Source organism: Oryctolagus cuniculus, chromosome 16 (genome assembly GCF_051225735.1).
Source record: "Oryctolagus cuniculus isolate XC-2025 breed Fujian yellow rabbit chromosome 16, ASM5122573v1, whole genome shotgun sequence".
NCBI lineage: Eukaryota > Metazoa > Chordata > Mammalia > Lagomorpha > Leporidae > Oryctolagus > Oryctolagus cuniculus.
Genome location: NC_142882.1, coordinates 19,475,218 through 19,709,691, shown reverse-complemented (window position 1 = coordinate 19,709,691; position 234,474 = coordinate 19,475,218). Strand labels below are relative to the sequence as shown.

Genomic DNA, 234,474 nt, shown 5'->3' with positions numbered 1-234,474 from the left:
CGGAAGTGGAGCAGCCGGGATTCGAACCCGTGTGGGCTCCCGGCACCGCAGGTGGCGAAACCCGCTCCTGTTTATAGGAAAAGCCTGAGGTAGGGGCCGGTGTTGAACCCAGCAGGTGGAGAAATCTGGAAAGTTTAGTAATGTATACTTGGATATTTCTGTTTGTACAGAAAACGTGTCTGACGGTGGCTTGAGAATTAAATGGTTTAATGGGGGGAGGGGGCTGCCCCCACCCCGAGGGCCTGGGTTTGAGTCGCAGCGCCAGCTCCCTGCGCATGCGCACTCCGGAGACAGCGGGATGGCGCCAGTGTTGGGGTCCCCGCCGCCCACGTGGGGGACCCCCGATTCATTTCTGGGCTCCTGGCTTCGGCCACCTGTATTTGGGGAGTGACCCAGCGGATACGATCCCGTTCCCCCCCTCCCTGAGGGTAATCACCCGACGCGCCCCCTCCCCCACCCCGTGCCCCCCGCCCGGGGAGTCCGCGCGTGGGCCCTGAGCTGAGCCGTGAGCGGAGGTGGGCGCGGCTGTTCTGCCCATTGCACGGATGAACAACCAAGGCCGCGGGTCCTGCTTCTGCCTAGACTCCCACCGCCAGGGGCAGGGCAGCCCCACGGCGAGGGAGGGGGCTGGGGGGCTGCCCACGCGCTGGCTGCTAACAAGGCCCCTGACCCCGATGGGGACCCGCGTGCCCCCTCCTGGCCCGGGAGCCGCTGGGCCCCGGCCCTTCGCCCTCCTGACCCTGGGCGGTTTGGAGTCTGGCCCTGGCAGGGGCGGGGGCTGGGGAGCGGGGGTGGGCAGCTGTTTTTCCCAAGGACCCTGCTTGTTTGTTTAACCTTTCACAGCCTCAGCGGGAGCCATCCTGCCCCCCCAGCTCCCCCCACCCCCGGCAGGGTCACAGCCAGGGAGGCCACGCGGTGGCCTGACCCCTGGGCCTCCCCAGTCCGCCCGGTCCCCGGGCCACGTCCAATGGCCCATCTGGATTTTCCTACTTGGTCCTGGCTTTCGGCTGGAGCCCCAGGATCGGGGGTGGGGAAGACAGGGGACGCCCCCCATCTCTGCACAAAGCTTTCGCAGGTGGGGGCAATGGCTCGGCCCCCTGCCCCTCTCCTTCCAGGGGTCCCTGCCTGGCGGCGGCGTGGGTACAAGGCAGACAAGGCCGGCTTTGGTCTCTCAGAGTCACCTCTCCAAAGGCCCCCTGTCCCAGGCAACACCGCCAGGGTCCACTCAGCTGGGGGCCCAGCCCGGGCGGTGTCGGCGACTCCGTCCTGTTCCCTCCCGTGGCCTTGGCTTCCAAAACCCACAAACCGGACACTTCTCTCATCCCCGCGGCCCCACCCTGCTCCCGACCCTGCCGACTCCTGCCTGGGCTGCCACAGGCGATGGCGTCAAAGTCGTAAATCAGGTCCTGTTCCTCCTCCCGCGCTCACACACCCTCCGTGGCTCCCAGAATTAAAAACAAACAAAAGACCCCTCCTGCCGCCTTAGCCCTCCCCTCTAGCCCGCCTCCTCCCTCCCTGCCCCTCCCTCACTCTGCTCCAGCCTCTGGGTGAGCCTCAGACAATCAAGTTCTTTTCCGCCCCAGGACCTTTGCACAACCCCACCTCTCTATCTAGAACGTTCTTCCTTCCTACTGGGCACTTTCTTGATGCACAGGTCTTGGCTTAAGTGATATCATTTGGGAGGCCTCCCCCGACCCCTGGGTAAGAAACACCCCCCCCCCCGCAGCGAGGTTCATGAGACGGGGTCTGCAGCAGCCCCCAGTATGTGCCATCATGACTAGCATGATCCGAGTGCCAGCTCCCTGCCGCTGTGCACCCTGGGAGGCGGCCAGGGGGCGGCTCAAGTCTTCGGGCCCCTGGCACCCACGGGGGAGACCCGGATGGAGCTCCAGGTTCCTGGTTGTTGCCGTATTTGGGTAACGAACCATCAGGTGGAAGCTAGCTCGCTCTCTCGCTCTCTCTCTGTCTCTGCCTTTCTAATAAGCAAAAATATCAAAGCAAAAAAATTGGCCAAGCAGAGGCTGGACAGGGTACCGAGGGGCAGGGGACGGCGGGAGCCAGCTTGGGAGGCGACAGGGGCCTCAGCCCGACTCCCGGGGCCCCTGTCCTGGGCACTGGGGGCTGCCGCCAGGCCTTGGCCGCTCCGTGGGCTGGGTGCTGGGCGAGATGCAGTAGTTTTATGTGCATTCCCGGGGAGGGCGGGCCGGGGGCCAGCGGCCAGGCCACCCGCCGTCGGGTCACCGCAGGCCCGGGGCCGGTTCCTCTGCCTGCAGGGGCCTCCGAGCCCCCCCCCCCGGGGGGGGACGATGCACGGACAGCCTCCCCCCAGGGCCGGCCCTGCTCCCCGGAGGCTCCCGGAGCCCCGTGTCTTGGCCGCCCAGAGCCCTTTCGTCCCCCCGGGAGTTTTCCTGCGGGCCCTGCCAGCGCCTTCGGGAACATATTAGGGGGGGGGAGGGGAGTTTCCAGCGCGCGCAGCCCTGCTGTATGGTTTGAGGGCCTGGAATCTGACCACAGGGTGGGACGGGCCCCATCCTGACGCCTCCGCCCCCTCCCCCCCCATGCCGCCCCGCCGGCCCCTCCCCGGCTGTGGATGGAGCCGCAGCCCGCAGCGGGTGCGTTCTCCATCGGTTATTCTTTCAACAGACACGGGCTTTGATCCCCTGGTGCGCGTCGGGGGCCGGGCACCGTGGGGAGGCCCCCTTGGGTCCCCGGACGGCGGGGACGGTAGCTGCCGGCCTGCTTGGCCAACCACCCAGAGGCCCAGGGAGCCAGCTGTCCGTTTCCTGCTGAAGGTGGGAGCCACGGGAGGAGCCGTCCGAGGGGCCGGCGTCGGGGCGCCGCCTGCGAAGCCCCCGCCTGCGCTGCCCGGGTCCCGCATCAGTCCCCGCAGCGCCACTCCCTGCGCATGCGCACCCCGGGAGGCAGCACGTGCTGGGGCCCCGCCCACTCGCACCCACGTGGGAGACCCCGATGGAGCGCCTGGCCCCTAACTTTCAAATAAATAAAATAAAATCTTCAAAAAAGACCCCAGAGCATAACATTTATGGGAACTGTGTACTATGATAAAAAACCATGCACGCATTTCAAAATTGCTTTTGTACCAAAATCAACTTATCTTTAAGAAAAATTACTTGATTTGAGCAGAGACACAGAGAGAGACAAAGACACACAGAGGTCTTCCACCCGCTGGTTCACTCCCCAAACGGCCACATCGGCTGGAGCTGGGCCAGGCGGAAGCCGGGGGCCTGCGGCTTCTTCTGGGTCTCCCACGTGGGTGCAGGGGCCAAGGACTAGGGCCATCATCCACTGCTTTCCCAGGCCACCTCAGAGAGCTGGACCGGAAGAGGAGCAGCCGGGATTCGAACCGGCGCCCCTATGGGATGCCCGCACTGCAGGCAGGGACTTCACCCACTGGGGCACAGCGCCGGCCCCTTCCTCGCCTCTGATGACCTCGCAGGAGCTGCACTGGGCCCTGGTGGGCGACACTGGCCCCTCCCTTGGTGCTGCCTGCCGCGAGGAGGGCGGGGCCGGGGGCGGGGCTCTGATTCTACACCTCACGTCTCCTACAGCCCAGCGTGGCTGGGGGAGAGCATCGTGTCCCCGGGGTGCCCCCTCCTCTCCTGGGCAGGCCGGACGCCCATGGCCACCTCAGGGGCGAGGCTCCTTCAGCCCCTGGGACATCCCGAAAAAGCAGCCTGCGGCGGCAGAAGCCGGGTGGCGGCCAGCGGCCGGCCCGCCGGGCTGGCCCCGTGAATGAACGTGTTCAGAGAGAAGCACAGACGCACACACACACCTGTGTTCCCTGCCCCGGCGGCCAGCTGGGCTGCGCCCGAGCCCTTGGCCGGCCGGCCAGGTCCCACAAGGGGCTGCTTTGAGGCCGGAGTGTGGCCGGCCAAGGAGGGGCCCGGAGCAACCCACAGGCGCCCGCTGTTCCCCCGGGGTGGGGGTCCAGGCTTCCCCTGGTGGGGAGGGGGGCTGGCCACATCTGTGGACGCTTTTAAAGAAACCGGAGGAGCCAGCGCTGTGGTAAAGCCGCCGCCTGCAGTGCGGGCATCCCATGTGGGCGCCGGTTCGAGTCCCGGCTGCTCCTCTTCCGGTCCAGCTCTCTGCTGTGGCCTGGGAAGGCAGTGGAGGATGGCCCAAGTCCTCGGGCCCCTGCATCCGCATGGGAGACCCGGATGGAGCGCCTGGCTCCGGATCAGTGCAGCCCTGGCCGTTGCTGCCATCTAGGGAGTGAACCAGTGAATGGACGATTCTCTCTGTAACTCTGCCTTTCAAATAAATGAATCTTTTAATAATATATATATTTTTCCTTTCAATTGTGAGTGGCAGGCAGAGCACAGGAGCTCAGGTGTTCACAAATGCCTGGTGGCTCGGGGTCAGCTCGTGTTGGGTGTGGGGGGCTCTGGAAACCTGTGTCAGGGACGGAGCACAGAGAGGGCCAGCCACCACCAGAGGACACACAGCGAGGCCGCGAGTACCACGGCCAGCCTTTCTTCCTTTCTCTCACTCTTTTTTTTTTTTTTTTTTTTTTTAAGATTTATTTGTTTTAAAGACAGAGTTAGAGAGAGAGGTCCTCCATCCGCCGGTTCACTCCTCAGATGGCCACGATGGCTGGAGCTGCACCGATCTGAAGCCAGGAGCTCCATCCGGGTCTCCCACGCGGGGGCAGGGGTCCAAGCTCTTGGGCCACCTTCCACTGCTTTCCCAGGCCACAGCAGGGAGCTGGATGAGAAGTGGAGCAGCTGGGGCTTGAACCAGCGCCCATATGGGATGCCAGTGCTGCAGGTGGTGGCTTTACCCGCTGCGCCACAGTGCTGGCCTTTCTGATGGGCACTGGGCTCCGGTCACCCTTCCTTGGGAATGGGATTGCATCATTTTTAAACTTTCCCTTTACGTGCTGGGGAAGTGGGTGCGAGGTGGCACTGTCCATGTCAGCCGCGAGTCAGCGGCCTTCAGCCCGCTCCGTCTGCGCCACATCACCCCCGTCCTAGCGGGGATCGGTGCCCACCCCAGACATCCTGTGCCCATTCACCAGTCCCAGTTTCCCCCGCCCTCTGCCCCTGAACCCACCAATCAGCCTCCTACGTTTTTACGGGTTTATTTGATGGGAGAGAGGGCTCTTCCACCTGCTGGGTCCGTCCCCCAATGCCCACAGCAGCCAGGGCTGAACCAGGTCAGAGCCCCATCCGGTCTCCCACGGGGTGCCCGGGCCCCAGGCACTGAGCTACCGCCTGCTGCCTCCCGGAGTGCGCATGCGCCGGGAGCCGCAGCCAGGACTTGAACCCAGGCCTTCCGATATGGGATGGGGGGGCGCCTTAACCACTATTCCAAACGCCTGCCCCCAGAACACCAGCCGTCGGCAGGGAGCTGGACCGGAAGTGGAGCCGCCGGGATTTGAACCGGTCCTCTGGAGCTGAGTGCCTGGGGGTGGTGGGTGGAGGGAGGCGGGGGTGACCCCCACAGCATGGCCGCACCTGGGGCGTCCCAGGATTCCTTTGAAAAGTCCATCTGTGGCTTCTGGAACGAGCTGTCCTGCGGCCTTTGCCCTGTTTAGTTTTAGAGGATCCTGGTGACTCTCGCCCCCCTCCCCCCAGTCGCATGCCGGCCCACCTCCCTGCTGCTAGCCTCAGTTTCCATGCCTGGAAAACGGGTCGATCCTCACCGAGTTGGGAAGGGGGTGAGCGCCCACCGCTGGCTACGCCCGTGTTTGCAGTACGTGAGGTCTCTCTGCGACATCCTGGGGCCGGGGTCTCGGGGCTGGGCAGGTGCAGCTGCTGCCCGCGGCGCCGGCATCGGCTGCTCCACTTCCCATGGGATACGGCCCGAGCGCCGGGGCCCCTGCACCTGCGTGGGAGACCCGGATGGAGCTCCTGGCTCCTGGCGTCAGCCTGGCCCAGCCCTGGCCGCTGTGGGCATCTGGGGAGTGACCCAGCGGGTGGAAGAGCTCTCTCTGTAGCTCTGCCTTTCAAATAAGTAGACTTTTTTTTTTTTTTAATCACTTTTCCCTGGGCTCTGTGGAATATTCCCCAGCACTCCTGGTCTGACCCACTAGATGCCAGTATAGAGTCGCTGGTGCCAGCCGCCGAGGCCGCAGGACCTGCAGTGCGATCCAGAACCAGGGCCGGAGGTGATTGGCAGCCCGGGACAGCGTCACCCCCTACCCGAGCGCCTGGGTCCACTCCCAGCTCCACGGCTGACGGCCGCTCCCCGCGCATGCGCACTCTGGAAGGCAGCAGGTGCAGGGACCCTGCACCCACCAGGGAGACCCGGATGGAGCGCTCCCCGCCCCAACGTGGGAGACGCGGATGGAGCTCCGGCTCCTGGCGTCGGCCTGGCCCAGCCCGGCCGCTGCGGGCATTTAGGGGAGTGCAGAGTGGGTAGAAGAGTTCTCTCTCTGTCTTTGGAATTTAATAAAGCAAATTGATACACGAATCATGATTTCAGACAAATAATATGTTCTTAGCTGGAGTATGTTCCAAAAAAATTTTTTTTTAAAGATTTATTTTGGGGCTGGTACTGTGGCCCAGTGGGCTAAGCCGCCGCCTGCAGTGCCGCATCCCATGTGGGCGCCGGTTCCAGTCCCGGCTGCTCCACTTCCGACCCAGCTCTCTGCTGTGGCCTGGGAAAGCAGCAGACGATGGCCCAAGTGCTTGGGCCCCTGCACCCATGTGGGAGACCTGGAGGGTAGTTTTGAAAAGATTTGCTTATTTGAGAGGCAGAATGGGGGGAGGGAGAGAGAGAGAGAGAGAGAGAGAGAGAGAGAGAGAGAGAGGTCTTCCATCCGCTGGTTCCCTCTGCAATGGCCAGGGCAGGGCCGGGCTGAAGCCAGGATCCAGGAGCTCCAGCCTGGTCTCCCTGCACATGCGCACCGCCTGCCGGCGCAGGCGCCTGGGTACCTGCACCTGCTGGGGAGACCCGGATGGAGCTCCCGGCTCCTAGCTGTGCGGCTGCCTAGGGAGTGAACCAGCGGGTGAAGACATTCTCTCTCTCTCTCTTTCTCTCTCTCTTCCTCCCTCTCCTCTGTGTCATTCTGCCTTTTAAATAAACAATTCTCTCTCTTTTTTTAATCCAGGAAGGAGGCCTTCGGTTGATGACCAGCTGGTTTCAATGTATTTATTTTCACTTATTTGAAAGGCAGGGAGAGACACAGGGAGGGGCCTTGTATCCACACATGGCTGCGAGACTGAAGGCGGCGGGGCCGAGGCCAGGCGCCCGGAGCTCAGGCCGGAGCCTCCCGAGGGCGACGGGGCTGCAGAAGCCCCGACTCGCTGGCAGGCGCTGGGTCGGAGCGGAGCAGACAGGACCCCACCGGGCGCGCAGTTTAACCCACAGCTCCCTCGCTGGGGCTCCCACGGTCTGGTCTGTCCCAGGCGGGTGTAGCCGGCGCCCGTCTGCTTATGGTTTGCACACAGTCTCTCTTTCTGGTCATTTTCACTGATTTGTTGTTTTTGGAGGTAAAGTGAGGATGCAGAATTGTTTTTTTTTTTTTAATGCATTCTAACAACCTCTGCCTTTTAAGTGGAGAGTTTGTCTCATTTACATCTAATGCAGCCCTGGTGAGGATTGGTTCTGCTTTTTCTCTTTTTTCTTTTTTAAATTTTATTATTTATTTATTTGACAGGCAGAGTTAGACAGTGAGAGAGAGAGACAGAAAGGTCTTCCTTCCGTTGGTTCACCCCCCAATGGCCGCTATGGCCAGTGCTGCGCCGATCCGATGGCAGGAGCCAGGTGCTTCTCCTGGTCTCCCATGGGGTGCAGGGCCCAAGCACTTGGGCCATCCTCCACTGCACTCCCGGGCCACAGCAGAGAGCTGGCCTGGAAGAGGGGCAACCAGGACAGAACCCGGCACCCATATGGGATGCCAGCGCCTCAGGCAAGGATTAACCAAGTGAGCCACAGTGCCGGCCTTTTTTCTTTTTATAGGATTGACTTATTGGGGGCCGGTGCTGTGGCACAGCGGGTTAATGCCCTAACCTGCAGTGCCGGCATCCCATATGGGCTACAGTTCTAGTCCCGGCTGCTCCACTTCCAATCCAGCTCTCTGCTATGGCCTGCGAAGGCAGTGGAAGATGACCCAAGTGCTTGGGCCCCTGCACCCCCATGGGAGTCCAGGAGGAAGCTCCTGGCTCCTGGCTTCGGATCAGCGCAGCGCCGGCTGTTGCGGCCAATTGGGGAGTGAACCAGCGGATGGTTCTCTCTCTATTTCTCTCTACCTTTTCTGTAACTCTGTCAAATAAATAAATATTAAAGCAAAAATTGACTCATTTATTTGAAAGAGAGAGAGAGAGAGAGAGAGATCTCCCATCCACTGGTTCACTCCCCAATTGGCCACAACAGCCGGAGCTGCGCCGATCTGAAGCCAGGAGCCAGGAGCCCCATCCGGGTCTCCCACGCGGGTGCAGGGGTCCAAGCACCTGGCCCACCCCCCACTGCTTTCCCAGGCCACTGCAGAGAGCTGGATGGGAAGCGGTGCAGCTGGGGCTCGAACCGGTATCCTTATGGAAGTTGGCGTTGCCGGCAGCTTTACCCGCCATGCCACCGCGCCGGCCCCTTGCCACGTTTCTGCTTTCTGTGCACCTTAGGTCTTTTTTGATCAGCTCCTCCTTAGCTTCTGGTGTGTCAAACAGGGCAGGGGTGCGCTCTGCACACTGTCACAGGTGTACCCGCCCGCCCGGCTGATCAACTCTCCCGGATCAGCGGGGCGCTCCCAGGGCTGCGCTCACTGCTGGCTCGCGGGCTTCCGCCTCCAGTCGGGTCTTTCCGTGGGGCCACACTGAGCGTCCCAGCCCGAGGTCCCTGTATGTGAATTTGGAAACTCTCCAGGCACCGTGTTGAGACCGGGGGCGCCAGGGCTCAGCCGGGTCCCCCACGTGGCGGTGGCAGCGGCCCAGGTTCTTGTCACCTGCTGCCTTCCGGGGTGTGGACGCGCAGGGGGCTGGGGTCGGGAGTGCAGCGGGGACTCGAACCCAGGCAATAGCAGAGAGCTGGATCGGAAGTGGGGCAGCCGGGACTCGAACCCGCGACTATCTGGGATGCCGGCACTGCAGGCGGCGGCTTCACCTGCCACGCCACAGCGCCGGCTCCAAGGCAGCATCTTAACCACTATATCCAGCAGCAGCCACCCCCAAGACTCCCTGGCAACCTTAGTGAGCACCAGCTGTATACAGCAATCTTGTCCGTGCTGGAACCACCGTGCTGCACAAAGCCAAGCGCCCCCCCACGCCCGCACAGCTCCGCGGGCCCTCCCACGCCCGCACAGCCCCGCGGCCCGGAGACTCCGAGCAGCGGTTGGGGCGGGGCCGAGGCCGGAGCGCCCGCCGCGGCGGCCGTTGGAAGCCCCGCCCCTCCGCGCGTGCGCACCAGGCGTCCCGCCGGCCCGCTCGGCTCGGGGCGTCTGTGGGCGGGCCTGGCGGGAGACCGCGAGGAGCGCGCGCGCCTGCGCCGGCGTCGGCCTCGCGCACGCGCACCTGCGCCGGCGTCGGGCTCGCGCACGCGCACGGCGGCAGCGGCGGCGGCGGCGGTTCCTGCCGGGGGCTGCGAGTGGCGGGCGGCTCCGAGGGGCGGCAGCGGCGGCTCCGAGGGGCGCTCGGCGGCGGCGGCGGCGGCGGCTTCGCGCTCACGGGCGGCGGCCAGGCTCGCTGCGGGGCGGGCGGCGCGGCCGGGCCGGGCACGCGGCGGCGGCGGCGAGGCGGCCCGAGGCCTGCGGCCTAGGCCTCGGCGCGGCAGCGAGCTCGAGTAGGCGCGGAGCCGGCGGCGCCATGAGCGTGGAGGCGTACGGGCCCAGCTCGCAGACGCTCACCTTCCTGGACACGGAGGAGGCCGAGCTGCTCGGCGCCGACACACAGGGCTCCGAGTTCGAGTTCACCGACTTCACCCTCCCCAGCCAGACCCAGACGCCCCCCGGCGGCCCCGGCGGCCCCGGCGGCGCGGGGGGCCCGGGCGGCGCGGGCGCGGGCGCTGCGGCCGGACAGCTGGACGCGCAGGTGAGCGAGCGGCACATGGCGGCGCCGGAAGCCCGGGCCCGGACCCCCCCACACCTGGCCGGGGGTCGCGGCGATCCCGCGGGGGCTCCCGGCGGGGCGGCTGGGTGTGGGTGCTGCTGGGGCCAGGCGGCCGGGGGGCCCTCCGTTCGCTTCCGGGTGGCCCGGACCTGCGGTTGGGGGGGGGTGGGCGACTGCTCGGGCCGGCTCGGGGCCCCCCGCCCGCGCCCGGGGGGTCTCGGCGCCCGCGCAGTGGCGCGCGCCCGGCCGCGCGTGGCAAAGTTGGGATTTCGGGGCGCGCGAGTGGAGGGGCCGCGGCGGTGGTTCAGGGGGCGGGTCGCTGGTGTTTCCTGCCCGCGCTGCCGCCTGTTGGCGAAACCAACCTGTTACGTAAGCCGGCGGCCCTGCCCGCCCGGCGAAGTTGGGGCTGAGTTGGGTCCGGCCCGGAGCGCGGAGCCGGCTTCTCCGGGGAAGGGGCCGCTCGCTCGGGCGCTTCCCGTTGGGGGACGTAGCCCGCGCGTGCTTGGCCTGGGCTTGAGCCTGGGGCGCGGGGGGCGCAGGTGCTGGCTGGGGGGTCCTGCGGAGTCGCCACCACGTCCGTCCTCTGGGTCTCCGACGGCGGCCCCCCGGACCCCGACCCCGACCCCGACCCCCGGCGAGTTTTCCGGAATCCTGGGAGGCTCGCCTGGCGCGCAGGTGCTGCCGGGCACAGCCTGGGGCTCTGGCGCCCCCTCCCCCACCGTCCCGCCCCGGGGAGCCCCGGCCCCCTCGTGGGCGGGGGGCTTGTGGGCTACGTGGCTGAGTCAGCGGCGTGGGCTCGTCACCCACTTGGGCTTTCTTTTCTTCGCGGCCAGAAGCAGCAGACGTTTGACTCATGCGAACCCCGACTTCCTTGAAATAGAATGCGGCAGGGGGCGGGGCGCGCAGGTGCGCCAGGACAGGTCCCCCCCCACCCCCAGTCTTGTTTACCTTGGTGGGAGGGAGGCCGGGAGAGGTGCGCGTCTGCGGGAAGGGACGGGTGGCGGTGGGCCCTCCCGCCGCCGTGAGATGGGGTGGGGGCGGGAGCCCTGGGCCCGCGTGCGAGCGGGGTGGGGGTGCATCTGGCGGCTGGGGACGGAGGTGACTGTCACGGAGCCGCTCTGGGTGGCTTTGTGGGCAGGGGAGGGGCAGGGTCTGGGCGCCGGCTGGCTCGGGATGAGGACCTGGCCCTCGGGCCGCGTGGGGGGAGCGCGGGTGACACCCACGCAGCGGGGGAGTGTCGATCCTCGGGGAGCGAGAAGGCGGCGGCCGAGGCCTGGGGCCCTGGGACGTGGGGGGCATTTTTCTTTTTTTTATAAGTTGGTTTTCATTTATTTGAAAGGCGGAAAGGGAGGGCTCTTTCAACGGCTGGTTCGCTCCCCAGTGCCCGCGAGAGGAAGGTCCGGGCCAGGCCGAAGCCCGGAGCTGGGACCCCAGGCTGGGTCTCGGGGGTGCGGGCCCCTGCTGTCTGCCGTGGTCGCGTGTCCACTCTTCACTCCCCGGACGGCTGCAGCAGCCAGGGCCGGGCCCCCTCTAGTCTCCGCGCAGGTGCAGGGGCCGAGCACTGGCGCCGTCACCTGCAGGGAGCGCCCCCGGGGGTGGCAGCGCCAGCGCCGGGCCCGGCCCCCCGTGGGTGTGCCCGCCCGGGAAGGTCCTGCTTGTCCCTGGGAGTTGGCGGTGCCGTCCGCGTGCGCCGGGGACCTGGAGAAGGGTTCCAGCCTCCTGGCCTGTCTCTGGGTTGTTGAGGTTGAGCGTCACCTTGGGACCAGGGTGCGCTGGCTCTTGGGTGGTTGGAGGGGGTGGTTGTAGGCGCGGGGTGAGTACCGGGGGCTGCAGCCCAAGACCGAGTGGGAGGCTCGTCTGTGTTCCCGTACACACAGCCTGATGGCTTCTCTGTTCTTTAAGACTCATTTATTTATTAGAAAGGCAGCTTTACACGGAGAAGCTGAGAGAGAGAGAGAGAGAGAAGTCTTCCAGCTGCGGGTTCGCTCCCCGGATGGCCGCAGTGGCTGGAGCTGCGCTGATCTAGAGCCGGGAGCCGGGAGCTTCCGGGTCTCCCACGTGGGTGCAGGCGCCCCAGCACTTGGCCCATCCTCCGCTGCCTCCCAGGTGCAGCAGCAGGGAGCTGAATCGGAACAGGAGCAGCCGGGACTCGAACTGGCGCCTATAGGGGATGCGGGCACTGCAGGCCCAGTGCGGGCCCAGCCTGAAGGCTCTGCGACAACTGTGGGACAGACAGTCTCCTGGGGCGGAGCTTTGCACTGTGGCTCCTGTCGGGCCCAGGAGACCCAGGTTCTGGGGCGCCTGTTAGTTTCAGGTGAGGGGCACCTGACCGTGCGCCAGCCGCGGGGCGTCCTCCCGGCTCTGGGCGTGCCTGTCTGGACTTGCGTGCCAGCGGCCGCGCCGTCGGGCGTCCTGCGTAAGTGTCGAGGGCGTGGCCGCAGCGCGGCGGCCGCTGGGACGGGGAGGAGCCCGGCAGTGCCAGGTTTGCCCAGGGGGCGACCTCACCGCGAGGCCCGGTGGTCAGGGAACACGCGAGCTGGTGTTTGTGTCTGTGGAGTCCCCGGCCCTGCCGGGTGTCCGCGGGCATGATGGGCGCTTCTGTTGGCTGCTGAGTCTCTGACCCCCCCCCATCGGCGCCAGGGCAGTGGCAGGGGCGCTGGGTCCCTCGCCCTGGCCGCCTGCTCGGCTGTGCTCCCGACGGCGGAGTCGGAGGGGTCTCCTCAGAGAAAACCTCGGGAGTCCCGTGCCGCCGGCAGGACAGCGCCTGAGCCGCGCTCGGGACCAGCCGGGCCCGTGTCGGCTAGGAAGGCGTGGAGGGTCGTGGACAGGTGCTCCAGGTGGCCCTCAGCAGAGGGTCCCTGCTGGCCGGGGCGCTGTCCCGCGCGCCGGCTGCCCTCAGAGTTGGCAGCTGCCCGGCTCGCCTGGCTGCCGTCGAAGGGGAGTGGGTTCAGAACGTGCCTGGGGCTGCGTCCCCAGGCGCCGAGGACGTCGGCATGGATGCCGCTGGCCTGCAGGCGCTGGCCTGCCTCCTGCCCCTCCGCCGTGCAGCCCCGGGGGACTTCTGCTCTCAGCCGGGTGCTGTCTCCCCGCTCCTGTGCCCGCCACCCTGAGCTCTGCGCATGCGCGTCACTGCGTTTGGGGCAGGTGTGCGGCCGTGGCTGGCCAGCCTCGATTTCTCACTCCCCGTCCTGCCCTGGTGTGGGCTTCCTCAGGTCCTCTGGGTCTGAGCCCTCCTCCGACCTGCCGGATCTGCTAGTGGTCCTGTGCGGGTCCCAGACGGCCGAGTGCGGGTGCCGCCTCTTGTCTGCCCGTGTCCCCTCCGCAGCCTGGCCCTGCGGTGCCACAGGGCTTGGCGACAAAGCGGCCCTGCTTGGCCTTGGAAGACTGCTGGAGGGGTGGGGCCGGGTGGCCCTGGAGCCCCTGCAGCTGCCCAGGGGCCAGGGCCCAGACTGAGGGGAGACCTGGGACGCGGGGACCCCCGGGCACGGCGGGGGAGCCGAGGCGGAAGGCAGTGTGGTGCAGCGGTTCCCTCCCGATGGGTGGGGCGCCCGGCCCACCTCCCCCAGCTGGGGTGACAGGGCCGTGTAGGGGCGCAGCCCAGGCCTGGCGAAGACCCAGGGTGCCCTGTGGGCCGCCGTGCGGGGAGTCGGGGCCTGGCCGCCAGTGCTGGCCGGGGGGCAGCCTGAGAGCTGATGAGCCAGCCAGGCCTCGGGGCCCCTGTCGGGCACAGGGCCGGCGCCTGTGTGGGTCCGGCAGTGAGGTCAGCGCCCCCAGCCTCCCCGCTGCCATCCGTCTGTCCATCCAGGCCCCAGGTGACTGTCTCGTCCTGGTCCTCATGCAGACAAGCTCTTCGGAGCCTGGAACCGGAAGGAGGGGTGGGCGGGACGTCTTGCCCCGCTGTGTCACCGTGCCACGCCCCAGGTCCCGCCCTCTGAGGTGGCCACACTTGCCTTCCTCTCTCTTTTTTTTTAAACATTTACGTGTTTATTATTTGAGTTAGAGAGCTTCCGCGGGCTGATTCACTCCCAAGTGCCCATAACGTCCAGGGCTGGACTGGGCCGCATTCCATCCGGGCCTCCCACGCGGGTGCAGGGGCCCAGGCACGCGGGCCGGTTTCCACGGCTTTCCCAGGCGCGGCAGCCAGACCCTGAACCTGCGCTCACGGGGGATGCCGGCGCTGCAGGCCGCGGGCTAACCCTCCCGTCCTGTCCCGTCCCCGCGCGGCCCCCTCCCGCCCTTCGCGACCTGCAGCGCGGGGTGGGGGGCTTCTTGCCTCGCTGGTCGCCACGCTGCCATCCGCAGCTTGGCTGAGCGCTTCCCCGCCGCCTTCCGCGTGGTGGGGGGCTCTGCTCCCGAGGCTGCCGTGTCCCGCCTGCGGCCCAGGCTGTGTCTTACTGCGCTTCAGGGGACGCCGTGTGCGCTGTGGTGGTTGAGTGCGGCCCCCACGGGCCCTGGCCAGTCCTGGCTGCCCTGCTCCATCTCCTGTGGATCACACCCTGGCCCAGCCACGCGCGGGGAGTGGCCTGGAGCTCTGGGCCCCGGCTGACCGGCGTGTGGGGCGTGGCCCAGCGGCGGGAGAAGTGGTCCTGCTGCGTGGCCTTGGGGCTGGGATGAGTGTGAGGAACCTCTAGGAGAGCTGTTCCTGGAGGAGCGGAGTGAGGGGGGAGGAGGCTCTCCTGGGTTCAGGTCCCAAACGCCTGCCGCTGGCTGCCTCCCGCGGAGCGCCGGGATGGGGTGTCCCCAGCACAGGGCTCTTGGGGAGCGCTCCGGGGCGGCCTGAGCAGCCATGTTGTGGACACGAGGAACCCCCCCGGGGAACCCTGCGGGCTTCCAGAAGCAGGGTCCGTGGGCCACGGGGTGGCGGGGGCGGGTGAGCGCCCCGGTGCGAGGTGTGCAGACAGCCCCGCCTGGGAGTGGGGCCGGGCGCAGCGCCGTGGGCTTCTGTGGGACTGCCGGGGCCTCCCCTGCACGGGCCAGCGACTCTCCGCACCCCTTTTCTGTTGGAGCCTTGGGACAGGCGGTAACCGGCGGGCCACGCTGCTCCGCAGCCAGTCTGGGTGCTGGTGGGAAGACGGGGACGTGCAGACACAGCGGCAGCAGGACGGACGACGGGGTCAGAGAGCCGGCCTGGGAGAGCGCGAGCCGTGTGGTGCTCGCGGGGTTCGGCGTAGAGGCCTGGGCTGGGCGCCCGTGCAGGCACTCCGGGGGTGAGGGTTCCCGGGAGGGAGGCCTGGGCTGGGCGCCCGTGCAGGCACTCCGGGGGTGAGGGTTCCCGGGAGGGAGGCCTGGGCACGGGCGGCCAGCAGCACCACCCTCCCTGCTGCACTTGAGGGGCCCCTGGAGTCTGAAATCCAGGTGTCCTGAGCAGTGAGCGGGAGAGGCTGGAGTCGGCCGGGCAGTGGGGACGGGGGCCCTGTCCTCGGCCCCCGCCGCTCCCGCCAGGCTTCTCCGCGTGGCCTCCAGGGCCAGGAGGGGACCAGTGGGGGGCGGGCAGGTCCAGGGTGGGTGCGCTTCGCCACGGCAGTCCCCGCGGTGGAGATTCGGGATCAGCCCAGGGCAGCTGTGTTCCTGATGGGGTGGGGGCTCCGCCCTGGGTGCCAGCGCGCGTGCTCAGGGCCGGCAGGAGCGGCGAGACGGAGTGGACCCCAGGATGGCTGTCATATCCCAGAGGGCGCAGCTCAGCAGGTGGAAGGCAGGCACCCCGTTCAGAGGTGGGCGCAGAGCAGCCCCCCAGCGGCGAGCGGGGGCGGGCCTGTGAGCTCAGAGCCCCTCAGGGGACCCTGTGCCGTGCCGGCTCCCCTCGCAGCCGGTCCGTCCCCCTGTGAGTGCTAACTCCTGCTTCCCGCTTGGGTCCCTGGGGAGCGCCGTGTCGGCGCGAGAGTGTCAGTCACGATGGGGGGACGTGGCTGTGGGACCGCCGCAGGGCTGCGTGCCTGCTGCCTGCTGGGTCTGTCCTCGGACGTCCAGGGCCCGCAGCTGGAGCGCAGTGTGGGGCTCCCACGCGGTGGCAGGACTCCAAGGCCTTGAGCGGTCAGTGCTGCCTCCCCGACTGTGTTAACAGGAAGCTGGCCTTGCGAGTGGGGCCAGGACGTGAACCCAGGGGTCCCAAGTGTCGTCTTAGCCGATTGGCCAGATGGCCCCGTGGGCTGGCCCTGATGGCTGACACTGTCACACGCTCCCGGAGGGGCTCCCCCAGCCGTGGGGGGCCGCAGCCTTTTGAGGGATCTGATCCTGGCTTGCAGATGGCTCGTCCCCACACCCCGGGTGTGTGGTGGCCGGGGAGCCTTGGCCTGGCTAGGGGCCTCCCCAGTGACGCTGTCCTCTGGCCAGGTCGGCCCCGAGGGCGTCCTGCAGAATGGGGCCGTGGACGACAGCGTGGCCAAGACCAGCCAGCTGCTGGCCGAGCTCAACTTCGAGGAGGATGAGGAGGACACCTACTACACCAAGGACCTGCCGGTCCACGCCTGCAGGTGAGCGGGCCGTGGGTGGAAGGAGACGCTGGCCAGAGGGCGCCCGGGCCGGTGCAAGTGGTGACAGCCGCCTGGTGGCTCCCGCAGGGCAGGGCTGTCCCTTGCGATTGGACTTGGCCTTGCATTTTGTTCCTCTCGCATGAGGGGTTTGCAGCCCCAGGAAGTGAACCGATTTTACTCGGGGCCCCTCTGTGACACGCGGGTTCCAGACGGGGTCCTGGCTCTGCACGCGACACCACCCCGAGCCAGCGTTTCCGCGGGCGGGCCGGGGCCCTGCCGGGTGCCGCCTGCCGCGCCTGCGCCCGTTCCCCGGGAGCGCAGCGCCCTCTGCCGGGGCCCGCTGGGACCGCCGCCGCCGGCTGCTGCATGGAGGCCCGAGGGGAGGGCCCAGGCCTGCGTGGGCAGCGCGCCTGGCGGGGCTGGGCCCCGCTGCCCGCGCCCCTCCCCGGGAGCTGGGGGCCACCTGCCTCCTCCCCCGTCCTCTCGGGTGCACGGAGCCTGTGCAGTTAACGGAGTTGGTGCTGAGGCCGGGGTTGTTGGGTTTGAGGACGTGTTTAATGAAAAACGTAAACACGTAAGAGGAAAGACCTTTACGTGCTGGCCAGTGAGGGCCGGAGCGCTCCGCCCGCTGTAACGGCGCCCCTGGGCCTCCGCAGCTACTGCGGCATCCACGACCCCGCCTGCGTGGTCTACTGCAACACCAGCAAGAAGTGGTTCTGCAACGGGCGCGGCAACACTTCCGGCAGGTAGGCAGCACTTCCGGCAGGTGGGCCGCACTTCCGGCAGGTGGGGCCGGCGCGGGCCGGGTCCTGACTCCCGGGTGGAATCCGGGTCGCGGGCTCCCCTGCTGCCGGGGCTGGGGCGCTCCCTGCCCGGGCCCTGTGGCATTGGTGCCCCCTGGGGGCCGCTGCCAGGAAGGCCACGCCCCGCGGCCGGGCGGCTCAGCGCCGGGTCCAGGGCCTGCAGGAGGCTGGTTTGGTTTGGTTTGGTTTTTTCGGTGTTCAGGCGCGGCCCCCGTGTGCTCGTTCCCTCCCCCGCCTGTGGGCCAGGCCCTCGGTCTGCCGGGTGGGTGGTCGTCGCCTCTGCCCGCCTGGTGCGGGAGGGCGGGGAGCTGGGTCCAGAGCTGCGCACGGCTGTCCCGTGGGGGCAGGGGGCTTGCTGAGCCAAGTGCCCACCCCGGGGGCCGGTGTTTTCAGATGATTTTAGCAGAAACGCCTCTTGTTTCAGTTGCTCTGTGTGCGTGAGTCTGACCCGAGGGCGAGGGAGCGGCTGGGGGGCCCTGGGGAGCGCGTGGAACCTGGACGGCAGCTGTGGGGCGCAGGGTCCGGAGCGCCGCCGGCTCTGTCCCGGGACCCCCCCATCCCCACCCCCGGCCACGGACGCCCTCGGTGTTTCTTCCCGCGCCGCTTGTAGTGCTCGGGTGCTCGGCTTCCCGGCCTGCCGCGGGGTGGGGGCGCAGGGGCGGCTGGGAACCCAGGGAGCACACGAACCAAGGCCCCAAGGCCGGGGTGTCCCCCAGCGGGGGCCGGGGGCCGAGTGGTGAGGGAGGGGCCCGTGCGGGGCGCTCAGTGTGCCGCCCGGCCGCAGCCACATCGTGAACCACCTGGTGCGGGCCAAGTGCAAGGAGGTGACGCTGCACAAAGACGGGCCGCTGGGCGAGACGGTGCTGGAGTGCTACAACTGCGGCTGCCGCAACGTCTTCCTGCTGGGCTTCATCCCCGCCAAGGCCGACTCGGTGGTGGTGCTGCTGTGCAGGTGCGGCGCGGGGCGGGGCGGCGCGGGGCGGGGCGGGGACTCGGTGGTGCTGCGGGGAGGGGCGGGGGGGAGGACTCAGTGGTGCGGGGGGGGGGGGCTCGGTGGTGCGGGGCGGGGGGAGGGGGCGGGGCCGGGGCTGGGGCTGCCGCTCACCGCTCCCCTGCCCCGCCCCCGCAGGCAGCCCTGCGCCAGCCAGAGCAGCCTCAAGGACATCAACTGGGACAGCTCACAGTGGCAGCCGCTGATCCAGGACCGCTGCTTCCTGTCCTGGCTGGTGAAGATCCCCTCGGAGCAGGAGCAGCTGCGCGCGCGCCAGATCACCGCCCAGCAGATCAACAAGCTGGAGGAGCTGTGGAAGGTGGGCGGGGCGGGCGGGCCACGGCCCAGCCAATCAGTCAGCTGGGGGAGCTGTGGGGGCGGGGTGGGGGCGGGGCGGGGGGCGGGGGGACTACGGCCCAGCCAATCAGTCAGCTGGGGGAGCTGTGGAAGGTGGGCGGGGGCGGGGCGGGCCACGGCCCAGCCAATCAGCTGGGGGAGCTGTGGAAGGTGGGCGGGGCGGGCGGGCCACGGCCCAGCCAGCTGGAGGAGCTGTGGGGGCGGGGGCGGGAGCGGGCGGGGCTGAGCGGTGGCTGCCCTGCCCCAGGAGAACCCGGCGGCCACGCTGGAGGACCTGGAGAAGCCGGGCGTGGACGAGGAGCCGCAGCACGTGCTGCTGCGCTACGAGGACGCCTACCAGTACCAGAACATTTTCGGGCCGCTCGTCAAGCTGGAGGCCGACTACGACAAGAAGCTCAAGGAGTCGCAGGTGACGTGGCCGCGGCCCGGCCGCAGGCAGCACCGGGGCGCGCGCGGGGCCGCGGGGCGGGCGCTGACCGGGCCTTGTCTCCCTGCTCAGACGCAGGACAACATCACGGTCAGGTGGGACCTGGGCCTTAACAAGAAGAGAATCGCCTACTTCACTTTGCCCAAGACTGACTCTGGTAATGAGGATTTAGTCCTAATTTGGTTAAGAGGTGATTTTAAGTTTTGAACTCCTTGTGCCGTGGTAGCGCCAAGCCCCTGTGTCGCCCCGAGCGGGCGCCGGGCGCGAGAGCCGGCGGGGGCCGCGCTGACGCCGCCCCTCCCCGCAGACATGCGGCTCATGCAGGGCGACGAGATCTGCCTGCGCTACAAGGGCGACCTGGCGCCGCTCTGGAAGGGCATCGGCCACGTCATCAAGGTCCCGGATAGTATCCTTGCCTGCGGGCGGGGGGCGGGGGCGGGGGCGGGGGCGGCGGGCTCGCAGCACGCACCCACGCGGGCCGGCAGGCCGGGCGCGGGCGCCGCCGCTTCTTGACGCGGACGCGGACTTGACTCAGCGCCCAGACTACGGCGACGAGATCGCCATCGAGCTGCGCAGCAGCGTGGGCGCGCCCGTGGAGGTGACGCACAACTTCCAGGTGGACTTCGTGTGGAAGTCCACGTCCTTCGACAGGTGCGGCCGCCGCGGGGCGGGGCGGGGCGGGGCGGGGCGGGGAGGGGAGGGGAGGGGAGGGGGAGGGGCGCCCTGTGCGTGCGCGCGCCCGTGCCGACCCGCGCCGCCCCGCCCGCAGGATGCAGAGCGCGCTCAAGACGTTCGCCGTGGACGAGACGTCGGTGTCCGGCTACATCTACCACAAGCTGCTGGGCCACGAGGTGGAAGACGTGATCATCAAGTGCCAGCTGCCCAAGCGCTTCACGGCGCAGGGGCTGCCCGACCTCAATCACTCTCAGGTCCCCGCCGCCCCGCCCCGGCGCCCGCCCCACGCCCCGCCCCGCCCCGCCCCTGCGCCCGCCCCCTCACCGCCCGCCCCGCCCCGCAGGTGTACGCCGTGAAGACTGTGCTGCAGAGGCCGCTCAGCCTCATCCAGGGTCCCCCCGGCACGGGCAAGACGGTCACGTCGGCCACCATCGTCTACCACCTGGCTCGGCAGGGCAACGGGTGGGTGGGGGTGCGTGCGGGCGGGCTGGGACCCTGGGGGGTGGGGGTATGGTGCAGACAGGGCCGGGATGCTGGGGGGTGGCGGGGGCAGTGTGGAGGGGCCGTCCCCGCTGGGGGGTGAGGGAGTGCGGTGTGTACAGGCCGTGGGGGGACGCGGTGCGGGCGGGGCGGGATCCTGGGGGACATCGGTCGCGCGGGCGGCCGGCCTGAGCCCCGCCCTTGCAGGCCCGTGCTCGTGTGCGCCCCGAGCAACATCGCCGTGGACCAGCTGACCGAGAAGATCCACCAGACGGGGCTGAAGGTCGTGCGCCTGTGCGCCAAGAGCCGCGAGGCCATCGACTCGCCCGTGTCCTTCCTGGCCCTGCACAACCAGATCCGGAACATGGACAGGTGCGGGGGCGGGGCCCGGGGTGGGCGGGGGCGGGGCCGGGGCGGCCGGGCGCCGGCTCACGCCGCCTCTGCGCGCAGCATGCCGGAGCTGCAGAAGCTGCAGCAGCTCAAGGACGAGACCGGGGAGCTGTCGTCTGCCGACGAGAAGCGCTACCGCGCCCTCAAGCGCACGGCCGAGCGCGAGCTGCTCATGGTGAGCGGGGTGGGGCCGCCACGCCCCCGTCCCCGCCCCCGCCCGTGCCCCTCCCCCGCCCCCACCCCGTGCCTGCCCCGCAGACCCGGCTCTCGCCCGCGCCCTGACCCCCGCCCCTCTGCAGAACGCTGACGTCATCTGCTGCACCTGCGTGGGCGCGGGGGACCCCAGGCTCGCCAAGATGCAGTTCCGCTCCATCCTGATCGACGAGAGCACGCAGGCCACCGAGCCCGAGTGCATGGTGCCCGTGGTCCTGGGGGCCAAGCAGGTGGGCCGCGGCGGGGCCCCACATGCGCGGGGTGGGGGTGGGGGGTCGCCCGCGCCGCGCCAGCTGGCCGCGCTCTGTCTCTGCAGCTGATCCTGGTGGGCGACCACTGCCAGCTGGGCCCCGTGGTGATGTGCAAGAAGGCGGCCAAGGCGGGGCTGTCGCAGTCGCTGTTCGAGCGCCTGGTGGTGCTGGGCATCCGGCCCATCCGCCTGCAGGTGCAGTACCGCATGCACCCGGCGCTCAGCGCCTTCCCCTCCAACATCTTCTACGAGGGCTCGCTGCAGAACGGCGTCACCGCAGGTGTGTGTGTGGGGGGGGCTCCCGGGGGGGCTGCGGGAGGCAGGCGGGGGCGGAGCCAGCCCTCCCTGACGCCGCCCTCTCCCCGCCCCGCCCCCCCTGCAGCCGACCGGGTCAAGAAGGGCTTCGACTTCCAGTGGCCGCAGCCGGACAAGCCCATGTTCTTCTACGTGAGCCAGGGCCAGGAGGAGATCGCCAGCTCGGGCACCTCCTACCTGAACCGGTGCGCGGCCTCCCCCGTGGGCGGGCGGGCTGGGCGCGGGCGGCGGGGCAGGGCGGGGCGGCGCGGCCCTGCGTGCGCTCTGGGCCGCCAGGGGTCGAGCCCCGGGGCCGCGTGGCTGACGGCCGCTTCCCAGGACGGAGGCGGCCAACGTGGAGAAGATCACCACGAAGCTGCTGAAGGCGGGCGCCAAGCCGGACCAGATCGGCATCATCACGCCCTACGAGGGCCAGCGCTCCTACCTGGTGCAGTACATGCAGTTCAGCGGCTCGCTGCACACCAAGCTCTACCAGGTGCCGCGCGCGCCCTCCACTCGCAGCGGGCGGGACGGGGAGGGCGGGCGCCCCGCTCCCCAGCCCCAGGGCCGGGATCGAGGCGCCGGCAGGGGCGAGGTGAGCCCCCAGCCCCGGGCCCGGCCGCCGCTGACTGCCGCCCGCCGCAGGAGGTGGAGATCGCCAGCGTGGACGCCTTCCAGGGCCGCGAGAAGGACTTCATCATCCTGTCGTGCGTGCGCGCCAACGAGCACCAGGGCATCGGCTTCCTCAACGACCCGCGCCGCCTCAACGTGGCCCTCACCCGGGCCAGGTGCGCGCGAGCGCTGGGAGGGGGCGGGGCCGCGCGGGGAGCGCCGGGAGGGGGCGGGGCGCGGGGAAGGTGGGGCCACGCGGGGAGCGCCGGGAGGGGGCGGGGCCTGGGGGCGGGGGCGGCGGCCGCTCAGCGCGCGCTCCACAGGTACGGCGTCATCATCGTGGGCAACCCCAAGGCGCTGTCGAAGCAGCCGCTGTGGAACCACCTGCTCAACTACTACAAGGAGCAGAAGGTGCTGGTGGAGGGGCCGCTCAACAACCTGCGCGAGAGCCTCATGCAGTTCAGCAAGCCGCGCAAGCTGGTCAACACCATCAACCCGGTGCGGGCCGGGGGAGGGGCGGGGCCTGGGAGGGGCGGGGCCGCGCGGGCTGGTCAGCACCATCAACCCGGTGCGGGCCAGGGGCGGGGCCTGGGGGAGGGGCGGGGCCGGGGAGGGGCGGGGCCGCGCGGGCTGGTCAACACCATCAACCCAGGGCGGGGGCCGAGGGGAGGGGCCGCCCTGCGGCCACACACAGGCGCCCAGGTGACACATTCCACGCCTGCCCCGCCGCAGGGCGCCCGCTTTATGACCACAGCCATGTACGACGCCCGCGAGGCCATCATCCCGGGCTCCGTGTACGACCGCAGCAGCCAGGGTGAGTGCCGGCCTGGGGGAGGGGCGCGTGTGTGCTGCCCAGCCCACCCTGCCTGCCTGCCGCCTGCCCCCTGTGGTGCGTGGGAGGCCTTGCAGCTGGGCTTGGGGGCGGGTCGGGAACTGCTGGCCGGCCGGCTGGGCTGCGGGGGCGGGGCGGGGCTGACAGCACCCCACCCCGCCACCCCCCACCCCCGTGTCGCGCAGGCCGGCCCTCCAACATGTACTTCCAGACGCACGACCAGATCGGCATGATCAGCGCAGGGCCCAGCCACGTGGCCGCCATGAACATCCCGATCCCCTTCAACCTGGTCATGCCGCCCATGCCGCCGCCCGGCTACTTCGGACAGGCCAACGGGCCGGCCGCAGGTGGGCCCGCGCCCCGCCCCCCGCGCGGGCCTCGCTCTCCCCTGCCCCGCTCACCCGCTCTGTCTCGCAGGCCGCGGCACCCCGAAAGGCAAGGCCGGCCGCGGGGGCCGCCAGAAGAGCCGCTTCGGGCTGCCCGGGCCGAGCCAGAGCAACCTGGCCAGCAGCCAGGCGAGCCAGGACGCCGCCTCACAGCCCTTCTCGCAGGGCGCGCTCACGCAGGGCTACATCTCCATGAGCCAGCCCTCGCAGATGAGCCAGCCCGGCCTCTCGCAGCCGGAGCTGTCGCAGGTACGCCGGGCCGGGGGCGGGGCAGGGGCTGGGGGCGGGGCCGGCCGGCTCCGGACGCGGGGGGCGGGGGGGCCGGGCTGCGCTCACGCCGGGGCCTGCCTTCCAGGACAGCTACCTCGGGGATGAGTTTAAATCACAGATCGACGTGGCGCTGTCGCAGGACTCCACCTACCAGGGGGAGCGCGCGTACCAGCACGGCGGGGTGACGGGGCTGTCCCAGTACTAGGAGGCAAGCGCTCGGGGCGCGGGGGCCGGGGGTGCGCGGCGGCCGGGGGCGCGCGGGGAGGGCCCGCGCCCGCCTGCGCCTGACGGCCCCTCCCCCGCAGGTGGCAGCGGAAGAGCTGAGCTCCGAGGCTTGGTCCATCAGCGTCGTATTCTGGGTAATAAAAATACAAATAAACGGATACCTGTTTTCCACTGCTAAGGCGAAGCAGCACTGTGCGAGCAGCAGGAGGGCGAGGAGCCGCGAGGGAGCCGCCGAGCCCGAGAGGCCCAGCCGGCGCCAGCAGCGGAGCGGAGCCGGGCGCGGCGCGGCGGGCGCGGGCGGCGCAGGAGAGGAGGCGCCGGCCCGGCCGCGGGGCCTCGCCCCGTCCTGCCCGCTTCCCCGGCGGGCGGCAGAGCCCGCGGCGGCCCGTGTTCGAGGGTCTCAGCAACGCGGGGCTTGGGGTTTTTCCGTTTGTTTTCTGTTTTCTGGTTTTTTGTTTTGTTTTGTTTTTTCCCAAGATTCTTTTGAGAAGGACTGAAAACCACGCTTTCCTAAGTTTCTCTGAGATCTTAGCGGCGGCCTGCAGCGAGGAGGCCCGGGACGGAGCGCGAGCGCCCAGAGCTGAGCCAGGACGCCGGCCGCGCGCGAGGATTCTCGTTTGCGTTTTAGCGGCGGCGGCGGCGCGCTGCGCGGGCCCAGGACGGCGAGGGGCAGACTGCCCGCCACGCGTGGACGGCGCTCGCCCCCACCAGCGGGGCCTTGGCCGGGGCGGCGGGACGATGGCGGCGCGCGTTCCCGGGGAGCTGGGAGGGCGGCCCGGCCCCTGGCCCGTGGCGTGGCGGTGGTCTCGCCGCCACCGCCGCCGACCCCCAGCGGAGGGCTCTTCGTGCCTGACCCGGACTCCGTTCCCGCCCCCACCCGCCTCCCGCCGGGCCTCAGCCCCGAGCTCAGGCTTGTGCGGGGCCGGCCAGGGAGGACGCGGACGCCGGCCCTGCGGGGCGCCCGCCGCGCCCCCTCCCCGCAGCCTTACGCTGGTTTCCAATCGAGGAGCATCGTACCGAGGCAATGTAACTTGATTTTTGGTCAATTTGTTTTAAGCTCTTTGTCACCAATAAAACACGAATACACAGTCCGTGCTTCCGCCGGTGCGGGGGGGGGGGGTCAGCGGCAGCCGCACGCGTCCACCGCCATGTCCGCGTGGTGGCGCAGCACCACGTTGTCGCTGTTGTCGTAGAAGAGCACAGAGACGGGCGAGAGGCGCGCGGGCACGCAGCACGGCAGGCCGCCGGCGCCGGGCGCGGCCGCGTGCATGAGCGCGCGCAGCACGGCGTGGTTGAGCACGGGCGGGCCCCCGGGCGCGGGCAGCGCGGCGGGCAGCCCGCAGCCGCCCTGGCAGTAGTTGGCCAGGAAGCCGCGCGGCGCGATGACCCAGCGGTGCCAGCCCACCTCGCGGAAGCTCACGTAGAGCCGCCGCGCGCGACACGCCCCGGCGCCGCCCACCACGGGCTCCGCGTCGCGCCGCGTGCGGGGCCGACAGAGGCGCGGGTCCAGGGTCACCAGCAGCAACGAGGCCTCGGCCAGGCGCGCGCAGGCGGCGGGGGCCCGGGGCCGCAGCGCCAGCGCCAGGCGGAGGCTGCGGGGCGCCGAGGCGTTGCGGGCCCAGGCGACGCCCAGCAGCTCGGCGCGCACCGGCCGGTCGAGGGCCGCCACTTCCTGGCGCAGCAGCACCGGCCCGGGGCCCGCCGCGTCCCCCGCGCGCGCCACGCTCAGCTCCCAGCCGTCCGCGGGGGTCTCGGCCGCCGCGAAGCGCAGCTCCAGGCGGGCCCGGCTCGGGCGCTCGGCGGGCTCCACGGCCGCCAGGTCGAAGAGCGCGGTCCACCCGGGGCACGGGCCGGCGGCCGGGGCGGGGCCGGCGGCGCGGGCAGGCGCACCTGGGGAGGCAAGGAGAGGGCCGGGCTGGCGCGCGGGCCGGGGCCGGGGCCAGGGCCCCCCATCCCGGGGGCGGCCGCCGGAAGCCAGCGAAGGCGGGAGGCCGGGGAGGGGGCGCTCACCGCGGTCGGCGATGTGGCGCACGATGTTTCCGGCGACCCCCAGCTCCTCCACGTGGCACGGTCGCAGGCTGGTCCCCGGGGGCGTCCGCCGCGGGCCGGCCCTGGCTTCCCGGGGGTCCCGGCGGCGGAACAGGCGCCACATGACGGGGGGCACGGGCCGGGGCGTGGGGGCGCCCCGTGGCGCATCGCGCAGCCCCAGAGCCTGGAGCAGGGCGGAGGCGGAGGCGGCGGCGGGGCCCGGGGGCTTGGCGGCGCGGGCCGGGGCCGGGGCCGGCGCGGGCAGCAGCGAGACCAGGAGGAGGAGGAGGAGGTGGTGGCCGGGGCGGCGGCGCGGCGGGCGCATCTTCCTCCCAGGCGGCGGCCGGAGAGTGGGCAGCGTCCGCCGCGGCCCCGACCCGCGAGCAGGGGGCGGGACCGGGCCTGGGGGCGTGGCCGCGGCCCCGAGGCGGGAGGGCACGGATCCCCGGGGCAGGGGGTGGGGCAGGGGTCTCTGGGGAGGTGACGGGGCCCCGGAGGGGCAGAGCTGGGTGGGCCGAGCTCGGGGCGTGGCCGGCGGGCGGGCGGGGGCTCAGGCGCGCTTGGCTTTCAGGAGTCCGTTCCGCAGCGGCTTCCTGGGGGCCGGAGCGCGCACAGGTGAGCGTGGGCACGACTCCCGCGGCCCCATGCCCGGCCCCCCCCCCAGGCCGCTGAGGACCGAGCCCGGGCCCGCGTAGACGCGGAACTTGCTGCCCCCTCCCCCCCAGCCTGTCCCGTCCAGGCCCTGCGGCCCGGCTGCTTCGCTCCCGCGCGCGCTCTGGAAACAAGCGCTGGGGGCCGGGCGCTGGGGCGCAGCGGGTGAAGCGGCCGCCTGCAGGGCACCCCACGTGGGCGCAGGTTCGAGACCCGGCTGCTCCACTTCCGATCCAGCTCTCTGCTATGTCCTGGGAAAGCAGTAGAAGATGGCCCAAGTCCGTGGGCCCCTGCACCCGCGTGGGAGACCCAGAAGAAGCTCCTGGCTCCTGGCTTCGGGTCGGCGCACCTCCGGCCATTTGGGAGTGAATCAGTGGATGGAAGACCTCTCCCCCCGCCTCTCTCTCCGTGTAACTCTTTTAAATAAATATTAAAAAAAAAAAAAAAAAAAAGCGAGCAAGCGAGCGATGCTTTTGCTTTGCGTCCTGCGGTGCGGTCAGCGTCCACGCGGACGTCCAGGGACAGCCGCGTCCGCTCCCGGGACGCGCTTTGCCAAAATGCAGGGTGTGGGAAATGCGACTAAAGGTTTTTTCTTAGAAAAAAAAAAATCGACGCGAGGCGGGGCGGTGACGCAGGGTTCGAGCCCCAGCTGCCGCGAGGGGCCGGAGGGAGAGCTTGGGCCCCCGCGGGAGTCCCGGGTGGAGCTGCCCTCGCGGCCGCGGGCCTTCTGGGCAGTGACCCTGCGGGGGGGGGCGTGTTATCTGTGCCCTGGGAGGGGTCCCGGGAAGCAGCGTCCCGCCCCAGCGGCAGCGTCTCTCCCTCCATCCCCACGGACTCCCTGGAGGACGCCCGTCTCCCCTGCCCGCGCCGCCGCGTGCTCCCCGTGGGGGTGGGGCGGCCGTGCGGCCGCGGTCCAGTGGCAGGTTTCTGGGAAGAATGGAACTAGAAGCTCAGCTCGCGTGGGGGCCAGGTGCAGCCCTGCAGGCCAGCCCGGAGGAGAGGGGCTGTGCCCGGCTGCGCGCCCGCTCACTTCCTCCTGGGGTCTGCAGCCCGCCTCGCAGGGGCCGGGCCGGGGCGGGGGCCTGGCCGACCCCCGGCCCCCGTGACCGTCCTCGCCGGCTGCCTCCCGGGCACAGCAGCAGGAAGCCGGCCGGGAAGCAGCGGCGCCCGGGTGGGCTGCCGGCGTCACAGGCAGAGGCTGCGCCCACTGCGCCCAGCGCCGCCCTGGGGCTGGCTGCTCCCTCTCAAGTCCGCTCCCGCCCACAGCGGCTGCGCACGGCCCCGCCCCCGCCCACCGCGTCCACAGCGGCCCAGCTGAACCCTGGGGTGCTCTCGGGCTCTTTTCACCACCACCCAAAGCCTGGGTCTCCCTCCCGGGGGCGCTAGACTCCCACCTCGCCCGCCCTCCCTCCTGGCTGCAGCCCCGCACCGGGGTCCCTCTCCCACCCCAGGGGGCGGGCGGAGCGGCTGCCAGTGGACAGGACTGAAGGCCCCTCTGTTGTCTCCCCCCCAACCACCCCCAACGCCTGTGTCCCACTCGCGTCTTTCGAGATTTCTTAAAATCAATCAGTTATTTGAAAGGCAGAGTGACAGAGAGACAGAGAGACAGAGAGACACACACAGAGACAGAGAGACAGAGAGAGACAGAGAGACACACACAGAGACAGAGAGACAGAGAGAGACAGAGACAGAGAGAGACACAGAGACAGAGAGACACACACAGAGACAGAGACAGAGAGAGACATAGAGACAGAGACAGAGAGACACACACAGAGACAGAGAGACAGAGAGAGACAGACAGAGAGAGAGAGACAGAGAGAGACAGAGAGAGACACAGAGACAGAGAGAGAGAGAGACACAGAGACAGAGAGACAGAGACAGAGAGACACACACAGAGACAGAGAGACAGAGAGAGACAGAGAGAGAGAGACAGAGAGAGACAGAGAGAGACACAGAGACAGAGAGAGACAGAGAGAGAGACACAGAGACAGAGAGACAGAGACAGAGAGACACACACAGAGACAGAGAGAGACAGAGAGAGACAGACAGAGAGAGAGAGTCTTCCATCCGCTGGGTCACTCCCCAAATGCGGGGGCGAGGCCAGGCTAAACCCAGGGGCCGGGAGCTGCATCCGGGTCCCCCCGTGGGAGGCAGGGGCGCAGCAGGGACCGTCACCGCTGCCTCCCAGGTGCGTGAGCAGGAAGCTGGATCAGAACCGGAGCAGCCAGGACTGGACCCGGAGCTCCGGCACCGGCGACACAGGGGCGCCTGCGCACAGAGCTGGTAAACCTCTGTCTCCGTGCGCACCTCCCGTCCCCCCCCCCCACCAGGTTCTGAGCCCACGGCCTCCCTGATGCACCAGGTCCGGCCTCATCATAGCGCCTTCTGGAACTTTCCACGGCTCCTGGCCGAGCTCCGAGCCTGGACTAAGACCCCCCCAGGGCCCAGCCCCCGCGCTGCCGACGAGGGGGGGCTCCCTCTGCACCCTGGGATCCGACCGCGCCCAGCCACCCCGCGGGCCCTCCCGGCCTCTGCCCACGAGCCCCCGCCCACTCACTCGGCCTTGCTGGGCTTGGGGCTGCGGGCTTCGGCCGGCTCGTACTCCCGCAGGTCCTGCAGCTCCCGCAGCTGGCCCGTCAGCACCTTGGCGGCGAAGGCCACGATGTACTGCGGGCGGGGAGGCGCAGGTGAGACGCCGCCCGGACGGGAGCGCGCCTGCGCCTGGCCAGCGCCGGCCGCCGCACCGGACCCGCGCCCGCCCCTGTGCCCGCGCCCTCACCTGCACCCATGCTCGCACCCACGCCCGCCCCTGTGCCCGCGCCCGCCCCTGTGCCCATGCTCATACCCGCCCCTGTGCCCGCCCCTGTGCCCGCGCCCGCCCCTGTGCCCGCGCCCACACCTGCACCCATGCTCGCGCCCGCTCCTGCACCCGCGCCCGCCCCTGTGCCCGCGCCCTCCCCTGTGCCCATGCTCATACCCGCCCCTGTGCCCGTGCCCGCCCGTGCCCGCGCCTGCACCTGCACCCGCGCCCGCCCCTGTGCCCGTGCCCGCCCCTGTGCCCACGCCCACACCTGCACCCGCACCTGCCCCTGTGCCCGTGCCCACACCTGCACCCGTGCTCGCGCCCGCCCCTGTGCCCATGCTCATACCCGCCCCTGTGCCCGCCCCTGTGCCCGCGCCCGCGCCCGCGCCTCACCAGGAACCAGTAGAGGTTCATCAGGGTGAGCACGAGCAGCAGCGCGTTGAAGAAGAAGTAGAAGGGGATGTCGGGCCGCGTGCGCAGGCTGCAGTGGCACGTGGCATACAGGACCTTGAGCGGGAACCAGTAGAGGCGGAACCAGAACCTGCCGGGACGCGCGGGTCACGCGGGCGCAGTGGCGGCCAAGAAAGGCCCCCAGACCCCCGGGCCCCCAGACCCCCCAGGTCCCCGGGCACCCAGGCCCCCCAGGACCCCCAGGCCCTGCACAGCCAGAGCCCAGACAGCGGCCAAGGCATGGCCCCGCCCCTTCCCTGATTAACCACGCCCCCATCCTGTTGGCTCTGCCCCTGTCTTAGCCTTTCTGGGGGCCGCGCCCCAACTCTTTCTCACAGGATCCCGCCCTTCGTGTGCAGCCCCGCCCACCTCCCCAAGCTCGGTCCCCATGCACCAGCCCACGCAGGAGCTGAGACAGCCCACCAGCGTGCAGCCCCGCCCACCTCCAGACCGCCCCTCCCGAGGCCCCGCCCACCTCCCGGCCGCCCCTCCCCGAGGCCCCTCCCACCTCCCGACCGCCCCTCCCCGAGGCCCCTCCCACCTCCCGGCCCGCCCCTCCCCGAGGCCCCTCCCACCTCCCGGCCCACCCCTATCCGAGGGCCCGCCCCTATCCGAGGGCCCGCCCCTCCCCGAGGCCCCGCCCCTCCAGGCCCCGCCCGCCGCCCCGCCCCGCCCCACTCACCAGCCCGCGCCGAAGCTGAGGCAGCCGGCCAGCGCCAGCAGCGCGTGCAGCCGGTGGAAGCGGCCGCCGCGGGACTTGAAGTAGATGTTGAGCTTGGTGAACTCGAACTGCACGTCGCTGACGTCGTGCAGGAAGAGCACGAGGACGCCCACGTTGTGGTACCTGGGCGGGGGGGGGGGGCGGGCGGGGCTCACGCGGGCCCCTCCCCGCGACCCGTCCCCACCCGGCCACCCAGCTCAGCACCTCCACCTGCTCCAAGGGCCGCCTCGCCCGAGAGCCCTGGCGCTCGCTGACCCCTGGCTGGCGCATCCCGCGTCTGCATCGCCCACCGGTCACTGCCAAGGGCCGGCATCAGCCCTGGTGCAGCCCCGCCGCTCGTCCCCGCCCTGCCCCCCGCCACGCCCGTCCTCTCCAGCCTCCGCTCACCTGTCACTCACGTGTCACCCATGGAAACCCCAACGCCTCACTTCCCTCCAGAGCTCGGTCACCCCCAAACCCATGCCTGGCCCTTCCTCTAGAACTTTCTAGAACCATAAGAATGTCCTAAACCTCCACCAGGGCACCTCAGGAAGTTCATGGCCGGGGCCGGCACTGCGGTGCGGCGGGTTAGGCTGGGCCCCTGCACGCGCGTGGGAGTCCCGGCTCCCGGCTCCCGGCTCCGGCCTGGCCCAGCCCGTGGGTGGACCATCTCTGTCTCCCCTAACTCTTTTCAGATGAACTCCCGGCAAAGCGCTCCGTGGCGGCCGCCATGGGGAACACCCAGGGTGCCTGGCACGTGTGGCCCGCGCCGCTGCCCCGTGAACCCGTCCCGGCACTGGGACGGCGGACAGGCGGACCCGCGCCCCCGCCCACGCTCGGGAGCCCCCTGCGGCCCCGGCATCTCTGGGCCCCGCTCACCGGAAGGCGTAGGAGGAGACCAGCAGCAGCAGCGTGACCACGTGGTGCGCGATCATGACCACCGAGTCCTTGCGCCAGGCGTCCATGTAGAGCGTGGCGTAGATGGAGTGGCCGTAGAAGCTGCCCTGCAGCAGGTACATGGCCGCGATGTCCCGCGGCACCGCCATGCCGGGGCTCCAGTCTGCGGAGAGCGAGCCTCGTCGGGACCTGGGGGCCAGGGCAAGACCCCGCCACGCGGCCTCCAGGGCCCGGTTCCATTCTCAGGTCTCTACCTAGTACTTTTTATTACTAATTTTATATTTTTTAAAAAATGTTTATTTTATGTGAAAGGCGGGGGGGGGGGGGCTCTTGCATCTGCTGGTTCACTCCCTGGTTGGCCACAACAGCCTGGGCTGAGCCGGGCAGGAGCCAGGAGCTCCATCCGGGTCTCCCACGCAGGTGCAGGGGCCCAAGCACGTGGGCCATCCTCCACTGCTTTCCCAGGCCACAGTGGAGAGCTGGATCGGAAGAGGAGCAGCCGGGACTGGAACTGGCGCCCCTATGGGATGCCGGCACTGCAGGCGGGGGTTTTACCTGCTACGCCACAGCACCAGGCCCATTTTATTATTTACAAAAATATTTAGTGGCTGGTGCTGTGGCACAGTGGGTTAGACCACACCTACAGCTGAGCAGGCCCGGCTCCCTGCGCATGCGCCTGGGAAAGCAGCAGCGACCGGAGGGGAGCCCCGGATGGAGATCCTGGCTCCGGGCTCCCGCCTGGCCCAGCCCTGGCCGCTGTGGCCACGTGGGGAGTGACCCAGCGGATGGGAGCTCTCTCTCAGTGCCTTTCCTCCTCTCTCTGGGAACTCTGCCTTTTAAATAAAGAAATAAAGAATCCCCCAGTTAAAGACAGAGGGACAGAGAGACACCGGGAGACAGCCTCCACTAGCTGGCTCGCTACCCCAGACAGCAGAATCGGCCAGGGCCAGGCCAGGTGGGGGCCAGGCGGCAGCCAGGCGCAGAGGCACCTGTGGCCCCCGCCCTGGCCCGGCCCCGACATGCCCTGCCGCGCGCTCGGGAGGGCAGGTGCACTGCTGGCCGTGCGCCCGGGGGAACCGGCAGCGCCACTCCCGCAGCGGCCTGGGGAGGGCGGGGGTGAGACCCGGTGTCTGCAGGCAACAGAGCATAACACGGCCCCGAAGAGGCTCAAGGCCCCGGCACCTGCTGCCAGAAAACCCGCCGCGGAGTGACACAGGTCGGACACACAAGCCACCGCTGTGTGAAACGTGCCCAGGAACTGTCCGGAGCCGGCAAAGCCACAGGGACGGGAGGCGGGGCTGGGAACACTGGAAACAGACAGAGGGATGGTTGTGTAACATCACGAATGTCCTAAATGTGTCTGATTGTTTGCTTCTAGAAACGGTTGGCTTTTTTTTTTTTTTTCAGACTTGTGGTACAGTTTACCCGCGCAGCTGTGTTTAGGTAGACGGTTAAGCCGCTGCCTGCCCTGCCTGTGTCAGGGTGCCTGGGTTCGAGTCCCGGCGGCTCCACTCCCCAGCCAGCTCCCTGCCGATGTGCCTGGGGAAGCAGCAGAATTCGGCTCAGGTGCTTGGGCCCCTGCACCTGCGTGGGAGACCCGGATGGAGCTCCTGGCTCCTGGCTCTGGCGCAGCCCCGCCCCTGCCTTTGGGCCATTTGGAGAGGGAACCAGCAGAGGGAAGACCTCTCTCTCCCTCTCCTCCCCCTACCCCGTCTCTCATAAACAAATCTTTAACAAACCAGGTTCCCAGCTCTTAGCTCCCCTGCCCCACCATGCACACCTGCCAGGCGGCCACCCCTGGCCCACCCTGGCCACCCCTCCCCCAGGCCAGCCCCTGAGCAGGGCCCGGGGCAGGGACGTCAGCTGCAGCCCTGCAGGACCAGGGCGGCCTCAGCACCTCCTTGGTCCCCCGCTGCCAGCTCCGTGTCCCATTACTGCCCCGGGCCTACGGGCGCAGACCGGGCCCCTGCTGGGCACCAGCAGCCACGGCCAAGCCGTCTCCGCCCAGGGCCGCCCCACGGCCACCCTGCTCGCCGCCCCTTCCCACCTGGCCCTGCTGAGCGCTTCCTCCCCATCGCACTCAACGCTGCGGGAAAGGCAAGGGTGGCCCGGAAGCCGCCCCTCCTAACGGGCTGTCTGGTAACGCCTCTCTTCATTTCTCAGTTGCTTATTTGAAAGGCAGAGAGACCACCAGTTCACTCCTTCGCGTTGGGACAGGCGGGAGCTGGGAGCAGGGAGCTCCCCCTGGGTTCCCCAGGGTGTAGGGGCCTGAGCACCCGGGCCATCGCTGCTCCTCCCAGGGTGCACCAGCAGGGGGCGCTCCGAGGCGGGATGCAGGTGTCCCACCGCCATTCTGGAAAATTCTGACTCCCGGTGTGTGCCCATGGCGAGTCCCTCCCTGGCGTGCTCACTCCCACCTGACAGAGGCACCCCCCCCGCCTGCACTGCGTCTGCCCACACCGTGAGGGGGCGCCCCAGGCTACACGCAAACGTGTCCCTGCCCTGTGTCCCTCGCAGGCATCCCAAACCCAGCTCAGGGTCCCCCCAAGCCCTCCCTGTCACTTAGGGGCCCCAGGCCTCGCTCACGCCCACTTCTCATTGGGCAGCAAAACCTCTCAGCTCCGTCTTCGAGAGAGTTCTTGAATCAGACACCCGTCTGCCACAGGGTCAGCCCACAGGGACACCCCTGTGGTGGTGGCCAGCACAGCAAGCCTGGTACACAGCAGGCGCTCAATGTGTGCACAACGAACAAAGCAGCCTGTTGGCAAGCCTGATGCCAAACAAGAAACCCGAGGCAACTCCGTGCCCAAACTGGATCCCCTCATCCAGCGGAGAGAAACTGAGTGACGGCCGTCACCTCCCCACCAGGGACTCGGGACGCAGAAGCCCCGTCCCACGGCTGGGTGGGCGGCCCACTCACGCGCTCCAGGCAACACAGCACGCCCGCCTGCCCCACCTCCCGCACTGGGGGTGCTCAGGCCTCCTGACCCCCACCCACCAGATCCTGCGGATACGGGTGGGGGGGCTGGCAGCGTGGCGCAGTGAGCTAAGCCGCCTGCCCCACCTCCCGCACTGGGGGTGCTCAGACCTCCTGACCCCCACCCCCACCAGATCCCACGGATACGGGGGGGGGGGCGGCGGTGTGGCGCAGTGAGCTAAGCCGCCGCCGGCATCCCAAGCGCAAATACAAAGGCCAGTTCCTGCGCTGGCAGCTCCGCTTCCCATCCAGCTCCGTGCTGATGCGCCGGGGAAGGCAGTGCCGGCCCCAGTGTGGGGACCCGGATGGAGCTCCTGGCTTCAGCCTTGTGGCCGTTTGGGGAGCGAACCAGAGGATGCAGAATCTGTATCCCCACTCTGTAACTCTGCCGTTCAAATCACTCAATCTTACACACACACACCCCCCTCTCCAGAGCTGAGCCGAGCTGCCTGCGGCCCGTGTCGGAGGACATGGGTTCCAGTCCTGGCTCTGTTCCAGCTCGCCGCTAACGCGCCTCCCGGGAGGCAGCGGTCATGGCTCCAGTTACTGGGCCCCCGCGCCCTGGCCCGGCCGGAGCTCCTGGCCCTTGGCCGCTGCAGGCAGGTGTCTGGGGAGTGAGCCAGCTCTCAGATAAATAACGTGAATGAACCTTCGGCCCGGCTCTCAAACACCGACAGTCCTGCACTGTGTCTCCTCTTCCTGGTGCGCCACTGTAAGGTTTATATGAAGGGGAGAGTGACCAGTGATGGGGGAGGGGGCGGGTGGTAAGGGGCAGCTCTTCCATCCGCTGGTTCACTCCCCAAGTCAACAGCCAGGGCTGGGCCAGGAGCTCCATCCGGGTCTCCCACGTGGGTGCGGGGGCCCAGGCCCTTGGGTCGTCCCCTGCTGGTTGCCCAGGCGCTTAGTAGGGAGCTGGATGGGAACTGGAGCAGCCGGGACTGGCTGGTGCTTGGGTACGGGGTGCCGGTGTCGCCCGCTCCAGCAGCGCTGCAAGCCCCGCCCACGGGCCCTACCGTAGAAGACAGAGGGCGGGTCCTGGAAGAAGCGGTAGTCGGTGCCGAAGAGCAGGTAGGCGCTGTAGCTCCAGGAGCCCAGGTAAAAGAGAAACTTCCAGGCGCTCTCAGGCAACTTGGCAGCGTCTCGGGGCTGCAGGTGGCACCGCTTGGCCAGGGGCTGTGGTGAGAGAGGGGGGCGGGCACTCGCAGCCTGCAGGGGTGGGGGCACCTGGGGCCGTGCCTCCGGGATGCAGAAGGGAGTCCCCGAGGTAGGTGACTTCCGAGAGCGCCCAGCCCCCACGTCCACGCCGGCTGGAGCCTAACCAGAGCCCGGGAGTGCGCGCCAAGGGCTAAACTTAGTTACCAGCTGTCCGCCTCGGCGCCCGGCGGCGGCGCGGCAGGGAGGGCGGGCGGGGAGGAGGAAGAGCCCCCAGGAGGGGACGCTTGCTCCCAGAGCAAGGGAGACCCCCGGGGGGCTCAGCGGGCACAGTGACGGGTGGGCACAATTGACAGGGACAAGCAGAGAGGGAGAGCGCACACCAGGGGTTTGTCAGGGCCTTGAAGGCAACAGGGAGGGGAAAACGTGGTGTTGGGGTGGGGGTGAAGGGAAGAGGGCGGATGGGGGGAGGCAGGGCATTGCTGGGAGGGGAAGTTTTGGGGGTGTTGTGGACGAGGGGGCTGGGGAGATGGGAGTAGGCCTGAGGAAGGCACTGGGATTTGGGGGAGAGGCGCGTCAGGAGTGTCGTGGGGTGGGAGGAGGCGTGGGGGGGGGCAGGGGAAGTGGAAGCAGTCCGGGGGGGGCGAGCCCTGCCCCTTCCCTCCAAGGCTGAGGGGGCCTGGTGCCCAAGAGCACCAGCGGTTGTCATGGAGACAGCCAGAGCCAGCTCCCGTAACCCCTGGCAACCAGGCTGCTGCCAAGAAGATGAGCTGCGGAGGCCCCGAGCGGCCCCTCCACCCATTTCTCCGGAATAGCCTCCAAGTGCGGCCCGTGCCCCACCCAGGCTGGGCAGAGCTTGGAGCCCGGGCTCAACCTGGGAGGATTCGGGAGGGAATTCGTGCTGCCCCCACACCCAGGCCCTGGAGGACCCCACCCCCTACTGCTCCTCGGTAGTCAGGGAGAGGCCGCATCCCCCCCCCCCCGCCCTCCTAAGCCCCCAGCTTCGGAGTCTGATGGGGACCAGGGGCATCACTCCTGCCACCCTCCTGAGGGCAGGGTGGGGGCGGGGACTCTCCCGCTGTGAGGGTGACACGGAGATGGGGTGGGCGCGGTGGCAGCCAGAAAACGCCCCGTTTCCACCTAACAAGGGCCGGCCTCTTCCCGGCCTGCAGAGAAAGGCCCCTTTGTTGGCTCTGGCTCTCGGTCCCCTCACCCTCTGCCACCTCCAGCCAGGCTGGGGCGGGGTGACCCAGCCGGTCCGCGGGAAGTCTCAGCCAAGCCAGGCGCCGCCCCCACACGCCTTCCCACCAGCGCCTGCGCCAGCGACCCCTCCCCAGACAAGGGAACGGGGTCAGGCGCCAATGTCACCGCCCCGTCACCATCCGAGGGCGGGGGCCTTCTCAGGCGGACCAGAAGCTCGGCTGTCAGCACGGTCCAGTCCCAAAGACCCAGGCCACGTTCCCTCCAAGCGGGCGACCACCACCGCGGGAGGGGGCCCAGGCCTTTGCCATCCCTGGTCGGAGGGTGGCGCTGACCTCTGCCACGCGCCCGCGGCAGCGACCAGGCAGCCCCTGACTCTCCCCACAGCAGGGCCAAGGACCCCCGCTGCGGTCCCGGGCGCCCCCCGCACAGCCTGGGAGGTGCGTGTCGCCGGAGGCTCTCCTGCACCGAACCCTCCGCTTTCGCGTCCTGGGCTCCTCCGGCCTGGGCTTGGCCCTGAGCGTGCGCAGTGGCTCAAAGCCCTCCCCCCCCCCCCAGCATGGGAGCCCCCTTTGTCCCAAACCGACTGGGAAGGGTCGTGCCGCGGTCCCCCCACACTGGAACACCCCGACCATTACGGAGCCCTCTTCGCTGTCTGGGGCTCACCTCGGCCCGGCCACACCCCCATATCCGCCCCCACCCTGCGAGGACCGACGTGAGCGTGAGCGCGCGGTGGCCCAAGATCTCCCATTCCAGACCCCTGCAGCCCGAGACATCTTCCCCCTCCTCCTCCCGCCCCATCGCCGACTCCCCACCCTGTCCCCGACCAGCACCGTCAGAGAGGCACGCGCAGCCGCCCAGGGCCCTCCATGTTCATGCTTCCCTCACCTCCCCGCCCAGACCCCCAGCCGCACTGACCCGAAAGAGGCGCGCGGTGGCCGCGGAGCGCAGCGCTGTCCAGCCGAGCGCACCCAACGCCAACAGCAGGAGCTCGGGTGGCGCCAGGTGCGCGTTCTCGGCCAGGCCGCGGCGCGCCAGCCCCCAGCCGCAGTCCGCGCAGCCCCGCGCCGCCGCCAGCATGGTGCCCCAGCTGCGCTGCACCAGCTGAGCGTAGCTCGGCATGGGCTCGGGCCCCGCGGGCCCCGCCGCCGCCGCCATGCCGCCCGCCCGCCCGCTCGCTCGCTGCCCTGCCCGCCGCCTGCGGTGGCTACCGGAGCCGCGCGCCCCGCGTCACGCGCCGCAGCTGGGCCGTGGGCGCGCGGACCCGAGCGCAGGGGCAGGAGGGGCGGGGCCAGCGCGAGCTCCGCCTCGGTGGGGGCGCGGCCGGGATGCGGGGCTTCTTCGCTCCGCGGTTTTCCAGGCGCTGGACCGAGCTGGCCAGGCACCTGCTGTTGGATCTGGACCCCTGAGCGACCCCGTGTTCCTCTTGCTCGCTCTCGCCCCCCTGGGACCGGAGACCGGGCGCCCCTTGCTCGGGGCGGGGCCATGCACCCAGCAGGCCCAGGCTCACTCATTCCCAGAGGATGCACGTCCGGAGGGAGTGTGGGCCGAACGCACCTCGTGGCGCCTCTGCCTGCTGCCCCACCGGGCTCCTGGCACCCCTGAGCCATGGGCATTCGGGTCCCAGCCCGCACTACTCGCCCCAGGCAGCGCCTTCCGCCCTGAAGCAGGTGCTGGGGGGGGCTGCTTTTCAGGGGTTCCCGCAGGGAAGGGGGCGCTGGGCTCCATCCGAGTCAGCTGCTGCGCCCTGGGGACCCGGCAGGGTAACGCGGGCCTTGGAGAGAGGCCAGGGGATGGGCCCCAGAAAGGGGCTCAAGACCACCTCTGCACTGGGACCACCTCAGGGGTCTCCCAGGTGCACTGGCCAGGCCCGGGGCTCAAAGCCCCAGCAGCCATCACTTCTGGGGACACCGGGCCACCTGGAGCCGCTGGCCCCACCCCAGGCCCTGGATGCCCCCCCGACCTGGATTCAGGTGCTGCTGCGTGCAGCTGCACTGTGCTAACCCCACCCACCCTGAGACCCTAAGGGGGGGACTCCGTCCCACAGCGGCACCCACAGGTGGGGCCTGTGGGGAGTGCCTGGGGTGGCTCTCCCGAAGCGGAGTGAGGTCCACAGCCCCACACTCACTGTGTCCCGCCTCGGGAAAGGCCATCCCCAGGTGCGGGCCCTCGGGCCAGGCCGCCAGTACCTGAGACACCTGTGCCATTGTTACCAGCAACACAGAACAGGGGAACAGGAGCAGCCGGTGCGCAGGTGGGACGGGCTGCAGGCGACGGGCACCTCCCCCCCCCAACCTGCGTGGGCTCCAGCTGCCCCGGGCCAACCATGGGCCTCCTATTGGCTATCCTGGCTCCCTTCTCGCCCCCAGGGAAGCCGGTTCCTGCCCTCTGCCCTCTGCCCTCCACGGCTCCCACGAGCCAGGCAGGGCGCTCAGGGCCCCTGCAGCGGCCACGCGGCCTCCCGCAGCCATCGCCCCAGGAGCTGCAGGTCACCTGCCTCGCCCACTCAGGGCACCCTCGCCCAGCCACCTGGGGCCCCGCTGCGCACCCATCACCTTGGCTGCTGTCACCCTTGGCCCCGCCGTCCACCCTACCTGTTTGTCCCTGGGCTGGGCAGGGAGGTGACTGACGCCGCGGGGGTGTGTGTGGGGGGCGGAGGGCCTTCCCAACCCCCACCCTCCCCGCCCAGGCAGCGCTATCTGGTCGCTTCGGCACCCATCAGTAATGGGAGAGGCACCGCCCGCCCGCTGGCTCCAGCTCCCTTAGGTGGGGCTGCTAGGTGCTGGGTAGAAGTGGAAAATGGCTCTCGCAGCTGGCCTTCCTGACACCCAGCGAGGGGCCCCCCAGCTGCTGTCCCCTGGACGAGCTGATCTTGAAGACCCTGACACTGCCCAGGCTGGAGAGCTCCCCACCCCCGGCCCACTGCGACAGCCAGGGCCGGGGCCAGGGCCAGGGTCACCGTCTTCCTGACCTGGCCCAGGGCCAGGGCTCCATTTCAGGTGGCCATACACACACCCCGGCAAACGAGACCAGGCCCGGAACCAAGTGTCGCATCTCCTCCCTGGGAAAGGAGCCAGCCGGGGCCCGGACGCTGGCCAGCAGACAAAGGCATACAGCCCTGTCTGGCTCACCCTGACCGCAAAGCCCGGGGGACCCCAGGGCCTTTGCGCCGGCTGTGCTGGCCGCCTGGAGAGCCGGCCCCTGGATCAGGGCCTGCCAGCTCCTTCCTGCTGCGGTAGACGCAGCTCAGGGGCGCCCTCGCCCGAGACTGGCCGGCCTGTCCCCGACCGGCCCGCTGCGGGTTCTCTGGGGAAGGCCGGGAGCCCGGAGCCCTGCCCACGGCAGCAGCAGCATTAGTCCAGGGCCCCAGCACTGCAGGTCTGGATCTCACCGCGGGGCAGCAGGGAGGGCCGGGGGCCAACTTCCCTCCATGGAGACCCTCAGGCCGCCTGCTTGCTGTGCTGGGCCCAGGAAGCCCCCACCCTGACCCCGCCACCTCCAACCACCTGAGGGTCTTGGGCTAGCATCTCAGTGACCCCCACAAACGACGCATGACCCCTTGGTGCCTCGGTGTCCCTGGACGCCAGCCAGGGCTGCCCAGGGCCCCTGCGGGGCTGTGGCCACGTTGGGGTGTCTGTGTGTGCGTGCGTGCGGCTTCCCGTCGGCCGGGTCCCAGCAGAGTGGCCAGAGTGCAGCACGGAGCCCTTTATTGCAGACGGGGCGGGGCGGGGGCGGGGCGGGCTGGCCTCAGGCGCTGGGGGCATACTGCAGCACCAGCCGGTCGAAGTCGTGCTCCTTCAGCGCGCGGTGGGGGGCAGGGAGAGAAACAAACCCGTGAGCCACGGGGGCCAGCCCTGCTCCTGGCTCTCCCTGACCCGCCTCGGGGCCTGGGGCTCACCTTGGCCTGGTACTCCTTGATGAAGGGGTGGGACCTGTGCGCGTCCTTCAGCTGGGACAGGTAGCGGTTTGTCACCTGTGCGGGAGGCAGGGCTGGGTTAACCAGACACAGGTGGGCTCTGGCCGGCAGGCAGGGGTGGGAGAGGCGAGGGCCCCCAGCCCATCTCCAGCGGGGAGGGCCACGGTTCGGGAGCGGAAGCGGGTGTTATGGGCGATGGGAACACGGGCCGGGAGCATCTCTCCCGGCACCCTTGCCTCCGGCCCAGCTCTGACTCTCCAGGAATGGGGACCAGCCTGCATGGCAGCCGGGGGCTGGCTCTCGCGCACCCCACCTGCCCTGCACCTGCCAGGCCCTGCCCTCAGGGGAGGTGGCCCACTGAAATAGCTCTGCGTGTCCCATTTCTGTGTCCCACGCCCACACCACCCTGAGGTGGCACAAACCTCCGACCCAGGTGTGTCGGTCCCAGTCCCGGCGGGGGCGGGGTGGAGGCCTGCACTGCGGATCTTGGGCGGTGACAGTGCGTGGGGAGCAAGTGTTTCGGCCCGAGCCCAGGCTAGCCCCGGAGTCCGGAGCCCAAGGCCCTGGCCTGGCTGAGCTGGCCCGGGGGGATGGCTTACCTCTGGCGGCTTGCCCAGGTGCTGTGACAGCACGATGAGGTTGACCAGTGTCTCGGGGTGGCCGCTGTCCTGGAAACACAGGCAGACCCGGGGTCACAGGGCTGCCGGCTGCCCTGGGGCGGACATGCAACCCGCACACAATTACCCCCGCAGAGGTGAGGGGGCCTGGGCGACCTTATCCCCTGCCGCACCCTGCCCACCCCGCGGGGCCTGGGGGAGCTGTCAGGAATGGCGCTGACCTCACCCAGCAGCCCACGCAGGGCCCGGAGACAGAGCCCGGCGGGGGACGCACACAGGCCCCAGCCCGGCCCCGGCTGCCCCGGTCTGGCCGGGAGCCACCACGGACACCCGAGCTCTAGGCTTCGGGCTCCTGAACTGTAATGGGAGGTGCCTGTGGCGCAGGCCCACGGCGGCAGCGGCGAGGCGGCACCGAAGGGAACGGGAGGAGGGCTGCGGGCCCCTTGGCAATCTGGTCCGGGACAAAGGCGTGGGCGTTGTGGAGCAGCAGGTTAAGCCACTACACGGCGCACCCACGCCAGCCCCCCTTCCCAGTGCGTGGGCCGCAGGCCCAGCTCCTCCACTCTCGTGAGAAGGCACAGTGCCTGTGGGAGGCTGCTGGGGCCCCTGCCACCGTGAGGGGCCCGGATGGAGCGCCCGGCTCCTGGCTGCAGCAGGCCCCTGTGGGCACTGGGGAGGCAGCGGGTGGCGCTCTCCCTGTCTGTCTCTGACGCTCAAGTAACTAAAATCCATGGAAGTCCCCTTGGTTTGGACGAGCTCTTGCAGTCTGATGGTGACAGGCACGCAGGCGCCACACAGGCCTCGGGCGGGGTCGGGGGGAGACATGGGCAGCCCGGCGTGGGGAGCGCGGGCGGCGTGATGACGCTAACGGTCCAGGGGCCCGCTCCCCGCCCCGCCACTGGGAGGGCTGCAGACGGGGGTGGCGGGGTGCGGCTGCCTACCTTGTCCAGGGCCTCCTGCAGCACGCCCTCGGCGGCCTCCCAGCGGCCCTGGGCCATGTGGCAGGCCGCCTGCCCGTTGAGCAGCAGCAGGGTGGGGGAGCACTTGTCGGCCATCTCCTGGAAGATGTAGTAGGCGTCCTGCAGCTTCTCGCCGCCCTGCGGGGATGCGCCTGCCGTCACGGCCGGGGCCCTGGGGCCTGACCCTGCCCCTCCCCCCACGCAGTGGAGGGCTCTGGCCCCGCGTGTGGACAACCCTGGGAGGCTGGGCTCATACACACACACACACACACACACACCCACCCCAGCCCGTGCACAGCCGCTGCACACGGGCCCCGAGCGCCTGGTGACAGACGAGCGGGCTGGGCGTGCGGAGAGAGCGGGCGCCCGTCAGAGGCGCCACCTGTGCACCTGCCAAGCCCGAGAGGGCCATGAGCGATGCAAAGCCGCCCGGGAGCTCTGTCCTGGGGGGCCTTGCTCTGCGGGGCAGGGTACTCCATGGGCAGCCCCCTCACAGGCAGACGGGGAACACATTTGAAAAGGCCTGGACGTGGAGCCGCTTGGACAAGTGGCCAGGTCCCAGAAACCAGAACAGGGCGCCCAGGCCGGGCAGGAAGGGGCAGAGCCGAGGCTGAGGCCACTGCTGTGGCTGTGGCTGGCACACGTGGCCCCCAGCGCCTGGAGAGCAAAGCCAGGCCTCAGCAGAGCCCCGGGAGCCCCGGGACGGAGGCCGGCTGGAGGCTGCGCACTCGGCTCCAGGCAGCCCGGGACGGGCGTGAGGCGGGCTGAGGTGAGGCAGGAGGTGCGCCAGGCAGGGGCGGGTCCCCGGCTCACTCCCTGGGGCCCCGCAGGCCCAGGTTCCCACAGGAGCAGGCTAAGGCTGGCTGGGGGCCGCCCCGGGGCTCACCACGGCCAGGCTGACCCAGGCGGTGGCCAGCTGCGTGAGGGTGGCGTCCTCGTCCTGGTCCTGCATGCGCTTCAGCTCCTTCCTGGGGGGGGGGGGGGCGGCGCTGAGCGGCTGAGGGGCCCAGCCCCCCCCCCCGTCCCTGCAGGAAGCCACCCTGCCCCTGCAGGACGGGCCCCTCCACAGGAGGGGCGAGGGACAGCGGGACCCCGACGGGTGGGAAGACAGGACAGGCGATCGGGCGGCCGAGGCTGTGGGCTGCGTGGCGGGCCACACGTGGGGTCTTGCATGGCGGGTCACACGTGGCTCACCGCCTGCGTGGCGGAACACACGTGGCTCACCGGGCGAGGTCCAGGCGGTCCAGCTTCAGCAGGATCTGCACCGTCATGGCCATGCTGAGGACAAGGCGCGCGGTCAGCAGCCAGCCAGACACGCGGCCCCGCCCCAAGCAGGGGCTCGGCCCCGGTGCACAGCACCTTCCGGAATGTTCCCAGGCCTTCTGAGGTCGCCTCGGACGGCCATGCTCGCACAGACCCGCGCTGGCCTCTCCCCAGGCAGTGGCAGGTCTCAGGATGGCGCTCCCCTACCCACGCCAGGGCCCCTCTGGGCCCCGATGCTGACCACCCGCTCCTGAAGGGGTTGCCTGTCCCGGGGTTTTCCAGCCATAGCAGGAGCCAGAGCAGGGGGCGGACAGCTGTCAGCCGGGCACCTCCCGAGCCCGAGGCGGCACACAGCAGGTGTGAACCGACGCGTGCCCGCCGTGCCGGGGCTGGCCCGGGAAGGCAGGCTCTCACGGAAGGCCGAACCTGCCCTGACGCGGGGCAGGCCCAGCAAAGCCAGCACGGGGCCCTGGGGGAGAGCCAGCGTGGGGGCGGGCCCCGGGGGCAGACACAGAGGTGCTTTCTGCTCCGCCCGGGAACAGAGGGCGCCGTGTCCTTGGCACAGAGGCCGGGCCTGCCGGCGGCAGCGCCTCCAGACTGAGAATGGAGCCGGGGCCTGAATAGGCGGCCTGGGCCTGGCGTGCTCTGGGAGCTGCCGCATTCACCTGTTCCCATGACGACGGCTGTGCAGCCTGGACGGCCCAGGCCGCCGAGCGCCCGCCTCGTGCGTCCCCGGAGCCGTGAGCCGGGCTCCGCCACTCACCACTCCAGGCTGTCCCCCTGGTGCAGGGCGCGCAGGGCGGCGTCGGGGTTCTGGTCGTGGAAGTAGACCGAGGCGGCCATGAGCAGGAAGGTGGTGTTGGTCACGTCCACGCTCCTGCTCATCTCGCGGTCCAGCTCGGCCACGATGGCGTCCCTGCAAGACACGGCTGCTCAGGGCCTGCGCGACCCAGCCCGCGGGAGCAGGCAGGCCCAGGACGGCAGGCCGGGCCACGCCGCCTGCCCCGGGGCCCTCCTGGCGCCTCCTATGCTCAGGCCAGACCGCCCTACTGGGGACACAAGGAGCGGGCAAACAGCGCTCGGGCCACTGCGCTCCAAGGGCTGGTGAGCAGCCAGGCACGAGGCCAGGCCTGGCGTCACCGCAGACCGAACCCGCCGCCCCCCGGGCTCCACGCGACTCTCGCAGCGTGTCAACACGGGGCGCGGGGACACGCCCGTCACCGTCTCAGGCAGCTTCCTGCACTTGCTGGCACTTGGCAAAAGCTGCCGGCTGCCACGCTGAGAGCCGCCCAGCGTCACGGAGGCCTGCCCTGGGCCTCCTGCTACGTGGAGTTCCCGGCAGCCACCGCTCCTGGAAGGCCCGGGCTCCCCGCCTGCACGGGCGGCATAGACGGGGACATGCGGTGTCAGGGCCGCCGGCACGAGCAGAGCGGCTGGCTCCTGGAGTGGCGGGAACGGGCCTCACAGGGCCGGGCACCGGAAGCCTGAAGCCAGGGCGCAGGCAGGCGCGGTTCTGGAGGCTCCCGGGCTGCCCCGGGTGCCGGCGTCACCGCATCCGCGCCGTGTCCTCTCACCGTCTCCCTCCCCGAGGCCGTGTCCCCTGTCTCTCTAAGGGCACCCGGCAGTACCTTTGGGGCCACCCTAATCCCAGGACGTCATCTGCTTCCGTGTGCAGACGGCACCGCGTCCCCAGGTGCCCGGGAAAGCACTGGGCCGTGTCTTCCTGGGGCGTGGTGGCTCCCTGGGCAGCAGGAGGGTTCCCACAGCGCCCCCCACCTCCCCAGGCCTCCCCGGGGTGCAGAGTGGGCACTGGCCAGCAGGGGCTGCCCGAGGCCTGGGCCTGGCCCCAGGAGGCTCTCTGAGCACTGAGCACAACCCATGTGCCCGGAAGTAGGGTCGGGGCGCCTCGCGGCCGAGACACCCGCACCAACCTCATCGCCTCTGACCCTCCCCACAGGGCCACTGCTGCCCCGGGCAGCTGAGGGAAACCGAGGCACAGGGAGGTGAGCGGCAGGGCCCCGCCGCGTGCCCAGTTGCAGAGCAGCAGGCCCACCCCCCACCGCCCCAGCCTCACCGCCGGCTCTCACTGGCCAGGTACTCGGCGAACATGCGCACGGCTTGGAGCTCGGGGGCCGATGAGGGCTTGATCTCATCCAGGACCACACCGAACTTCCGCTGCGGGCAGGACAGACACGGGTCAGCGGCCCCCGAACAGGGCGGCCCTGCACCCCCACCCCGGGGCCACCTGTCCCAGGGTCGTAGCCATGTGCGCCCTCCCCTGCTGCCCACACCGTGCACTGCGCTAGCTGGAGGCCCTGGGGGTCACTATCCCTGCCCAGCCGTCCACCCCCGGTGGGGAGGCGACAGGTGGAGGTGGGCATGTCCCCGGGGGAGGCAGGGAGGGGCCGGGTCTTGTACAAGGCGCACCCCACCCAGCCCCAGGCCGGCGGTCCCTTCTGAGGGGCCGTCCGTCTCCGACCTCCCTTCCTTCCTTCCTAGACGGCTTCTTGTTTTTCTTTTTTAAACATAATTTTAAAATATTTTTAGGGGCTGGAGTAGTGGAATAGCTGGCTAAGCCTCTGCCTGCAGTGCCAGCAAACCATATGGGCGCCGGTTCAAGACCCGGCTGCTCCACTTCCGACCCAGCTCCCTGCTGTGGCCTGGGAAAGCAGTGGAGGATGGCCCAGGGCTTGGGCCCCTGCACCTGTGTGGGAGACCCGGAGGAAGCTCCTGGCTCCTGGCTTTGGATCAGCGCAGCTCCGGGTATTGCGGCCATCTGGGGAGTGACCCAGCAGACGGAAGACCTCTTTCTCTCTCTCTCTCCCCGCCCCCCCGTAACTGTGTCTCTCAAATAAATAAAATCTTTTTAAAAAGTTTTTGAACATGATATTAAAAATTCTTACACATTCTTTTGAGACACAGAGAACAAGGACGGCCCCGTCCACTGGTTCGTCCCCCCCCCCCCCGTGCCGGCCACGGTCCCCAGCCGGGAGCCGGGAGCCCCACCCGGGTCTCCCACGCGGTGGCGGTGGCAGGGACCCCATCACTCAGCCGTCAGCGCTGCCCCCGGAGTCGGGAGCAGGGCTGCGACACCTGGGGCCGGGACGTGGACACAGGCGCGCTCACGCGGGGTCAGGACACACTCGTGTACGTGCGTGAACACGCTGCACCCCTCCTGCGGGCGGTCCAGGCGTCCCCCGCCGCGGACGCGAACCCTGCGGGACCCGGGTGCCCAGGCCCCGGAAGGCGGAGCCGGGGAGCCACTCGGGCCGGATGCTGGGCGGGTCCCAGCGCCTGGGCGGCAGCAGGCGCGTGCACGGGGCGGGCGGCAGCAGGCGCGTGCACGGGCCACGCGCCCCACCTGCTGCGTTTCCCCGCGGCAGCCGTGACCGCTCGCGCCCGACCCCGGGCCCCGGGCCGGCACTGTTTCTCGCTCTCCTGTGCCCAGCTGGCCTTGGTCCCGGGCCACACTCACCTGGGCCAGGTACGCTCGGTACAGGAAGACGTCTCTCTCCACGTCTCGCTCTGGGCTGGACAGCTGTGGGGACGAGGGCGGGTCAGCACGCACGGCCACGCCACGGCACAGCCCCCGGCCCCTCAGCAGGGTCAGGGCTGAGCCTGGCCCTGGCTCCAGCTCTCGGAGGCCCCAGAGAGCCTCTGCAGGGGTGAGGGGTGTGGAAGGGGCCAGACCTGGGGTGACCCCAACGCCCGCTCGGCGATGGCACACACAGGGGGAGCTTCAGGGGCCTGGCGCTGTGGCTGAGCCGCCCCTGGTGACTGTGACGCCCGTGCCCCGCGCTGGGTACAGCCCCGGCTGCGCGGACTCCGAGCCAGCTCCCTGGGAAGGCAGTGGACGATGGCCCAAGCCCCTGGGCCCCTGCCGCCCACGTGGGAGACCCGGATGGAGCTTCCGGCTCCTGGCTGTGGCCTGGCCATCGCGGCCATCTGGGGAGTGAAAAAGCCGACAGCTCTCTCTTTCTCGCTCGCTTCCAAGTGGATGGAGACCAATAAACGGGGCCCGAGCACAAGTCCCAGGCCACAGCAGGGAGCCGGATCGGACCCGCGCTCCCGTGGGATGTCCCGCGGCGCCTCAACTCCACGCCCCAAACGTAAAATCATCGAAAAAAAAAATTAGAAGAAAGCAGACCCTGGAAGCAACAGCCCCTCTCGGCCCCCGGCGCCCTGCTGGGTGCACCTGCCGCGCCGGGCTGCCTCCTGACCGGTGCCCGCCTGTCCGGCTCGCCCGGCCCTCCAGGCGCGCCGCGAGCGCCCCCCAGCGTGCGCGGGCGACACCACAGCTGTCACGGCTCTGACTGCGGGCCCGCGCGCTCGGACGACGCGCGTGGACACAGGACGTCGAGGAGGCGAGGAGAAAACGCAAAGTTCCGAGGGCAAAGAGGGCGCAGCCCGCGGCCGGCCCCGCGCCCCCGCACCTTCACCCGCTGCGCCTCGTTGATGCACTGCTGGTAGCTGCCGATGTAGAAGGCGTTCTTCACGTCGAACAGCTCGTCCACCTCCCCGGAGCCGCCGGGGGACGGGCCGGGAGCCGGGGGCGCCATGTCGCGGTCCTCTCACCCGCTCTTCTTCCGGGAAGACACGTCGGCCGGAAGTAGGGCCCGCTGCGGAGCACGCTGGGAAATGTAGTTTCCACGTCCCGAGCCAATGGGAGAGCCCTATGGAGAACGCACTCCTGCGTCTCGCAGAGCATTTCGGGAGTTGTAGTTTGACTCTTTTTCCGTGAGCAAACGGGATCCGGGGACCTGGAGGAGGTTGTGTTCGAGGCTGGGAACCGAAGGGCGCTTCGCGACGTCATCGGAGCGCGCCGGAAGCGCGACTTACCTCGGCCCCTGTGGCCGCCTGCGAGGATGGCTGGCTTTTCGGAGCTCGGGCTGTCATCGTGGCTCGTGGAACAGTGTCGGCAGCTGGGTTTGAAGCAGCCCACGCCCGTGCAGCTCGGCTGCATCCCCGCCATCCTGGAGGGTGAGTGCGGCTTCCCCCGGAGGCGGCCCCCGTGCGCCTCGCTGCCTCTGCGCAGCCAGGCAGGTGCCAGGGGGCTGGGGCCAGCCTTGGTCGGTACGGGCGAGCCCGGGTCGGTGCCGGCATCTAGGCCGCAAGCATGACTGACTCGCGTTGGAATCGGAGCGCGGGGCGGGCGCGATCGATGGCGTGGGCCCGGCAGCACTGGCATTGTCGCCTACGACAGAGGGGCACTGAGGCTGTCCGAATCCCGGGGCCACCTCGGGCTGCGCCCCCGCGAGCGCGCCTCTGACCCGGCCCAGCTGTGCCGTCCCGCAGGGGCGCGCAGGTTGAGGGAGTGGCTACATCGGGTATCCAGGGGCTGAATTGGGGCGGGACGTGGGTGGCGGGTCGGGGTGGGGTTAGATTCTAGATTCCCGAAGCTCAGCCCAGGTGCCAGTCCAAGCCGCTGCTTCCCGGAAAACTGCCCTTCTGTTGAACGGGTCCGAGCATCCCCTGCCTTCTAGGTTTGTCGGTTCCCCGCCGCGGGAATGGAAAAGGCAGGGGAGGGGCCGCCCGGTCCTGTTCGCTGTGGGCGGCGCCCCCACCCTCCCACCGCCCTGACGCCGCCTCGCCCTCTCCCAGGTCGGGACTGCTTGGGCTGCGCCAAGACGGGCAGCGGCAAGACGGCGGCCTTTGTCCTGCCCGTGTTGCAAAAGTTGTCCGAGGACCCCTATGGCATCTTCTGCCTGGTCCTGACGCCCACCAGGTGAGCCTGCCCCCGGGACGTCCACCCAGCTCTCCCGTGTGGGTGCAGGGGCCCAAGCACCCCGGGCCCACCTCCCGCTGCTTTGCCGGACCGGAAGTGGGGCAGCTGGGACTCGAACCGACAAAAACAAGGAGAAAGTTGGGGGAAGGGGTCGTGGGCGGGGCCAGGGGGGAGGGGACCTGGAGACCTGGGCGATGCCCTGCACCGAGGTCACTGCTGAGACGTGGATACGGGGGGGGGGGGGGGGAGGCGAGGCCGGCTTGGGTGGGGCCGGTGGGCGAGGGGCGGCTGGAAGAGCAAGCCCGGGGGGGCGGGGGGCAGCTCCGTGACCCCCTCCGTGCCCTCCACGCCCGCAGGGAGCTGGCCTACCAGATCGCCGAGCAGTTCCGGGTGCTGGGGAAGCCTCTGGGCCTGAAAGACTGCATCATCGTGGGCGGCATGGGTACGGGGGTGGGGGTGGGGGTCCTGGGAGGTGTGGGAAGGCGCCCCGGCGGGCCTGGGGGGCCCTGCGCCTCGCGCGCCCCGCCCAGCCCGCCCCTCGCTCCCTGCCCCCAGACATGGTGGCCCAGGCGCTGGAGCTCTCCCGGAAACCGCACGTGGTCATCGCCACGCCGGGGCGCCTGGCCGACCACCTGCGCAGCTCCAACACCTTCAGCATAAAGAAGATCCGCTTCCTGGTGAGCCGGTCTGCGCCTGCGCGCGCGCGCACCTGCAGGGGGCCAGGCCGCGGGGCACTGGGGCGGGGGGGGGGCTGCCGGGCAGGGAGGGCCTCACGGAGGAGAGCCGGAGGGAGCCGCGGTCAGCGCCGACCCCCGCCCCGGCAGGTGATGGACGAGGCTGACCGGCTGCTGGAGCAGGGCTGCACCGACTTCACCGCGGACCTGGAGACCGTGCTGGCGGCCGTGCCGGCGCGCAGGCAGACGCTGCTGTTCAGCGCCACGCTCACCGACACGCTCCGGGAGCTACAGGGCCTGGCCACCAACCAGCCCTTCTTCTGGGAGGCGCAGGCGCCGTGAGTGCCGGCCGCCGCCGGGCGGGGCGGGGCCTGGGGGTGAGGGCGCCCCGCGCCCACCGCGCTGCAGCTCCCGGGGGTCCCGTCCGTCTCCCCCCGCCCCGCCCCAGGGTGCGCACGGTGGAGCAGCTGGACCAGCGCTACCTGCTGGTGCCGGAGCGGGTCAAGGACGCGTACCTGGTGCACCTGGTGCAGGGCTTCCAGGACGAGCACGAGGACTGGGCCATCATCGTCTTCACCAACACGTGCAAGTGAGCGGGGGGGGGGGGGGGCTTGGGAGCCGGGGGGCGTGGGAGCTGGGGGGCGGAGCAGCCGGGGGGCGTGGGAGCTGGGGTGCAGAGCAGCCAGGGGACGTGGGAGCTGGAGTGGGGAGCAGCCGTGGTTCCCCGCTGGTGCACGGGGGGGGGGCAGGAGCAGCCGTGGCTCCCCCTCCCAGGGGCTGAAGGCGGCGGGGCGGGAGCAGCTGTGGTCCTCCGCTGGTGCAGGGCGGGGCGGCGGGGCGGGAGCAGCCGTGGTCCCCCGCTGGTGCAGGGCGGGGGGGGGGGGGCGGGAGCAGCCGTGGTCCCCCTCCCAGGGGCTGAGGGCGGCCCGCGTCCCCCCAGGACCTGTCAGATCCTGTGCATGATGCTGCGTAAGTTCAACTTCCCCGCCGTGGCGCTGCACTCCATGATGAAGCAGGTGAGCCGGCCCCGCAGCGCCCCCTGCCGCCTGCTCTCGGCCGCGCGCCCTGCGCCCCGCGCCCCGCCTCCGCCCTGTCGCCCCGTGCCCCCGCCTCTCCCGCGGGGGCCCTGCCCCCCACCCACTCCTGACCCCCCTCCCCGACCCGGAGCAGAAGGAGCGCTTTGCTGCACTGGCCAAGTTCAAGTCCAGCATCTACCGGATCCTGATCGCCACGGACGTGGCCTCGCGGTGAGCGGCCCCCCGGGGGGGGGTCCCTCCGCCGCGGCCGTGGGCGGCTTCCAGCCTGCCTCGGTTTCCCCGCCTGCCCGGAGGCACTGAGCGACCTCTGCCTGCAGGGGCCTGGACATCCCCGCCGTGCAGGTGGTCATCAACCACAACACGCCCGGGCTGCCCAAGATCTACATCCACCGAGTCGGCCGGACGGCCCGCGCAGGTGAGGGCGGCCCCGCCCCCGCCGCCGGACAAGGGGGGAGGCAGCGCTCAAATCCCGGGGGCGGGGGCTCTTCCTTCCAGGAGCAAGGGCTGGGCGGTCTGCCTGCAGGCGGCTGTCCCTGCCCCAGTCCCCACCGCTCCCTGTTGCCTCCCCTCAGGGCTGCCGGCCTGGGCTCAGGGGCAGATGGGAAGCCGCCCCTGTGGCCTCGGGGACCGAGTTCAGCCCCTCGCCTTGACCCTGGCCCGGGCCATGGTGTCCATGGGATTCTTTCATGCCTGGAGCCGGAGGGACGGGGGTGCCTGGGGCTCAGACCCTTGCACCCTGACCCCGTGGCCCTGGGGACATCCCACCTGCTCCCGGGGCCCCGGATGGGTCACCGTCCCAGAAACGGGGGGCAGAGAAACCGGGGGTGAGGGGATCTGGGCCGGGGCGGATCACTGGCAGGCTTAGCCTGAGGTCCCCAGCAGCCAAGCTAAAAAGGGAAACCAGCCCAGCCCCCGGGGGCCGCTGACCGCCGTGTGCCTCCCAGGGCGGCAGGGACAGGCCATCACGCTGGTGACACAGTACGACATCCACCTGGTGCACGCCATCGAGGAGCAGATCAGTGAGTGGGCGGGTGGAGCCCCAGGGTGTGGGCGGGAGTGGGCGTGGGCGGAGCCCCGGGACCCCAGGCCCTGCTAGAACCCGGACACATCTCCCCTGGGGAGCGCAGTCCTTCCAAGACAAGGGTCCTGGGGGGGCACTGAGGAAGAGGAGTTAACGGACAAGTGGGTTTAGCCCAGCAGTTGAGGCGCCCGTGTCCAGAAGCCCAGCGCCTGGGTTCGCGTCCTGGCTCCGGCTCCCTCGCACGCGCACCCTGGGAGGGCTCCAGTCCTTGGGCCCCTGCACCCACGTGGGAGACCCGGATGGAGCCCCTGGCTTTGTCCTCAGCCCAGCTGCAGCCGCTGTGGGCCCTGGGGAGCGACCCAGCACACGGCAGGCCCCGTCTCTGTGTCTCTGCGGGTCCACTCCCCAAATGCCCGCAACAGCCAGGACTGGGCCTGACTGGAGCCAGGAGCTCCATCCGGGTCTCCCCTGTGGGTGCCGGGGACCCAGCTGACGCCCCACCCCCCGCCCACGCCCCACAGAAAAGAAGCTGGAGGACTTCCCGGTGGAGGAGGCCAAGGTGCTGCAGATTCTCACGCAGGTCAACGTGGTGCGGCGGGAGTGTGAGATCGTGAGTGCGGGCCGCGGGGCGCGCGGGGCGCGCAGGGCGGGTGGCTCCCCGCCCCCCCCATGAAACAGAGGCCCCTAACCCCGCCCCTCGCCCCGCCCCGCAGAAGCTGGACGCCGCCCACTTTGACGAGAAGAAGGAGATCAACAAACGGAAGCAGCTGATCCTGGAGGGCAAGGTGCGGCCCGACTGCGCCTGCGCACAGGCTGGGCGGGTGGGGGGCCGGTCCCTGCGCGCGGCCGGCGCCCCCGCTCAGCCGCCGCCTCCGCGTGCCCCCCCCACGGCAGGACCCGGACCTGGAGGCCAAGCGCAAGGCCGAGCTGGCCAAGATCCGGCAGAAGAACCGGCGCTTCCGGGAGCAGGTGGCGCGCACGCTGGAGCGGCGGAAGCGCAAGGCCCCGGCCTGAGGCCCCGCCGGCGCCCCCGCGCAGCCCCCTCGGGAATCCGGACACTCAGCCCCGCGGGACCGAACGCCAGTCCCGGCCGCCCCGCTCAGAGGTGCCTGGTATACAGGCGGTGCTCAATAAATGGGGCTTTTGACTTACACGGTGTGGCCCTCGGGGGAGGAGGATGCGACCCCGGCCACTGCGGCTGCAGGCCCCGGGCCCGGGTGGACGCGGCCGGGCCACCTCGGCCCCGCGACGGCCGGACGGGGACGGGGAGCCGGCCAGGCCCGTGGCTCCCGATGGCCACGCGGACACAGAACCACCCGGACGCACCCCGTGGGTCCCCCACACACCACAGCACGAAGCCTTGCTTAGAAATGTAATCGACCCCAGCGCGTGGCCCGGGGAGTCTAGAAATTTCTACACAACGGAGAAGCTCGGACGGCCCCTGGTCCCTGCCAGGGCGGCCAGGCCCGTGTGCCCCAGGCGGGGACCCAGCCGGCGGGCAGCCCCCCCCCCCGGACCCCCGCCGAGGGCGCCCCCAGCTCAGGGCGCGGCCTCCGCCAGGCGGGCCAGGCCCTCCCGCAGCTCGCTCAGCTCGAACAGCCGCACGTCCAGCAGCTGCGCGGCCCGGCCCACCTCGGCCCGCGCCCGCTCCCGCTCGGCGCGCGCCTCCTCCAGGCTGCGCTCCGTGGCCCGCAGCTGCTGCTCCAGTTCCGCGTTGCGCGTCTCCAGGTCCTGGGGGGGGGGGGGGGAGGGCAGGCAGGAGCACCTGAGCGCCATGGCCAACCCCCCACCCCCGCCGCCCTGTCCCTGGGCTCTGCCCCAGACCCGCCCCCACCCCCCCATTCCAGCCTCACAGGCCTCCACCCCAGGGCTTTCTGCCCCGGAAACCCAGGGAGCACCCTGCCCCCCCAGCTCTGCTGTTCTTGGGGCGGGGGCGGGAAACTCCACGCGCTGGACCCCACAGGAAGCGCCCCTGTTTGTCAGAAAAATCCTCCCGGGAAAGCCAAGCCAGCCAGCAGCCGGATTAAAAGGCAGGCTCCGGGGCCCGCAGTGCCGGCATCCCACAGGGGCGCCGGTTCGAGTCCCGGCTGTTCCACTTCCAGCTCCCTGCTAGTGAGCCTGGGAAAGCAGTAGAAGGTGGCCCGAGTGCTTGGGGCCCTGCACCTGCATGGGAGACCTGGGGGGAGCCCCTGGCTCTGGCCATTGAGGCCATTTGGGGAGTGACCCAGCGGATGGAAGACCTCTCTGTGTAACTCTGCCTTCGAAATAATCTTAAAAAAAAAAAACCGTAGGCTCCGTGACTTGAGACAGAGGGTGAGCGCAGGCCCCCGGGGCAGCCATGCGGGGCGCTCCCGCACCTGCACCTTCTGCTGGGTCTCCTCGCGCTGCCCAGCGTCCGCCGCCTCCTGCGGCCCGGCCGTCTGGCTCTTCAGCGTTTGGATCTCCTGGAAGACAGCGCTCGTCGGGCCCTGCCCGGGGGTCCCAGCGCCCCCGCCCCGCGGGAGGGGAGCCCCCCGGGGGGCGTGTCCTCGCCGACCTGGTCCTTGGTCTGCACCAAGGCTTCCAGCTGCTCCAGCGACTGGCCCTGCCCTTCCTTCTCGCTGACTGCCGTGGCCTCGGCAGCAGCCTGGGCCTCCAGCTCAGCCACCTGGGAGACAGGAAGCGAGACCCCCGCCCCTTAGCCCGAGCTCCCCGAAGCCCCCGGCCCCGGGCTCTGCACGCCCACCATGGGGGCTCACGACCTTGGCCGGGGCCGCCGCGGGCGCCTCTGGGGAGCTGGGACTTTTCGGGTACAAGGACCCCCCCTGAGGTTGGTGGTCTCAGACCCGTTTTACAGAGCAACACACTGAGGCTCGGGTAACGGACTGTGGGCCCAGGACACACGGTTCGCGCGCGAACGCGGGGGTTGCGGTGCTGGGTGTGTGTGTGGGGGTCTCCGCACAGTCTCCAGGGCCAGCCGGGGGCTCCGGGAGGGAGGGGCGCCCGCACCCGCTGCCGCAGCCGCTCGGCCTCCGCACGCTGGGCCTCCAGCTGCTGCCTCCACTGCGCGGCGGCGGCGTTGGCCTCTCGCAGGGCGCCGGCCAGCTTGTTGTTGCTGTCCTGCAGCGCGAAGAACTCGGCCTCCCACTGCACCTCGCCCACCGAGCTGCGGAGACGCCAGCGTCGGCAGGGGGCGGGGCGGGGCGGGGCCGAGGGCGGGCGAGCGGGAGCGCGCGCGGGCTAACGGGCGTGGCCTGGGCGGAGGCGGGGCCTGGCTAGGGGCGGGCGCGCTGCAGTACGGAGCTAGCTGGAGGGCGTGGCCTGGTTAGGGGGCGGTACTGTGGGCGGGGCCTGCTGGGGCTGGCACGCCGTAGTGAGCTGGCTAAGGGCGGGCGCGCGGCACTACAGCGCTGTGGAGGGGGCGGGGCCTGGTTTGGGGGCGGGCACTGGTGGGCGTAGCCAGGGTAGGGCGCGAGGCGGTGTCGCTGGGTTCCCTGAGTCTGGGGGCGGCGTGGGAGGGGCAGGGCCAGCGATCCCCTCCAAGGTGAGGGGCGGGGCTAGCCCCGCCTGCCAGGCGCCGCCCCCTCCTCCCCGCCGCCCCTCACCCCTCGGACAGCATCTTCTTGAGCCGCTCCCGCTCGGTGGGGCCGGGGGCGTCGGCGCTCTGGCTGCGGAACAGCTTCTCCTCGCCGGGGCCATTGGCGCTGACCAGCGGGCTGGGAGGCACCTGCGGGTGGGCGGCGGCGTCCATCAGGGACGTGTCCAAGCGGGTGTCACCGGGCAGGCCCTCCCCTCCCTTCCTCGACCGATTTCCGTGGCTCCCTGGGCCCCCCACCCTGCCGGCTTCCCCTTTCACCCGACCCTGCAGGTGCAGACCCCAGCTGGGCACCGGGGCTGGTGACCACGCCCCCCACAGCTCTGGGTTGTGTTTGAGCCCAGTGCGGTCGGGTGCCCGGCTGACCTGGTGGGAGACCAGACCCAGCGCCGGGCTCGTGAGCTCGGTCCCGCCGTCCTGGGACTTCTCCCGAGCCAGCCTGGCCGCTTCCTTCACTTCCTGGAACTTCTCAGCAAACTGGAGGGAGGAGGGGAGGGGCAGGCGTCAGCGGGACCCCCAGCGCCCCCCTCCACAGCACATCACCCCCACCCCCACGGCTCTGCCGCTGTGGGAGGGGACTGCGCACCCCCTGAGCCCACAAACAGGAAGCAGGGGGGGCAGGCTTGGAGAATGATGTCCCCACGAGCAGAGCAGGCGGGTGGGGCGTTCACGGAGGTGGCATTAATACCCCCAGCCACGATGGAAGCGCCGGGAAGGGGGGAGAGAGAGAGAGGGGTCTTCCATCCACTGGTTCGCTCCCCAAATGCCCACCACAGCCACGGCTACACCAGGACCCCCACGTGGGGCCCAAGTCCTTGGGCCATCGTCCACTGCCTTCCCAGGCCACAGCAGAGAGCTGGATCGGAAGTGGAGCGGCCGGGACTCGAACCTGCGTCCATGGGGGATGCCGGCGCCGCGGGTAGGGGCCCCCGCCCTTCATAACAGAGAGTGGGGGTCTGGGGGTGCAGCGGGCGGGGGGTGCTCCGAGCCGCATCTGCACTCAGTAAGAAGGCAGCTGTCCGGTTCTTGTTTTCCGGTACTAAGAATCCACACTGAACTCCGACCTAATGCAAGCAATACCTGTGTTCCAGGAAGGGTAGGCTGCTTAAAAAATCCTTAGTAGAAAAATAATTTTTAAGAGAAAATAGTAACAAGCACACAGCCAGGTGTTTGTGCAAAAAAACCCCGGGACCATGAACAGCCCCCTGGGGGGTAATGATCTTTAGCACAAGCAGCCCCCAAACCGTGGACCGCTCTTGGGGGAGGGGCAGATGACCTTTGACCCCCGTGTGACTCCCAGAAATCAAAGACCTGCGTCTGGTGACGGGCCAGGCTCTGGGAGGAAGCCGGGGACCCCATCTTCCCGGCCTGAGCAGGGCGCGGACAGGACGGACAGGACGGACGGAGGCCACCGCGTGGGACCCCTGCACCCCTCCCCCCACGTCAGAGCGCTGGGTCCCAGCCAGCTCCTGGCGCATGCGCCTGGGAGAGCAGTGGAGGATGGCCCAAGTGCTCGGCCCCTGCACCTGCGCGAGAGACCCGGATGGAGCTCCTGGCTCCTGGCTTTAGCCTGGCCCGGCTCTGTCGGGCTGCCGCAGCCGTGTGGGAGAGAACCAGCGGATGGAAGACTCTCTCCGTGTCCCTTGGCTGGTGCACGGAGACAGCCCGAGGGTCCCGCACAGCAACCATGAGCATCAGTCCCCAAAGAGAAGCAGGGAGAGTCCAGCATAGGCGCAAGGAGCCAGCAGGACGGGCGCTTGAACTAGGGGAACCGGACTCGACTCATTCTGCGCGCCCATTCTGCAGCCTGGGAAAACAGAGGCCCAGGCGCACCTGGGTTAGATGTTGCTCCGAGGCAAAGCCGAGGCCGTAGACGGTGTTGGCGCGGCTGTCCGCCCACTGCCCGAACTTCTGCGAGGTTTTGGTGAAGGTCATGTTGGGGGTGACGGTGCTGTTGATGACGGCCTGGGGGTGGGGTGGGGGCAAAGTTGACAGGCGCTAGCAATGGTGACCTTGAAAACTCTCCCCCATTTGACCTCGCAGGGGTCAGTGGGGGGGGTTCCCATGCCCCGCGGCACATGGCAAGGTGGGGGGACCAGCCCCAGGACCACACCCCCCACCTTGGCGCCTCCGATGCTAATGATCCGGTAGACGTTTCGGGTGGCATCGTAGAAGTAGGACACGGTGAGCGCATGCTTGCCCGCGGGAATCCAGTTCCGCTTGGTGGCCGGGTCGATCTGGAACACGTGTGCCCGAGTGCTGAAGATGGGCTGCTCCCTGCGCGGGCAGAGCGTGCTTAGTGGGGGGCAGGGGCGTGCTGGGTGCCCCCCCGGGGGACTGGGCTCAGGGTCAGGGGAGCTGGGCGCTCACCTGGCTGTGGACATTGGTCAGACCGGGCTGGGTGGCCGGAGCTGCTGGTTTGGCCCCTGTAGAGAGGGGAGGGGCCTCTGAGTGCCCCTCTATGCCAGGGTGAGGCGAGCCACCAGCAGGTGCACAGACCTTCAACCAGGAAAGTGCAGAACGGAAGCAAAGGGGGTCCCATCCTCCCCTGTCCGGGGGCAGCGCCCACAAAACCCGGTGCTTGGGGACTCCTGATATCCCAACCTGGCCCTGGGTACCAGACCCCCTCTACAGCCCCCCCTCCATCCTGGGGCTATGCTCCCGACCTGCCAGCACCCATCCGTCTCCAAACCAGGGCCCTTCCGCCAAAATGTGGGGCGCTGCCAGGTGCCCGGAGACCAGCTCCCGACCGAACTCCCAGAGAGTACCCCTCCCCACCCCGCAGTCACCCTGGGGCACCGGCGCACCTTAAAGACAGAGTCCAAATCCCCAGGGACCCACCCCCCCATCCAACGCAGGTGCCCTCCAGGGTGGGGGCAGGGCAGGATCCAGGAGGGGGCAGAAGAGGGTCCCCCAGTCTCCCTGTTGCTTCCCTTAGCCGCCACCCCCAGGAAGCTGCCCCCAGGACCCCCAGACCTGCACCTGCGGGGGACCTCCGAGATCAGAGGCCGCGATGCCCCTTCCCACAGGCTGCTGTGGGGGGGGGGGTCCGAGGCTCAGAACACGGAGCCCCTCCCCACCGGCAGGGGGAGCGGCGGCCAGGGGCGGGTCCCGGGCGCGGCAGGATTAGGGGGGCGCAGAGGTGCCCTTCCGGCCCCGGGCCCGCCCCCGCCGAGACTGGGGCGTTGGGACAAGTTACTCACCCACGGGTCACGCGTCCAGGACGCCGCCGAACGCGCCCGGGCTCCCGCCGCGGGGTGGGGGTGGGGGTTCGCCACCTCCCGGGGGCCCGGGGCAGAGGCCCCACACCCTATGCGCCCCGGACTCATCCGCCGGGGGTAGGGGACACCCCAGGCGCGCCCCCACCTCGGGACGTCGGAGATCCCCGCGAGAGCCCCAGGTCCGCGACTCCGGGGGCCACCTTCCCTGCCACCCCCACCGCCCGGCGCGGAACTTCGGGGACACCCTGCTGACGCGGACCTCGGAAAGTCGGGGATCCCCCCACCCCGCGCGCGCAGCCTCCTCCGACGCCGGGTGCGGAACGTCGGGCACCTCGCGTGCCCAGCCGTCCCCTCCCGGCCCCCGACTTCGGAACTTCGGGGACCCTCCCCCGCTTCGGCCGCCTCTCCAAGCCCAGATCTAGAACTTCGGGGACCGCCCCCTCGCGCCGCCCCCCGCCCCAGTCCCCAGGTCCGGAACTTGGGGATCGCCCCGCGGCTTCCCCCCTCCCCCCAACCTCCGCCCGGGCCCGGGGACTCCGAGGCCCCCCGCGCTCCGGGCGCAGGATCGGCCGGCCGGGCTCACCCTGCCGGGTCTGCGCCCCGCTCGCTCCCAGCCTCCGGGGCCCGCGCCCTCCGCGCCGCCCAACGCGCCGCCCGCGCCTTTGTCTGCGCCGCCGCCGTCCGCGCCGCCTCCGGTCCCATCGCGGCCGGTCCCGACGCGGCCGCCGCCCGCCCCGCCTCCCCGGGCCGCCGAGGCCGCCCCGCTGCGCCCCCTGCTGGCCCCCGACGGCGGGCGGGGGAGGGGGCGGGGGAGGGGTGGGGATGGAGAGACGGACGGACGGAGACGGACGTCCGGACAGGGACAGGAGGTGGATGCGCAGAGCTGGAGGGGGGTGGGGGGCTCTCGCCCTCGGGCCTGGGCTGGGGGGGCAGCCGGGCGGGGCTCAGGAGCTGTGTGCGGATTCTGCGCCCAGGAGATGCAAACAGTAGGTGCTCCATAGGGGTTACCACCGAAAAGAGGAGACGTGGGTGGGGCAGGGCTGCCTGCCTGGGCCCCTCGGTCTCCCCGAGAGGACCCCAGGCCCACAGGTGGAGTGACCCACGCTGGCCACGCTGCTGGGGGCAGGGCCTACCCCTCCCCCCCCCAACACGCCTTTCTCTGGGACTTTCTCCGGATGCCCCCCTCCTGCCACTGTTTTGGGTTCATGGGTTCAGGTCCTGCAACAACTCAGCCCAAGGGTCCCCGGGGCTCTGGGCCCCACCCCCAAATCTTCCCACAGCCTCAGGGGCTCTCCCCCCCCCAGCCCCCTGCACCCGTGTGTCTCGCTACCCAGAATCCCCCAGCGCAGCCGGTGGCCACCTTTCACGAATGACCGTTGGGTGGATCCAGGGTCCGGCCGCCTCCACACCTCCCCACCCCGGACGCGCTCCGTTCTGGCGCCTGGGCTCCGAGACTCAGCTCCGCTGTGGTCCGCCTCCTCCAGGAAGCCTCCCTTGGTTCTCCCAGGCTTGAAAGAGACTCTCTCTCCCCCGAGGGCCCCATTGCTTCCCAGGGGCCTCCGTACCGTACCGAGCGCCTTGTGACCCCGCGTGGGCCCCTCCTCCGGGCGCGGCCCAGCTGCCCCTGCACCAGCCGAGGGCCCGAGGCACAAACTCTCGGGAACATGGGAGCGGGGTCTGTTCTGTCCACAGACCGACCTTTCCTTAGGCCCAGCAAAATCATTTTTTTTTTTTTTTAATAACTAAATCGGTTTCTGGCAAGCCCGGGGCTCCTGGAAGCCACCCCGGGTGTGCCGAGTGCTGGGCCGGCTGCGCGCTGGGGCCACGTGGGTATCAGGGCGGGGGAGGGGAGAGCAGCTGGGCAGGGGCCCAAGCTGACTTTGTTCCTAGCGTAGGCAGAAAGCAATGGTGTCTGTGTGTGCGAGAGAGGGAGAGAGGGAGAGTGAGCGAGCACCGAGTGGCTGCGCTGAACCCCATTCCCAGCTTCTGGGAGGGGCTGGCACCCGGTTGGCCTTGAGCAGCCCTGACCTGAAGCCGTCACAGCCGGGCTTGAGGGGGTGGGCGTGGTTCCCTGGGTGTGGACCTCAGTTTTCACCCCTGGGAAATGGGTGGATGCTGGCAGGGCCGGAATGAGCGGTGGGGAGGGGAGGAGGTGGTGTAGACCCGGCTGTCCCCCAGTGGTGGAGACAGGAGAAAGGGCTGCCCCGAGCCTCTGCCCCACCCCCACCCCAGCCAGAGCCCTCCCCTGTTTTAATGTCTCCGGTCCGAGGGTCTGGGGAGGGGCTTCTGCTCCTCCCTGGAGTGCTCCTTTCGGCCCAAGCAGGGGCCCAGCCTCCCGGGTCCCGCGCCTGTCCGTGCCAGGGTTCAGCTCCCGTTCACCTCCCGCGTGGCTCTGTCCTGCTCCTGGATCAAGCCGGACCTGCAGCAGACACCACGCAGGCTTTCAGAGAGAGAGGAGCCCCAGTGTCTGCCAAGCCCCCTGGGGGCAGCAGGTGGCACCGGCTCAGGTACTCGGGTCCCCACCACAACACCAGGACCGGGCCGGGCTGAAGCCAGGAGCTCCCTCAGGGCTCCCACGTGGGTGCAGGGGCCCAAGGACTCCAGCCATCTTCTACTGCTTCCCCAGGTGCGTCAGCAGGAGCTGGATCGGAAGTGGGGCAGCCGGGACTCGAACCCGGTGTTCGTATGAGAGGCTGGGCCACCGTGCTGGCCCCCACTTGCCCCTTTCTTTCCCCTGTCCCCTCTCCCCCGGCCATAGCAATTTGGTCCAGCTTCCAGACTTTAAGCGCTTGGCAAACTCCTATTCACTCCTCAAACCCTCACCTCTGTGTCCACCTCTGACTCCCCCCCGGGCCTGAGTGCACCTTGAGAGCTGAGACAAACCCGTGTCCTCCCAGCACTGGCTGGACGCCTGGGGGTCAAGGGCGAGCGAGAGTGTGATGCCTCGGGGGCACGGCCGCCGGAGACCCTGCCTCAAGTTCAGAACTTGACCTCTGACTCAGGCCAGAGCGAAGTCACTCCATTCCTTCTGGCCCAGGCCGGAAGGGGTTAACAGGCAGGTGGGGGCCCAGCCCTGGGTTGAGGACCCCAGGTCCGGGGTGGGGGGCGGGGTGGAAGGCGGCAGGGGCTGGAACCATCCAGGCTGGACCCCAGGTTCCGTTGCCCCAGACCTAATTACCCTAATTGGCCACGTGCGCTAATTACCAGGTGGCTGGGCGGGGCCGCCCCATTTCCGGGAGGGAGGTTGGGGCCCGATTATTTTTGGCCACGTTGTCCTTGAAGTCTCGGCCGACGTCCAGGGGGAGGACAGAAAGTGGGGCGGAGGAATGGCGGCCACCCCGGGGAGGGCGGCGGGGGCGGGGGCGGGGGTCCCGGGCTCGGGCGGCCTGGCTGGAAGGTGTGTTTTCCATGGGAGAGGGGCTGTGCGGGGGTCCTCAGAGAGAGAGAGAGAGAGAGAGAGAGAGAGAGAGAGAGAGCCGGGCTCCCTGCAGCGCGGCTGTGCATTCTTGGGGGGCTCCCCCGGCCCTGCTGGCTGGAACAGGCGTGAGTGCCACCATGCGCTGGGCCGCGGGCCTGTGCGAAGGTCCTGGGGTCGGGGCGGGGAAGCGGGGTGTGTTGGAGGAATCTGGGGGACCCTGCAGGCGGTGGGGTGGGGGCTGAGGCCGGGCAGGACCCCACGGGGCGACCGACGGCAGGTGCATCGGTTCCCTTCTCTGCAGCCACGTGGGGGGGGGGGGTCTTATCCCGGGACGTGGCGAGCCCTCCGCCAGGGAGGCCCTGCCCCACCGGGAAGCTCCCCGGCTCTGGCTGCCGGCCGCCCACCCCCTCCCACGCGCCGTCTGGGGCCTCGCGGGAACAGCTGTGGGAACAGAGAGCTCCGAGGGGGGCTCCGGGGGCCGCGTTCCCCCCGCGGGGGCCGCCGGGCACCGGGTGTTCTCGCGCGGCAGGGTGCCTCAGCCATGGCGCCTCCTGCCTCGCTCCGCCGCGGGACACCCCTGCCCCCGGCCCCCAGCCCAGGCTGGACTCCCGGGAGCCCCCTCAGGCCTCTGGGTGCCCCCCCTTGGCTGTGTGGCCTGGCAAACCAGCCCCACGACCTCCTCCTCCTCCAGGAAGCCCTCCCAGCAACTCGGCCAATCCCGACCCCTGCCCTGCCCCGGGACACCGGGGTCTGTGTTCAGCTTTGCTCAAGCCTCCGACTCCCCCAGGCCCAGCAGGGGTGCACAGAGCCAGGGCCTGCATTAGCAGGGAGCTGGATCAGAAGCAGAGCAGCCGGGACTTGAACCCGCGCTCCTATGGGACGCTGGGGCTGTAGGCGGCTGCCTAACCCACGGCACCACAGCGCTGGCCCCGGGGGCAGGGTTCTGACACACAGCGGGTGGATTTGGTGCAGTCTGTGCAAAGGCCCTGAGGCCGGGTGCCCACGAGCCCCAGACAGGAAGCAGGAGAGACCCGGGCAGAGCCGGTTATGGGGGTTACGCGGGGACACCCGCAGCAGAGGGGCCCCCGCGTGCTTGCCCACGTGGGGTGTGGAGTGGACCCCTCCCCCGCCCCTCCCCCTGGGGGCGGGGCTCAGGCTGCCATGGTTTCCTTGAGGATGAAGGGGGCTCTGAGCTCACCTGGGGGGGCCCCTCCGGGAGGAAGCGTTAACCCCTTCCTGCTCCTGCCTGCCTTCCTCTCCCTCCCAAGGCCAAGGGCGCTGAGCCCAGGGCCTTATCGCGGAAATGTCAGCGGACACGGACGGAAAACACCTGCTTCCGGGAGAGTCCCCGCGCGCCGGGGTCCACGCCTGCTCCGGCTCCTCATGCCTGGGAGGCCTCGGAGCCGCGGCGAGGGGACTCGCGGCCGGGCCTCGCTGCATTCCCTCGGCGCTGGATAAATGCTCGCGGTGGATGCAGGAGGCGCGGAGTAGCCCACATGACTCATGGGAAGACCGCCCCACCCCGGCGCTAAAGGAAAACGCAGAGCGGGCTCTAGGAAAACTGAGGCAGAGAGCAGAAAGGGGCGGAGCCAAGAGCAGCGAGACCCCTCCCCCAGGGACCCGCCCACTTCCCCTGGCAGCACGGAGTCCCGGCTCCGAAGAAGAGGTGGGGAGCAGAGGGCCGGATCTGCGAGGGGGCCCGGGGTCCCCACGTCTCGGCGGCCCTCAGACGGCTGCATCGGTCCCGGGGCGCCCGGCGTGGGGGGGGACTGTGGCCAGGGGTGTCCCCGGGGGAGTCCCGGCTGTCCTGCGGGGGCACTGTCCAGGGAGGGGCAGCACAGGCTGGAACCCCCACCCCCAGGGCCGGGGTTGGCGTCATGGGGTGGGGGCTTCCCGACACACAGCCCTCGCCCACCAGGAGCAGAGCCACCCACGGAGAGGGCGGGGACGGGGCTGCAGGGGGCGGTCGGGGGGTCCCTGGGTGAAAGGCAGGGTGACAGCGAGAGAGAGAGAGAGACAGAGAGAGAGAGAGAGAGAGAGAGATCCTCCATCCACTGGTTCACTCCCCAGATGGCCACAATGGCCGGAGCTGCGCCGATCTGAAGCCAGGAGCTCCATCCGGGTCTCTCCCGCCAGGTGCAGGGGCCCAAGCACTTGGCCCATCCTCCCCTGCTTCCCAGGCCACAGCAGGGAGCTGGATCGGAAGTGGAACAGCCGGGATTCGAACCTGCGCTCCTGGCTCTGGGCTTCCGCCAGGTGCAGCCCCGCCTGCTGCTTTTATCTGGGGAGCGAACCAGCGGACGGGAGAATTTTTTCTCTTCTGTCTTTCAAATAAAAATGCAAATAAGGAAATAAATAATTCTTGAATAAATAAATAATGGGAAAAGAGCTACCTGGAGGGACCTCCGGTGCAGGAGGTGGGGAGGGAGGGGCTGAGAATGTTCTAGAGCGGGGGGGGGGCACCTGGAGGAACTCCTGGTGGTCTGGGGGTCGGGTGGAGGCTTGGGCGCCGCCCTGGGCTGGTTTGGGGGTCCCCGGCCACACCCCCACATCCTGGCCCGTGGAGGTGGGGCTCTCGCGCGGCGGGGCGGGGCCAGCGGACAGCCGGCCTCGGCCTCGCCCCCTGGTAGAAGACAGGAAAAGACGAAACAAAGGGTGGGGGCGGGCGGCGGGGGCCCAGCCCGCAGGAAGGAAGCGTCCTGGGGACGCGGTAGGGAGGCCGGCTTTGCTGACGGGGGCGGGGCCGCTGGGGCAGGTCCAGCCGGCGCCCCGAGGACAGGACGAGCCCGGCTGAGTCAGGCGGACGTGGCCTGGGAGCTCGGGCGAGGCCGGGCTTCGGGGCAGATGGTCCCGGGACAGCCGGGCCGGGCGTGCGGGTGGGACGGGAGGGACCCGGCCCGTGCTCGCCCTGGGGAGGCGGGGGCTTCGTCACCCGGCGCACAGAGCTGGCCAAGCCCAGTGTTGTTGTTGTTTGTTATTATTATTGCAGGTTGAGCATTCTTCATCCAAAAATCTCAGATGCCCCCCAGGCCGACACTGGCTGGCATGAAGATGAGGCCACATGGAAGACGGCGCGCTGACCCCCTGGGATGGCCACAGCCACAACGCAGGCGCACTAAATGGGATGTAAGGGCAGGTCGCCGCCTGCGGTGCCGGCATCCCTTATGGGCGCCGGTTCGAGTCCCGGCTGCTCCACTTCTGATCCAGTTCCCTGCTGTGGCCTGGGGAGGCAGCAGAGGATGGCCCAAGTCCTTGAGCCCCTGCACCCGCGTGGGAGACCCGGATGGAGCTCCTGGCTCCTGGCTTCAGATCAGCCCAGCCCTGGCCGTTGCAGCCATCTGGGGAGTGACCAGCGGATGGAAGACCTCTCTCTCTCTCTCTCTCTCTCTCTCTCTCTCTCTCTCTCTCTCTGCCTCTCCTCTCTCTGTGTTACTCTTTAAAAAAACAAAGCAAAACAAAACTGGAGATGGCTGGGAGGCAGGAGCCCCGCCCCACCGCGGCCGTTCACCTCCCCGCTGCCCGTGGGACCCGGCTTGAAGGTGGACTTCCGCTTCTCCTGCCCGGACCTGCCTGGGCGGGGCCCCGCCTTGCCTTCCGCACCAGTGGCTGCTGTGTGAATAAGCAGGTGTGGCGTGCATGTCAGAATTTTTTCCCCAAGATTTTATATATTTATTTGAGAGGTAGAGTTAGAGAGAGAGGCAGAGAGAGAGAGACAGAGAGAGAGAGAGACAGGTCTTCCATCTGTTGGTTCACTCCCCAGATGGACACAACAGCCGGAGCTGCACTGATCTGAAGCCAGGAGCCAGGAGCTCCATCCGGGTCTCCCACAAAGGTGCAGGGGCCCAAGGACTTGGGCCATCTTTACTGCCCTCCCAGGCCACAGCAGAAAGCGGGATGGGAAGTGGAGCAGCCAGACTCGAATCGGTGCCCCTGTGGGATGCGGGCACTGCAGGTGGCGGCTCTACCCACTACACCACAGTGCCGGTCCCTGTGTATCGGGTCTTTATAAGCACAAGAAAGGAATATAAACATTGCGGTTCTTTTAAAAATAAGGAATCATTTGTTTACTTGAAAGATTGAGCTACAGAGAGAGAGGGAGAGAGACGGGGGGGGGAGAGAGGGAGAGAGAGAGAAGAGGGAGAGAGAGAGAGAGGGAGAGAGACAGAGGGAGAGAGAGGGAGAGAGACAGAGAGAGAGGGAGAGAGACAGAGAAAGGGAGAGAGGGAGAGGGGGAGAGGGGGAGAGAGGGAGAGAGACAGAGAGGGAGAGAGACAGAGAGAGAGAGGGAGAGAGACAGAGAGAGAGGGAGAGAGACAGAGAGAGAGGGAGAGAGAGAGAGGGAGAGAGAGAGGGAGAGAGACAGAGGGAGAGAGACAGAGAGGGAGAGAGAGAGAGAGAGGGAGAGACGGAGAGACAGAGAGAGGGAGGGAGGGGGAGAGAAACAGAGGGAGAGAGAGAGGGAGAGAGAGAGACAGAGAGGGAGAGAGAGAGAGGAAGAGAGAGAGAGAGGGAGAGAGACAGAGAGGGAGAGAGACAGAGGGAGAGAGACAGAGGGAGAGACAGAGAGAGAGGGAGGGAGGGGGAGGGAGAGACAGAGAGAGAGAAGCGGGAGAGAGAATCTCCTGGTTCACTCCTCAAATGCTCGAAACAGCTGGGGCTGGGGGCCAGGAACTCCAGCCGGGGCCCAATCCCTTGAGCACTTTTTGCTGGCCGGAAGCTGGAGTCGGAAGCCAGACTTGGGCCTCAAATCTTGGAGCCGGTGCTGTGGTGCAGCGGGTAAAGCCGCTGCCTGCAGTGCCAGCATCCCATGTGGGTGCCGGTTCGAGTCCCGGCTGCTCCACTTCCGGTCCCACTCTCTGCTGTGGCCTGGGAACGCAGTGGAGGATGGGCCAGGTCCCTGGGCCCTGCACTGGCTTGCCGGCCACACGGGTGGAGTCGAAGCTGAGACGTGAAGTCGTCCGTGCACCGCGTTCAGGGCGGCGTGAGTCAGAGTAGCCGAAGGGCGGGGCGGTCCAGGCTTCTGCTCCTGGAGGAGCGCAGGGCCCCGCAGCCCAGGGACGGTCACGCAGCCCGGGACGGTCACTCAGCCTGGGACAGTCACACTGGGGACGGTCACACTGTCCGGGGACGGTCACTCCGGGGACGGTCACACTGTCCGGGGACGGTCACACTGGGGATGGTCACACTGTCCGGGGACGGTCACAGCCTGGAAAGGAGGGCAGCACTGGCATCGCTGCCGTGCGGGTGGCCGTGGCGACGTCGTGCTCGGGGAGCGAAACCCTGCACAGATGGACAAATGCTGCTCACGAAGAGTGGTTTAAGACCCAGCCTGCAGCACTGGCATCCCATACGGGCACCGGTTCGAGCCCCGGCTGCTCCACTTCCCATCCAGCTCTCTGCTGATGGCCCGGGAGGGCAGTGGAGGATGGCCCAGGTCCTTGGGCCCCTGCACCTGCGTGGGAGACCAGCAGGAAGCACCTGGCTCCTGGCTTTGGATCGGCTCAGCTACGGCCATTGCGGCCATCTGGGGAGTGAACCAGCTCAGAAGTGGAGCAGCCGGGACTCGAACCAGCCCTGGGATGGGGGATGGGGCATCTCAAGTGGCAGCTTCGCCTGCTGCCCCCCAAGGCCCGCCCCCAGACGCACACTGGTGCAGCTCTTACAGGAGTCACCCCCGGGAGCAGCTGCGGGGGGCTAGGGCCCGGGCTGGCTGGGGAGGGGGCACACAGCAGCGCGTGCTTACTCAGGGCCGCGTTCCAGTTCTTCAGGAAGGGACGGGAGAGGTGAGGCCGCTGCGCCCGAACCCCACTACCCGGGACATCTGGTAGGGGTGCAGGCGGGCTCAATCCCAAGTTCAAGACCAATGCCCTCCGCCCCCAGGGTCTCCGCCTCTCTGAAAGCCTCAGCCCCGTGGGCCCAGGGCCCCGCCCACCCGGCCTCACTGGCTGTCCATCACCTCTCGAGGCCCCGCCCCCCAACGCCCCTGGCGACGCCCGCGTCCGAGCGCCTGGGCGCGACTCCCACGTCCACTCCGGACTCCAGCTCCCTGCTGAGGCGCACCCTGGGAGGCCGCGGTGGTGGCGATGGCGCAGGTCCTTGGTTGGGGGCCCTGCCGCCCACGTGGGAGACCCCCGCGTGGAGGTCCAGGCTCCCGGCTTCAGCCCGGCCCCGTCGTGGCTGTCGCGAGCATTTGGGGAGAGACCCGGCGGATGGAAACTCTCTGTCTCTCCTCTCGCTCACTCTGCCTTTCAAATAAATAAAATTATTATTTTTAAATGAAACCTTCAGTAAACGCAGCCTCGCTTGTCTGCCCAGCACGTGGGCGGAGGGGCGTGGGGGTCTCGGGCCGTGGCTGTCCATCAGCAGCCGGGCGCTCCTTCCCCAAGCCACACTCCCGCTGCGGGCACGGCTGGCTCGGGGGCCCCGGCGGGCGGCCACACACAAACCTCCCCATCTGAAAATAAGCGATGGCCCCATACGGGTAAACAAGAAACTAGGGCGCGGGAGCCGGCACAGGCCGGCCTCCCCGCCTCCCCCTGCCCGTGCGCGCGTGCGTGCGCCCATGGCCGCGCGCCTGCTCCACTTTTGCCGGGCGCCCAGCTGCTCCTGCAGGCTCCCGTCCCCGTTCCCACGGAGTCCCGACCCCGGCGTGGGCCCCAGCGTCGCGCACAACACAAGAAAGTCACTCTGAACCCCATCTCGCTTTCCGGGCAGCTCTGAGACCCCCAGAGGACCCATTTGTAGGGGGCCACGGTGGCCTAAGCCGGCCGGCAGCCCTAGTGAGCGCTGGTTCGAGTCTCCAGCGCTCCACTTCCCGTCTCCCGCCCTGCTAATGGGACCGGGAAAGCCGTGGAGAATGGCCCGAGGGCCTGGGCCCCTGCACGCCCAGGAGAGACCTGGATGGAGCTCCTGGCTCCCAGCTCGGGCTGTTGTGGCCATCAGGGAGTGGAGCAGCGGATGGTGGGGATTGTACAGATGGGGAAATTGAGGCACAGAGAGGACTGGCACTCGGGGTGGGGGGCTCCCCAGGTCTGACTGGTGAGCTTTGGGAGCGGGGATTGTCTGAAGGATTGGAGATCAGCGTAGCTCAGGGGCGCGGGCCCAGGGCCCCCACTGCAGTGCCCGGAACAGCCGAGGCTGGGCCAGGCCGAAGCCAGGAGCCAGGGGCTGGCTGCATCGGGGTCGCCCCGGTGAGCAGAGCCCGGGACTGGGGGACAGGAGCCAGGCGTTGCCCTACGGGACGTGGTCTCTCAGGGCTGCGGAGGGCGTGGTGGAGGGAGGAAGGAAGGAAGGAAGGGACAGACGGATGGACAAGGACGGAGGGACTCTGCTGGTGGGCTGGGCGGCGGCAGCAGCAGCCGGGGACAATGGCCGTGGGCGGAAGCGATGCGGATTTCCCCCTCAGGAAGCGGCGGCCTGGGCTCCAGCAGGGGCACAGATGTCTGGAGCCGACGGGCATGGCGGGCGCGTGCCTGTGGGCGTGGCTTCCCTCGGCCCAGCCTCGGGGCGGCCGTCGCTCATAGTGCACCACCCGCTCTCCCCCCACCCCGGGGGCGGGCGCCCAGGGGGCATGGGGGACCTGGAAGCGCCCCTCCACCCCACCATGCTGGGGACAGTTAGGAGCAGGCTCCTCTTCTCTCTCCCGCCGTCTTTCAGGAAGATTTATTTGAAAGGTGGAGTGACAGAGGGAGAGGCAGAGAGAGATCTTCCATCCACTGGCTCACTCCTCAGATCCACAACGGCCCAGGGCTGGGCCAGGCCGAAGCCGGGTCTCCCCCGGGGGTGCAGGGGCCCAGGCGCATCAGCAGGGAGCTGGGCTGGAAGCGGAGCAGCCGGGACTGGAACCCCGTGTGCCGTGGGCTGCCGGCCCCGTGCCGAGGGCAGCTTTCCAGGGACATCAGGCTGGGGACAGAGGAGCTGGCTCCCGAGGCGTGGAGACGAGGGAACGGTGGCCCGCCGGGGTCCCACGGGAGACGGGGCACCGTTTGAGCTGCCTTCCGGCCCCGCGCAATCAGCAGCTCGGACCAGACTGGGAGGCGGTGCTCGCAGGAGCTCGGCCAGGGCCGGCCGCGCGGTCAGCTCGCGAGCGCCCCCTCCTGGGGACCGGAGGAAGTGGCTGCCGCCGCGGCATTCACGGAGCGGCAAGGCTCGTCCCCTCCTTGGGTTACTTATCCGAAAGGCAGAGAGAGAGACAGGCCTTTCATCTGCGGGAGGTTCACCGCCCCCCGGATGCTGTAACAGCCATGTAGGGCCGGGCCAGGCCGAAGCCAGGAGCTGGAGCCCCATCCGGGTCTCCCCGGCTGGACGGCAGGGCCCGCACACTGGGCCGTAAATGCTGCCTGCCAGGCGCGGGAGCGGGAGCCGGACGGGAGGCCCAGCAGACGGGACCGGAAGCAGGCGCCGACACGGGGCGTGGGTGCCCTGTCCGTCCCAACAGCGGGGACACGTTCACTTCTGAGCAGGGAGTCGCACTGAGCGGCCTCATGTCCTCCAAGTGACCTTGAGCAGCCCGGGGAGGGGTGCGGGCCGGGGGCGGGGCCTCGGAGTGGCACCGGAGCAGTGCGGCCAGTGTGACCCCACCCCCATCGTGGCCGCAGGGCCACCTCCGCGCGTGTCCGCCGCACGCTTGGGGTCCGGCCTCAGCTTCCCGCCGGGCAGGGACCAGGCACCTTCCTAGGCAGCCTCCTCCCTGCAGGCTGAGGTCTCGCGGGGCGACCCCGGGCCGCAGCTGCTCTGCGGGGCCGGGAGACAGCGCTGGGGCAGGCGGGGCTTGTGTGTCCGCGGTGTCCCCGCCCTCCCCACGCCGGCCGCGTACCACCTGCTCTCTGCCTTCCACTACACAAATACTATCTTTTAAACTTTTACTTGGGGCTGGCGCTGTGGCATAGCAGGTAACACCACCGCCTGCAGCGCCGGCATCCCATATGGATGTGGGTTCGAGTCCTGGCTGCTCCACTTCCAGTCCAGCTCTCTGTTATAGCCTGGGCAAGCAGAAGATGGCCCAGGTCCTTGGGCCTCTGCACCCACCCGTGTGGGAGACCCGGATGGAGCTCCTGGCTCCTGATTTCGGATCAGCCCAGCTCCAGCCACTGCGGCCATCTGGGGAGTGAACCAGCGGATGGAAGACCTCTCTCTCTCTGTAACTCTGCCTTTCAAATACATACATAAATCTTTACCATTTTTTCTCTTACTGAGAGACACCAGGGAGAGAGCACCCTTATCCACGGTTCACTCCCCAAATGCCCTCCACGGCCAAGCTGGGACCCCAACCCAGGGCTCCCCCACTCAAGCCACTGCCACCACCTCCCAGCGTCTGAGTTGGCAGGAAGCGGTGGCCGGAAGCGGTGGCCGGAAGCAGGCACTCCCCCGGCGGAGCCTAAACACACGGCGTGGAGACAGCGGGGCTCGGGTCCTTACGTTTATTGCAACTGCTAAGTGACTAAGGACATTCACAACTCCGGAGGTTCTCGGGAAACCAGGCAGGGCCTTCTGTGTGGGCCGTCACGGACGTCTTCTAGGCTTCACGGGCCACCAAACACGCGAGCGCGTGGATTTCCAGTGACGGGGACGAGCCGGGGACAGTGAGCACGCAGTGACCGGGCGCCGCAGTCCGCCCGGGGGAGACCCTGGAGCTACGAGAGAAGACGGCGTGACCCGCGAGGCCACACACGTGCACCCGCACGGGGCGCCCTGCGCTGGCGGGCGGTGGAGGTGGGGAGGGCGGTGGTGCAGGGCCCCGCGGCCCCGCAGGCACCCAGACAGGAGACGGGTGTCCCCGTGCACTGGGGTGGTTGCTGCGCCACCTGGGCCGGGGCCGGCGGCAGGCGGCAGTGGGGTCAGGGCCCCACACAGGGATGTCCGCGAGGGTTTCGCTTTCCAGTAAGTCCCAGTGGAAAGTCAAGGCCGAGCCCGCTGGGACAAAGGCACAGGGCTCGGCCCCCGCGGGCGGTGGGGCCGTGAGGGCCGCAGGCCCCCTGCTCCTGGTGCCGGCGCTCCCACGGCCCCTGGGAGGCTGCCGGAGGGGCTCAGCAGAGCAGAGGAGAGGAGCCCCGGCCCTGGCCGCCACCTCCGCACCCTCATCCCCGGCGCTGGCTCCCCGGGGTCTCCACAGCCACCAAGATCTGCGGATGTCCAGAGCAGGCGGAGCCCGGGGCGGGGCGCACAGCGCCTGCCTGGGACAGACTGCCCCGCGCGCAGAGGCGGCGCCTGGCTCGCAGCCCCGCTGTGGTCCTGGCCTTGGGCGCGAGCCGGAGCCTCGCTGTGCAGACTTCACTGGGGACCGGAACCTCCCCCCGCACCTGCGCAGAGGGCCCGGAAGACCCCCGACGGCAGGCAGAGGGCTGCGGCCACGGCCCACGGGGGGGGGGGGGGGGGCACGGCAGCCGCGCCCCCTCCCGGGTGACACTGGCCTCACTGAGCTCGCTCCCTCCGTGCCCTGGGCCCGCGTGCGCTCCCCTCAGCGGCAGTGACCACCGTGGGGCCCGTGCGTAAACCCAGGCTCACGCTGGAGGCGCGTGCGTGCCCAAGGCAGGCGGCGCGGGCGGGGCGCGCAGGCACCGTCCCCGCAGGGGAGCCACACGACAGGCGTGCGGGGCAGTGCACGAGAGGCCCAGAAGCCTGGCCCAGGGAGACCCGTTTCCGGTACACACCGAACCGCACGTGGGCTCCGGCGGCTCCGGCCAGGGCAGAGGTTTTAAGAGGACTGGTGCTCCCGGGGCTCAGCGCTCATCACTGAGTTCATCTACTCGGGAGGAGGAGGATTTGGTTCCAAGCCGGGCTGGAGACGGTGGGTGAGAGGGACACTCGGGGACAGGCCCTTCCCTGGGGAAGGATCTGGAGACCCGGGAAGGGCCAGGCGCTGCTGGTCACGCTGCTGGCAGGCGCTGTCATCTGAGAGAGAAAGCTGGAGCGAGAGAGAGGCCGCGGCAGCTGCCGGCCGGCCCGGCGTGCGGGGGTGCGGGGGCGCGGCTTCCGGGTCTGCGGGGGCGGGGCGAGGCTCGGCACGCACCTACTTGCTGGCCCGCTTGTGCCTGTACATCTGCATCATCCGCTGGCGGAACACGTCGAACGTGTCCTCCTGCTGCTCCTGCCCGTCGGCCCCCAGCCCCTCCCCTTCCGAGGCCGTTCCCCTGGGGAGCGAAAGGAAACCCAGTTAGCGAGCGGCCCCCAGGGGCGGGACGCGGGCACGGCCAGCGGGGCTGCGGGACCAGGCGGAGAGGGCGACGCGGCGGCGCTGGCTGAGCACGGGCAGCCTCGCCGGCAGCCGCGGTGCGCTGGGAAGCCACACGCCTGCTGCCCCGGGCCTGCGTCCCACAGGCTCCCCGCGACGGGCTCCCAGGGAGGGGCCAGGGCTCCAGGCCACCACCACCCACGCCAGCGCGGCCGTCAGCGGGCCTGCGCCCCAGGGGCAGGGGCAGGGACACGCGGGGTGCGCCAGCGATCAGGCCGTCCTCTGAGGACTGGGGCGCCCGGGCGGGGCTGCGTACATGCTGACGGGCTCCCGGATGCCCTTGCCGCGCGAGCCCAGCCCGTGGCCCTCCTTCCAGCCCATCTTCTGCAGCATCTGGAAGCCCAGGTTCTTGTCCGTCAGCTTCTGCTGGGCGAAGTCCGACTCCTTGAGTTTCTGAGGGGAGAGCGGAGGCGGGCGAGTGGGCAGGGATGGGCTGCGGCAAGGGTGCGCCCCGGCCCACGCCGAGCCCCCCGACCTGCAGATGCAGGGATCCACCCTGCCCCCGCGCCCCAGCCCCCACACCACCCCTGAATGCAGGGCCCCCAAGTCAGAGGTCTCGGCCTGAGCCTCCGGGGCCAGGACGGGCACTGGGCTCGGGCCTCGCTGCCCCGGCTCCCCTGGCTGCCCCGCCCGGCCCAGCCCTGGCGCTAACGCTGGGAGGAAAACCAAGGAAGAGGACGGCAGGTCCTGGGCTGCGGGGTCAGCAGGAGTGGTGCCGAGTGGGGACCTGGGACAGCAGGCGGGGCCCTGCAGTGACGCGGTGGGCATGGCCTGAGGCAGGACGGCAGGACAGCCAGGCAGGCAGTGGCTGAGTGCGAGCTGGCAGACCCTGGCCCTCCCCAGGCCCCGCCCCACGGCTTCGCCCACCCCACGACCTGCCCGGTCTGTCCTGGGCAGTGGGCTCTGCTGGCTGGGACGTCGGGGTGTGTGACAACAGCACGCAGACCTCGCTGAGCGGGCGGGCAGGGTGCTCAGTGCCCTCTGGGCCCCCGGATGGAGCCTGGGAGGCCACGGGGGAGGCGGCGACGTGGGACAGCATAGCACAGGCCCTCATGGGTGCAGAGGGGCTCCAGGCGGCTGAGGGCAGTGAGCAGGGCTGGGTGACCTGCTAATGGCCGTGCACCGAGCTCAGGGCCCCGGCCAGTGGGTGCACGGAGTAACCCCAGACTCAGCCGCTGCCCACGACCCGCACCAGGTGCTGGCAATCAGCTTCCCAGTGTTAGGGGCTGGCGGGGGGGGGGGGGCGGCACCAGAGCCCAGCCCCGGGGGGAAGAGAGCAGGAGAGGAGGGGCTGGGCCCGGGGCCTCCACGTTCTCCTCCTGGACGGGACAGTGCGACTGGAGATGCGCCAGGACATGGTGAACTTCAGAGCCCGCAGGTGGGCCCCGCAGACAGCCCCCCGCAGCACAGGGCCCGCGAAGGAGGGGCCAGGAGAAGGGCTGTGCCCTGGTCTGGGGTAGGCAGAGGGGGCAGCAGGCAGGAGCCCGGTCCTGCTGGCCACCAGGAGGCGGAACCTGCTGCTGAGTGGAGGAAGGGGGGCTCTGTCGGCCCTCCTGGGAGCTGCGCTCAGCCTGGGCCCTGTGCGCCTACAGGGAGCAGCGGGACGGACCCCCGTGAGGCTCCCCCTGCCCTCACCACCACGCTGCGGGGGTACTGTGAAGCTGCAGGCCCGTGTGCCCCGGGCCAGGCTAGGCCGTGCAGGCAGCAGAGGGAGGGCGGGCGGGACGCCACCAGGGTCAAGTCTGACCCCCCGCCGCCTGCAGGGCAGGTGTGGCAGCCCACTGGGGGCGGGGGTCACCGGGCAGGTGGTGGCAGGGCCAAGCCTGGCTCCACGGCCCAGGGCCCCTCCCTCACCCAGGCCAGGCCCGCTGGGCAGGAACCCAGCCTGCACCAGCACCATGGGCCCCACGCCTACCCCCACCGTGCCCAACACCACCACAGCCGCCTTCCTGACCTCTGGGCAGCCGCGAGGCCCTCCCGTGGGTCCCGTGACCTCACCTGTAACACGTCCCTGTGGGCTGCGCTCACTGCACACAGCCCTGGGACTCTGCTGGCCACTCTCGTCACCCCCCACAGTCCGCCGGGCTCCGACATCTCCGTGGCCATGCTGTGGCGGGCTAGCGCAGGCCCCGGAGAGCAGTGTGCTGTGGGTGCCACGCTGCCCCTTGGCCTGACACCCAGGCCGGCCCGGCCGCGCCCTCGGCATCCCCGAGACCCCAGGCGACGGACAGAGGCGCAGGCTCACCTTCTTTCTGGACAGGGGCCGCCCCCGAGGCCTGTCGTAGGCGATTCGGACTGGCTCGTGGACTGCAAGACAAAGGAACACGCGTGCACGCAGACACGCGCCTTCTCAGCAGTGCCCAGGGCCACATGGACACTCACAGCGGCACACCCCGCCCCACAGCACGAACTCCCGAAAGCCGAGCCAGTACACAGGCCTGCGCTGGCCTTGGCGGGGCCAGAGCCCATGACTTCACAGGCCTCGGACGGCGCAGGCCGGGTGACCGCGGGGAAAGGGAGGGGTTGCGAGACTGCTCCCAGCCCCCGGGGACAGCAGGCGGCCCTGGCCCACCAGCACGGCACACGCCCGGGAACAGCAACTGGGCCCTCGCGCCGCCTGCTCCAGGAGTCCACTCAGACACAGGACTCTGGTGGTCACGCCCTCTGCCCACGTCCCCGCTGCGGAGCGGGGTTTATCTGACCTCAGCTCCTCACTCCAGCTTCCTGCTGACGTACCTGGGAGGGCAGTGGAAGGCAGCCCAGGGGCGCAGAGGCCCCCGCCACCACGCGGGAGACCCGGATGCAGCCCCTGGCTCCCAGGTCAGCCCGGCCCAGCCCCAGCCACTGCAGGCCCCGGGGGAGTGGCCCCGGGGGTGGGAGCTCTCTCCGCGTCCATCCCCATCTGCCTCTCCAATACAAACCAGCAGACCCACAGGAGACCTGAGCCCTCCCGCGGGGGACAGAGCACCCGCCACAGTGTGTCCCGCGCCCGGGGGAGGCGCTGCACCTCAGCGTGCACCCCTCGTTTGCTGCAAGTGCTCTGCCGGCCGGAGCCTCGCGCTCTCTCAGGTCACAGGACTCCGTTTCACCTTCTCAGGAAGGCGCTCAGCACGTCCGCTCCTGTCTCACCGACCCCACAGTCCAGGAACTGAGGCCGGCAAGCAGCGGCAGCCCCACGTTCCTCCCAAGGAGAGACGAGGGGGCCTTCAAAAACGTACGGGAAATACAGACTGTGACAACACTACGCCTGGACTTCCAAGTTTTCTGCACTAAAAAAAAAATCTTGAAAAATATGTTTTTTTATTTGAGAGACAGAGACAAATGGGGATGTGGTGGGAGACACACAGAGAACTCCCACCCGCGGGTTCACTTCCCAGGTGCTCAGGAGGGGCGGGGCCGGGCGTGGGCCAGAGCCAGGAGGCAGGAGGCCGGCCAGGTCTCCCCCGTGGGCATCAGGAACCCGACACCCGAGCCCTCGCTACAGCCCCAGCACGCGCGCTGACAGGAAGCTGGGGTCAGGAGCCAGCGCCAGGACCGGGACACAGGAGCTGTCGGGGGGCACAGAAGGCCACCCCCACCCCTATCTTCTCAGGCCACTTTCCACACACTGCCCTGAAGCCCCTCATCCTTGAAGAGACTGGCTATGCTGCCCACCGCCCACGAGAGGGGCCGGGCCGTGCTACCACCGCCCACGAGAGGCCTGGAGCGGTGCGGGCTGCAGTGGAGGGGCTGGCAAGCCACTGGACGCGAAGGTCTCCGCACAGACACAGGCTGCTCTGGGGGACGCGGCTGCTTCCCCTGATCGGCACAGGTCACAGCAACCGCACAGTTTCCCCGCTTGGGCCTGGTGATGCCGAGACACCGTGCAGGCTCAAGGGCCGGGGAAAGGGGCCGGGCCACGGCGGTCCATCAGGTGCCAGCTGACAGAGTGGACAAGGAGAACAACGGGGCCAGCTGGTGGTCCCGGGTCCCGGGCTCAGCACACAGAAGGGGCCCCAGAGGGCTGGTGGCACTCTGGGAAGGGCTCTGGTTCTGCCACCCGGGGGCTCGCACCTGCGTGCGTGTGCCAAGACCCTCCAAGCCGTCTCCCTGAAAGGACGCAGCCGGCCGGGCAGCGTCCGGCTCCTCCCAGCCCAGCCTCTGCACTCACCCTCGGGCTCCTGGATGAGACACACCCTCTTGGGCGCGGGGATCATGCCGACCTTCAGCGACTTGCTGCTGACCCTCTTCCGGGGGAAGCAGGAGCCCGAGGCAGACTGGGCCAGGCCGGGGGCCCCGGCTGGGTCGTCCTCCGCGGCCTCTCCGGGGTGGCCGTCGGCAGGGGGGCTGCCCTCAGCCCTGCGGGCCCTTCCTGCGCGGCCAGGGCCCTGCTCGTCCTCGTCCTCGTCCCCCTCCTCGTCCTCGTCCCCCTCCTCGTCCTCCTCAGGCCCCGCCTCTGGGCTCCCAAGCTCCACCTCCTGCTGCGGGGCCTCCGGCTCTGGAGCCCCCTTGGCGGGGTCCGTGGGGCCCGCCTGCGCCTCCCCACTCTCGCCGCTGCTGTCGGCAGGCGAGGTGAAGCGAATCGACGGGCACAGTTCCAGCACTTTCTTGCGGTAGAACTTGAAGGCGGAGCTATTTTGGTCACGGAGGAACCTGGGGTGCAGGAAACACGCTGGGTAAGCGGGAGGCTCGCACGGCGGGACCGCACCTGCCGTGCGCAGCCAGGGGCTGACGGGGCGGCTGCTCTGCGAGACAGTCCCAAAGGGCCTCAAGTCAGGAGCCAGAGCCCAAGACGCCCGAGGGTCTGCTCTCGGGGGAGGGGCTGGAGGCACCAGGGTGCGGACAGCCGAGGGAACGTGCTGGCACCGAGACCTGGGCGCTCTGGGTCACAGGTGCCCACCCAGGACGGACAGCGTCGGGGGAGCCAGCAGGCAGTGCGTGGCGCCCCCTAGAGGAGGGCCGGCTGCCTGCAGCACCTCCTGCCTGGGGCTCACAGGGCCATTCAGTGAGGCACCCGAAAGAGCAAGAGGAAGGCCACCCGCAGACACCACAGTGCAGACCGGACAGGAAGGGGGGTCTGGACACACTGCTAGGTTGTAATAGGTACACAGGACAGTGCCATGGCACATCGGGACGCCCGTGTCAGAGCCTGGATCGGGTCCTGCTTCTGCTTCCAACCCGGCTCCTCGCTAAGGCACCTGGGAGCACCCCAGTACCACGCCCCTGCCAGCCACGTGGGGCACCTGGATGGAGCTCTCCTGTGGGCATCTGCCTCTCTCTCAAATAAAAATAAACAAATATGAAGACGCCGCTTGGGACGCCCACACTCCGTATCAGAGTGCTTGACTCGAGTCCCGACTCCACCTCCAGGTCCAGTCTCCTTCTAACGTGGACCCTGGGAGGCAGCGATGCTGGCTCAGGCGACCGGGCTCCCACCCGCGAGGGAGCGCCAGGCTGGAGCCTGTCAGTCCTGGTTCTGGCCTGGCCCAGCTTCAGCAGGTGCCGACACACGGGGAGTGAACCAGCAGATGGAAGCTCCCTCTGCCTCTCAAACAATAATAACTAAGTATTTTTAAAACAACAATGAATGTTCACTGGAAAAAAGGAAAACCAAGGAGAGCAACGACTGGTGGAAGGTGCGAGGCGGCCCTGCCTGGCCCTGGCCCTGGCCCCGAGGCTGGCAGGGGCGTCAGCGCCTGTGGAAGGCGGAAGCAGCCTCGAACTACATAGACCCTGGCGCTCGCCCCTTCTCACGTCTCACCGCCGGGGCGCGACGCCTGGCTCCGACTGGGAGGCAGCAGCCGTTGACGGAGCTGCTGTCACCCAGGGGAGGCCGGGATTGTATTCCCGGCTGTCCACCTTGGCCTGGCCCAGCCCCAGCCACTGCGAGCACCCGGGGAGTGACACGGGGGAGGAGCGGGGGGCGTGGCGAGGCGCGGGAGCACGCACCACAGGTCGGGGTTGTCGGCGCTGTTCTCCATGCTGAACTGCTCCATCTCCGGGCCCACCTGAGCCACAAACCGGGCCAGCTTCTCGGCAGTCTCCATCGTCTTCAGGGCAACTAGGGAGCACAGAGCAGCTGTCACACGGTCTGAGCCGCTGCCCAGCGTGCACCTGGAGGGCTGTGGACAGACTACGCAAACGGCCCCACGAGTGCCTCCCCGCAGCGCGGCCGGCCAGTTCCGGACCGGGCACCTCCAGGGCCACTCTGGGAGCCCAGCCTTGGCGTGGGCCGGCGGCTGGGGGAGACGAGCGCGTGCAGGCCCAGCTCAGTACACACCCTCCACCGTCAGCTGGCTCAGGCTGAGGCCAGAGGCCTCCTGTTCTAAGCCTTGACCCGGGACGGAGCAGTCGCCAGCCAAGGTAGGAGCTGGGGGGACCTTCGCCCCTGCATGCCCGGCCAGCGCAGAGCGGGCCATGCTGGCCAGAGGCAGCCTGCTGCACGGGGTGTGTGTGTGTGTGTGTGTGTGAGAGGCAGCCTGCTGCACGGGTGTGTGTGTGTGTGTGTGTGAGAGGCAGCCTGCTGCACGGGTGTGTGTGTGTGTGTGTGAGAGAGAGAGAGAGAGGCAGCCTGCTGCACGTGTGTGTGTGTGTGTGTGAGAGAGAGAGAGGCAGCCTGCTGCACGGGTGTGTGTGTGTGTGTGTGTGTGTGAGAGAGAGGCAGCCTGCTGCACGGGTGTGTGTGTGTGTGTGAGAGAGAGAGAGAGGCAGCCTGCTGCACGTGTGTGTGTGTGTGTGTGTGTGTGTATGAGAGAGAGAGAGGCAGCCTGCTGCACGTGTGTGCACGTGTGTATGTGTGTGATGGCGAACAGGTGACAGGGAGACACACAGGGGCCGTTAGTCCAGCCCAGGCGGCTAAGCCCTGGACAGAACCCGGGAAGAGGCGGCGAGCAGCAGCGGCAGCCGTGGCCGTGTCGGGAGGCAGGAGCCGGGCTGCGCGCTCCACGGTGGGAGTGACTCGGAGAAAGCCCGTGCCGTCCAGCCTTTCTCCCGGCGTCCTTAAAAGAGCCGGTGAGACGGGTGAGGACAGACGCTGGTGCGGCTGGGCGCCCCGAGTCCTCTGCGGGAGGACGTGGGCTTCTGAGCCGACGCCACCTGGGCACGGCTGGGACGAGAGCAGCTGCGGGGCCTCCCCTCCGGGAGGGGTCCCGGCCCAGGGTTCTGAGACAGAGGGAGCCCAGGACAGAGGGAGCCCAGGACAGCACGGCCACAGCTGTCCTGGCCGCCGCGAGCTGGGGAGCACAGGATCAGGGCAGCACCCCCGGCCGGTCTCCCTAAACAAGCCTGCCTCCCACCCCTCCCCTTCCCCGGTTCTGGAGCGACCCCGAGGTGCTGGGACTGGGCGCAGGAGGAGTACCTACCGTCCACAGTCTCGGGGGCTCCTGGCGGCTTGGGGGGTGCCCCCGAGGCTTCGGGGCTGGGGTCCCGAGGACAGGCTCCGGCCGGATCTGGAGGGCAGCCCTCGGCAGCACCGTTCCCGTCAGACAGGGCTGGCTTGGCGTGCGAGGCGCCCGGAGCCTGCCGGCCGGGGTGCTTCAGCCTGGTGCCCGAGGACAGGAGGGTCTGGGTCCCGGTGGTCACCCTCTTCGCCTTCCAGCCACGGAGCCCCTGAGCGCGCAGGAGCCCCCGCCGATGCCAGGGATGGAGCCTCTTCTTGAGGCTGCGCACGGCCCGGGCGTACAGCATGGCCCGCACCGCACACTCCACCGACGTCGGCTGCTCGCCGGCTCCGCGCGGGGTCTGGCTCACGCGCTGCGTCTCCGCCAGCTTCAGCTTGTAGTACTTATACTCCAGACTGTTCTCATCAGACAGAAACCTGCATGCCAGAACCGCACAGCGGGGCACTGGTGACGCCTCCACCAGGTGCCAACGGGTGCAGCAAACCCTCCTCAGGGGCGGCTCCCGGCTCCACTGAGGACAGCGACCGACTGCAGGGCCCGCAGGAGTCTGGGCCAACGAGGTCGAGTTCCGCCTCGCGCAGCTCCCAGCTCAGGGGCCTCGCGGCGCACCCGTCACCCTGCTACCCTGCGGCCACAGCGGCTGACGGCGGCACGATGCTACCAGCACCCACAAGCCCCGGCGACACCTTCCACGTGGCCCGGTCAGGCCGGTGAGACGGCTTCTACAAGGGAACCCCGGGCCTGTACCCCAGCCGTGAAGCCACACGAGAGTCACAGCAGGGCAGGAACGAGAAGAGCAAGCCACGTGCACCGAGCGGCCGGCGGAGACGGCAGGCTACGGGAGACCCGAGTCAGCCGGCCTCGCCCACGACAGCTCTGCCCTCACGGCCACGGCCACGGCCCGCTGCTGCCTTCCCATCCCGTAGACGGAAAGGATGTAAGGCAGCCTTCCCAATCAGCTCTGGGGAACGGGGTGGGGCGGGGGAGGCTGGCATCGTGGGACTGGCTCAGGACCCCCGGGACCCTCACACACAACACCCGAGTCTCTTACACGGACCAGCAGCCTTTCTGTAGGCTCTATGCACAAGCCTTCCCCCCCAACCCCGTGGTCTGTAGGGGCTAGCTCGGCAAGTTCCCGGAGACAGGTGCCGGAGACCAGCTCCAGCCAGTCTAGGCGCTCTGAGGTGCGAGAGGCGTTGGGCCAGAGAGAGAATTCTAAGACAAATTTGTTTCATTGCAAAAATGTTGAAATCCACACATGATGAAGTTTTCCAGAAGTTTATGGAAAATGCACATTATGAAAACTTCTTTTGCACCTAGGTCAATTCACCTTATTTGAGGCTGGGCAGAGAGCAAGCTCAGGAAGGTTCACTCCCCAGAGGCCTGCAACAGCAGGGGCCGGGCCGGGCTGGGCCAAAGCCACATACTGGGCCCAAGGCTCCCTGGCGGGCGGTGGGAATCCGAGTACTTGAACCCCTTCTGCTGCTGCCTCCCAGGCTCCACGTTAGCAGGAAGCCAGCGTCGGGAGCTGGAGCCAGAAACAAACCCCGGCACCCGGATGCGGGACACACGCCCACCAGCCTCAACGGCTACGCACCTGCACGCCTGCCCCTCAGGTTTCCTGTGACTCTGTTTCTCACGAATGCTCTTAAGCTCCTTGGTAAACGGCTGTTCTGCTGTATTACCGAGGGAGTCATGGCAAGCAAGCCTGCGCGTGCGCAGTACAGGCACGACGCCTCCGTGAGCTGCCACGGAGGCGGGGTAAGTCTCGGACGCAGGCCCCGCAGAGGCCCGCTGTGGTTTTCCAAACCACATCATTATTACATACATTCAAACCTATTATTCACTTTGCTTTCTGGTTCATTTGTATCTTTTTTTTTTTTTTAAGTGTTATTTATTTGAAAGGTAGAGTTACAGAGAGGCAGAAGCAGAGAGAGAGAGAGAGAGCGAGCGCACGCGAGAGCGAGAGAGAGAGAGCGGGGCAGACAGAGAAGAAGTCTTCCGTCCGCTGGTTCACTCCCCAAATGGCCACAACGGCCAGAGCTGGACTGATCCAAAACCAGGAGCTTCTTCCGGGCCTCCCTGACATGGGTCATCTTCCACTGCTTCCCCAGGCCACAGCAGAGAGCGGGATCAGAAGTGGAGCAGCCGGGACTTGAACTGGTGCCCACATGGGACGCCGCCCCTCGTCTGCGCATCTCTGGACGTCTGTCATCATTTGCCTCCAGGCGTGTGAGCTCCACGCCTTCTTCCTTCAGTCCCCCCTTCTCACGGGCGTTCCCAAGGTCACCCCCTCCCCGGTGCCACCACCACTGCACTTGACGCGTGGTCTTCTCCCCGGGCGTCCCTGCGAGCACTGATTGCACTTCGATTCTCCTTCACTCCAAAGTCCCTCAGCCGTGTGCTGTGCGCGCTGCCTCCTCTGTCGCCAGCTTCCAGCTTCCGGCACCGAGCAACGTGCTGGCCAGACTCCCCTCGCCTGGGCTGTGCTGCGGTCTCCCTCTGTGATTCCGTGCACAACAGACTCCTGTCGGTGTCCAGCTTCGGCTTCTGCTAAGGAGAGCGAGTGCCGTGTGGTGAGGACGGCACGGACTCGCGTGTTCTCAGATTGCCAGGCGTGGAGGGACCACAGTTGTCCTGCGGCATCCACAGGCCACTGGTCCCAGGGCCCCCACGGACAGCAAATTCCAAGGCCACTCAAGACCTTTATATAACAAAGGCCATACATTGCGGCCATTTGGGGAGTGAACCAGCTGATAGAGGGTCTCTCTCTTTCCTTCTCTCTCTGTAACTCTTTCAAATAAGTAATCTTTTTTTTTTTTTTTTTTTTTTTTTTGACAGGCAGAGTGGACAGTGAGAGAGAGAGATAGAGAGAAAGGTCTTCCTTTGCCGTTGGTTCACCCTCCAATGGCCGCCGCGGCTGGCGCGCTGCGGCCGGCGCACCGCGCTGATCCGATGGCAGGAGCCAGGAGCCAGGTGCTTCTCCTGGTCTCCCATGGGGTGCAGGGCCCAAGCACCTGGGCCATCCTCCACTGCACTCCCTGGCCACAGCGGAGAGCTGGCCTGGAAGAGGGGCAACCGGGACAGAATCCGGCACCCCGACCGGGACTAGAACCCGGTGTGCCGGCGCCGCTAGGCGGAGGATTAGCCTAGTGAGCCGCGGCGCCGGCCCAAGTAATCCTTTTTTTTTTTTTTTTTTGACAGGCAGAGTGGACAGTGAGAGAGAGAGACAGAGAGAAAGGTCTTCCTTTGCCGTTGGTTCACCCTCCAATGGCCGCCGCGGCTGGCGCGCTGCGGCCGGCGCACCACGCTGATCCGATGGCAGGAGCCAGGAGCCAGGTGCTTTTCCTGGTCTCCCATGGAGTGCAGGGCCCAAGCACCTGGGCCATCCTCCACTGCACTCCCTGGCCACAGCAGAGGGCTGGCCTGGAAGAGGGGCAACCGGGACAGAATCCGGCGCCCCGACCGGGACTAGAACCCGGTGTGCCGGCGCCGCTAGGCGGAGGATTAGCCTAGTGAGCCGCGGCGCCGGCCCAAGTAATCCTTTTTTAAAAGATTTTTATTTATTTGAGAGGTAGAGTCACAGACAGTGAGAGGGAGAGACAGAGAGGTCTTCCATCCATTGGTTCATTCCCTAGATGGCCGCAATGGCTGGAGCCAGGCCGATCTGAAGCCAGGAGCCAGGAGCTTGTTCCAGTCCTCCCACATGGGGGCAGGGGCCCAAGGACTTGGGCCATCTTCTACTGCTTTCCCAGGCCACAGAAGAGAGATGCATTGAAAGAGAAGCAGCTGGGACTAGAACCTGTGGCCATATGGGATGCTGGCACTGCAGCTGGAAGATTAACCTACTGCGTCATGGCGCTGCCCCTCCCCCCAAATAAGTAATCTTACCAAAAAAATATTGTGTAGGGGTCAGCACTGTGGGGCAGTGCCTTTGACACTAGCACCCCATGAGTGCCGGTTCAAGTCCTGGCTGCTCTACTTTTGATCCAGCTTCCTGCTAACGCACCAGGGAAAGCAACAGAAGGTGGCCCAAGTGCGTGGAAGCTCGCTCTCCCTCTCCAACTCTGCCTTTCAAATAAATAAATCTTAAAAAGAAAAAGGTGTGTTTGCCCAAACCCTGTGCCCGTCCTCCAGTCTCCTCTGCGTCGTCCGCAGGTGGCTTCTCACACTTCACACGTTGCTCACGCTGTCTAAGTCGCTGCCACGCTGTGCTGAGGGACTCGTGGCAGGGACGGGTCTGTACGTGGTCCACACAGGCACTTTCTTTTTTCTAAACACTCTCCCTCTGCGGTTGGCTGAACTGCAAGTGTGCAGCCCCTGGACAAGACAGTCGACTGCAGCAGGCGTCAGGTCAGGGCCCAAGAACCAGCCGCACGGCAGCTGATGGGCAGTGACGCGGCCGCGGCGTCCGGAAGCTCCTGACGGGTCCATGCGTGACCTGACTGCCCCCAGGCACCCTGGTTCTGACGGCCTTCCTCCCCTGGATGGTCACGGCGCCCGGTGCGGCCTGAGGATGGAGTCACACGGCCACCCGCAGTGCTAGTGAGAAGACATCCAGAACACACAACTCGCGCGCGTGAGCCTGGTGGGTGCAGACCACGGCGCGGCCGCTTACCCGCCGGGGGCCGTCTGGGCCTCTGCTCCCCGCCTGGGAAGCCACCTCCCCATCCTCCCCGGGGGGCCCACGCCCCATCACGGCTGTGAGCACTGCTGGCGGCAGTGGGTCACTGCAGAGCCGCGCGCACACTCCTGCGCCCTCAGGGTCTCCCGCGAGCCCCACCCGTCTCCGACCGCGGTGGATCTGTCCGTTCCGCTTCTCAGGGCTCCGGAGTTCCACAGCTTCTCCACGCGGTCTGTGGACATGGCTTGGGCCTCGGCACCCGTGGCGCCTAAGCCCGCGATGACTCCCGCTTCACAGGAAGCCCTTGGGGGCTGGAGCTGTGGCAGAGTCCGTTAGCTGGCGCCCGTGATGAGGGCACCCCCATCAGAGCACTGGTTCCAGTCCCGTTGCTCCGCTTCCAGTCCAGCCCCTGCTAACGTCCCTGGGAAGGCACCGGGAGATGGCCCGAGCGCTTGGGTCGCTGCCGCCTGTGGGAGGCCCAGAAGCTCCTGGCTTTGATGTGGCCCGGCCTTGACTGCTGCAGCCGTCTGGGGGGCGCACCAGTGGATGGAAGCTCTGTTACTCTGCCTTTCAAGTAAATCTTTAACGACCGCACAGACCAAGTGAGACCGCTGTTCACCTAACACCCGCACAGTGCCAAACACGCGGACAGAACTACAAGGCAGACATCGCTCACCGCACTGGCGGCCAGCACGGGGAGACAGGGCCTGCTCCAGGCACCCACCACAGGCAGGCGGAGGAGGGCACGGCCCCGGGAGGGGTGGGCTGGGGGCAGCCGGAAAGGACCCGCGGGGGACAGGGAGAACCTGACGGCCACACCTCTGCCTTTTTACCTTCCACGCTTACGCAGCCACGTTCTGCCTTTACAATTTAAAAACCAGGGCCGCTCAGCACAGGCCCTCACCAGAGGCGAGGACGCCCGCATGCCCTGTCGGAGGGCCTGTGTTCAACACCTGGCTCTGGCTCCTGGTCGCACCCCTGCCAATGCACACCTGGGAGGCAGCAGTGGGGGTCCCAGGAGGCCCTGCCACCTACGTGGGGAGCCGGTGGAGCTCCCAGCCCCCGGCCACGGCAGGAACTCAGGGAATGACCTGGGCGGCGCCTGCTCTCTGCCTCTCCAGTACACAGATTGTCCCCCAATTCTAGAGCATCGTTCTATCCCCAGAAGGGCAGTCAGGCAAGAGGGGCGCGCCTGCTGGGCTGTGAGTGCCGGTGCTGGCGCTCAGGGGCCGCTGCAGGAGGCCGCCCCCGCCCCTCCGCGGCCCACCTGTCCTGCTTTCGGCAGCACGAGGCCTGGGCCGGCACCGTGCCCTCGGACCTGTCAGCCTCCAGAACCCTGAGCCAAGTGGACAGACGCCCCAGAGCGAGCGCAGTCGGCCACAGCAGCAAGACCTCGCTAACGCCTGCGACGCGCGATGCCGCCCACTGCGCGCTCCCAGCAGGCACCTCTCCCAGCAGGGCCGCGCACTGCACTCACAGACGGGAGGGGGCCCCGAGGCAGGCCTGCGGCAGAGCCCAGGGGGTCTCACGCGCCCTCGCGCCTTTCCCGCTGGGCGACACCGGGACTCGAAACTCGCATCTCTCCCTCGCTCTTGACCGCGCCGCGCAAGCGCACGCCCCAGGAGGGGCGGCGAGACCTACCAGTAGGCAGGGTCCTCCTTCAGCACGGCGCTCTCCTTGGGAGACAGGCTGCCCTCGACGATGCGCGTGACGAGCTGGTCAATGGTGCCCACCACCTCGTGACCTGCTCGCTGGGGGACCGCTGCAACACACAGAACGGCTGGTCTGAGCGTGCTGCCCCCCCGCGCCGCGTGGCCGGGGCGGGGCCTCGGCCTCCGCAGGCACGAGCAGCCTGACCCTCACTGGGAAGAGACCAGCACTGGAGAGAGGAGTAGCGGAGTTACGGCAGAAAGCGAATACGCCAAGTAGCCTCCCCAAGGAGCAACACGACAGCCACAGGGGCGACAGTCACGAGGTCCCGAAGACGGCACAGGACCACGGACGGACACAGGCTGGGCAACAGGGCACCGGCAGCGTCCGCCGTCTTCCATCTGCCTCATCCCGAGTGACCACGTGGAGCGTAGAAAACACAAAGTTGCAGAAAGCTACCGAGGTGCGGACCATGTAGAGGTATCTAGGTTATGATTTTTGGTACAAAGGAGGGAGACAAGACAAATACCAGAGTCCCTCACAAACTCTTGGGAAAAGGGGAGCTGCCAACACGGGTGGGGGCGACATCGCCCCCGTGCACAGCACCGGCCGTGCTGCCGTCACCCTGACTCCACGGCGACCTTCTCTAGGGCGGGGAGCAGGGTCTTGCTTCTGGCAGGTCCCTGTCTGGGAGCAGGCGTGGCTGCCTGCCCGTGGTGAGGCCCGGACAGCGCCCGACGCCCGTGGGGCTCCCTGAGGGCAGTAGAGAAGCTGACAAAGTCGGGGCAAACTGGAGCTCTCGCCCGGGCGGGGGGGGTGGGCAGGAGCTGAAAGCACAGGGCCGCGGGGGAGGCGGGCAGTGCTTCCTTCCTGGCCACAGGACAGGCAGAGATGGTGGGGACCGCGTGCGCCCGCGGCTGGGACGAGGTCTGGGCTGAGCGCGTCCACTGGGGGCTGCTGGGTGGGGAGGGGAAACCCGTCCACCGGGCGTTTCTACTCCTGCTTGGCCGTGGCCGTGCCAGCCCCAGCCGGCCAGCACGCTGTCCCTAAGGGAGCTACGGACCATCAGCCCACCCAGGAAAGGGCCCGCGTGGCCTGAAGTGACCAGGCTGCTCCCTGTCGGTCCCGCCGCAGAGCTCGGGTCGGGCTGAGGCCTCCCCGGGAGCGGATTTTGTTTTCTGCCCCCGGGGGCCCGGGGACACCTGACGGGGGCCCTGACCCGGGCACAGCAGGTACAACCCCCCCGGAGCCTGCCCAATCCCCAGGGGCGCCCGTGACCCCAGGACGTCCAAGGGTCTCTGCCAAGTCCTCACGGCTCACAGGCAAGCAGGGAGGGGCCCAGCCAACTCTCCGAACGCAGGGGCTCTGTGCCTGTCACTGCTTCCCACAGCAGGTGAAAGCTCTCCGGAGGCAAAGGGCGGGTGGAAGGACCCAGGGCAGAGACCCCGAGGGCACGACGTAGCGACGCCCGGCAGCTTCCCCTGCATCAGGAGGGCCTGCCAGTTCACAGTTCACATTCCTTCTGTAGAATGGACCGGGGCACCCGGGAGGGTGGGGCCAGGGACAAACCCCAGCAGATACTGGGGCCACCTCGACACTGGCCACGGGCTTCTCTCTGGTTGGCTACAGGACGCGTGCACAAATCTCATTTTTAACAGGCGCCATCACCCAGAAACGTGGAAACCCAACCAATCCCCCGCGCCAGACGCGTCCAAGGCGCCCTTACCGTGGCTCGGAGCACCCGGAGCCGCGGCCTCCACTTCAGGCGCCGCGGGGACCGTCGCTTTGTCCTCCTCTCGTGCGGGCGCCGGCAGGGTTCTCTTGACCCGGAGCGGGCAGCCGCTGGTCACCAGCCAGGCCTTCAGGTGCTCTATGTACTCGCGCCCGAACAGCGTGGAGTCCTCGAAGTTTGGGAACGCGGCAGGGGAGGGGGCGAGGTCTTGCAGGCCGACGGCTTCCAGGATCTTCTCCTGCCGGAAAGACGAGGCCAGGGAGAAGGTCTGCCCGAGCAGCGCCAGGGACTTGCGGCACAGGGAGTTGGTGGTCTCCAGGGCCACGGCCAGGTCCAGGGGGCTGGCGAGGGTCTTCATCTTGATGCTCAGCTCGTAGGCGTTGCAGGCCATGAGCAGGGGCGTGACGCTCTTCAGCAGCCGGTCCTGCAGCCTCATGATGTACTTGTCGAACGGCTTTATGATTTCAAAGAAGCAATTTTTGGTCTTGACAGCACCTTTGTCTAAAAGCATGTTTAAAAACTCATTATCGACTCGGGGCGTCTTCAAGGCGGAGTGCTTTAAAAATTTGATAGTAAAAAAGCAAAAGTCTCTGTGCTCTGGCCGGAGGGAGCATTTGAAGGAGGCGAGCATCTTAGCACAGGTTTCGGTTTCAAGTTCAAAGAGGGTCTGGAAAAGCTGGGAAAACTTCACATCGTCCTTGATGGTGTGGAACCCTGCCCACTTGATTATTTCCATGCCGAATCGTGAGAACACATCGGCCTTATCCACGAGGTCCAAGCCCGTCCTCCTCCGGGACAGCCGGACGTTCTTCAGGTCAAGCCCCAGAGGGACCTTCTGGGCGGGGAACTGCACGTCTCCGGTCGCCGGGCTCGTGCCCAGGGTCACCTCAGGACTGGGGCTGCTTTTCTGGCTTTGGTCCGTGCCTTGAGATTTGGGGGTAACCCGGTTCATAGCGGGCACTTTCTTTGCGCTCACATTTCTCAGGCCGACAAGCTTCCCGACGCCCCCCTGGGCTGTGAGCAGGCCCGGAGTCTCCCCCTTTCCTAGGAGGGCACTTTCCTGGTCCACGAGGCTCAGCGCTCGGCCCCTGGCCTGCGCGCCGGCCTCCCCAGGGCGGTCCGTGTCCAGCACCCGGGAGGAGCCGAAGCTCCCCAAGCCCCGGGAGGGCCCGCAGCCAGGCTCCTGCGGCCAGGAGGCCTGCTGAGCGACCAGGTGGCCGAGGCGCTGCTCCCAGGAGCCTTGGAGCGCCAACTTCCAGTCCTGAACGCGCAAAGCCCCCAACTTCTGGGGGCCAAACACCTGGTCCTGGGCGTCGGGGTGGGGCAGCTCCAGGTCCCGGCCACACTCTTTGCGGAAGTAGCTGTCCTCAGAGCCGGAGGGGTTGGTGGCCCTGAAGGCAGGCCCCGGGAACACGCCGCCTCTCCCCGGGTCTCGGGAGTGTGCCAGGAAGCCGCCGAGGGCGCAGCGGCTGTCGCCGTGAACCTCCTCATACATCTCGGCTCTGGACCTCGGGACCGCCCTCAGGAGATCTGAAACACAGGACCCGCAGACAAACACACAGCACCTTAGAGCAGAGGCCGCGAGCGGACGCCCGCGGGACAGCTGGACACGCCGCGCGCTCTAAGTTCCTACTGGGTGCCCCTAGGTTGCCCAGATTTAAAACATATACGGGGGAGGGGGAACGCCAGCATGGTGGTCTACGGGTTAAACCACCGCCTGCGACGCTGCCATCTGTGTTCGTGTCCCGGCTGCTCCACTTCCCATCCAGCTCCCTGCTAATGACCTGGGAGAAGCAGTGGAAGATGGCCCGAGTGCTTGGGCCCCTGCCACCCACGTGGGAGACCTGGATGCAGCTCCTGGCTTTAGCCTGGCCCACTGTGGCCACCAGGGGAGCAAACAGTGGATGGAAGGTCTCTGTCTCTCACTCTCTCATTCAAACGAATACACAAATCCTTAAAAAAGCAAAAACCTGTGTGGGACATCTAAAAATCCGGACCTGGCCCTTCGTATCCTGCACTCACATGGGCTCCCTACAGGCAGGCACCCCGGACAGAACCAACCGTGGACAGGAAGTGCGCGGAACAAACTGGCCCTTACGTGGAACACGCACACAGAACAACAAGGACGTGCACAGCACTTGCATTGTGCTGGGTGTGATCTAACCCAGAGACGATTTAAAGTATACGGGGGAGGGGCGGGGGCAATTTAGCCCAGAAAACTGGACGCCAGGTCAGATGCCTGTGTTCCACTCGAGAACGCCTGGCCTGCTCCCGACTCTAGCTCCCTGCTCGTGTGAGCGCAGGGGACAGCAGTGATGGCCCACGTAACTGCCAGCCACATGGAAGACCTAGATTGAGTTCCTGGCTCAATCCAAGCCACGGCGGCTATTTTGGGGAGTGAACCCACGGATGGGGGCCGGCGCTGTGGCAGAGCGGGTAAAGCTGCCACCTGCAGCGCCGGCATCCCACATGGGCGCCAGTTCAAGTCCCAGCTGCTCCACTTCCCACCCCGCTCCCTGCTAACGGCCCAAGTATTTGGGTCCCTGCCATCCACGGGGGAGACCCAGAAGTTGTTCTTGGTTCCTGGCTCCAGCCTGGCCTGCCCCGGCTGTTGGAGCCATTTGGGGAATGAACTACCATGTGGAAGATAGCTCTCTCTCTGTGACTCTGCCTTTCAAATAAATAAATCTTTAAAAAACAAAAAAACAACGGGCTGGTGCTGTAGCATAGTAGGCTAAGCCTCCACGTACGGTGCTGGCATTCCACATAGGTGCCTTGTGTCCTGGCTGCTTTGCTTCTGACATAGCTCTCTGCTGTGGCCTGGGAAAGCAGTGGAGGATGGCCCAAGTGCAGGGCCCCTGCACCTGCGTGGGAGACCCGGGGGAAGCTCCTGGCTCCTGACGGGCCCAACTCCAGCCATTTGGGGAGTGAACCAGAGGATGGAAGGTCTCTCTCTCTTTGTGACTCTCTCCCCCCAAAATATTCTTTTTTAAAAACATCCCTGTGAGCACAGGGCCAGCAGCTGCCCCAGGAGGGAGGGAGGGGTGGCCCTGCCAGCCGGCTGTCGTCACCCCGACTCACGCAGCCCTAGAGCCACCTGGGTTTACAGCCCCTCTTCAGGCCTGGGGGAAGGGGTCTGGGCCGCAAATAGGCCGAACTTCTGACCTGCGACCGGAGCACTCCACAGGACCGGAGTCCTGTCCCACAGCACACGGCTGCCCGCACTGGCTCTCTGGGAAACTGCTGGTGCCCAGTGCCACGATGAGGCAGGGGCCCTGACACCACTCACCCCAGCCAACCCACAGCCGGCTCAAAGGGGCCAAGCGCCCGCTCTCGGGAGCTGGGGGGGCAGACGGGCAGTCAGGCTCCACAGCCACCTGGAGAGAGGCCACGCTGGGGCCCGGGCAGTGGCTGCTTCTGTCCCCAGATGAACATGGGAAACGGACAGCCGTGCAGAGTGACGTGTCACCGTGGGCAGGCCGTCGTCGGCCTGTCACCCACACGGGAGACCCAGATCGGGTTCCTGGCCGGGCCCTGGCCCTGTGGGCATTTAGGGAGGTGGGCAGCGGGTGGGAGCGTCCTGTCTCTCTGCTTCTCAGAGTCAAGACAACACTAAGGTTGTGGACGCTCTGCCCTTCACAGGGCGAGGAGACGCCCACAGCACAGCGCTCACACCGCAACGCGTCACGCACTGCCCCCGCGACGGCACCGGCCTCGTGTGTGAACGAACTCCCAGGGGCCAGGCACAGGCGTGGACCACGGACGCACGGGGGTGGCAGGGCTCTGCAAGACCTCTCCCGCGGGGCCTCACCTTCCCGCTTCCAAATCACAATCTGCGGCCTGGTAAAAAGTCCGCTGGAAAGGGGCAGGGAGGTGCCGGGGAAGCCAGCCTCGGGCAAGGCCAAGTGCCTCTGCCACAGGCTCCTGGGCGCCTGCAGACGCACTGTAACTGAGATGCGGCGCAGCCCGGGCGCAGGCGCTGCTCTGGACACAGATGTCACAGCCAGGAGGACTCGCCCGGAACTGCCAGCTCAAGGAACAGGCAACAGACCGAACGTGTCAGCCAAGTGCCTGGCAAGACAAATGCAGCAGACGCGCACGTGAGGAGCAAGCGCCACCCACAGACAGGCTGCGCGGAGGGAGCTGCGGCAGGAACAGACTGCGCGGCACTGGCCAGTGCGAGGCGCCGGAGTCCAGAGGTCAGAGGTCAGAGGGCAAGAGGCAAAGAGGCGAGAGGAGCCCCCCGGGCACCCGCATCCCCAGCGGGGCGAGGCCCGCCCCAGTGTCAGGATTTCCAAGGGCCCCTAGAGGACTCTAAGGCACGGCCATGGCAGGAGACGGCAAGGGGAGAGGGACGGGAGTGCGCGCAGACGCTCCAGCGAGGACGTCTCGGCCATCGCGCCCGAGCGGGTTCTGCACAGAGGACTCCCAGCGCCCTGGTTTGCTAGGAGGAGGAAAAGTCTGGCAGAGCCGGGACGTGGAGAGAGCTTTGTGACAAAGAGCATTCCAGAGGCACCCAGCCTCCTGCCAGGTTTCTTGAGGTAACTGAGAAATAAGATAAACCAAGATTTCAGTCTCCATGTTATAAGGGTACTTGGAGAACTGTCAATGGGAAATGGAATAAAAATGCTGACTTTAGTATAAATTAACTGAAATCCATGCATATACAGAGTCTTCCACAAGTTCATGGAAAATGTGTATTACAGGGGCTGGCATCCCATATGGGTGCCAGCTGGAGTCCCGGCTGCTCCACTTCCTGTCCAGCTCTCTGCTGTGTCCTGGGAGAGCAGTGGAGGATGCCCAAGTGCTTGGGAGACCCAGAAGGTCTCCTGGCTCCCGGCTTTGGATTAGCACAGCTCTGGCCGTTGTGGCCATTTGGGGAGTGAACCAGCAGATGGGAGACCTCTGTCTCTACAGCTCCCTCTAACTCTTTCAAATAAATAAGTCTTTTTTTTTTTTTAAATGCGTATTATGGAGCTGGTGCTATGGTGCAGTGGGTTAAAGCCCTGGCCTAAAGCACTGGCATCCCATATGGGCGCTGCTTCGAGTCCCGGCTGTTCCACTTCCCATCCAGCTCTCTGCTGTGGCCTGGGAAAGCAGTAGAGGATGGCCCAAGTGCTTGGGCCCCTGCACCCATGTGGGTGACCTGGAAGAAGCTCCTGGCTCCTGGCTTCAGATCAGCTCAGCTCTGGCTTGTAGCCATCTGGGGAGTGAACCAGTGGATGGAAGACCCCCCTCTCTCTCTCTCTCTAACTCTTTCAAATAAATAAATTTTGTAAAGAATGCGTATTATGGAAAAACAGCATGGACGGTTTTGAGCACCAAAAAAAATGCATCTTTTTTAACTTCATTTCTCCAAGCATTTTTTTCTTTCTTTCTTTCTTTTTTTTTTTTTTTTTGACAGGCAGAGTGGACAGTGAGAGAGAGAGACAGAGAGAAAGGTCTTCCTTTGCCGTTGGTTCACCCTCCAATGGCTGACACGGCCGGTGCACCGCGCTGATCCGATGGCAGGAGCCAGGTGCTTACCCTGGTCTCCATGGGGTGCAGGGCCCAAGCACTTGGGCCATCCTCCACTGTACTCCCCGGCCACAGCAGAGAGCTGGCCTGGAAGAGGGGCAACCGGGACAGAATCCGGCCCCCCGACAGGGACTAGAACCTGGTGTGCCGGCGCCGCAAGGCGGAGGATTAGCCTAGTGAGCCACAGCGCCGGCCTCTCCATGCATTTTTAAAATAAGATTTTGTATTTGAAAGCGGTGGAGGGGGAGAGATTGAGACAGAGTCTTCCACCCACTGGTTCCCTCTCCAAACGTCTTCTTTGACAGCTGCGGCTGGGCAGGAGCCTGGAGCTCCACCCTGGCCTCCTCTATGGCCGCAGAGGCCCAGGTATTTGGGCCGTCAGCAGGCAGCCGGGTGAGAAGCGGAGCGGCTCCGGGACGCAGGCTTCCCCAGCGGCGCCGGCCCCTCCGTGCGCGGGCAGCACTCACACAACGGCCCCACCTGAGCAGGAGGAAGCCCCGCCCCCAGACGCCCACTCTGCGCTCCCAGCCCGGGTTTCCCGCGCCCACCTGCAGGCCAGCCGAGGCTCCCGGGGAAGGCGCCTGGTGCCCGAGGGAACTCACCAGGCAGGGCGGGCGCGAGGGGCCGCCTCCCGAAGGCCCAGGGCCCCCTCCCCGCTCCCCAGCGCCTTCCAGTCTTGCACGCAGTCTGCAGCCGGCTGGGGAGCCGGTGCGGGTGGCGCTACCACCTGGGGGCCGACTCCAGGAGGGCGGATTTCAGGGCCGCGGAGCCCGGCGCGCGGGACCCGGCACCCGCGCCAGCACCGGGGGGCCTGAGTCCAGAACCTGTCTTTCCGCGGGGGGGGGGGGGGGGGGGCGCCTGGCGAGGAGCGGCTCCCGGCGCCACCAACCCAGGCGTGCCCGGCGGGAACCTGAGCTCTCAACCAATGAGACAATGAGGCGGAGGCATGGGATGCCTGCGGCCTGGGGTCAAGTCCCGGCTGGGGGGGGGGGGCAGCAGGTGCCGGCTCAAGTCCTTGGGCCCCTGCCGCCCAGGCGGGAGACCCCGATGGCGCTCCGGGCGCCCGCCTGGCCCGGCCCCAGCCAAGGTAGCGAAGGAACCACCTGCAGGCGGCGAGCCAGGCCCTGAACACCGGCCCCTCCGCTTTACCTTGCGGCTTCAACCCCAGAGCTTCGCCCACGGCCTCGGCGCCCGCGTCCACGTGATACCGGGTGGCTTTTTCTTGCAGGACAGCATCCAGCGTCTCCTGTGTGATCCGCCGCGCTGTCATGTTTCCCTGCCTTTGGCGAGATGGGGGGGCGGGGGACACACGGTAAGAACCACTCTGGCTCGCTCGCTCTCCCACCTAATCCCCAGGACAACGAGGCACTAATCCCTGATCCTGGAGGGGGCCCGCAGGTGTGTGCCGGGGGGCGGGGCGGGCCGCCCAGGAGCCTCCAGGGAGCTCACCAGGGGGGGTGGCCCTCGCAGATACGACCCCCGGGGCAGAGTCCATTCCAACCGAGCGCCTCCGTTTTCCCTATCCGTGCAATGGGCCGCCGAGCGGGGCAGGGGGCGGGCCGCCGAGCCCGGCCAGGCCGCCGTTACCCGGCCCCGCGCGCAGGCGGAATGAATGAACCAGGGACCCGGGGAAGCCCTCCGGCCGCGACCCGCCTCCTCCTGGCTTTTCGGGGGCGAAGAAAAAAAAAAGGGGGCGCCCGGCCCCGGAGCCCGCCGCCCCCCCTACTCTCCAGGCCTACCCGGCCGGGACGCAGCGGCCATCACAGCCCCCACCAAGGCCGAGTCCGAGCACCCTCGCCCCCCGCCCGGGAGCCACCCACCCACCACGCCGGGGCCGGGCCGCACCCCGAGACCACCGCGCGCGCGGAGCCGCCCCCGCCGCCGCCTCGGGTCCCTCACCCGCCGCCGCCACCGCCCCGCGAGGCGGGGACATGCAAATGAGCCAACGGTCTCCGCAGCGCCGCGCCGCGCAGGCGCAGGCCGCCGCCGAGCCCTTGTGCGCAGGCGCAGGCCGCGGCCGCCGGGCCCTCTTGCGCAGGCGCGCTGCCCGCTTCTTCGGGGCGGACGCTCCCCAGGCGAAAAATTTTGCTCACCCAGGGGCCGACGACCACGGTGAGCGGTCTGGGAAAAAAACGGCAGAGACGCCGCCGACGCGCTCTAGGTGGCTTTCTTCGCTCGCCCAGTGCTCGTGGTCACCTCTGGTTATCCCGGGAGCTGGCCCGGGGCGGGGGGCTGAGGGGCGCCCTGCCGAGGCGGCGCCACTGCGCCTGCGCACCTGCGCGCGTACGGCGGCCGGGAGGGGCCAGAGGCGGCGGCGCCGGTGACAGCTGCGAGCCGCACCTGCTCCCCACGTGGCGGCGAGGACCGGGTGAGACGCTGCGGCCGCCGAGCCCCGTCGCGCGCGGAAGGGGCGGTGGGCGCCGCGGGGTCGGGCTAGTGGCTGGCGCGACCTTTGGGGACTTGGTTTTGGAAAACGGAAAAAAAAATCTTACAGAAGCCTCTGGGGGACAAAATGCCCCGTGTTCCTGACCTTTGCTTTTTTTTTTTTTTTCCATGCATTTTTTTTTTCATTCATTCAACACCTCTGTACCAAGCGCCGCCTGCGTGTCGGGCCCGGTGCTAGGCAGTGGGTGCAAGGAGGTGAGGCTGTACAAGGCAAATAAGTGAATGGGTGATGTCGCCCTAGATACCGGAAGTTAATAATAATAATAATAAAGGGATGAGATAGGATAACGGGGTCAGCTTTAACCACTGTGGGCTTTTTAAAGTTTAATTATTATTTATTTGAAAGGCAGAGCGACACAGACAGATACAGAGAGAGCTTTTCCATTTCTGACTTGCTCCTTAAATGGCCACGACGGCCAGGACTTTGCCAGGCCAAAACCAGGAGCCAGGAGCTCCATCCAGGTCTCCCACGTGGGTGGCAGCGGCCCAGCTGGCTTCCCCGGGGTGGGCATTAGCAGGGAGCTGCATCGGAGGGAGGTTCATGGGGCCAGGGAGCTGAGGCCAAAGAACCTGGGCTCTGGCTGAGTGACCGGCAGCCGGGGAGGGCTGGCGCGAGCCGCACAGGTGGCACTGAGGCTGGATGGAGTGGGGGTGGGGGCAGGCGTGAGGCCGCTCCCCTGCGTGGCCGCCGTGGCCCGGGTGCCACCACCCTGGGGTCCCCGGGGAGAACCCCTTTACCTGGAAACCGGGAATCCTGACTTCCTTCACCTCTGGCCTGGGAAATCCTTTGCAACCCTTAGCTTGGCTAAGTCTGGAGCAGAAAGGAGGGGAGGGGGTTTCCCCGCCCAGGAGATGTCAGCGGAGGTGGGTGCTGGGCTCTTGTCGGATGAGCGGGGCAGAGCGGGTGGGGCAGGCTCGGAGACAGGGTGCCCGGGCGCCCAGACCGGGGACGCAGAGCGCGTACACCTGGCGGCCGGCTGAGTGCTGCTGAGCCTGGGGCTTGGAAGGGAAAGGGGTCCCGTTCTTCCCCTCCCCCGCCTCGGGGACGGAGGCTGTGCGCGACCTGGGGGAGATTCCTCCCCAGGGTTCACTACTCTGCGCCGGACTGCTGGACTGGCAGCAGGCAGGGAGCCTCCCTTAGGGTGCCAGCCCCCCATTTGGTGCTGGGGGGAGGACTCTGGGAAGCTTTCCTTGGGGGCGGGGCCGCGACCGCCTGGGCAGGACTTGGAAGTGGACAGTCCTGCGCTGCTCCCGGGGGCTGCTTTGCTCGGCTCAGGCCCCTCTCATACGCTGGCTAATTTCTAACCTCTTACCTAACAGAATGATGTGCCCCCTCCCCTCCAAACCACCTCTTTTTGAAAAAGATTTATGGGGGCCGGCGCTGTGGCACAGTGGGTAAAGCTGCTGCCTGCAGTGCCGGCATCCCTTAGGCGCACCGGTTCGAGTCCCGGCTGCTCCACTTCCGACCCAGCTCTCTGCTGTGGCCCGGGAAGGCAGTGGAGGGTGGCCCGAGTCCTTGGGCCCCTCCACGTGGGTGCAAGGCACCCAAGGACTGGGGCCATCACTGCTGCCTCCCCGTGCGTTAGCAGGGAACCGGATCGGACGCAGAGCGGCTGCGGGCGTCCCGAGCCGCGTCTCTACCACGCTCCAAGCACCTGCCCCTGTCTGCACTTTGAGACCCCAAGGGGTGCTGGGGCGTCACCCTTCCCTGAGACTCCGCCCCCACAGGGGCTCCCCGGGTAGCGGCCAGGCCCCGCCCCTGCCACGCTGAGGCGCCCACTCGCCCCGACTTCTCAGCTCCCAAGCGGCCTCGCGGGCGACCATGGCCTCCAGGTGCATCACCCAGGAGACCTTCGACGCGGCCGTGCGCGAGAACATCGAGGAGTTCGAGATGGGGCCCGAGGAGGCGGTGCAGGAGGCGGCGGCGCAGTTCCAGTCCCAAGGTGGGCGATGCCGCGGGAGGCCCCGCCCCCGCCTGCTCGGCCCCGCCCGCGCCCGGTGGGCAGTGGTCGAGGGCCACCAGACCCCCGAGGGTCAGCAGCGGGCAGGGCTTGCCCTCAGGGAGAGGCGGGGAGCTGGGAGTGAGCACCCCCCTCCAATTTTGAGTCCAGCTCCCCGTCGCGTGAGTCAGTCCCAAGCCAGAGGGCACGGGAGGAGGGGGCGGTCCAGCCTCAGCGGTCAGCCTCAGGGCACAGAGCGGTGTGGACGCAGCTGACGCAGTGGGGGCTGCGTGGGGGAGCAGGGTGCAGCCAGGTGGGCGTGCTGGGCTGTGGGGGGTCTCCTCTCTGCCCCGAGGCAGTCAACCCGCCCACCGCTCCCGCTGGGTGGCCAGCGGCTGTGATTGGCGGCCTGGCCCGCCACTGGGGCCTCCCCAGGGGGGTGGTGCCAGCAGGAGGGACGGAGGAGCTGCCCCCTGGGTGGACTCCGCCCCTCGCCCTCCCCACAGGGGTGGATCTGAGCAACATTGTGAAGGTGGCACCGAAGCTCTCTGCAGACGGACTCCAGGAGCCCACCCACGAGGTCCTGAAGGTGAGTCCCGGGCACGGACTGGGGGCGGGGCCCAGGGTGCCCCGGACTGCCTGGGTTTGCAGCAGGGGCCCCCCGAGTCCACGTCCGGGGGCATCACAGCCTCTTGGGGGCCACTGGGCTCTGCAGGCCACACGTGCCCCGAGGCGGGGCCGGCGGTGCGCTCCTGGTTGAGCTGGTGCTGGGAGCCAGGGTCAAGGGCACCGCAGAAGAGCCTGTGCCTCCCAGAGAGAGACGGGTGGCCGTCAGGAGGTCACAGTAAGGCCGGCACTTCTCGAAAAATTAACACTCATTTTCGTCTTATTTGAGAGGCAGAGGGAGCCGGTGCCACCGCTCACTAGGCTAATCCTCCGCCTTGCGGCGCTGGCACACTGGGTTCTAGTCCCAGTCGGGGCTCCGGATTCTGTCCCGGTTGCCCCTCTTCCAGGCCAGCTCTCTGCTGTGGCCCGGGAGTGCAGTGGAGGATGGCCCAGGTGCTTGGGCCCTGCACCCCATGGGAGACCAGGAGAAGCACCTGGCTCCTGCCATCGGATCAGCGCGGTGCGCCGGCCACAGTGGCCATTGGAGGGTGAACCAACGGCAAAGGAAGACCTTTCTCTCTCTCTCTCTCTCACTGTCCACTCTGCCTGTCAAAAAAAAAAAAAAAAAAAAAAGAGAGAGAGAGAGAGAGGCAGAGGGAGACAGAGACAGACACATCTTCCACGCTGGCTCACTCACCCAGTGCTGGCGGGACAGAGGCCGGGAGCCAGGAGCTCCACCCAGGTCTCCCACGTGGGTGGTAGGGATCCAGTTACCTGAGCACCTCCCAGGTTGCAGGAAGTTGGATCAGAAGCAGAGGAGCTGCGACAGACCCTGGCACTGACGGGGGACGCGGGCAGGCATCCCAGGCTGTGCCAGTGCCTGCCCCGGCTGCCGGTTTTGAAGTCAGGCTGTTGGTGGGGTTGTAGGAGTTCCTTACGGCTAAGCCGATGTCCGAGGTTCTCCCGTCCTCCCGTCCTCGGTTCACCCCGCCGCTGGCTCCCATGTGGGGTAGGAGCTCCTGAATTTGGAGGCAGCCCCACTGGCCTGCTCTTGGCTTTATGACTTGTGCTTTTTAGGGGTGTAAACTTATTTTTTTATGTTTGTCAAGTTTCTCAAAAGACTTATTTATTTGAAAGAGTGACAGGAAGAGAGAGATCACACAGGTTCGCTCCCCAGTTGGCCACGACAGCCGGAGCTGGGCCAAGCCGAAGCCTTTATCTAGGTCTCCCACAGGGGTGCAGGGGCCCAACCACTTGGGCCATCCTCCGCTGCCTTTCCAGGCCATAGCAGGGAGCTGGATGGGAAGTGGAGCAGCTGGGACTCGAACCGGCACCCACACAGGACGCCAGCACTGCAGGTGGCGACTCCCTGTGCCACAACTCCAGCCCTGTGGCATGCAGTTTCCTGTTGCATTCCGACACCTGCTCAGTTAGGTCCACAGCCCTGAGCCCAGCTCAGCTTGAAGAGCGGCCCGACTGGTCTGCCCTGTCCACGCTGCCTTTCCCCCAGTGGCTGAGAGTTGGATTTGGGTTGGGCAGCCGTGTGAGGCGTGTTTGGTTTAGCGGGTGCTCGGCAGACACGCAGGGTGAACGGGAGACGTCCAGATGAGCAGGTCGGTCCGATGGAGGCGGCTTTGGGCTTCCTTCTCAGGTGTCGGCCTCTGATGCCTGGAGCAGACAGCTGGAGTCGCGGCCGACGTGTCGGTCTCAGGATTCTGCCTGCTCGGCTGGGCTCAGCTGGAGGTTCTTCTGCTGGTCTTGGTTGTGGACACTCGGTCGTGGCTTCTTGGCCAGGATACTGACACGGGTGGGACCCTTTCTCTCTCTCTCTCTCTCTGGCCTCTGAAGTTCAGGGCTCCTTAAAGTACAGGGTGCGAGAAAGCCCCCAGCTGGAACTCGTCCCCCCGTCACTTCTGCAGGCCCAGGTCCCAGGGAGGGGGACCCCACGCTGACGCCGTTGTGGGACCCTGGGCTTCTCCTCCAAACTGAGCTGACGCTGAGGTCTCTCCCGTGTGTCCCAGGCCCTGGACGCCCTGCGGGAGTCTCTGAGCTGCTCCCGCCCACAGGAGGTGGCCGCCCACCTCAGCCGGTTTTGTGACCAATGCAAGCAACACAAGGGCAGCCGCTTCCTGGCCGCCCAGAAGGGAGCCTACCCCACCGTCCTTGCCGCCTGCAAGCTGGCTGCGGCCGGCGACGCAAACCTCCTGCTCCCGGCCCTCAACGCCCTCTCGGCCCTGACGGATGGCCAGCCTGACCTCCTGGACACCCAGGGCCTGCAGCTGCTGGTGGCCACGCTGGCCCAGAACGCCGACGCGGCCGACCCGACCTGCTCGGGGATCCGCTGCGTGCGCCACGCCTGCCTGAAGCATGAGCAGAACCGGCAGGGCCTGGTGAAGGCCGGCGTGCTGCCCCTGCTCACCAGGGCCATCACCCGGCACGGCGGCCACGCCGGCGTGGTGAGGGAGGCCTGCTGGGCCCTGCGTGCCGTGACCTTGGACGACGACATCCGCGTGCCCTTCGGCCGCGCCCACGACCACGCCAGGATGATCGTGCAGGAGCACGGAGGCTTGAAGGTGCTCATCGAGGCCGCGAAAGGTAGGAGCGGGGCTGGCGGGAGCCGGGCAGCCGCGTGCGCAGAAGCCAGCGAGACCCACCGCAGCCCGGCACGCGGCAGCCCTGGCAGAGAGACCCGCGTGCCGGGCTCTGGGGCCACCCGCCATGTCCGCCCACGCTGGCCCGGGGTGGAGCACGGGGAGCCCCCCAGCGGGAGATAAGAGGCCCTCGGCACAGCAGGGTCCCAGGGAGGCCCACACTTGCCGTCTTTCTTGGCCACGAATTCTCACGCTGATCTGGCCACGGGAGGTCACACTGTTGACCTTTGGACCCTAAAGTCTGTCCCCACCCCCTCCCCAACCCTGCTCATCCACTGCACCCACGCGAAAAGGCCTGACCAAGGTCCAGCACACAGAGCGCACTAGAAGAGGGAGCTCCCCTCCCCTGGCCGCCCGTGCCCTGCCTCCAGGGCCAGGCCCCTGTGTGCGATTCCAGCTCTGTGCCAGAGACGCCGACCCTCCTCAGCCTCCCCCGGGCCTCCAGCGGTGCTGGAAGGGGTTCCTGACCCTCTGCGATGCGGGCTGCCCTGCCAACTTGCCCGTGGCCGCGCAGTCCACCAGGCCCCCTGGGCAGGATGAGGGGTGCGTGCATAGGTGGAGGGAGGGAGGTTTAAAGATTTACTTATTGGGACCAGCGCTGTGGCGTAGTAGGTTAAGCCTCTGCCTGCAGCACCGGATCCCATGTGAACACTGGTTCAAGTCCCGGCTGCTCCTCTTCCGATCCAGCTCTCTGCTGTGGCCTGGGAAGGCAGTGGAGGACGGCCGACAGCTTGGGCCCCTGCACGCACATGGGAGAGCCAGAAGAAGCTCTTGGCTCCTGGCTTCATATCAGCAGCATAAATAAAGAGAGGTTTTGCTTATTTGTTTGAGAGGCAGAATTACAGTGAGAGAGAGGAAGAGAGAGAGATACCATCTTCCATCCACTGCGTTCGCTCCCCAAATGGTTGCAACGGCCAGGGCTGGGCCAGGCCAAAGCCAGGAGCCAGGAGCTCCATCCGGGTCTCCCTGTGGGTGGCAGGGGTCCAAGCGCTTGGGCCATCGTCCACTGCCTTCCCAGATGCATTGGCAGGGAGCTGGATGGGAAGTAGAGCAGCCGGGACTGGAGCTGACACTCCTATGGGACGCTAGTGTCGTGGGCAGCAGCGTCACCCCTGGGCCACAGCACCCGCCCCGCAGATTATTAGTATTAGCGTTAGTATTAGTATTAGTGTTAGCATTAATATTAGCATTAGCGTTAGCGTTAGCATTATTTTTGGCACCATCATGGTTTCTTCCCCTCGGCTGGTCCGGAATGCATTCGGCGGGGTTGGGTGGGGGTGGGGGGGCTGCTCTCCCACCTCTGTTGGCAGCCAACAGGGGGCACCGCAGGCCCAGGAAGCCCTCAGCGGCCCCTGGGGTCTTTGCCCTGCGCCCGCTGGCGTCGGGCCCCGGGGTCCCAGCCATGACCCGCGTGTCCCCGCAGCGTTCCCCGACGACCCCGGCGTCCTGAGCGAGCTCTGCAGCACCCTGTCGCGCCTGGCCGTGCGCAATGAATTCTGCCAGGAGATTGTGGACCTGGGGGGCCTCGCCGTGCTGGTGACGCTGCTGGCCGACGGCAGCGACCACCAGGTGGGGCCCCGGAGCCGGCACGGGGCGCGCGGGTCCCCTGGCCACCCCCTCCCCGCTCACACCCCCCCCAGCCCCGGCCAGCAGGACAAGCACGGGCCAAGCTAGCCGGCTCTGGGGGCGGCCGCTGGAAGTCGAGTGCAAGTGACCGGGAGCTCACAGGGGCAGTGGACGCTGGCAGCGAAACAAGCCCCTCCCCTCCCCCTCCCCCTCCCCCCAGCCCCCTTAACCTTTGTGTTTTCTTGTGGGACCTGTTGGCCAGGGCCGGGCCAAACCCTGCCCTGTGATGGCGGGCAAAGCCCCAGCCCTCAGGACCCCAGGCCTAGGACAGGGCAGGGCCCCCCGCCCATCATTCCTTGCTGTGTTTGATTTCTTAGGTTTTGTCTGTATTTATTTTCATTTTATTTGAAAGGCAGAGAGACAGATCTTCCATCCACTGGTTCACTCCCCAAATGCCCACTGCAGCCAGGAACCCAGGGACCCGAGCCCTTGGGCCACCCCTGCTGTGCCCCGGAGTGATCGCGAGTGGAGTAGCTGGGACTTGAACCAGCACTCCAGTGTGGGGTGCAGGCGCCCCACGTGGCCACCTAACCGCCAGGCCAGACACCGCCCGCCTCTTATCTTCTAAAATCTTATTCATTTCTTTGAGAGGCAGAGAGAGAGACAGATAAAGACGGCGCTTCCGTCTGCTGGTTCACCCCCCTAATGCCCACAGCACCCCAGCGCATGGGCCCCGGGGAAGGGGCCTGCCCCGGGCTGACCGCCCTCGGCCCCCGTGCAGGACCTGGTGAAGCACGCGCTGAGCGCCCTGCGGGCCATCGCGGGCAACGACGACGTAAAGGACGCCATCGTGCGCGCCGGCGGCGCCGCGTCCATCGTGGCCGCCATGACCCGGCACCTGGCCAGCCCCCAGGTACCCGCCTCGGGGGACCCACAGGGTGGGGCGCTGCCGGGGCCCCGCCCACTTCCGTACCCGCAGGGGGCCCTTTCTCCCGCCCTCAGGCAGGGCCGGGGCCACGGGCTCCTGCTGACCCAGCGTGGACGTGACCTCGGGCGTCCCGGGGGTCATTGCCGGCGCCCGGGAACCGTCCGAGCGGGGCTGGTGCCCTTGTCACCCTGCCACCACCAGGGCTATTCTGGGGACCGGCTGAGGGAGGTCGCGGTGCCCTCCCCGGGGTGCTGGGAGGAGGCGGGGTCCCAGCCGTGCCCGTGCCCGGCCCCGCAGGTGTGTGAGCAGAGCTGCGCGGCCCTGTGTGTGCTCGCCCTGCGCAAGCCGGAGAACAGCCGGGTCATCATGGAGGGCGGCGGGGCCCTGGCAGCGCTGCGGGCCATGAAGGCGCACCCACAGGAGGCCGGCGTGCAGGTGCGTGGGGGGGCGTGGCTTGCAGTGGGGGGATGAGGGGCGCAGGCAGGGAGCAGGGCGCAGTCCCTCCCTGGCCCAAGCCCCCTGGGGTCTCCTCCCTTCCCACGTGTAAAATGGGCAGAACCCACCCAGAGCTGCCTGCATCTAACCTTCTCTCATCTTTATATGTGGTTAATTTTTATCTGCTTATTTTCGTTTTATTTGAGAGAGAGAGAGAATCTTCCACCCATTGTGTCACTCCCCAAATGCCCACAAGAGCCAGAACCGGGCTGAGCGGAAGCCCAGAGCAGGTAGCCCAATCCGGGTCTCCCACATGCGTGACATGCACCCAGCTACTTGGGTCAGCGCTGCCTCCCGGGGTGCGCACTGCCTGGAAACAAATTGGGAGTGGAACCAGGGCTCCGATCCAGGCCCTCCGATACGGGGTGCAGGCATCCCAGACGGCGCCTGAGCCCTGGCCCAGCGATGCCCCCACCTACAGACCCGTCCTTGGCAGGGTTCCCCACCCGTGCAGTGTGTCCACGCGGCGTGAGGTGCTGTGGATCGGCCACAGGTGCACACGGGCCCTCCGAGGGGACCTGAGCGTCTGTGGACTCTGGTGTCCGTGGGGGGTCCTGGACCCGTCCCCAGAGGGTACCGAGGGGTGACCGTCACACGGCTCCCCTCCTCCCACAGCCTTGCCCAGCTCAGCGCCAGCCTGCAGGGCCCTTGGGCTCCCGAGAGCCCCACACCCCCACCCCGGGGCCAGTCCCAGGTGTTGCCGTGAACCTGTGTCCCTGCTGGGAGAGGAGGCCGTGGGCTCTGCCTCCCGGGGCCCCTGAGGGGCGGGGGGTGAGGATCCCGGGGTCAGAGCGGACCGCCTCAGCGCTCGCCGCCGCTGTCTCCCCCAGAAACAGGCCTGCATGCTGATCCGCAACCTGGTGGCCCGCAGCCAGGCCTTCTCCAAGCCCATCCTGGAGCTGGGGGCCGAGACGCTCATCGCCCAGGCCCGGGCGGCCCACCGGGACTGCGAGGACGTGGCCAAGGCCGCCCTGCGGGACCTGGGCTGCCGCGTCGAGCTGCGAGAGCTGTGGACCGGCCAGAAGGGCGACCTGGCACCGTGACCGGGGGCGGGTCCAGGCCCACCCCCACCCCACCCCCTGCAGCGAGATGTTTCTGGAAGGAATCTGGCTCGGTGGGGGCGACTTTGGGCAGCAGCAGCCCTGGGACCCGGCAGCCCCCCGCCCTCGTCCTGCCGGAACACCCTCCTCATCTGCAGACAAGGGGCCGCCCGCTGCCCACCGCCCAGTCTCAGAGCCGGGCGGGCATTCTGGCACCTGTTCCCACGGCCCCAGGCCGCTGCTGCCCACTATTCTCATCTGTGAAATGGGTCTCAGAGGCCTCGCGCGGCTGGCCAGGAGGCAGGGAGCAGGCTCATCTGTGTCTGGGGTCCGGGCACGGGACGGGGCGGATGCCGTGGCGTCGGGGGCTAAGCCTCTGCCTGCACAGCCGGTATCGCATGGGGCGCTGGTTCAAGTCCCGGCTGCTCCTCTTCCGATCCAGCTCTCTGCTGTGGCCTGGGAAAGCACTGGAAGATGGCCTACGTGCTTGGGCCCCTGCACATGCATGGGAGACCCAGAGGAAGCTCCTGGCTCCTGGCTCCTGATTGGCCCAGCTCTGGCCATTGAGGCCATTTGGGGATTGAACCAGCAGATGGAAGACCTCTCTCTCTCTCTCTCTCTCTCTCTCTGTAACTCTGCCTCAAATAAATAAATAAATCTTAAAGGAAAAAAGAAAAAAAAAGCCGGGGCCCCCAGAGCAGGGTGGCCGCGGAGTGAAGGGGCTTTGGGGACATCCGGGATGGGCAGAGGGACTTCAGACAGTTCGCGGGAAATGTACGGAAATGTCTATGTAGGAGCCAAAGATTCCGAAACCCCTACATACATTACTTTTGGGGGAGGGGCAGGCGGGGTTTAGAAAGGCAGAGTGAGAGAGAGAATCTTCTGTCCACTGGTTCACTCCCCAAGTGGCCATGACAGCTATGACTGGGCCAGGCCGAAGCCTAGGAGCCTGGAACTCCATGCTGGACTCCCCCGTGGCGGGGTAGCAGGCGCATTAGCAGGGAGCTGGATGGGAAGTGGAGCCGCGGCACCGGGAGCAGCGCCCCCCGTGAGGCGCTGCCTGGTGGTGCAGGTGCTGGTTTCACCCGCGCATGAGCACCCACCCCTCAATTACTCCTAAGATTTTTCCGGGAAAGTTTTGAATGACCCCATCCCCCACCCCGCCCCAGTAGGCATGCATTTCAGAATTTTTTTTTTGCACCAAAATAAATAAACAATTCATTCCATCTTCTGTAAACTTTTGGAAATACCGTCCTTTGATTGACATTCGCCCTCGGGCAGACAGCGCTGATCAAGATGGGTGCCCAGGTGCTGTCATCGGCGCTTGGGCCACGGTCAGCCCATGTCCCCACGGGCAAGTGACACAGTCTCCCTGAAACGGGGAGTGGGGCAGGAGAGAGCCCCCTCCAAGGGGTGTCAGCAGGGCTGCGGAGGTGGGGGTCCCCAGGACGGCCGCCCTGCACGGGCCCTGCCTGCCTGCCTCAGTTTCCCCGTCTAGGATGGGTGTCCTCAGTCCCACCCTCAGTGCCCACCCCCAAGCATTCTGGGGGTGCCCAGGCAGCTGTGGCTGTGCAGACCCTGGCCGTCCAGCCCCACAGTCTCAGCTGGAAGTCATCCAGCAGTCACCGGGTGGTCCAGCAGGGGTCAGAGCCGCTTCAGAGTCCCTGGCCATACGCATGCCCTGCTCACCCGCCCCGGACGCACCCCGTCCTGCACCTAATGCTGCCCCTGGCCCTCCAGGGGCCAGAACTCGGCTGAAGAGGGAGGGGCATCCCCAGGCTCCGCCTACCCCTGGCGTCTACATCTCCTTAGGGGCCAGCTGTGAACCTGCGACCTGGTTCTCCCCCCACGCCCCCACGACCTTGCAGGGGACTGGCCAGATGTGGGTGAGGGGTCTCGCGCTGGCCCCAGCTGCCCTGACTTCTCTCTGAGCCCGTCTGTGTGTGTGACCTTGGGCAGCCCTCGGGGATGTGTCCATCTGTCACTGCTGGCCAGTTTCCAGGGAGGCCTGAGGCGTAAAAGCCCTGACAGTTCCTGGCCCTGCCTTGCTCCCAGTCTCCCCAGGGCTCCCCACAGGCCCCACCGCCCACCCTCGTCTTCCTCTCTGCTGCCCACTCCCCATCTCCACCACACTGGCCTCCCCCACCCCAGGGCCTTTGCTTGTGCTGTGCCCGCCACCCGGAGTACCCTTGTCCCAGCTCCTCCCCGTGGCACCCGACGCCCCCACAGGGAGGCCCCCGTCTCATCGCTGTCCCTGACCTCTGACCCCATCTGAGGCCTGCGTGTTTATATGCTCTCCTGTTTGTCTCTTGGTCATCCGTGAGCCCCTGCAGGGTGGCTCCCATGCCCCGCCGCACCCCGACTCCCTGCCCAAACGCCCTGAGACACTCACGGTGTGGTGGGAGGGAGGCCTCCATCCCGCAGCCCGGGCCCCCGGCCAGAAGCGGCCTTATCAGTGCTCCCCACCTGAGCCTGCTCCCCGCCCCCAGGCTGGCTGGGGCCTCACACCGCCTCCACACAGTGGGGTCAGCAGGCCTGGGTGTCCAGTCCCACCCCCTCTCTGCACCTGCCGCCGCAGGCCTGGCTCGCGGGATGCCTGCCGCACAATGCCGCTTCCTTAGGGAGCTGACCTTGTTGGTGACATTGAGATGGCGCGCAGGGGGGGGGGGGGGCACGTTCAGGCCAAGCCCCTGCCACTGTGCAAACCCAGGCAAGTGGCTCAACCTCTCTGAGCCTGGGCGGCTGAGGAAGACCACCTGGACCAGTCGGGCTTGGCTGGCGGGGGGAGGGGGTCTCCCGCCAAGGGAGGGGCTGAGGTCCCTGTGAAAGCCACACCGCAGGCCTCTTCCTCACGAGACCCCCGTTTTCCAAACAAGGAGGAGACTCACCCCCATCCCAGGGGCCGCTGAGGGGCGAGGACCCCCAGCTCGCCTGCCTCCGTCCATGTCCTTCCTCTCCTGCGGACATCGTTGACCTTGACCCCGGGCAAGTAGCTTCCTGTCCCCCGCTGGCACTTGGGTGGCGGTCTGCCCCCCCCCCGCCATGTCACATGCTTTCTGGGGTTCCTGGGAGGCAGTGGCAGTGTCTCGTCCAAGCCGAGGGGGCCGGGGCAGGAGGGCCTGCATCCCATGCCCACGGCGGGGGGTGTTCCCTCGCTGTAGCCAAGAAGCATCGCCCGCCATTGTTGGCAGGCGGCTGGGAGGCTGGCCGGTGCCAGCCTGTTGACAGGCGGGCAGAAGCCGGAGCCCAGCCAGCGCCTCTGGCACCATCGGGAGAGGCAGCCCGGCGCTGGGCCGCTGCCTGACCCTTGCCTCAGTTGGCACTGTCCCTGGGACCGCAGCAGGTGCTACCAGGAGCACCTCCCTCCCAGAACCCTCCGGTGGGGGCTCCTCCAGCATCAACCGCTGTATCTGTGGGCGGCCACGCGCGCCTGCCGTTGATCTGTGTCTAGGAAGGGGCCCTTCACGGAGAAACGGGCTCAGGGGGGAGCTGTCATCCGTCAGGCACTTAACTGCCAACCAAGCCGTTGTCAAGATTTTCAAAATTTATGGGAGAGGGAGAGGAGGGAGAGGGAGAGGGAGAGGAGAGAGAGGAAGAGGGAGAGGGAGAGGAGAGAGAGGAAGAGGGAGAGGGAGAGGGAGAGGAGAGAGAGGAAGAGGGAGAGGGAGAGGAGAGAGAGGAAGAGGGAGAGGGAGAGGAGAGAGAGGAAGAGGGAGAGGGAGAGGAGGGAGAGGGAGAGGAGGGAGAGGGAGAGGGAGAGGGAGAGGAGGGAGAGGAGGGAGAGGGAGAGGAGGGAGAGGAGGGAGAGGGAGAGGAGGGAGAGGGAGAGGAGGAAGAAGGAGAGGAGAGAGAGGAAGAGGAGGGAGAGGGAGAGGAGGGAGAGGAGAGGAGGGAGAGGGAGAGGAGAGAGAGGGAGAGGAGAGAGAGGAAGAGGGAGAGGAGGGAGAGGGAGAGGAAGGAGAAGGAGAGGGAGAGGAGAGAGAGGAAGAGGGAGAGGGAGAGGAGGGAGAGGGAGAGGGAGAGGGAGAGGGAGAGGAGGGAGAGGGAGAGGGAGCGCTGGTTCCCTCCCCAAATTCCCACAGTGGCCAGGCTGAAGCCAGGAGCCAGGAACTCCATCCAGGTCTCCCACGTGGGTGGCAGGGGCCCAGCTGTTTGAGCCTCCCCAGGTCTGCGTTAGCATGAAGCGGGGACTTGAACCCAGTTCCTGGGACTTGGGATGTAGGCACCCTAACCGACGACTTAACTGCTGGGCAGGGCGCCCTCCCACGGTGTCAATGCTTTGCTTCTGTTTTGTGAAGGCTCCTATCAACCCGGAGAGATGGCCAGGAAACCAAGGCGGGGATTCTGAGTCCCGTGCTGGATGCCCATGGCCACTGGGTAACCAAGAGCAGGGACCCCAACCCAGCCCGCGGCGCTTCCACCACGGAAGTCGCCACGAGACACTCCGTTTTCCTACCTGCAAAATGGGCACCCTCACGTCCAGCCGGAAGTGAGGCTGGAGAAACTCCTGACCCCGCGGGGACCCGACACCCCATGGGTGTGGACCTCACCTTACTTCCTCTTCTCCAAGGGGCCGAAGGGGGACTAGGACCACGTGGCTCAGCACCGAATGCCAGTCCTCTTGCAAAGCCCCACCAGGAACCGGCACTACGCAGAGGGGCGGGGAGGGTCACACACTGGCAGGGACCTGTTGAGGAAGACCAAAGCCAGAGCCCACCCCACCCCATCCCACTCCCCAGGCGGGCAGACCCAAGCCAGTCAGAATCTGATCAAGCCAGTCAGAATCTGATCAAGCCAGTCAGAATGGCCATCCTGCTTTCCAAATGCAGAAACTGGTCCAAGGTTGTAGAGTGAGCAGGTACACCCGGGACGGTCTGCCCTCCTACCCCCCCATGGAGGCTGAATGCATGCCTGCATTTGGCTACCGAAATGCCCCGTGTGACCTTGCGCAAGAAGCTTGGCCTCGCTGTGCCCTGGCCCCTGTACAAGGTAGGCCAGGGGCCAGCGCTGTTGGGACAGAAGGCTAAGCCTCCAGCCTGCAGTCCTGGCATCGCCATATGGGCACCAGTTCGAATCCCGGTTGCTCCACTTGAGACCCGGCTCCCTGCTACTGCGCCTGGGAAAAGCAGCAGAGGATGGCCCAAGTGCTTGGGCCCCTGCAGCCACGTGGGAGACCCGGAAGAAGTTCCTGGCTCCTGGTTCTGGCCTGGCCCAGCCCCGGCAGTTGGGGTCATTTGGGGAGTGGCCAATGGTTCCTTTGGCCTCATGGGATTGTGGCAATGAGCCTGACTATGGAGGAAGCGCAGAGAAGTCACACACATATTCCGCACCCTCTGAGCTGCGGCGGGAGGCCCGTGGTGACCTCTCACGAGTTTCTGCTCTGTGTCACCTGGGAGGGTGGGGGTGGAAAGTCATCCACGAATTCTTCAGCCGTGATGGGCCAAGTTCACGCCCGGACTTGGAGGCCTCGCTTCCGCGCCTGGAGGCTAAAGGGCACACTCCTCCCTGGAACCTCCCTGGGACTCCGCGCGGGGCGCCCGAGGCCACGTCTTGGCGCTGCGCTAAAGGGCCAAACTGCACCTTGCGCGCTCCAGCCCTGCCTGGTGGCTAACCGCCCACGGCTGCTGCGATTAGCCTCAGCGCCTGCCCGTCTTCGGCAGCGCAACCAATCACGGGGGCCCTCCAGGCTACTCCCTCCGTTCCGCTCGCCTCAGTCCCGCCAGTCGCGCCAGCTTCCTTCGAGCCCCGCCCCTGCTACCCAGCGATTGGCTGATAGGGTTGCCCGTTTTCCACCCGAGCTCCAATCCTCGCCTGCCTCCAGGTCTTTGCCTCCCAGGACCTCGCACCCCGGGGAAACATCGAGGGACCTAGAACCTCTCCTACTAGCCCCGCCTCTACCTCTCTGCCGTTGGCCGCAGAGGCTGCCCGTCTGGGTTGTGGCCACCAATCCTTCCCGTCTCCAGCGCTGATTGGTCAGAGCGCAGCCAATCGGCTCGCGGCGTGGACCCCTCCCGTGGCGCGCGCCGGGGGTGCGCGAGGCGGGGCTGTGGTGGCTGGAGGCGGCGGCGGCGGCGGCGGCGACGCGCCGGGCAGGTGAGGGGGACGCGGGGGTCGCGGCGCGGCGCGGGCGTCGGGGGGATCTGCGCCGTCGGCCCGAGTTGCGGCGGGTCACGGGTTCTGTCATGGGCTCCGGGGCGGCAGCGGCCGAGACGGGGCGTGACAGCAGCGTCGCGGGGGCAGGGACCCCTCTCCCCGCGTCCTCTGGCCCCCGCACTCCGTATCTGGCGACCCCTGGGGGGGTGGTCCGCAGCCGTAGCCCAGGCATGCCTCACGCAGCATCCCTCTCCTCTACATCCCCCCTCAGACGCCGCTGACACATCCCCCCACCCACGGCGGCCCGCACGGTTGGGGCTGACCCCCACCCCCCACACACACCCCTAACCCCGGGCCCGCACTCATGGACACCCCCATCACCCGAGGCTGACACTCACATACGGGGGGGGGGCGCTGTGTTCCCCTCCCCGCCCCCTCCCCCGTCCCCCACCTCCACACCTGAACCGATGACCCCTCACTCACCTGGACCTGTTCCCGCGGCCTCCTACGGATCCGTGCCCGCCCCGGTGACAGCCCGGGTGGCCGCCCGCGAGGACTCCCCCACCCATGCACCTGCCCTATGCCCCCAGCGGCCCCACACCTGCCCTGCTGCGCTCTCCCCCCACACTCCGCGCCCACCTTGGCACCTGCTTTTGCCCCGCTCCTCCCCCCGCCCCATAGCCCGAGGCCCCCTGCACTCCCCAAACAAAACCCCACTCGAGTTTTATCTGGTAATGTGCAACAGCGTTTGACAATCAATAAAGTGATTTCCGGACTCTGAGGATAATCCCCAGAGCCCGAGCCGAAATGGGAACCGCCGCCGCACACCCAAAGCCCTGGGAGGGCTGCAGGCTGCGCGGCGCCGCCCCCTCCTCTGCCGACCTCCCCCCACTTATTTATTTATTTATTTATTACCCCCCCCCCCCGTGTCTGAGCGCTGGGGTTGCAGGGAAACCCGCCCCGCAGCCCCCACCCCGAGCTGTCCCCGGGAGTCGTGACTTTGAGCCCGGAAAGGCTTAGCTGGAAGGGGCGGCCCCCGAGCCGGTGTCTCGCAGCCCCGGGGCGGGGACGCCGCAGGGCGCGGGCGGGTGGACGGGCGGACAGCTGTGCGCCGCTGGCCGGCGCGGGAGGGGCCGGGCTGTCGCTCCCCGTCCCTGGCGGAGCCCCGGGCTCAGGCTGCAGCCGCTGCGGTCGGGGCTCCTTCTGGAACAGTTCTCTTGGGCCGCCTGGGAGGAGGCCGGTGGTTTGGCTGTTGTTTCCTGGACGGCTGGCGTGGGGCCTCTGATCCACCTCCTGTCTCTCTCTGCAGAATTAGTGCTAGAATGTTCCGGAGGTCACCTCAGTGGCCCAGAAGCCTGGGGCTGGGGGCTGGGGGCTGGGGGCTGGGGGGGGGTTCTGCCCAACTTCAAAAACTGGACGTTTAAAACATGGGTGTGTCTGTGCGTGTAGGCGTGTACTGCACACGTATGTAGGCATTGTGCATGTATGTATTCTGCGTGTACCCGTACCAGGGGACTTCCAGAAGTTCTTGGAAATGGAGTTGAAAGATCAATTTCGGTGCAGGTTTTTGAAGCCATTTGCATGAGGAGTCTTGAAATAAGTCACGGAAAGTGTGTATTATGCATGGATGTGAAAATTTTTTGCACCAAAATAAACATCTTTTAACCCATTTTCTGTGAACTTTTATTTCCTTTAAGATTCATTTATTTGGAGCCAGTGCTGTGGTGCAGCAGGTTAATGCCCTGGCCTGAAGCGCCAGCATCCCATATGGGCACAGGTTCGAGTCCCGGCTGCTCCTCTTCCGATCCAGCTCTCTGCTGTGGCCTGGGAAAGCAGCAGGTGAGGGCCCAAGTGCTTGGGCCCCTGCACCCGCGTGGGAGACCCGGAAGAAGCTCCTGGATCCTGGCTTTGGATCGGCGCAGCTTCAGCCATTGCAACCATTTTGGGAGTGAACTAATGAATGGAAGACCTCTCACTGTCTGTAGCTCTGCCTTTTAAATAAATAAATCTTTTTTTTTTTAAAGCCAACATATGGAAGATCAATCTCTCTGTCTCTCCTCCTCTCTCTGTAATTCTGCTTTTGAAATAGATAAATATTTTTTAAAAGGGCCATATAGTAAAAGCCAAACTTATCTCCCCCTATCTGCACCCCAAGTGTGCACCTGTCAGGGTGCACCTGCTATTGATAATTTGTAGGTTATTATGAGAGGTTATATATCCCCAACCCTTTTACTTATTCTTTTTTAAAGATTTATTTTTAAAAATATTTTACTTATTTATTTGAATGGGAGAGGCAGAGCGAGAGGTCCTCCATCTGCTGGTTCACTCCCCAAATGGCTGCAATGGCCAGAGCTGGGCCAGTCCAAAGCCAGGAGCCAGGAGCTTCTTCCAGGTCTCCCACGTGGGAGGACTTGGGCCATCCTCCACTGCGTCCCAGGCCACAGCAGAGAGCTGGATTGGAAGTGGAGCAGCCGGGACTCGAACCGGTGCCCCCATGGGATGCTGGTGCCGCAGGCAGAGGCTTAACTATCCACACCACAGCACTGGCTCCTATTTATTTATTTATTCTGAAAGCCAGAGTTAGAGGGAGAGACTGAGACGCATCGTTTCACTCCCTAGGTAGCCGCAGCAGCTGGGGCCGACAGGCCGAAGCCAGCGGCTTCATCCAGGTCTCCTGATGCAGATGGCGGGGGCCTCTTTCCCTGCCTTTCCCAGGCCATTCATAGGGAGCTGGAGCAGAAGTGGAGCAGCCGGGCTTTGAACTGCTGCCCATAGGGGATGCCGGCCCTGCAGAGGGTGGCGGCTTAACCTGCTGCGCCACAGTGCTGGCCCTTCCTGCACCCGTTTTTGCTTTTATAAACCATGTTGCAAATGAGTCGGTAGATTGGCCCGTCAGCCCGAAGCAGGGAGCGGGTGTGGGCTCCAGCCGCCCATAGACCCGTCGGAGGCTCTTGTCATGGAGATCTGGTCTGTCTGTGGGGACTTCCCCCGAGTGGCCCAGGCAGAGGCCGTGTCCTTGTCAGTGGTCCAGCTTCTCGGGCCTGTGGGTCTGGGTGAAGCTCAAAGTCCGGTTTCCTGCCCCGTGGCCAGCTGGGCTGGTACCACGTACCCCGGCCTGTCTCCTCCGGTGGGGAAAAGGCCGCTTCCGACTTCCGGCACCCACTTGGGTGTTCTGGGTCCCAGGGTGGCTACTGGACCTCAGACTGCTGTTTGCCTTCTACACTCAAACTACAGTTCTAGAAGCATTCGCGTTCCTTCTCTTGAGGCTTGGGGGTGAATCCTCTGGTTCACTCCCCCAGATGGCTGCAACAGCTGGGGCTGGCCAGGCTGAAGCCAGGAGCCAGGAGCCCCATCCGGGTCTCCCGCGTGGGTGCAGGGGCCCAGGCACCTGGACCACCTTCTCTGCTTTCCCAGGTGCACTAGCAGAGAGCTGGGTCGGAAGTGGAGCAGCCGGGACTCACACTGGTGCCCATGTGGGATGCCGGCACTGCAGGCAGTGGCTTTACCTGCTACGCCACAGCACCGGCGCCCCCGCTTTTTTTTTTTTTTTTTTTAAGGGAGACAGGGTGCACCCTGGGCTCTCGTGGGGAGAGGGGAGGTGCTGTGGTTTCAGAACGCGGTTGCTGGATAAGTACTGGCGGGAAGAACCGCTTAGCGCTTTTCTACCGAATGAAAAATGAGGTTGATACTGACGAGAAATCCGCTCAGAGCTGGTTTCGGATTTTCTGGTTTATCCTGGATGTCCCACGCGCTAGCGCCGGCTGCTGGCAACGTCCCACCCGGGTCAGACTTCTTCCCACGTGACGCGGTTCAGTTTGTGCCCATCTGTTTCGGCGGTGTGGCAGGGGGACGGGGTCACGGGGTGGATCAGAACGCTGGCTTGTCTGGATTTTGCGCACAAGCGTTTTTTTTTAAATGCTTATTGCATCCCCAAAGTCTTGACTGCAAAAGGCTTCGTTTCAAACTGAAACACAGTGAGGGAAACCATCGAGAATGAAGAGACAGTGAACAGAACAGGAGAAGGTATTTGCAAAGTGTGCATCTGATAAGGAGTGTTTAAGGAACTCAAACAGCTCAGGGGCAACAACGATCAGTCACACATAATCCGATGTCAAAAGTGGGTAGGAGGCGGAGGCAGAGGTAGGCTGCCCACTGGGATACCCGCGCGCCGGCTCCGCTTCCAGGCCAGCTCCCTGCGCATGCGCACCTGGGAGGCGGAAGTGCCTGTGCCCCTACCGCCCACGTGGGAGACCCGGATGGAGCTCCTGGCTCCCGGCTTCCCCCTGGCCCGGCCCTGGCTGCTGGGGGCGTTTGGGGAGTGACCCAGCAGGTGGACGATCTCTTTGTGGCCGCCTTTCAAATAAATAAAAGCACCCCCCCTCCCCGAAGTGGAGACCTCAGGCGAGTGCGGAGAAAGCGTGAAGGATGAGTACAACCAGCCGCCAGCTCCGGCAGTGGCGCTGTCCCTCTGTCCCCCAGTGACCCCCGCCGCTCGCCGCGCTATTTTTAGAACGGGCCTGCCAGCGTTTGTTTTCCTCACTGGGTGCCTTTTGCAAGGAGCGGCGTGGGTCAGGTGCTGGGACTCCGGGGCCGAGCTCTGTGGAAGCCGCGGGGTCCTGGGAGGACGCCGGCGGCAGCGCAGCCTGTGGGGTCCGCAGAGGGCGGCCGCGACCCCGGGGCCTTGAGCGGGCCCCTGGCCGAGCACGAGGCGTGGTTTGTTCCTCCGGACTGCTGTATGAATTGCTACCCATGGAGTGGCTTCCCACCACAGAAATGTCCCAGCCGGGGGCGGCCCTGAGGTCATGAATCAAGGCGTCCGCAGGTCCCCCTCCCCAGATTTATTTTATTTATTTATTTATTTTTTGACAGGCAGAGTGGACAGTGAGAGAGAGAGACAGAGAGAAAGGTCTTCCTTTCCCCTTTGGTTCACCCTCCAATGGCCGGTGCACCGTGCTGATCTGATGGCAGGAGCCAGGAACCAGGTACTTATCCTGGTCTCCCATGGGGTGCAGGGCCCAAGCACCTGGGCCATCCTCCACTGCACTCCCTGGCCACAGCACAGAGCTGGCCTGGAAGAGGGGCAACCGGGACAGAATCCGGCCCCCCGACCGGGACTAGAACCCGGTGTGCCGGCGCCGCAGACGGAGGATTAGCCTAGTGAGCCGCGGCGCCGGCCCCTCTGTGCACCCTAATACCGCTTTCTGCTACCCCCCAGTGGCAGCTCTCTGGACTGGTGGTTGGTCCTGGGATCGTCCATGTTTTACAAAAGGGTGACTGAAGCCGGAGGAGGCCTTCGCGTAAAGACAAGGAGCAGCACGGGACGCCGGCCAGTGTGGCTCCTGGCCCCTGCCGTCTTCCACACAGGTTGCCTGCAGGCTCGTGGCTCCCGTGCCAGTCAGACGGCAGTGTTAGACACGGTCCCTGGAACGGCGCCACGTGTCACAGCCTGCGGGAGCTGTGTGACACAATCGCTCTGCAGGCTGCAGATGCGCGGGTGCCAGGCATGGGCCGGGGTCAGAGGGCACAGAAACGTGGGGGCTCGGAGGGCTGGGGGACACAGACGTGGCATCCACCAGTCTCCGGGCACTGATCGTGCAGAGTGGGGCTGGGGCGCTGCAGGCTCATTCGGGGTGGGGGGGGGACCAGGAGCCAATGAGGAGGTAACCAGGTGACAGGCTGTTTTTTTTTTTAAAGATTTATTTTTTTATTTTTTGAAGATTTATTTGCTTATGTGAAAGGCAGAGTGACAGGGAGAGAGAGATCTTCCGTCCACTGGTTCATTCCTCAAATGGCCACAATGGCCAGAGCTGGGCTGGTCCAAAGCCAGGAGTTTCTTCCGGGTCCCCCAGATGGGTGCAGGGCCCAAGCACTTGGGCCACCTTCTGCTGCTTTCCCAGACACATTAGCAGGGGGCTGGATCGGAAGAGGAGCAGCCGGGACTTGAACTGGCAGCCAACGCTTCAGGTGGGAGCTTTACCCACGAAGCCACAGACCCAGTCCCGACTGCTTTTCAAATAAATACATAAAGTCTTAAAAGAGGAAAAAGGCCTAGCGGACAGTGCCGGGGAGGGGTGTGGAGGCCAGCGAGGCCAGAGGTTCCCAGCAGGATGGCGGGGGGCACGCCCTTGTCTTGGGCTCAGCACCTCTCTCTGGCCTCAGGGATCTGCTTCCCGTGCCCTGGTACCGCCCTGAAAGCCACAGCACGGACGTCAGAGCCGTCGCTCCATCCCCAGGCCGTCAGCCTTCTCTGTGGCCGGCCCAACGAGCGGGCACCGCTGCCCTTCAGTGTCCACGGGCCCCCCTGAGGGTGCTGGAGTCCCCGGACGCTCAAATCCCACCAGGGCTTGTGCTTGCATGGAGCCCACACACATCCACCCACAGAGAGACAGAGAGGGAGACGGATTTTCCACCCACTCTCTCACTCCCTACGTGGCCACAATGGTCAGGGCTGAGCCGGGCTGAAGCCAGGAGCCTGGAGCTCCATCCGGGTCTCCCACCGGGGTGCAGGGCCCAGGCACAGGGACCGTCTGCTGCTGCTTCCCCAGGCGCGTTAGCAGGGGCAGACTGCAAGCACAGTGGCTGGGATTTGAACTGGCGCTCTGGAATGGGATACTGATGCTAAGGTAGCCTAACCTGTGGCAAAACACCAGCCCTGACTTTTTTTTTTTTTAAAGTAATGATTGTGGCCGGCGCCGCGGCTCACTAGGCTAATCCTCCGCCTTGCGGCGCTGGCACACCGGGTTCTAGTCCCGGTCGGGGGGCCGGATTCTGTCCCGGTTGCCCCTCTTCCAGGCCAGCTCTCTGCTGCAGCCCAGGAGTGCAGTGGAGGATGGCCCAAGTGCTTGGGCCCTGCACTTGCATGGGAGACCAGGAGAAGCACCTGGCTCCTGCCTTCGGATCAGTGCGGTGCGCCTGCCACAGTGTGCTGGCCACGGCAGCCATTGGAGGGTGAACCAACAGCAAAGGAAGACCTTTCGCTCTGTCTCTCTCTCTCACTGTCCACTCTGCCTGTCAAAAAAAAAAAAAAAAGTGCACACACAGATGGGCAGCTGTGTCCAGCTGTGCAGTGCGCTTGCTCCTTCTCCTGTCCACAGGGCAGGTGTCTGGGCCCCGCCCTCTGCCGGTTCTGACTTCAGTCTGCCCTGGGACTCAGGGGCCTGCGCAAACAGCCCTGGGGATCCTGGGAGGAGCAGCCCGGGGCTGGGGGGCCGGCGCGGTCCTGCCCCTCGCTGCTGTGGGCCAGCCCCTGCTCTGCTCTGCTCTGTCGTCTCCTCAGGGCGGGGTGGGGGGGGCCGAGGCTGCACCCCTTTCTTCTAGCACGATCCGTTGCCCCCCAGGCCCGAGCTCGGGGAGGCGCGGCTGGCGTGGGGACGGGTTAGAGCCGGGCCTCCAGGAAGAGGCTGGTTTAGGGAGGAAGGGGTCCCTGGGGGTCCAACTGTGGCCTCTGACACCAGCGTTACCTGTGGGCATGCCGGTTTGAGGCCCGGCCGCTCTACTTCCTATCTGGCTCCCTGACAGTGCACTGGGAAGCAGTAGCAGATGGCCCCAGTCCTTGGGCCCTGCCACCCACATGGGAGACCCCGATGGCGCTCCTGGCGCTGGCTGTTGTGGCCATCTGGGGCGTGAACCAGCAGACGGAAGACTGCTCTCTCTCTCACTCTGGATTTTTAAAAAATTTTATTTATTTGAAAGGCAGAGTTACAGAGGGAGGGGGAGAGAGAGAGAGGAGAGAGAGAGAGGAGAGAGAGAGAGAGAGAGAGAGAGAGAGAGAGAGAGAGAGATCCTCCATCTGCTGCTTCACTCCCCAAATGGCTACAGTGGCTGGAGCTGGGCTGATCTGAAGCCAGGAGCCAGGAGCTTCTTCCAGGTCTCCCACACGGGTGCAGGGGCCCCAGGACTTGGGCCATCTTCTACTGCTCTCCCAGGCCACAGCAGAGAGCTGGATGGGAAGTGGAGCAGCCAGGACTTGAACCAGTGCCTTTATGGTATATATGGTATATATATATGGGATGCCGGTGTTGCAGGTGTCGGCTTTACCTGCCACACCACAGCACCGGCCCCCTCACCGTGGATTTTGAACACGTGACTAAATAAACATTAAACAAAATGGCATCCCCAAGCGAGAACCAAGGCCGCAAGGCAGGACCGGGGCCGCTGGCCGCCCCTTCCGCCTGGAGCCCGCAGATCCGGGCGACACAGCAGCAGAGCCCACGTCTCAGAGAGGCAGGGCAGCGGCGTGGGCATTGGCAACATGCTTGGTGGGCAGGGGGCTTTTGTAAAGCTATGAGGAAAAGGGGTGTCTGTGGGCTCGTGACCCTGGAGGCCCAAGGTCGAGGGCTGCATCTGGTAGGGGGTGGGGGTGGGGTGCCTTGATGGGCGGGGCTGCGCCAGCCCGCGAGTTCTCTTTCCCACTTTGGGGAGATGACCCTGGGGGCTAGGGCATGGGCACTGAGCCCCGGCGTGGGGAGTGGGTTCCAGGCTGAGACTCGTGGGTGGTGGGATGGTGGGATTGGTAAACTGGGGAGGGGGTGCCAGAAACATCTCCTGCGCTTGCTCGGTGGGATGGGCGGTGTTAAATAGGCTCTGCCCACTCCCTGTCTGGTTCCTCCCTGGAGAGAGTGACCCATCCCGTGCCTGGCGCCTGCTTGATTGCTGCAGGCCCGGGAAGCCAGTGGCCGGTGGGGGGGTTAGTGACCCATCCAAGGTCGTGTGCCGGTCCCTGTCCTCCCACCACACTGGTGTGCACGCTCCCCGGGGACACAGAGCTGGAGGTGACGGAAGAGGCGCCATCCTGCTGCCGGCAGCCCCTGTCCGCAGGCGTCGGGCCTCTGACTCCTGGCCAGGCGTGGATGCCGGGCGTGACCCGGGCCCCGGCCTCCCAGGAACTCCCAGCCTAGCTGGGTAGGTGATTGGAAAGCACCAGAGAACCACAGAGTGTGCAGTGCGGGGCAGGTGAGGCCCGGACATCTTAGGGTGGGCTTTGAAGGTTGCAGAGGAGTTTGCTGCCAGCATGGGAAGTGTGGCCGAAGCTGGACTCAGCATGTCTGGGGAATTAACTCAATGCAGCGAGTAATTGCTGACTCCCCCTGAGTGGATGGGGTGCACTGGGCCGTAAGAACCAAGGGTGTTTGGGGTGAGGGCCCTTGGGCACCTCGATGTTTAAGACCAGGTCTAAGAGCTTCTGGCCATAGGTGTGGGCCACACTGCCTGCCACCACGGAGCTCGCTGACCCACCGCAGAGTGTTCCGGATCTTTCAGGGTGTGCGTGTCTTCCGGAGAGACGGCGCAGCCTGGGTCGGCGTTTGCAGTCTGCGTGGGAGGGGCACACGGAAGCGAACTTGGGGGGCAGTCTAGGTTAAGGGAACGCCGCCAGGTGGGATGCACCGGGATCCGGTAGGCAGAATTGACCAGCAAACAGGAGGTTAGTTTGTGTCTGTGGGCTGACACGAGAGGAACTGCGTCCCTCCTCACCGGTGACCGCCCTCCGGCTCTGCACGTCTTTCCTGCATCGCCCGGGCCAGCGGGCAGCTCCCAGCGGGGTGGCGCTCCCCTCCCTCAGTCTCTTATTTTATTTGTAAGATTTATTTTTATTTATTTGAAAGGCAGAGTTACAGAGAGAGAGATGCACACACACATTGAGAAAGAGATCTTCCATTTGCTAGTTCGCTCTCTGGATGGCCACAACAGCCAGGGCTGGGCCAGGCTAAAGCCAGGAGCCAGGAGCTCCATCCGGGTCTCCCACGCGGGTGCTGGGGCCCAAGCACTTGGGCCATCTTCTACTGCTTTCCCAGGACATAGCAGAGAGCTGGATGGGAAGTGGAGCAGCCGGGACTCGAACCGGTGCCCATATGGGATGCCGGCACTGCAGGCCAGGGAGTTAACCTGCTGCACCCCAGCGCCGGCCCCAACAATGGCGGCTTTACCCGCTGCCCTACAATGCTGGACCCCGTCTCCCTCAGTCTTGTAGCTGGTTGGGAGTGGACACAGAGGGGTGCGTGTGTGTGTGTGCGGACAGCGTGGGCACGTGGGACGTGGAGGCTGCTGGCCTTGGGATTGCCCAGAGCCGCAGGCTCCTCCCACCTCCCCAAGAAGCGAGCACCTTGCTCCGAGCCAGTGTTCCTGTCGCCCAGCGCGGTGTCCGGCGGAGGCTGGCGTGACCGGGCTCACTGTGTGAGTCGTGTGACTCCCCCGCCCCGCCGGCCAGCGCCCCCGCCTGGCTGTGTTTTCTGTCCGTCGCGTGGGTCGGTCGCCCAGACAGAATAGTGCGTGCAAAGCTGAGCCTTGGCGGTCTGGGGCCGCCCTGCACCTGGCCCCTGGCTCTCGCCCCGCTTCCGGGGAAGACCCTGGCGCCGAATCCCAGCCGATGTCGTCAGCGCTCGTGAAAGACACTGAGAGAGCGGGAGGAGGCTGCCCCGCTGAGGCTGGGCCGACGTCCCGACGGGCCCGCTGTGCGTGGAAGATGCACGCAGCCCCCTAACCGCCGCCTGTCCTAGCCCCGTGACGCAGCCCACCGCAGAGTGCCAGGCGCGTCCTCTCGTCACTGTGGGCGTCCGGGCCGAGGACCGTGTAGCCAGGGAACAGGTCCAAGTGCAACACCACAGTACAGGGCCAGCAGCACCGCGCAGCCTGCCACGCCCACATCCCGTGTGAGTGCCGGCTCGGGCCCGGCTGCTCCGTTTCCAATCCGGCTCCTTGCTAATGGCCTGGGAAAGCCGCCGAAGCTGGCCCACGTGCGTGCTTGGGAGACCTGGATGAAGCCTCTGGCTTCGGTCTGGCCCAAAGGGAGTGAAACGGCAGGTGGAAGATTTCTTTCTCCCCCCTCCTTGCCTTTCAAGTAAATAAATACATTAATTTAAGAAAACCTACCTCGAGGTACAGTTTGACCTGAATGCGGATCGCGCTCAGCCCACAGTAACGTCGGGAGGGACACAGGTGGAGCCGTCCGTGCAGCTCGGGGCTGGGAGATTCCAGGAGACAGGTGTGCTGGGGAGGTGCCGGCCGCAGATCCCAGCTGCGCACTGAACTGGAGTGGGCGGGGCTTCCGGGCTCTGGAAGGGAAAGTCCAGGGGCCTTGGGCGCTCACACCCTGCCCCCACCCCACCCCCTACAGAAAGAGGACCTGCCTGGCCCCGTGGCTCCCTCAGGGCCCCAGGCATCTGTCTGTGGGTCCAGCACCCCGACACCTGGGTAGCTGAGCTCTTTCTTATATGCCCAGGTCCCTACCCAGGTCACCCTGGAGTCCAGGGGAGGAGCAGACATGCGCTGTCTCTGGGGACGGAGAGTGGAGCAAGTGGGAGCGCAGGACACTGCGTTCAGTGCCCACTGTGCATGGGGGCTGCCTCCCAGGAGCCCAGAGTCCGGGTCAGCGCTAAAGTCGTGAGCAGGCGCCCTCCTCGGGTGGGGGGAAGCCGAGCCCGGGCCCAGTAGCCCCCCCAAAGTCCACTCATTTGAGTCCCTGGAAATGTTCAGGAACAGAGCCTGGTCTGGGGTCAGTTGAGCCTGGACAGACTGGCTGGGCTTAGTCTGTTTTGTTCTTTATGTATTTTTTTTTAATTTATTTATTTGACAGGTAGAGTTATAGACAGAGAGAGACAGAGAGAAAGGTCTTCCTTTCGTTGGTTCACTCCCCAAATGGCCGCTGCGGCCGGCGCTGTGCTGATCCGAAGGCAGGAGCCAGGTGCCTCTCCTGGTCTCCCATGGGGTGCAGGGCCCAAGCACTGGGCCATCCTCCATTGCACTCCCGGGCCACAGCAGAGAGCTGGCCTGGAAGAGGAGCAACCGGGACAGAATCCGGCGCCCCGACCGGGACTAGAACCCGGGGTGCCGGTGCCACAGGTGGAGGATTAGCCTAGTGAGCCACAGCGATAGTCTGTTCTTTACTTAAAAAAAATTATTTATTTATTTGAAAGTCAGAGTTGCACAGAGAGAGGAGGAGAGGGAGAGGAGGGGAGGGGAGGGGAGAGGTGATGCGAGGCAAGGCAGAGAGAGAGAGAGAGAGAGAGGGAGAGAGGTCTTCCATCTACTGGTTCACTCCCCAACTGGCCACAACAGCCAGAGCTGTGCCAATCTGCAGCCAGGAGCCAGGAGCTTCTTCCAGGTCTCCCATGTGGGTGCAGGGGCCCAAGCCCTTGGTTCATCTGCTTTCCCAGGCCGTAACAGAGCTGGATCGGAAAAGGAGCAGCCAGGACTAGAACTGGCGCCTATATAGGATGCCGGTGCTGCAGGCGAAGGCTTAGCCCACTACACCACAGCGCCAGCCCCGGTTCTTTACGTTTTTGTTTATTTAATTTATCTGAAAGACTGGACAACTCCCCCTGTTGATTCACTCCCCAGGACCTGCATCCGGGTCCCCCACCTGAGTGGCAGGAACCTAAACACTTGAGCCCTCACCTGCTGCCTCCCAGGTGCGTTAGCAGGACGCTGGATGGGAAGCAGAGGAGCCGGGACTCAAGGCAGCCATTCCCATGTGGGATGCAGGTGCCCTGAGCAGCGTCACCCCGCTGAGCCTTAGCGCCAGCCCCACACATGTGCTATGTGTAAAATATACATAACACGGCCGGTGCCGCGGCTCACCAGGCTAATCCTCCGCCTGTGGCGCCGGCACCCCGGGTTCTAGTCCCGGTCGGGGCACCGGATTCTGTCCCGGTCGCTCCTCTTCCAGTCCAGCTCTGTGCTGTGGCCCGGGAGTGCAGTGGAGGATGGCCCAAGTGCTTGGGCCCTGCCCCCCATGGGAGACCAGGAGGAAGCACCTGGCTCCTGGCTTCAGATCGGTGCAGCGCCGGCCTTAGTGGCCATTTGGTGGGGGTGAACCAACGGAAGGGAGACCTTTCTCTCTGTCTCTCTCTCTCACTAACTCTGCCTGTCCAAAAAAAAACTTTATAAAGATTTACTTATTTACTAAAACTATTAAAATTTTTAAAAGATTTACTTATTTATTTGAAAGGCAGAGAGAGAGAGAGAGATCTTCTATCTCTGTTTCACTCCCCAGATGGCCAGGGAGGAGCCAGGTGCTCCATCTGGGTCTCCCACGTGGGTGCAGGGACCCAGGCCCTTGGGCCATCTTCTGTTGCGTGTTAGTAGGGAGCTGGATTAGAAGTGGAGCAAGCAGCCGGGACTCGAACTGGTGCCCGTATGGGATGCTAGTGACAAGGGGCAGGGGCTTAACCCACCGTGCCACACTGCCTCCCCCTGAATCTTTTAGAAATGAATTTGTGGGGCCAGCACGTTGGCATAGCAGGTAAAGCCGCCTTCTGTGGCGCCGGAATCCCATATGGGCGCTGGTTCAAGTCCCGGCTGCTCCACTTCCAGTCCAGCTCCCTGCTGGTGCACCAGGGGAAGCCCGGAGGAGGGCTCCAGTGCTTGGGCCCCTGCACCCATGTGGGAGACTCGGAAGAAGCCCCTGGCTCCTGGCTTTGGCCTGGCCCAGCCCTGGCCATTGCAGCCATTTGGGGAGTGAACCAGCAAATAGAAGATCTCTGTCTCTTTCTCTCTTTCTGTAACTCTGATTTTCAAATAAATAAGTGAATCTTTTTTAGAAGATTAGCTTTTATGTACAGTAGACAGAGGGCATTGGCGCCCGGACCCCGGTCCCCCAGATACCAGAATCCACAGTCGCTCAAGCACCCTCTGTAAAGTGACACAGTGTTTGCACAGAGCCTATGCAGAGCCTGTGTGTTAAATCCCCTCTGGATGACTCATACGGCCTAATGCAATGTCAGTCCTGTGTACACAGCTGTTACACTGTATCCCGTGGGGACGCACGTGCTCAGTCCAATGGTGTTATCCCTCACCTGGCGGCTCCTCTGCTCGGCTTCCCTCTCTCTCCACCGTGACACCTGTGAGGCCCGCCCGGGTTGCTGCATACGGCTGCAGCGTGATCTTTGGCGGCGTCATGTGATATGCCACACGCGTGTTCTGTCTCCTGGGGGTGGCCGCTAGGCTGCAGCGCTGTCAGGTGCCCCCGGCCCCGCCCGAGGTGAAACCCGTGGGGAGGCAGGAGGGAGGGGGCCCTGGCTGCTTGGGGAAGAAGCAGAGTGGCCTTTGCAGCCACCTGGGGAGTGAACCAGTGGGTGGAGGATCTCTCTGTCTCTGGCTGTCTGTCTCTGTCATGTTCCCTTTCAGATAAAGATTTATTTATCTGAAATGGAGAGGGATACAATGAGATGGGAGAGAGACAGGCATCTCCCATCTGCTGGTCACTCCCCAGATGGCCAGGCTGAAGCCAGGAGCCAGGAGCTCCATCCGGGTCTCCCACATGGGTGCAGGGGCCCACGACGTTGAGCTGTCTTCGGCTGCTTTCCCAGGCGCATTAGCAGGGAGCTGGACCAGAAGTGTCGCAGCCGGGACTCGAACCGGCGCTCTGATGTGGGATGCGTTATCCCGGGCAGCAGCTCCGCCCCATCACCCCGGCAGGTCCTAGGCAGACACATGGCAGGGCGTCCTCAGGAGGAGAGCCGACTTCTGCACACAGACGCGTTGGCCCCGAGTGGGTGCCGCGAGCCCACCTCACCGCGGCTGCTGGGAGCTGGGGCACCTGTCGCAGGGCACCCAGCTGGTGAGGGGCAGCCTGGAGCCTGCCCGCACCTGTGATCCTGCCCTCCCGTTGACATAGAAGTGCGTCCTTGGCAGGCGACTCGGGGGAGGAGTCCCCAGCTCTGCCCAAGAGTCACCGTTAAGGAATGCGAGGGCCCCAGCCTCACCCACCAGATGACTTGGGGAGACCAGAGCGGGCAGAGCAGCTGAGGGAGGGGCCTTCTCTGACCTGGCCGCCAGCAATGGACCCATAAGGACTTGTGGGGCACCTGGAGTGACCAGAGTGGCAGGGGGGACAGCAGCAGTGTGTGGGGCAATGGAGTGGGAGGGGCCAGCTCCCCAGTTGTGGGCCCGTGGCCGGCGGTTTCCAGTGCGAATCGGCTGGGTCTGGTTTTAAGTCAACGTAAGCGTGTCCCATGTCTCTTCCACACAGTGCCCCTGGTGGTGTGATGAGAACATGGGGTGAGTGAAGAAGGTCTTCCTTCCATGGGGTCTCGCCCACCTGCCCACCGGCGTCACCCTGCTCTGTTCCCCATGCCCCAGCCGCCACAGTGAGCTGAGCCACTCTGCTCCCCGACGGTTGCCCCTGTGAGCGGGCCCACGGCTGCCCGACCCCGTGGGAGGCCCCAGAGGCACTGTGCGTCCTCGCCTCTTCCAGCCCCTTTCCGTGCAGCCAGGGTTGAGTTTGCGAGCCCTTCAGGTCCCGCCGGGTGGGCGCAGTCAGCGAGGGCGGCCAGGGGCGCGGGGTGGGGCTGCTGTCCCTGTTACTTCGGCAGGCGGTGGAGAGCCCGGACACGCCGCCCGCCTCCGCACCTCGCAGGCTCGGCCAGCGGGCGCCCAGCTCAGCGGCCCGGCTGCAGGGCCTTGGGGAGCTCTGGCCGCGGTCACCCCGGGGCCGCCCCTCGGCCTGCAGGGGAGGGGTGGGAGATAGCGCCCCTAGCGGCCGCGCTGCGCTGAGTCCCGGAGTCTCCGACCGGTTTCTGTTGCTAGAAGAAATGTATTTCTCTTCATTTTATTTGAAGGGCAGAGAGGTGGGGGAGAGACTGATGGATCGTCAGATGCTGCGATCATTGGTTCGTTCCCCAAATGTGCACAATGGCCAGGGCTGGGCCAGGCCAGAGCCAGGAACGCCATCCGGGTCTCCCAGGGGGCTGGCAGGGACCCATCACTGCTGCCTCCTGGGGTGCGCATTCGGAAGCTGGGTGATGCTGGGACTCAAAGCCAGGCACTCCGATTCTGGGCCCCGGGCGTCTTTACCGCTGGGCCGAATCCCCGCCTCGGCCAGCCCAGCCCCATGGGTGCCTGCCAGCACCCCTTGCCCAGGCCAAGGCCGCCTCTCCTTGTCTGCCGTCCTCCTCCTCGCACGGTTCGCCCAGGCTCCCCGTGTGCCCCTTTATCGCGGGTTAAATCCAGGGTATTAGATTCTCCTGAATTAGACAGGCCCGGGGTAGCATCTCCCGCCAGCACGGACCCCGCTTGCTGGCCCCAGCCCTCGATGCTGCCATGCGTGGCTCACCCCCTCCAGGCTCGTGTCCTGGGGCCCTGGCCCCTCTGTCCCAGCCCCGGGGCCTCGGCCAGGCTTTGCACCAGGAGGTGCTTCTCTGATCCGCGTGTCTTTGCAAGCCGCTGTCTGGGCGTGGCCAGACGCCTGCCCTCCGCCTGCCCCCACCTGGCTGTTGCCCTGGGTTAGGCAGTGTCTTGATTTAGGGGCACTTGGCTCTCTGGGAGGGGCACTCAGGATGGGGTGACGTCGACACTGACGCGGGGGCCTCCTTGGAGAGGGGCACGGTTGTGGCCTTGGAGCCGGTCCCCGGGCTGAGTCCCCTCTGCTCCTGAGTTGGGCCAAGCTTCCTGTGTCCTGTGAAACCCAAGGGCACCACAGCACTCCCAGCCATCCGCTACAGTGACCACTGCCATCGTGGCTGCACAGCCCAGGCCGCGGCCAGCACCGCCCTGCCTCAGTTTCCCCCTCCGTGGGCGGTGAGAGAGCACAGGGCGAAGGGCCTTAGAGAACCGTGGGTGCTATGATGCCCTGGTTCTGAGCCTGCGTCCCCAGCCCACGCTCACCCCACACGCAGGGGCAGGGAGAGGCCCGGCGGCCGCTGGACCCCAGATACCGCCCTCCCAGGAGAGGAGCTGGCCAGGGTCAGTGCGTCCTGCTGAGAAAGCCACTGGCTTCCCCCAAACCCAGCAGAAAGGGAGGCTGCCTGTGGCCGCTCTGGGGGAGCCAGGCCACTCGGCCAGTCCCTGGAGAACCTCGGACGTGGACTAAGCTGCCACCTGTAGTCTGGAGAGCCCCGGCTGCTCTGCTTCCAATCCCGCTCCCTGCTGATGCACCTGGGGAAGCAGCAGGTGATGGCCCACGTGCTTGGGCCCCTGCACCCGTGCGGGAGACCCTGATGGAGCTCCAGGCTCCTGGCTTTGGTCTGGCCCAGCCCCGGCCATTGTGGCCATTTGGGGAGTGAACCAGTGGATGGAAGGCATCTCTCTCTCTCTCTCTCTCTCTCTCTCTCTCTGCATTTCAAATAAATAAATCTTTAGAAACAGAAAAAGCAGGCAGGCCCCGGAAGCTGCTGAGTTTCCCCAAGTTTGCGCGCCCCTGTGTCTTTAGCCTTTTATTTAGAAACAACCTTAGACTCAAAGGAGAGCCGTGGGCCTGCAGGACCAGGCTGGAGCACGGGGGAGGTCCCGCGCAGGCGCTGCGGCTGCTCGCGGCTCCACAAACGTCCGTGTCCTCGGGTGGGCCTCGCGCGGGGCTCTTGGGCCTGGCCCACCGTGACTCGAAAGCCGTGGGCGTGGGCGTGGGCGTGGTGCAACCGGCTGGGGGAAGAGGGAGGAGCCTCGGCACCGGAGCCCAATCACGACACGCGCTGGCCGCTTCCCAGGCTTCGGGATCTGGGGAGGAGCAAGTGTGCCAAAGACGCCGGCAGGGGGCGGGCGTGGGGCGCAGTGGTTGGGACGGGAGCCCCCGCATCCCGTGTCGGAGTGCGGGGCCCGGGTTCACGTGCTGGCTCCGCGCCCAGCTCCAGCTTTCTGCTCACACACCCTCCGAGAGGCAGCGGCGGCGGCGCCAGTCTTGGGTCTGCTCCCACGTGGGAGGCCTGGATGGAGTTTGCAGTTCCTGCTTTGGCCCGGCCCAGTCCTGGCCATGGTGGGCATTTGGGGAGTGAACGGGCAGATGGGAGCCTGCTCGCTTTCTTTCTGCCTCGAAAATGAATTTTCCAAAAGATTTATTTATTTATCTGAAAGTCAGAGATACAGAGACAGGGAAAGACAGACCTTCCACGTGCTGGTTCACTCCCCAGATGGCTGCAACAGCCAGGTAGGACCAAACTGAAGCCAGGAGCCAGGAGCTCCATCCGGGTCTCCCACACGGGGGCAGGGTCCCAAGCACTTGGGCCCTCACCTGCTGCTTTCCCAGGCCACAGCAGAGAGCTGGATCGGAAGAGGAGCAGCCGGGACTCGAACCGGCGCCCACATGGGATGCTGGCATCACAGGTGGCGGCTTTACCCACTACACCACAATGCCAGTCTCCCTCAAATGAATTTTTTAAAATTAAAATTGCTTTAAAGTTCAGGAAAGATGACTTTAAACATAAATTGATGTTGGTGCCAAAAGAAATTTGAAATCTGTGCATATGGAAGGAGTGTGAGAAGTTCCTCGAAGGAGCTGGCACTGTGGCGCAGAGAGTAAAGCCCCCGCCACCAATACCAGCATCCCATGTGGGCGCTGGTTCAAGACCCAGCTGCTCCACTTCCCATCCAGCTCTCTGCTGTGGCCTGGGAAAGCAGTAGAAGATGGCCCAAGTGCTTGGGCCCCTGCACCCGCGTGGGAGACCTGGAAGAGGATCCTGGCTCCTGGCTTCGGATCAGCCCAGCTCCTGCTGTTGCAACCATTTGCAGGGTGAACCTCTGTCTCTGTCTCTTCCTCTCCCTCTCGCTATGTAACTCTTTCAAATAAATGAAACTTTTTTTTTTTTTTTGACAGGCAGAGTGGACAGTGAGAGAGAGAGACAGAGAGAAAGGTCTTCCTTTGCCGTTGGTTCACCCTCCAATGGCCACCGCGGCCGGCGCACTGCACTGATCCGAAGCCAGGAGCCAGGTGCTTCTCCTGGTCTCCATGGGGTGCAGGGCCCAAGCACTTGGGCCATCCTCCACTGCACTCCCGGGCCACAGCAGAGAGCTGGCCTAGAAGAGGGGCAACTGGGACAGAATCTGGCGCCCCGACTGGGACTAGAACCCCGTGTGCCAGCGCCGCAAGGTGGAGGATTAGCCTAGTGAGCCGCGGCGCCAGCCATGAAACTTTTTTTAAAAAGTTTATGGAAATGTATATCATGAAAAAACTATGTGTGGGTGTCAACAATGTTTTTGTATCAAAATAAAACTTTAATTCAATTTTCCATGAATTTTTATACAAAGATTTATATATATATATATATTTTTTTTTTTGACAGGCAGAGTGGACAGTGAGAGAGAGAGACAGAGAGAGAAAGGTCTTCCTTTGCCGTTGGTTCACCCTCCAATGGCCGCCGCTGCAGCCGGCACACCGCGCTGATCCGATGGCAGGAGCCAGGAGCCAGGTGCTTTTCCTGGTCTCCCATGGGGTGCAGGGCCCAAGCACTTGGGCCATCCTCCACTGCACTCCCTGGCCACAGCAGAGAGCTGGCCTGGAAGAGGGGCAACCGGGACAGAATCCGGCGCCCCGACCGGGACTAGAACCCGGTGTGCCGGCGCCGCAAGGTGGAGGATTAGCCTATTGAGCCACGGCGCCGGCCCCAAAGATTTATATATTTATTTGAAATGCAGAGTTATAGAGATGGGAGGGGAGGGAAGGAGGGGGAGAGAGAGGGGGAGAAGAGGAGAGGGGGGAGAGGAGGAGAAAGAGGGAGAGGGAGAGAGGGAGAGAGGGAAAGAGAGAGAATATGAATCTTCCATCTGCTGGTTTACTTCCCAGGTGGTTGCAACAGGCTTGGGCAGGGCCAGGCCGAAGGCAGGAGCCAGAAACTCCATCCTGATCTCCCACGTGGATGCAGGGGCCCAGGCACTTGGGCCATTACGGCTGCCTCCCAAGCGTATGAGCAGGAAGCTGGATGGGAAGTGGAGCAGCCAGGAATTGAACTGGAGCCCATGTGGGATGCTGGCTTCACTGGTGGCGTCTTAACCCGCTCACCACAGCCCCAGTCCCTCCATGAGCGTTTTCTAGAAGGCTTGTGTGGGGGTTTCTCCAGTCAATCCTGAGCTGGACGTGGGAACAAATATTACCAGGGCTGGGTTGTGGAGGGTCAGAGTGCCCTGTCCCAGGTAACCTGCCCGCTGCCCCTTTGTCTCTCTCACCTCTCATACCTGAAGGTATTTCCTTTGAAGATGCCTTACTAATGTCTATGAAAGAGTGATGGGCGCGGAGAGATCTTTATCTGCTGGTTCACTCCCCGAATGGCTGCAATGGTTGCGACTGCGCCAGGGAGAAGCCAGGAGCCTAGAGCTGCATCTGGGTCTCCCACGCAGGTGCAGGGGCCCAAGACTTGGGCCGTCCTCTGCTGCTTTCCCAGGTGCATTAGCAGAGGGTTGCAAGCGGCAGCTTAACCCGCTGTGCCCCACGCCAGCCCCACCTGCAGACGCACCCATTGCAGGTGTCGATTCCCACGGGTTCGGGTTCCTCCTGCTCTGCCCTAAGAGAGCAGGTGGGGCTCCCTTTAGAAGCAGCGTCATTTACGCTGTCGTCCCAGGAATGCGCACTTGAACTTTAAAGTAAATGCCGCTCTGGAGCCGGCACAGGGCAGCCGCCAGGGCCTGCCCCAGGGGAGAAGTTGACAGAAATAGGAGGGTGGGCAGCAGGCAGTGGCTCACCCTGGGACGCTCACGAGCCACCTGCTGCCGTGGAGGCCAGGGCAGTGAGGGCGAGTGCTGGTCTCCAGTGGGCGGTCAGAGAGAGGACCTCAGGCTGTGGGGACAGGGGTGACCTCCAGGCTGGCTGCAAGACACTGTTGCCAGCACACGGGACTAGAACCCGGTGTGCCGGTGCCGCAAGGCGGAGGATTAGCCTAGTGAGCCGCCGCACCGGCCTAGGAGCAAACTTTTAATCCAGACCTATCTACCGTTCCTTCCCCACCCTGGTCCCCAGATCCTATTTTTTTTATAAATGCATATTTTTTAAAAAAAGAACAATTTATTTTAGTTATTTGAAAGGCAGAGTGGTAGGCAGAGACGGATCTTCCATCCACTGGTTCACTCCCCAGATGGATGGTGGGGGCTGGGCCAGGGCAAAGTCAGGAGCCTGGAACTCCATCCCGGTCTCCCACTCGGCCATCCTCTGCCTTCCCAGTTGCATTAGCAGGGAGCTGGGTCACAGGCAGAGCGGCTGGGACTCGAACCGACTCCATCACAGGCAGGGGCTTCACCCACGGCAGCGCAACACCAGCCCCCTGCACGGGGCTCGTATCTGAAGAAGGCCATGGGTGGGCTTTGAAGCCAAACCCCACAGCGCTGGCTACAGCCTGAGGGTTTTCCTGCCTGGTCTGGGGCAGATCTGACCGGAGGATGGACGGGTGTGACCCGGCACGTGGACCGGGGGCTAGGGACTCGGCAAAGCCGGCCCCCACATCCTGCTCCTGGGCTCCGTTCCCGCAGGTGCACTGAGGGTGCCTGTCACACCAGGGTCTGTGACCGCTTCCTGGGGAGTCGGGAAGCCCCTCCGAGGGCCACCTTCCTGCTCCTACCGTCTTCACAAACGCCAAGGAGCCACATTCGGGGGTGGCACAACCCGAGCGCTGGTCCCCGGGGCCAGGGCTGTGACTTGGCGGTCACAGCGCTTTTCCCCCTTGTTTTCCTGGGCCATGATGAGCATGGTCGCTTGGGCCCAGAGCGACTGTTCTGCTGAGAATGCCCTCCCGGGGGAGGCCTGGGGGGCCCGTTTTCCTCCGCCACCTCGGGGACCTCATCCCCCAGTTCTGCAGTCTGCACCACCCCATTCCGCCGCCACTGTGTGGCTGGCTTTTCTAGCTTACATGCATCCGAAACACCCCTTACCTCACTTCCTTAAGGAACACATTGGGTAGGGCCGCACTGTGGCACAGCAGGGTAAGCTGTGCCTGTGATCAGCACCCCACATGGGCACCGGTTCGAGTCCCGGCTGCTCCACTTCCCATCCAGCTCTCTGCTGTGGCCTGGGAAAGCAGTGGGGGATGGCCCGAGTCCTTGGGCCTCTGCACCTGCATGGGAGACCCGGTTGGAGCTCCTGGCTGCTGGCTTTGGCTTAGCCCAGCCCTGGCCGTTGCGGCCATCTGGGGAGTGGACCAGAGAATAGCGCTCTCTGTCTCTGCTTCTCCCTCCCTCTCTCTGTAACTCTAGTTTTCAAATTAATAATTTGAGGTGCTGTCTCAGCTGTCTGCACTGGGCTTCTGGGGCTGGCCCTCAAGCCAGGCAGGCAACTGAGAGAAGATTGGGGGGGGGGTCCTTCCTGCTCCCAGAGGGAAGCAGGAGGCCGGGAAGGTGCAGCCGGTGTGGGGCTGAGGCCGCACGGCCTGCCCGCGAGCCCTGCCTACCTGGGGAAGGTGTCCCGGAATCCTACCTCCTGAGCCTGGAGCGGGCAGCCACTGTGTGGGGGGAGGGGGGAGGGACAGCAGATGGCTGAAACCTTCTCGGAGGGCGGCCCCCAGGGACTGGACTCTGCTCCCAGACAGGCTGCGCCCTCCGTGCCCAGCAGCCCGGTGTCCAAGGACCTCCAGGGCCCACCGTGCTGGGGTGGGCGACAGAGACCCGCCGTGTCTCCTGGCCCCTGGCCGGCGCCGGCTGCTTCTGTTCTTTGTACAACATTCTCAGGTTCCCAGGACGCAGGAGCGTGGGGCCCCTGACCCATGTGTCCTGCTGCACTGGTTCGTAAGACCCCACCTCAGTACAGTGCATTGTCCTATGAAGATTTACTTACTTACTTGTTTCAAAGGCAGAGCCTGGGGAGGGGGGCAGAGTGACCTTCCGTCTACTGGCTCACTCCCCAGATGGCCGTGGGGCTGGGCCAAGCCGAAACCTGGAACTCCCTCTCGTGGGTGCAGGGGCCCAAGCACTTGGAGCACCTGCGCTGCTTTCCCAGGCGCGTTAGCAAGGAGCTTGGATCGGAAGTGGAGCAAGTGCTTCTATGGGCTGCGGGTGTTGCAGGTGGTGGGTTTTCTAAAAGCAGTGGACAGTCTCTCAGGCTGGCCCCCCGGCCACCGGCCTCTGCTTCCTGCTCCCTGAGCCCCTCTGCTCTGCCGGTTTTAAAAAAACAGACTGTGACAATGACACGTGGGAGGGGCCAAGAAAGGCCGTCGGTCAAGGGCGGCGACTCTGGAGCGGGGTTGTCTTTGCAGGGAGGCGGCAGCCGGGGCAGGGAAGGGCCAGGCCGGGGCATCTGGCTGTGCCCAGTGCAACTCGGTGACAGGTTCGAGGCCGGAGCGGGCGGCGGGCGGGGGAGCCCGGCTCCCCGCCCGAAGGCCCCTGGCTCACCCCTGCCCTCCGCTCCCCAGGACCGAGGCTCCGCCATCCCGAGCAGGCCTGGGATGGGGAGTGGCGTAAAAGAAGGCTCGGTGGCTCTGCGGGAGGATGCTCAGGCCGTCCTGCCCTCGCCCGTCTCGTCAAAGGCAAGTTCCCCGGCCCCTGCGGGCGTCTCGCGATGGGGCCCTGACCCGCGGGGTGGTGTCCAGCAGGCCCAGGAAGCCCTAGCCTCTCCCAACATGGGGGCTGGGAGCCACGAGTCCGCTGTGTCCCTGGGAGGAGCCAATGGTCCGGGCCGGAGGTGGGCTCACCACAGAAGCCTGAACATGCCCCGCCCCAAATTCTCCCGGCTGAACTTGAAAGAGAGCGGCTCGGCCCCGCCCTCCTGGCTCCCAGGCCCTACTCAAAGTCCACTGGGTGAAAGGTGCGCCCCAGGCCTCCTGACCTTTCCCCCAAATTCCAGGTGGCACCCGGTGAGGTCCCCGCCTGCAGGGGGCGGGCCCGAGGGGAGGCAGACACGCCCCCTCGGAGTTGCGTGTGCTTAGGGCCGGCCCTCGGCACGCCGGTGGGAGGGGTCCACAGGAGGGCGCAGGTGCAGGCTGCGGCGACCCCCGCCCCGCCCCGCCCCGCCCTGAAATCCCGCGGTGCCGGTCACTGGTAGGCTCAGGCAAGGGCCCGCCTCCCTGCCGCTGCCCTCAGTTTTGATCTGTTTGACCCAGCCCACCGAGGGCTCGCCCTGTCCTGCCGCTGACGCTCTGGTTAGGGGTCCAGCGTTTTCTTGTGTTTCCGGCCAGAATGGCCCCCCCTTGGCTGGCAGGTTTGCCCACGTAGTGGACACTGAGACCATGAGACCCTTCCGGCACCCCCGACCTGAGCCGTGTGCAGACTGGGAGTCCTGGTAGAAGTAGAGAAAATGGCGTTTGCTAGGACCGCCGTGACCCTGACCCTCCGGCACAGCGCCGGAGGCAGTTCAGGGCGCCGCGGTCCGAACACGGCCAGGTGGGGCACAGCGCTCCCTTCCTTCGTGGGGTCAGCCCAGCCGGGGGCCCCAAAATGAGGGATGCCCCGGGAAGGCCAACAGCCCCTCCCAGCTGATGCCTGCGGGAGCCAGAGCTGCCGCCCTAGGACCTGGCCCCCTGCAGAGCCGCCCCCCCAAACCCCGGCTCTCTGACGCCCTTGGCCCTGGGGTCTGTTGCAGAGTGACCACAGGCAAGTGCTCAGCTCCCTCCTGTCCGGGGCCCTGGCCGGCGCCCTCGCCAAGACGGCGGTAGCTCCCCTGGACCGAACCAAAATCATCTTCCAAGGTAAATGCTGTCTGTCCCTGCGCCAGCCAGGCCCCCACCCCCACCCCCCGCCGCCTTAGTACCCCCAGGCTTCTTCAAATTGCTTTTTTCTTTTTTTAAGATTTATTTGACAGAGTTACAGAGAGGTACACACACACACACACACACACACACACACACACTGAGGTCCTCTATCTGCTGGTTCACTCCCAAATGGCTGCAACAGCCAGAGCTGCGCTGATCCGAAGCCAGGAGCTCCATCCGGGTCTCCCACATGGGTGCTGGGGCCCAAGCTCTTGGGCCGCCTTCTACTGCTTTCCCAGGCCATAGCAGCGAGCCGGATCAGAAGTGGAGCAGCTGGGACTTGAACCAGCGCCCATATGGGATGCCAGCACTGCTGGTAGCGGCTTTACCCACGATACCACCGCGCCAGCCCCTCAAATTGCTTTTAAAGATGCCTGTTTGTGTCTGAGGGCCTGGGTGTGAGTCCCTGATCCGCTCCCAGTTCCAGCTTCCTGCTAATGGGCACCCTGGGGCACGGAGGTGACGGCTCAAGTACTGGGGCCCCTGCACCCACGTGGGAGACCTGGGTGGGGTTTCCAACCCCAGCACGGGGAGGCATTTAGGGAGTGAACCAGCAGGTGGGCGATCTCTCTCTGTCTCTCCCTCTCTGTTCCTCTGCCTTTCAAGTAAATAAATCCTTTTTAAGCAAACTAACAGGGCTGGGCTCCCTCTGGAGCCCGTGGGGGCGGGGTGGCGCCCCAGCTGCCCGCGTTTCCTGTCTGTGGCTTACGAGGACCCCAGCCCTCAGGGTCAGCCGTCCCTAATCCTGCACAGCCTTAACTTGATTGCGACTTGGAAGATCTTGGGTACGAACAGGGACCTGGGGTGAGGACGTGCATAGGATTGGGGGGAGACACAACTCGGCCCACAACAGGAGCCACGGAGTTCAACTCTGCAGGGGCCGCTGAATCTGAGCGCACGCTCTCCCACAAAGGGTTAACACTTCCGGCCCAGGCCCCCCTGGCCCTCCCACGCCCCGCCTTTCTGTGGCCCAGGGTCCTCCCCCAGGTGGCATCGGAAGGGGTAGGGACTGCCAGGCCACACGGGAGGTCCTCAGAGACCCCCAGTGCCTGAATCTGGGTCTTTCCCACACGTCCTCACTGCCCAGCAGGAAGCCCAGGGCACCGTGGCGTGGGGGGGACAGCCAGGGGACAGGTGACGACCTGGAGTCCAGCCCACGATGGGGGTCCTGAGTGGGGTTTCCAGAGGCAGGTGCTTCCCCCCAGCCCCCCCAGCGGAGGTACCTCTCGCCGTCCTGGGGGTTCAGGTGTTAGCTCTGTGTCCCTTCCTGGGGACAGGTCTGGGGTGGAGGAGGACAGTGACTGGGGGGGGGGACAGCACCCCTGGGGGCTGCGCTCCCAGTACTCAGTGGGTGTTGGGGGGCATGCACACGGCGGGGGGGTCCCACGCTGCGTCTCACAGTCTGTACCCTTGTTTTTCCAGTGTCTTCTAAACGGTTTTCTGCCAAGGTGAGCGGGGCCGCCTGACCGCCCGCCCTGGGACTGGGTGGGTGGGCTGCAGGTGGGAGACCCCATTACCCTTGGGGCAGGGAGGCGAGGGGCCTGCCCAGACAGTGCCAGTTCCAAGGCCACGTCTTCCCGTGTGCCTTACCATTGAGCAGAGAGCAGGTGTTAAAGTTTGAAAGGCTAGATGCCAGGCAAACCGCGAGCCACGCCCTCGCTGCGCCACGCCCTCGCTGCGTTTGTTTTAATCTGAGCTCTAAGGTCCGAACTGAGCAGGGTGCGGCACTCGCCAGAGTGCAGGGGGCACAGGGATGAGGGCGCCCCCGGCCCAGCCTCTGCTCTCCTGGGGGCGACTGCTGGCTGGGCAGGTGCACGCGGAGGGGAGGCGGTGGGCCCGCTGACCGCCTGCCTCCCCCTCAGGAGGCCTTCCGGCTCCTCTACTTCACCTACCTCAACGAGGGCTTCCTGAGCCTGTGGCGCGGGAACTCGGCCACCATGGTGCGCGTGGTGCCCTACGCCGCCATCCAGTTCAGCGCGCACGAGGAGTACAAGCGGGTCCTGGGCCGCTACTACGGCTTCCGTGGAGAGTGAGGCCCCGCCCAGACCCCGCCCCCGCCACACGCCCCGCCCCTCGAAGCCACACCTCCTCCATGCACCCCGCCCCTTTCCCAGCCCCGCCCCTTCCTCTTGCCCCATCCCTCTCCCAGCCCCGCCTGCCGCCATGCGCCCCTCCTTCTCCAGGCCCCGCCCCTGCTGCACCCCGCCTTCTCCAGGCCACGCCCCTGACGTGCCATGCCCCCTCCCAGCCCCGCCCACCACCCTGCGCCCCGCCCGCTCCCGGTGACCTCTCCATCATGGTCCTGTCGTCCTCCCACTCTTCACCTTTGCCCACCTCCCCCCAGAGCCCAAATCCCAGGGCAGCAGGTCGCAGTGTGCCGGGGCCCTGCGGCAGACACCTGTCCCCAATCCGTGCAGGGAGGGAGAGCGCCGCCCACGCAGGAGACCCCGCCCCCGCCCCCCCCTCGTGGCCTGCAGCCCCCGGCCAGGCCTCACACCTCCCTCCCACCCCCCAGGAGACCCCACCCCGCGAGGCACCGGGTCTCACACCTCCCTCCCGCCCACCCACCCCCGGGAGACCCCGCCCCCACCCCCGCCTGGCCTGCAGCCCCCCCCCCCGCCGGGTCTCACCTCCCTCCCACCCCCCCTTCAGAGCCCTGCCGCCTTGGCCTCGCCTCCTCGCTGGCGCCCTGGCCGGGACCACGGCCGCTTCCCTGACGTACCCCCTGGACCTGGTCAGAGCCCGCATGGCCGTGACCCCAAAGGAGATGTGAGTGCTACAGCGTGGACGCCGGGGACTCCCTAGGGGCCGAGCCGCGGCCCTGCCCTCTGCCCCGGGGGTCAGGCTGAGGGGGCGCGGGGGCGGGGCCGGGGCGGGGCCTGCTCTGCCGCCCCTGTGCCCACCCGCAGCCCCTCCCCGCAGGTACAGCAACATCTTCCACGTGTTCATCCGCATCTCCCGGGAAGAGGGGCTGAAGACCCTGTACCACGGCTTCACGCCCACCGTGCTGGGGGTCATCCCCTACGCGGGGCTCAGCTTCTTCACCTACGAGACCCTCAAGAGCCTGCACCGCGGTGAGCGGGCGGGGCGGGGCGTGTGGCGTGCGCATGCGCATGCGCAGGGCGGGCACGGTGGGGCGGTGTCTCCGGCTCGGCGGGCTCCCCAGAACACGTCCGGGCCCAGCAGCGGACCCAGCCCCCGGGGTGCGCAGGCGTGGGCGCTCCGGCGCTGGCCCTCTGCTGCCCCTGGCTCTTGTTAGCGTCCAGGAGCTGCCTCCGGGCCTGCGGTGCAGGTGCTGGGGCCATCCTCTACTGCCTTCCCAGGCCGTAGCAGAGAGCCGGATGGGAAGTGGAGCAGCCGGGACTCGAACCGGCACTGCGGGCCGTAAACCTACTGCGCCACAGAGCCGGCTGCTCTTAAGTGCATTCTCCACGCGCTTTCGGAGGGGCCCTGTGTTCCCGCGTGCGTTGGCACGGCCCTCTGCCTCCGGCTGTGGCACCACAGGCTCCGCCCCCCCACACCCCCACCCCCCCGTCCTGGTCGCAGCCGGGCGTGAGCTGTCTGCGGGCTTTCTGCACGCAGCCAACACCTGGAGCTCGCGTCCCTGGGTGGGTGTGCGACCCTGGGTCCCCCCGCCCCCTCCACCTGGCCCTCCTCCCGACCTGCTCCGGGAATGGCGGCGGCTCGGAGCTCCTGTCCACCTGTCCGTCCGTCTCTGCTCAGTTCCCTTACACGCACGCAGCCTAGACCCGGGGAGGCTGTGCTTGGTGTAGGCATGGTGGGCATGGTGGGCGTGGCTTCATTTCTGGGCCAGGTGCGGAGCGGCAGGGGTGTGCGCTGCGGCTCCCGTATCTTAGGGCTGCTTTATACCTCGGAGAAAGTTGTTTCTGGGTTTTGCTGCAAAAGGAGTGATGCGCAGGGGAGCCGGCGCAGCCGGGGTGCGCCGGGGTGCGCGTGTGCACGCACGCACGCACGCGCGGGGAGGGTGCGCAGCCCCGGCGGCGCGCTCACGGCCGCTTGCGCCTCTCGCCCCGCAGAGTACAGCGGCCGCCGGCAGCCCTACCCCTTCGAGCGCATGATCTTCGGGGCCTGCGCCGGCCTCATCGGGCAGTCGGCCTCGTACCCGCTCGACGTGGTGCGGCGGCGCATGCAGACGGCGGGCGTCACGGGCCACCCGCGCGCCTCCATCGTGGGCACGCTGCGCACCATCGTGCGGGAGGAGGGCGCCGTGCGCGGCCTGTACAAGGGCCTGAGCATGAACTGGCTCAAGGGCCCCATCGCCGTGGGCATCAGCTTCACCACCTTCGACCTCACGCAGATCCTGCTGCGGCGCCTGCAGAGCTAGGGGCCCCCAGCGCGGGCGGGAACCGAGCCCGCGGAACAAGGGCGCGCGCGCATGCGCGTGGCTCAGCCCGGGAGCCTGGTCGGGGCCCTTGGTGGCAGCGAACGGGCGGGCCTGGGCTCCGAGCCCACCGGGCCAGGCGCGAAACGGGGGCCTTCAAGTGCAATGTGGGGTGGGGGTGCAGGGGGGTCTCCGGGGCGGGGGCTGCCTCTAGGGGGTGTGGCCTGAAAGGTTGGCCCCGCCCTTGGCGCCCTGTCTGCTGGGGGGCCGCACTGCTGCTGTGAGTGACCCGGTCCCGCCCGCCGGCTCAGAGCCGGGCCCTCTGTGCGTGCGTGGCGCGCTCCCCGCAGCCGGACTCTGGCCGGGATGGGACGAGCCTGGAGCTCAGCTTCAGCCCCCAACGCAGCCCCGCCCCGCCTGTCCTGCCTTCGCCATTGCTGCCCAGGTGACAGCGGCTTCTCCCCGAGAGAGCTCGGCCCAGCCCAGACTCCACGGTCGGGGGAGGGCTGGGGGCGGGAGCGGTGCCTGCCCTGTTTGCAACGTTCCCGGGAGGGTCCTGCTCCTTCCGTGCCGCCCGCCCCACACACCGGTGTCAGGGTCTGGTCTGGCTCCCAGCCTGGGGGGGTGTCTGCCGCAAACAGCCCCCCAGGTCCCGGCCCTCTGCCCAGCCGCGGCACCCGTGGGTCCCTGGCGCAGACCCAGCCATTTAGGACCACGAAGGCTTGGATTTCCGTGTGTGGGGCGGACAGGTGGCGGGGACCCTGGCCCTCCCCGCGTGGGGTGGGGGACACGGAGGAGTCGGGGGCCCTGGGGGCACCCCCACCTCCTAACGTTTGGGGCTTGTTTGGTGGCTGTGTTTCACCTTGGCCGGCCCCAGCTCAGTGGCCGCCTGGTGGAAAGGGACCCGCACACGTGCGCCCCCCCTTCTTCCCGCCATGGAGCCACGGGTGTGAAAACCCCTCGTGGGCCATCCCCCATCTCAGCCCCGTCTTCCCCGCACTGCGCCCCCTCTCGGCCTTGCCCGGCTCTGCAGGTGAGGAGGCCGGGGCGCCCCTCCCGGAGCCTGGAGCGGGACGGAGCGAGGGCAGGGGACGCAGGCACGGGGGACCCCCCTCTGGGCCCCAGGCCGCCGCCCCTGGGCGGGAGTTCTATTTTGATGCCATGAAGATATTGTTTATATATAATGTTTATATATTTTAAAGATTTGTGCCAAGAGTATATTTAATAAAAATCCGAATGACTTCTCCTCGCGCCCACGTCTCTTCTTCAGGTCCGACCCCCGGGCCTTTGCCAAGCTCCAAATAGGCTGAGGTCATTGTGAATAAAGCTTCAACTGCAAGCCTGAAACTTACAGGTTTATTTATTCCAAAGGCAAAGTAACAGATCCTTCACCCACGGAGTCGCTCCTCAGATGCCCCCAACAGCCAGGCTGGGCCAGGCGCGCCCTCCGCGTCCCCACGGGGGCGCTGGGCCCCTACTGCTGCCTCCCGGTACCGGATGGGGAGTGGAACAGCGGGGACTCTGCAGGCGGGGTGCCGCTGTCCCAGCCCCCCAGCCCTCCTCCTACCATCTCAGCCCCCCCAGCCCGCCTGGTCTTTGATGGGTCCAGCAGAGCCGGCCCCACTCGGCCCCCCGCACCCGGGCCCAGGGCCGTGCGTTTCCGGGCGGAGGCTCAGGCACTGCGGTGCACGGCACAGGCCCCAGCCCTGTGTTGCAGCCGGGGGCAGGCACCGAGGCGCGCGAGGGCCGAGGGCCGCGCGGCGGGGCTGCAGGCAGCTAGGAGCCGGCCAGGTGCTGGTGGAAGTAGAGGCCGAAGAGGCTGGACAGCAGCTGGCAGGCCGCCGTCCACCAGATGAGGAAGGCCAGGAGCCCGCGGAGGAGGAGCGGCGAGAGCAGCCCGCCCAGGGCGCCCGCGATGCGCGCCGCCGTCTCCCGGGCCTCGTCTTCCCCCGGGCCGAGCGGCTCGGCGCTGAGGGCGGGCGGGGCCGGGGACAGCGGAGGGGCGGGGCCCAGGCCCCAGGAGTAACCACCTGCGAGAGGGGGCGGGGCAGGCGGGGCACAGACAGCGGCCTGAGCCCCTTCCCTCCCTCCACCCCGACCACTTCCCACTGAGGGCCGACCCCCGCCCAGGCCCCGCCCTGCGTGCCCCAGGCAGAGAGCCAGGCTCTAGGCCCCGCCCCTTCCAGGAGGGCCCCGCCCAGGCTCCACCCTTACCCACGCTAAGTCCCGCCCCGCCCCTCACCTAAGGACTTGAGCAGCAGCGTGCAGTTGAGCGTGAGGATGAGCGGCGTCAGGTACTGCAGGCTCACCACCGTCACGTAGCAGTACACGCGGACCACCTGGTGGGCACGGGGCGGCGGGGGTTGGCGCGGGCCCCTCCCTGAGCGCCCCAGGCCCCCGCCCGGCCCGGGGCGCCCCCGTACCCGCCGCTGGATCTCGCGGGCCTCGATGCGGCCGGCCTCCTTGCGCAGCTGCTCCACGCGGGCTTTGGCCAGGCACAGGTAGGCCTGCAGGTGGGGCCGCGTGACGGCCAGGCGCAGCAGGCAGAGCGCCACCAGCACCCACAGGCGCGCCGAGTCGAAGGCCGCGTCCGACAGCCTGGGCAGAGGCAGCGAGGGCGTGGGTTGGGGGGGGGTCCCCCTGCCCCACCCCCAGCCTCAGGGACCGGAGCGTGGAGGAGGGGGGCCGCTGCTCGCCCTCCCAGCCCCTCCCGGCACGCACAGGGAGACAGACGCCCCGCCGAGGGGCGCCTGCTGCAGGAAGTCCCGCGCGATGGGCCGGGTCCAGAGCCACAAGATGATCACGGGGGACAGGAAGCTGGTGTGCAGCAGCAACCTGGGCGGCAGGGCGGGGCCGAGTGAGGCCCCGCCCCCGCCCCGCCCCCGGCGCCCTAGACCCGCCCCCCAGCCGGGCGGCCCACGTAACTGCAGCAGCGGCCGGTGCTCCGACATGGTGAGCGCGTCCCTGTGGGTCTGAGCCAGCCGCAGCCCGGGGAAGGTGAGGAAGGCGCCCAGCACGGAACCCGCGGCCGCCAGCCCCACGCGGATGGCCAGCTTGGCCACGGGCAGTCTGGGGGCGGGGGACAGCAGGTCAGAGAAGCCCCTACAGGCCGTGGGCACCCGGGGAGGCCCCCAGCCTGCCTCCCCCCAAGACTCACGCCCAGTCCCAGCCTTGGTCCTGCAGAAGTGGCTCCAAGCTCCGGGTCATGCTGGCCAGGCCTGGGGAGAGACGGGAGGAGGGAAGTGGTCCTCCCAGGCGACCGCGCCCGTGGGGGCAGGAAGACTCCCCCAGGCCGCAGGGGCCCCTCTCCGCACCCGTAGGGGCCAGGCGCTCGGCCAGGCAGGAGGGCCACTTCGTATCCGGCTGGGACTTCCAAGTCTGAGCTTCTGGATTCTTCCAGCAACTGGGGCGGGGCGGGGGGGGGGGTGAAAGGTTCCCACGGGAGAAGCCAAAGTCCTCTGTTCAGCGCCCAAGATTTTTCCCACGGACAAGGGCAAATCAAACAGGAGCTCGCCGCCCCAAATCGCCACCAGGGCGAGGCGGCAGCAGGAGACAGACAGGGACGAGTGGGCTCCAAGGACCTGGAGAGGAAGGCTGGAGCCCAGGGGAGGAGGGCAGAGGCGGGGGCAGGCGTGCGTGCTCGGGGGAGGGGCTGGGCACAGCGGGGGACTCGCAGGCAGCGTCCAGCCAGGGCTCGAGGCTAGCGCAGAGGAATGAGAGGTGCGGTCATCGGGAGGGGCGGCGGTCATCGGTAGGGGCGGCGGAGAGCCGAGGACCCCCGACCAGGGCAGGGAGAAACCCAGCCCGGTGTCACTCGCTGGGGCGCGCCCCCGACCCAGAGATGGCAGAGAATATCCAGCTGTGTGTGTGTGTGTGTGTGTGTGTGTGTGTGTGTGTGTGTAAAGATCTGGTTATTTGAAAGGCAGCGGGACAGGATGACACACCTCTGACATAGGGAACTAGAAGGCAGAAAGAAATGGGATGTTGCAAAGATAAAGGGGCCGGCGCTGTGGCGTAGCGGGTAGAGGCGCCACCTGCAGCGCCGGCATCCCACATGGGCGCTGGTTTGAGTCCCAGCTGCTCCACTTCCCATCCAGCTCTGTTTCCAAATGCCTATACCTGACCTATCTTTTTAACAGTTTTATTTACTTAATTAAGAGGAAAAGAGACAGATCTGCCGTCTACTGGTTCACTCCTAACAGCCCACCGTAGCTAGTGCCAGACCAGGCCAAAGCTGGGAGCCGGGAGCTCCATCCAGGTCACCCTGTGGCTGGCAGGGGCCCGAGGACTCGAGCCACCACCACTGCCTCCCAGGGCCCCCACGAGCAGGAAGCTGGAATCGGGATCCAGGGCATGAAATCCAGGCGGCCAGCCAGGAGAGGCAGGCTTCCAACGGGTAGGCGTTCACCTCTATGACATTTTAGACATTCATGGAATGGTCCATTGGTTCCAGAAGACAAGACACAGGCTGCCCTCACGGTGCAGTGGGGGAGGCTGGAGCTGCAACCGGACATCCCACAGGGGTGCCGGTTCGAGTCCTGGCTGCTCCACCTCCAATCCCGCTCCCTGCTCATGCGCCTGCACCCGCATCCCCTGCGGGGGTGCCCGATTGAAGTCCTGGCTTTGACCCAGTGAGCAAGGCACAAGTGCTTGGGTCCCTGCCGCCCACCCGGGACACCTGGACTGGGCTCCAGGCTTCTGGCTTTGGCCTGGCCATGCGGCCACCTGGGGAGGGACCCTGTGGTGTGCTACAGTCCAGTCACACAGAAGGGAAGGACCAAGGAGATCAATGAAAAATGAAGAATTGGGGGACAGGGGGGAACCTGTGCAACTTCTATCACAAAGGATAAGTTCTTCAATATATAAAGAGCTCCTACAAATCAATAAAAGGGCCAGCCACCAGTTCTTTAAAAGGTGGCCCGGGGCCATTCCTGCAACAGTGTCTCCTAGCGACAGCCTGAGACAAGCGGGAAGAGGAGCCTGGCTCCCCCACCACCGGTCCCAGAACTGAACAAAACCACACTGGACAGCCACTCCGCGCCGTGACGGCAGGTGCGCAGCAGCGCGGCCGCCAGGGCCACCGCCAGCACTGGCTGTGTTTTTCACCGAAGCAGACGGGGTGCGGGGTCCCCTGCACCCCAGGTTCCGTCCGGGGGGAACAGGGAAGGAGGCGATTGTCCTCCACACCTCCTACCCCGGACCTCTCTCGGGGCGGCGGTGAGCACGGACCGGCACGGGACAGACGCAGCCCCGAGCGGAGCTGTCACAGCCGCGGACACGGCCCCTCCTCCCCAGCGCCCGCGGCCAGCCCGGCGCCGCCCGCCCGCACGCACGCACGCACGCACGCACCTGGCTCCAGGCCCAGCTCCAGGGTCTCCTCCCGCACCACCTGCACCAGCATGGCCAGCATGAGGAACAGGAAGGCGAAGGCGAGGCAGACCGAGCGCTCCCCACCCTCCTCGGCGCTGAAGTACAGCCGGGTCACCGTCAGGAACATCTTGCTGGGGGCGGAGCTAAGGAAGACTGGCAGGCAGTGTGGGGGCGGCCCCTCCGCCAGGGACCCCTCCTGTCTACCACGCCCCCCATCCCCACTCCGGAGCGCAGACCGGCCCCAGGCCTGGGGGGAGGAGTCTGCGGTCCCAGCTCCAGCTGGGAGCCGGGGGTGTGGTTGGGGGGTGTGGCTAGTCAGTGACCTCATCAGTGGCGGCGGCCAATCAGGAAAGGCCCCCAGTCGGTGCGGCTCCCCGCCCCCCGTGGGTAACGGGGCCCCAGCCCTATTCATATCCCCTTCACGGGAAGTGGGCTGAACCTGCGTGGGAGACCTGGATGGAGGTCTGGGCCCCCGACTTTGGCCTGACCCAGCCCCAGCTGTCTGAAATTTTTATTTGAAATCCAGAGAGGGTAGGGGGTAGAAGGAGGGAGGGGGGAGAGAGCGAGGGGGGGGGTCTTCCGCCCACAGGTTCACTCCCCAAATGCCAGTAACAGCCAGGGCTGGGCCAGGCCAAGGCCAGGAGCCAGGAGCCCCCTCTGGGTCTCCCACACGGGTGGCAGGAGCCCAGGTGCTCGGTCCCCAGGGAACCAGAACAGAATCAGAGCAGCAGGGACTCGAACCCGCGTTCTGAGATGCCGGTGTTGCAGGGGCGGCTTAACCCCCCGCACCACAATCCGGCCCACATTTTTTTTTTCTTTAAAGAGATTTGAGAGGTAGAGTTGCAGAAAGAGAGGACGAGAGAAGTCTTCCATCCGCTGGTTCACTCCCCCCCAAGTGGCCATAATGGCCAGGGCTGGGCCAGGAGCTTCCTCCTGGTCGCCCATGGGGTGCAGGGCCCAAGCACCTAGGCCATCCTCCACTGCACTCCCGGGTCACAGCAGAGAGCTGGCCTGGAAGTGGAGCGGCTGGGACTCGAACCGGCGCCCCTATGGGATGCTGGCGACGCAGCAGAGGCTTAGCCTACTGTGCCATAGCGCCGGCCCTGGCCTCAAGTTACTGAGAAGTTTATTTTGGTGCGGGAACATTTTAAAACCCAGATGTTTTTTTCATCCTGTGCATTTTCCATGAACTTTTTGAAGATACCCCCCCCACACACACACACGGCACCCTGCCCCCCCCATAGAGGGGGCTTTCGGGAACCAGTGTGGGTTTCCAGATGGCTCCGCCCTGCCAGCCCGCGGGGGCGCCACCTCTGCACCTTCTCAGGACGGGCTCCCCAGTCCCCCACCGTCTGCTCTCTGCAGCCCAATGAAGACGGCAGCGGGGACGGCGCTGTGGCGCCCCCTGGGATGCCAGCCCCCGGCGCAGCAGGGGATCCACGCCCCGCGGGGACGGGCAGCAGGGCCCACGCCCACGCCCACGCCCACGCCCGCAGGATACATGGAGAAGGCCACGGTGAGCAGGCACCAGAAGAGGGCGATGTTGGGCTCCTTGGCCGGGCCCAGCACGTAGTAGTAGAGCTCCGTGAAGACGTACACGCCGCCCGAGTACACGGCGAAGTCCACGAACCACTGGTACTCCAGGAAGAAGCGCAGGACTGCGCGGGCCGCCGCTCAGCCTCCAGCCCGCCCGCCCGGGGGGCCGCCCACCCCCACCCCCACCCCCACCCCCGGCGGGGCTGCCGGTTACCCAGGGCGTCCACGGCCGTGAGCGGGCAGGTCTGCAGCTGGAACGGGGCGTCGCGGGGCACGGACAGCGGCTTCTCATCATCTAGGCCGTGGGCCCACCTGCGCACCCCGCCCGTCGGTCAGGGCGGCCCTGCCCACCCCTTGGGAGGAAGCTGCGGCCCCAGCCTGGATACGCACGCTGGGGGTGGGATGACCTTGGGCGCCCCCTCCCGGCCTCAGCAAAGCTGCCCCTAGACAGCCGCCCTCACCCCGGGGAGGGGCTGCCGCAGCCCCACCCCCACCGCGGGCGGCAGCTCACTCACCGCTCCCTCCGGCCCCTGGGCCTCTGCCTCCCCGCCAGGGCCCGGAGCTCCTCCTCGGACGGGTGCTTGTACCGGAACAAACTGGGCGCAAAGATGGGCAGTCAGGAGAGCTGCGGCAGGGGGCGATCGAGGCCGTGAGCCCCCAGTCCCAGGGCGGACCCGGGCTGGAGCAGGGGGGACCCGGGAGGTGCTGGCCAAGGCGTGGGCTGGGGTCCCACAGCCGGGGGATGGGGGATTCTGGGTCGCAGACCCCGGCCGAGCGCGCTCAGGGGGGATCCCGCACACCCCCGAAGCTGCCCGCTAACTCTGCCCAGGAAGCAGGTGTCTTCCTAGGGAGAGAACTCATGTTTGTCCGTGGTGCTTTATAGCAAGTATAATAAACACGGATACACTCAAAGCAATGCCACTAGAGAGGTGGGGCGTGGCCCAGAGGGGCGTGGCCCTGGAAGGCTCCTCCCACCGGCCCACCCCCTGGCTGGGGGCTCCTCCCACCGGCCCTCCCACCCCCGGGCTCACCTGCCACTGCAGAGCAGCCACCTTGCAAAGGAGCAGTGTGGGGCCAGCCGGTGCATGAGCGTGGCCGTGAACAAGGTCACCACCAGCTGCACGCCGAGGACCGCCTGCGGGGAGGGGACAGGACTGGCCACGCCGGCCGGAAGGTCACATGCCCTCCCTCTGAACCCAGGCTATTTATAGAACCAGCCAGGTGTCTGGTTCCAGCAGCTGCTGGGGTGGGGGCGGGGGAGGGGCATCGTAGTTGAGGGGCTCAGGGTGCGCCCGGGAACCAAGAATCCCCTCCCCCAGCATCCCCATCAGAGGCCCAGCCCCAGCCCCTCCCCCTGGCTGGAGCAGGCTGGAGTGGAACCATCTCCCGGCCGGCAGCCCAGGGACTGCCCCTCGGCCCCACCCCCCACCTCCCCGCCAACCACGTGGGGAGCGAGCTTCCACCCGGAGACCTCAAGGAGTCTGCAGAAATTGGAATTCAGCGATGTTTATTTGGATGCAAAAAATAAAAAAGTGCGTGCCTGGCTTTCCCATCGTATTCATTTTTCATGGGCTTTTGATGACCATTGTATGCACGGATTTTTTTTTTTTTTTTTTTTTTTTGCACCAAGACAATGTTTTTTTTAATCCCATTTCCACGAACTTTTTTTAAAAGTTCAGACCGGAAGTGGAGCAGCCAGGACTCGAACCGGCGCCCATGTGGGATGCCGGCGTCACCCTAAGTGACTTCCTTAGAAACCCAGCTCCTTGGAAAACCACTCCATGTCTCCGTTTACACAACTGGGCGGAATGAACGATCTTTAATTAGGAATCTCTAATTTAATTAGGAATCTCTCCTCCCCGCTCATCCTACCTGACAGCCTTTTAAACACACTTTCCTCTATTGATCTACAGATTGGGAGCCGGGCTTTCCCGGTGGGCTCTGGGTCGCTCCCAGTAATAATTATGCAATTATGCAAAACACGCGCTCAGGGGAGCCACCCGTTTGGGTTCCAGATCGCAATCAGCAGCTACAAAGAAACCAAGCTCCCCCGGCATTAAACTAAACTGATTGCCACGGGGAGTCTCGAGTCAGGCAAACGCTGGTGTGTGGCGGGCACCAGGCGGAGCCCCGAACTCAGAACCGCGGCTGAGAAATGCACCATTAAAATGACCACAGCGCTTACGCCCCGCTTGGGACACCGGCGACCCCTCTCAGAAGACCCGGGTTCGAATCCAGCCCCTGGCTAACGCGCACACTGGGAGGCAGCAGTAATGGCCCAGGTGCTGGGCCCCTGCACCCCCGGGAGACCCGGATGGAGCTCCTGGCTCCTGGCTCCTGGCTCTGGCCTGGCCCAGCCCTGGCTGCTGCGGGCATTTGGGGAGTGACCCGCAGAGGGAAGCTCTCTCCCGCACGCATTCAAATGAAATCCCCTCATGCTTTGTAAATTATGGAATCGTCTCACAGAACCTTTTCTCATGCCTGCGACTTGCAAACAAATCAGGAATTTTTCAGTAATAAAATGAGGTTGGCAGTGCCAACCTCCATAGGGCGGGTGGGGGAGGGGCGCCAGCGGCCCCCTCCAGGCCCAGTGGGCGGGGCCGCAGACTTCGGACCCCTCCCCAGGATCTGCAGCCCTGGGACCCCAGCACAGCGGCACCTGCAGACCGGACCCCCCCACACACACACACACCCCGGCCCATCACGCCCCCAGGCCGGGCACTCCGCAGCCCCAGGTCGGCCTCCAACTCCACCCCGCAGCCTGCAAGGCCAGGTGGGGGCCCCGCTGGCCCCCAGTCCTCCCTGCGCTCAGTGGCTCAGGCCTCAGGGGTCTCCCCCGCCCCCCGGGACCGGGGGCTCTCCCTCGCCGACCCAGCCACAGCCTAGAACCTCCCGGCTGGGGCCTGGGGCGCCTGGGATAGGAGGGAGGGAGGCGGGGCAGACGCCCCCCACGGGTCTTCTGGAACCTTCCAGGCAGCCCGCGTCCCTTCCCTGGACCTAGGATCCTCACCCCCCAGCTCAGACTTCGCTGCCCCCGGCCCGGAGGGCGCTCCTCTTCCAACGACCCCTCCCGCAGCGCCCACCTGCAGCGCCGCTCCTGGGACCCTCCCCAGGCAGGGCCAGGACACCGTGCACCCCCTGGCCCTCCCTCTGCCCTGGCCGGCCCTCTCAGGGGCTGCGGGGCCTCGGGGGGTCGGGGTCAGGGGTCCCTGTCCCGCCCCCGACCACGAGCGCCGGGCGCTTCTGAGACCTTTCGCCCCCTCTGCGGACATCCAGGCCCCCTCGACCCGGCCCGGCTTTCTCTCAGCTCCCTGCCACATTCCCCATGCCCGCAGGGACCCCACCCCCAGATCCCTGGGGTGCCCCCTGACACAGCGGGACCAGAGCTCACCATGTCCGCCGACCGGAGCGCAGCGCGCGCAGCCCCCTCGGCACTCCCAGGGAATTTAACCAATCAGAGCCCTCACTCTGCTATGACGAGCAGCCCATGCGACTAATCATCGGGCCGCGAGCCGTCCAATCGCGAGGGACGAGGCTGTTGCTCGCGCTGCATGCCGGGAGTTGTAGTTCGCACCTGCGGGGCGAGTCTGGGCGCGGGTTCGGGGATGGCCGTGGCGTCCAGCACGCCCGCATGGCCAAACGCCCCGGGGCGCAGGCCTCTCAGCGGCGCTTTTCTGAGGTTGGCCGCGAAGACGTTCATCCGCTCCCACACTGCCCCCTGCGGAACAGTGCCGAGGGTAGAACTGCCTGGGTCGAGAACATTCCACAAGGACCCCCTGCCGGCGCACACCCGTACACTCTGTAAACGGGTCCCCTTGGCGGCCGTGCCCTTGTCCACCTTTGTCATCCCAAGAATTGATAAAATAAATACTCCATAAAAAAAATCAATTCAAATAAGTTTAAGCTAAAACGGGAAATTTTATTATTTTAAAAAATGTTTCTGGAAATCTTTTTAAAGATTGATTTATTTGAAAGGCAGAATTGCAGAGAGAAAGAGAGAATCTTCCATCCGCTGGGTCACTCCCCAGATGGTCAGGGCTGGGCCAGGCTGAAGCCAGGTGCTCCATCCGGGTCTCCCGCGCAGGTGCAGGGCCCCAAGCACTTGGGCCATTTTCCCCTGCTTTCCTAGGACATAGCGGAGAGCTGGACCGGAAGTGGAGCAGCCGGGACTCGAACCGGCGCCGCTGTGGGATGCCGGCGGCTTTATCCACTGCGCCGCAGCGCCGGCCCCCAAAGGGGAAACGTTCGGCTGTTGCAACAAAAGATGCTAGAGGTACGGTCGGCTTCTGCGTGGCCGGACCAAAGGCCAGAAAGTCAGACCCGGGGATCGGAGGTTTCTCGCCTGCGTGTCCCCCGAGTGTAGACACGCACGTGGGTGGGGCTGGGTGTAGGCGAGTGAGCACCTGGGGCCCCCATCCCATATGGGCGCCAGTTGGAGTCCCGGCTGCTCCACTTCCGATCCAGCTCTCTGCTGTGGCCTGGGAGAGCAGGAGAAGATGGCCCAAGTGCTCGGGCCCCTGCACCTGCGCGGGAGACCCGGATGGAGCTCCTGGCTTCAGCCTGGCCCAGCCCTGACCATTGTGTCCATCTGGGGAGTGAACCAGCAGGTGGAAAATCTCTCTCTCTCTCTCTCTCTCTCGGGGGCCAATCCCAGGGCCTGGGTTCGAGTCCCAGCCCCGCCTTTCCACCCAGCTCCCTGGCTGAAGCACGCGCTGGGAGGCAGCCGGTGATGGCCCCCGTGCAGGGTCCCTGCACCCACGTGGGGGTTCCGGATTTTGCGCTCCTGGCTTGGGCGCAGCTCCGGACATTGTTGGCAGCTGGGGAGTGAGCCAGAGGATGGCTCTCCCTGTGCCTTTCAAATGTCGCGCGCGCACGCTGCCCAGGGGTCCTCAGCGCAGGGCCTGAGAACGTGGGGTGAGCCCCCGCCCCAGGAAGCGCTTCTTATTTAATTAGATTTTCTTTCCATCTGGCGCCACCTCGTGGCCGGTAGGGAAAGTGCAGCCGGGGAAGCAGAACCCCCGCCCGCCGGCCCTGGGGACCCCAGAGCCCTAGGGAGCCGCCCGCATTTTGATAAACCCCACCCTGGGCGCTGGGCTTGTGGGCGCTTCTCGTCCAAACCGGGGGTGAGAGGCAGAGACCGGCAAGCGCGCGCTCCGGCCATGACTCCCCCCTGCCCCACCCCGCACCTGCGGCTCTGGCCACGCTCGCCCCACCCCCACCGCCCCCTCGCTGGTCCTGTGTCGCTCGCGTGAGAGGCTGTGAGTGTGGCAGGTGGGGGGCGGGCAATTCCTCAACCCCTGTAGACGGGGGTGGAGGTGGTAGTGGGGGGAGCGTCCCCAGAGCTTGCGCCTGACCCCTGGAGCGGCCGGAGTGCTGCCCCCACCTCCCCTGCCGACCACCCTGGCCGGGCAGCCCCAGCGCCCACTGCCCCAGGGTCCCGAGCACGAGGTGATGTCCTGTCCCACCCTGGAAAGGGGGCCTCAAAGCCCGCATTCCTCCGGGAATGCAGGTGGGGAGGGCGACGAGCGGATGGGGGGGCGCCCGGCCCTCGGCCTCCCACGCAGATGGTGACTGACAGATGTCACAGACGGAGCTAGATGATGGATGCATACATAGGTCAGGTGACAGATTAGGTGAGAGGCTACTGACAGATGATGGGTGTAGACAGATGATTGACAGCTGTAGAGAGAGACGCTATAGTTGACAGATACAGACACGCCATAAAGAGAGGGACAGGAGCCTTGGCGGCTCCCATCAGCGTCCTACCGTAGCCATGGCGACCGGCCCCGGGGGCGGGGGCTTCCCTGGGAGCCCGGGACCCCACACCACCAGGGGGTAGACGCCCGCGCTGCAAGTGGCGCCCCCTGCTGGACACTCGCCTCCCCCCCCCCGTCCCCACCCTCCCCCCCGGGCTCGGGGGCGCCCCCAGACTGACACAGGGCCGCTGGGGAGGGGGCGCGGAGTCCTCCGGGGCGCCGCGAGTTTCGTCCTTTATTGGGAGGGGGCGCACACGGGAGGGGGAAGGGGGACCCCCGCCGGCGGATCCGAATCCAGGTCCCCACCCCGGGGTCTTCTCCAAGGCGGTCCTGCGCGGCTCCCGCTACCGGGGCCAGGCGTCCGCCGAGGGCAGCCGGCGCAGCGAGGGGCCTGGCCGGGCGAGCAGCAGCGGGTACGGGAAGGGCTTGGCAAAGTCGCCGGGGCCGCCGGGGGCCGGGGAGAGGCGCTCGGACTTGATGTTGACCGCAGGGGTCGGCGGGGAGGCGCCGCGGGGCGGGGGTCCCTCCTCGCCCAGGCTGCGGCCCCCACTGCAGGGAGAGAGGGTGGGGTGGGGGGAGACGGAGCCACGAGGTCAGCGAGGGAGGAGGGGACACCGCCAGGGAGGCCCCCGGGAAACGAGCGGGCGGCTCCCTCCTGGGACCCCCCCCCAAGAGAGAGCCGGGTGGAGTGCAGTACCACGCATGGCCACCTGGGGGCAGAAGAGGTCGGGCTCGGACCCCGAATCCGCTTACCTGTGCTGGGCGGGGGCGACCGGGGGTCCGTCCGCCCTCGACTGCCAAGGGAGCAGGGTGGGGGGCTGCAGCAAGCCGGGGGGCGGCGGCGGGGGGTCTCCCAGGCTGTACTCTGGTGGGAGGAGGCGGCAGGGGGTCGATGGAAGCGCCCCGCCCAGGGCCTCGCCCACCCCCACGGCCCCCCCCCCCCGCGCGGCGTACCTGGGGGGCCTGCCTGGAGGAAGGGGAAGCTGCCCAGCGGGGGTCCCGGGGCCGCGGCCGGGCCGGGGCTCTGCAGGCTGCTGTAGACGCTTCTCTGCGGGCGAGCGGGGGGACGAGGGGAAACTGAGGCCGCCCCCTCCCCGCAGCCGCCCCCGCAGCCGCCCCGCGCCGCCCTGCGCACACTCACCGGCGCGCCCAGGTACAGCGGCGGCGGCGGCGTCTTGCTGGCGAGGTGGGCGGGGGGCGCCAGGAGAGGGTGCGCCAGGCCTGGGGAGGGCGGGGGGCGTCACCGACGGCATCCGGGGCCCGCCCACGCGTGCAGGGACCCCGCCCCCAGCCCCCCCCCCCCCGGGTCTCTGCTCACCTGGGGGCCCGGCTTTGGGCGCGGCGGGTCGGAAGGGAGACGGGCGGCTCTGGGCGGGCAGCGCCTCCCCCAGCGCGCAGGGGTCGCAGCCCGGCGGGGGCAAAGCCCCGTAGACCGCGTCCGGGCCGGGCATGGCCGGGGCCACGGGCTGTGGGCCGAGAGACGGGGCAGGTGCGAGGCCCGTGCGGGGGGAGGGGGACGCCGGGGGGGGGGGGAGGGGCCAGGGTCCGTCTGAACTGCTTCCCTGAATGCCAAGTCCAGAGCTGGGGACCCCACCCAGCAGGGGGTTGGCACGGAGGGGGCTGCGCCCCCGCCCGCCCCGGGGGTGTTGGAGGAATCAAAGAAAAAAAGAACTCTTTGTTTCATTACATTTTATTCTATTTGTTATATTCATTATGTTGTATTGATAATATATCTTAATTAGGAGTAGCTATTGAATTCCTATCCATGCCCCAAAGCCCCAGGTACAATGGCCACTTCCCCACCCAAGAAGCCTCCCCTGCCGGAAATATGTCTCCAAAATTCCAGGCTTCCCAGCCCTGGGTCCCTAGGTGGGGGGAGGGCCCAGGGGTGAGGGAGGGGTCACTTACGTAGAGCCGGGGCCTGGGCAAGGCTGGGTCACCCCCGTCGCCCGCCAGCCTCCGCAGCTTCTCGCCGGGCCCCTCCGAGCCCTCGTCGGGCTCCAGTTCCGCCCCATCGAGGCCCACGCCCCTGCGTCTCAGTGTCTGTGGGGGTCAGGACACGGCGGGCTGCAGCCGGCACTACGGGGGGTCCCGGGGGAGGGGGGACCACCCCCAGCCAGCTCTGTGCCTGCCCCAGACAAGCCCCATGGACCAGAACCCAACACATTGCAGCTCCGAGGAAGGGACCAGGGACGACCCAGCAGCGGGCCAACGGTGTAATCAGTGGGTGCCTAATAAATGCCCAGTGCCTGAGCTCCTGTGGACAGTTCCACGCGCTTTGCAGAAATGCCTGCCCCGGGCCCCGCCCCCGCCCCGCCTCCACCTCCGCATTGGTCAGGGCCAGCGCCATGCCCCTAGCCCCGCCCAGGGCCCCGCCCCCCGCATTGGTTAGGACCAGCGCCACGCCCTCGGGTCTCTGCCCCGCCCCACCCAGGCCCCGTCCCGCCCCCTGGACCCACCCCACCCCCTGGGTACCCCTCTGCCCCGGCATTGGTCAGGGCCAGGGCCCCGCCCCGGGCCCCACCCCGCCTCCGGGTCCCTGCCCCGCCCTCGCCCTGCCCCTGACCCCGCCCCGGACCTGCATTGGTCAGGGCCAGCGCCCCGCCCTGGGCCCGCCCTCGCCCCGCCCCCGCCCCACCCGCATTGGTCAGGACCAGCGCCCCACCGCCCCGGGCCCGCCCCCGCCACCTCCCCGTCCCGCATTGGTCAGGACCAGCGCCCCGCCCCGGGCCCGCCCCCCCGCCCCGCCCCCGCCCCGCCCGCATTGGTCAGGACCAGCGCCCGCCCCGGGCCCCGCCCCACCTCCGGGTCCCCGCCCCGCCCTCGCCCCGCCCCGCCCTGGTCAGAGCCAGCGCCCCGCCCCCGGCCCGCCCCCACCCCGCCCCACGTTGGTCAGGACCAGCGCCCCGCCCCGCCCCGGGCCCGCCCCCGCCCCGCCCCGCCCCGCCCGCCGCCGGCCCACCTCCAGGATGTCGGAGTTGGTGCGGCTCTCGTGTGGCTCGCTGTACTCGGTGTACTTGAGCAGCACGCGGTCCATGTCGGTGCTGGCGTACTGGAACAGCCGGTTGGCGCTGTTGAAGATGATCAGGGCGATCTCGCAGTCGCACAGCACGCTCAGCTCGTACGCCTTCTTCATCAGCCCGAACTTGCGCTTGGTGAACGTCACCTGCAGCCGGGCCACGGGGGGCGGGGTGGGGGGCCTGAGTGCCTCTCCCCCCGACTTAGTCCCCGCCGCTCCTGCTCCCGGTGCCGCTTGGCAAACTCCTAGGGATGCATCAACACCCAGCACAATGGGCCCTCCCTCTTTTGGAAGTTTTCCTTGGCCTCCAAATCAGTCTGGACTCCTCTCTCTCTCTCCCCCCCCCTCTCTCTCTCTCTCTCTCTCTCTGGTCATGCGGACAGCAAATGCTTGATCTCGACCTGCTGGTGCTGTGTCGGCTCCTGGTGCCTCCTCATCCTCTCCAGGCTCCCCAGGCGGCCCTGCCAGCCCTGCCTCGCCCCCACGCCCTTGCCCCACCCCCCCCCGGTGCCCCCACCCTCGCTCACCTGCCGGTTTCTTTGGTCCAGGATGCGCGAGATCTGGATTTTCTTCCTCCCCATCGTCCCGGGCTGCGTGGACCGACCTTGACCTGGGGGGTGGGGGAAAGGGACAAGAGTGGGCGGCGGGTCGGGGTCGGGGGAGGAGGAGGAGGACCGCAGGCCCTGGGGCTGTCCTGCCCTCTCCCCCCACCCCCACCTCTGCCAGGTCCCAAGGGGAGGCCCCGCCCTTGGCCAGCCCCCGGGAGACAGCTGCGCGCGCGAGGGTGGAGATGCGAGGTCCAGACGCCCCCAGCCCAGAGCCTAAAAGGCCGCCCCGAGCGGAGCTGCGCTAACCCGCGTCGGGCACTGGGACCCGCCTGTCACACAGCAGGTACCACACACAAGCTGCTCCCAGGAGCCCTGGGCAGCGCAGACAAGTCCCCCACAGGCCGAGTCAAGCACAGCCCGGCTCCTTCAGTTCCACACCTGCCCCCACGAGCGAGACGGGGGCCATGTCGACGGTTACTTCAAAAGACCAATATAGGTATGTGCAAGGCAGAGCAACAGAGAGAGAGGGAGGGGAGAGAGAGCTCTCCCATCCCCTGGGTCACTCCCCCCAGATGCCCACAACAGCCAGGGCTGACCCAGGACAGAGCCGGCAGCCCGGAGCGCCATCCGGGTCTCCCACGCGGGTGGCAGGGGACCAAGCCCTGGAGCCCCCCACCTGCTGCCTCCCGGGTGCGCATGCGCAGGGAGCTGGCTCGGAAGCGGAGCAGGCAGGACTGGAGCCGGCGCCACGGACAGCAGCTTCACCCGGCCCTGTCCTTAGAACAGCTGTGTCCCGGCCTCCAGCCCACGTGATCTGGGCAGTGTGCCCTCCTCTTCCTCCAGGCGGGCTGTGCCGCCCTGGGCGCACCCCCGGCCTCTCTGGGCCAGGTCCCCGAGCCATCGCAAGTGTTGGAGACCCAGGCTGTGGGCCCAGCCCTGCGGCTCTGACCTCACCTGCTGAACTTAACCTCTGGAGCTAAACTTGATCCCCAGCCGGAATCGGGTGCGTGTTCCCACGGCTGGGATCCGTTGCCCCCACGACGGCGGCTCCCGGGGGGCTGGAGGGGGCACTGGGCTGGAGGCCCCAGTGCCAAGATGATTCCGGAAGCTCACTCCCACCACCACCATGCCCTGGGTCCCACGAGGACAGCGGCTGGGTCTGTCGGTCCCACCTGGGAGACCTGACTCTGGTCCCTTCCCCACTCTGTCCCTTTTTTTCTTTTCTTTTTTTGACAGGCAGAGTGGACAGTGAGAGAGAGAGACAGAGAGAAAGGTCTTCCTTTTGCCGTTGGTTCACCCTCCAATGGCCGCCGCGGCCGGCACGCTGCAGCCGGTGCACCGTGCTGATCCGATGGCAGGAGCCAGGTGCTTCTCCTGGTCTCCCATGGGGTGCAGGGCCCAAGCACCTGGGCCATCCTCCACTGCACTCCCGGGCCACAGCAGAGAGCTGGCCTGGAAGAGGGGCAACCGGGACAGAATCCGGCACCCCAACCGGGACTAGAACCTGGGGTGCCGACGCCGCAGGCAGAGGATTAGCCTAGTGAGCCGCAGCACTGACCCACTCTGTCCCATTTTAGCCATGGACACTGTAGCTGGGGCAGGGGTCATGTGGCTCTGCAGCCCCCCACCCCACCCCAGAGCCAGAGGGCAGGGGGTCTGCACTGAACTGAGAGTGGAGAGGGGAGACAGGAAGTGAGTTCCAGGCAGTGGGAACAGCAGGTGCGTGGGGGAGGTGGGCAGGGGGCTGGCGTGAGGGAGAGGGCAGGGGGGGCCACAAAGCCTGGGCCCCCTGGGCCTTCTGAGCCGAGGGTCGGGCTGAGGGTTTATGTCCAGGAGCCATGGGGAAGTAGGAGAGAGTTCCGAGCAGAAATGGGATGGGGTTCGATTTATCACTGAAAACAGTTTTTCGTTGAAGCGCAGAGAGGCAGAGGAACCTCCATCCGCTGGTCCACTCCCCAAGTGCCCCCAACAGCCAGGGCTGGGCAGGCGGAAGCCAGGAGCCAGGAGCTCCATCCGGGGGCCCAGGCACTGGAGCCGGCACGGCCGCCTCCCAGGGTGCGCATGCGCAGGGAGCTGGGCCAGCCACAGAGGCCGAACTCAATCCAGGCTGTCCAGGACGGGGTGTGGGCGGCCCGCGTGGTGGCTTAACCCACTGCCCCACCCACGCCCGCCTCTTATTTCTCATCTAAACACCCAGCTGTGGGCGCCGGTGCTGTGGCGCAGTGGGTAAAGCCACTGGCTGCGGCGCTGGCATCCCATATGGGCACCGGTTCGAGTCCTGGCTGCTCCTCTGCTGATCCAGCTCTCTGCTATGGCCTGGGAAGCAGTGGAGGATGGCCCAAGTGCTTGGGCCCTGCACCTGTGTGGGAGACCCAGAAGAAGCTCCTGGCTCCTGGCTTCAGATGGGCACAGCTCTGGCTGTTGCGGCCATTTGGGGAGTGAACCAGCAGATGGAAGACTCTCTCTCTCTCTCTCTCTCTCTCTCTCTCTCTCTCTCTCTCTCTCTCTCTAACTGCCTTTCAAATAAATAAGTGAATCTTAGAAAAATAAAGAAAAGAAAAGAAAAAACAAAAGAGAAAAAACAACCTCCCAGCCGTGGCTGTGGGGGCTGGGGCTGCACCTGTCGGGCCCAGCCTGTGCCGCCCACTCTCAGCGGCTGTGTCCTCCCAGGCCCCTGCGGGTTTTGCACCATCGCCGGGGCCAGGCCGGACAGGTGCACAGGGGCCCCGGCTGCTGCCCCGACCCCCGATGACCCTGAACGCCCCATGTCATCGCCCAGGAGGCAAAGGCCACCCCAACTCTGGCTCTCCCAGCCGCTCGCAGCTCCGGCCGGGGCCCGCCTCGCCCCCGGCTTCCCCATGGCTCCCCACTGCCCTCAGGAAAAGTGTCCAGTCCCCAGCCTGGGATTCAGGGTCCCTGCCCAGGTAGCTCCCCGGCGCGGGCGTTTGGGTGCTGCCTGGGATACCGTCATCCCACGTCGCTGGGCCTGGCTTCAAGCCCCCGGTCCGCCCCTGACGCCAGCTCCCCGCGCATGCGCATCTGGGAGGCAGCAGCGCCGGCTTCAGGGCCCGGGTCCCTGCCACCCATGCGGAAGACCCGGATGGAGCTCCCGGCTCCGGGCTCCGGGCTCCTGGCTCCTGGCTCGGGTCCTGGCCCAGCCTCAGTAGGTGTAAGGTGTGTGTGTGTGTGTGTGTGTGTGTGTCTTTGTCACTCTGCATTGCAAATACATAAAAATAAATAAGTAAAAGTTCAGGGACCGGGATCGTGTCCCAGCTGCCGCCTGGGACGCCGGCATCCCGTGTCGGAGCGCTGGTTCGAATCCCGGCTCCTCTGCTTCCAATCCAGCTCCCTGCTGATGCGCCTGGGAAGACAGCGGAGGCCGGCCCGGTGCTTGGGCCCCTGCACCTGCGGGGGAGAGCTCCTGGCCCTTGGCTTCAGCCTGGGCCAGCCCCAACCGTCGGAGCCATTTGGGGAGTGAACCAGTGGATGGAAGACCTCTCTCTTTCTCTGTTTCTCCCTCTGTCACTCTGCTTTTCAAATTAAAAAAAAAAATCTTAAAATAAATACTGAGAAGTAAAAATGTAGAACCAGGCTGCTGCACTCTCCATTTCTGCCTGGAAAGCCCTTTGCCAACGTCTTCACTCGGCCAACTCCTAGTCACCCTGCAAAACCCATCTCAAAGTACCCATGAAACCCTCAGCCTTCCCTTCCAGGCGTGACTGTGGCCCTGGCGCTATGCCCATCCACCCTGGTCACCTCCAGAGTAGAAGTCAGACCTGGGAGGGAGCAGAGATTTGGTCGAGACAGACACGGCCGACACCATCCCCCCCCTCTTCCCTCAATAACTTCCTCTCAGACGCCCCCAGCTGACAGCCTGCCCAGAATACACGCGCATGCAAATCGGGCCGCTCGGCGTGGACCTGTCCCGCGCCCAGGTGTGAAACGCCAGGCAGCAGTGCGGGGGCGGCGGCCCGGGCTCTGCATATCTATTTGTACTCGCATGCAAATCCCGGCCCAGCCACAGACGGGCCCTGGGAGCCCCACTCCAGATGTCAGCCGGCTCGGAACGGCTGGGGCGGGGCGGCGAGTGTGGGGAAGTGGCCACAGGCCACTGCATGTGCCCGGCACGTGGGAGGGAAGAGGCTGCGGTGGGGGAGGCCTCCTCCCTGCCTCCACCCCGCCTCGTCCTTGTCCACCCGAAAGCAGAGCACGCCCAGACCCAGCGGGGTGCAGGGGAAACCCAGGAGGGCACACCAGAGGAGGACGCACAGCCCTGGGCCTAGATGTAGGGGCTGCATGGGGGCTTGGGGTGATGCGTGGGGGTGGGCGTTTGCAGGCAAAGCGTCTAGCAGCCCCCAGCTCTTTTCCTTTTTAAGATTTATTTTATGTATCTGAAAGGCGGCAGAATGAGAGAGAAAGAGAGACAGAGAGACAGAGAGAGAGACACACAGAGAGAGATAGAGACACAGAGAGACACACAGAGAGAGACAGAGAGACAGACAGAGACACACAGAGACAGAGAGAGACACAGAGAGAGATACACACAGAGACAGAGACAGAGACAGAGAGACAGAGACAGACAGAGACAGAGAGAGACATACACAGAGAGAAAGAGAGACAGAGAGAGAGACAGAGACAGAGAGAGATACACAGAAAGAGAGAGACAGAGACACAGAGAGACAAAAAGAGAGAGAGACAGAGAGAGACACACAGAGACAGAGAGAGACACAGAGAGATACATACAGAGACAGAGACAGAGACAGAGAGACAGAGAGAGACAGACAGTCAGAGAGAGAGAGAGAGAGATCTTCCTCTCGCTGGTTCACTCTCCAAATGGCCCCAATGGCCAGGGCTGGGCCAGGCTGAAGCCAGGAGCCAGGAGCTCCATCCGGGTCTCCCACCTCGGTGGCAGGGGCCCCAGGTACTTGGCCAATTTCCGCGGCCTCCCCAGGCGCGTTAGCAGGGAGCTGCATCAGAAGCAGAGCAGCCGGGACCCGAACTCAAGCTCCGAGAGGGGATGCCGGCGCCACAGGTGGCGGCTCAGGCCACTGTGCCACCCTGGCCCCCCTCGCGCCCCCGACTTTGTAACCTCAAACCCTGCACGGATGAGGTTACGAACCTGTGCCGAGACCGACCCCTGGAAGAAGCAGGGAGCTAGCTGGGCCGTCAGCCAGACAGGAGGACTCGAAGGTCCATCCTCCGAGACGAAAAGGCGTTTGGGGCCTCGGGACACCCACAGCCAACATTACAGCACCAGCGCTGGGCTCCCAGCTCCACTCCCAACCCCAGCTCCCGGCTAACGGCCACACTGCGAGGCACAGGTGAGGGCCAAAGTGCCTGGGCCCCTGCCACCCACGTGGGAGACCCGGATGGAGCTCCTGGCTCCTGGCTTTGGATCAGCACAGCTCTGGCCTTTGCAGCCATCTGGGGAGTGAACCAGTAGATGGAAGATTTCGCTATGTTTTTCTCTGCTTCTCAATTTAACTATTTTTTTAAAGATTTTATTTATTTATTTATTTTGAGAGAATTACAGACAGAGAGAGAGGTCTTCCATCCGCTGGTTCATTCCCCAAATGGCCGCAACAGCCGGAGCTGCGCCAATCAGGAGCCAGGAGCCAGGAGCTTCCTCTGGGTCTCCCACGTGGGTGCAGGGACCCAAGGACTTGGGCCATCTTCCACTGCTTTCCCAGGCCATAGCAGAGAGCTGGATCAGAAGTGGAGCAGCCGGGCCTCCATATGGGATACCAGTGCCATGGGCAAAGGCTTAGCCTACTACGCCACAGAGCCGGCCCCAATTTAATTAACTTCTTAAGAGCTCACCTGTGGTGGGCCTGGTGGCTACCTGGAGCAGAGGCCACGCCGGGCAGGTGGCCGGAGGGGTGGGGAGGGAGTCCTACACTCCGAGACACCCTGCCATGTTCAGTTGGTGCCAATTCATTGCACTCTGAGGATTTGCACATCTTGTCTTTCTGAGTGGGATTTCTCTCCACTTGCTTTGTTTTAAATCTAAAAGTTCCCCCTACTTGTGGCTGCCCCGGGGTGCACCCTGCCCACACGGAGGGAGGTGACAGGGACAGCCTGGGGCAGGTGCTCAGGCGGGGACGTGGGGCCGGGACCACAGCAGAGCGTGCAGCTGCGGGGATGTGGTCACTTACTGATGGAAGGGGCAGGGGGCGGAGTCTCGGTGGTCACTCAGTCGATCAGCAAACACCTCTGAGGTCTTTCCACCCAGAGGCTGGCACAGTGCAAGGGGCCCCACCCTCCTCCTCTGCAAGGGGGCAGCTCTGCTGTCTCCCCTGGAATCGGGGGTGAGAATCCCCCTCCCGCCGCCGGCTGGGGGAGTTGGGGATGCCAGATCTGGATTCCCAGAAGCTCGGGGGGGGGGCGGGGGGGTGCTCAGAGCTGGGGACGCTGAGTCAGTGTGCCTCCGTGCGCGACCACGGCGGCCACGCCCCGCTGCACCAGGTCCCCGCTTCCTCCCCCTGTGAGAGGGGTCACGGGATCCTGACCTCACTTGGCAGCCCAGGGTTTGCGAGTTCAAGTTCAGTAGCAGCAGGAGGGGGGTGTTTCCCCCCTCGGGGGCGGTGCTTCACTCCTATTCTGCCCACCTCTGAGACCACAGCTCGGGCCAAGGGGGAACCCAGGCCTGGAAGTGAGAAGTGGGAGGCAGGTGGGTGGCGGCGGCGGCGGTGGCGGCGGCGGCTGGGGGGGAGGTGAGGGCCCGCGGGACGCGGCCATGCGGGGAGGGGGCGCCGCTCGTGCGCCGCGCAGCGAATCAGGCCGACGGCCCCGCCTCACGCAACCGCGGCGGCGGTTTCATCACCTGCTCCCCAAGCACCTCATTAAGCGGACAGGAAGAGCCCCTTGGAAAGCCGGGGACCCCCCCTCCCCTCTCTCGGGGGCTCCAGCGGCTCCGACCCCAGCTGCGGGCGACCCTCCCTCCGCAGCCGCAGCCGGAGCCTTAGACCCGCCCCCTCCCAGGGGCCCTGCGGAGGTGGGGACCAGGTGGGGGCCCTGTGGGTGACGGGGGCGTGGCTCAGCCCACAGCAGCCCCTGGCGCCCGCACCTGCCTTTGGTGGGGGCAGGTTGGGTTTGCCTCAGTTTCCTGCTCCAGAAAGTGGTGGTCCCGGGGCCCTGACCCCCCACAGACGGCCTTGGGGGTCACCTCCCCTCAGCCCAGCTCAGCAGCCGGAGGCAGCACACTCGCTTCTTGGATGGACAGAACAGGGGACATCTGGACACTTGCCCGGTGCACGGGACCCTCAGACACAGTTACCCCGGAAGCCCATGAGGACCTCTGCACACGAATCCCTAAAATACAAGCAGTCCCCCCAAAAGCCAATGCACACAGAGCCCCCCAACCCCCACACATACCCCAAAAACATTCGGATCCTTCGCACATGGAGACCCCAGGCACAGAGAGACCTCCCCCCAGACACACGGTTCCCCAAACACAAGCAGAGCCCCTCAGATGCACACAGAACCCTGAGCACACACAGGTGCCCCCCAAAACACCTGAGGCCCCTCCCCAATATACACAGAGCTCTCTACACACGAGCCCCCCGCCCCTGCTGCCCTGCGGCCCGCCCTCTATGGGGGCCGGCACCGCTGGGGAGAGATGTGGGCTGGGGGCTGGGCGGCATGGGGGAACAGGGGGTGTCTGCATCCTGGCACCCACGGGGAAACTGAGACCCAACTGGAGACCCTCAGACCCGTCTCTGGACACCCCCAACTCCTGCTTCCGCTCAGGCCCGGGGGTGGGGGGCGAGGAGGGCGCATCCAAAGGTGTTCGCACTGTAGACCCGGACAGGCAAGGTGGGCTCACCTGCCAGGAACGCCCCTTCCCTCCCTACGGCCCCCTCTGCCTCCCCCGACCCCCCACCGCCAGGAGAGACCCCACACTCCGGACCGGATCCCGGATGGAGTCCAAGGCCACTGCGCCCCCCCCCCCCCGCCCCGCCGTGATGTCCCCTGGGCCACAGCCCAAGATTCCCCTTTGTTCCAGAGAAAGATCTCCCCATGGGGCGCCAGAAATTCATCCCCAGAGGCCCAGGTCTCCCTGCTTGGGAAATTAGCACATCGATCAGCGCAGGGCGGAAGGGACTGTGCCCGCAGCCGGGCAGCCTGACCCCTCCCCTTCCCCCCAGAAATGTCCGGGACGCAGGAGCAGGGGGCTGATGGAGCTCTGACGGGAGAGGCGACCACGGACACAGCCAAGCCTGGGGCCCGGTTCTCTGCCTGGAAGACACTGAACAGCAGCAAAGCAGGGCGGGAGTTGCAGGCCATGTTGGGATCAGGGGAGAGGGCAGCCTACCTGGTGGACAGAAGGCAGGTGTAAAGGCCCTGAGGTTGCAATGTGTTGGGCTGGTTGCAGGTGCAAGGGGAGGCCGGTGTCCCAGGGGCACAGAGAGGCTGCGAGGGACCCTGTGGCCAGATGCAGGATCCCTCAGAAAGTCCACTGGGGTGGGAGGCCAGGACAGCAGCCCCGCCCCAGGGCTGGGAAGGTGGGAAAGCGGTCACTCCTTCTCCCAGCCCACCTTTGCCGGGGCCCCCTCCTGGTCTCAGATGACGCAGAGGGCAAGGTCGGGGGAACCTGGCTCCCCTCGGGCCCAGGTCTGAGGGCGCCTGCCTGCCTGGCCCCAGTGCCCGGTGAAGCGGAGACGGCTGCCCCACTTCACACACGGGAGGAGGCGACTTGCCCCCAGGGCCACATGGCAGGGGCCCCGAGAGCGTGGACCCCAGGCCCATTCTGATGCACCCCCAAACACCTGGTCCCCTGCCCGGCCTGGGCCATTGGGTTCATCCAGCCCTAAACCCCCCTTAGGGTCTCAGACACCCAACCCTGGGTCTGAGGGTGTCCGGGCAGCCACACAAGCCCTCCACAGAAGCCCTCAGAGGACGTAGCATCCGCGGGATTCACGGGCCAGGGCTGGGATGCGCTCCGCGTGCCGAGCTGGGATCCCAGACGGACAACATCGATGGCCAAGGCCAAAGGTGCCAGCCACGAAGCTTCCAGGAAGCCAGACCCCAACACGCCTGAACTCCTTGCCGCCAAGGTGGGGCAACCAGCGGTTTTAACTCACAGGGGCAGCCCTGGGGCTCAGAGAGGGGCCGCGGCCTGCGGGGGTGGGGGCGCGGGAGCCAGAACCTGCCCCTCCCCTCCCCCGGATTCTGTTCTCTCCAGGACCCAGGAATGGCCTTGAACCCCATCCTTTCCCTGAGCGGCCTGGGTGCCCCCACCTGGCCTCCATCTCCCCGCTCCCCCAGCCGAAAACCACTTGCAGCTCCTGCAGGTGACATCCCACAGCCCCCCCAGTCCTAGCATTCTGCACCCCCGGAGTCGAGATGGCTCCTTGATCCAGAAAGGGCTGAGACAGGAGGGGCCCGGCGCGCTGGTCTCTGACATCTGCTTAGCAGGACTTAGCAGGACTCTACTGTGAGAACCACTGACCTTCCCCAGCAAGAGCTCCCACCTGGGCTAGGCAGGAGGCCTCGGCCATCTCTGACTTCAGTTCTGCAGCTGGGGGCTGGCTGGGAACCAGGGAGGGCGGGCCTGTGGCCACCCACGTCGGCTTGTCAGCCCCAGAAGGCCGGGGCTCTTGTTCTTGTACCCATATCCCAGATGGGAACACTGAGGCACAGCTGTAGCCCCTCACCCCAGCTGCATCTCCAGGGTGGGGAACACGGCGAGCAGAGGGGGGCACGCAGCGTACAGACGTGTTAACAGGGTCTCCCAGCGCCACCAGCTCGCACACACAGCTCAGAACACACTATCAAAGGCCTCACACCACTGCCCCTCGTTATGCCGCCCACTCACAGCCCCATCAGGTATCCCTTTCTACACACAATGCTCGCACAGTAACCCCTCGGACCCCCACACCCCCTCCGGGTCTCACACCCCCTCGGATGCACACACCCCTTAATCACACACACACACACACACACACACGCACCACGCACCACCCTCGGGAGCACAGCGACGTTCCCCGACCTCCCAACCCAACCAAGCCCCCCAGGAGCCACCCACGGGACGCCGCACGGGTCTCGAGCTGACCCGGCCCGACCCCGACACGCACCTGCTCCGCCTCGGCCCCCGGCCGCTCGGCCCCCGTACCGCGACGGCTGCACACCCAGCGCTCCTGGGGCTCGCGGCTGGCCGCAGGTGCTTGCGAGGGGCGGCCCCGCCCCCCGGGAGCTGATTGGGTGGGGGTGGATCTATTTGCATAGAGGGCGGTGCCGCGGAACCGCGGTGGGCGGGCACCGGGGCGCGCGGCCCCGCCCCAGGAACCGCAGGGGCTTGGACTTGCGCAGGGGACGCGGGGCGCGGGGCGCGGGGGTCCGAGCCCGTGGGGGGTGCCTCAGATCAGCCAGACTCTCCGCACCCCAACCCCACTACGGCTTCCCCTTAACCCTGCTGGGACCCTGACTCCGACCCCGAACTTACCCCATCCGGAGTGAAACAACTCCGACCTCTTGCAGCCTACCTCCGCTGTCAGCCACACGTGCAAGGCTTGCAAGGGACCCGGGGGGCTCTGGCCTCTGCTGGCCCCGCCTGACCCCCCCCCCCACCTTCCCCACGCTTCTCCCCCCCAATCCACGCCCCTTCCTTCCTCGCTCCTCCCACCCCTGCCTTCCAGAACTGACCCCAGCCCAGACCTGCACACCCACCCCTTCCTCCCAGCACCACCCAGCACAGGGCCCGGGCTGGCCAGGGTTGGTGAGTGACCGAATGTGAAAAGGATGACAGGACCGGGCACGTGTTTGGCCTAGGGTTTAGGACAGCGGGTAAACAGCTGGTGACCTGAAAGTGTTTGGGTTCGAGTCCCAGCTCCTGACCCCAGCTCCCCGCTCCCTGCCCATGCGCACCCTGTATTGGCTCAAGTCCTTGGGTCCCTGCCACCTACGTGGGAGACCTGGAGTTCCTGGCTGCTGGCTTTGTCCTGGGTCAGCCCTGGCCGTTGTGGGCATTTGGGGAGTGACCCAGCGGATGGGAGCTGTCTCCTCATGTCTCAAGTGAATTTTTTTTTTAACAGGATGAGGGAGGCTGCTGGTTGGGGGATTCAGAAGCCCCCATTTGGGCTTCCCCACACTCCCCCAGCCCGATAGGGTCAGGAGGCCAGGACAGACCGAGACTGAGGGTCAGGGCTGTGCTGGACAGGTCAGGGAGGGCTGTCTGGAAGAGGGGGCATTTGCCCTGGGTCTTCACGTATGAGCAGAAGTTTGCCACCAAGAGAAGGGCTTTGGAAGAGGGATCAGGCGCCGAGGGAGACGAGATGCGGAGCTCATGGTTTGGTGGGGAGTGGGCATGCAGCCAGAGCCGTGGGTGCCAGTGGACTGTCCTGGGAGCCCAGGTGGGGGGCTTGGAGGTGGGGAGGCAGGGGGTCGAGGCCTGGGGGCCGCCTGGTGCCCTGAGTGGGAGACAAGAACAGGCAGCTGGCAGCCTGGGCTCAGAGGGATGGCAGTGTGTGTGCAGGGGGCCGGGGGTCAGTAAGGAAAGAAACGGGGGAGCCTGATCTTTTGCCCCGTGCCTCAGTTTACCTTTCTGTGGCACAGGCAGTTTGGAGCGGGAGTCTGGGCGTGTTCTCCCAGGGCCCTGAAAATTCAAGTCCACACTGACTGATTAGCCTCACCCCCCACCCCCAGCCCCTCCCCCGGGCCAGGGCTCCACGCCACACACTCCGACGTCCCAAGGACACAGCAGGGCCCAGACCGGGCGGGGGGCTTCCGCCTCGGCTCCAATGAACAGAACAAGGCTTGGGGAGCGTGGAAGTGGCTGGGGAGCCCCGGGCCCCCCGAGGGCCGCTCTGTTTACCCGCGGCCGCCTGCTCGCCTCTGATGCAACAGGCAGGCTCTGGTTACGTGAGGGCGACAGCTGGGGCAGCTCTGGGAGCAGCTGGGGCGTGGCGGGAAATGCTGGCCCTGCCCCTGCCCCCCCCCCCCCAGTCCACAGCCCCCTGCCGCCATGCGGGCTCCCCACCCCCACCTCCCGCTCCTGGCTTCTCAGTCCCCTCTGGGTCTTTCTCTTCCAGGCAGGAGTACACTCCAACATCGACACCCAGTCTCCCACGAGGTGCCTCCCTGCCTTGCCCTGTTCCTGTTAGGGACCCTCCGCACGTTACTAGTGCGCCCCCTAGGGGGCAGTCAGGGGTCTCCATCTGACTTCTGAGTTGCTGGAGAAGAGGTTAGAAAGAGAAGGGCCTGGGAGGTGGTGAAGGGGTTGGGGGCCAGGCTTGCTGGGTGGAGCTTGGGGTGGGCGCACCTCTCACGCCGGGTTAGAGGACGCCCCTCCCCGGCCATTTCTACCCTCGTGGGCACGAATTCCTGCTTGAATGCCCCGACAGCTCAGGGAGCTCACTGCCCCTCTTCTGCCTGCCTCTCCTATCGCGGGGACTGCGCAGGGAGCAGGTGCTACTGGCCCAGCCTGGGAGAGCCCTGCAGTGCTCCCGGCCCCCCAACAAGGGGAGGCTGTGAGCTCTCGTTCGCGGCGGGGGACAGAGGCATGGCACTGCCGGATAACCTGGGCTCTCTGAGCCTCGGTTCACTCTCTGAACAACAGAAGGTCACCATGGCCTAGCAGGACAAGCCAGGACGGCTGGCATGACCGCCTGGAGCCCAAATCTCCCCAACGAAGCTTGGCCTCTTGCGCCCCCTGGCGGCCAATGGGGAGAGCGTCCTCTGAGTGGGAAAGGCGAGCCAGACATGCAAATGAGATGCAAATTAAATGAACACCGAGGAGCCCTGGAATTCCCGCCCGCCCGAGGGGCGTCTGACCCCCCCCCGGGGGGGGGCTGGCTTAGATCTGTTAGGGAGGAAAGATTGGCCTCTGGCTGAGGTCGCATCCCAGGGCTGCTGGGTGACAGGCTGGGGCCCCTCTCTCCTACATTACAGCAGCCAGTCGCCCCCTAAAACACCCCAGGAAGGGAGAGGGGGGGCGGACCCCGTTTCCTGGCGGCGAGAGGCTGGCCCACCTCCCTGTCAGGCCCCCAGACCCCTTGACCCATCCGACGCCCCCGCAGGGCCCTCTCCTGCCCCACGCCCTAGTCCCTCACCCACCCACAGTGAGCTGGGGGCCCTTGCCAAGCAGTGAGCCTGGGAGCCACTCTGGCTGCCGCCCAAACAGCGTACTCCGGTCTGCCGGGACCTTCCTGGGGAACTGAGGTTTTTGGAGCTAAGGCTGGGGCCCAGCGGCGCACACGCGGCAGAACTGGAGCTGTACGTGTATTGTGCGCTCCACAGGGACCCACCCCAGCTCCTCTGCACTCACCAATCTGAGCAAAAATCCCACAGTCTTCTGGGGGCTTGGGGAAACGGATTGAGGGTTTTTTTTTTTTCCAGTGTCAGGTACAGGTGGACCCAGGGCCCCGCGCCATGTTCCCAGGCGCCCCCTCTGCCTTCCATCCACCCAGCCCTCTGGGAGGACGGTTCCTTTCCCATGATGCTCATCTCAGACCCATCCCTGTGACAAGGCTCCCACGCCCACCCCGGAGCCAGGCTGGCGTTTCTCAAGGCAGGCAGGTCCGTGAGCGTCCACCTCGGCCCGGGGAGAAGGTCCTGCCCAGTCTTCCTGGTCCACTGGAGGACCAGAGGGGGCGGCACCGGGCTCCACGTCACACAGCGCCTCTCGGGGGCTCCACTTTCCCATCTGTGCTTGGGGTTGGCGCTGTCGGGGGACGGAAGAGGACCCCTGTGAGACCGTCGGTGCAGCCGCACACACACAGTGGGGTGCAGGGATCCATGGCTGACCGGGGCGGGGCATACGTGGCTCCACATCCCTCACAGCCCACAGCAGCTTTGGAAGTTCCTGGCTTAACCGGATGGGAAACTCCAGAAATACACCACTCGTACGTTTGAAACCGCCTTCCGGGCCGGCGTGGGGAAATCTCGCGCCCCGCCAGGTGGGACATGAACTGCCCTGTGTCCAGCGCTCCGTCCGTCCACGCCACCCTGCGGCTGCTCGGCGAGCGGCTGTCCCGCCCACGCCTGTGTTTCGGGTCCGGTGACCCTCCGTCTAGTCAGGGGCCAGGTGTGGAGGGGTGACTGCCAGTTTTGCTAGACTCTACGGTGGAGTGTTGTGTTCGATGGCTTTTTGTTCCTCTCGTATCGTAGGTATGTGTAGGAAAAAATACAGTATAGACATGGATTAGGACTAGATTTCCGGCGCCTCCCGGGGTCTTAACAGGTGTCCTCGGGGCCGGCGCTGTGGCGTAGCGGGTAAAGCTGCTGCCTGCAGTGCCGGTACCCGCTGTGGGCACTGGCTGAGTCCTGGCTGCCCCCCGTCCGAGCCGGCGCCCTGCGGATGCGCACCCTGAGTCCTTGGGTCCCCGCCACCCACGTGGGAGCCCCAGGGGAGCTCCTGGCTCCTGGCTGTGGAACGCTGGGCTCTGGCTGTCGCGGGAACCTAGGGAGTGAACCAGCGGATGGGAGATTTGTCTCTCCGTGTGCCTTTCAAATAAATAAATAAATAAAATTTAAAAATACGGGGCTCCAGGCTATGTGCAGCGAGAGCTGGGGGTTCCGGGCGAGAGCAAGAGCAAGCGCTGGCCGCGCTGGCCCGGCCTGGGTCCCTGCCAGGTCGCACAGGGCTCAGCGCTGACGGGGCTGGAGGGCGAGGGTCAAGGTCAGGGTGAGGTCTGGCAGGCAGACCCAGGGCCGCAGCCGCCCTGAGGAGGAGCAGCCCCGGCCAAGCCGAGGCAGAGCTCCGGGCAAGAGGGCCTGGCGCCTCCTGTCTCTGAGCCTCTGTCTGCTCATCTAGAAAATGTGGCAGTGATGCCCGACAGGGTGACGGCCCTGGGAGGGGCAACAGGGCCACGTCCATGGAGGGCAGGAGGGAGGGGGCCGAGGGACCGGGGCGGGCTCAGGAGCCACAGCATGGGCGGTGCGGCAGCGGAGGGGGCAGCAGGAGGCGCGGGCAGCGGACAGTGTCCTAGTGCTGAGGACGGGAGGCACCAGGGTGCTGGAGAGGGCGGGCCTGAGCTGTGGCCAGTGCTGAGCCCCGGGGGTCCTTCCTGTTGCAGGCAATCCAGACGAGGCACCCCTCCCCACAGTGTCACAGCATGCGGGGCTCCTCAGCACCCACAGGTCCACAGCCCAGCCTGCTGGGGCAGGTGCTCCCTAAGTGCTCACTAACCACCTGTGGTGCTCCCTGGCCACCTGTGGTGCTCCCTAAGTGCTCACTGACCACCTGTGGTGCTCCCTAAGTGCTCACCCCACCTGTGGTGCTCCCTAAGTGCTCACTGACCACCTGTGGTGCTCCCTAAGTGCTCACTCCACCTGTGGTGCTCCCTAAGTGCTCCCTGGCCACCTGTGATGCTCCCTAAGTGCTCACTGACCACCTGTGATGCTCCCTAAGTGCTCACTGACCACCTGTGATGCTCCCTAAGTGCTCCCTGACCACCTGTGGTGCTCCCTAGGAGCTCACTGACCACCTGATGCTCCCTAACCACCTGTGGTGCTCCCTAAGAGCTCCCTGACCACCTGTGGTGCTAAGTGCTCCCTGACCACCTATGGTGCTCCCTGAGTGCTCCCTGGCCACCTGTGATGCTCCCTAACCACCTGTGGTGCTCCCTGACCACCTGTGGTGCTCCCTAACCACCTGTGGTGCTCCCTGACCACCTGTGGAGCTCCCTAAGTGCTCACTGAGCTGGGTGCTCTCTGACTGCACACACACAAACCCTCCTCCTCCTGGCTCTTGGGTGCAGCGGCTCTGATGGGCTGGGGGCTCCATGTCCCTCTGCCTCCCAGGATGACCCCAGGAGCCGGCCAGCGGGCCAGGGCGCAGTCAGCCCCCGGGGCACCTCTGGTCTGTCCTCAACAGGCCCAAGAGGACATCACTATAGCCCCTCCTGGAGGCCCTGCTCGGCCACACCCCCAGGACGGGCGCCTCTCCCGCCCGCTCTGGGCATGGCCACATCCCTGGCCAGAGACACCCACAGGTGTGGGGCAAGCAGGGGCAGGAGGCAGCTCTGTGGGGAGACCACGGTTCTGCCAGCCACAGCGGCTGCGTGAGACCCCTGGCTTGTGGCCACTGGTGAGCGAGCCGCAGGTGACGGCGCCTGGCTGTGCCCGGCCCAGCCGGCAGAAGCCAGGGCAGGTGCACCATGGGGGCCCAGAGACTTTCAGTCGGGGGGTGGCTTGTCACAGGGCAGGCACTCACTGCCACAGCACACAGCCACGTTCTCTCGGGCACGTGACGTCACCTCTAGAGAAGGGGCAGACACACAGAGCCCAGAGAGGGCCAGGGCAGCCGGGGGCAGAGCTGCGCTGAGCGGGTCTGGCCGGGACAGGAGGAAGACGGGGGCAGCGGGCACGAGGTGAGCCGGGTGGGACACCCACCTGCCCCCCATCACTCCTGGAGCCCCGGGGGTTAGACAGGAGGTCCCTGCGTCGACGCCGAGTTAGTACCGAGCAGAGGGGCTCCGGCCACGCCTGACACTGACCTGGTTGGGGGGGGCTCTTCTGGGGTCAGGCTGAGGAGGGCGGGGGCGGGTCCTCGGGGCTGGAACAGAACACCGGGAGCCCGTGAGTCCCTACTGCTCCGCTTCCGACCCAGCTCCCTGCTGTGGGCTGGGAAAGCGGCGGAAGGTGACCCGCGTGCCTGGGCCCCCGCACCCACGGGGGACACCAGGGCGAGCTCCAGGCTCCTGGCTCCAGCCCGGCCAGCACGTTGCTTTTCTCAACAGCAGGCACAAGGGGGCGCTGGCAAGCACGCTGGAAAGTGGGCGGTGGAGGCGGAGCCTTGGTTCTTGAGTGACGGCCCGCGCACCCACGCGTGGCCGGAAGGGGCCCTGCTCTGCTGCGAGGGCCCAGACAAACCCCGTCCCCCGCCTGCCGAGGGCGAACACTGCACGCGCCCTCTTGGCGACACCTGGTGAATCTCACGGCTCCTCCCTTCTAAAGGCCGCCCGAGTCCTGCTTCCCGCGTGTGCGTGTGCGTGCGTGGGTTCAAATGCGCGTTTATTACGTTAGAATGAGAACAGGCGCAGATCCGCATCACCAGGGCCGTCCCTAGTGGGCTGGGCCTTCTCCATGGCAGCTCCCCGGGACACCCCCAAAATGTCCGTTAGGGCAAGAAGGGGGCCCTGGCCACGCCCACCTCCCCAGGCCTGCCACCTGGCCCAGGGCCTTGGCACCTGCCACGCCCCCTCTCTGCCAGCTGTCACGGAGGCCCCTCCCGCTGCCGCCTTCCTGCGCGCGGTCAGCTGCTTGCCGGGTGCCCCCCGAGTCCGCCTGTCTTGGCCCCTGCCAGGCCCACGGCAGGGTCAGGCAGAGGACCAGCAGAAGCGCCGGCGCTGGCGGGGCGGGGCTACCTGTGGCCCTGGGCGCTGGCGTTCATGTGGTCGCGGATGCTGATGGCTTGCTTGAGCAGGCCCTCCACGCTGCGGAAGTACACGCTGCTGTCCACCAGGCTCTTCACGGCACTGCAAGGGCGCGGGGCGTGGTCAGCTCGGGGCCTCCCGAGGGGCGTGGTCAGCTCCGGGGCCTCCCCGAGGGGCGTGGTCATCTCCGGGGTCTCCCCAAGGGCTCCCGAGGGGCTGGCAGACGGCGAAGCGCCACACAACAAGCCGGGCCCTCCTGTCACAGCTGCCCAAGAGCTGAGGTTGGAAGGAGCTGCAGGTGCGTGTGGGTGTGTGGCCTGGTGGTCAGCGCACTGGCATCCCACTGGCCCTGCTTCTGGCTCCAGCTGCCTGCTGGTGCACCAGGGACAGCTCGAGTGCCTGGGCCCCTGCCCCGACGTGGAAGACCCGGCCCTGGGCCCCTGCACCCAATGGGAGACCTGGCCCTGGGCCCCTGCACCCAATGAGAGACCCGGCCCTGGGCCCCTGTACCCAATGGGAGACCTGGCCCTGGGCCCCTGCACCCAATGGGAGACCCGGCCCTGGGCCCCTGTACCCAATGGGAGACCTGGCCCTGGGCCCCTGCACCCAATGGGAGACCCGGCCCTGGGCCCCTGCACCCAATGGGAGACCCGGCCCTGGGCCCCTGCCCCCACGGTGGAGACCCAGAAGAAGCTCCTGGCTTTGGCCTGGCCCAGCCTGACCACTGCAGCCCCTGGGCAGGGAACCAGTGGGTGAGGAGCTCTGTCTGTCTGTCTGTCTGTCTCTCTCCCTGTCACTCTTTCAAATAAATAACATTAAACAGACAAACCAACCAACCTCACACCGGCCACTTCCACTTTGTAACCCGAAGATTTAAGCTAGAACGGGGGCCCTCCTGCAGTGCCACCCACCCCTCCGGCCCGCGGTCCTGAGCTGGTGGCGCCTCCCAGAATCCTTCTCACTGCCTGAGACAGATGGGGAAGGGCTCGGGCCAGGCTCCCTGCAGGCCCGGGCTGGAATCCACCGTGTGGACAGGTGGCCGAGGGCGTGGCCTCACCTGCAGGCCCGGGCTGGAATCCACCGTGTGGACAGGTGGCCGAGGGCATGGCCTCACCTGCAGGCCTCCACTGTGTGGACAGGTGGCCGAGGGCGTGGCCGAGGGCGTGGCCTCACCTGCAGACCTCCACTGTGTGGACAGGTGGCCGAGGGCGTGGCCTCACCTGCAGGCCTCCACTGTGTGGACAGGTGGCTGAGGGCGTGGCCAGGGGCGTGGCCTCACCTGCAGGCGTACTCCACCGTGTAGATGGCTCCCTGGCTCTGCTCCTCCCACCGCTGCATGTCGGCCTGCGGGCAGGGGTGGCGCTGTTAGCTGGCAGCCAGGGGTTGTGGGGGGCCCTTCTCCCAGGTCCTCCTGCCACCCCCTTCTCCCCGGGTCTGAGCTGTGAACACCTGGCCGCTGTGCAGTGGGACCTCTGCACAGGCTGGGCCCTGTGCCCGCCGCACAGACCTGGCCACATACTGCCTGCCCTGCTGTGGCCTGCACTGGGGTCCCGGCCCAGGGAGGCGGATCCAGGGGCGGGGCATGGCAGGGCGGGGCGGATCCCAGGGGGCGGGGCATGGCAGGGCGGACCTTGGGGGTGCGGCAGGGGCGGGTCCCAGGGGGCATGGTGGGGCGGGTCCCAGGGGGTGCGACAGGGGTGGATCCCAGGGGGCGTGATGGGGCGGATCCCAGGGGGTGCGGTGGGGGCGGGTCCCAGGGGGTGCGGCAGGGGAGGATTCCAGGGGGCGTGGTGGGGGCAGATCCCAGGGGGCGTGGCGGGGGCGGGTCCCAGGGGGCGGGGATGGCAAGGCAGGGCGGGTCTTGGGGCGTGGTGGGCAGGTCCCAGGGGGCGTGGCGTGGCCAGGGCGGGGCCGGGCTCACCTTGTGCTGCGCCAGCTCGGGCAGCGAGCGGCGCACGTGCTCCTGCAGCCGGTACAGCGCCACCGACGGCTCGTTGGCCAGGACGTACATGCTCTCTGTGAACTTGTCCGTGACTGCGCCCAGCGCCCAGGGTCCGCGGTGGGCGGGGGTTGGGGGGTGGATGGGGAGGTGGGCGGCAGGGAGACAACGGACCGAGCGTGAGACCCCCGACTGCGCGTCGGGGCGCCCAGCCAGGGCGGAGAGGAGCGGCAGGACTTCCTAGAGAGGCCGCCAGTGCATCCAGCGACCTCACGTGGATGACCGAGCCCCAGGAGGCCAGCGCCGTGGCATGGTGGTAGCTACTAGCCCCACGGGTCTACAAGCAATGCGGCTAGTGTGGCCATGGAACGCCAGTATTTTTTTTTTTAAAGCAGTTCCAGGCAGAGCTCCATCCGGGTCTCCCACGTGGGTGCAGGGGCCCAGGCACCTGGGCCATCGTCCGCGGCTCCCCCGGGCGCATCAGCAGGGCGCTGGATCGGAAGTGGAGCCGCCGGGACTCGAACCAGGAACTCCCATAGGGGACGCGGGCGTCCCAGGAGACGGCTTCGCCGCTGTGCTAGAACGTCCGCCCCAGAACTCAAGCACCTGGGGAAGCAGTGGACGATGGCCCGAGTCCTTGGGCCCCTGCACCTGCGTGGGAGACCCGGATGGAGCTCCTGGCTCCTGGCTTCGGGTCGGCGCAGCCCCGGCCGTTGCGGCCATTTGGGGAGTGACCCAGCGGATGGAAGACCCCTCTCCCTCTCATATAAATAAAGTATTTTTTTAAATATCAGGTTGTTGATGTCTCAGGACTGGGGGACGGACAGGGTACGAGCACCGCCCACCTGACAGGTGACAACACCTGCAGCGGCGGAGCCGAGACTCGAAGGCCGGTGCGCCGCTGGCTCCCCCGCCCGCCCTCTGTCAAGCCGACCCTCCTCGAGCCCCCCCGGCCCCTCCATCCCGCCCCGGACCCCGACCACCTTTCTTCCCCTTGATCTGCATCTCCGGTTCCTCCATGGCGACCCGGGCCGGCAGAAGCAGGGCACCGGAACCGGAAGTCCGGGCGCTGGGTCCGCTCCGTTAAGCCTTCCCCGCGCAAACCGGACGTCGCACGACTCCAGTTCCGGCGGCGGCCGTGGGACTGCGCTCCGTCTCCTTGCGCAGGAGAGGGGCTGCGAGAGACGGAGGGAAGGCGGAGCTCCCGCAGGCGGGTGAGGAGGGGCACCCAGGCGGGAGAGGGGCGAGGGACATGACACGCCCTAGCCGGCACGGGCCGTATAAACGCTGCCAACAAATCTCTGCCCCACGTTCATAAACCTTGGGAGCCACGGAAGAGACACTTCCGTAGAGGCGACAATGGTACGTCGCCCCTTTAAATCCCGGGCGCTCCGCCTACTCCCCCTCCCTCCGCCTGGAGGAAGCCCCCGCCCTTCCGCTGGAAGCTGAAGCCGATTGGCTCGTTTCGGAAAAGCTCGAGGGCGGAGCCGAACACAGACGGAGGGAAAGCCTCAGTGCTCGCTGGAGCCCTGCCCACCGCCTGCAGAGCGGGCGGGGAAAGGAACGCGCAGGCGCAGTTGCAAGGCTCGGGGCCCCAGCGCGAAGCCACGCCCCCCATCTTAAAGGGACAGACCGTTTGGGCTCTTTTGCATTTTGGGGGGGCGGGGGCGCGCAGGCGCACTGGGGGAGCTCTGGGGGTGGAGGGGGTAGCTGTCGCGTATCAAGTTGCTCTCTGTCCCAGCAGAGGAAGCCAGTGCGCTGAGGGTCGGGGCTCCTGCCTGCTCCCACCTATACCCATTGGAACGGAAAAGTTTGCGAATTGGGCCCCCAAGTTTTGGGGGACCCGGGCTTGCGGCGCGGAGACCCTCGTGGGGAGGTGAGCGGACCTCCTGGATCGGTTGGGATGCGCGGTTGGGACTGGAACGTTCGCGGGACACACCCCCCCCCCCATAGCCTCAGAGAGTATTAAGCCCTGCCGACGCCAGGCGCCCCTGTACAGCTGCTTAGGACGTGCTGCACGGTCGGCCTCATCTCCCCATTTTATGGAGGCGGAAACTGAGGCTCGGAGTCCCTTGCCCAAGTTCCCAGAGCCAGGGAGGCAGATTCGGGAGGGGGAGGCAGATTTGCCCCCAGGAAGCTGACGCCAGCGCCCGGGCTGCAAGGTTTGCAGAGGAGACCCGGAGAGCAGTTGGACCTTGGTTTCCATTTCCAGCTCCGGCTCACCCTCCGGTGCAAGGCTGGGTATGCAGATGGTGCCTACTGTTTGGGGTGGGTGTTTGGCACAGCAGCAGACACCTAGGAGCCTGGTGCGGGGGCCCCGCCCTGCATCTGGTTCCAACTTCCTGCTTGTGCACACCCCCGGGGGCAGCACCGGCGATGGCCGGAGTGCTGGGGTCCCTGCACCCACGTGGGGGACCCGGCTGCAGCCTGGCCCCGCCCTGGCCATGCAGGCAGTTTGGGGAGGATCCAGCAGATGAGAGATGTCTGTCTGGTCTCTTGTCACTTTGCCTTTGAAATATTAAAAAAAGAAAAATAGCCCAGAGCTGTGGTGCTGTTGACCGTGCCCTTGTCATCTCTCGCGTCCGGCCAGCTCCCCTCCATGGACCTCACGCTCAGCCAGCAGTCGCCGCCCACCCCGGCGCACGGGGACCCCGAAGACCCCGGGGATGAAGCCGCCGACGGCTCGGACACCGTGGTGCTCAGCCTTTTCCCCTGCACCCCGGAGCCCGGGGACGCCGAGCCCGAGGCCAGCGTCTCCCCGCTGCAGGGTGAGTCACCGCCCCGGGGCTGGACAGGGAGGCGACACCTCTGTGTGCCGTGGTGGGGGGTGGCAGGGAGGGAGAGTCCCCCACCTGCTAGTCCACTCCGCAAAAGCCCGCAGCAGCCAGGGCCGGGCCAGGCCGAAGCCAGCAGCCAGGAGCTCCGTCCGGGTGCCCCACGTGGGCAGTAGGGACCCCAGCACTTGGTGCCTCCCCAGGTGCCCATTAGCTGGGAGTCAGGACTCCCCCCTGGGGCTCCTGGACCTCTGGGGAGGGGTCTCCCCGCAAGCCCCACCCCCGAGACGGACAGCGACGGGGAAACTGAGGCCCGGCGCCGTCTCCCGCAGGCAGCTCCCTGAAGCACTCCACCACGCTCACCAACCGGCAGCGGGGGAACGAGGTCTCGGCGCTGCCCGCCACCCTGGACTGTGAGTGTGGTGCCCGGGGAGCGGGTGGCGAGGGGCCGGCCGGGGCACGGGCGAGCACTCTGCGTCTCTCCGGCCCCCACAGCCCTGTCCATCCACCAGCTTGCCGCCCAGGGGGAGCTGAGCCAGCTGAAGGAACACCTGCGGAAAGGTGGGTGCCCGCCCGCGGGGCCGCTCGGGGCCGCGACGCCGCATCTGCGCATGCGGTTCAGCTGCTCCCCCTCGCGGGCGCCCCCTTCCGGCAGTGCCGGGTAGAGCAGGCGGGGGTGCAGCCCGGCGGTACCACCCTCCTCCTCCTCCTCCTCCCACCCCGCCAGGTGACAACCTTGTCAACAAGCCGGACGAGCGCGGCTTCACCCCCCTCATCTGGGCCTCGGCCTTCGGAGAGATCGAGACAGTCCGGTTCCTGCTGGACTGGGTGCGTCCCTGCCCGGCGTCGGGCTTCCCAGGGACCGACCGGGGGCCGGGGGCGGGGGCCGGGAGTGCCTGGGCGGCACAGTGGGGCTGCCACGGGGACCCCAGGATTCCAGGGGATGTCTCCAGCCCTCTCCCATCACTGCCCAGGGGGCTGACCCGCACATCCTGGCCAAGGAGCGGGAGAGCGCCCTGTCGCTGGCCAGCATGGGCGGCTACACGGACATCGTGGGGCTGCTGTTGGAGCGGGACGTGGACATCAACATCTACGACTGGGTGAGGCGCCCCCGCGGACCCTGACCCGCCCCCCCCCCCCCCCCGCCGGGCACCCTCACGGCCTCCTGCTCTCCCACCCTCAAACGTTTAGGATGTCAGGCCCGCGCTGGGGGTGCCAGGAACATGAGGCACACCCATCCCGACCCCCCCCCAGCCTCAGAGTCTGGGCAAGACAGGCAGTGCTGTGATGTGATGGCAGGCGCACGAGCCGAGGCAGCCGTGGGCAGTCAGGGAGGGCTGAGACCAGGGGCAGGTGGTAATCCGGGGAAAGATGGAGACGCGGTTTCCCTTGCTCCCTGCACAGAACGGGGGGACGCCGCTGCTGTACGCCGTGCGTGGGAACCACGTGAAGTGCGTCGAGGCCTTACTGGGTGAGTGGGGGTAGACCGCGCCGTGGGGGTGGGAGGGTCCTGGGCCTCGGGGACCCCCGGAGCCACTTTGAGAGCTGTGGGGAGGTCGGGCTCCCCCCGACCCCCGGTACCTGCCGCGCCCTGCAGCCCGCGGTGCCGATCTGACCACCGAGGCCGACTCCGGCTACACCCCGATGGACCTCGCCGTGGCCTTGGGATACCGGAAAGGTGAGCTCGGGGCGGGCGCGGCGGGGGTGCACAGGCCATCCGCGCCGACAGCGCGCGCCCAGCCTGCCCCTCGCTGGGGCACCGGTGCACAATGGTGGCCACACAGGAGGCCCCGCCCGGGAATCTTGGGTTTTTTTCAAAGATTTATTTCATTTATTTGAAAGGCAGACCTTCCATCCGCTGGGTCACTACCCAAATGCCCGCAACAGCCAGGGCTGGGCGGGGCTGAAGCCAGGAGCCCAGAGCTCCATCCGGGAGGGGATCCCCACGTGGGCGGGGCCATCGCTGCTGCCTCCCAGGCGCATGCGCAGGGAGCTGGGTTGGAAGTGGAGCAGCCAGGACTCAAACCGGCGCCCCCATGGGATGGCGGCTTAGCCTGCTGCGCCACAGCGCCAGCCCCAAGAGATACTCTTTAGAAAAAGTATTTTAAAAAGCTGCGGCTTCCGGGGGTGGAGCCCCCCAGCGCGGCCTCCCCTGGGCCGGCCCCCAAGGGGGCGTGTCCCAGCTCACAGCCCCCTCTCCCCGCCCACCCCGCAGTGCAACAGGTGATAGAGAACCACATCCTGAAACTCTTCCACAGCGACCTGGTGCCCGCCGACCCCGAGTGAAGACCAGCGCCGGGCACCCAGACACTCAGGGAACAGACAGCCGGGCAGGGCCGGGACACCCCGCAACTGGTCGGCTCCAAAGGCAGCTCCTGGACAGGCCGCGGCGGGAGGGGAGCCGGGGAGGGGGTACCCCTTCCTGAGAGGAACCAATAAACCTTCTCCGCAGAGTTCAGCTTGGGCCGTGTTTCCTCGAGGGCTTCCCGGAGGAGGCGGCCACCCCCGAGTTCTCACACCGCCTTCTCCCCCAGCACCCGCAGGTGGTAGATGACCACACGGCCAAAAAAGTCCGTGGCCTCCTCAAAGGTCACCTTCAGCCGGTCTGCCTCGGTGGCCGGCACCAGGAAGCTGTGCAGGGCACCGGTCAAGGCAAACAGCTGGCTCCTGGTGCGCCCCCTGCCCCAGGGCCAGCTCCCACCCCTGGACCCCAGCCCCGTCACCAGCAACGTGCTGCCCCACCGCAACCAAACGGGTTAGGAAGCTCCGCGTCTGGTTCGAGGTCACACGTCCACCGGGTCTGGGGGCGGGGCCCGGCTTTCAAGCGCACGGATATCTGGAGCGAGTTGTTGTCCTCGGGGTAAAAGTCCACAATCTTGCTCAGAGCCTCGGCCCCCTGGGACCCTGCAGCAGAGAAAGGAGGGCCAGGGAATCCGGAGCAGCCCCCACCCCAGCGCGGAACGCCCCTCCCCCTCCTGGGGCCAGCCAGTACCTTCCAGGCGGCCCCGGCGACTCGAGAAGCCCCCCTGGAACTGGATCTGCAGCTGGGAGACGCGCACGCGCTGTGGGAACTCCAGCACCACCCACTGGGAGGGGCCCTGGGAGCAGGTGGGGGGACACAGGACCCCGGGCACGGTCACGCGAGGCTCGGAGCCCACCGCGCACACACTGGGGCCCCGCCCGCCCCCGGGAGGGGGAATCCAGGCCCCTGAGCTCGCACACGCGGGTCCCCGGGGGCGCCGCACCTGGTCGGAGTTCCAGCAGGTCTCCTCGTCCTGGTCGAACAGGTGTTTCTTCCCAAACTGCCGGGTGTTGCGATGCAGCACCGAACTCACCCTGGCGGGGGGCGGGGACCGGGGGAGGGGGCTGAGCCCAGCTCTGGCGGGGGGGGGGGGAGGGGGCGTCTCCCTTACCTCCACCTGCTGCGACCGCCACGGGGGCCCCCCTCACCCCAGCTGTGACCCCCACGGGGCCGCTCCCCACTACCTCCCACCACAGGGACCCCCACGGGGCCTCTCCCCACTACCTCCCATTGCAGGGACCCCCACGGGGCCTCTCCCCACTACCTCCCACCGCAGGGACCCCCACGGGGCCTCTCCCCATTACCTCCCACCGCAGGGACCCGCTCCCCACTACCTCCCACCGCAGGGACCCTCTCCCCGCCAGCTGCGACCCCCAAGGGGCCGCTCCCATCAGCACCCTTGGAAGCCCGGATCCCCGCCCGTCTCTCACCTGCTCACCGTCTCCGCACAGACCAGGGACTGGGTCATCTCGGAGCCGCAGGCCCGCTGGGCTCGGTCGGGGCGCGATCAGGGTTCGGGTCCCGCCCCCGGCCCAGGCCCGGCCCCGCCCCTGGCCTCACCACCCCAGGTCTCCGATATCGACTCGACCCCCTTCCTGGGGTGGGGGGGAATCAAGGGCCACTAGCAATGGCCGGGGGCCAGGCCCTGCACAGCGAGTCCAGACAGACCTACAGAAGCGACCCGGGAGCCAGAACCGGGAACCCGGAACCGCGTGGAAGCGTGGAAGCGGCGCGTGCGCAGTAGGCCCTGGGCCCCGGCCACACCCCGCCTCCGGGGGCGGGGCTGCATTTCGTTCCCGCCCCTCCGTGCTAGCTTCTTAAAGGGCCCGCGTCCCGTACTTGAGCCATAGAGGGAGGAATGCTGAGTGCGCCCTGGGCACGGGTTTGAGAGTCTAACACACTGCCTGCGACGCTGCCTTCCTTCCGCTGGTTCACTCCCCAAATGGTAACAGTGGCCGGAGCTGGGCCCATCCGAAGTCAGGAGCCAGGAGCTTCTTCCAGGTCTCCCACAAGCACTTGGGCCATCTTCCACTGCTTTTCCAGGGCCCAGCAGCAGGGAGCGGGATCGGAAGTGGAGCAGCCGGGACTCGAACCAGCACCCATACGGGATGCCTGTGCTGCAGGTGGAGGCTTAGGCTACCATGCCACTGTGCTGGCCCCAGGGCTGCCTTGCTATGTGAAGAAGTCTGCTCCTTCCACCTGGGGGCAGCTGCAACTCACAGACTCCCAGAGGCCAAAGAAAGAGTTGAGGAAGAGGCCATGATGGTGGGAGTACTCGGAGTCCCCATCAGCCGCCTGTGACACAGCACACCCAGCCTCTGAGTCTCTCTTCCCAGGCTTGTTGGAGGAGAGAGGGTGGGGCCTGTGAGCTGGGTTTTGCAGAGTAAATAGGAGTTTTCCAAGCCAGCTAGTAGGCTATGGATTTGGGCCACTGATTCATGAGACAAGCCCCTGCCACCCCCTCACGTTGGGGATGGAGAGATGCGAGCTCTTGACCTGGGTGAGACAGAGCCACACAGACATTCCCAGCTGCAGGGGGTCCAGACTAAGCCCCAGATGGGTTGGGACAGCAGGCACTCTCCCTGGAGGAAGGGCCTTGGGGGAGAAGGGGTATTAGCCTGCACCTTAATAAGCGGGCAGGAAGGAATTCAGCAGGCGTCGACATCCCATCCGGCGTGGGCCCTGGGGCGTGGGCAGCAGCCTCGGTGGGTGAAAGGCCGTGTGTGAATGAACCGCGTGGAGCCGCATCCTGCTGGGCCCGGGGCAGCCAGGGAGGTGCCGTGGTGAGGCCGGCACCAGCCGATCTGCGTGACCAGAAAGTTTCCAGACAGCGGCCGCTGGCTGCAGGCGGCTCCTGGCTTCGGCTGAATGGTCGGGGACCCAGCCCCTTTCTCAAGGGCTGGGAAGGAAGGACCCTCCTGGCATCTTTGCCGGGGAAGGGGGGGGGAGTCTGGGAACTGGGTCACTGGCGGCACGGCCGCCTCGCCAGCCCCTAGCCCGCAGGGCTTCCTGTGTGCTGGTGCCTTCCAGATCCGGCTCTGCTGGGCTAGAGGGGGCTGGAGACACCGCATGCCCAGCCGGCACTGAAAGGTGGGACAGACACAGACCCTAGGGCGGGGAGGGGGGGAGGGGAGGGCCCTGGCTGGCCAGCTCCCTGGCTGGGGGGAGCTTACACCAGCATCTCGGCTTCTCGGGGCCTGTTTTCTTATTTTCCAACTTGGGGGAAGGCGTCGTGGGCTGTGTGGGTTGACAGAGACCTTGGTGGAGATCTTGCCGCGAGTGGGACTCGAAGTCGTGTTTTCTCGCTGGCCATGGCACACGGCTGAGGACACAGCTACTTGGCCAAGGCCCCCCCCCCCCATGAGGCTCTGCATGGCCCCGGGACCCTCCGTGCCACTCCCCGCCTTGGCATCGGGCTGCCGTGCGCCCTGGGATGAGGCCAACTCCTTCCTCCCTGGCCGCCGCCTCACCCCACTGGCGCCTGAGCTTGGAGGAGCTCTGGTCCTACAGCGCGTTAGCCAAAAGTGACCATGCACCCCTCCCCCCACTCCACCCCAGGGGAACCGGCAGGGACAGCTCTAGGAAGGTGAGGAGCGGCGCCTCTGGGTTGCTGGGGGAGACTGAAGCACACACAGGAGCAAAGTTGATGCCTGCAGCGCCGGCATCCCCTGTGAGCGCCGGTTCAAGTCCCGGCCGCTCCACTTCCGATCCAGCTCCCTGCTACTGTGCCTGGGAGGCAGCAGACGATAACCCCCAAGTCCTTGGGCCCCTGCACCCACGTGGGAGACCCCGGATGGAGTGCCTGGTTCCTGCCTTCAGCCTGGCTCAGCCCCTGCTGGGGCGGCCATCTGGGGAGTGAACCAGCGGAGGGAAGACCTCTCTCTGTCAGTCTGTCTTTCAAATAAATTAATAAACCTTTAAAAAGAAGAAAGTAAAGTCACCAGGCCAAGGTCCCCTGGGGAACTGGGACGCACGCAGTCCTCAGTCTGGGGTGTTTTTTCCCCCGGGCTGTGCTTGGTATTATTATTATGTTTAGTGCGTTGTGGGGGGGCTGGGGATGAGAGGCTCAGAGAGGGTCAGAGATTGGCGCAAGTCACACAGCAAGGTCGGGTCAGCCGGGACTCTCTGGGCACAAAGCAAAGGCAGAGAAAGGCCCTCGGTTTCCCCCTGGGGAGCAGCTGTGAGGGGGGGCTCCAAGGGATTCTACAGGAGCCCCCCCACCCCCTCCTGCACTGCCCCGACCCTGGAGCCCTGATCTGGACGGACCTGGGGCTGATCGGCCTGCCAGGCTCAGCGCACACAGTGCCAGCGGGGGTTGTGGGTCCCAGCCGGGAGCAAGCCTGGAGGCCACCCTGGTGGTGACGGTGGGAGCTAAAAGGAATGGACTGTGTGTGAAAGGACTGAGGTGGGTGTGGTGGAGACACCCATGGCTCTGTGTGGCTGGTTGTGACAAGGACTGCGTGTCTCCCTGCGGGTGACATCACCAGGGAGTGAACTTGGTCACGTGACAGCTATTTTCTGGGACCGCGGCTGGGGGTAAGGATCGTGGGACACGGACAAGCTGCGTGTGGTGGGCAGGAGGCTGAGCGTGGTGGGCGTGGACAGCCGCGGGTGTGTTCAAGTGGGAAGGGGTTCTGGGTACAAACTGGCTCCCAGCCTCCGTGTGCTGCTGGTGGGACGGTGTCGGGGCGTGGCCGGGGGAGGTGTGGCTGCACAGAGGCGCTTCAGAAAGTCTGGGCAGGGGCGGGCATTCTGCCGGGTGGCTAGGATGTCACTCAGGATGCAGCCTCCCAGTCGGAGAGCCCGGGTCCAGTCCTGGCTCTGCTTCCAACGCCAGCTCCCTGGGAGCTCACGTGCACCCTGGGAGGCGGCAGGTGAGGGCTCAAGTTCTTGGGTCCGTGCATCCCACGTGGGAGACCCGGATGGAGCTTCCTGGATCCCGGCTTCACCGTGGCCCTGCCGTTGCTGGAGTGAATCAGCGGATGGACGATCTATGTCTGTCTGTCTGTCTGCCTTCCCAATACATAAAATTAATCAACTGCGAGAGTCAACCAGCAGATAGATCTCTCCCTCTCTCTCTCTCATTGTGTGTCTCTCTCTCTTCCTGTCACTCTTTCAAACAAATAAATAAATAAAAGATGACCATATCTGGATGCCAACGCGTTTTGGATTGGGCACATAGGTTTTCCACAGCGTTCTAGAAGACCCCTTGGTGGGCACGGGTTTCAAAATTCCTTGCATCCAAATGAAGCCTGCCTTTAATCCCCTTGTCCGTGAGCTGGTGGGAGTGCCTGGGTGAGACGTGTGGAGCCAGGCGGACCCGTGCCCCTGCTGGGGCTGGAACTCCGTGCCCGTGATTCTTGGTGACATTATGTGTGACTTGGCCGTGAGTCACCTTGGGAATGTTCCCAGGCACTCCGGGGGGACCCTGTGCACCCCTGAGACCCAGCTCTCCAGCAAGGTCCGGTGCCCTAGCTGGCTCTGCTCCCCGCCCACCAGCCCCCGCCCCCACGCCTTCCCCCATTGCTCCCGGCTCCTGGCCCGGGGCCCCAGTGTGTGTGGGAGGGTGTGGGGGGGGGGAGAGTGAGGGCCCTGGGGGCTAGGGCTGGGGGCTGGCCCAATCCCCGTCCAGACCTATAAATACTCTTTGAGCCCAACAGATTCCCAGGCAAGACTGCTTCATTCAAGGCCCCCTGGCAACAGCCCACCCCCCGGGCCCCTGGCCAGCCCCTCTCAGCTCAGCCCTGGCACGGTCCAGGGGGGCCCTGGAGCTGGGGAGAAGGGGGGGAGTGGAGAGACGGGGGTGGTCAGGGACGAAGGTCAGCTCGATTCTGTGCCCACTGAGCTGGGCTCCCACCGGGTCCCCCTCCCCCACGCCACACTGCGCAACCTCAGGCACGCGCCCATCTCCCTGAGCAAGGAAACACCTGCGTGTGTTCACGTCCTGTTTTGTTTTTCCCAGCAGCTTGCAGGTGGTGACTGCGAATGACACTTTTTGGATTTTGTCTTTAATGGTTATTTATTTATTTCTGTTCACTTTAAAGGCAGGACAACAGAAAGAGGGCGGGAGGGAGAGAGGGAGAGAAGAAGGGAGGGAGGGAGAGAGGGAGGGAGGGAGGGAAGGAGAGGGGGAGAGAGGGAGAGAGAGGGAGAGAGGGAGGGAGAGAAGAAGGGAGGGAGGGAGAGAGGGAGGGAAGGAGGGGGAGAGGGAGAGAGAGGGAGAGAGGGAGGGAGAGAAGAAGGGAGGGAGGGAGAGAGGGACGGAAGGAGGGAGAGAGGGAGGGAAGGAGGGGGAGAGGGAGAGAGAGGGAGAGAGGGAGGGAGAGAAGAAGAGAGGGAGGGAGGGAAGGAGGGAGAGAGGGAGGGAAGGAGGGAGAGAGGGAGGGAGGGAGGGAGAGGAGAAGGGAGGGAGGGAAAGAGGGAGAGAGGGAGGGAGAGAGGGAGGGAGGGAATCCTTCCATCTGCTGCCTCACTCCCAAATGCCCACAACAGCCAGGGCTGGGCCAAGCCCAAGCCAGGAGCCGGGAGCTCCACCCAGGTCTCCCATGTGGGTGGCGGGGCCCCAGCACCTGAGCTGTCCGTCACCTGCTGTCTCACAGGTGCATTAGCAGGAAGCTGGATCGGAAGCAGAGCAGCTGGGACTCCAAACCGGTGTGGACGCTGGCGTTGCAAGCTGTGGCTTAACCCTCCGTGCCACAGCACCTGCCTCTACTCCCTCGCTTAGTTGGGGAAACTGAGGCACGGGACGAAGAGACGGCTCACCCAGAGTGAGCAGGGAGAGAGGGTTGGACTCTGGACTTAGCTGAGGCTGAGCTGCTTGTTTGATTCCCGCAACCACGGGAGTGACCTCTATCTGCCCTTCTCCCCCCACCCCCACTAAAGCCACGCCCCCTCCCGGGTCACACTCTGAAACAGCTGTCACCACACTCACGTCAGCCTCGACCTCCCTCCCTCCCTCCCTCCCTGTGACCCGAGGTTGCTCAATAAGGTAGCTCCTTGCAGTTTCTTTCTTTCTTTTTTTTTTTTTTTAATATTTATTTATTTGTTCAGAAGGCAGAGTTGCAGAGAGAGTGCGCGAGAGAGACAGAGACAGAGAACTCTTCCCACCCGCTGGTCCACTCCCCCAAAGGACCACAAGAGCTGAGGCTGGGCCAGGCTGGAACCAGGAGCCAGGAGCTTCGTCCAGGTCTCCCACAGGGGTGGCAGGGACCCAACGACTTGGGCCATCACCTGCTGCCTTCCCGGGTGCATGAGCAGGGAGCTGAAATTGGAAGCAAAGCCAGGACTCGAACCCAGGCACCTGCTGTGATGTGTGGCATCCCCAGAAGCCTCCAAACTGTTGTCCCGAACACCTGTCCCCAGTGCGCTCGCGTCCCCTCCCCCAAAGGAGACCCCAGCTTCACCGGCAGTCACTGCCCACCCCCACCCCCACCCCGCCTCTGCCCCTGCCAGCCACTCACTCCTGTCTCTGCAGAGTCCCTGTCTTGGACGTTTAACGCCCCTGCGTGGCCTTTCCTGTCCGCCTTCTCTCACCCAGCCCCAGGCTTTCAAGGTTTGTCCACGTGCAGCCACACAGCCCCGGTGCTTTCTTAACAGCAGAATCATTCCATCTCGTGGATCCAGGTTTACAAGACTTGCGGTTGGGATTAAGCAAGGTTAAGTATCGGCTGGGACAGTGGGCACAGCTGGCATCCCAGCTCCTGGCGTTGGTTCAAGTCCCAGCTGCTCCGCTTCTGATCCAGCTCCCAGCTAACGCGCCTGGGAGGCAGCAGGTGACCGCCCAAGGTCTCGGGCCCCCGCCACCCACATGGGAGACCTGGAATGACCTCCAGGCTCCTGGCTTGAGCCTGGCCAAGCCCTGGCTGTTGTGGGCATTTGGGGGAATGAACCTTGATCTCTCTGTCTCTCTCTCTCTTTCTCCACCTCTCTGTCCCTCTGCCTTTTCAATCAACAATTTTTTAAAAAAAAAATTGGGGCTCCCCCCAGCCAAGGAACACACAAGCTCATGTCTTCAGCAAACATGTTGCTGCTCCAGAAACAGTACCTGGTTCACGAAAGCTGATGGGGCAGAGGTGAATGAATGATATGGCGGGGCTGGAGCTGCTGGCACCAGCGCGCTGGGGGCGACCCTGCTGGCTTCTAACCTCCTGGCAGACGTGTGGGGTCCTCCCTCCCCGGCTCAGCCTCCATAACCTTTCTACAAAGTCGGGTACCACGGCCGTCCTGGTCCACGCTGCTTTGAACCTGAGCCTTGGCCGGTCAGGCTCGCTGGCCAGCTCTGCCCACCCCCTGCGCGTGACCTTGGAAGTGACTTCGCTCTCCTGGGCTCAGTTTCCCCACCTGGAAAATGGAGCAAGCCCCAGTATAGAGTGTGCCGGTGTAGGGGGCATTTAATGCAGTTTCTGGGTGCAAAGAGCGTGGCGCGGGGGCGGGGGCGGGGGCGGAGTCAGGTGCAGTCCGCCCCTGGGTGGGGTGAGGGAGCGTTGGAACGCGCGTGTAGAGGGGAGACATCAGACAGGGGGAGCCCCTCGCCGGCTGCCTGGGGCCGGCGGGCGCGCATGCGTAGAGCCGTCCCACGGCCCCTTTATAAGTACCGAGTCGGCGCTGGGGCCAGCGGAGCGCAGGGCGCAGGGGCTGGACCGAGAGCCGAGCGAGCGGAGCCCGAGCGTTCTTTGTGCCTGGCGGGCGCCCCGGGATGCGTCCGAGCTAGGAGCCAGGTCCGGGGGTCCGTCGTGGGGAGGGGGCTGCGTTAGGGGGAGAAGACCTCGCGATTGGAGACAGATCCCGGGATTGGGGAGGGGGCCTGAGATGGGGGAGAAGCCCCCAGGACGGGTACGGGCGGAGTGGGGGAGGGGAGCCCCGGGGTGGGAAGCAGCGCGGACTGGGGCGGGGGGGTAGGGAGGGGGGAGACGGGATGTGCGGGTTGTCCGGGGAATGCGGAGGCAGCCCCATAATGGGGCCGGGCTGAGCGTGGGGGTCTCCGGATTCCGCGGGGAGGGGCACCCCGAGTTGGGAGAGGGGAGGAGAACGCCCAGGTGCAGAATGGCGGACAGCGGGACAGGGTACCCCCGGGTCTGAACGGAGGTTAAGCGGGGATTCCCAATTTGCAGGTGAATGGTGGATCTGGGCTGGACTGCAGTGGACAGGGGCCCCCCAGATCAGCCCGAGCCCAACGCCAAGGGGTCTAGCGCTGAGAGCGAATGCCACGGGGAAGGGGCGCCTGCCGTGGCCCCGTCCTTTTGGGCTAGGTCCTGTCGCCACATCCTGACTCCCGGAGAAGGCGCCGGGGCCCCATTCCAACGTGGTCCCGCGGTTCCCCGCGAACCTGCACTTGGGGCGCTGTCCGTTCTCTCAGGGAGCGCTCTGGGTGTCCCAGCCAAAGGCCGGATGGTGGTCCCCCAGGACCCACGAGGGACACCAGCTCGGAGAAGGGGGGCCCCCCGGGGCGCCTCCACATCTGCCCACCACCACCCAGAGGCGCACAGCCCCTTGCCTCATTGGCTTACAACTGCACCTGTGGGTGAATGTGGGAGCCCTGGCTTGGGGGGGACAAGCACTAGGAAGTAGGGGGCTGGGACCCCCGAGCCAGCCTGGGCGAGAGCCACTCGCTCCCTTCTGCGAGGGGCTTTGTTCTTTTCCAAGAGCCTCGTTGGGAGAAAAGCCAGGCCCAGGAGCAGATTGGCACAGGGCCCCGAAGGGTGCATGGGGGCGGGGCGCAGAGGAAGGGGTGCACCGTGGGACCCCGGAACCCGCTGCCTCCATGGCTGCTCCCAGCCGTTCTCAAGAGAAGAACAGTTCCCCCCTCCCCAGGAGGTGGGGGCTTTGTGTGTGTGTACGTGCCCTGGGCAGGGGGTAGGGGTGTCCCCGGGGCTTCTGATGAGGTCCCCTGTGGGGCCGATGTGACTACGGTCGGTGTCTTTGTCGGAAAACTTGTGCCGGAGGTCACGTCACCGAGTGGCACAATGGTGTGTGCCCGTCGGTCGCCCAAGCCACGTTGGTCTCTCTGGGTGGGTGTCAGGAGCTGGCTCGGCGGCTCCATGTGAGAGTGAGAGACAGAGGGGCTGTGTCTGATGGTGTTGTTGGTCCAGGGGGTTCCTGGGTTGGGGGAGGGCCTGGGAGTCTTTGTGTGGGAGAGATGCCGCCTGTCTTCTGAGTACCCATTCTGGCTGTCTTTGTTAATGTCACTGTGCGTGTGTGTGCGTGTGCGTGTGTCTCCCGGGGTGTCTGTGGCCAGGCTGAGTGGTTGTGCGTGTGTCCCCTGTGTGTGGCCAGGGTCCTCTCTCTGGGTTTGGTGATGTGGACCCTGAGCGAGGGGGGTGTGGGATGTGGATGTGTGCTGAGCTGGGGAGAGGCTGGGCAGGGGTTGAGGTCCCCAAGGGGTGTCTGTCCATGCGTCCCTCACGCCCATACACACCAGTGCACCTGCTCACAGCCCCTGCTGGGGGTCACTCAGAGCTGCTGGGACCTGCACACCTGATGTCCACACAACCACAGATCCAGCCTTGCCTGGACCCAGCACCCCCAGGCGCACACCCACGACAAACACCCAGAAACACCCCCTGGCAAACTCACCCTCACTCAGTGGCCCACTGAGACAGGAGGTGGCAGCGAGGGAGGGGACAGACAGACACACACACACAGAGTCTCACACTGATCCGGGCCACCCCTCCCCCAGTGCCTGGCAGGCCCCTACTTGCATATGCATGAGGCTCATGCATTATTCAGGAGGGGATGGGCCCCAGACAGCTGTGTGAGCGCTCACCTCTGTGAGCCCTGGGGAAGAGGTATTTTAAGAGAAGGGTGTGGGTGTGTGAAGGTGCAAAGTGGAAGACAGTAGGTGTTGGGGGGGTGGGGAGCATGCACCTGTGGCTCCTCCTCGGGGTATCTTCAGCGTGGCCGGGAAGCTTTGTGTACAAAGAGGTCTGTTGTTAAATTTAGCATGTCTGGGACTTCACAAGTCTCATCTCGTTTGCTCCCCACAGTAGCACTGGGAGGGGGCGCAGGACGATCTCCCATTTTAAAGATGGGGAGACCGAGGCCCAGAGACGTGGATCGGGTTGTCCAGGGTCGTCCGGCATGGAAGGAGTAAACCGATGAGTGTGTGTGTGTGTGTGTGTGTGTGTGAGAGAGAGAGAGAGAGAGAGAGAGAGAGAGAGAGAGAGAGAGCATACCCCCTGAGGGTGCTGCCACACCCAATCGGGGAGCCCCTCATGTACTCAGAATTCCCACAGGGAGAAATTAGGACAGTGTGGCAATGAGGCAGACGGGTTTTTGAGGCTTACAAGTTGGGGACCTGGCCTTGACCTCTGTCCTGCTGTGCAGCCTGGGGCAAACCTCTGGCCCTCTCTGAGCCTGGAGGAGCAGGCAGGAGGCAGGGATAGATCAAGTGGGTGGCGCGGCTGCGTAGCTGCCTCAGAGTTCAGCACCATGGACAGGTCACGGCCAGCGTCCCGGCTGGGGGCCTCTGGAACTGGCCCCCAGTTAGGATACAGCCGTTCCCTACCACCTCCCACTGTGGAACCCACTCCTGCTTCTGTCCCCTGGGCTGTCCTGTTCTCATGGGTGCGAAGGCTGGGCTGAGAGCTGATGTTTTAATTTGCCATCTGCCCCCTCCTCCTGAGCCCCGATGGGAGACGGGGGATCCAGGGTGGTGGTGGGAGGCTTTGGGGGAGGGGCTGCCTCGGGGGAACCTCTAGCCCCCGGGGCGGATGTGAAGGCTGGAAAGGCCCTGTTGTGTCTCAGTGCTTGCAAGGGACCTCGCTTACAGCAGGCACTTAATAATTGCTCACCCTCTTACGGCCGTAGGCTTTAGCCTCTCTGTAAGCGCTGGACCCATAGGCGAGGATACTCTGCGGTTTGGGGCAGTGTTTTTTTTTTTTTTTACCCGGCTGTGTGAAGTCAGGGGCGGGGGACAGGGGGGCTGCGGTGGGCAAGGGTGAGGCCCCTTCCTCCAGCTGGGACTTGGCAGTGCCTCAAAAAAAAAAAAAAAAAAAAATCCCAGAAACCAAGAATAGAATCTCGGTGACAACCCGATCCTGGAATCGAAGCTGGGAATCGTGTCAGTCGGCAGAGCGGGATTCAAGGCTGGCTTGGCGGGCAGCCTGCTGCCCGAACTGCAGACCCGAGGAGTGGCCCCCGCCTGGCTGGGAGCCCCCTAGTCTGATGGCGGAGGCCCACTTGGAAAACGTGACTTCAGCGGCTGTGTTAAGGTCAATCGTTATAATAGCAACAGTTAAAATACACTCTGCCTTGCCAGGCGATTTGATACATATATATATAGACTCATCTTTCAACCACCTGATGTTCTCCCCAGCTAACCCAGAAAGACACACAGAGAGGTTAAGCTACCTGCCCAAGGTCACACAGCAAGGAACAGGCAGAGAGCCAACCCCAGGTCAGAGTCACTCCAGCCCCCTTGCTCCTGAACCTGAGGCTTCACTGCTTAGATTCTGCAGCCTCATGGCCTTGGGTTCGAATCCTGGCTCAGCCCTCGTGCTCCTTTGCTGTGTGACCTTGAGCGACACAGGGACCTCTCTGAGCTCCGGTGTCTTGATCGGTAGGATGGAGGGATTTGGTTGGTCTGTGCCGAGTGTCTAAGATGTCTGTACTAAGCCTCACCCCTGCCTCCTTCCCTCCTCCCTCCTCCCTCCTCCCTCCTCCCTCCCTCCCTCTCCCTCTCTCTCTCTCGTTCCAGGTCCAGGATGGGGGCCCCATCTGTCTGGGCCTCAGGCCTGCTGATTCTGAGGCTGCTTTTTGTGGCTGGGGAACAGGGTGAGTGGGTTTGTTGGGAGGGGGTCTGGCGCATTGACAAGATAGGGCAACTTTGTAATTCCGAGTTTTCCCCTGCTGGTCCCCCGGCTTGGTCTCCAGACTAAAGTGAGAACAGATGAAAAAGGTTCTTTGAACAATCAAAAGCGAACAAGATACCTGGGAGGTTATTTTTAGTCACTGCCAGCACCGTTTTGGCTGAAATGAGCTGAAAAGAGAGGGAGGCGGGAGTGAGAACAGTGCAGAGATTGATTGGTGATGTCTGCTATGGGTGGGGCGTGGCAGTACAGGTCTGTGCGCCTGTCCTGGCATCGGGAGCTCAGGCTGGGGGAGACGTTTGGTGTGGTGATTAAGCCACCATGTGGGACATTTGCGTCCATATCAGAGGCCCTGGGTTCAAGTCCCTGCTTCTGCTTGCAACCCAGCTCCCTGCACATGTGCACCCTGGGCGGCAGCAGGTCACGGCTGGAGGACTAAGTCCCAGCTACCCCGAATGAAGCTCTCGGCTCCCGGCTTCTGCCTGGCCCAGCCTGCCTGGCTGTTGTGGGCATTTGGGGGAGTGAACCGGTGGGTGGAAGATCTCTGTCTCTCTCTGCCTTTCAGAGGCGTAAATCTAAAAGTTAGTGAATGAAATCAAGTGAGCTGATTGCTACCAAGCAGGCCCTCTGCTCAGAGAAGGCAAGCGACTTTCCCAAGGCCACACAGAGAGCCGGTGACAGTGGGTGCCACCCACCAGGCCTGCGAAATCTGCATCTTGGGTGGAGGCGAAATGGTGAAGTTTTTCCCCCAAGATTTTTTTTTAATTTATTTTTTTTTGACAGGCAGAGTGGACAGTGAGAGAGAGAGAGACAGAGAGAAAGGTCTTCCTTTGTCGTTGGTTCACCCTCCAATGGCTGCTGCGGCCGGCGCACCGCGCTGATCCGATGGCAGGAGCCAGGTGCTTCTCCTGGTCTCCCATGGGGTGCAGGGCCCAAGCACTTGGGCCATCCTCCACTGCACTCCCTGGCCACAGTAGAGAGCTGGCCTGGAAGAGGGGCAACCGGGACAGAATCCGGCGCCCCGACCAGGACTAGAACCCGGTGTGCCGGCGCCGCAAGGCGGAGGATTAGCCTAGTGAGCAGCGGCGCCGGCCCCCCAAGATTTAATCTATTTATTTGAGAGGTAGAGTTACAAAGAGAGGGAGAGACAGAGAGAGAGGTCTTCCACCTGCTGGTTCACTCCCCAAATGGCCACAATGGCCAGAGCTGGGCTGATCTGAAGCCAGGAGCCAGGAGCTTCTTCAGGGTCTCCCACACAGGTGCATGGACCCAAGCAATCAGGCCATCTTCTACTGCTTTCCCAGGCACATTAGCAGGGAGCTGGATCAGAAGAGGAGCAGCCGGGACTCGAACCGGCGCCCCTGTGGGTGCTGGCGCTGCAGGCAGGTGCATAGCCTCCCACACCACAGCGCTGGCGCTGGTGGAAGGATTTGATCTCATTGCTTTTCTGTTGGCTCAGTTAATCTCACAGATTCGGGTGCTGCTTTGTGGCGCTGGATGGACGCCTAACCTCCCCCAGCGTGGCCTCCCTCCTCCTCTGGAGGGGGGGCGCTGGCAGAGTGCCCGCCTCTCTCATCAGAACTCTGTCTCTGCCTTTTGCACCCCAGGCACAGAAGACGTCGCCACGGCCACGGCCACGGCCACGGCCACCGAGAAGGCACTGCACATGCAGAAGCTGGGCTCGGGGGCCGTCCGGGCCGCTCTGGCAGAACTGGTGGCCCTGCCCTGTCTCTTTACCCTGCAGCCACGGCCGGCTGCCACCCGGGAGGCCCCTCGCATCAAGTGGACCAAGGTGCGGACGGCATCGGGCCAGCGACAGGACGTGCCCATCCTGGTGGCCAAGGACAACGTGGTGCGGGTGGCCAAGGGCTGGCAGGGGCGAGTGTCACTGCCCGCCTACCCCCGGCACCGGGCCAACGCCACGCTCCTGCTGGGGCCGCTGAGGGCCAGCGACTCGGGGCTCTACCGCTGCCAGGTGGTGAGAGGCATTGATGACGAGCAGGACCTGGTGCCACTGGAGGTGACGGGTCAGTTGGGGGCAGCGGAGGTGACAAGGCCGGGCAGGGGAGGGGCTGAGCCTGAAACGCACCCACCGGGTGTCACCACAGATCTCACCCTGAGCAGGGGCTTCCTCTCAAATTCTTAGGGTAAAGTCAACAGAGAAATCTCCGTGGGTACTAGCCTCTTTTTTTTTTTTTTTTTTTTTTTTAAGATTTATTTGAGAGGCAGAGTTACAGAGAGAGAGAGGGAGAGACACAGAGACAGAGGTCTTCCATCAGATGGTTCACTCCCCACGTGGAGCTGGGCCAATCCGAAGCCAGGAGCTGGGAGCTTCTTCCATGGGTTTCCCATGTAGGTACAGGGGCCCAAGCACTTGGACCATCTTCCATTGCTTTTCCAGACCAGCAGCAGGGAGCTGGGTCAGAAGAGGAGCAGCCAGGATTCGAACCGGCACCCATATGGTGCTGCAGGCGGAGGCTTTTGTGCCACAGCGCTGGCCCCTGTACCCTCTGTTTAGGCCAAGTGGCTTCAGAGTCCTGTAGGCTGCAATATGTAGTAGGATTTTATGGTCATCTAATTTAATTTTTTTTTAATTTCTAAATTTAAAAGATTGAAAGAGAGAGGGAGAGGGAGAGGGAGAGAGAGAGAGAGAGAGAGAGAGAGAGAGAGAATCTTCCATCTCCTATCTCCTGGTTCATTCCCCGAATAGCTATCAAGGCCAGGGTTGGGCTGAAGCCAGGAGCCTGGAACTCCATCCGGGTCTCCCACGTTGGGGCAGGGGCCCAGGCACTGGGGCTGTTCCCTTCTGCCTCCCAGGTGCCTTAGCAGGGAGCTGGATGGGAAGCGGAGCAGCCAGGGCTGTAACTGACTCTCTGCTAAGGGATACAGTGTTGCAGGCAGCGGCTTAATGCACTGTGCCACAGCACCCGCCATGGCTAACCTGATTTTTACATAAGACAAAGGGTAGTGGCTTTCTCTCCAAAGAAGGAATGCAAACTTCCCTTCAAAATAACTGCTTTTAAGCTTCCTTTAAAAAGTGAGGCCATTTCCAAAAAAGTAAGTCGATTAAAAACATAGAGTAAATAACAGTACTTGAATCCCTCTTTAGCTGATTCCTGTATTAGATTCGTTCTGTTGAAATAGATTTGGTTAGTTTCTGTTTCCCTAAGTGATTAAGGTGGAGGAATCAAAAAAAAAAAAAAAAGATTAAATATGAAGGGACTTCAAAACATTCATGGAAAATGCAATTAAAAGATAAGTTTAGGGAGCTGGTGCTGTGGCACAGTGGGTTAAAGCCCCAGCCTGCAGTGCCGACATCCCATATGGGCACCGGTTCAAGTCCGGGCTGCTCCACTTCCAATCCAGCTCTCTGCTGTGACCTGGGAAAGCAGCAGAAGATGGCCCAAGTGCTTGGGCCCCTGCACCTGCATGGGAGCCCTGGAAGAACTCCTGGCTCCTGGCTTTGGATTGGTGCAGCTCCAGCCAATGCAGCCATCTGGGGAGTGAACCAGCAGATGGAAGACCTACCTCTCTCTCTCTCTCTCTCTCTCTCTCTCTCCCCCTGCCTCTCTGCCTTTCAAATAAATAAATAAATCTTTTAAAAAAAAGAAATAGAAAAAGATGAGTTGGGGGAGCATTTGTCTTGTGGTTAAGGCGCTGGAATCCTACGTCACAGCGCCTGGGGTTCGATCCCTGGCTCGGCTCGGCTGGGCTCTGACGCCTTCCTGCCCTTGCAGACGCTGGGAGGCCGCAGTGGGTGTCAGGCGGTCCGGACACCCTCGGGACACCTCGTGGGAGACCTGCTGACGTCCCAGCCCCAGCCACAGGCTAGCCTAGCCCCAGCCATCATGGGGCATTTGGGGAGCAAGCTAGCAGAGAGGGTCTCTGTCTGCCAAGAGAGAGAGAGAGAGAGAGAGAGAGAGAGAGCGGGAGAGGGAGATTTGGGCATGAAAATAATTGGAAATCTGTGCAGTTTGTCCATTATGTGCATTTTCCATGGGCCTTTGAAGACTTTTCATATGCATGGACTTCAGAGCCTTTTTGCACCAAAATAGTCTTTTAATCTTTTCCCTCGGACTTTGTAATGTGCCTTCCTGCTGTCCAGAACAGGATCGGGCACAGGGAAGACGCTCAGTACTCTCTTCTTTATTTAAAGATTTATGTATTTATTTGAAAGGCGGGGGGTGGGGGGGAGAGCTCTTCCCTCTGCCAGTTCATTCCCCCAGATGGCCACAATGGCTGAGGCTATGCCAGGCCAAATCCAGGAGCCAGGAGCTCCATCCGGGTCTCCCACACAGGTGCAGGGACCCAAGCACTTGGCCCGTCCTCCACTGCTTTCCCAGGTGCATTGTCAGGGAGCTGGATGGGAAGTGGAGCAGCCGGGACTTGAACCGGCACCCCTATGGGATGCTGGCACTGCAGGCGGCGGCTCTACCCGCTGTGCCACAGCGCCGGCCCCACACATTATTGTTAACCACAATCGCCTTCCTGTGCGATGACCTCATATTTCATGGGGCCGCCCCATCGTGCCCTTTGGAAGACCTCCCTTCTGCAAACCTCATTCATGGTCAGGGAAGTGAAATTCCACCTCCAGGTTTGCTCAGTCATTCAACCTAGCATTACTTGCGCACCTGCTGTATGCCAGCCTGATGCCGAGGACACAGCTCCCTGTAGGGCGACAGCCGATTCCTTTGCCCTGTTCATCCATTTCTTTCATCCTTAATTCAGAATTTGAGTTGCCGTGAGCCTGTGATAGGTGGGTCACATCCTGGCTCCCATGGCTCCCATGTCACCTCCTCCAAGAAGCCTTCCGTGACTTCATTCCCAAGCCAAGCAAGAACCATGGTTGGTCTCCCATGGCTGCTTGTGCGCCCCTGATTGCACGTGTACTGAATTCCTAAAAGGCAGCCTCTCCCTCTCCCTCTCCCTCTCCCTCTCCCTCTCCCTCTCTCTTTCTGTCTCTCCCTCTCTCTTTCTGTCTCTCTGTCTCTCTCTGCCTCCCCCTCTCCCTCTCTGTGCCTTCTACCACCGCTAGCACACACCCTGAGTATACAGAGCACTGTCTTTGGAGTCAGATCTTCCCAGACTGAAATTTCGGTTCTGACTGAGACCTAACTCTGTGACCTTGGTCTCGTCCCTCGATCTTTCTGAGCCTTATTTTCCACAGGGTTTTTTTTTTAACTTTTATTTAATGAATATAAATTTCCAAAGTACGGCTTATGGATTACAATGGCTTCCCCCCCATACCGTCCCTCCCACCTGCATCCCTCCCCTCTCCCACTCCCTCTCCCCTTCCATTCACATCAAGATTCATTTTTGATTCTCTTTATATACAGAAGATCAGTTTAGCATACATTAAGTAAAGATTTCAACAGTTTGCTCCCACACAGAAACATAAAGTGAAAAATAATAGATGATTTTTTAAATGATGATGAAATCAGATCAGACCTATTGTCATGTTTAATCCCAGTGAGAGTCAAGTTGGGAATTGATAATTTCTTCTTCTTCTTCTTCTTCTTCTTTTTTTTTTTTTTTTTTTTTTTTTTTTTACAGAAGATCAGTTTAGTATACATTAAGTAAAGCTTTCAACAGTTTGCACCCCACAGGGGTTGTTTTAAAGAGTTTGGTGACAAGATGTTGATAAACGCTTTTCGCGTCGTGTTTGGCAGATCTGAGCCCTCTGAGGCCATTTGTTATCAGTTTCCCCATCTGCAAAATGGGGCATGGCACGCTTACCCCCCCCCCCCGTGTCAGGATCCTGTCGGATGGCGGCGGGAAGGGGGTGGCCATCTTGCCAGAAAGAAGGTTCCAGACTAAGGGGTCCCCAGCATCCCGGACATTCTCCCCACAGGCGTGGTGTTCCATTACCGGGCAGCCCGGGACCGGTACGCCTTGACCTTCGCCGAGGCCCAGGAGGCCTGCCGTCTCAGCTCGGCCAGCATCGCGGCCCCGCGGCACCTGCAGGCTGCCTTTGAGGATGGGTTTGACAACTGTGACGCCGGCTGGCTCTCTGACCGGACCGTGCGGTGAGCAGCAGGTGTATGGGGGGGTGGGGGGTGGGATTAGCCTCTGGGCAAAGAAGCCCCTTCGGGCCCCCAGGAGCACACGAGCCCTAACTCTGTCCTTGTGTTGTCAGGTACCCCATCACTCAGTCCCGGCCCGGTTGCTATGGCGACCGTAGCAGCCAGCCGGGAGTTCGGAGCTATGGGAGGCGAGACCCCCAAGAACTCTACGACGTGTATTGCTTTGCCCGAGAACTGGGGGGTAAGTCTAGCACTTCCGGGCCCCTGCGCCCCACCTCTCCCACCCCCACCCCTCATCCCTTCTAAGCGCTTCTGCGGCTTTCCTGGCTCATCTTTATCTAAACCTGCAGCCAAGACCCGAGCCTCTCTCCTCCCCTGAGCCTCCACCCCTCCCTTCCCACCCTCTGAGCCCACGCCACCTCGCGTCTGTCCTCTCCGAAGTCCCCCACTCGACTGGTTTGTAAAAACAGGCTAATGCCCCCTTCTGCTAGCGCAACCTAAGAGGTAACGACCCCTGCTGGGACGACCTGGAGAGAGACGCCCCCTCCTCGGCCCCAGGGGACCCTGGCCCCACTCACCTTCTCCCCGCAGGTGAAGTCTTCTACGTGGGCCCGGCCCGCCGCCTGACCCTGGCCGGAGCGCGCGCCCAGTGTCGCCGCCAGGGCGCCGCGCTGGCCTCCGTGGGACAGCTGCACCTGGCCTGGCACGAGGGCCTGGACCAGTGCGACCCCGGCTGGCTGGCGGACGGCAGCGTGCGCTACCCGATCCAGACGCCGCGCCGGCGCTGCGGGGGCCCAGCCCCGGGCGTGCGCACCGTCTACCGCTTCGCCAACCGCACCGGCTTCCCCGCGCCCGCCGCCCGCTTCGACGCCTACTGCTTCCGAGGTGTGCAGGGGCTTTGCTGAGGCCACGCCCCCACGGGGGGGCGGACCTCCTGGTTGCCACGCCCCTCTACTTGAGGCCACGCCCCCGAGAGGGTGTGTCCATTCCAGAAGACACGTGAAAACGTGCTTGTGGATCAGCCACGCCCCCGGTGAGGACCACTCCCCCTGCGGCTGGTCTTTTCCCCGGAGCCTCGCACTGGTGGGCAGTTAAACAGCCCCAGATGAGGCCACGCGTTGATCAAACTGTTGTATTTAAGGTCTTGAGGCTTCAGAACCGCGATAGACCCGCCCCTGGGTGGAGCATGTCCGCTCTGGGGACACCCCCATAAGCCTATTGGCCCTGTGCCCTGGGCAGGCCCACTTCGGGGCGGGATCGGGGCTGACATTCGCTCTTGGGATAGCCAGGATAGTTTGTGCTGCAGCAGGCTGGGATGTAGAGGAGACTGCAGGGAGAACTTCCCAGGCAGTCCCTAAGCCTAACCCAACCTCTTCCACTTTGTCCCACAGCTCATCACACCACGCCACATCATGGAGACCCAGAGACTCCCTCCTCTGGGGACGAGGGGGAGATTCTGTCGGCAGAAGGCCCCCCGGTGCGAGATCTGGAACCCAGCCTGGGGGAGGAGGAAGAGGCTGTGCCTCAGTCCCGGGAGCCCCTGCTGTCCAGCGGGGAAGAAGAGCCCCTGTTCGTGGTAGAGAAGCAGGAGTCTCAGGAGAACCCCAGCCCTACCTATGGGAGCCCCACTCTGGCCTCGTGGCCCACGGAGGCAGCGTGGCTGGGCACCGTGGCCCCCAGCCCCGGTGGCATCAGCGCAGGCCCTGCGGCGTCCACGCCCACAGATGCCCCCACGGGTCCCACGCCACGGAGGAGAGGACGCTTTAAAGGGTTGAACGGGCGCCACTTCCAGCAGCAGGAACAGGAGCTAGGGTTGGAGCGGGGTCTCGAGGCCAGTGCTCAGCCCCTCAGCCCAGAGGCTGCTGGGAATCACGTGGAACCTCCCTTGGCCACGGAAGCCATGGAGATGCCGGGGAGTGGCCGGAGCCAGAGTCCCTGGGTCGTGCTGACCAATGAAATTGATGCGCCTGAAGCTGGTGAGCTAGGTCTAGGGGGCGGCAGAGGGCCTGCCTGGGAGCGTGGGGGCGATCGGGGGTGGGGGCGGGCGGGGGGATCAGAGGGCTAGCCCCAGGCAAGGGGGAGGGGTGGAGGAAGCATCCAGTCCCGGCAGCTGGGAGCCCCCAGTCCCAGCCTTAGAATCTCGGGGTGACACAGGAGCTGAGCAGCTGCCGAGACACAGTTATGCCACGAAATGACTTTCGTGGGCATTGTTACAGATTCCCGTGGTGGCAGGAGCCCCGCACAGCCCTGGCTGTGGCCCCCAACCATGGTCCCAGCCAGCACCCCAAGCCCCAGCAGGGCCCCTGGCCTGAAGTTAAAGGGATCTGCAGACCCCAGCGGGAAACCAGCCACCCCCAGCCTGTCCTGGTCCCCCACGGAGGCCACGGTCCCGGCTCCCAGTCCCTCCGAAGACCCCAGCACAGTTCCTTGGGGGGTATCCCCCACGGCCACATCCCCGGACCGCCCCGTCATAGCCATGCTGCGTGCCCCAAAACTGGGGCTCACACCAGACCCCACGGAGGCCGGTGCCACCGAGGACCACCGCGAGGCCACCGCCACCGCCACAACCTTGCTTGCGACAGAGACCAAGGGGACTGCCCCATCCCCCTCCTGGCACCCAGCAGGACTGGAGGGAGAAGCCATACCCACGACAGCCACGGATACAGGAACTGGAGGCAGCCTGGACTCCCCCGGAGACGCTGGGGGGCCCAGCCCTTCGCAGCACGCCAGCCGCAGCCCCTGGGTTTCCGTGGGCGGGGCCACGCCAGCTGATGTCACCCCCACAGAGGCTGCCGCCGAGCCCACAGGCGCGAGAGACATCTTGGGGTCAGCGTCTGGGGTCTTTAACAGGGCAGAGAGCCCCTCTTCCGGCTTGGTGGCCACCACGGAGGAGGTGGGCTCCAGGCCCCCTTCAGCTTCGCCGGGGGACCCTGGAGTTTTTGTGGTGCCCAGAGTCACCCCAAGTTTGGGGCCTGGGGCTGCCGCAGGCGTAGGATCCACGGTGGATCCCGCGGGTTCCTCGGTCACGCCGGAATCCAGCGACACCGCTGGCCTTTGGGAATCCGGATCGCCGCTCATGATTGAGGGGACTGAGAGCCCCACCTGGCACCCTCTGGTGACGTTCGATGCAAGCAGGGTGACGACGCCCCTCACGTCCCCAGACCAGGGGGACAAGACTGATGCCCTGGTGACGTCCATCCTGGCCACTGCGAGCTTCCAACCCCAGCCAGAGCCAGAGGGCCGGACGGTGGCCGAGGGGACACCCGGAGCATCGGTCTCTCCTCCACCGTGCACACCCACTGCAGCCGGCATGGACGAAGCTGTCTCAGCTCCCTCCGGGGAGCCTGCGGTGCCGTGGGACGCCCCCAGCACCCTGCCACCTGTGTCCCAGGGCGCAGGAGACTTGCAGCTGGAGCTCTTGGCCGGGAGACCAGCAGTGGACGGCTTCTGGGAGGAGGTGGCGAGCGGAGAGGAGCCGGCGCTGCTGGGAAGCCCTGGGAATGGGGATGCAGAGGAGGGTAAGTAGTTCAAAGTCCAGGGCTGACCCTGGGGGGGTCTGGGGGCTTCCAGCAGGGGGTGGCACTGGAGGTGAGAGCTCGTGAGGTGGAGGAGCGTTTTGGGAAGGGTGACCCTGGCAGAGGGGTCAGCATAGGCAAGGCCCAGGAGGTGAAACTGAGTCTGGTTTTTAACACTGAGTTTGTTCCAGCGGCCAAGCTGTAGGTACAATGGGCCGTGGGGTTGTTTGGTTTGGGGGATGGGTTTAGTTTGGGGCAGGCCATTGGGTTTGTGTGTAGAGGGGGGGAACTGGCATTCAGAGACTCCCCCGTAGGTGGACAGAGACCAGCTCTCAGGCATGGGCTGGAGGAGGTGTGGCTAGGTTGAGAGGCGTGGCATGGGCGTGGCCATGTGAGTGGGCGTGGCCGGTGGGAGGGGTACAGCCCAGAGATCTCTGCACAAGTGGAAGTTGGGCCTGGAAATCGGTGATGTGGATCGTGGGGGGGGTCACAAGCTGCAGGAAAAGTGGAGGCTGGGGAGAGATGGGAGTTGCTGAGCGAACCCTCCCAGCCCATTCTACAGACTGCGCAGCTGAGGCTCAGGGAGGTAGGAGGGCACAGCCTAGGATTCATGCAGAGGTGAGCCTTTAGCCCGCTGGTGCAGATCCCTGCTTTGAGGGCGGGTGCTGTGGTGCAGTGGGTTGAGCCGTCACGGGACAGCAGCAGCCTCTCTCAGAGTTGCCTGGTTCCACTCCAGGCTTCTGATCCAGCTTCCCGCTAATGAGCCTGGGAGGCAGCAGACGGTGGCCCAAGGACTTGGGTGTCTACCACCCCTGTACGAGACCCCTGGCTGTTTCTGCCATTTGGAGAGTGAACCAGTGAATGGAAGATCTCTCTCTCTCTCTGTCTCTCTCTCTCTCCTGTTTCTCCCTCTGTCTCTGTCACTCTGCCTTTCAATAAATAAATAAAATCTTTCTTAAGAGGGAAGTGAGATGCCCACGTCCCACATCCGAGTGCCTGGGATCCGGCTCCTGGCTGCTGCTCCGGGCACTGAGTCAGCCCAGGCCCGGCCGCCGTGGGCGCACGCGGAGTGGACCAGCGCCCAGGAGCCGCTACTCCCTCATTCTGTCCGCCTCTTTGCCTTCCAAATAGATGAATAGTTTTTAAAGTTTGTGGAAAGTAGAATTGAAATATAAGCTTATTGGGGTGCAAAGCTTTTGAAATCCACACATAGTTTGCTCAATATATGCATTTTCTATGATTTTTTTAAATTTTTTTAAATTTTTTGACAGGCAGAGTGGACAGTGAGAGAGAGAGACAGAGAGAAAGGTCTTCCTTTGCCATTGGTTCACCCTCCAATGGCTGCCACGGCCGGCGCACCGCGCTGATCCGATGGCAGGAGCCAGGAGCCAGGTGCTTTTCCTGGTCTCCCATGGGGTGCGGGGCCCAAGCACTTGGGCCATCCTCCACTGCACTCCCTGGCCACAGCAGAGAGCTGGCCTGGAAGAGGGGCAACCAGGACAGAATCCGGTGCCCTGACCGGGACTAGAACCCGGTGTGCCAGCACCGCAAGGTGGAGGATTAGCCTAGTGAGCCGTGGCGCCGGCCCTATGATTTTTTTTCAAATACCCTTGGAGGTCCTGCCTGGCAACCCAGTGGCTAAGCCTCACTCGGCACCCAAGTCTGCCTGATGCGTGCTGCTCTGTGCACGGTGGGGTCCGGAGGAAGCCACTGCCCCTCTCCCTGGGGCCAGCGTTGTTTTTTTGTTGTTTTTGTTTTTGTTTTGTTTTGTTTAGAATCTGAGCTGGGGCTTTTGGTCAGATAAACTTTTGTTTACAAAAGGGATGAAGAAGAGGCAGGCACTGTGGCTCAGTGGTTAAAGCCCTGCTTGGACCGCCCACATCATGTGTTGGGGGGGGCCTGGGTTCGAGTCCCGCCTCCACTGCCGACCCAGCTCCCTGCTGACCCGCACCCTGGGAGGCAGCAGTGATGGCTCGAGTACTCGGGTCCTTGTCACCCGCGTGGGAAAACCGGCTGGAGCTCCGGACAGCCTGGCCCAGCACCAGTCAGTGTGGGCATTTGGGGAGTGAACCAGTGGATGGAAGCACGCACGCGCGCTCTCTCTAACTCTGCCTTTCAAACAAAATCAAAATAAATAAATATTTAAAAGTGGATCATGTCAGTTTAAGAAGTAAATGCGTTTGAAGTTAATTAAAAAACTTTTTCTGGCCGGCGCCGCGGCTCACTAGGCTAATCCTCCGCCTAGCGGCGCCGGCACACCAGGTTCTAGTCCCGGTCGGGGTGCCGGATTCTGTCCCGGTTGCCCCTCTTCCAGGCCAGCTCTCTGCTGTGGCCAGGGAGTGCAGTGGAGGATGGCCCAGGTGCTTGGGCCCTGCACCCCATGGGAGACTAGGAAAAGCACCTGGCTCCTGGCTCCTGCCATCGGATCAGCGCGGTGCGCCGGCTGCAGCGCGCCGGCCATGGCGGCCATTGGAGGGTGAACCAATGGCAAAGGAAGACCTTTCTCTCTGTCTCTCTCTCTCATTGTCCACTCTGCCTGTCAAGAAAAAAAAAAAAAACTTTTTCTGACTTGCAAATATCCATATTAACACATTTGATTTTTATTTATTTATTGGAGCCGGGGGGGGTGGCGGAGAATCTACTATGCTCCCCCCCAGGTACCAGTAGCCATCAAGAATAGGCTGGGGCTGAAGCCCGGAGGCAGGAGCTGGAGCTGGGAGTTGAACCCAGGTCTTTTGAAGTGGGGTGCAGGCGCCTTAACTGGCTTCTTTTAAAAAAAAAAAAAGATTTATTTATTTATTTATTTGAAAATAAGAGTTACACAGAGAGAGAGAGAGAGAGAAACAGAGACAGAGAGAAAGAGAGAGAGAGAGAGAGATATCTTCCATCTGCTGGTTCACTCCCCTGATGGCCACAACAGCCGGAGCTGCACCGATCTGAAGCCAGGAGCCAGGAGCTCCATCCCAGTCTCCCATGTGGGTGCAGGGGTCCAAGCACTTGGGCCATCTTCCACTGCTTTCCCAGGCCACAGCAGAGAGCTGGATCAGAAGTGGAGCAGCTGGGACTCGAACTGACACCCCTATGGGATGCCGGCGCTGTAGGTGGCGGCTTCACCTGCTACACCACAGAGCTGGCCCCAATAAATAAATCTTAAAAATAAATGAATAGACAGGAAGCCTTGGGCATGTGGTGGACCTACCCAGGTAGGGGGCCGTGGGGAGGGGCAGGGAGGCTCCTCGGTGCCAGAGGAGACGAGACAAGACTGGTGGGGGGCGATCAGAGAAGGCGGAGAGGAAGCAGACGGGGGTGCGAAGGACATCGTCCCGGGGGGGGGGGGTCGCAGCACCTGCAGCCCGGGGGCGGGTCTGGATTCTCAGCTCCAAGCTGAAGCCGGGGGAGACCCAGGCGCCTTCCCTCCCTCCACTTGCAACAGAAATGCTAACGAAGCCAAAAATAAACGCAGCACCAGCGAGCGACTGAGTCACCGCCAGTCTGTGGGCAGGTGTCGGCAGCACAGGGCACCTGGCGGGGCTCACGCGTCCCGCCGCCCGGCAGCCCCACGCGGGTGCACACACACGTGCTGGGGCCTCACCGTCCACGAGCCCCTTTGCTGTCCCTGAGGGGCAAAAGGCAAACCCCCCCACCCCAGCCAACGCTGGGACAGGTGCCAGCGCGGGAGAGCCAGCTGCTGCCTTCGCTGAGTTAGAAAGCAATCATTGAGCGCCTGCTGTATTCCAGTCTCAAAGCTGGTCCTGTGTAGACCTCGCCCAGTGATGGCCGGGCCGTGAGGAGCTTTATTGCTTTTATTGCTTTAAAAAGATTTAAGGCTAAGCGGCCGCCTGTGACGCTGGGCATCCCGGGGGCTTGAGTTCCCGGCTGCTCGGCTTCCAATCCGGCTCCCTGCTAACGCACCTGGGAAAGCAGCAGAACACGGCCCAGGTGCTTGGGCCCCTGCACCCACATGGAAGACCCAGATTGGGTCCTGGGCTCCTGGCTTCAGTGTGGCTCAGCCCTGGCTGCCGCGGGCATCTGGAGAGTGAACCAGTGGGTGGCGAAGTCTCTTTTTCTTTATTCTCTCCCTTTCCCTCCCTGCTCTGCTTTTCAAATAAATAAATAAGTCTTTAAAGATAAAGAAGAAACCTGTTTTAAAAAATGAAGCCGTTGTTTTATTTTTTAAATTTTTTTAAAGATTTATTTTTTATTTGCAAAGCATTTCGAGAGAGAGGGAGGGAGGGAGATCATACGGGACACTGGCATCAGCAGTGGCGGCTTAACCTGCTGTGGCCCTCGTCTTCATGTTGAAAACTTGTTTGTTTATTCATTTTTGCTTGTTTGAAAAACACAGAGAGAGAGAGAGAGAGAGAGAGAGAGAGAGGGAGAGGGAATCTTCCATTCACTGGTTCACTCCCCAAATATTCACAATTATCAGGGCTTCTCCAGGCTGAAGCCGGGAACCAGGGGCTCCATCCGGGTCTCCCACATGGGTGACAGGGACCCAAACACTTGGGCTGTCACCCACTGCTTTCCAGGCGCATCGGCAGGAAGCTGGATTGGAAGTGGAGCAGCCGGGACTTGAACCTGTCACTCTGATAAGTGGGCCAGGCAGCAGCTTAATCACCACGAGACTCAGCCTTTCGTTTTGTTTGAAAGGCAGAGATAGAGAAAGAGACAGACAGATGGAGCGAGCTCTCCCATCTACTAGTCCACTCCCCCAAAGCCCGCAACAGCCAGGACTGGACCAAACCGAATCCAGGAGTCCAGAACTCCATCTGGGTCTCCCACGTGGGTGGCAGGGACCCCAGCACCTTTGCCATCACTGCTGCCTCCCGGGGTGCACATGCACAGGGAGCTGGAGTCGGGAACCAGAGCCGGGACTCGAACCAGGCGCTCCGGTGCAGGATGTGGGCATTCCAAGCGGCAACGTAACCCTCTGCACCGCATGACCACCCTGCGTTTTCACTCCTGTTTCGTTCTTAGTCACCGAAGCACGAGCAGCCCGGCAGCCGCCACCTGGAACGTCGCTGCTTTAGGGAGAGAGGGAAACTAGCGGAAGTCAGTTCTGCTGGTGGTGAGAACGTGATGATGGCGGGAGAGATAAAGGAACCACGGCAGGGACCACAGGTGGAAGGGACGACCAGGACAGGCCTGAGCAACCGTGGGAGGAGTGAGGAGCCCCGCAGGGGTCTGGTGGGAGAGCGCTCCCAGCAGAGGGGGCAGCTGTTCAAAGGGCCTGGGGCAGGGCCGCGCCTGGCCTGCTGGAGGACCAGGGATGCCAGCATGGCTGGAGCCGAGTGAGCACGGGGAATGCCGGCGGAAGTTGCACAGGGCCCCAGGGACCGTGAGGAGGAGGTCGGTTTTCTTCTGTGGGCAACAGGGAGCCGTGGAGTGGTCCAGGAAGAGGAGGGACATGGTGGGAGTCTGGTTTAGGTGGAGGGTGAAGGCAGAGGCTAAGGAGAGCCCACTGCTTCGTGTCAGCTCAATTTCTTTTTCACAATTCTACTTAGTCATTTTTTTTTTTAATTTGAGAGACAGCGAGACAGAGCTTCTCCTGCAACAGCCAGGCCTGGGCCACCCCCTGCTGTTCCCTGGCTCCGCCCTCCCGGCAATGCTTGGGTGTTGGGAGACCCTGGGGTTGGCGGGCACAGGACGGCGGCTCTTGCCCTGCTCCTCCCGCATTCCAGAAGGGAAGCAGTTTCTTCCAGGAGTCGGGGAGCCCCCACCAAGACATCTGGGTTCCCAGGAAGCAGAGGAGACCCCTCGGACTGCATCCGGGGAAACCCGGCTGGAAATGGGGGCGGGGCCGGGGGAGACGTCCTGAGATGCCCGGCTCTGTGAGACAGCTGACATTCAGATCCGTGACGTGCCCCGGGTCCCCTAGGGTGTGGCAGAGCCAAGGACTGAACCAGGTCTCTGGCTCCACGGCCCGTGGTCATGATCCCTGTAATCCACCACCCCTACAAATGACGCTCGCTAAGGTTACGGCGAAAGAGGTAAAGCCGGGACTGGCGCTGTGGTGTAGCAGACAAAGGCTCCACCTGCAGTGTTGGCACCCCATATGGGCTCTGGTTCTAGTCTCAGCTGCTCCACTTCCAATCCAGCTCCCTGCTGATGGTCTGGGAAAGCAGTAGAAGATGGCCCAAGTACTTGGGCTCCTGCACCTGCCAGGTGCCTAAGCAGGGAGTTAGATTGGAAGTGGAGCAGCCGGGACTCAAATTGGAATCTGTATGGGACGTTAGTACCGGCCCCATCCACATAGAAGGCTTTGATGAGACAGCTTCGGGGCACAAGGTCTGCATTCTAAGGCAGACAAGTGACCCGATGGCCCGTGCCTCCTGCAGCACCCTCGGATCCCTGCGAGAACAACCCATGCCTGCACGGAGGTACGTGCAGTGCCAACAGCACCATGTATGGCTGTAGCTGTGACCAAGGCTTTGCTGGGGAAAACTGCGAGATTGGTGAGTGCCCCCCCCCCCAGTCTTTCACTACAGACCCTGGGGGTCTGCCGGGGTGGCCAAAGCCCACAGGACTCGGAGCTTACCAAAAGCTGCTCCCCGCACCCCTCTCCTTCAGTCTAGCTAAATCAAGCCCTAGTTAAAGCCAAATCTGGGCCGAGCTCAGGGCTGCTGCCTGCTCTTACTACCAGGCAGGGATGCAGAAGGAAGATAAAAGGCTGATGTGTCTCTAGGGTTCCCACCCACTCCTGGGTGGGCAGGGATATAGGCACCACCACTGGAACTGTAAGATGCTAGCCCCGGGACCCAACACAGCATTATTATAAAATTAAAACAATAAATATAAATGATATAATTTATTGAGCTCTTTGCTTCCACCAAACTATGATTAATTATGAAATTAAAGCCTTAACCATAAATGATAGAATTTATTAAGATCTGTGCTTCCACCACACTACAATTAATTATAAAAAATGTACATGATAAAATTTCTGGAGCTCTTCCATTGAGTCTCCAGGTAGAACCACCCTGGAAAGGGTGCCATGATTTGTCACCATTTTGTACAAAGACTCAAGGAAGAGAAGTGACTCCCCTAATGTCACAGGAGCTTCAAGCACTGTTGGACACAGAATTGGTAAAAGAGCTGCCCTCAGCATCTCCTTCTACATCCAGATACTTTGTGACACGTGTGGCCTCTGTCCCCATCGGAGCTCAGTAATGCTGGTTTATGGTAGTTGTATGAGATTCCACCCTGCACAGACCACCAATGCCACAGTCGGGTGCAGGATACAGGGTCGGATCGTGACTCTGTGTCTCGCCTGGTTCCCCGGGGAGGGGGTGCTCAGAGCCCAGGGACGGCTGCTCTTCTGACTCGGCCCCTCCTTCTCCACGCCAGACATTGACGACTGCATGTGCAGCCCCTGTGAGAACGGAGGCACCTGTGTCGACGAGGTCAACGGCTTTGTGTGTCTCTGCCTCCCCAGCTACGGGGGCAGCCTGTGCGAGAAAGGTGAGTGTCTGTGCCCCATCACGGGCAAGCGCGGGCTCCCCCGACATGCTCCAGGTCTCCTCCTCTGGTTCCGTGGCTGTGAACCCTACAGGAGGAAAATTGTGAGTTGTGGAGTTTTAAAGATTTATTTATTTAGAAAGTTAGAGAGGGAAAAATGGAGAGAGAGGGTTCTTCCAGCCGCTGGTTCACTATCCACAGATGATCACAACTGACCTGTACCCACTATTTCTCTCTCTCTCTCAAGATTTATTTATTGGGGGGCCGGCGCTGTGGCATAGCAGGTAAAGCCGCTGCCTGCAATGCCCTCATCCCATATGGGCGCCAGTTCGAGTCTGGGTTGCTCCTCGTCCCATCCAGCTCTCTGCCATGGCCTGGGAAAGCAGTGGAAGATGGCCCCAAGTCCTTGGGCCCCTGCACCCGCGTGGGAGACCCGGATGGAGCTCCTGGCTCCTGGCTTTGGATCGGCACAGCTGCGGCCGTTGTGGCCATCTGGGGCGTGAACCAGCCGATGGGAGACCTCTCTCTCTCTCTCTGCTTCTCTGTAACTCTGCCTTTCAAATAAATAAAGAAATAAATATTTACTTATTTGAAAGGCAGAGTTATAGAGAAAGATGGAGACAGAGAGAGGTCTTCCACTGGTTCACTTTACCAATGGCTGCAACAGCCAGAGCTGGGCCAGACCAAAGCCAGGAGCCAGGAGCGCCATCCGGGTCTCCCACGTGGGTGGCGGGGGCCCAGGCACTTGGGCCATCCCTCGGTGCTTTCCAGGTGCCTTAGCAGGGAGCTGGATCAGAAGGAAGTCGAGAAGCCGGGGCGCGAACCCTTCCTCAAGTGGGATGCCGCAGCACAGGCGGTGGTTAAATCCACCGTGCCACAGCGCTGGCCCCTGGATCTAACACCTCACAGAGCTGCCAGGCTCTTCTCCGAGTTGTCCAGGTGCCCTCCCAGAGAGGATGTGGCCCTGCCAATCAGAGAAGGAAATGTTGAGATGTTGGGCAGGGGCGGGGCCTAGAGAATGACCTTGAACGTCAACCTCCACCAGCAGGAAAGTGGGGACGAGGATGGGGATGGGTGATGGGGAGGTGATCCTGGGATGGACCCCTTGCGCAGGGACTGGCTGGGCTCCTGGCTGATGAGCCAAGGCCAGCCCCTCGCCATGCACCTGTCTCACACTCCCAGACACCGAGGGCTGTGACCGGGGCTGGCACAAGTTCCAGGGCCACTGCTACCGCTACTTCGCTCACCGGCGGGCGTGGGAAGACGCCGAGAGGGACTGCCGCCGCCGGGCTGGCCATCTGACCAGCGTCCACTCTGTCGAGGAGCAGAGCTTCATCAACAGTAGGCACTCCGGGGCGGGGGGTGTCTCCCAGCCAGCATAGCGGGTGGGGGTGGCCTCTTTGCATGACGCCACCTCTCCATAGCTGCGCCCATGAAGCCAAGCCCTGGCTCCCTGTTAATTCCCACGCCCATGGGTTCACTCATTCAGTCATTCACCAAATACTTACTGTGTGTGCCAGGCACCGCAGCACCACAGCACGCAAGACACACATTGCCGTGTCCACAGGGAGGTTGGGAGGTGACATAGACAAACAAGTGACTATCTAATCAAAGAATATTTTCATTAATAGTTGTATGGTACTGTATTATGTTCATCCGTACTGGGTAATAGGGCCTGAGTGTGCTAACAACAGATGCCACAGGGCCAGGGGACAGAGGGTGACGGAGGGCGACATCTGTGATGTGTGGGCTGACGTGAAGAACACAGCAGAGCGCGGCGTTCGCTCGATCCGGAGCTTGCTGTTTTTCTTCTGCCATTTGTTCACCGCTCTGTGTAGTCAGTGGCCCCGTGGATCCTTGGGTTGCTTGGTGCTGGCTTCCCATCTCCTCCATATCCCCAAAGCCCCTGCTCAGCCAGCGACACCCTGCCCCGGGCCTGGCACCGCCCGCTGGGGCTTCAAGTCCCGCCCACGCCATGTCCCTGCCCCAGCCGCACTGCCCAGGCAAGAGGGCAGCCAGGATCCCTGCTGGGCATGCCTGCCGAGAGAAGGGACTCAGGTCGCCTCCTGCCCATACCCGGGGCCGCCAAGGGACCCTGGGACCTCCTCCCCGGCTGCCTCCCAGGCTGGGGAAAGGGGTCGCACCCTCTCCTCCTGCCCTGCCCCCACCCCAGGGTGTACAGGAGGGGCCGGCTCCCAGCCCTCACGCCGCCTCCCCCCCCCACCTCTGCAGGCTTTGGGCACGAAAACACGTGGATCGGGCTAAACGACAGGATCGTGGAGAGGGACTTCCAGTGGACGGACAACACAGGGCTGGTGAGTGGTGGGTCCCTGCCCCCCGGCCTCGGTTTACCCTCTTGGGCGTCCAGGGAGCAAGGGGGGTACCCTCCGAGATTCCGGAGTTGGCAATGGCACATCAGTGAAGGCCATGTCCTCCCACCCCGCCCCAGCTTCCCCAGCCCCCGCCCAGCCAGTCACTCAGGCTGCAAACACAGGACTGGGGGCTGGTGCCTCCTCCAGCTCCCTCTGCCTGGCCACCTGCTGGGGGCGTTCTCCCCTCCTCACACACCTGCCAGCCCCGTGGAGGTGAAATTCACACAGCATTAAACTAACAATGTTTCGGCCATTCAGTGTCTTGATAACAAGCCACGCCCTGGCCCTCACCAGTTCTCCAGTGTTTTCAATCCTGTTCCTGGGGCCCAGGACACTTTTCTGAAAAAGATTTCAAAGGGTCCTCAGCTCTCCTGCAGCCTCCTCCGAGAAGCCCTCCTGGACTTCCAGGCTGAGGCCATCTTTTGAATTCTGTCCAAGTATTTATCTAAAAGCCACCCCATCGGGGAAACAGACAAGGAGGGAGCTGGGAGGAGCTAGGAAGTAGGGCGGCCGAGGGGGAGGAGGACCTCACAGGCCGGACAGCGCCCGCGGTCGAGACGGGAACACAGGGTCCCTGGGATGAGTCTGAGGGATGTGGCCGGGGTTGAGCCGGTGGCCGAGCCTGGGCTGAGCTGGGACGCGGCTCCCTCCTGCAGCAATACGAGAACTGGCGAGAGAACCAGCCGGACAATTTCTTCGCGGGGGGCGAGGACTGCGTGGTGATGGTGGCGCACGAGAGCGGCCGCTGGAATGACGTCCCTTGTAACTACAATCTCCCCTACGTGTGCAAGAAGGGCACAGGTGAGCCGTGGGCGGGCGCTCGCCTGTGGGAGCCAGTGACCGTCCGCCGCAGGTGCGCAGTGGGCGGGCGCTCGCCTGTGGGAGGCAGTGACCGTCCGCCGCAGGTGCGCAGTGGGCGGGCGCTCGCCTGTGGGAGGCAGTGACCGTCCGCCGCAGGTGCGCAGTGGGCGGGCGCTCGCCTGTGGGAGGCAGTGACCGTCCGCCGCAGGTGCGCAGTGGGAGGGCGCTCGCCGCCCCTGCCTCCTGTCACTCCTCACCCACTCTGCCCCTCCTCCAGCTTTCCCTTTGCTTAAGTGGTGAGATGTGGCATTTCACAGTTTATTTAACTTTTTTATTTTTTTAAATATTTATTTATTTATTTGAAAGTCCGAGTTACACAGAGAGTGAGAGGAAGAGAGAGAGAGGGGGGGGGGGAGAGAGTCTTCCATCCGCTGGTTCACTCTCCAATTGGCCACAAAGGCCAGAGCTGTGCCGATCCAAAGCCAGGGGCCTCTTCCAGGTCTCCCACGCAGGTGCAGGGGCCCACGCACTTGGGCCATCGTCCGCTGCTTTCCTAGGCGCATCGGCAGGGAGCTGGATCGGAAGTGGAGCGGCCGGGACTCGAACCGGCGGCCACGTGCTGTACCCACGCCGCAGGCACTGGCCCCGAGGTCCTTTTTTCGCCTGCTCAAGTTCCTGCACCCGCTGTCCCCAGTGCTGCCCTAGCGCTGCTGTGACAATCAGGGGGCGGAGCATGTCCCGGGGGGGCGGTCCCCTAGGGAGTCCCTGGCTTTGGTGGACACAGCCACCTGTAACCGCGGGCTGCCAGAGCAGGCGCGGGGAGGTGCCGGCAGTCTCAGCCTCGCCCCCTTCCCTAACGAGAGGCCCCTGTGTCCCCAGTGCTGTGCGGCCCCCCTCCCGCGGTGGAGAACGCCTCCCTGGTGGGCGCCCGCAAGGCCAAGTACAACGTCCACGCCACCGTGCGCTACCAGTGCGACGAGGGCTTCTCCCAGCACCACGTGGCTACCATCCGCTGCCGTAGCAACGGCAAATGGGACAGACCCCAGATTGTCTGCACCAAACGTAAGTGGCTCCTCCCCTCCCCCAGCCCGGGAGACCCCCGCCCAGGCTTTTCCCATCAACACATCCCCCTGCATCCGCGTGCACGGTGGGCGAGTCGGCTTCTGGCCTGCCCCGCCCACCGCACACGCTTGCCAATCACGTGGGGCAGGGTCTGCCTCCACTTCCCCTCCCCCGCATCAAAGCCACTCCTGCAGGCTCACCGCTTTTTTTTTTTTTTTTTTTTTTTTTTTTTTTTTTTTTTGCTTCTTCCCCGTCCTGGCCTCCCCACGGCCCACCTGCAGCCAGACGGTCACACCGGATGCGGCGACACCATCACCACCACCAGCACCACCGCCAGCACCATCGTCACAAACCGCACAAGGAACACAGAAAGCACAAACAGCCCCCCGCGGAGGACTGGGAGAAGGAGGAAGGGAATTTCTGCTGAACAGCAGGAGGAAGAAGCACAGCCCCCCCCTCCCGCAGAACCTTCTGGAACCTTCGCGTGGGGAGACAGAGCCCAGAGAGGGAGACGAGAGCGTCTGGGAGCCCCTGAACCCCAAACCACATGCATAACCCTTTGTACAGAGCCCCCTCCTCCTCCTTTGCATTCACACACGAGGTCCGTGTATTGCAAAAGTCCCGTGTGGCCAAGCCACACCCTGATGCACCTGCTCGCTCACCAATATACAAGACCAAGGGGACTCTGCATTGCCTTTGTTTGCCTGAGTGATTGGCGGTGCTGGGATAAGGCTTTGAGACCCGTGCAAGGGCTGGCGCTTAGATTAAGACCTGACCTTTTGGGGCAAAGATTCAGGCTTAGTGAGTGGTTGGCTGTTCCCCATCCGGGCGGACGCCTCCACTTAAGATCAAGAGCCTTGGGGAGAGACGGTGAAACCAGCGGCTGTTGGCTGGAACCCAGCCTCTGCCATCTCCTTGACCTTGGCTTCTAGCTCAAGTCCAGTCTTTTGTCAAACTGGGCGTGGAACTGCTGTGTGCTGAATTTTAGGAGGGATTTGGGATCAGCCTCCCGAGTGGTGTCCCAGGAGTTAGGAGTAGCATCAGAGCTAGGGCGTAGCTAGAGTAGGCAGTGGAGGGCAGGCATCTCACCCACCTGTGCCAGGCAAGGCCAGGGCTGAGAGGTGGTGGATCTCACACACAGGATCTTTAGGGCTTTCTTTCCCTCCGTCTCTCAGGGACATCCTCCTGGGTGCCAAGCTCTCAGGCCCGCTGCCTGTACCCATGCCCCTAGCAGCCGCTGGCAGAGCCCCTGCCCCGGGTCCTCTCCCCAGCGCCCCCCCCCTTTCCACCGCCCGCCCCCCTCTCGAGCCATTGCCCAGCCGGCTAGAAACACCGGAAGCTTGAGCGTGGTGAAGCGAGGTGTGGTGTCGACCAGCCCAACTGTGTTTCTCCTCGCTGGAAACTTGATCAGTGGGGAAGAGCTCACTTGCAACTGGAAAACACCTTCCCGAGCCGGAAGCCAGGACCCTGGTCCCTGAAGCCTGGCTTGAGAGACCCACAGCTCTCCTCCTGTCTCCGCTCCTCCCGTCAGGGTCAGACATGCGGATGGGCGATAGAAAAGGACTCTGTGCAGACGAAAAAAAAAATGCACACACTGAGGGGGGCTCAGTAAGGACAGAGATGTGTTAACTGAGCCCTTATCCCTCTGCACAAGTTACAGTCCCAGGCGACAGCTGCGGAGCAGGTGCTAAGTGCTTCTACCCTGTCTCCTCGAGTCCTTTCTGCATCGCGGTGACTTAGGGACCACGCTTTGCCCATTTCCCACGCGGTGATTCGGAAGCCCACGGCTCTGACTCCGCGGCTGCCCTGTCCTTGACCTTGGATTTCAGCTCAAGTTCGGTCTTTGGTCTTAGTGGGTGAAGGACAGGGGGAACGGGCAGTTGGTGAATCCAGCCTCCCTCTGGGGCCCTTGGAGGTGGGAGGAATCCTGGGAGCACAGCGCAGGCAGTGGCGGGCAGGTGCATTGCCCCCCGCCCTGGGAGTTCCCGAGGGGAACACACTGGCTGTACGCGGGACCCTGGCCCTTAACCCTGCCTTTCAGTTTTCCCTGCCATCAGCATTGTCCCTTGTCCACTCATAGTTGAGAAAGCCTAGGCATAGAGGTTTGTCTTTGTCACTTTGGGTTAAACAATATATATAATAAGAATAACACGTTTTTCTGTTACCCATGTCACACACACACACACAAAAAGAATTCTCCTTCGTTTGGGGTGGGGTGGTGGTGGCTGGGGACACAGCTTGTGTGGGGGTCTTGGTTGACGCTCCCTGCCCTTGGAACCCTTAACCCCCCCTTGCTCTGCCCCCGCCCCAGCTCCAGGGTGGGAGGGGCTCTGGTCTTCTCTGAAGTGGTGGTTTGTCCTTCGACCTTTCCCCGCGAGGTGCGCGTATGTGTTCGCATGTGCGGTGCGCAGGGCATGGTGTGAGTGTGCGCGTGGACAGCTGTGGGAACTGCTGGTGTTGCTGTAAGCCGCAGTGTTCCGTGGCTCTGTGATAGCTGACACTGTGGACATTAATGTACTTCTTGGACATTTTAATAAAATTTTTTTAACAGTTCCACCTGCCTGTTCCACCTCCTGATGCTTTTCTTCATTCGGCGAGGGAAGAACCAAGACAAAAAGAGAAGGGAATCCTTTTGAGAGACAGCAGTGAGTTTCCCGGGGCTGGAACAGAATGAGAGAGTCAGAGGGTAGAGGCCAGAGGTGGGAGATGGACCCCTTGGGGCTATAGTGAGGATTTGGCCATCAGGGCAAACAAAGAAAAAGGTCGAAGGCAAATGTCAAACTTGGAAATGACTTTTTTAAATCAGAGAGAAAGGACTTGTTGCCTTCATATATAAAGAGTTCCTAAAATCAATAGGAAAATCATCTGCTAGCCAAACGTGCAAAAGATATGGACAAAGCAGTTCACAGTAAGGCAACCATGGACGTCTTTGTTTTGCGTTACTGTAACAAAATACCTGAGGTTGGATACTTTATAGCGAAAAGAGGTTTATTTCACTCACAGTTCTGGAGGCCCGAGCACTTCTGCTTTTTAGAAGACCATGAGGTGAGGCCATGTGGAAAGGAGACCCGTGACAGCAAGAGAGGAAGCAAAAAGTAGCAAAGAGCCAGGTTCGCTTTTTTATAATAACCTGCTCTCTTGGGGCCAGTGTCGTGGTGCAGTGGGTTAAGCCACTGTCTGCACCATCAGCATCCCGTATAAATGCTGGCTTGAGTCCCGGCTGCTCCACTTCCAATCCAGCTCTCTGCTGTGGCCTGGGAAAGCAGTGGAAGATGGCCCAAGTCCGTGGGCCCCTGCACCCGCGTGGGAGACCCGGATGGAGCTCCTGGCTTCTGTCTGCATCCCACATCAGAGTGCCTGAGCTCAACCCCCAGTTCTGTGTCCTGACCCCAGCTCCCTGCTAATGCGCACCCTGGGAGGTAGTAAGTGATAGCTCAAGTAACTGGGTTCCTGCCACCCACGTGGGAGACCCGGCTGGGGTTCCCAGCCCCCAGCTTCAGTCCCTGGCCATTGTGGGCCTTTGCGCGGGAGTGAACCAGCAGACAGGAGCGTCCTTGTCTACCTCTGCCTCTCAGAAAATAAAGAAAAAAGGAGAAAATTGACATCGTTCATGAGCTTGTACCGACTTTTTTTTCCTTGTCATTTTTCAGACAATACAATAGCTATTTACATAGCATACGTGATGTTGGGTATTATAAGGGATCCAGGGATGGTTTGGAGTGCGTGGGAGGGTGTGCATGGGTTTCATGAGAATATCACCCCGTTTATATAAGGAACCCAGACAACTGCAGATGCGGGTATTTTGGGGGATTCCTGGAACCAATCCTGAGCGGATGCAGAGGGCCGATGCTAAGTGCATACTTGCTTAAATAAACAGAAAACAGCGCTGGTAGGACATGCGGGATCGCTGGGACAGACCTAGGCGGTGGCGGACAGGAGGGAGGGTTCGAGGCAGGTGAGGCTCCCCTCACCTGGGTTCCTTGAAACCGCCGCCATACAGCGGTACAGCGGCCCCAGCCTCAGCTCGCCCACTCCACCCAAATCCCAAGGACTGAGTCGCATTGGTTTGCCTGGATCCACGCCCGTTTCTAGACCAATCAGGATTGCCCAGGGAAATGCGCCACAGCACTCATTGGCTGGGTCGGAAGGAGGTGGGGTCAGCGCCTCGTCGAATCAGAAAAGGGAAATTTATACACTTAGTTAAGAGCGCAGCCCGGGGCGGGCGTTTGGCCTGCAGTGGTTTAAGACCCGGCTTGGGACAGACGCCCCGGGGTGGGGTCCCGGCGCCGCTACCCAGGCAGCTTCCTACAGTCAAACCAAGACTTCACTTTTGTTGGTTTGTTTATCCTTTTCTTTGTTTTCTTTTGTGTCCTGGAAACTTTATTTTTTATTTTTTTTTATTTTTTGACAGGCAGAGTGGACAGTGAGAGAGAGAGAGACAGAGAGAAAGGTCTTCCTTTTGCCGTTGGTTCACCCTCCAATGGCCGCCGCGGCCGGCGCACTGCGCTGATCCGATGGCAGGAGCCAGGAGCCAGGTGCTTTTCCTGGTCTCCCATGGGGTGCAGGGCCCAAGCACTTGGGCCATCCTCCACTGCACTCCCTGGCCACAGCAGAGAGCTGGCCTGGAAGAGGGGCAACCGGGACAGAATCCGGCGCCCCGACCGGGACTAGAACCCGGTGTGCCAGCGCCGCTAGGTGGAGGATTAGCCTAGTGAGCCGCGGTGCCGGCCTGTGTCCTGGAAATTTCCCACGCTTCTCAGCACCCCCAGGTTGGCATTGAGAAGGGGCGGACCCATTGGGGGTGGGGCACCAGAGGACGGGACTAGGGAGTTGGGGCGGGCTTCCCAACTGAACCAGAACCAGGCACCCCCAGCTGGGTGATGTGTTACCCACCAAAGCGCATCCAGGAAGTAACAACCCACCGGCCGCGTCATTTCTCTCATTCATGAAAAGAAACGAAGATTTATTGAGCCCCTGCTGTATGCCTTGCACTCGGCGGGATCTCAGAACAGCCCGATACATTAGAAGAAAGAGGCTCGCAAGGGTTTTGTCCCTCGGTCACACAGTGAACAAGAGCCAGAGGCGCGATTCGAACCCCAGCCCTTTTGGTTCCCAAACCCAAGAGATGGTTGTGACGGTAGAGACAGTGCCAGGACACGGCTACACTAGGCAGAACCTCAGAACCGGGGTCGCCCATGGGCGGCCAGGGAGCGGCCTTGTCCATGTCTCAGTCCCCCTGAGCTGGCTCTCAAGCCGGGGGGAGGGGGGCAGGGGGGTGGTGCGGCTGGGGGTCCAGAGCTTGTGGCACGCATCATGCCTTAGGATCTGGTGGATTCTGAAGTTCAAGGAACATTCCATCCACCAGGGTCTAAGAAGGGAAATGTGGGCAGGGGTCCAGGAAGGAGAATGGGGAGAGGGGTCTCAGAGAGTTCAAGGCTTGCACAGCTAGAAGGGCCAGGGCATGCCATTGCCCAGTTTCCTCAACGCTAGAGTTGCAAATAAATAAGTAAATAAACAAACAAAGCAAGCCGCAGCGTGGTGAGGCAGTGTCATGCGCAGCCGCTGTCCGGCGAATAGCTAGCGTGCAAATTGAGGGTAGCTGGGAGCTCCCCTGGCAGGGCCCCCCCATGGGGTGCAGGAGGCAGTCCCAGTGGGAGGCTCCCGGAGTCCGTGAGGGAGAGGGCACCCGGCCCATGGTGAGAAGTTCCTGAGAGCTGGAAGGTTGGTTGTCATGGGGACGACACTGACGGTCTCCATGGTGACAGCTTGATGGGGCAGAGCCCTGTCGACCAGGAAAAGCCTAGGGGGACAGGTGTTCTCGGTACCCTTGACACCAGAGTTTGGTCACCATAGCAACGGCTGTGGAGTCCCAGTCTCGTGGTTGGCAAGGAGATGGGGGGGTGAGCCTGGGGAAAGGGGTGACCCGTTTCCATGGTGACAGCTGGGTCACCCTGGGGACAGCTGGGGGAAGGGTGGTCTCCGTGGGGGTCCAGAGGTGGACTTGACAGCATCTGGGGGTGGGGCCGGCGAGATGGGAAACGTGGTCTCCATGGTTACAATGGGAGGAGGGAGGCACCATCCCCAGGACAGTGAGTCAAGGTGACAGTCGCCTTGGTGACACTGGGAATTGGGGTACTGGACTCCAAAAACACGAGCGACATGAATCCTAGGGGTCCCTGGGCCTGGGCGTGGTCTCTTTGGTGACAAGGGGCAGGTCAGCTCTCCCTCCACAAGGGTGGGGCATGGTCCCAGTCACTGGGCCGGCTGGGGACAGGTCAGTCCATCCTCGTGGTGACAGAAGAGGGTGCTCTCCCTCGAGGCTGCGGGGGTGGGACTGCCCGCCACAGCAACCCGGGGACCTGGCCTGTTACCCTGAAAACCTTAGCGGACTCTCAGGGAGCAAGGGGGAGGAGTGCCCAGCATTTCTTTCCCCCGGGGTCGGGGTCGAGGTAAGTGCCTGAGCCTGTGGTCTCCGCGTGGACGTGGCAAACGCTGAGATGGGGAGGGGGATTCCATGTCCAGGCGACCTCAAGGGACGCATTCCAGTCTCCAGGGAGCTGCACAGGGGGCCGGGCCAGTCTCCAAATAATCCTGGGGGTCCAGCCTCCAGGTGACCGCGAGGGGTGGGGCGGTTCCGGCTGCAAAGGGTCTCTGCAGAGGGGTGGCCGAATCTTCAAGAGGCTGGGGGTCGGCTGGCCTCCTGGGGTCCTCGGGGGCGTGGCCCTTCTCCTGGACAAAGTCCAGGGGCGTGGGAAATCCACTGTCCAGAAGCGGTGGTCCAGGGAACTCCAGGAGACTTAGCCCGCTGGGACTCGTCCTCTCTCAGGGGCCGTTGTCGGTGTCCAAAACTGCAGGAAGCTTGGTCAGCCTGCAGGGCACCCCAGGAGTCACGGCCAGAGGCCACGGGGTGGGGAGGGGCGTGGAACCGCAGACGCTGGAGCCGCTGCCGGGCGCCCCCAATCGTCCTCGGGCTGCGGCGCTAGACGCGCAGCGGGGTCCAGGCGGCGGGGTCGCGCGCGCCCCCAGCCCAGCCACCGCCGCCAGCCCAGCCCCAGCCCCAGCCGCCGGGGGCAGGGTCCGGTGCGCCCGGCGCGCGGTAGCAGTAGACGCCGAAGAGGCGCCGGGAGGCGTCGGGGAAGCCGAGGCTGCGCACGCCAGGCCGAGGGCCGCCGCAGCGCGCGCGCGGGTTCACGATGGGGTAGCGCGCGCTGCCGTCGGCCAGCCAGCCCGCCGTGCAGCGGTCCAGCAGCTGCAGCTTCCACGCGGCGAACAGCTGCCCGACCTTGGCCACGGCCGCGCCGCGCGCCGCGCACGCGCGCGCGGCTCCCGCGAAGGGCACGGGCCGCAGCGGCTTCAGGAAGAACACGCGCCCTGCAGGGGGAGGGCGAGGGTGAGGATCTCGGGGTGCGCGACCCCGTACCCTCCCCCCCCCCCCCGCCTGCAGCCCAGGACTCCCACCCCGGCCCCCAGCCCGTGACACGCGCCTCCCCGCGGATTGGAGAACACGAAAGGTCGGGGGCGGGACCAAGGCCTTCTGGGGGTGGGGCCTACAGCCTGTGGGCGGACCCTAAACACCTGGGACACGGCCTACATCAGGGGGCAAGACGGACTGCCTGTGGGCGGGGCCTACGCGGGGGGGGGCAGAGCCTACGCGCCTGTGGACGGGGCCTTGCTCCTGGGGCGGGGCCTACGCGCCTGTGAGTTAGCCCTGTGGTTCTGGGGCGGGGCCGACGCGCCTGTGGGTGGGGCCTCGAGGCTGGGGCGGGGCCATCGCACCTGTGGGGTTACCACGCGTGTGGGCGGGGCCTCGTGCCTGGGGCGGGGCCTATGCGCCTGGGGCACAGCCTTGCACTGTGGGCGTGGTCTAAGCGCCTCGGGCGGGGCCTCGCGTCTGGGGCGTGGCCATCGCACCTGCGGGGTTACCACGCGCCTGGGGCGCGGCCACGCACCCGGGAGGTTGGACGTGAAGCAGAAGGCGTCGTAGCGCTCCTCGGCGTTATGGCGGTAGCCGTAGTTGCGCACGCCGCCGCCGCCGCCGTTCCCGCCGCCGCTCCCGCCGCCGCAGGGCTCCCGCGGCCGGCTCACCGGGTACTGCACCGAGCCGTCGCGCAGCCAGCCCGCGTTGCACCAGTCCAGGCCGTCGCGCCAGGCCGCGTGCAGCTGCTCTGCGGACGCCAGGATGCCGTCCTGGTCGGCGCACGCCCGCTGCGCCTCCGGGAACGTCAGCTGGTAGCGGCCCCCGCGGGGGTGGTAGGGGAAGACCACGCCTGTAGGGCAGCGCTGGGGGTCAGCCTGGGAACTGCATGCCCACCGCCGGCCCGGCCATGGCCCACTCAGCCCACTCGTGGGGCTCCCTTCCATCCCGTCCCCTTGGCACGCCGGATGGAGGTCTTTTCCACCTGCTGAACTCCTATTCAACCTTCAAAACCCAGCCGCCAAACCCTTTTCCGTCCCGTCCTCTGACATTCCGTCCTCACCGAGCTCTTCCCGCTGGGCCCGTGCTAAGCCCACGGAGCTGGGAATGTCTGCATCCCCCAGGCCCGGAGCCCCCCGGCCCACTGGCATCCCTGAAGCATTGTCCGAGGTAGTACCCGGTCACTTCTCGCCCACCTCTGTTCTCTCTGGAATTGGCCCCCCTCAGTGGACTCACAGTCCACTTAGCTCAAAAGCCTTTTTTTTGGGGGGGTGGGTCAGCACAGTGCTGTGCCACAGCAGGTTAAATGGCCGCCTGCAGCACCAGCATCACGTACAGGCGCCGGTTCGAGGCCCGGCTGCTCCACTTCCGAACCAGCTCCCTGCTAATGCGCCTGGGAAAGCAGCGGACGAGGGCCCAAGTGCTCGGGCCCCGGGGAAGCCACGTGGAGGAAGCTCCTGGCTCCAACCTGGCCCAGACCTGGCCATTATGGGAGTGAACCACTGGATGGACACGCTCTCTGTACCTCTGCCTTTCAAACAAGAAAGCTTTTCGGGAGTCTGTGTTGGAGGGGCGGGTCTTGGGGGTGAGCCGGGTATGCTGAGCTGACCCAGGAGGGAGGCAGGCAGGGGTGGGGGAGAGGACCTGGAGCTGGACAGATATGGACCGCATCCCGGCTCTGAGCACCCCTGGGCAAGCAGGGCTCCCATCTCCCTGCTAGCTGCCCGTCTGTGTCTCTGGAAATCCGCGGAAATTAAATGAGACACTCCAGGGAGCTCTTCAGCTGAATGCCTCCCACAGAGAAAACACCCTGCTCCTCTTGATTGGCATTATTGGCTACTGCTAGGAAGTTCAGCCAGTGCGGGTCCACAGAGCTCTCGGCCGGTCTTTAATTCCTCTGTGGGAAACCACACCTCCCCGTTTCACTGTCAGCCAATCAGAGCGTCCCCTCTCCCCGGCCACACTGATTGGCTCACGGGACCCGAGCTGGGCCTATGAGATTCTACTCTGGGACTCTCGCTGCTGCTCTGAGGAAATTGGTCGCTAAGCCGGGAAGGCAGAGTCTGGCGTTTAGGTTTTTGTTCCCTACGGGGGTGGGGAATCTGGCCAAGGAGAGCCCACTCAGGAAACAGGGATGAGGGGGCAGCTGTTTTGGACTGGTCCATTCTCTCTGCAGGGGATTGGCTGTCCTGTGCCTTGTAGGATGGTTTTGCTGAACCCATCTTGGCGTCCACTCACTCAAAGCCAGTGGCAGCCCCGACCTAACCTACCATAGCCCCAGCCAGTCAGCGACCCTGGGCATGAGTGATGTGGGTTCTGCCCCCTTGAAGCCCCTCTCCCCCACGGGCGGGTCACCTTCCAGGTCCAGCTTGACCATGCCTGCGTCGTCCTCCAGCTCATTGGTGACCTCACACTCGTAGCGCCCGTAGTCCTGCAGGGTGACATTGCGGAGCACCAGGGAGGCGTCCCCGGGCCCCTCGTTCTGCAGCTCGGCCCGCCCACGGTAGCTGCCGAAGGCCCGGTGCTGGGGGCCCAGCGCCACGAAGACGTCCGTGAAGGCCAGCGGGTCCACGACCTTCGTCCACTTGAGGCGGACGCCGTCATGGCCGTGGGCGGCGGCCTCGTAGTGGTAGCGGCAGGGCAGGACGATGGTGCCCCCGCGGTGGCTCACCACCTGCCCGGGCGCCGTCTGGACCACCACGGAGCCGGACTCACCCTCTGCGGGTGACCAAAGAGGGTTCAGAGAGGGGGGCTGGGGTCGCGAGAAGTCGTGGATGGAGGACAGGGGCAGGGCTCCGTGGGGAGGGGCTGGGGACCGTGGACCGTGACCACCCACCCCGCCCCCGGGGAGGCTGCTTTTTGTTCAGGTTCCTTTAAGGGCAAGTCCACTCCCGGGGGCTCAACTCACCCAGCACGTGCACGACCTTCTTCCGGCCACGCTGCGCCCCCGCCTGGGCGCTGAGCAGCAAGACGCCGCACGCCGCAGCCCAGAGCAGGCAGGGACCAAGGGCCGCCCGAGCGCACACCTGGGGCACAGGGCGCGCTCAGTCCAGCCTCTCTGGCTCTCCATCCCTGCGCTCCGGGGCCCCCACCCCAAGCCAGGGGCCCAGAGGGCTCCCTCCCGGAGAAGCCTGGCACATGGCCCTGAACTCACGCCCCTGGGTCCTGCCCCGGGGGATCCCGCCTAACCCCGCCATCCTCTCTCCACTGGTGGCTCGGAGCCCGCTGCCGCGGCTTCTTCCCGGCCCAGCCTGGGCTTGCATGGTGGGGGGGGGGGGTAGAAGTGGAGCAGCGGCGGCAGCAGCAAGGTTATCCGTGCGCCAGGAGACTGCAGCAAGCGGCTGGGGGGGGGGGGGGCTGGGGACACGGAGAGGATGAGGACAGGGACGGAGGGAAAGGCAGACGGAGAGAGATGGAGAGGGAGAGAGACGCAGCAGAGGGGGAGGCAAGAGAGAGGCAGACAGGGACAGACAGGGAGAGACAGAGGAGTTAAAGAAGGGATAGAGAAGCAGAGTTTGGGGAAGGGAGACACGGGGGTGGGGGGAACCTCTCCCCCCCCCTCCCCCGGCATAAAAAGAGGCAGAGAACGCAGGGTGAGAGCGAACGGAAAGGCGAGAGAGAGAGAGAAATTCGGAGGGGACGGGAAATTGAGAGACAGAATCCCAGATCCGGGAGACCAAAGGATGCACCTGCCCGGGACCCGCGCCCGCACCCCCCACTCACCATCCTGCCCGCGCGGCCCCCACGCGCCGGGACTGCGCTCCCCGCACTCCCAGAAAGGACTGGGCAGGTCCCTGCGGGAAGCGCAATCCCGGAGTCTGCCTGCAAGGGGAGGAGGGAGGCGCGCCGGTGGGGGGAGGGGGGCGTTAAAGGGAACGCGCGCGGAGCGGCGCGCAGCCGCGGGAGGGTGGGCCCTGGGCCTCCGTCGTCACTGCTGGCCGGCCCATCTGAGCCTCAGTACATCTTTAAAATGGGGAGAGGCGATGGGACCTGGAGTCTCTCATCGGGACCCCCTGTGTCGGCCCTGCACCCAATTTCAAAAATAAAAAACCTGGACGCGGTTTTTCATCCCACCCCCGACCACCTCGGCTACTTCCCCAGCCTGTTTTTCCTCCAGATGAACCCGTGCCAACCACACAGGCCAGACAGGGTTGTGGGTTTGGTGGGGGCCAGCAAGCTGGGAGACCCCCAGCTCCCTAGCTCAGCGGCCCCTGGAGAGGTGCTGCCTCCGACCACCTCCTGTAGCCTCAGTTGTCCCACCTGGGGTATGGGCGAGTATGTGGTTAGCATTCATTGTGGTATACAGTGGTGCTTAGTCGGGACTTTTCTCTCCGATGGTCTCTTGTCCATCCTTACGTATTTTACTTTTATTTGTTTGCTTTCACGTTACTAGACAGGCAGAGGGAAAGAGGGCGACAGAAGCAGGTGTGGAGAGAGCCCCTGTCCATACTGGGCCACTCTCCAAGTGCTTGCAAGTCAGGTCCAGGTCTCCCACGTGGGTGCAGGGACCCGAGGATCTGAGTCATCACATGCAGGACTCGAATCCAGCACTCAGATACGGGATGCGGGCATCCAAGCTGTTAGCAGTGTCTTAACTGTGCCAAATGCTTGGCACAGGGTGGGGGGGGGAGAGAGAGAGACTGACTTTCATCCTTTGGTTCAGTCCCCAGATGGCCACAATAGCCGGCCAATTGGAAGCCAGGAGCCAGAGTTTCCCACGCAGGTGCAGAAGCCCAAGGACTTGGGCCATCCCCCACTGCTTTCCCAGGCCACAGCAGAGAGCTGGACCGGAAGAGGCGCAGCCGGGACTCGAACCGGTGCCCACATGGGATGCCAGCACTGCAGGCGGAAGCTTAACCCTGCTACGCCACAGCGCCAGCCCCCAGTTTGCCCATTGACAGCCTCAGCTGCCCCATCCGGAAGCTGGAGCTGGACACACCCACCAGGGGGCAGACTTCTGTTGTCCTGCCCCTGCCCACCCCCAGTTCCTCACTGGGTCCAAGAAGAGGGGCCCTCACCCCTGTACCCTGAAACACTCAGGCGGCAACACTGAGGACATCAAAAACGGTTTTTACTTCAAGGGATCCACGGGGGAGTGGCGGGCAAATTCTGGGAAGGGCAGAAGAAGCCCCCCATGCGGGGGCTGGGGCGTGGTGGCAGCCGAGCCAGGCTGGCGGTCTCCCGATCCGAGCCAGGCTGGCCGACTCTCCGGCCTCTGGAACACCCAAGCCGCCCTCGCGGGGCAGGGCCGGCCGGGCGTGTAGACAGAGTCCCGGGGAGCCCCGGCCCGCCCCCTTAAAGCTGCTTCTTGTGAGGGCCCGGGGGCGCGGGGGGCGGCGGGTGCAGGAAGAAGGCCGGCCGCCGCAGGCAGCGGTAGGCCAGCAGGTGGGGGCCGAGCGCGTAGAGCAGGTTGCACACGAAGAAGCAGGTGCCGGCGTCCTCCGGCACGCGGTAGGTGAAAGGTGTGCGCAGGTGCATGGAAGCGCCCATGTGTGAGAACTGCGCCTGGGGCCGAGAGGGCACGGAGGTCCCGGCGCTGCTGCCCCCGGGCCCCCGGGCCCCCGGGCTCCGTGCTCCACACACAGGCCCCGCCAGGCCGCCCACGCACAGCCCCACCTTTAGGCTCTGCTGTCCCGCCCAGCCCAGGGATGCCCGCCTGGTCTCTACTGCCCCCTGGTGGACCTGGGTTGTAGCTGCCTTTATTATTATTATTTACTTGAAAGGCAGAGTTAGGGGACAGGAGAGAGACAGAGAGGTGTGGGGGGGTCTTCCATCCACTGGTTCACTCCCCAAATGGCTGCAACAGCCAGGGCTCTCGCCCAGGCCAAAGCCGGGAGCCAAGAGCTCCATCCGGGTCTCCCACGAGGCTGGCAGGGGCCCAAGCACTTGGGCCATCCTCTGCTGCTTTCTCAGGGGCACTAGCAGGGAGCTGGATTGGAAGTGGAGCAGCCAGGACTCGAACCGATGTTCCAGTGTGGGATCGCAAGTAGCGGCTTAACCCACGAGGCCACAACTCCAGCCCCGGATGCAGGCATCGCATCTGGTGGCGTCTGGACCACCAAGCCAAAACGCCCACCCCGTACACCCAGGCCTTATCATGTCCCATCAAGAAACCCCAAACAGGCCCCCAGCAGCTCTGACCGGGCCCTCCACTACTCCAGCACCTCCCATGGCTCCCCACTGCCCTCGGCCCGAGCCCTCAAGTCCCGAATGCAAAGCCCGCAGCACCGGCCTTCCCTTGTGCTGTTCCCATTCCCAGAATGCACTTTCCTCCCTGGAGCACCCAGCCCCGCCCGTCACAACCCAGCTCTTCCAGGAAACTCCCAGCCTCCGGGCTCTCAGCCCCTGGCCCCGCTTCTTCCCAGCTCTGAGCGCACACGGCCGGGACGGGGGTGTCTGTGTCTGGCTCGCTCTCCCCCAGACCAAGGGATCCTGGGGTGCCGGGCCTGAGGCTAAGGCCTTTTTCTGGGGGCGAGGGGCATCGTCAGACACACAGCACCGCCCCCCTACGTGCCTGCCCATTCATCCACCGCCTCGCTCCCCGCCTCACCTGGCCGACGGCTCCAGCAAACACCAGCGCCCAGTCGGGCAGCCAGGAGCAGCCCGGGAAGGTGAGTGCGTAGACGGCCAGGCCGTAGAAGGGGAGGACGTAAAACATGTAGAGCAGCATCTGCAGGGGAGACGGACAGCCCCCTGCGGCTGGCTCTCCCGGGACTCCCCCTCCCCCTCAAGCTGCGAGGGTCCTCCTGCTACCCTTGGGGATCCCTGCCCCGCCCCTATCCCCCCCCCACATCCAGAATTTGCATATGACCCTGGCCTGGCCAATCAGAACACCCCAGGTCTCTAGCCATATGATTGGCAGATAGAGAGGATGGACATGCGATTTGGGCTGGATCAATCAGAGCCTGCCTGAGACTTGTACTTAAAGCTCTGAGGTTCGGGTGCCTCTGAGATGGCTGGGTGGGGTGCATGGAGGCCTGAGCCTGGTCTGTGCCCCCCCCCCAACACACACACACACAAGGAACTGGTGTCAAGGCACACAACAGAGCCAGCCAGGAACTCCTGGATCCAGCCATACCTGAAGGCCACACCTGTCTCTGTCTCTCTCTCTCTCTCTCTCTCTCTCTCTCTCTCTCTTTTTGTAGGACAATAAATTCTCTTTGTGCTGCTGGCAGACTGACTTGCGATCCTGGCTCCTGCTTCAAAGCGGGCTCCTCCCCACAGCAGGAAGACGGCCCTCTCCTCCCACCCGCCCTCTTACCTGCACCTTTGGGTAGGCCACAGGGTCCCGCAGGTACGGCTCATACTGATAGATGTAAACAAAGCAGGCATCCGTGGGGCAGTCCAGCACCACCTGGGACCAGACACAGGTGAGCCATCGGCCCGCCTCACTCCTCTCTCCAGTAGGAAGTGCGCCCCCCAGCCCCACGCAGGGCCCACATTCCTGGCTGTAGCCCCTCCCGGCTGTCTCTCTGGCTGGGGGTACACAGCTTTGGGGCTGCAGGGAAGTGGGGGCTTGGCCATGGGATCCCCTCCCCCAGGGCAGGCTTGGGCGATCAATAGACCTTTTTGCAACAGATAAAGGAATGCGCATGCGCACTGGACAGGCTGGGGAAGGGCCGGACGCACCAGGCCGCGGAAGAAGGTGAAAAACCCAGCCAGGACGAGGTAGGTGACGAGGGCCAGGTCAGCCGGGCGCTGCAGGAGGTTCTTCCTCTGCTCCGTCTGCACCTGCCCCGCGGGAGACAGAGCCGGAGTGAGAGCCCCGGCATCCGGCAGGCGTTCCGTAAACGTTCTTCCCTCTTTTCCAAACGCCCAAGGACACTGGAGATGCGCTTTAGGCACGGGGGAGGGGGAGAAAGGGGAGGCGGGCACGGGGTGGGGGGGCAAGGCGCTCACCACCTCGGGGGTGCAGCCGGTGGGCGCCCGGGGCTGGTTGAAGACCCTCATGCCGGCCCAGCACGGGACTAGCATGTAGGGGATGGCGAGAAAGAAGGCGGGTCTGATCTCTGAGCTGTATTTGCCTGCCGGGTGACGGAGGGCGAGGGTCTCACTCGGCCCAGCAGAGCGGGCACGAGGCGCCCCAGGGCTGACTCCTTACCAAGAATGTTCCCTGGGAGGAACACCAGGATGCTCATGGCAAAGGAGCCCAGCCAGTACAGCCCAAGGTTCCGGTATCTCTTCCTGGGGGAGGCGGGCGGGGACTGAGGGTGACCGGCAGGTACCCGTCCCGGTCCCCTCCCCCCAGGGGCTCCCCAGCTCCGGGTAGCCCTCTCTGCTTGCTTTCCCCAGCACGGGGAGGGGCGACAGGGAGTTGAATGCGAGCGGGAACAGAGAGGGATAGGAGCCAAGGCCAGGGGCCACCTCTTACTCCTGATCACAGTCCCTGCACCTCCCTCCTGGAGCCCTTACAGGGGTCACCTGCCACTCCAGCGTGGCCTGGGAGTGCAGCATAGGAAGACGCAGGAGCCCAAGAGCCCCTGCTGGCCTCCCTGGCCCCGCCCCCGGTTGGCCTCCCTGGCCCCGCCTCCTGCTGGCCTCCCTGGCCCCGCCCCCGGCTGGCCTCCCTGGCCCCGCCCCCGGCTGGCCTCCCTGGCCCCGCCCCCGGTTGGCCTCCCTGGCCCCGCCTCCTGCTGGCCTCCCTGGCCCCGCCCCCTGCTGGCCTCCCCGACCCCGCCCTCTGCTGGCCTCCCTGGCCCCGCCCCCGGCCCGTACCTTTTGCGGATGGCACCTGCCATGGCCAGGTAGAGGAAGTAGTGAACTGTGCCGTCCCAGTAGCAGATGAAGATGCCATGAGCGGTGCGCAGGTACGGGTCCCCCTGGCAGAGCAGGTGCGGGCGGGGCTCAGGCGGCCGGGGAGGCGGAGGGGCAGGGGGGCGACCCTGGCCCCCGCCCCACTTACCTCCTTGGTGTAGAACTCCATGAAGCCCACCACGTAGCCATCTTCCTGGAGCGCGATAATGAGGTCCACCACGGAGGTGAAGGCGAAGACAGCGAAGACTGTAGGGAGAGTGGGCGGGGCCGGGCCACGTGTGAGCGGGGGACCGTGGTGTGGACGTGGCCACGGCTGTGTGTGGGCGTGGCTACCGCGAAGCGCAGCCGACGGGGCTCAGGCCAGGTGAAGGCACGGTTTGAGATTCCAGCCAAGTGCCCGTCCCTGCCCCACAAGGTCCGTGACCACGGTCCCACCTCATTCTGCATATCTGATGGAGGAGGCGCAGCCTGGCCCTCAGAAGTCCCTGGTCTGATGGGGGAAGCACAGTTCCTGTCTTTGGAAGGGGTGGGTCTCCCAAATCTCACAGGAGGTATCATCCCTGCTCTCAGGAGATCCCAAAGTGAGCGGAGGCAGGATCTTTCAGGTCTCCCCTAGTCTGATGAGGGAGACCCAGTCCCTCCTCTCAGGACCCCCAAGTCCGAAGGGGGTTCCCCAGGAGAAAGGGGGGTGTTCCAGTCTCCTTGTGGTTTCCTCTGACGGGGGTTCGTCCAGGACTCCCAATCTGATGGAGGAGGCCCTTCAGTGCCCCCCCCCACCCCCGCCCAGTCTGAAGGTGGAAGCTCTAGCCCAGTCCTCTTCCCCAGGGCGTCCCGCGGACTCACCAGCGTAGAGCGGGTCGTAGGAGATCTCTCCGTGGGCCAAGCTGTTCACAGCCACGAAGAGCAGACCCAGGATCAGGGCGCTCATCAGCGCTACCCACAGGGGGCTGTGGGGCAGGAACTCGAATCAGGGGAGAGGGTAGACTCTAAGAAGCTCTGGGGAGGGGCCAGCGCTGTGGCGTAGCAGCCGAAGCCTCCCACAGGGGTGCCGGTTCGAGTCCCGGCTGCTCCTCTTCCGATCCAGCTCCCTGCCTATGGCTTGGGAAGGCAGTGGAAGATGGCCCAAATTCTTGGGCCCCTGCACCTGCATGGGAGACCCAGATGCAGCTCCTGGCTGCTGGCTTTGGATCGGCTCAGCTCCGGCCGCTGAGGCCATTTGGGGAGTGAACCAGTGGATGGAAGACCTCTCTCTGTGTCTGTAACTCTACCTCTCAAATAAATAAACAGGAGGGTCTCTGGTGCCCAGCTCTGTAGGCCTCACCATCTGAGGCTCCCAGATTCTCCCGGCTAAAGTCCAAATGCTTCCATCAACTCCAGCCCAACTCCCGCCCTGCTCTTCCCCCAGCAACCTGATAAGACAGGTCAGCCACTTGGATAGCCAGATAAAGAAAGTAAAAGTCTGGTCTCTGGGCATCTCCCAACACAGGTGGACAAACCAAGGCTCAGAAAGCGCACGAGACCCGTCGGGGGTCACCCAGCAAGGTGCTGTCCAACACCTTCCCACAACCTCCACCCCATCCTACCCCCCCGCCCTAGGACCTCCGCTCTGGTCCGCACGTACTCTGTGCCCAGTTTGGCATCCTCACCCATAGCTGTGAGACCAGAGCCAAGGCGGTGCCATCACACAGCTGCACACACGGAGGCTGCCAGGGGCAACCTGGCTCGCCCCCCACCAGGGTCCCAGGGGATTGGAGACAGGCACCCGGACCCAGGGAGCCAGGCTCGCTCTGCCCCGTGGCCTGGGATGAACCGCAGTGAGCGTGTCTGCCACCCGGCAGCTAGAGCCACAGGCTGGGACCCGGGGTTGGGACACAGGACAGGGGACTGCACGAAGGGGACACTGGAGCTAGGGACTGAGCCAACCCTGAGCGGGAGTTTCAGGCGTGCGCGAGAGAGCAGGGCGAGTGGGGTGGCGAGAGCTGGGCAGCCCGGCCTTATCTGGGACAATACTTTGACCCCCTCATGACTTTGGAACCCTTGCTGGGCGCATCCCTGGGACGCCCCCTTAGAGACCTCCCCCGGTGTGAGCGCTGTGAGTTGAGCGCGCCTCCACAGCCCCAGGCTCCCCCCAAACATCCCAGGAGCGCCCCTACCCCAGCCTCCGCCTGGCCGGAAGGGGACTTCCGGTGAAGGGGGGAATGGTGCGTGCCCAGCCCCCAACCCCCAATTCCCAGCCGGAGCTGGGGCCAGAGGCGCGGGGCTCGCTGGGCCCAGGCCGGCAGCCTGTGCATCCCCCCTCCAGCGCCGTGGGGCCCTCCCCGCCCGCCCGCTCTGTGCCCCTCTGCCCCCTGCCCGCACGCACTGCGAGAGCGCCGAGACCTGGTTGAGCGCGTAGGACACCGGGAGGGCGCCGAGCGACAGCGCCGCGATCTTGCCGGCCAGCGGCGGGAGGTCCATGGCGGCGGCGGCGCCGGGACCCCGGGTCGGCCCTGGCGAGGCCTCCGGGGCGCTCGGCTCCTCGGCGGCCGCGCGTGTGGGCGTGGGAGGGGCGGTTGTCAAGAACCCGCCCCGCGCAAAGGTCGCCCCACGATGCGCCCTGGGCGCGCCACCGCCGCCGCCGCCGCGAGCGCCCTGCGCGTTCCCGGGGAGCCTCCGAGGCCCCTCCCCGCCACGCCCCCTCACAGCTGCCCCGCCCCCACCCCTCCTCATCAGCACCCTCGTGCGGCCCCGCGCAGCCCCCAGTGGCCATCAGCTTCCTCCTCCGTGCAAGGCTGGGGTCGCTTCCTCTCGCGGGCTGCGTCCTGGTGGCCCCCAGCCACTTTGTTCTAAGACACTGGCATCCCCACCTCCACCTCCAGCGGGAAGGGGGCCCTTTTTAACCCTCCTTGTTCCCTCAGATGGCAGCCCTATCCCCCAGCCTCAAGAGCGCATGGCCTGTGCGCGCTCACCCGGTCTCAGAACGCCCTTCCGCGCACCTGGACTTGCGCTTTCCCGTGGTGGCCATAGATTTAAACAGGTGTCCAGGCCTGAAGCTTTGACTGGAGGGGGCAAGCAGCCCCCCCGGGGGGGTCGCCTCCCTCACATGAGGTCTTGATGGAGCCAGTGTGGGGGAAGCTTCCAGCTGGGAATTGGTGGGGGGGGGGGA

The 234,474-nt window shown here is 65.5% G+C and overlaps 17 protein-coding genes and 1 long non-coding RNA gene across 55 annotated transcripts; 6 read left to right on the top strand and 12 right to left on the bottom strand.

The window, feature by feature from the left end:
- The first annotated feature begins 9,510 nt into the window (after nucleotides 1-9,510).
- UPF1 (UPF1 RNA helicase and ATPase) lies at nucleotides 9,511-24,767 on the top strand. 5 transcript variants are annotated; one of them, XM_070059018.2, is made up of 24 exons: nucleotides 9,511-9,986; nucleotides 16,335-16,474; nucleotides 17,131-17,220; nucleotides 18,062-18,229; nucleotides 18,407-18,587; nucleotides 18,873-19,034; nucleotides 19,125-19,209; nucleotides 19,360-19,458; nucleotides 19,595-19,703; nucleotides 19,822-19,981; nucleotides 20,071-20,189; nucleotides 20,415-20,579; nucleotides 20,658-20,772; nucleotides 20,897-21,040; nucleotides 21,127-21,340; nucleotides 21,443-21,560; nucleotides 21,694-21,850; nucleotides 22,000-22,142; nucleotides 22,290-22,464; nucleotides 22,699-22,780; nucleotides 22,984-23,145; nucleotides 23,216-23,433; nucleotides 23,540-23,662; nucleotides 23,760-24,767. In XM_070059018.2, the coding sequence occupies exons 1-23, from the start codon at nucleotides 9,762-9,764 to the stop codon at nucleotides 23,657-23,659; spliced, it is 3,351 nt and encodes a 1,116-aa protein (XP_069915119.1). In that variant the 5' UTR covers nucleotides 9,511-9,761; the 3' UTR covers nucleotides 23,660-23,662; nucleotides 23,760-24,767. The 5 variants fall into 5 exon arrangements, with proteins under 5 accessions (XP_069915119.1, XP_069915118.1, XP_069915117.1 ...); XM_070059017.2 differs by having other exon boundaries at nucleotides 19,577-19,703; XM_070059016.2 differs by having other exon boundaries at nucleotides 19,571-19,703.
- Nucleotides 24,707-26,165, bottom strand: GDF1 (growth differentiation factor 1). The gene is made up of 2 exons (XM_051829567.3): nucleotides 25,690-26,165; nucleotides 24,707-25,569 (listed from the first exon to the last, which is right to left on the bottom strand). The coding sequence occupies exons 1-2, from the start codon at nucleotides 26,030-26,032 to the stop codon at nucleotides 24,800-24,802; spliced, it is 1,113 nt and encodes a 370-aa protein (XP_051685527.1). The 5' UTR covers nucleotides 26,033-26,165; the 3' UTR covers nucleotides 24,707-24,799.
- On the bottom strand, nucleotides 26,120-37,796 carry CERS1 (ceramide synthase 1). Of its 2 annotated transcripts, XM_051829571.3 has the most exons (7): nucleotides 37,456-37,795; nucleotides 35,199-35,358; nucleotides 31,191-31,371; nucleotides 30,294-30,455; nucleotides 29,555-29,702; nucleotides 28,916-29,025; nucleotides 26,120-26,300 (listed from the first exon to the last, which is right to left on the bottom strand). In XM_051829571.3, the coding sequence occupies exons 1-7, from the start codon at nucleotides 37,693-37,695 to the stop codon at nucleotides 26,258-26,260; spliced, it is 1,044 nt and encodes a 347-aa protein (XP_051685531.3). In that variant the 5' UTR covers nucleotides 37,696-37,795; the 3' UTR covers nucleotides 26,120-26,257. The 2 variants fall into 2 exon arrangements, with proteins under 2 accessions (XP_051685531.3, XP_089171925.1); XM_089315799.1 differs by lacking the exon at nucleotides 26,120-26,300 and having other exon boundaries at nucleotides 28,912-29,025; nucleotides 37,456-37,796.
- A 2,431-nt stretch (nucleotides 37,797-40,227) lies between these two features.
- Nucleotides 40,228-47,890, bottom strand: COPE (coat protein complex I subunit epsilon). Of its 2 annotated transcripts, XM_051829572.3 has the most exons (10): nucleotides 47,726-47,890; nucleotides 46,768-46,830; nucleotides 45,367-45,467; nucleotides 44,056-44,208; nucleotides 43,254-43,307; nucleotides 42,916-42,997; nucleotides 42,012-42,167; nucleotides 41,053-41,121; nucleotides 40,436-40,510; nucleotides 40,228-40,332 (listed from the first exon to the last, which is right to left on the bottom strand). In XM_051829572.3, exons 1-10 carry the CDS (start codon nucleotides 47,849-47,851, stop codon nucleotides 40,285-40,287), a joined length of 927 nt encoding a protein of 308 aa, XP_051685532.3. In that variant the 5' UTR covers nucleotides 47,852-47,890; the 3' UTR covers nucleotides 40,228-40,284. The 2 variants fall into 2 exon arrangements, with proteins under 2 accessions (XP_051685532.3, XP_089171926.1); XM_089315800.1 differs by lacking the exon at nucleotides 46,768-46,830.
- Nucleotides 47,891-48,129: 239 nt separating this feature from the next.
- DDX49 (DEAD-box helicase 49) lies at nucleotides 48,130-52,900 on the top strand. Its single transcript, XM_051829566.3, has 13 exons — nucleotides 48,130-48,272; nucleotides 48,894-49,017; nucleotides 49,374-49,459; nucleotides 49,573-49,694; nucleotides 49,842-50,029; nucleotides 50,140-50,280; nucleotides 50,632-50,707; nucleotides 50,862-50,938; nucleotides 51,046-51,143; nucleotides 51,673-51,747; nucleotides 52,271-52,359; nucleotides 52,463-52,534; nucleotides 52,644-52,900. The coding sequence occupies exons 1-13, from the start codon at nucleotides 48,158-48,160 to the stop codon at nucleotides 52,761-52,763; spliced, it is 1,383 nt and encodes a 460-aa protein (XP_051685526.3). The 5' UTR covers nucleotides 48,130-48,157; the 3' UTR covers nucleotides 52,764-52,900.
- Nucleotides 52,901-53,169: 269 nt separating this feature from the next.
- HOMER3 (homer scaffold protein 3) lies at nucleotides 53,170-60,185 on the bottom strand. 4 transcript variants are annotated; one of them, XM_051829570.2, is made up of 10 exons: nucleotides 59,128-59,265; nucleotides 57,694-57,749; nucleotides 57,444-57,600; nucleotides 57,157-57,288; nucleotides 55,690-55,800; nucleotides 55,334-55,455; nucleotides 54,738-54,894; nucleotides 54,286-54,396; nucleotides 54,113-54,193; nucleotides 53,170-53,480 (listed from the first exon to the last, which is right to left on the bottom strand). In XM_051829570.2, the coding sequence occupies exons 2-10, from the start codon at nucleotides 57,705-57,707 to the stop codon at nucleotides 53,289-53,291; spliced, it is 1,077 nt and encodes a 358-aa protein (XP_051685530.1). In that variant the 5' UTR covers nucleotides 57,708-57,749; nucleotides 59,128-59,265; the 3' UTR covers nucleotides 53,170-53,288. The 4 variants fall into 4 exon arrangements, with proteins under 4 accessions (XP_051685530.1, XP_089171924.1, XP_051685529.1 ...); XM_089315798.1 differs by lacking the exon at nucleotides 59,128-59,265 and adding an exon at nucleotides 60,115-60,185 and having other exon boundaries at nucleotides 53,171-53,480; nucleotides 54,107-54,193; XM_051829569.3 differs by lacking the exon at nucleotides 59,128-59,265 and adding an exon at nucleotides 58,527-58,640 and having other exon boundaries at nucleotides 53,171-53,480; nucleotides 54,107-54,193.
- Nucleotides 60,186-71,367: 11,182 nt separating this feature from the next.
- On the bottom strand, nucleotides 71,368-95,368 carry SUGP2 (SURP and G-patch domain containing 2). Of its 4 annotated transcripts, none has more exons than XR_011382892.2 (11): nucleotides 95,244-95,368; nucleotides 88,572-90,107; nucleotides 86,837-86,957; nucleotides 80,533-80,987; nucleotides 79,121-79,232; nucleotides 77,343-77,824; nucleotides 75,438-75,499; nucleotides 73,449-73,585; nucleotides 72,971-73,091; nucleotides 72,612-72,865; nucleotides 71,368-71,594 (listed from the first exon to the last, which is right to left on the bottom strand). XR_011382892.2 is itself a non-coding variant. In XM_070059043.2 (10 exons), the coding sequence occupies exons 1-9, from the start codon at nucleotides 95,362-95,364 to the stop codon at nucleotides 72,971-72,973; spliced, it is 3,147 nt and encodes a 1,048-aa protein (XP_069915144.2). In that variant the 5' UTR covers nucleotides 95,365-95,368; the 3' UTR covers nucleotides 71,368-71,594. The 4 variants fall into 4 exon arrangements, 1 of the variants encoding a protein (XP_069915144.2); XR_011382891.2 differs by having other exon boundaries at nucleotides 72,612-72,852; XR_011382893.2 differs by having other exon boundaries at nucleotides 72,612-72,703.
- ARMC6 (armadillo repeat containing 6) lies at nucleotides 95,314-107,002 on the top strand. 3 transcript variants are annotated; one of them, XM_089315791.1, is made up of 8 exons: nucleotides 95,314-95,406; nucleotides 98,337-98,482; nucleotides 98,986-99,068; nucleotides 101,107-101,680; nucleotides 103,160-103,305; nucleotides 104,084-104,215; nucleotides 104,528-104,665; nucleotides 105,556-107,002. In XM_089315791.1, the coding sequence occupies exons 1-8, from the start codon at nucleotides 95,363-95,365 to the stop codon at nucleotides 105,766-105,768; spliced, it is 1,476 nt and encodes a 491-aa protein (XP_089171917.1). In that variant the 5' UTR covers nucleotides 95,314-95,362; the 3' UTR covers nucleotides 105,769-107,002. The 3 variants fall into 3 exon arrangements, with proteins under 3 accessions (XP_089171917.1, XP_069915154.2, XP_069915153.2); XM_070059053.2 differs by lacking the exon at nucleotides 95,314-95,406 and adding an exon at nucleotides 96,025-96,206; XM_070059052.2 differs by lacking the exon at nucleotides 95,314-95,406 and adding an exon at nucleotides 96,323-96,462.
- Nucleotides 100,195-108,800, bottom strand: LOC138845699 (uncharacterized). The gene is made up of 2 exons (XR_011382894.2): nucleotides 108,654-108,800; nucleotides 100,195-100,943 (listed from the first exon to the last, which is right to left on the bottom strand). It is a non-coding gene; the product is annotated as an uncharacterized LOC138845699 (long non-coding RNA).
- A 2,950-nt stretch (nucleotides 108,801-111,750) lies between these two features.
- Nucleotides 111,751-141,811, top strand: SLC25A42 (solute carrier family 25 member 42). The gene is made up of 8 exons (XM_070059055.2): nucleotides 111,751-111,858; nucleotides 134,889-135,002; nucleotides 136,055-136,160; nucleotides 137,646-137,671; nucleotides 138,086-138,252; nucleotides 138,876-138,992; nucleotides 139,146-139,297; nucleotides 140,261-141,811. The coding sequence occupies exons 2-8, from the start codon at nucleotides 134,922-134,924 to the stop codon at nucleotides 140,566-140,568; spliced, it is 957 nt and encodes a 318-aa protein (XP_069915156.1). The 5' UTR covers nucleotides 111,751-111,858; nucleotides 134,889-134,921; the 3' UTR covers nucleotides 140,569-141,811.
- A 96-nt stretch (nucleotides 141,812-141,907) lies between these two features.
- On the bottom strand, nucleotides 141,908-150,934 carry TMEM161A (transmembrane protein 161A). 4 transcript variants are annotated; one of them, XM_089315787.1, is made up of 12 exons: nucleotides 150,863-150,899; nucleotides 148,503-148,606; nucleotides 147,987-148,096; nucleotides 147,686-147,783; nucleotides 147,437-147,593; nucleotides 145,915-146,066; nucleotides 143,723-143,783; nucleotides 143,491-143,634; nucleotides 143,287-143,400; nucleotides 142,989-143,163; nucleotides 142,808-142,904; nucleotides 141,908-142,595 (listed from the first exon to the last, which is right to left on the bottom strand). In XM_089315787.1, the coding sequence occupies exons 6-12, from the start codon at nucleotides 146,060-146,062 to the stop codon at nucleotides 142,342-142,344; spliced, it is 993 nt and encodes a 330-aa protein (XP_089171913.1). In that variant the 5' UTR covers nucleotides 146,063-146,066; nucleotides 147,437-147,593; nucleotides 147,686-147,783; nucleotides 147,987-148,096; nucleotides 148,503-148,606; nucleotides 150,863-150,899; the 3' UTR covers nucleotides 141,908-142,341. The 4 variants fall into 4 exon arrangements, with proteins under 4 accessions (XP_089171913.1, XP_069915157.2, XP_089171914.1 ...); XM_070059056.2 differs by having other exon boundaries at nucleotides 147,987-148,067; nucleotides 148,503-148,625; nucleotides 150,863-150,894; XM_089315788.1 differs by lacking the exon at nucleotides 150,863-150,899 and having other exon boundaries at nucleotides 148,503-148,625.
- A 1,740-nt stretch (nucleotides 150,935-152,674) lies between these two features.
- MEF2B (myocyte enhancer factor 2B) lies at nucleotides 152,675-174,174 on the bottom strand. 4 transcript variants are annotated; one of them, XM_089315781.1, is made up of 10 exons: nucleotides 166,871-166,980; nucleotides 165,109-165,218; nucleotides 156,774-156,856; nucleotides 156,190-156,393; nucleotides 155,136-155,270; nucleotides 154,546-154,693; nucleotides 154,369-154,448; nucleotides 154,182-154,275; nucleotides 153,981-154,092; nucleotides 153,377-153,776 (listed from the first exon to the last, which is right to left on the bottom strand). In XM_089315781.1, exons 3-10 carry the CDS (start codon nucleotides 156,825-156,827, stop codon nucleotides 153,572-153,574), a joined length of 1,032 nt encoding a protein of 343 aa, XP_089171907.1. In that variant the 5' UTR covers nucleotides 156,828-156,856; nucleotides 165,109-165,218; nucleotides 166,871-166,980; the 3' UTR covers nucleotides 153,377-153,571. The 4 variants fall into 4 exon arrangements, with proteins under 4 accessions (XP_051684069.1, XP_089171906.1, XP_051684068.1 ...); XM_051828109.3 differs by lacking the exons at nucleotides 165,109-165,218; nucleotides 166,871-166,980 and adding exons at nucleotides 173,231-173,289; nucleotides 174,101-174,174 and having other exon boundaries at nucleotides 152,675-153,776; nucleotides 154,182-154,448; XM_089315780.1 differs by having other exon boundaries at nucleotides 152,675-153,776; nucleotides 154,182-154,448; nucleotides 166,871-166,984.
- BORCS8 (BLOC-1 related complex subunit 8) lies at nucleotides 170,377-177,172 on the bottom strand. Of its 2 annotated transcripts, none has more exons than XM_051828121.3 (6): nucleotides 177,032-177,172; nucleotides 176,031-176,143; nucleotides 175,389-175,453; nucleotides 174,101-174,211; nucleotides 173,231-173,289; nucleotides 170,377-170,454 (listed from the first exon to the last, which is right to left on the bottom strand). In XM_051828121.3, exons 1-5 carry the CDS (start codon nucleotides 177,066-177,068, stop codon nucleotides 173,256-173,258), a joined length of 360 nt encoding a protein of 119 aa, XP_051684081.1. In that variant the 5' UTR covers nucleotides 177,069-177,172; the 3' UTR covers nucleotides 170,377-170,454; nucleotides 173,231-173,255. The 2 variants fall into 2 exon arrangements, with proteins under 2 accessions (XP_051684081.1, XP_069915168.1); XM_070059067.2 differs by lacking the exon at nucleotides 170,377-170,454 and adding an exon at nucleotides 170,864-171,192.
- Nucleotides 177,133-181,376, top strand: RFXANK (regulatory factor X associated ankyrin containing protein). 12 transcript variants are annotated; one of them, XM_051828112.3, is made up of 10 exons: nucleotides 177,133-177,262; nucleotides 177,793-177,924; nucleotides 178,639-178,816; nucleotides 179,155-179,235; nucleotides 179,318-179,383; nucleotides 179,550-179,650; nucleotides 179,797-179,922; nucleotides 180,227-180,293; nucleotides 180,420-180,500; nucleotides 181,081-181,376. In XM_051828112.3, exons 3-10 carry the CDS (start codon nucleotides 178,648-178,650, stop codon nucleotides 181,374-181,376), a joined length of 987 nt encoding a protein of 328 aa, XP_051684072.3. In that variant the 5' UTR covers nucleotides 177,133-177,262; nucleotides 177,793-177,924; nucleotides 178,639-178,647. The 12 variants fall into 12 exon arrangements, with proteins under 12 accessions (XP_051684072.3, XP_069915163.1, XP_069915161.1 ...); XM_070059062.2 differs by having other exon boundaries at nucleotides 179,824-179,922; nucleotides 181,038-181,280; XM_070059060.2 differs by having other exon boundaries at nucleotides 181,038-181,280.
- NR2C2AP (nuclear receptor 2C2 associated protein) lies at nucleotides 180,631-182,874 on the bottom strand. 2 transcript variants are annotated; one of them, XM_089315785.1, is made up of 5 exons: nucleotides 182,555-182,874; nucleotides 182,068-182,158; nucleotides 181,815-181,920; nucleotides 181,659-181,726; nucleotides 180,631-181,455 (listed from the first exon to the last, which is right to left on the bottom strand). In XM_089315785.1, the coding sequence occupies exons 1-5, from the start codon at nucleotides 182,590-182,592 to the stop codon at nucleotides 181,336-181,338; spliced, it is 423 nt and encodes a 140-aa protein (XP_089171911.1). In that variant the 5' UTR covers nucleotides 182,593-182,874; the 3' UTR covers nucleotides 180,631-181,335. The 2 variants fall into 2 exon arrangements, with proteins under 2 accessions (XP_089171911.1, XP_089171912.1); XM_089315786.1 differs by having other exon boundaries at nucleotides 181,815-181,866; nucleotides 182,555-182,862.
- A 6,835-nt stretch (nucleotides 182,875-189,709) lies between these two features.
- Nucleotides 189,710-217,294, top strand: NCAN (neurocan). Its single transcript, XM_070059068.2, has 15 exons — nucleotides 189,710-189,841; nucleotides 193,819-193,895; nucleotides 195,538-195,957; nucleotides 199,782-199,956; nucleotides 200,067-200,194; nucleotides 200,545-200,838; nucleotides 201,345-201,929; nucleotides 202,170-203,471; nucleotides 209,807-209,923; nucleotides 210,816-210,929; nucleotides 212,109-212,267; nucleotides 213,159-213,241; nucleotides 213,955-214,099; nucleotides 214,979-215,161; nucleotides 215,443-217,294. The coding sequence occupies exons 2-15, from the start codon at nucleotides 193,826-193,828 to the stop codon at nucleotides 215,586-215,588; spliced, it is 3,921 nt and encodes a 1,306-aa protein (XP_069915169.2). The 5' UTR covers nucleotides 189,710-189,841; nucleotides 193,819-193,825; the 3' UTR covers nucleotides 215,589-217,294.
- A 2,800-nt stretch (nucleotides 217,295-220,094) lies between these two features.
- Nucleotides 220,095-226,425, bottom strand: HAPLN4 (hyaluronan and proteoglycan link protein 4). The gene is made up of 5 exons (XM_051830172.3): nucleotides 226,299-226,425; nucleotides 225,484-225,601; nucleotides 224,931-225,293; nucleotides 223,111-223,428; nucleotides 220,095-222,532 (listed from the first exon to the last, which is right to left on the bottom strand). Exons 1-5 carry the CDS (start codon nucleotides 226,299-226,301, stop codon nucleotides 222,141-222,143), a joined length of 1,194 nt encoding a protein of 397 aa, XP_051686132.1. The 5' UTR covers nucleotides 226,302-226,425; the 3' UTR covers nucleotides 220,095-222,140.
- A 1,199-nt stretch (nucleotides 226,426-227,624) lies between these two features.
- On the bottom strand, nucleotides 227,625-233,969 carry TM6SF2 (transmembrane 6 superfamily member 2). Of its 5 annotated transcripts, none has more exons than XM_051830169.3 (10): nucleotides 233,692-233,969; nucleotides 232,173-232,276; nucleotides 231,478-231,575; nucleotides 231,291-231,394; nucleotides 230,677-230,759; nucleotides 230,475-230,599; nucleotides 230,205-230,306; nucleotides 229,837-229,929; nucleotides 229,126-229,245; nucleotides 227,625-228,080 (listed from the first exon to the last, which is right to left on the bottom strand). In XM_051830169.3, the coding sequence occupies exons 1-10, from the start codon at nucleotides 233,784-233,786 to the stop codon at nucleotides 227,871-227,873; spliced, it is 1,134 nt and encodes a 377-aa protein (XP_051686129.3). In that variant the 5' UTR covers nucleotides 233,787-233,969; the 3' UTR covers nucleotides 227,625-227,870. The 5 variants fall into 5 exon arrangements, with proteins under 5 accessions (XP_051686129.3, XP_051686131.3, XP_069915170.2 ...); XM_051830171.3 differs by having other exon boundaries at nucleotides 233,709-233,873; XM_070059069.2 differs by having other exon boundaries at nucleotides 227,629-228,080; nucleotides 230,478-230,599; nucleotides 233,692-233,918.
- Between the last annotated feature and the right edge of the window lie 505 nt (nucleotides 233,970-234,474).

Coding starts and splice junctions, on each gene's coding strand:
- CERS1 (XM_051829571.3), bottom strand. CDS start 37,695: ATGGCGGCGGCGGCGGGGCCCGCGGGGCCCGAGCCCATGCCGAGCTAC. Junction 29,703..30,293: donor CTCAGCTTCGGCGCGGGCTG/GTGAGTGGGGCG, acceptor GCGTCCCGGCAG/GTTCTGGTTCCGCCTCTACT. Junction 26,301..28,915: donor CCCAAGCCCAGCAAGGCCGA/GTGAGTGGGCGG, acceptor TCCGGCCCCCAG/GAAGCCGCTGCGGAACGGAC.
- TMEM161A (XM_070059056.2), bottom strand. CDS start 148,558: ATGCACCGGCTGGCCCCACACTGCTCCTTTGCAAGGTGGCTGCTCTGC. Junction 146,067..147,436: donor CTCACCGTGGCCTTCTCCAT/GTATCCTGCGGG, acceptor CTCCGCCCCCAG/CAAGATGTTCCTGACGGTGA. Junction 143,401..143,490: donor GAGCACCGGCCGCTGCTGCA/GTTACGTGGGCC, acceptor CCTGCCGCCCAG/GTTGCTGCTGCACACCAGCT.
- MEF2B (XM_051828109.3), bottom strand. CDS start 156,827: ATGGGGAGGAAGAAAATCCAGATCTCGCGCATCCTGGACCAAAGAAAC. Junction 156,394..156,773: donor TGGACCAAAGAAACCGGCAG/GTGAGCGAGGGT, acceptor GCCCGGCTGCAG/GTGACGTTCACCAAGCGCAA. Junction 154,449..154,545: donor GCCCAAAGCCGGGCCCCCAG/GTGAGCAGAGAC, acceptor CGCCCTCCCCAG/GCCTGGCGCACCCTCTCCTG.
- COPE (XM_051829572.3), bottom strand. CDS start 47,851: ATGGCGCCCCCGGCTCCCGGCCCGTCCCCCGGCGGCTCCGGGGAGGTG. Junction 44,209..45,366: donor CTGGCCAGTGAGAGCCGGCG/GTGAGGCTGGGG, acceptor CGTGTCTTGCAG/GGACGCCATCGTGGCCGAGC. Junction 42,998..43,253: donor GACCGCCTGGACCTCGCCCG/GTGAGCCACGTG, acceptor CCCCCCCCCCAG/GAAGGAGCTGAAGCGCATGC.
- RFXANK (XM_051828112.3), top strand. CDS start 178,648: ATGGACCTCACGCTCAGCCAGCAGTCGCCGCCCACCCCGGCGCACGGG. Junction 179,384..179,549: donor GAAGGAACACCTGCGGAAAG/GTGGGTGCCCGC, acceptor CCACCCCGCCAG/GTGACAACCTTGTCAACAAG. Junction 179,923..180,226: donor ACATCAACATCTACGACTGG/GTGAGGCGCCCC, acceptor CTCCCTGCACAG/AACGGGGGGACGCCGCTGCT.
- NR2C2AP (XM_089315785.1), bottom strand. CDS start 182,592: ATGACCCAGTCCCTGGTCTGTGCGGAGACGGTGAGCAG. Junction 181,727..181,814: donor TCGCCGGGGCCGCCTGGAAG/GTACTGGCTGGC, acceptor TCTCTGCTGCAG/GGTCCCAGGGGGCCGAGGCT. Junction 181,456..181,658: donor AGGACAACAACTCGCTCCAG/ATATCCGTGCGC, acceptor GGTGCCCTGCAC/AGCTTCCTGGTGCCGGCCAC.
- NCAN (XM_070059068.2), top strand. CDS start 193,826: ATGGGGGCCCCATCTGTCTGGGCCTCAGGCCTGCTGATTCTGAGGCTG. Junction 193,896..195,537: donor TTTTGTGGCTGGGGAACAGG/GTGAGTGGGTTT, acceptor TTTGCACCCCAG/GCACAGAAGACGTCGCCACG. Junction 203,472..209,806: donor GAATGGGGATGCAGAGGAGG/GTAAGTAGTTCA, acceptor TGCCTCCTGCAG/CACCCTCGGATCCCTGCGAG.
- SLC25A42 (XM_070059055.2), top strand. CDS start 134,922: ATGGGGAGTGGCGTAAAAGAAGGCTCGGTGGCTCTGCGGGAGGATGCT. Junction 136,161..137,645: donor AACCAAAATCATCTTCCAAG/GTAAATGCTGTC, acceptor TTGTTTTTCCAG/TGTCTTCTAAACGGTTTTCT. Junction 138,253..138,875: donor TACTACGGCTTCCGTGGAGA/GTGAGGCCCCGC, acceptor CCCCCCCTTCAG/AGCCCTGCCGCCTTGGCCTC.
- BORCS8 (XM_051828121.3), bottom strand. CDS start 177,068: ATGGAGGAACCGGAGATGCAGATCAAGGGGAAGAAAG. Junction 176,144..177,031: donor GCAGATCAAGGGGAAGAAAG/GTGGTCGGGGTC, acceptor CGCTGGGCGCAG/TCACGGACAAGTTCACAGAG. Junction 174,212..175,388: donor ACGGTGGAGTACGCCTGCAG/GTGAGGCCACGC, acceptor GCGCCCTTGCAG/TGCCGTGAAGAGCCTGGTGG.
- DDX49 (XM_051829566.3), top strand. CDS start 48,158: ATGGCTGGCTTTTCGGAGCTCGGGCTGTCATCGTGGCTCGTGGAACAG. Junction 48,273..48,893: donor CATCCCCGCCATCCTGGAGG/GTGAGTGCGGCT, acceptor GCCCTCTCCCAG/GTCGGGACTGCTTGGGCTGC. Junction 50,708..50,861: donor TGCACTCCATGATGAAGCAG/GTGAGCCGGCCC, acceptor GACCCGGAGCAG/AAGGAGCGCTTTGCTGCACT.
- SUGP2 (XM_070059043.2), bottom strand. CDS start 95,364: ATGACAGCGCGGCGGATCACACAGGAGACGCTGGATGCTGTCCTGCAA. Junction 75,500..77,342: donor TCTCATCCAGGAGCCCGAGG/GTGAGTGCAGAG, acceptor TTTGTCTTGCAG/TCCACGAGCCAGTCCGAATC. Junction 73,092..73,448: donor ATCCGGGAGCCCGTCAGCAT/GTACGCAGCCCC, acceptor TTCGCTCCCCAG/GGGAACGGCCTCGGAAGGGG.
- UPF1 (XM_070059014.2), top strand. CDS start 9,762: ATGAGCGTGGAGGCGTACGGGCCCAGCTCGCAGACGCTCACCTTCCTG. Junction 19,704..19,821: donor AAGTCCACGTCCTTCGACAG/GTGCGGCCGCCG, acceptor CCCCGCCCGCAG/GATGCAGAGCGCGCTCAAGA. Junction 21,561..21,693: donor GGCACCTCCTACCTGAACCG/GTGCGCGGCCTC, acceptor GCCGCTTCCCAG/GACGGAGGCGGCCAACGTGG.
- ARMC6 (XM_089315791.1), top strand. CDS start 95,363: ATGTTTCCCTGCCTTTGGCGAGATGGGGGGGCGGGGGACACACG. Junction 98,483..98,985: donor GGCGCAGTTCCAGTCCCAAG/GTGGGCGATGCC, acceptor CCCTCCCCACAG/GGGTGGATCTGAGCAACATT. Junction 99,069..101,106: donor CCACCCACGAGGTCCTGAAG/GTGAGTCCCGGG, acceptor CGTGTGTCCCAG/GCCCTGGACGCCCTGCGGGA.
- HOMER3 (XM_089315798.1), bottom strand. Junction 57,289..57,443: donor TTAGCATCGGAGGCGCCAAG/GTGGGGGGTGTG, acceptor CCCCACCCCCAG/GCCGTCATCAACAGCACCGT. Junction 55,456..55,689: donor TGGGTCTGGTCTCCCACCAG/GTCAGCCGGGCA, acceptor GCCCACCCGCAG/GTGCCTCCCAGCCCGCTGGT.
- HAPLN4 (XM_051830172.3), bottom strand. Junction 223,429..224,930: donor GGTCAAGCTGGACCTGGAAG/GTGACCCGCCCG, acceptor GCTGCCCTACAG/GCGTGGTCTTCCCCTACCAC. Junction 222,533..223,110: donor CTTCACGTCCAACCTCCCGG/GTGCGTGGCCGC, acceptor CTCCCCCTGCAG/GGCGCGTGTTCTTCCTGAAG.
- TM6SF2 (XM_051830169.3), bottom strand. CDS start 233,786: ATGGACCTCCCGCCGCTGGCCGGCAAGATCGCGGCGCTGTCGCTCGGC. Junction 231,576..232,172: donor CTACGACCCGCTCTACGCTG/GTGAGTCCGCGG, acceptor CTCTCCCTACAG/TCTTCGCTGTCTTCGCCTTC. Junction 229,246..229,836: donor TGGCCTACCCAAAGGTGCAG/GTAAGAGGGCGG, acceptor TCTCCCCTGCAG/ATGCTGCTCTACATGTTTTA.
- GDF1 (XM_051829567.3), bottom strand. CDS start 26,032: ATGCGCCCGCCGCGCCGCCGCCCCGGCCACCACCTCCTCCTCCTCCTC. Junction 25,570..25,689: donor GCGCCACATCGCCGACCGCG/GTGAGCGCCCCC, acceptor TTGCCTCCCCAG/GTGCGCCTGCCCGCGCCGCC.